The sequence below is a fragment of the Dermochelys coriacea genome, chromosome 11 (assembly GCF_009764565.3).
Source record: "Dermochelys coriacea isolate rDerCor1 chromosome 11, rDerCor1.pri.v4, whole genome shotgun sequence".
NCBI lineage: Eukaryota > Metazoa > Chordata > Testudines > Dermochelyidae > Dermochelys > Dermochelys coriacea.
This window is the reverse complement of record NC_050078.2, coordinates 61,265,080-61,553,437: the sequence shown is the minus strand read 5'-3', so window position 1 is coordinate 61,553,437 and position 288,358 is coordinate 61,265,080. Positions and strand designations below refer to the sequence as shown.

Below are 288,358 nucleotides of genomic sequence, written 5' to 3'. Positions count from 1 at the left end.
CAATTACACAAGTAGCCAAGAGATCTCCCAAGAGCGAAGTGGCAGGTTTTGTTTTGGTGGGTTTTGGTTGTTTTTTTTTGTTTGTTTTGGTGGGGGCAGGGAAGAGACATTTTTTAACCAAACAAAAAGTGATTACGCTACTGGGACAAGAACTCTAAAATGCTATTTTCTGTCCATGTAATTAAATGTACACAGGAATTCTATCTAGGGAGTAGGAGTTAAAGAACAATGTGGTTTACCAAAGCACAAACCTCTGATATAAAAAACAAATGCACATAACATACTAATATTGTTTTCTCTTTCCTTTTGTTTTACATTTTGTACGCATTCATTTATTTACTTTTGTTGGGGGTACGGACTGTTGAACAAGGTCACATGGAGACCACTAAAGTATTTCAACAATCCTTTGGTCCCAGCAGCTGGAAAACAGCTGAGAAAAACGTACCACCCAACAGCTGAGGAAAACAGTGACTAGGAAAGTGTCTTTTGAACATCCTGCTATGTATCAGAAAATGCAAACTTGTTATAAAATATTCATTTTCATACAAAAGATGGGTCTTGCAGTGCCATATGGTTACCCCTCCCTCTGCAGGTTACAGTGGTTGCTGGCATCAGCTGGCTCTCAAAATTGTTGTTTTTGTTGAAAAAAGTCTGAAGGACACAAAGCATCACAATAACTGATCTGTCCAATGGCAAAGAATTAATAACAGTCTTTGTTTTATCAGAGTTTGGGGAAAAAAATGCAGGCGAGAAATGGAACGCGAGTCTTCACAAGCAGAGTACAGCACTGCTTTATCTGCCGCTTCCTCCCAGATTTCTCAGTATGCTACCAATATAGTCATGGAGATCAGGAGAATATGACTATGACAATGTCATGAGCTGTTAAAATGAACAAACAGGTGTGACCAGTCATAACTAGTTTCAACAAGGTCTTCCTAGCCGTCTCTCCAGAACAACGCCTGCACAATGGAGACTCATCACTCAGCTTCTTCGATATGTCCTGATTGCTGGAGTATACAGGTCTGTGGTATTACCGTACTTGTTCCACGAGAGATCCGGTCTTGCTCAGTTGCAGACAGGGAGGCCATGGCAATGGGCTGTAGCAAATTAGGTGCCATGCCAGAGGAGACAGTCAGGCTATGAGTAGTGCCCTTGAGCGTAAGATCCGGTGTGGGAAGAAGTGGCTTGAGAATACTGACAAGACAGAAAGCAGAGCCACTTTTAGGAATGAAATTCACTTTGTTCTTGTCAGGACAGTAAAAGGCTGGAATTTCATGCAATGGCTTTGGCCTGCAAATAAAACGCAAAACAAAATGGTTTAAATTCAACACAGAAAAATCAGATTCACTCTCTGGCAGAATCTTGAAAAGATGACCTGTACATACTGTGACAAAAAAACAACAAGATTTCAAATAATTTGCAGCATGCCCATACAGCAAGAGTAAGAGCATTCATCACAACTGACAGCATTTGTGATTTGAAGAACTGAAGATCAAACACTTAAGTCCCACCTTGCAGACCTACTGTCTCCTGCTTCCCAAGATGCACTATGGTATAACTATGGAAGTCTGCTCTAAACTACATCAGGCTTTTTAAGTGTGGTTCTACTCTGAAAAGTAATTCTGTTCAGAAGACATTGTGGGTTTCCATACATGTTGTTTCTCAGACTCTGAATCACCTCTGCCTTATTTAGAAATAGTTTTATTTATTTATTTTAACTGCCAGCCCTGCAAACTTCTCCTAGGTACTGAAATGAAAATCAAGCTGTATTTTGATTTTTGCATGATTGTTACTATAGATTCTACCAAAAAAGGAAGCTCAATTCAACTCAACTGAGCCTCTGCAACCCCAGGTCATCTGCAAATGTTACACATTTGTAATGGAAAGTAAAATACGGCCCCCAAACTAGTTAATTCTTGCTGATGTAGGAACCAAAACAGAGCACAATTCACTCCTCCTTAGGCTGTGTTGGTCTAAAGCAGGAGTAAAACTTATATTTTTTACACTAAAGTTAGCAGATAGGACTCTGACATACACGGAGAAGTGGTATTGTGTAAGAAAGTGCCTATTTTACATGGTGACTTTCCAAAGCAAAACCACATTTGGAACAAAAGTTTGTAACCGATACAAGGAACCAGAGGTATAACTGCAAAAAAGCAATTTGGGAGCTTGATGAAGAGTACGCAGAGAAACAGCATCTTTTACTATAAACATATCCATTTCCACTCCCACCACTACCCTTCCTGATGTTTCCCCCATTCTCATCCTTGTTTCCCTTCCAGAATACTATTTCTTTATTCCAGTGTGGATACAGTGAGGAGGAAGGGAAGTGATGAGATGGAGGTGGTAGCTGCATAACAGCATCACCTGCAAGGAGAAGAGACCAAACACCGCAGTGGCTGGTGCTTCTTTTACCTGATGCCTCATTTGTCAACACTTGTGTTCACCAGGACTTGGCTGGCAAAGGATGTGGCATGGCTGTGGTGAAAGGAGAAAAGCAGCAGCTGGGAGAGGTCTATAGCGTGAAGGGGGAAAGAATTTTTGTTTTTGTTTCCTCCTATAATGTATCAGCAGAGTTGTGTATGCACGTGCAGAGAAAATCATTAAGAGGAAGGAAAATGTGAGTCTGCAGGCGGAGGGGAATTATGTCCCTTTTATCCCCGTCAGGTTGTGCCTATGCACATGATACAAACTAAGTCTAAATTAGATTTTACAAAATACACACATTATGGTATATTTTTCTTATAGGACAGCTTCTCCATGGCTTCTAGTACAGAGCCATAAAGATGATGTCCAAAGGGAGTACAGTCCCTGAGGGAGCCATGTGGTTTGTGGAAGATAATACCACAAGGGGCCAGCCTTCCTCACAGGCGCTCCACGATGTGCAAAGCTGATAGCGGAATTCCCCACTGATCCCTGGACTCTGGGTTTGGGAATTCAAGCCCTCTGCCTCGTCTACATTCTCCTCCTTCTGCAACTGAAGGTAGCACTAGAAGGAAATTAAGATAAACTTTAACGTTTTCTGGACCCCCAGTCATCCTTCTATGGTTCTGACTGCAGGAGGGTACAATATGGTCCTATGTTATGTGCAGAATACACCTCTTACTCTTGCTATTCAAAATATTCATTACATAACTAAATTTAATTGCAGGTCATCTTAAAAAGGGTAAAGGTCATCATTTGGAAGGTAGATTCTGGATTGATTATTTGTGACGTAGTGTCACGTCAGAGCTTCAATAGCATACAATTTCAGAATTAGGAGAGCTGAAAGCTTTCAATCCTCCTTTCTGAATAACTCTATATAATTTGGAGACCATAGTCAGCCTACACTGCACTACAATACATTTTTATATCATATATATTAAGTGTCCTCCTACATGGAGCAGAATCCTGGAAAAATAGTAAGTCCGTCCACTGCAATTTGAACAGCTTTCAATATAGGTATCTGCACAGAATAACCAAAGTAAAATAAACTGGTAAAATAAGTAATGAAGCAATCCTAAAATGGGCACACCTACCTAAAACAATACAAGTAGTACAGAAAAAGAGACAGACATTTGAGACGTTTTTTAAAAATGTCCGATATAAGGCTACCTAAACAAGCAAGAGAAGGAGAGCCAGGGCCTTCCTTTGCGGGGTGCAGGACCCTGGCCATAGGCACCAAGTTTCTATCTGCCAGTGGATGCTCCTCTGTGGCTTGCCCAGGCCCCACCCCCACTCCGCTTCTTCCCCGCCCAGTTTACCCCCTCCCCGAGCATGCTGCACCCATGCTCCTCTTCCCCAGCGCCTCCAGACGAAACAGCTGATCCATGGTAGGCACTGGGGGAAGGGAGAGGTTGGTATGGGGCAGTCCAAAGTGCAGGGCCTGGGGCTGTCGCCCTGATTTGCTGTACCCTAGGGATGGCTCTGAGGAGAGCCCAACCTAAAGGCATACTCCATAGCACAATAATAGCTGAGGTGACATTTCTTTTTGAGTTGGAGCCCCTTGAAAAGCTACAAAGTTTTTGAACTGATAACTGAATTCTTCTCAGAGATTAGGGACTGAGCTTATTATCTCTTTAGAACTCTAAAGATCTTCCCTCCCCTTCAAGTTGAAAATAAAAAGCAACATTATTTCAATATTACTCTTACAATCTATTATGTGTGGTCCTACATCTTAAATAGTTTTAACTAGTAGTCAGGACTTTTGGCAAAGTTGTAAGTTTATTACAGCATTTTCAATTAAACCTTATTTTTAGGGGATTCACACTTTCCTAAAAGAAGCCTCCATATGGAACTCCTGGGGGAATTCTGTGCCACTGCACAATGCAAATTGTTGCAGATATTAATGTTGTGAGTGCAGAATTTCCTTTCCCCCACAGAAATGGGCTGCAGTGCTGCTAGCCACCACTAGGGGCCGCTGGTTCCAGTGGAGCGCAGCTCGCACAAAGAAGACACTGCTGCAGGGTAGGGAGCTAGAGGGTTCCCGGCAGCTGCAGTTCCCAGCACGCCCTGCGGGAAGGAGATGGTAGTGAGCAGGAAACTCCACAGAAGCCTGGGACCGAGCATCAGGCTGTTTCTCCCTCTAGATACTTGGGCTCTCAGGGGTAGGGGGCAGGTGTCTGGGCTGGGGGGGGGTCCTGCAGCTTGGCTCTGGGGGCTAGGGGGTGGGTGTCTGGGCAAGGGGGGCCCATGGCTGCACTCAGGGGAGGGGAGAGTAGGTGCAGATATCTGGGCAAAGGATACCCTGCAGCTGGGCTCTGAGGGATAGGGGGTTCAGGTGTATTGGCTGGGCGGGCCCCCCCAGCTGGGCTCGGGGGTGGGAGGGGAGGGTGGCAGAGAAACAGGAACTGGGTTGTCATAGGAGTTTCTTTAACTCTCTACTCCTGGGGGAAATTTTGTGCATGTCTGTGTTGTTACAGATATACTTGCTGATGGTATTTTGAAATAAATTACCAAAATAATTGAAACCGACATGATTATGTAGTGTTATTTTGACAAATAAAATTTGCAGAATTTTAAAATATAGTGTGCAGAATTTTTATTTTTTTTGGCACAGAATTCCCCTAAAAGTAATATGGAAATTACATACCGTATATACTCGATCATAGGCCGGTCTGTTTATAAGCCGACCTTCCCAAGATGGCTAAGTAAAAATGGTAAAAACTGTATGACCCTTTCATAAGCCGACCCTATATTTCAGGGGTTGGCAAACTTCTGCTTCTGGCCCATCAGGGTAAGCTGCTGGCAGGTCAGGACGTTTTGTTTACCTGGCGCATTCGCACACACGGAGCCCCTCAGCTCCCAGTGGCCGCGGTTTGCCATTCCCAGCCGATGGGAACTGGGAGAAGTGGCGCCACTTCCTGCAGCTCGCATTGGCTGGGAACGGCAAACCACGGCCACAGGGAACTGAGGGTCTCCGTGCCTGCAGACGCTCCAGGTAAACAAAACAACAGTGTATTAGATATTCAATTCAATGATTTCATAGAGTTTAAAATCATCAGATTTTGGTGTAGACCCGTTTATAAGCCGACGCCCACTCTTTGATGTGTCTTTTTTTTATCAGAAATATTTGGCTTATGAATGAGTATATATGGTATACAGGTGCCTGTCATAAGAGCAATTATTTTTTCTTAACAGACTATTCTTTTCTTTGCAGAGAAATAGAAAACAATTGTTGCTGATTCTACAAATTACAAATACCAAAAAAATGGGGGCAGGAAGTCACATGAATTGGAATTTTTATGGGAGCTAAACCAGTTTGTAAAATGTACCTCAGGACCTTTAATGACTACATGTGGTCAGGGTTTTGTTTCATCTAAAAGACAGCAACTCCAATAGCCAAGTCCCCAGCAATAAACAGATGCACTAGTTCTGTGCCAACTCCGAGCCAAAATCTGACTCCCTTAGTAGGTACTTAGGGTTGTAGAGGTCACAAAGAGCCTCGCTCACACATGTGCTTATCTTCTGAAAAGACCAGTCACAATTCCACTCCCTGTGCTCAAAGCAGCAAAGCGACTGCTCCCTCTCTGTCCTCCAGGCAAGGTCAGACATCCTATACAGATGGGGAGCAGTCACTGCCTCACTGGCTCTGCACTGGCCCATAAAGGGAAATCAGACACTCCAGGGAGAGCAAGTAGCACAAGCCTAATGGACTGTGTTGCCTGTAAGTCCCTCCTTCTCCCAATGTATCCACCAATGAGCTCAGGGAGGGATCACATCTCCCAGAGACAATTCCTTTAGGTCTCTCCCTTGGGGCAATGGATAGCCACATTGTCTGTCCACTTCCGTCAGTACCTATCAGGAACAATTTGGTCCTTCAAGAGAAAAGTGCCACCCACTGACTCACCAAGGGACCAATTCAAAGCCTACTGAAGTCAATGGAAAAAGACACTTATCGACGTCAAAGGGCTCTGAATAAGGCTTTTACTCCTTTTTCTGTAACACGCATTTTTCTTGGACAGAAAAACGATGTATGATTAAACTTAGCACATGGAGTTTATGAGATCTAATGAGATCATAGCCAACGTGGTATATATAAAATCAAACCAACTCACACTCATCTGATTTAGGCACTGATTTACACCTGTTTAAAATATTCCCACCATTCTGTAACTAATTTGGGAATATTGCTGTACTCTACACTTATATTATCAGCTACTGTACACTTTTGTCTGTTATAAAAGTCCTGTAAGCCTTAAGGGTGTATTTTTTTGCACAAATTATGAACATTTACAGAAGAGTAAATGTATCTCCATAGATTATCCTATGCTAAACTTTCATTATTTTTTAATCAGAAATAAGAAAGTACATATAACCAGTTTTACTAACCCTCTAGTGCTATAAGTAGTCTTTTATACAATGTTATTATGGTGTAACATTTTCTGGTAGGAAGAATGATTGCTGGCATGAAAGTTGTTTTTTGTTTAAAAAAATATCTTTCTAGATTTTTCCAACTGTTTTACTTATTATTTCAATTATTTTAAAAACAGTAGTAAATATACTAAATAATGAGAGAGAGAGAGAGAGAGAGAGAGAGAGAGAGAGCGCGCGCGCGCTCACTCTCTATAACTGTACAGTGTGTATGGTAACACCCATTGTTTCACGTTCTCTGTATATATAAATCTCCCCACTGTATTTTCCACTGCATGCATCCAATGAAGTGAGCTGTAGCTCACGAAAGCTTATGCTCTAATAAATTTGTTAGCCTCTAAGGTGCCACAAGTACTCCTTTTCTTTTTGTCCCAATACAGATAATTTCAGTTTGGAAGAGGTGTGTCACAAGCCATTATGAACAATACTGAATATTGGCATCAAAGCACCTACTGCAATTTTTCCACTCAGTCAAAACGTATCCCTTTGATATTATCCATAGGAGATAGTTACTTACTATAACCATGGTTCTTCGAGATGGGACAAAGATGTGTATTCCACTTCGGCTCCGGTTTGACTGAGCGCACAGACACTTCCGAAATTTATCTAGCAGTACCCATAGAGGGGCAGTGCTCACAACCCATGGCCGTAGCTCCTGCTCTGGCTACATGAGGTGGCACCCACCACGACCTTCCCTCAGTTCCTTTGCACCGAAGACCCAGAAACAAGACTATGATACAGAGGGTATGTCATGAAATACTACTGTGGTTCTTTGAGATGTGATGGAGATATGTAACTGTTTCTTCTTTTTTGAACAGAGGCAGATATTTATTCCACTTAGGTGATTGACGAGCATTACCTCTCATCCCCAGGAGGCAGAGCTCGGTGGTGTTTAGGTAAACAAGGACTGCAGGACCACCCTACCAAAGTTTGCATCCACCCTGGAAGATACAGTTTAGTATAATGGTTTGTGAATGTACGTACTGACGACCAGAGTAGCCCTGCAAATGCCCAATACGGAAATATCACTGAGGAATGCTACAGACATTGCTTGTGCCCTCGTAGAATGAGCTCACACCAGCTGAAGGGGTGTAATCAAAGCTATCTCATATGCCGTTTTGAAGCAGGATGTTTCCATTTGGAGATCATCTGTGAAGAGAACACTTGATCCTTCATGTTGCATATGACATGAATAAATGAAGCAAAGCACAAAATGGTTTAAGTCCTGCCCAGATAAAAGGCTAGGCATCACCTGACATCTAAGGTATGGCGACTCTGCTCCTCCAGAGATGAATGTGACTTTGGGAAAAAAAAATACAGGTAAATATCCTGCCTGGTTCAAATGTAACTGAGAGACCACTTTAGACAAAAGTTTAGGATCTGGTCATGAAGTCAGTCACTTTGTGTTTGGAGAATTATGTATAACGAGGCTCTGCCATCAGAGCCTGCGACTCTCATGCACTCCTTATGGATATTATCACTCCCAGGAAAGCAGTTTTCTGACACAAGAGCAAAAAGGGGCAAGATGCTAGGGGCTTGAACAGAGGACTTGTCTGAAAATGGTCTATCAGCAGAAATGCTCTTAACGTCATGGAATCTGACAGGGCATCAGTGAACTTGATTTTTTTTGAATGGGAGACAAAGTTGATTTTCTGCTGTATAGTATGAGTTCGAGATGGTTGGGCAAGCACAGTGTAATGCTGACATGAGCAAGAACTTCCTCTCAAGATCTGCCCTCAGTAACCAGTTGTCCAGATATGGGAAGATGTGAATTCTCTTCTTGCTGAGATACACTGTAACAATGACCATCCATCTGATAAACACCTGGGGAAGTGAGGCTGAATGGAAGCACTGTGAACTGAAAGCGGTGTTCCACCACAACAAACCAAAGGAACTTTCTGTTGCTCGGCAAAATAGCCACATGAAAGTAGGCATCCTGAAGGTCCAGAGCAGCAAACCAGTCGTTCTGAGACAATGCGCGGAGATAGTCGATAGAGTGACCATTTGGAACATGTACCTGATACATTTGTTGAGGCCGAGCTCCCAAGCATTGTGAAAGCAGGTCAGCCTGTCCCCAAACTGGGGAGATGAGGAGGGGGGAAGCTACCACTGGAACAATGCTTTGGACTAAGGAGTCAAAATGGGGGCTCGGAAAGTGCAGTGGGAGGGCGTATGGATTGACCAAATCCTGAGCCCACTTTCTCCTGTGGAATCTGTCCCTATTTCTAGGGTAGTCCTTTTACCTCTGAAGATGGAAAGGCTGTCCAAATGTGCACAGTGAACAATACTACTGCTGCTGCTGAATGCAGTAGTGGCGCCTCTGCACTGCCGACATATACACCAAGGACCACAGGGTAGCCCTGGAGTCCTTGAAGGAAGTGTGGCGTTTTGCCATTTTGTCAGAGAACAGCATTTGACCATCAAAGGGCAAATCCTTAACGGCTTGCTGGACATTGGGGTAATATCTGAATTCTGCAGCCAGGAAGCCCTCCTCATGGTGACCACAAAGGACATTACCCTGGCCAAGGTGTCCATGATGTCTAGCGCAGACTTCAAAGGATGTCTTAGCCACCATGCAGTCCTCCGTGAAAAAAGCCCAAATTCTTCTCCTTGGGTAGCTGATCTGCAAACTTTGACATAGCTGTCCAGTTAACAAATTTGTGCTTGGACAGCAAGGCTTGCTGGTTAGCAATTTGCATCTATAAGAAAAAGGTGATGTAAATCTTACTACCCATGAGGTCCAATCATTTAGAAACCCTATCCTTGGGGATGGGATAAACCTTCCCTGCCGGGCTCTGCAATTACAACTGTCACTGCAGTTACAATTAGAGAATTTGATGCCAGACTGGAGCAAAATCCCTCAAATCCCTGCACAGGAATGAAATAGTTCTTTTCCATGCACTTAGTCACAGGCGATGTGCACCAGAGAGCCTTAGCTGGTTCAAGCAGCCCATCGCTGACAGGGAGGGAGACTCTCAGGGCAGACAGCTGTAGGATGTCCACCAATTGGTGAGTCTTCTCTTGCAAGAACTCAACCTGGATACTGAGGGAAGCAGCTACATGCCACAAAAGGTCTTGGTATGCCTTAAAATCCTCCAGTACTGAAGGGAAGGATGAGCCAGGCAGCACATCATCATCCGGAGGGGAAGACCAGGCCCTTAACTGAGGCAAAGCTGGATCCTATTCCAGGGCTAACGGGCCCAGAGGGGACAACTCTGGAGGCTCTGCAGGGAGGAGGACCACTGGTGCTTTTGCCTGCAGTGATTTGACAGTCACCACTGAAGAGCTGGACAGTGATCTTGCCCTCCAGGAGATGAAGAGTGGGTCCTCAAAGACCGAGGAGCATCCCCCATGGATTCCACAGAGACCACAGACATGGATAAGGCATTGCTGGCCAGTAGGCACCTGGGCCAGGCACCTCCATCCCAACCATGAGATGTGCGCCAATCCTGGTACTTTGCTGTAATGGTCCAGCAAAGCCCCCTGCTGCTGGTCAGGTGGTGGAGAGCAGGAGGATGACAACCCTGATTCAGATGCAGAGGAGCCTCAGGATTCCAGTGATAAGGATGGAGCAAGACCAGAGGGAGCAAGCAGTCAGACCAACCTCATCCATCGCCCAGAATGAGGCGGGAAGCGGTGTCAGTTCCGAATTGAAAAGCGGTACTGGAGCACCTGAGGGTACTGACATGAAGGGCGGTGAAAGCTAACATGGAAGCATTTGTGGTGCACCAACTGCAGTGGTACAGAGGAGGTTATCAGTACCTAGGTCCCCCTGTACTAATCCTGGACATTGGGGTTTGGTGCTGACAGACCCGAGGGTTCAGTGGCTCATTCGATTGATGGGGCTATAGTTCATGCAGCCCTGGCAAAGTCCTGGACCAAAGGAGAGGTCGGGACCAAAAGGCAGAGGGGGACTGTAGCTACCTGGTATGCCACTGATGTGGAAACAGTTGGTACCAACCTCTCCTTCATTGGAGGCTGCTGCTCCAGAATGTGAAACAGCAGCACTCTTGGAGCCCGAGGGTGATCTCCAGCCCAAGGAAGGCCTGGATACTGACGTACACCATATGGCCTGTTCTAGCAGGCGCTGCTTCAGACCAAAGTCCTGAGCCACTTGAGTCCGTTTCTTAAAGGACCTGCAAATCATGCAACAGCAACACTCTTTGATGTGGGCCTTGCTGAAACAGAGCAAGCACTATGTGAGGGGATTGTTCCCTCACACGAATGACAAATGTTTAAAACCCAGTGAGGACATCACCAAGGGAAACAAACTACTGTAACTAACACTAAGAATACTTCTAAGTATATATAACAAGAGAAAAAACCTAAATCAGTTGAAAGGTTGTTAGGTTGAGACCAGACAGAGCTCTGACTCCAGCCATGGGTAATAAGAAGTAACCAAGGGAGGGCTGGGGCAGCCCGGCTCCTGTAGCCAGGGGAGGGGCTATGGCCACAAGGCATGAGCCCTGCCCCTCTATGGGTTCTGCTAGGCAAATTTCTCCAGCTCTGGACTGCTGGGCACACCCACATACTTAAGTGGAATACACAGCTGCACTTACTTGAAGAATATGAATTTCCCAGCATGCATTCCATGGCTAGCAAAAGGGCATGAAGATACATTACGACTGCTAGCACTCCAAGGTTGGCATCCAAACAAGTCCTAAAACTCTCAGTGAAAATAAAAAGTAGCAACTGCACAGAATCTCTGCACGTTTCCTTCTGAGACCTAAGAAGTTTGTAAATTACAGGCAAGTACCTAATGAAAAGACATTTTATAATTAGGTGTCAATCGATCAGGGCTAAGGAATCTACACTAAGAGCAAAAAAGAAAAGTGATCTAAATTCATTTCTGGTGCAACTCCACTGAAGTTAATGAAGTAATGTTAGGAAGGAATTTCATACCCTATATATAAAGTGACTGTCAAAGGGCACCCCAACCCTGTAGCGCCTCCAGTGACCAGCATAGGTCTGCAGCAGCCCTTCCTCCTTTTCCCCCTTCTGAATCTATAGGCTCCTGAAATAAACACGACACAGGCTTTTTTTGTCCAATAATATGCCATTAAATTAGACCTTGGGAGAATGGGTAAAACACAAAATCTTAGTCCTTTGGGTTCTCTTCTCCCCTGAGACTGCTCTCCCTGGCCCTCAGCCTTTTTTGCCCTCTGGCTTTCAGGCTCAAATCTTCCCCTGGTCAAGGGTCTTGAAGGAGACAACTCCTGCTCACTGCAACTCTTCTAAACTCTCTGCCACAGCTTACTTTGGTTGTCCTTTACTGAGTTTCTCTCCCTCTCTCTGCAGCTTCCTGCTGCTCTTATAGGGGAATCACGTGATCCTTTCTCATGTGTTCCTATTTTATAATTAGGGTTGGCTGGCCCCAGGCCTCTAGCTCTTAAAGGGGCAAGCCAGCCTGTGACAGTGATATATTTAGAGTATATAAATTAGGGTTGTCAATTAATTGCAGTTAACTCACACGATTAACTCAAAAACTAACTTGATTAAAAAAATTAATTCAGGATTAATAAGACCCCTTTATGCTTCGACCACCATTCCAGGGGACATGCTTTCATGCCGATGACTTATTAAAAAAAATAATGCATTAATTAAGTTTTTGACTGAACTCCTTAGGGGAGAATTGTATGTCTCCTGGTCCGTGGTTTAACCCACATTCTACCATATATTTCATGTTATGGCAGTCTCTGATGACGACCCAGCATACGATGTTCGATTTAAGAACACTTTAATTGCAGATTTGACAAAACGCAAAGATGGTACCAATATGAGATTTCTAAAGATAGCTACAGCACTTCGACCCAAGATTTAAGAATCTAAAGTGCCTTCCAAAATCTGAGAGGGATGAGGTGTGGAATATGCCATCAGAAGTCTTAAAAGAGCAACACTCTGATTTGAAAACTACAAAACCCGAACCAACAAAAAAGAAAGTCAACCTTCTGTTGATGGCATCTGACTCAGATGATGAAAATGAATATGCATCAGTCCGCACTCTCCTGGATCATTATCGAGTAGAACCCATCATCAGCATGGAAGCATGTCCTCTGGACTGGTGGTCAAAGCATGAAGGGGCATACAAATAGTTAGTATATCTGGCACATAAATACCTTGCAACTTTGGCTACAACAGTGCCATGCGAATGCCAGTTCTCACTTTCAGGTGACATCGTAAATAAGAAGCAGGCAGCAGTATCTCCCGTAAATGTAAACAAACTTGTTTGTCTGAGTGATTGACTGAACAAGAAGTAGGACTGAGTGGACTTGTAGGCTCTAACGTTTTAAATTATTTTTATTTTTGAGTGTAGTTATGTAAAAAATAAATTCTACATTTGTAAGTTGCACTTTCACAATTAAGAGACTGCACTACAGTACTTGTATGAGGTGATTTGAAAAATACTATTTCTTTAGTTTATCTTTTGATTTAGGTGGTGCCAGCAGCGCCAAGGAGTGCTGGGTGAGGTTTTCTCACCAGTAGAAGGGCAAGGAAATACCAATCTCAAGACCACAGAAGGAAGCAGTGCTGAGACTGGAGCAGTACTGTACATCTTGGTATCTGTGTATGAGGATCTAAGCACAGAGGCTTGTCTCAATACCACTGATAGGTCCACTGGAGGATCAGGCTTTAGGTACTGAGAAGCCATATGAATCTGGAGCCACAAGTGTCTCTCCCTTCTAGTGCAGTGTGTAAAGCATTGCAAACTTCACACCAGAATACTGAGTGGGTCTCCATCAGACACAAAAGGCACTGAATATGGAAATCAGTCTCTGGTATGAATAACTGGCAAGAGGGGGCACCTCTTGAAGCCCTTAGAGGGCTAAGGGCCTCACATGGTCCCAATGAGAGCCGAAGACTCCCTTGATAAGTGCAGGCAATGTATGCAGAACCATTCCCTGCTCCTCTATACTAACCTACTATAGAAGAGAATAAGCCGCTAGAGTAAAGGAAGAACTAGCCTGCGGACACAAAGGCAAGTTCCATTTGCTGCGAAGGAAGTGAAGTGGATGGGGCAGGATAATCTCTCATGCACCACCCCCAATGTACACAGCTTTTCAAGGCTTCCAGAGCTTGATGCCAGGATCACCATGTTCTACAAATAGGACTACAAAGAGGCCCTTGTAGAAGTAGTAATGTTAATATTAGTAGTAGTAGTAGAAGAATTAATAGTTAAGAGACTGTTTGAGGAGCAGCTTCTGTGCCAGACGCTAAACTAAATTAACTGATGTCAGATCAGCCTGAATGATTAATTTTATATTTCTTATTAACTGAAGAACTACTTACAAACTTTCCTCAAAGACTTTCACCTTCTCGCAGCCCTCAGGGGGTTCACGCTTGAACATGTAGCTGTTGTTGGGTTTTGGCGAGGTAGCATATTTGGGCAAGGGAGAGTTGTTCCCATTCTCTATGGGAAAAGAATATCAAATTACTTAAATAGACCAAAATATTTAAATGAACCCACTTATTTTAAAAGAAAGACAAACTGACTTCATTACCAACATTACAAAGTTAAATAAAGTTTCCCATTCCCCGTTACCCATGTTCTATGGAACATTTTTTTCCTCCACCTGGAGGCGGACTCCTTCATATATCACAACTCTCAACCCCCTCCTTCCCACAACTCTTTTATATTCTTTTGAGACCCCTGCACATGATCCATAGCATCCCAGGTTTACAATCCTGCAGCTGAATCTTAAATCACCACCTCTCCAGCCGAGATGACTGGAGATGTCTCATTTCAGGTCTATCAGCAACACACCTTAAATCAGGACAGGTTGCTGCTGAATTGGGTTAAAACTTTTTAATCCCATTTTTCTTTTTTAAAACTATTTATACCATTTTTTCCATCTTTTTCCTTATAAGGAACAAAACAAATTCTAGATTGTCAACACACAGAATAAGTACTATAGATCCAAAACAAGACCAAAATATTTACACAACTTTTGGATTGCCATATGTTAACTGCAATATTCCCAACACACAGATTTTTGTGGCACATATCAAAAACAGCACCAAAAAAATGAAAGAAAAAAGATTAAGGAAATTAAAGGCAAAAGGGAAAATGGTGGGGGAAGAGGAGAGAGGACAGGGAGGGAGCATGTGGATTCATGCCTTTCATCCAGTCGTCCTTTAGTCAAGCTGTTCTAGGAAATTGTCTCCAACAGACTCAGATTTTCAGGGCTGTGCTGTCTTTAATCACATTTCTTATCCACAGATCTCAAAATGTTTTTCAAGGCTGGATAATTGTTAGCAACCCCGTTTTTTTACAGATCAGGAAAATGGCGACTTGCCCAACATCACATAATGAGTCACTGGCGGAGCCAGCAAGAGAACTCAGGTCTTCTGATTGCTCCAATAAAGCATCTACTGTACGACATTGCGTCTCCTACTTCCTGTTGCTGAGTAAGCAAGATAATATATAATTGGCCGTGTTTTGTAAGAGTGGCTATTTTAACAGGCCTATACTTTCTGAAAGTGACTTGATTTGGGGTGCCTCAATTTTTGGGTGCCCAACATTGGCCACTTTAAAGGAGTCTGATTTTCAGAAAGTGCTAAGCACCCACCGTGTAGGGGGAAAAAAAAAAAAGAAAGCAAGATCCCTTATAGGTGTTTCAAGTTTGCGGAACGTAAAATTGACATACCCTAAAATCACTAGTCACTTTTGAAAGTTTAGGTTAATAATATCTGTAAAGATGGCTTACCATAAATCAAATTTTAGTTAGTGTAATAATTATATAGCACCTAGTTATCAGAATCTCTTGCCAGGTAGTTTACAAATAAAATGGAAGAAAAAAAAAAAAAAGAAGAATTTCCTCCCTTTTTAAAGGTTTATCTTTTATTATAAGCAGAACTCAGTTCTACTAAATAAAATCTGTCATTCATAAGCCCAGTGATAGCAAACCTTTCGCTAGTGATAAGATACTTTAATAAGTACAATATTAAAAATCCAGTAACCTTTGGAAAAAAAATAATGAAAATATTCTCGGTAGTAAGCTTTATCAGTTTTAATTACTAACATCATCTTATAAAAACAAGACGACTTTGCTTATTAAGAATTCAAGTATGCTGTTTTACTCATCTAGTAAAATCAATGGGAGATTACACATGTTGGGATGATATAGCAGGTCTGTCTGATTAGGCCATCACAATTAGTTATCCTAGAGAAACAGACTCTTCGAGTGATAACTAAGCAGCAGCAAGAGATGAACTCTTATTAAACAAAAATCCTTTTACTGTTACCATCTAAATGTTCCTAGTAATCAAAAAGAAATTAAATACATCAAATAGGATGCACAGGATGCTAGGGGGTGCATGTAACAGGCAAGTGTGTTTTTCTACTATTAGGCATTCGCTACTTTCTAATTGGAGGTTTAAACATACAGAATATTCAATAAAAGGAGTACTTGTGGCACCTTAAAGACTAACAAATTTATTTGAGCATAAGCTTTTGTGAGCTACAGCTCACTTCATCAGATGAAGTGCTCAAATAAATTTGTTAGTCTCTAAGGTGCCACAAGTACTCCTTTTCTTTTTGCGAATACAGACTAACATGGCTGCTACTCTGAAACCAGAATATTCAATAATGCGCAATTCTCTCATTAAAGGTCATGTTTTATACGAAAGGATATGATAAAATGGCTATTAATAGCATGTTCTCCTAGAATTTATTTTAAGATACAACTAGAACAGAGACAAATTCCCATGTTAAGATGACATTTTCCTTGCAAGTAAAGGAACACTATGCTTTTATTCTCAGTCTATAAAACACAAACAAAAAGGAATGGGCTACAGATACCCCATCAGTGAGTTAATTAAGAAAGGTTTTTGTACGCATTCATTTTCAGTCTCAGATAAAGACATATCAAAATATAGGTTGCTAAATCTACTTATGAATTTATGAAAATATTTGTCATGATGTTGCCATAGGAGAAAAAAAGCAACCCTATATAATGGGTTATCTAATTTCAAAAAGTTGGTAAACTGACAGGTGCCATAGCAAGTTTCATTTATACTACTTCCATCTTGATGTTTATCAGTCACTGGTTTATTAAACTTTTAGAGGAGTTTGGGTAGTGTTTTTCATGGTTGTGCATAGGCAGTCTTTTCTTCACTGTTCTTCAAATCATCCCAGCTCTCTGGCAATTTTTTAGAAATTTGTGTGTAGTACATAAGAATGGCTATACTGGGTCAGACCAATGGTCCATCTAGCCAGTATCCTGTCTCAGACAGAGGCCAGTACCGGAACTTCAGGCACTGATGAATTTATCTTCCATAAACTTACCTAGTTCTTTTCTGAACCCAGTTATATTTTGGCCATCACAACATCCCATGATGAGTTTCACAGGTTAACTATGTATTATGTGCAATAGCTTTGGGTTCTGATAACAGGAAACCTATAACTAAATAGCCAAACAATGGGTCTGATCCAACGTACATTGAAGTCAACAGGAGTCTTTTTATTGACGTCAGTATATGTCTGATCAGCCTTATGCTCCAAATAGCATGTAGGCATCACTTACATATGTCCAAAATATATTTGTAAGGAAGTTTACATGTCTCGTTTAAAAAAAAAAGGGAAGAACAAAAACAAAACAACATGCGTGCACTCCCCCCCCTGCCCAAAGCCTTCAGTAAGTTACCCTTATGGCTTGTTTGGTAGCAGCTATGGCAACATGCACCTCATGGTCTGCAGAGTTGGAGCTCACAGTCTCAAACAGAAAAAAGAAATATAGTATGCATTGTCCTTGCATTCTCTAAAAACTAGCTGAAGCAGCAGTTTCTGATCAGAATTTCCCCCTCTCAATTACCAAACACTGATAGGTGTACAAGTGCACACCTGCACACAAGATATCTTCACGCATGGAAGAACTGGGAAAATAAGGTTAGCTAGAAGAAAAAGGAAAGCTAATTTTCCATCACTGTAGTAGGGAGGTGAAAACTCCTTCTCCTAGTATACATCTTGGGGCAGAACAGTGAATGAGGGAAATCCAGCATTTGAATATGGGTGGCTACCTGCTATTAAAAAAAGAATGAAATAAATACTAAGACCAAGTGCTGAACAGTGCAACTCTTAAATTGTAAGAGCAGCGCAACAGTGGAGCCTGTTTATGTAGTACCTTTATCTCTGGAATCAGCAAGGAGGTCATCAGCAGAGCACGGGCTCTCCTCACTGCCCTCATTTGAGATGGTAAGAAATGAGGTGGGGGACACAGACTGGGAACGGCTGCTGTTGTTACTGCCTCTGTCTGCTCCACCGGGTGTTTGGGTATCCATGTTGCGAGTACTGCTACTGCGCTGTGCCAGCGGAGGGGGAGCACGGTGTCCATCTGGAATATCTTGTGGCTGTTTCCAAAATGTAAATAAATAAATCACACTTTTTCATGTGTGAGGCTGCCCATCTCATCAGGAAAGGGATTACTTTACAGATTAAGCAGTTTCTTATACCTGGTCCACTACATAACAGAAGCCTGTTCTGAGGAAGATGAATTATTGTACTACACAGACTCCAACAGATGATATGATAGGTCACACTTCAGGAGAGTAGGAAATTCCTTGAAGAACAATACACTTAAAGGAAGCCATGAGGACAGTGTTTTCCAAAAGCAAACAGTCAGATGAAAACACAGCTAGGCAACCACTGAAGAGTAACAATTTAATATAAAACACCAGTGGTTCCTTTTTGGTGTTGTGTGTGTGAAAATTACTTCTGAAAGTCACTTATAAAAAAGGATAACCATGAATTCTGATGCAAAATAGGTAAGAATTTTCCTGATTGCTTTTTTTTGGGGGGCGGGGGGAGGAAGAGAGTAAACGCTATAAACATGACTAAAGCAATTCTCACCAAAATAAGTTTTAGATAATTGTTCTTTTCTGTTGGTTTTTTATGGCATAAATGCATTAGTGTAAACATCCTTAAGGTGAAGAGAACAGCAAAAAGATTTAAAGGAAGTTATTTTCTATTCCTGTGGTGGTGGAAGACAGTTAATCATTAGGAAATGTTTTATTCTACTTCAGCAGAAGACAAGTTAATCATGTGCAAATTTACATTACCAAGTTTGTACAGTAAGTCATCAATGTGAAAAGAAAAATTCTCTTAAAAAAAGCTTTTTTTAAAACAATTTTTGAAGGCAATAGATACTTACAATCAGCTGTTCTTCCTTGCCTCCTGTCTCCTTAATTATTATCTCAATCTCCTGATTCAGCCCCTCTATGCTGTTCCGAAAACGTGATCCTGTCGATTTGGTTATGGGTATAACGGGAACAATTACACTTTTTGGGATTGGAGCCTGGAAAACCAAAGGGAAGGTGAGTAAATAAATCTTGTAGATTGACACTTAAGAAAAAAGCTAAAACATGTCAAGAATACAGTTTTCTACTGAAATAATTTTTATCAAAAGAAAGCACAAACTTAGTTGTGCTAAGATGGAGGCCTTTAGATGAAAACAGATGTTCTGAGATGATTTTACAAGTTTACATGCAACAGGAGAAAAACTATTAACTAGACAATTTCTAAACAGCCGCTTAATCTCAAAAATCTTTCCTTGACCCCTGCCTAGTCTGCCTCCAGCTCCCACGTCGCTCCGCAGGAAGGCTAACCTTGAATGCTTATTGTTATTAAGTCATAAAGGAAGAAAAACCTTTTGTAATAGTTAGAAAAATCCCCATAGCCCATATTAAGAAATTTTCCATTTGGAGAAATAAATTTTCCTCAGAGATACTTTCCTGCTCTCTATCTGGGATTTCCTGGATTTGTGAGTGCTCTACTTTGGAAACAATGTTATTTTAACAGTATTTTTTTAAAATGTAGTTTAAAATACTCAATTCCACTCCATTTCACTTACTGTATATTCATAGCCTTGCTGAAATTTTAAGGCAGTTTTGCTTAGCAAAGAAAATAATTTTTCTCTTTAAAAAAGTACCTCCAGAAGGTTACTTTAAATTTACACTGACCTAGTACAACCGGTGAAGAAAAAAATTACATAAATACAGGGCTATGTTTTGTTTCCTCATCACATATTAGATATGAAGTCATGGAATGCCCATCTAAAGTACTCTTTTTTCAGACCTCACACATTCACATTTTACTGCCAACAACTATTGCACCTTTTTTTTTTTTTTTTTTTTAAAAACAGGGAGACAGTGCTCCAGTCTCAAAAAGCTTATAATCTTACTTGGACAAATACAACACAACAGTACAAATACAAGAATGCATAGAAATTTTGGAGATCATTGTAGAAATGTTTCACAAAAGATGTGCATTTTAAAGGATGGATTTGGAAGAAAGTTTGTACACTACGCACAGTTGGCTGGCAAAAATATCTACAGCATTGCAAAAATGAGACACAAAAGGAAGGTATTATAACATCACTTGTAAATGATTGGGGAGAGTACTAGTAAACAAGTGCCAGAGAAATGAAAATGATCTCACCGCACATTAAGTGGTGGTATCCATTGTCTGGCTTGCTAGAAAAAGTGTGTGCCCCTTTAAGGGCTAGAGCACCACAGAGTTTCTTTTGACTGCAGCTACAGATCTTACCTTCCGCAATATATGCCACTGCAGGAAAAGCCCTCTTTTACCTGGACCAGGTGGAGCAGCACCCATGCTCTGATCCACGGGAGTGGTGATATACCGGGTTTGTTAGGATCTGCTATGGGCATTGCACTAGTCACTCCTTTCCTGGAGGGGGGGGGTGTTTGTAAAGGGATTTTACCCTTAGTGCCAGATTGGCCAAGGCGAAGATTAAGTTGAGGGGGCAGGCTTAGTTGGGCAAACATGAAACTGGAGTTAGGCTATGATGTCGCAACTCATTATGTAAATGTGGGTCAGGTGTCCAGTGCAGGTACTTCATATGGAAGGGATACAGTGATCACATTAAATGGATTGGTAAAGAATTTAAAGGAGGTATTCTTTAAAGGAGTAGAAATGGGGGAAAGAGGGGTTGGGGCTCTTATGACTACCTGCTGTATCAGTCTCACCCCCTCCTCCATAGCCTCCTCTTAATCCTCCTTTGATGGGGGGGGGGCGGGGGAGAAGGGAAAAGGAGGGAGATGGTGAAGTATCAGCAACACGTTAGCCGGGGACAAACATGGGTAAAGGAGAGGACTAATGGAAACCTCGGAGTATATATTGAAATGATTATGGAATTACCTGCACTGTACACTTTTATCCGCTGGGTACTCCCAGAAATTTAAGAATAAAATTGTAGCCTAATTAAACCACATCCATTGTTTCCTATCCTTCTTCCGATATAGCCAAACAATACTTTTAGAGTCTCTTAAAGTAATCCTCATTAGGGTGGGATTGCCAACATGTGACCTTAATGTGGGGTCTGAGTATAACATAACTGAGGAAGAGATGACAAATGCCGTCCAGAGAACAAAGGCAGCAGGACCTGATGAAGTGACGGCAGAGCTTGCGAAAGTTTGGGAGTGAGAAAGACATAAGATGGACCGGCAGAGTGGTCAAAGCAGTGATCCCCAAACTTTCTATGTCACACCCCCCTGCCCTAGCTGTAATGTAATCTGTCCACACCCAATTTCCCCCCCCCCCGGGAGCTGGGGTCAAGAATGGGGCCAAATCCAGGGCTGCACCTGAGAGTGGAAGCCGGGGCCTCTGAATGGGGTGGGATTGGGGCCAGGACAGCGTGGAGCTGGGTGGTTCTCCCTCCCTGTCCCCGTGGGGGCTGGCCCGGTGCCTGCTGCAGCCCCCGCCCCGAAAACATTCCTCCACATCCCCCTTGGTGGGCACACACTACAGTTTGGGGACCACTGGGTTAAAGCCGTATAGCAAGACAAGAGAATTCATGAAGACTGGTCCCACCAGTGTCTCTTGGTCCCAATAGATAGGAAAGGAAGAATCCAGGAACGTGGAAACTATCAAGGGATAAAGCTATTGTCACGTGGCTGAAGTTACTGGAACACATCTTAGATGCTAGAATTAGAAGAATAATGGAATCTCACCTCAAACAAGAGCAGATCAGCTTTAGGAAACGACGAGGAACCACAGATGCAATGTTTTTAATTCAGCATGGAATAGAATAGTAGCTAAGGGACCAAGAGGATAGCTTCTGGGCTTTTATAGATCTAGAAAGATATACAAGAAGGCTCACAGAGGATTCTCAGACCAGTGCTGAAGAAATATGGAGAGTCGGAGGACTTAACTATGGTGAATGACCTAGAGAGATCACCAAAACAATTATCTGAACATGTTTTGGAATGACACGCCCTTTTGAAAGTCAATTTGCGCTGGGTTTGGCCCTCAGTCTGCTGCTGTTTATCATATTGATGAACTATGTTAGTAGGAAATGGTGAGAAGCTGCTATATGCAGATGACATAGCAATAATGGCATCCTCAAAATATGACCTAGAGGAAATAGTAAACCTGTAGTTCGATCAGCTGAATAGGCATGGAACCGAAAATGAGCAAGACTAAGACTGAGGTCATTTAGATCAGAAGAGATGCTACAAGAAACTGGACACAGTGATTAATGGAAGGAGACTAAATCAGACTGACCAGTTCCAGTACCTTGGCAGTTGGGTTACAGAAGATGATGAGTTTGAACATGAGATACTGGGGAGACTGGGGAGTGCTGGATGAGCATCAAATATGATCTCAGGGGTTGCGTAGGACAAGTGTATGCCACTGAAACTAAAAGCCCAACTGTATGCAACAATCACAGGTTTCAGAGTAGCAGCCGTGTTAGTCTGTATTCGCAAAAAGAAAAAGGAGTACTTGTGGCACCTTAGAGACTAACAAATTTATTAGAGCATAAGCTTTCGTGAGCTACAGCTCACTTCATCGGATGCATTTGGTGGAAAAAACAGAGGGGAGATTGATATACACACACAGAGAACATGAAACAATGGGTTTATCATACACACTGTAAGGAGAGTGATCACTTAAGATAAGCCATCACCAGCAGCGGGGGGGGGGGGGGGCGGGGGGGAAGAGGAGGAGGAAAACCTTTCATGGTGACAAGCAAGGTTAACTGCTGGAATTAGCCTACCTTGCTTGTCACCATGAAAGGTTTTCCTTCCCCCCCCCCCCCCCCGCTGCTGGTGATGGCTTATCTTAAGTGATCACTCTCCTTACAGTGTGTATGATAAACCCATTGTTTCATGTTCTCTGTGTGTGTGTATATATAAATCTCTCCTCTGTTTTTTCCACCAAATGCATCCGATGAAGTGAGCTGTAGCTCACGAAAGCTTATGCTCTAATAAATTTGTTAGTCTCTAAGGTGCCACAAGTACTCCTTTTCTATTAGTGATACAGAGATGGTAATTCAACAACTTCAGGTGTTTGAGATGAGGCATCTTTGCATCGTAAGAAGAGTTACAACAAATAGATTACAAAATGAAAGTATTAGGATGAAAGTCTAAGTTCATGATGTGGTGAATAAAATCCAGGAAGCATGACTTTGCTGGTTCAGATACATACAGAGAATGAAGGAAGGGGACCTGGCAAAGACAGCATGGGAGAAGAGAGTGGTAGGAATGAAACCCTGAAGAAAGCTGAGGAGGCGATGGAGGGATTGCATCTAAGCAATGGGAAGGAGGTGAATCTTAGTGTCACCTCAGACAGACGAAGATGGCAGATGCTTGCACAGTGACATGACACCTATCAATGGGATAAGGGAAAGAAGATTTGGAGCAGGGCGAAGGCACTTAACATGAGAGGTGGAAGGCTGATTTAAGCATTAGTGTTTTTTTTGAATTAAATGGTAAAGTTGAATAGCAGATGAAGGAAACAGAGGAGAGAGGAAACACCAGAACAAATGGTTATTTACTCCACAGTAACTGTGACTCTTTGTGAAGTTGTAGTGAGTGTGGATTACATTGTAAGTACATATAGCCCCATGCACGCAAGCTTGTAATCTGTTCTAAGTAGCAGTATCCATCAGCCTGCACCCTGACCTTCATTATGCTCCCATGTGAGGAACATAAAGGGAAGACTAGTCTCAGCACTCCCTCAGTTACAGTTTGAAACCTGTGTCTGCTGTGCACTCCAGAAAGTGGGGATGGAGGGCACGTCAGGGATCCACATGGACTTCCCTGGGGCTAATTAATCAACCATTCTCTCTTCTTCAAGTGTCAGTGTGGATCCCTTTGTAGGTGGCTGATAAGCAGTATCTCTTAGGATAGTGGGAATAAGCCACATCAATTGAATAGAGATTGGAGCATTACTCTCTCAAATTTGGTATCCTCTCTAGCAGCTAAATCCAATCCATGCTTGACAAACACAAGTGGATTGCTCCATGTACTTGCCTTGAAGATTTCAGATATTTGCACGTTTCAGAAACAGACAGGAGTATTGTCACTTGAGCTCTGGTGGAGCAAGCCTTAATTATCAGTTGGAGAAATACATCAGCCAGATGTCAGAGTAGCAGCCATGTTAGTCTTTATCCACAAAAAGAAAAGGAGGACTCGTGGCACCTTAGAGACTAACAAATTTATTTGAGTATAAGCTTTCGTGAGCTACAGCATCCGATGAAGTGAGCTGTAGCTCACGAAAGCTTATGATCAAATAAATTTGTTAGTCTCTAAGGTGCCACGAGTCCTCCTTTTCTTTTTATCAGCCAGATGGTAACACAATGCGTTATCCATTTTAATAGTCTTTATTATGAAAAAATGGCCCTTGGAGCAAGCAGCTATTGCCAGAAGTGGACCAAGGGACATTTTCAAAGATTTGGTCCTCTCAATGTAAGAAGAGCTCTGGATACATCCAGAACGTATAGCTTCTTCTCCCCTTGTGTAGAATGTAGTTTGGAAAGAAATCTGTTAAACTGATCCATCAGTTTAAGTGGAATTCAGATAGTGCACTGGGGATGAATTTTGCATGAGGTCTCAGTACCACTTTGTCCTTATGCAATAGGGTATATGGAGGGTTTTTTTTCCCTAATCAGCTTGAGTTCTTTTATTATGGAATGAGAAACATGTACTGTGTACTATCTTCCTTACTTCTCCTGGAAAAGGAGGCAACCTATTTAATGAAGCACCTGGTCTGCATCAGCTGGGGTGACGAGTTTAGATGGATTGCACATCATAAAAAAGACACTAGGAGATACCACAAGTTTGGAAATTTTTATCCATGTTATAACAAAACCACTAGCAGCTCCATAGTTTAGGTTGTCATTACTTTTTCAACTGTCTTGCTTCTCTACCTTCCACCTGTGCCCTTCTTGTTTGGAAAAATTTAGATTTTTCCATAAGAGGAAAAACAACTGAAAGCCAGTGCAGGGAATTACTTCATTTTTCCCCAAACATGTCCAAAATCTTTGACCCCAATATCCTATACCTCCAAGTAAGTGTATATTATGCTTCTCTACATTTATATTCTTTGTTGGTCAAAGATAATGTCAAGGAAGTGATCCTTGTAAAGGGGGGTGGGGGGAGGGTGGAATGGGACAGACTGATCCAAGGCAATAAATCAAGAAAGCAGTTCAGTAAGTAAAAGACAAACAAGTCAGTTGGATCATCAAATATCCCAAGCATGAATGTGGGGGGACTGGGAGAGAAGATACTGTAGTGAGGATAGGTCTGAGGCTGGGGAAAAATAAAGATGGGGGGCCAAATCTTTAACTGGTGTCAATGAGCTTAGCTTGATTTACAGATAGTTAGGGCAGTGGACTGTGGAGAGAAAACAGTGTTCACAGGAACAAAATACAAGGGAGGGAAGACATTTGAGCTAAAAATCATAAAATGGTCTGTAAATCTTACCAAAGTGAAAATGTATTGCAACATTAACAGCAGAACCGAAGGACAAAACAACAAATAATGGAAGAGAGATCATCATCAAGCACCTTCAGTGCTACCCACTTCATCAGGAGTAAAAATTAATGTTAGAAAAATAAATTTAAAAATAGCTAGAAATTCAAAGGTTTGCTGAAGTAGTGACCCAAATCAACACCGGACCTAAAAAGCCAATCCCATTCTATTCTTGCATCATTAAAATAAACGTAACAATTGCCTCATTACTCACCTACTTCCCATCCAACCTTATACTGGAAGTTCCCAAAAGACCTACTGGAGACAGCACAACTCTGCGCTGACTACACTGCCACCCAAAGGAATTCCCCATCTACACTGAGAGAACAGGCTTCTTTGGCAGAAGTACTTGATCAGGCAACTTAAAAAAAAATATGTTGCTCATGTCATGTGTGGTGTTTTCTCTTGCAGCACTGTGATGGCCTTCAGGAGACCACACTACTGCGTGATCATAGGTGGTTTTTTGTTTTTTTTTTTTTAAACAATGTCTTTCTGGTGTGAGTAGTCCTCTTTGCTGATGTAAACGGTGATAATCCAAGGCTATTTGGGCACTGAAGTTATGGTGAAAAAGATATAGCACTAATAAAAGCTGTTACCAGGTCAGATGTATTATATATAAACTTGCTAATTCTGGTGCTCTTGCTCTCTCCCTGGTTAGAATTGGGAGGGCTGCTTCATCAGTGACTTTTCACATTTTCCTGCTGGCTTATGTTTACTTTCCTTGCACACTTTTCCCACCACACATACACTTCACCCATGTTCTGCTGAAGCCTGAGTGCTGTTAAAAGTCTTTTCCAAGTTTGGTGGTTCTGGGAATGCTAAATTTTTGTGTTTACATGAACAATGAGCCACAAGCATTTCCTGAGCAGAAGTTTCCACAGACAGTGTGAGAGTTCTCTCTCTCTCTCTCATTACACACACACACGGTAACATTTCCTAATATATTAATTACACTATTACTCTTGCTTTCCTAAAGCATAGCCCTGCCTCAGAGAAACTGTTGTCCTTAAATAATCCAGAAACAAAATCCACCATCAAATCTGGTGATGTATATCATCCTACCTTGCCATTGTGTTAAACTGCTTCAGTGAAATATACTTGCCCTGCCAAGCATATATTGCTAAGTAGGCTTTTGGAATGGTCAGCTGTTATACACTGGAACAATACAAAGAAGAGAACACTACCACCAGTATAACCGTGAAGGTTTCTTAAACTATGGCATGCTAAGGGCAGTGGAGCTGAACTGATAGGAAATTGTACTATGATTATTATTTTACACTTCACAGTCCACTGGGACTGGAAACAAATGCCTTGCAGATTGTGCAACAGATTCCCTCATTCACATTTCCAATGACATCAGCATGTACTGGAGCATGTAGTTTTCTGAATACCTCAGAATAATACATGATAACTTTGGGTTGGAGGAGGAAATGGAATGTGTCTTGAAAAGTCAGTTCTTTCTAATCTGGCACCACTAACTCTAAAATGTCTCGGTCAACCCTATGATTATTGCATGGTGTCACTACAGGGCAGAGGTTAAGGTTGTTTGGATGCATTGCCAGACCTTAACATGTTTACATTTTCTTTAAGCATAACCTTAAATCTTCTAGATATATATAAATTTGGTTTTAGGATAATTACAATACCCCTTGTGACATTATTGACATGAACTGTGACTGTAAAAATCATTGTTGCAACCAAGGTCCTATAGCTGCACTAAATCTTGTACAAAGGAGGTCAAGTAAGGTGTCTATGAAAAGGTTGTAATTTGCTGGCTATGATTATGCTGTCTGTACACATGTATCATTTTTGTATTTGAAGTGTTTGATTCCACGTAGCATCAGTGAAGCATTTGGTCAGCTTCTTGACGTTGGACACTTACTCAGAATAGTCCTATCAAGAAACACTTAAACAATGGACCTTGGGAGACTCTGATCTACATCTGAAGAGCCTTCCTGGGAACATTCAAGGTAGCATGTGAGCAATAGCTGCCGCCTGCAAACTGAGTCATGCATGGACATGTGACTTGCCCATATGACTCCAAACTCCATCTTGCTGCTGTGATTTTCCACAGTAGGAACAAAGGCGTTTCCTTCCACATGGCAGAGGATATAAAAGGCCGTGGAAACTCCTCCATTTGGTCTTCAATCCTGCTTCTGACCTCTGGAGGAACTGTGCTTGAAACTGAAGCTCTAAACAAAGAACTGAACAATCCATCCAAGCTGAGATGTTTGTATTCCAGAGACTTGATGGGATTACTGCTGATTTAAACCAATCAAGCCTGAAACAAGCCTGAACTAAGAACTTTGCAATTGATGTACGTATTTGATTCCATTTAACCAATTTTAACTGTTATCTATATTTTTTTCTTTTTATGAATAAACCTTTAGATTCTAAAGGATTGGCAACAGCGTGATTTGTGGGTAAGATCTGACTGGTATATTGACCTGGGTCTGGGGCTTGGTTCTTTGGGTTTGGGAGAACCTTTTTTCTTTTACTGGGGTATTGGTTTTCATAACCATTCATCCCCATAAGGAGCGGTGCTAGTGGTGATACTGGGAAACTGGAGTGTCTAAAGGAATTGCTTCTATGACTTCTGATTAGCCAGTGGGGTAAAATCAAAGTCCTCTCTGTTTGACTGGTTTGGTGTGCCTTAGTAGTAAAGGACCCCCAGGCTTGGGCTGTAACTGCTCTGCTCTAAGCAATTTGTCCTGAATTGATACTCTCAGTAGCGTCCCACCAAAGGCCGCTTTGTTACACCCCTGTAATGCATTTTATCTTAAATGAATTACTATGTGATCTCAACCTTCCCTCTGTCTTAATATTGTTTGTGTCTGGGAATGTTGAGTGTCTTATAGATGTACCAGCACTTCATCATGGGTAGAATATACCAAAAAGGAGTCCTTGCCCCTAAAGATCTTACTGTTCCGAGGGAGTACAACCCATATGATAACCTAAATATTAAATTATAAAAAAAACTCAAAAATTAAGGATGTTTAGACAAAGCACTGCTCTTAAATGCAAGTCTCATTATATTTCCTAAAATGACAGCAAAAGCAAACTTTTTCTTGGTAAGGAAATGAAATCTGCTACTTGAAGACTGTAGCTTTGCCCATTATGCTGCAAAGCAATTAAGGAGTTCACAGAGTAGCTGAAGGAAGAGTATTACTATAACCAGATTCTTGGATCAGACTGATTCACCAAGAGTGATAAAATTGCAACAGCCTTCAACACAAGCAAATGCAAAAAAAGTCAGTTTCATTAAATGTAATTCTAAAAGTCAACTAATGAAAACTATTCTGAAATTCAAGCTAATATTAAAGTTTTAGAGTCACTTATGCCACGACCAGAAGAACTAAAATAGAAGAAAATACCCACTGAAATTAACCATCAAAGGAATGGGGGATAGTGTGGGATTTAAGAGCATGGGAACTGCTGTTGCTCTTTTCACACAAAGGAAGAGTTGAAACTAGCAGTAGTTCAGGGGGCTGGTCTACTCTTTCCTTTCTCACCTTGGAAAAAAAATATGTAGTGGTTCCACTCATCTCCTTCCCCTCCCTTCCCGCCACAAAAACATCTAGCTGCATCCAGAACTGCATGGTCCCTCCCTTAGAAACCTCTCTGTGGTTCTTTGAGGGAAAGGTGGGAGGGGTACAGAAACAGCAGCAACTGACACCTGCAAAGATAATGTCAGCTTACATTAAGTTACTGGGGGATGGGGGGGCACACTATTACCTTTATTACTCTGGGGGAGGTCTGCATTTATTGGGGCAACATTAATTGTATTTTCGGGTCATTTGTTGAGAGCAGTATTCACTATTTTAGGCAGGGGCAATAAGTTACATAACTCTACTATACCTATCAGGTTTCAGAGTAGCAGCCGTGTTAGTCTGTATTCGCAAAAAGAAAAGGAGTACTTGTGGCACCTTAGAGACTAACAAATTTATTGGAGCATAAGCTTTCGTGATCTACAGCTCACTTCATCAAACAAGAGGTACTACTTGTACTAGTACTTGTACTAGTATGAACAAGAGGCTACTAGGCAGCTCTCCAACACCACTTTCTATAAGCCATTGCCCTCTGATCCCACTGAGAGTTACCAAAAGAAACTACAGCATTTGCTCAAGAAACTCCCTGAAAAAGCACAAGAACAAATCCGCACAGACACACCCCTGGAGCCCCGACCTGGGGTATTCTATCTGCTACCCAAGATCCATAAACCTGGAAATCCTGGATGCCCCATCATCTCAGGGATTGGCACCCTGACAGCAGGATTGTCTGGCTATGTAGACTCCCTCCTCAGGCCCTTCGTTACCAGCACTCCCAGCTAACTTAGAGACACCACTGACTTCCTGAGGAAACTACAGTCCATTGGTGATCTTCCTAAAAACACCATCCTAGCCACTATGGATGTAGAAGCCCTCTACACCAACATTCCACACGAAGATGGACTACAAGCCGTCAGGAACAGTATCCCCGATACTGTCACAGCTAACCTGGTGGCTGAACTTTGTGACTTTGTCCTGACCCATAACTATTTCACATTTGGTGACAATGTATATCTTCAAATCAGCGGCACTGCGATGGGTACCCACATGGCCCCACAGTATGCCAACATTTTTAAGGCTGACTTAGAACAACGCTTCCTCAGCTCTCGTCCCCTAATGCCCCTACTCTACTTGCGCTACATTGATGACATCTTCATCATCTCGACCCATGGAAAAGAAGCTCTTGAGGAATTCCACCAGGATTTCAACAATTTCCATCCCATCATCAACCACAGCCTGGACCAGTCCACACAAGAGATCCACTTCCTGGACACTACGGTGCTAATAAGCGATGGTCACATAAACACCACCCTATATCGGAAACCTACTGACCGCTATTCCTACCTACATGCCTCTAGCTTTCATCCAGATCATACCACTCGATCCATTGTCTACAGCCAAGTGCTACGATATAACCGCATTTGCTCCAACCCCTCAGACAGAGACAAACACCTACAAGATCTCTATCATGCATTCTTACAACTACAATACCCACCTGCTGAAGTGAAGAAACAGATTGACAGAGCCAGAAGAGTACCCAGAAGTCACCTACTACAGGACAGGCCTAACAAAGAAAATAACAGAACGCCACTAGCCATCACCTTCAGCTCACAACTAAAATCTCTCCAAGGCATCATCAAGAATCTACAACCTATCCTGAAGGACGACCCATCACTCTCACAGATCTTGGGAGACAGGCCAGTCCTTGCTTACAGACAGCCCCCCAATCTGAAGCAAATACTCACCAGCAACCACACACCTCACAACAGAACCACTAACCCAGGAACCTATCCTTGCAACAAAGCCCGTTACCAACTCTGTCCACATATCTATTCAGGGGATACCATCATAGGGCCTAATCACATCAGCCACACTATCAGAGGCTCGTTCACCTGCGCATCTACCAATGTGATATATGCCATCATGTACCAGCAATGCCCCTCTGCCATGTACATTGGACAAACTGGACAGTCTACGTAAAAGAATGAATGGACACAAATCAGACGTCAAGAATTATAACATTCAAAAACCAGTTGGAGAACACTTCAATCTCTCTGGTCACTCGATCACAGACCTAAGAGTGGCTATACTTCAACAAAAAAGCTTCAAAAACAGACTCCAACGAGAGACTGCTGAATTGGAATTAATTTGCAAACTGGATACAATTAACTTAGGCTTGAATAGAGACTGGGAACGGATGAGTCATTACACAAAGTAAAACTATTTCCCCATGGTATTTCTCCCCTCCACCCCACTCCCCACTGTTCCTCTGATATTCTTGTTAACTGCTGGAATTAGCCTACCTTGCTTGTCACCATGAAAGGTTTTCCTCCTTCCCCCCCCCCCCCGCTGCTGGTGATGGCTTATCTTAAGTGATCACTCTCCTTACAGTGTGTATGATAAACCCATTGTTTCATGTTCTCTGTGTGTGTGTGTATATAAATCTCTCCTCTGTTTTTTCCATCAAATGCATCCGATGAAGTGAGCTGTAGCTTATGCTCTAATAAATTTGTTAGTCTCTAAGGTGCCACAAGTACTCCTTTTCTTTTTACTATACCTATGTTAATCTACTATATTCATCACAGCCATATGAACAATTACAAAGTCAAGTCACCACTGTTCTGTTCTTTCAACATGATGTGAACTGAAAGTCAACTCATATGGTGTATGTCTAGTTTCTTTTATAACTGCTAGACAAAAATTTTTAAACAAAGTTTTATTTAAACGGCACTTCCCTTCTTTCATGAATGAATATATGGATTATATCATATACCTGTGAAAACAAAGCTAAAAAGTGAATTTACAGAAATCAATATTAACAATATCTTCCATATAGATATTCTTCAAGTTACTCAAGGTTTTGATTAAAAGGGTAAGGAGGAAACTGGGAGAGAAATTTCAGCCAACAGGATTCCAAAATAAAGTTGGATGAATTGTCTTCCTTTTATTTTTATGGTTGCTTATAAGGTTAAGCTTCTAGAAAAAATGTTTTCACTTTTCATTATGGTGTATAATATCTTCTATATTTAATTCTACTTCAAAATAAAAACGAACACCACTATTCTGCCAGATTCACATTTCCTGTAATGACGAGTTTCATGATTTTTCTTAAAATGTTTGGATTCTCAGAGTGTAAACAAGGTAAACAACAGCAAAAGAAATTCAGATGCTGAATACAAGCAGCAAGAGTACACTTTTTGTATTTCTAAAACAGAGTATCCATGAATACTAGTCAGAAGCTGTTAGAGAAATTCAACAGCAGAGAGGTGTTTCTGATTTAGTCCTAATAATTCCCAAAGGAAACCAAGAACTTGCAGATCAAACAGTCACCCACTAAAAGCCTGTAACATTTACAGAAAGGAATTTCTAAGCCAACAACCAAATGCCTATTTTTTAAAATTGTGCATGCACTAATTAGTGGGATACAAAGTACAAAAAAAAGTTCCTTAAATTATATTCAAACTCAAAGTTTCCAAAGAGAAAAATAAAAACTCGTATGAAAAAACTTAGTCTAAAAACAACTATATATTGTGAGCACTTTTTACACTCTCTCTCCTTCACCCACCAAATGAAATTAAGGCCACTTTACTCATTCTAAGGAGGTGACATTCCTATGATCTTTACCCCAGTTGCACTATTCATTATATGTTAAAATCTCCACAGCAGAGTAATGAAAATGATTTTAGCTAAACTCCAAAGCCTGAGTAAAGGCTAGCCTTTGATGTTCCAAATAAATCTGCTGAACTTCAAAACAATTACAAAAAAACCCTCCACAAAATAAACTACAAATGGTCTGAAAATTGTTTTTATTGTTCACAGTGTTATAACTGGCCACACAGTTTACCTGGAACTATTTGATGGAAGGATAATTCTTAGATGCATCTTAGTATTGGCCCAAAGCTCTAGGAACTTAGAACGCTAATCTTGCAGAAGTGATATGACAAAGTCACAAACAAAATATGCATTTCCAACGTTCAAAAGTTTCAGAAGGTTGCTAGATAGGAATTTCTCAATCTGAATAACTCTCTCTTCAGGATAAAGAGAAAGTTTCTACAGGAATTCAGTTTGGGTAACGGATTTCACAAATACCAGGTTTCTTTACCTATCCCCCTTCTGTCTTTTTTAAAATTCTCTCAAGCAAAAGCAAGCCTGAGCTGCTATTATTGTTCATAGCACTTAATCCAGGACCAAGATAAACGGAAGCAATGTGAAACGTACGACATAACCTTGGTCAGTTTCTCCCTTCTGTTTCTGCTGGGAAAGCAACTACAAGCAAGAGCAGCTGCAATCATGAAGCAAAAAGGTGGAAACATTTTTTCCAATAGTTTTGTTTTAGAGTTCCTGGCATATATATTCAGATACACTGGTACAGGTCCTCCATTCCAGCACATGGAGATAGTACAACTAGAAAAAACGGTTACTTACCTTCTCGTAACTGTTCTTAGAGATGTGTTGTTCATGTCCATTCCAATCAGATGTGCACACGCTGCGTGCACGGTCATAGGAAAGTTTTTCCTTAGCAGCTCCCATTGGGTTGGGTTGCCCCTTGGAGTGGCACCTTCATGGAGCTCAATATATGACCCTGGCGACCCTACTCTCCTTCAGTTCCTTCTTGCTGGCTACTCTGACAGAGGGGAAGGAGGCTGGAAATTGGAATGGACGTGAACACAACATCTTGAAGAACAACATATAAAGAAGGTGTTGAAAGCAACTATGGTCTTTAGTGATCAGATTGGGATAGAGTGGTAGCACAATTGAGGTGTCCACTGACAGCTCCAGCAGCCTGGTGTACCAACGTCGATGGGGCCATGGGGAAGAGCAGATTCCATTAAAAGTTATTGAAGGTGGAAATTACGCTCCTTTTGGTCCTTGGCCGAAAAGCCCTGCAGATTTTGCACTTCCCCATTTGGTGAACTTCCCCCCATTTAAGAGTCATGAGGGTCACTGAGGGGCATAGGCTTATTGCAAGTACTGCAGGGCTTAAAGCCTTGGGCTCATGACATGCCCCAGAGCCCAAGGAGGGTGAGGCTAGGGATTGGGGAAAGACCCCGTTCCCAACCTACTATCTATTTACTAAACTAACTATGAATTCAAATGACTTAACAGAAGAACACTAAGGGAGCACTTGCTGAGCAAGTGAGCACAGTTCCAACGGTCATCATGGATGGTAAGAAGGAACTGAAGGGGGGGTTAGGTCGGCAGGGTCATATATTGAGCGCCATGAAGATGCCACTCCAGGGGGCTCAACAGACGACCTGATTGGAGCTGGTAGGGAAAACTTTCCGATGACTGTGCACACTGTGCGCGTACACCTGATTGGAATCAATGTGAACAAGCACTTGAAGAAGAACTGTTATTTTCTGTGCAAATGCAAATCATTGGCTCACAATCCTCCGCTGATTCTTTCAGATTAAAAATATTAATCAGTCAGCACCCTTAGCAGAACAATGGGTAGGAATCTAGACTAGCATACTAAATCTCTTAGATTAAAAATAAATCAAGATCAGATAATTTAACACCCCAAATGCATAGGATCCTCCAAGCACTACAGAAAAATTATTGGGCATTTAACAGTCACCTTTCACACCCTCCTACAAAGAGAGCTTTATAAAATTTAATGTGTAGAGAAACTATTATGACACTCAATTGATTTCTTTACAAATATCTAAAAACAGAGTGCTCTGCTCAGAAACCTTAACATATTTGGACACTGATTTACTACTACTGGAGTAGATTTTGAACAGGCATTTTTTTTTTTAAAAAAAAAAACAAGGTTGCCAGACATTGCTAACTATAAACAAAATGTTTTCACCTGTTAAAGTAGAGTAAGTGTGCAGAAGAGATTGCTCAGAACACCAGCTCCATTAGCATAACCAAAGCTGGAGAGGTCTCTTCCAGACACCAGTTGCTGGGAACATTTCTTTGCAAGTGACAAATCTTAGTAGCTATAAGGCTTCTTGAATCTTGCAGTGATATGAAACTAGTTAAATTCACAGCTTCCACTGTCAACCCCCCTCCTCAAAACTAAGGCTCATTTCCACATGGGTCATTTATTGTGATTATTGTAAAGAGCTTTTGTCCTAGTTTAATCAGGACACCGAAACTCTGAAGTGTCCAGTGAGATTGGGAAACTATTTTGACAACCAGTTTTAGAGAGAGGGTACAAAATCAGTAGTCATCTAGATAATGCTCACCCTTCAATTCCTGAAATGGTTCAAATTCACTTCTACTGTCAAACTTGGAGAGAATTCAGAGCATAGGTGCTAGTTTAAATGGCAGGGCAAAGAAGTGGAGGGGGATGGAAGAAAGCTTAGTGCAATGAAAAGCAAGAAAAAAATCTCCAAGCTCTAGCCATTAAGGGTAAAAACATAGAAGCAAGTTAATAGTTTTGAACTAGGATTGTGCTTTTCTTAAAAAAAGGGCACAAAGTCTGAAAAGAATAAGATCAGCAAAAATCTGCAAGGGAAGTAGCCAGAGGTCTATCCTGGATGATTGGCTTGACTGGTCCTGTTTACAATTAGTTGGATTAGAAAGGAAATGTGACACCATACCTCAATCTTCATAGTAATATGATACGTATAATTATGATGTATTTTATGCAAGACAGTTCATATAAGATATCACTGAAAAAATTATGATTTACTGAATATGATTATCCTACTTATATGCATGTATCATTTTGGTATCTTAAGTTAGGAATATTGTCTATGTATCTATTACATATGTGTTTACACCCAGGGAACGCCCACTAGACAAAATACTGTCAGTCTAGATGGCTGGCTGGGAAGGGCCAATTCAAGTCAATGGACCATTAGGGAGAACAACAGGTCTTAGAAGAAGCTAATCTTCCACTGGGGAGCCTTCCTGAGGAGGCTACAACAGCCTCTGAGTCATGGCTGCTATGACACTACTGGGGCGTGTGACCAGATCACCTGGTACTGGACTCCAACATGGAATACCAGTGTTTTTCCACTGAAAGGTGTCAGAACCAAGCTTGGAGACAAAGGGTTCCCACCATATCAAAAGCTATTTAAGGCAGGGAAGTGACATCATCGTGGTTCTTCACTGACTCTGTGCCCAAAGGAGACTCTTGGAAACACCTGAGGAACGAAGACTGAACTGGGGGGAACTGCTGGACCCAGGCTAGAAGGATTTCTAGGGTATGAAAGGAACACCTGGAATTTTTAAGCTGCAAGCAAAGGCAGCTGGCCCCTTAAAAATCTCTGCAGCCCTCTTAAATCCTCATTTAGGGTGAGGATTTGCTACTTGTATCTAATCTCTTTAGTATATTAAGCTCAGATTGCGTTTTTGTTTATTTGCTAGATAACCTGTGTTGATCCGTTTGCTGCCCCTTATAATCACTTAAAATCTATCTTTTGCAGTTAAGAAATTTGCTTTTGCTTCATCACAAACCAGTGTGCGGGAGTTATAACTTGGGGCAAAAAGCTGTTGTATATTCTCTCTCCACATTGAGGGAGGGGGTGAATTTCATGAGCTTACACTGTACAGATCTCTGTGCAGCACAAGACCATATAATTTTGGGTTTACACTCCAGAGGGGGGAATGCTCTTGAACAGCTGGGCTGTTCCTTAGCTGTAGCCTCCCCATTCAGAGCTGATCACAGCTGCCTGTAAGTACTGCAGTGTGTCCCTACTTGTGTGTATGCTGGTGAAAGAGCAAGATTGGAGAGCTTGGCAACTTATCATAGCAGCACAGTGTGAGGGGAAGCCCAAGCTGGTGGGTCATGGGGGCTCAGTGGTACCCCGGTTCCAGATGGCATCCTGGGGGAAACCCGCCAGAGGAAACTCTCTATTAGGAACAATTAACATGACCATGAAGGAGAACTTTTTTGTCAAATTCCCATTGCTAGACACAAAATAGAACCGATTTGAAAATCTAAGATGTGCAGAGATCATGATCCGCAACTCCAACAACTTCTTGAGCTGGTCATATATGTCTGAAACTAACAGGAAAATTTCAATAAGTTTTTTGAGAAATCATGCTAGGAATTCATCAGTGTGATAAGAGACAAGAACTTGCATCTATTGGGAAGACATCTATGCTATTCCCTTCATCTTAAACACAAGGATGAATTTAGTGACACAGAAGTAGTAAAGAATGGATATTTTCATACCCTCTACAGTACTAGAGGAAAAATTATGTGCTTTGCAAATATATTCTTATTATCCTTCCTCTGCAGTTTGTGTCTAGAAATTCACTATTCTTCCCTGAGTCACTCATAAGCTACCATCTTTCCACCTAAAGATAACTGAATGGGACTCCTTTCAAAGGAAGTCAGTGTCAACTCCTAATCCTTTCATGTCTACCTGATGGACAACTGGGATCCCTCCACAGCACTCACCCAGGACTGCCCAGTGCTAAAAAGAGTCAAGAAGAAACTAAACTTCACTCTCAAGACGCTACCACTTACACCACCAGGCTGGTTCTATTCAGTTTTCTATATGAAAATTCATAACCTAGACACATCACTTTACCTGAAATATTATTTCATAGAATTAGATTAAATTTATCCATACTGATTGACTTCTAATTCAGTGAACTGAACTATATCATCCATCTGCATCAGTCCTTACAAATTACGCTGTAAATTAGTATATTCTTCACCAACCTCCCTTTACATTTTTTTTTTAAATTTAGAGAAAAAACAAACACACCCCACTTCAGCATGCTAAAGAAAATCAGTTTCATATCTCAAGACAAAAAGGTTCTATACATTTCACAGATATACATCATTCAGCAGTAATCAAGTATTTCAAAACATATGGTGGTATTTTTTCTTTAAAAATCACTACTTGGAACACACAGGAGTTAACATTATGTTAACTCCCACAATGCCCTTAGAAGTGGCATAGCCTTACCTGACACTGATTAATGGCTGCATGGTTACCATGGAATGGAGACTGTCTTTCTTTATCCCGATGATGCCTGCTGCTGTGTTTACTTCTCTGCAACTGCTGACGCAATTTTGCAATCTGACAGGGGAAAGAATAAGAGTCTCAGATTTCCCTTCGCATATTCAATTAAATTATTACATCAAGTTAACTATATGGACTATTAACAAAAAAGTAAAAGCTGAAACAGGGCTAAGTATGAGAATCTACTTGATATAACATTGAGTCAGCTTCTCTACAGATAAACACCACAATAGTAAAATATTAGCTTTCATTTTTCTATAAAGACATGCACATATTCCCAGTTCTCACATACCAGTATGACAGTACCTGAAGATAACGAGGCTACTTACCAATAAACGAAGGTTCTTCGAGATGCATGGCCCTTATCTGTATTCCAGTGAACGTTACGTGCATGCACCATGAGCCCAGAGCTGGAGCTTTTGAAAGTAGTACTGTTTGGCAGTCCGCACATGCACCCTGTGACGCATTATAGTCTCACCCAAGGCAATAAAGGGTATGGCGGACTGCCTTCAGTTACAAGTAAGTAACCTTGTTATCTTCTTCCAGTGATGGTCCTTTATTGTATTCCACTGAGGGCGATTAATAAGTTGTACCTATATGGGAGGATGGTGCGAAGAGACCGGTGAATGGAGGACTGCTGCTCTGAATGAAGCATCCATTGTGGAATCATGCACTAGTGCGTAGTGTGTGGAAAAGGTACCTACTGAACGCCACACGGCCGCACTTCATATGCTACTCCTGGGGGAATTCTGCGCCACTGCGTACATGCAGAATTCATGTCCCCCACAGATTTTTTTCATAGTAGCAGCCGTGTTAGTCTGTATCCCCAGAAAGAAAAAGGAGGACTTGTGGCACCTTAGAGACTAACAAATTTATCTGAGCACAAGCTTTCGTGAGCTACAGCTCACTTCACTGGATGCAACCATTGTGTTGGGTCAGCCCCTCTTGCAATGTTTGAAGCGTGGAGTGTGCTTCAAGATGCAGAAGAGGAGAGGAAGCCAAAATTGGAGAGCTCAGGAAAAAAAAAAAAAAAAAAAAAAAGGTTACTCACCTTCTCATAACTGTAGTTCTTTGAGATGTATTGTTCATGTCTACTCCAATCAGGTTTCTTTGGGGGTCTTCCTCCTTGCTCATTGTTTCCTCGGGGCCGTGGCCCCCCAGGTTTATAAGTTGTGAGGCCTGCGGTAAACACATGCCCAAAAGTGATCCGCACACTTCACGCTTGCGGTGTCTAGGAGAGAGAGTCACCATGTGCACGGCAGCCAGAAGATTTTTCCCCTAGTAGCATCCATCGGATTGGCCTTGGCGCCCCCTGGAGTTGTGCCTTCATGGTGCTCAATATAGAGCCCTCCTGAGCAGCCACCCCCTTGGTTCCTTCTTGCCAGCTACTCCGACAGAGGGGTAAGGTGCGTGGGTTTTGGAATGGACATGAACACCACATCTCGAAGAACAACAGTTATGAGAAGTTGAGTAACTTTTCTTCTTAGAGTGCTTGTTCATGTCAATTCCAATCAGGTAACTCTCAAGCCTAAGATTCAGAGGCGGGGACAGAGTTCAGATATCCACTGACTGCAGCACTGCTCTACCAAAGGCCGTATCATCTCTGGCCTGCTAGGTAATCACATAATGTGCGGTGAACGTATGTATGGAGGACCACATTGCTGCTCTGCATATTTCCTGGGTTGGAACTTGTGCCAGGAACACTGCTGAAGAAGCCTGAGTCCTGGTAGAGCGTGCTGTGAGCCAAGGGACAGTCACCTCTGCCAGGTTATAGTATTCAGGGATGCAGGACTTGATCCACAATGAAATTCGTTGGGAAGAGACTAGAAGACCCTTCATCCTGTCTGCCATGGCCACAAACAGTTGAATGGACTTCCCAAATGGTTTTGTTTTTTCAGCATAGGCGGCTAGCGCTCTGTGAACATCCAAAGAGTGAAGTCTCTGCTCCCTGTCGCTTGAGTGTGGCTTAGGGAGGAAGATGTCCTGGTTCATGTGAAATTGGGAGATAGCCTTTGGGAGAAAAGCTGGATGTGACCTGAGCTGAACCTTGTCCTTATAGAACATGGTATAAGGGGATCTGATGTTAGGGCCTTGAGCTCAGACACCCTCCTGGCTGAGGTTATCGCTACCAGAAACGCCCCTTGTATTGACATGTAGAGCAGGGAACAAGTCACCAGCAGTTCAAAAGGTGGCCCTATCAATTTGGAAGGGACCAGATTGAGGTCCCAGGTCAGCACCAGCTATCCGAAGTGCAGATTTAGCCTGTTCAGACCTTTCAGGAAACAACTGACCATAGGGTAGGCAAAGACTGACCTGCCCTCTGCACCTGGATGGAAAGCAGAGATGGCGGCCAAGTGAACCCTTATTAATGACATGGACAGTCCTTGCTGCCTGAGATGGAAAAGGAACTCCAGTATAAGTAGCATAGAGGCAAGCATCAGGGATGACTGATGCTGTGCCGACCAGATTGAAAATCTCTTCCACTTGGCAAGGTAGGTAGCCCTGGTGGAGGACTTGCCAAGGAGGACTTATCTAACTGGGTCCGAGCAGGAGAGCTTTATAGGGTTCAGCCATGGAGGTGCAACAACTTGAGGTTCGGAGCTGGAGAGGGCAGTGATCCTGAGTTATTAAGTCCAGGAAGAGTGGCAAGGTGACTGCAGCTTTCACAGACGTTTCCAGGAAAGATGTGTACCAGTGATGGCGGGGCCAGGTATATCAGCTACCAGTATCACTGAAGCCTCTTCTCCGTATCTTGAGAAGCAACTTGTGAATGAGAGGGATGGGCAGGAATGTGTAGAGAAGACAGCCTCCCCATGGGAGGAGGAACGCGTCCGCGCTGGAGCCCAGGCTGTGATTCGGGAAACAGCAAAACTACTGGCACTTCCTGTTGCACGGCGAACAGGTCCATCTGGGGAAGACCCCACCATTGGAAGATGGAGCTCACAATGTCCATGTATAGGGACCACTTGATGGTTGTGAAATGACCTGAGATGGTTCACCAATTCGTTCTGTACGCCTGGGAGGCACGAAGCTTGTATGCGTATTGAATAAGCTACGCAAAAGTCCCACAGCACAAGGGCTTCCTGGCACAGTGGAGAGGAGAGTGCCTGCCCCGCCCCTATTTGTTGATACAGATCATCATTGTGGTGTTCTCTGTCATAACTGATACACATCTCCCTGTCAAGTGGGTTCAGAAAGTCTGGCATGCCAAGTGCACCGCTCTCAGCTCTCTGACATTAATTAAGCGAGTTCCGCCTGAAACCAGAGGCCTTGTGTCCTGAGGTCCTCCAGATGCGCTGCTCAGCCCAAGGCTGACGCATCTGTCACCAGCAAGAGGGATGGCTGAGGACCGGTGAAGGGGACCTTTGCATGCACTACCTGCGGGTCGAGCCACCACTGGAGTGAGTCGAGGACTGGGTGAGGCAGAATCACAACCCTGTCCAAACTGTCCCGAACTGGACAATATACCAAGGCTACCCATGATTGGAGAGACCAGAGTCTGAGTGTTGCACCACATAGATGCAAGCAGCATGTGACCTAGAAGTTTCAGGCAATTCCTTGCTGTGATGGTGGGAAACTACCTGAGACCTCGAATTATGTCACCCAGGGCCCGAAACCTCGCTTCTGGCCTGAATCCTCCTGCCTGAATCGAGTCCAGTACCGCCCCCATGAACTCTATCCACTGAACAGGGGACAGAGTCAATTCAACATTCAGGAGAAGGCCCAGTTCGTTGAACGCCATTCTTATGAAGTTGACTTGAGCAGCCAGTCGTTGAGGTACGGAAACACCTGCACCTGCATAGGAACGCAGCCACAACTACCATGCATTTGTAAATACACGAGACGCTGCTGACCGGCCCAACGGGAAAACCGTGAACTGGTAGTGGTTGTTGCTCAACACAAACTTGAGGTACCTTCTGTGGGAATGTGAAAGTATGTGTGTGTCATTGAAGTCGATGGCAACATACCAGTCCCCTAGATCCAACGAAGGGATGATGGAGGCCAAAGAGACCATGCGGAATTTGAGTTTCCTCATGAACTTGTTGAGCTCTCACAGGTCTAGGATGGGCCTGAGCCTGCCTTTGGCTTTCGGTATTAGGAAATACCGGGAATAGAAGCCCTTGCCCTTCTGCTCCTGAGGAACCTCTTCCTTTGCCCCTAGTGATAGGAGCAAATGACCTCCTGTATAAGGATTTACTTGTGAGAAGCGTCCCTAAAGAGGGATGGAGAAGGGGGTGGAAGGGCAGAGTATTGGAGGGAGTGTCCCCTCTCTACTATGTGGAGCACCCAGTGGTTCGATGTGATACGGGCCCACGCTGGGTAGAAAGGAGATAGTCAGAACAAGAAGGTAAGGCGGATTGGATCCAGTACAATTGCTGGTGCGCCATCCTCGTTCGCACTTTCAAAAGGCCTGCTTCTGGCCAGATGAAGGTTTGGCTGGGCCAGAGCCCTGGCTTGAGGACAGGTGCGGCTTCTTCCTGCTGCTCCTGTTTCTCCTCTGTGAGCTTTCCTGCCGGTTCTGCAGTTGGTAGAAAGGCAGAGGAGGTTGCAGCCTAAAATGTGCCCACTGTGTGTCGGGGGTGTGAAGGCCCAGCGATTTGAGGGTGGCTCTCAAGTCTTTTAGGCTATGTAGCCTTTTATATATCTTTTCAGAAAATAGAGTCAAAGGGGAGATCCTGAATGGTCTGCTGGACCTCGTATGGAGCCAGGATCCCTTTCTCTTGGCAACCTTTCAGGTAGCATCACCTGAGTAGCTGTATCAACCCATCAGAGTGGCCTGCAGTGAAGCTCGGGAAATGAGCTTACCTTCCTCAACCAAGGCTGACAATTTGGCATGGGAGTCCTGCAGTAGCAGCTCTGCGACCAGGGCAATGGCAAAGCATGACCTGCTGACAATGGCCTCCTAATTGGAAATGCCGAGGTGCACACTGCCAGTGGAATAGACCTTTCTCCCAAAAGGTCGAGTCTTTTTGCCTCCCTGTTCTTCAGGGAGGGTCCCTGGTAGCCCTGGTGCACACACTGGTTGGTATTGTCTACAACCAGGGAATCTGGGGGAGGGTGTGTGTATAAAAGTGCTTGTAGCCCCTGGATGGCACAAAGTAGCATCTTTCATTGCACTTAGCCATCGGGGGCAATGAGGCTGGGGTCTGCCACAAGGTCTTTGTTTTAATCGGCAATGGTCTTTATTAGAGGCAGAGCGATACGTGCAGGTTCAGAGCAGGTGAGAATAACCACCATGGGAACCGCTTCCTCCACTACCCCCTCTGCCTCGGCCCTGGGCAAGCTGCCACAGCAACTGCTGCAGAACCCTGTTGTCCTCCAGGGCTGGGGCAACAGAGGTGCTGTGCCTCATGGTGCCGAGACGGCATACACCGGTGCCAGAGCAGTTGGAGCTTCCTGAAGGGCAGATGGCGATACAAAGGTGCCAAAGCTGATAGCGTCAACAAGTGCTGCAGCAGTACCTCAGATAGCGCTGCAGTTGGAGCTTCCTGAGGGGCAGAGGGCGGTACAAAGATAGCCGATGCTATCACCGAACGTGACCCCTGGCTTTGGTGGAAGGCCCAGGGCATCCAGAAGAAGGATCACGGAGTAGGGGGTTGCCACTGTGGCAGCCATGGGTAGGCGTGCCAACCTTGACCTCCTGCTCCTACTCCTGTCCAAGTGAACTGAGTCAGACTCGGACTCAGAGGTCTCCAAAAAAGATGACCATGGAGGAGCTGTGCTGTGAGGCACCGAGCATCAGGAGCTAGGGGACTGACTAGGTTCCTGCTCCTGAGCTGTTGGGGCTGTGGAGATGGCGAGCATTGCGGCAGCATGGTCAACTTCCCCATTGACAGGACCTTGGGGCAGGCTGGTGCCAATTGTTCATCCCTCCTGAGAGGGGAAAATGGCGTTGTGAGGCGCAACAAGTCCTGTGCCACCTCATATGCCTCCGGGGTCGACACGAGCTGCAGCTGCTAACTCCAAGGGCTCGGTGAGCAGGGCAGGTCCAGACTCAATTGCACCAAGGCAGGAGTCAATGCGAACCTTGCAGGTGAAGTGGCCAAAGTGCTGTGGGCTGACTGGGGTCCCATCATGGCCGGCTTCTTAGTTCTGGTCAGGGGAGAGTGGCCCTTTTCTGGCTTCTTCTTCTTCTTCTGAGGCACTGGCAATTGTGAACAGTGCCTAGCTGACAACTACATGCGCGAGAAGCCATGATGGTGCTGAGAGTCTCGTAAGGAATCCTTTCTTGGCACTAGATCCTGGGAAGATGGTGCCAGGGTGCTCTGCACCAAGGAGACTATGCTAGGCGCGGGGTGTCCCAATCCGGGGTCTGACTGGGGCCGAAGCACGGCCTCCATCAGCAGAACTTTGAGACGCTGGTCCCTGTCCTCAAAGTTCTAGGGCAAAACTTGCGACAGATCCTGCACCGGTCTTTCTGGTGACTCTCCTAGACACCACAAGCATGAAGCATGCATGTCACTTTTGGGCATGCATTTATCACAGGCCTCAACTTTTAAACCCAGGGAACCACAACATGCCATGGAGAAATCTGATTGGAATTGACATGAACAAGCACCCAAAGAAAAAGAGGCTATCAGCATGGCTGTTGCCTTCTGATCTTGTGGACCACCTGCTGTAGAAGAGAAAGCGGGGGGGAGGGGCATCAATCATCTGGTATGACCAATTGAGGACTTGGGTGCCCCCCTGTGATTGAGTTCCAGATCCTCCCTTTGAACAATATTGGGTGCATTTGTTATTGTTGTGGGATGAGGAAAGATCCCTCACTGGGGTTTCCCATTGGCCAAAGATGTCCACGATTAGAGAGTCACGCAACTCCCATTTGTGGTAGGTTGCAAAGTTTCTGCTGACAGCATTAGCAATTGTGTTCTGGCTGCCCGGTAGATAGGCTGCTGTCAAAAGACTATGGGAATGGTGAATCACACACCGAAGATGGATAGCTTCCGCACTCAAGGCTCTGGATCTTGTCTCCTCGTTTATTTATGTAGAAGCCTGTGGGGGTGGTATCTGATACAACAGGAACGTGTTGATTTTGGATAGTTGGCAGGAAAGCCTGGCAAGCTCTGCATACTGCCCAGAGTTCCAATATATTTATCTGCATGCTGGACTCTCATGCTGTCCAGGTATCTTGTGTCATGCATTTGCCCATGTGGGCACCCCAGCCCATGAGGGATGCATCAGTTATGATGGTCATGATGGGTGAGGATGGGAGAAAGCTCATCCTTGAGCAGATTCATAGTGAGTTCATCCACCATTGGAGTGAGGAAAGAACTTTTGGTGACAGGTGGAGCAGAGGGTGCATGGATTGATGCATGGGGGAGTAGACTTATGTAGCCAGAGTTGAAGGCAGTGCAGGTGTAGGCAAGCGAATGGCGTGATTTATGTTTAGACTGCCATATGTCCCAAGAAAGTCAGGTTTTGGCCAAAGTCAAACTGATTAATTCCCTCACTGTCTGGAAGCTTTCCCTTGGTAGATAAGCTCGGGCAGAGGTTGTGTCTATGTGAGCTTTTATGAACTCTAGGGATTGCGTAGGGTTTAAAGTTGATTTTTCAGCGTTGACACTAACCCCTAGGAAGGAGAGGAGTAGAAGCAGTTGCGATGTCAACTTCTGGGCCTCTTCTTTGGACTGTGCTGCTATCAGCCAGTTGTCTAGATAGAGAAAAACAAGGACCCTCTGATGTCTAACATGGGCTGCCACTACAGAGAATCCTGTTGTGAATACTCATGGGGCAGTGGTGAGTCTGTAGGATAGGACCCTGTACTGAGGATGCCGAAGCCCCACCTTGAACCTTCCATGAGTTGGATGTATACTGATATGGAAGTAGGCATCTTGCATATCGAGAGCCATCAACCACATCCTTTTTCTAAGGAGGAAATGGCTGTTGCAAGTGTGACCACGCAAAATCTTGGTTTGGAAATTGACCAATTGAGGCATCAGGGACCTAATATCGGTCTCCATCCTCCAGTCTTTTTGGGAACTAGGAATATCTTGAGTAGAACCCTCTTCCTTGAAAGGAGTCTGAGATTAGCTCCCAGTTCCCCTCTGCAATAGGGAGTTGACCTCTAGTTGGAGGTCGTCGAGTACGTGTTTCATGCTTGTGGACCGAGGAGAAGGACGAGACGCCATGAACTCTATGATATAGCTGCTCTGGATAATATCTAGGACCCACTTGCCCATTGTTATGGCTTTCCATGCTGGCAGAAGAGTCAGAGGTGGCTCCCTGAATGGGGTAGGGTAAATGGGCATTGGTGTATGGAGTGCTTAACAGCTCTCTAAGGACACTCAGAAATAATGTTTACATGATGTTCGGATGTGTTACGCTGATGGCTGGGCAGTTGACATAGGTTGACGTGGCCTGTGGACCTTAGGGAGCTTTTGAAGAGGCTCATAGGTATGTTGGTAGTATAGTTGCGGGGCCCTATAACTATATGATTGGGGTGGGCAGTAGAATTTCCTCTTGGGTGTGTAGGGTGTGTAGATGCCCAGAGACCTTAGGGAGTGTAGGGACTCATCCGTCTCCTCATTGAAGAGGTGCGATTCATTGAATGGGAAGTCTTTTATAGTGCTTTGCACTTCCCTGGGGAAGCCAGGAGTGTAACCAGGATTCTCTCCTTGTGACAATTCCGATTGCCAGGAAGCAAGAGACTTTATCTACCGAGTCCACTGCTGCCTGAAGCATGGATCTGGCGAGTAACTTGCCTTCCTCCAAGACTGCCTGTAATTGATTGCAAATAAGCTACCATCGCAGGATCACAAACTCTGCCAATCTCCCATAGTTCATAAAATCATATTTGGTCATCAGGACTAAGTAGTTTGAAATACAAAACTGGAGTTCCACTGAGAAGACCTTTCTGCCCATGAGGTCTAGCCTCTAAACCTCTCTATTGAATGGGGTTGAGCTTGTTTGGAATGTTCTGAGACCACCTGAATAATAAATGAGTTTGGTGGTGGATGAGAGAACAGGAACTCTGACCCTTTGGTGGGGACATAGTACCTCTTCTATGATGAAGATGAGGGATGCCTCTCAGGATCTGTCAGTACCATTGGAATCGGGCTAATCAGTGCAGCATCCAGCGCTATGTCAGAGTGCTTACGTGACAAGGGTTGTCGTGATGAAGTGGGGGAGTCCTCCCAGACCGAGCAGGACTGTTCAGAGGGTGAATATTGTGGCCATGAGCTCCAGTAGGGCCAACCCGGTTGACCCTGCTGTTGTGTAGCTTGAGACCACAGTTCCAGATACAAAATCTGCAGGCAAAGCAAGGTGGGGAAGTGCCCCAGTGTTGTTTGAGCCTTCCAGTAGTCATGCTTCAGGAACAGGAGCAGTGGACCATGTCAGAGATCCATATGGTCCAAATCAGAGGAGTCAGAAACCTCACCAAATGGCGGTGGCATTAGGACTGTTGGAACAGGAAGTGGCAGGAGCATAGCAGGCAAAGGGTTCCTTTGACTTGGTGATCGGATTGGTGATCACAGAGTGTGAATAACTTCCAATTCTCCCAGAGGTCAAAGGTATCCGTTCCTCTGGAGGAGTTGGTATCAGGAACTGCATCTGTCTGGAGACCGATGGTTCATGGGATGCCGGTGGAGTCGGTGGGTCTGTGATTGGTACCTGTGGAACTAGTGATCAATGCTGCTATTTCTCATTCTTGTGAAACTTGGAACGCATGGATACTTCACGGCTAGAAATTATGGATGGTGCCGAGTCCTCATTAGATTTGGAGGAAGACTTTCTGTCATGCTTATGTGCATGCTTCCTTGGTTCATGACTAGGCCCCAAGGCAGGGTTCCACAGTAGAGGGGGCACTCTTTGCCTGTTCAGGCCAATGTACCAGGGGGGGTTCCCCAGCCAGAATCCAATGTTGATCCCATGGCAGCCTCCATAAGGTGCTTCCTGATGAGGAGCGTCTGGTTCTCCCGAGTATGAGCAAGGGAGGCAGATACTGTACCTGGACGCAATGTGGAACTTCCGCCAAGCAGTACATGCTGGTGCATATTGCTGATGGAAAAATGAATGAGAGCAGAAATCACAGGTTTTGAACCCCGGCAACTTCAGCATAACCTAGTACCCAGGCCCAGATGTCGGGATGGGGTAATGTTTGGCAGGAAAGACCACCGAAGCAGTGTCCCAAGTCTTAAATCTGGTATGAAAGGAAGAATTAAGCAGAAAAGAAAAAAAGTAAATGCAGAACAACTAAGAAATCTAAACTACTAACAGTACTAAGGATAGGTTTTGAAGAGTTTTGAAACTGTCACAGGGACAATTGGAGAGTAGAAGCTCTGGCTCAGATCATGAGGCGGTGAGAAGGAACTGGAGATGCCGATAGCCCACCGTGCCCTTTATCACCTCAGGCAAGGCCATGATGTGGCACAGCGTGCATGTGCGGACCACCGAACAGTACTACTTTCAAAAGCTCCGGCTCAGGGCACATGGCACATAACCCTCAGTGGAATACAATATTGGATCATCACTCAAAGAAGAATTACGTTTGACGGGAATTATACTACCATTTGATTTCCTCTCTCAGCTAACAGATACTTCCTCGATTTCTTGTTGCTTTCCCTACCCCATTTCATTAAATATTGGTGTCTTGCGTGGGGATCCTATCAGTTAAAAGATAGAAGATGTCCAAGGGATTATTTTTGGTTTTATAACAGATTAGCCATTCTATATTTCTATTTTCTCCACCTCCAATCTTTATATGGCAATATTAAACACAAACGTTTGCACTTTCTTCAAATCTCATGGTAATAAAATATGCAGACAACAAGCCTGACCCAACTTTATTTCAAACAATAGCTTTCCTGACCTCCTTGAGCTGGTCTGTGCTGCCCCAGGATGCTGAACGCTTGTGAGATCCTTTCTTCTTTTCTAAATATTCTTCAGCCCAGGCACTCTCTGTCTGTAACAAGAAGATTAAAGTATTAATTTTAAAAGGGTATGCTTATTCTTGCCAAAAAACAAAAGAAAAAAGAAATTAGAAACAAGTAAGCTAAGAGAGGGCATGCAATTATGATATTCTGGATACAGACACTGCTGGAAAGCACAAGTCACTGAATGAAAGCCCTCTATGGCACCTCTGATATTCCTACAAGTAATCAGTATGAAGATGTCACCTCAGCCACTCCTATAATCTACACAGTAGGTCTCCTCCCTATTTCATATGAAATATCACCCCAACTATAACAGAATTATTAATTCTAATTTAGTGTCACTTAAAACATGGAAAGAATTTGGCCCATTAGGTTTAAGTGGGTACAAGTCCCAACCACTTTAGTGCTCAGACCAGGGATTAATTTGATTCTATGTGTTACCAGACATTTCTAGTCCTGCTCTAGTATGTGACAAAAGGCCTGGTCTACACTACAGAGTTAGGTCAACGTAAAGCAGCTTACACTGACCTAATTAGGTCAGTTTCCACAATATAGCCTTGCTGTCACTGGTAAGTGCCCTATTACAGCGACATAACTACCTCCATGAGAAACTTGTCAGTGTAGTTCGGGCAATGCAGTGTCCATATAGACACTGCAGGTTACTTATATCAAGTGTTGGCTCTCATTCTTATCCATTTCATGGCTCCATGCTGGAGCCAGGAAATTGAAAAGAGAGCCCGGCTCACAGCCCGGGCAGTCAGCCTGGGGAGGGTAGGGGGCTCCCTGCTCCGAGCCAGGCTCCTGTGGAGGCTTTGGACTCCTCACCCTGAGCTGGGCTGCTGCCTGGGCTCTGAGCATATAGCTCCCCCCGGAAGCCCAGGGGGCAACTGTGCTCCCATCAGGGAGCTGCGCACAGAGCTGAGAGCCCAGGCTCTCTCAGCTCCCTACACTGCCCCTCTTAAATCAGTGGATGCATACCACCAACAGAAAGAGGCCAGCATGGACATGAACCACTGTAGTAATTACTGTGGTGTCTGTAAGTCAACCTAACATTAGATCGACTTAAGTTTGTAGTGTAGACATGCCACAAGCAAACATTCTAATATATAAGCAATACTGCACAATTAATGATTGTAATATCACACAAACAACTATACTATAATCTATAGTTGAGCACTCAAAAGTTAGGAAATACTAGAATTAAGTTGCCTGAGCAACCTTAATTAGGCCTGCTGGCATGTATGCATTATGATACTGTCTTTAATTACATTATCACATATTTTTTCCACATGTCATCTGCCTCATTGAGTGCACAGAATGGACGGTTCTTACCAAATGACCAACTATTCAATAGCTTGTTTTATCTTCATTGTTCAATGTGTGTATATTTAGTATACAGTAAATAATATTTACTGTATGCTATTCAAATCCTGTTCTGAGTACAGAAAGAGGCTATTGTGACAGATGCAGCCATTTCCTGCAACATTCTTGAAAAACCTTACTGAATGAAGTTTTAGAAAGTTTGGAGTCCATTGTATCAAGATGCATTCCATGTACTGTGGAATTATATGTAATTTCTATAGGGGGAGACATGATCAATATAAATCCTGGGAAGAGTCATGAGCTTCAAAAGGCTACATGAAGCTATGTGCCAGACAAGAATTAATTTATGGGACAAAGTTAGGTGGGTTTCCCAGAAAAATTCTTGGGCCAGGGAGGGTGGGGGGGGAAGAAGGGGAAGGTATATGCAAACATACATCCTCTGTTTATGCACGAACTCAGCCTTTGAAAGTTTCGTCCTGAGGAGGGAACCTTTATCTGCCGATTGCCTGTTCCCAGAGTTCCAAAATCAAAGAACCAAACTTCATAAAGGAAACAAACAGATTCCGCAGTGTTCTTTTTCTGAGCAAAATCTGGTATGAACTTGTGACTACAGAAAAACACTACCCATGGTGAAGTTTGAAGGACTGAGCACCTACCTGCCACAGCCCTTCTTAGAGTTGGGCATGATCTCTTGTAAGCTTATAAGCATGTGTGTAGATCGCGGTGGCCAATCAGCAGCTCCAGAGCTGCATGTGGCTCTTCAGAAGATAATATGCAGCTCCTTATAGGATAGGTTTTGAAGAGTTTTGGAAAGTGCGTCACAAGGACGATTGGAAAGTAGCAGCTCTGGCTCAGACCATGAGGCGCTGAGAAGGAACTGGAGATGCCGATAGCCCACCGTGCCCTTTATCACCTCAGGCAAGGCCATGATGTGGCACAGTGTGCCAGGAGCCGACTCTGGGGAAAAAATGATGGGTGCTCAGCACCCACCGGCAGCCCTATCAGAGCCCTCTCTCTCTCCCTCCTCCCCCCAGTGTCTCCCCCTCCCTCCCTGTGCCTCCCACCTGCTGTGATCAGCTGTTTCGTGGCACTGAGGTGGCTTTGGGGGTTGTGGGGGGAATGAGGACATGGCTCACTGGGGGATGGGGGTCCGAATGGGATGGGAAGAGGCAGGATGGGGAAGGGGCAGGAAGAGGTGGGGTGGGGACCTGGTGAAAGAGGTGGAATGGGAGGCGGGGCCTGGGGCAGAGCCAGGGTTCCAGCAACCCCTGGCCAGCGCCTGTGTCCCCTTCAATAAAACACACAGCGCCTAGCTGGTGTGGACATTTTTAAATCAACATTTTTCTTACACCATCTAACAATGGAAGGCAAGTGCAAATGGAAAAGAAAATACACAGATGAAAGCTGAGGCTTCCAATAGGAGTGGGAGAATAAGTACCATTATGTTCAGTGAAAAAGTAAGGCCATGTGTGTATCTCAGTTCAAATCTTCGAAATGATGCTGCAAGTTTGCTTTTAGTCATGCACATATGGATCGAGACTTCCTAAAAGGTTCTGAACTGAAAACTTTGAAAAAAACAAAACCTATGTAGAAGCCCAGTTCTTCACCAGATTTGCCAATCGATTGCAAACTGCAACGTTAGCATCCTATTATGTGGTCTGGCACATAGCCAGTGCAAAAAAGCCCTACTCTGAAGGCGAGTTTATAAAAACACATCTCACCGATGTGATTTCAATCCTGTCACCAGAGAACGAAAATCTACAGAAGAAAAATGTCTGGCCTGTAGCTTTCATGCCACATAATAAAATGCAGAATCTCTGACCTGAATAGTGACATTGAATCGCAACTGTACTTGCAACTTCGACAGTGTGAGTATTTGAGCATTGCTTTGGATGAGTCGCGCAATGTACAGAATAAACCTCGATTATCGGTATTTGTCCAGACTGTGTCTAACGACTGTTGTAAAGCGAAGAACTCCTCGATATCATGCCACTAAAGGATAGAACACGTGGATGAGTTCTAAAGGAGGCATTGATGATGTTAGTTCGAAACACCACTTCCCTTTACAGAAGTTCACTGATATTGCAATGGATGGGGCTCCGTCCATGTGGGGATCTGTGAATGGATTAGTAGGGCTTTGTAAGTCTGACAAGAGCTTTCCCAAATTTTGGACATTTCACTGTATTATTCATTGGGAGCAATTGGTATCTAAAAATCTCAAATTTGATCATATCATGAAACCTGTCCTGCACATTGTAAATTTCATTTGCTCAAATGCACTCAATCACAGACAATTTCAAAAACTAATAGAAGATCTGGATGAAGATGACTTCCCTGACAATTTGCCATTTTACTGCGCAGTTCGATGACTCGAGAGGTAAAGTTATTTCCTGTTTTTTCAAGCTCTGGGAACCAGTAAAATTGTTTATGGAGGAGAAGCACAGAATATACCCTGATCTTACAGATCCTGGGTGGGTTTTGGCTTTGGCATTTCTTGCAGACATGCTGCTGCAGTTGGATAAACTAAAGGTGGACTTACAAGGAAAATTCTGGTTGCTGTCCGATCTAGTGCAAAGCGTATTTGCATTCATGAACAAACTGCAGCTGTTTCACAGACAAATGCTTGAGGGAGAGTTCACACACTTTTCCTCAATGTCAGAACTTCAAGCCAGATCAAAGGAAGATGCAGCAAAATCTCTGAAACGGAGCACAACTAGATATGCGAGCATGATTAAAGATCCTAAGGACAGTTTTGAGGAAAGATTCCAAGCTTTGCAGTAGAAAAGACCTCAAATCAGATTTCTGATTGACCCTTCAGAAGCCAATTGTCTGAATCCTCCATCAGTCACTGACGAAGCAATATTCCAGATGGAAATAGAACTTTTGGAAGATGACAGATTGAAATCTGTTCAGAAGACAGCGGGGACCCTTACTTTCTGGAATTCTGTACCAAAGGATAAATACCCCAACATCAGAAGTGCAGCCCTAAAATTAATCTCAATGTTTGCCTCAACTTATCTTTGTGAGTCTGTTTTCTCAACACTCAAACATGTGAAATCCAAGCACTGATCCCTTTTGACAGACAGCCATTTAAGAGAACTGCTGCATGTGAGTACAACTGAACAAAAACCAAACCTTAAGGGAATTGTTGAAAGCAAAGAATGCCAAAAGTCCCACTAAGTAAAAGGTTAAGTTATTATTATTATTGTTAACTACACATTATAAATGCATAATTAAATATACATCATCAAATTATATGTGCACACACACAATATTACTGTGACTCTTTGGCAATGTACATTGGTAAATTCTGGCTCCTTCTCAGGCTCAGGTTGGCCATCCTGGTGTAGATGCTTTTATTGTTTTAATAGGTTTTCTTTGTAATTGTTCTGTAAGACCCTCTGTTTCTCACTCAGATCTGAGGAATGCTCAGAAGTAAAACTGCATACATCAGCCACTAAAGTAAAGGTCCTCTTTGGATCCAAAGAGGAACCCAGGACTGGAGCAGGGTTTGAAACAGGAACCAAAGACCTGGATGGCACAGGATCTAGTGAAATATTCAAATCCACCCCTTTGGTTCTCGAAGCTGAAAATGGAACCAGACTTGGTTTTGGAGCTGTAGAGGCCCTGTCAGAATCAGAAGAATCTGACAAATCGGACATGCAGGATCTGGCACTGCTAACAGTGGCTGTCTTTTTCTTTGCCTTCCTCTTTGGAACCAACACAGCTTGAGTCAACAACACAGCTCTCAGTTATGTCATAGGCTGTCCGCCCTTCTCTATCAATAGCAGTACCTTTAAAGACCCGACTGCTTGATCAGCAGGATCAGGAGCTGTACCCAAAGAGGGTTCTGATTTTCTAGACCCTTTAAGGTGCTTTGGCTTGCTGGAGGAAGTTACAGGAGCCAAAACTGGCCTCTTAGGGCTTGTCTTCACTACAGAGCTAAATCAGCGCTGCTGCAATCGATACAGCGGCATCCATTTAGCGAATCTAGTGAAGACATGCTCAATCAATGGGTGAGGGCTCTCCCATTGATTTCTGTACTCCACTCCAACAAGAGGCAGAAGCAATGTTGGCAGGAGAGCCTCTCCTATCGACATAGCATAGTGTGGATCCCGTGGTATGTAGATCTAAGCTACATTGACTTGAATTACGCTACCAACGTAACTCAAATTGTATAGCTTATATTGACCAGAAGCTGTAGTTCTGCGTATGAAAAATCTGTTGCAAGCTCTGGGATGAAAATCTGGCCGACAGAACACCCAGAAGAAAAACGGTACACCCCCAAGCACTTCAGGCACCTAACATGGTCATCCAATGCTGGGAAGACAGCTAGGCATGAAGCACATCTCTTGAACCCCAGTTTCTTCTTTTTCTTCAATTCCATCATAACCTGGAACTGAACTACTAATTTAAGTTAATTGTCCATACTCAGCACTAAACTACAACTATCCTAAATGATTAGCAAAGAATGGAGAAAAACCTCATATGTGAACAGATCAGAGTGGTCCACTTCAGTCTAGCACAGACTATAACAGGGTTAAAAAAAGCAAAACAAAAAAGAACAAACCACAACTAGATAAATTCATGGAGAATAGGTCCATCAATGGTTATTAGCCAGGATGCGCAGGGATGGTGTCCCTAACCTCTATTTGCCAGAAGCTGGGAATGGGAGGCAGGGAATGGATCACTTGATGATTACCTGTTCTGCTCATTCCCTCTGGGACACCTAGCATTGGCCATTGTCAGAAGACAGGATACTGGGCTATATGGATCTTTGGTCTCACCCAGTATGACCATTCTTATGTAGCACAGTGTCTGACATGATAGAGGGCACTGCACACTCTTACACAGCCTTGTCCTCAGGATATTTGTTGACACTGAGGAGAAGGGTAAGAGGGGGAGTGCTCTCATGGATATTGCTTTGAGAAGCTTCTTTGAAATACCCGTTAGAGGGAGCAGAGCCACTCAAAGAGCACCTCCCCCTTTTTTGAACCAAGGGTGATCCAGATCCAGCTAACGATAGATGTAGCATTTCTGCAGAGACACAGACTGAGAGGGACAGACAGAGAATTTCAAGAAGCTAGATCCTAAGCTATAAAGGATCATAGAGGTCAAAACCAACACTCGGATGATATTGCTTACATGGTTCTGCTAAATGCACTAGCCAATAAGGCCTCCAGTTTTTACTAATAATGAAGTATTATAGAAAAGAATGCATCTATTCTGTGTCTTGATAAACCAATACTTTTACAGTGCATGGTTTTGAAGATTTATTGCACCAAGCGCACTCAAGGGAAAAGCATTCAAGGAAAGTACAATCAAGATAGCCTCATGCTTACAGCAAGTATAGCGGAGTCGCATCATATGCACATTTAAGTTACGCGAATTCACCTACACGAGCTCAGCAAAAAAAATTAAAAATAACTTGCGGCGGTGGAGTACTGTACAGGAGTCAACGGGAGAGCGCTTGGGGGTCGATTTATCGTGTCTAGACTAGACGCGATAAATTGACTCCCCACTGGATTGATCACTGCCTGCTGGCAGCAGGGGGAGTGTGATTCTAGTATTTAAAGATACGTATTTTTCATACAACATGGCCCCTAAACGCAAGCCAACTACTTCATCTGGTGCTCAACTGAAGAAAAAGCGATCTGTTCCAATGCTGGAGGAAAAACTGGCTGTGTTGGATTTAGAGAGATGGTATGTCGGTTTCCAACATGGCATGTAAATATGGCTGCAACAAATCTAGCATCCGTGCCATCAAGATTCGAGAGAGAGAAATTCATCAAGCCATGACATCAAATGGTCCAATAACTGCTAAGGTGATGAGCCAGGTGCATGATAAGACTTTAGTGAAGACTGAAAAGGCATTAAACTTATGGCTAGAAGACATGAACCGTAAACGTGTGCCTATCGATGGATAAATAGAATAAACAGAAAAACAAACTCTCTCCAGGAATTTGGGAAGGGAAGGAAAATTCCAAAGAAGTGAGCTTGGAAGTTGAATGTATACAGAAAAAAAAAAAAAAAAAGCCTCTTACACTTAAATACACACCTAACAAAACTGTCTTACCTGCGTGGCTTTGTCCCTCATACAGGGAGCAGCCAGTCCATGATTATCACGAGGCCATTGTCCAGCGAGGTAGGGAGCAGCAAGTGTATCCAGTGAGGAAGTACGGCGAATTATACTGGATGGGCTTGATGAAGGCGGTCGTGATTTGTCAACTAGAAAAATAAAAATAAGATTTCATGAGCGAAGTGTATGTATCAAGAACAAGTTAAATTCAATAAAGCAAATTTTCAATTAGCCATACTGGAAATAGAATTGCTATGTATTCGGTACAGAGAGCACACACAAAAAATGTGTGCGCGCTCTGTACTATACACTACTAGCTGCCTCTATAATTAAGGAGCTCTGACTGACCACTTGGAAATTAAGCTCAGAATTTGCTTTTTTTGTTGTTGTTCTTTTAACATTTGCCCCATGGTTACATTGCTCTCCTGAAATGTGTTTTCAAAGTTTCCCTATAAAAGCACAGACAAAGTAATTACCAATATTAGGGTGGTTTTTGTTGTTTTTTTGCTGTGACTTTTAAGTACTATCAAAAAATATGCACAATACTGGATTTATTTTTAAAGCCCAGGCTGTTGATCCATATGCCAACTACTGCATAGTTTATTTCCATAGTGATCAACAAAACTGAGCTTATACTACTAAGCAGAAAACAGCCATCCTGATGGACAGTTATGCATGAGGCTGCTTATGACTTTGGACTACGCGTATGGTAACCTAGCAAAAAAAGGAAGAAATGCACATGATCAGAGTTCAGAATGACACTTCATAGATGTAAAGATAAAGAGTTAATATTTTAGCTACTAGACATTTCAGTGTGCAAAATATTTAGATTTGTTTCCCTAATATTGGAAGAACAAGTAATTTAGACTCAAAATGCAATCTACCTATAATATGGTTTTAAAATAATGCATGGAATGTTTGTCCTCCATACAGAGAATAAATGGGGTAATCTCAGAAAACAGGTTACCAATAGCTTGTTCTTAGAGAGGCACCACTGTGCATTCAGACTTGTGGAATACAGTCAAGTTGTGAAACAGCATTGAAAAGCAGTACAGGAGGGAAGGATGCGTGTGTACATGAGCATTCTGATGAAGTCCTCATCCTACTCTATATAAAGGAGTGCACCCTCCCAAACGCCTCTGTTCCTTCTCTCGAAGGACAGGATCCTGACATTATACAGAAATCCTAAATTGGGGGTAGGGGTGGGGTTAGTGTGACTACACAGAAGCAGTTCCCAAAGAACAGCAGTTACTGATAAGTAACCTTTTTCTTCTTGGAGGTCCTCTGTGCATTCCTACTTGTCAGAGATTAGCAAGCCATACTCTGTCAAGTGGATGGTGGGAGAGTGGAAGTAGGGTGGTACGCTCCAATACGCAGTACCGGCAAGAGATTTTTAGCCGGTACAGGGTACTGGAAAGACTTGGGGAGGCTAGGCCCCTCTCAGGAGGGGGGTGGAGCTGCACTCTGCTCCTTAAAGGAGCAGAACATGGCTAGAGAGGGCATTCATTCTATATATGGGTTTAGCTGCACAATACATATGCTAACAAACTTAAACAAAGGCTTTAAGTTTGTTAGCATATGTATTATGCTGTTAAGTTGGTCAGGAGTCCTCAAGAGGGGAGGGGTGGGAGGGATGGAAGGTGTTAAATGTTTTTGATTCCTGCTCCAGCCTCTGGACTATGAACATATACTGATGGGAGCATTCTAACCAAGGGACTGAGGACTTTAAGGTAATCTGGAGTCTTCATACGTCCTTGATCCTTTGCAGATGGACTTATGAGTTGGATATGGTACAGAGACTGTTCTAGCCTCACTGATTGCTGACTTCTTCCTTGCATTGGACAAAGATCAGATGTCTGCTGACTTTCTCACATGAGTCAGCAGCCTTTGAGGCCTGCGTTATAAGCAACATATCCCTTACTTGAGTGGTTTTGTTCTTTCCTCTGCAAATGTCAAAGCATGTTCCCACAGAATTCAATAGCAAAACTTTTTTTTTTTTTTAATTCAAAGAATTTAAGCTGGGTTGAGGGAAACTAGTCCACAGGACATGAAGGCAAACGTAGCTTGCTCTCAGAGGTGGCAAAGTAACTTAGGCTGTTTGGGATGCATTCCCTTATACAGAAGAGAGTGATGCCATCACCTTTACACAAGAAATGCTTATGGCACCACCTCCCCTCAACCAACAGCCATAACTTTTCAAGGTATTTCTGCAGTTTATCAGGAGTGCCACCACAAGTGTAAATGCACAGAGGGCATTGAAAAAGAACAAGAAACTACTTAGGAGTTGTCCTTTATACAGGTTTTTTTGAACATTTTTCAAGAGCATATATAAAAAAGCTCTATCCATTTCAGATAAAAAGGATCTAGGAAGAGGAAAACCAAACAAGTTTTCAATAGCTCTCTAGAAAGCAGCATTTACACAGTACATATATGAAAGGATCAGTGTCAACTTTGCTGCTTTTTAGAAGAAAAAATATATGTAATTATTTATGCAGTCCTACAGACAACTGATTAGTAATTTAAATAAACTTTTGATTTTATGTTTCCATCTATGCAAATATCTTGTACTGTTTAGTGTAGAGTTCATCAATTTAAATACAGTGCAAGTATATTTTAGCATGGAGGGGATTACTAGCTTTTACTGGAATACAAAAAACCATTATAACAATGTTACAATTATATATGTCATCTAGAAGGATTTCAAAGCTCATTACAAGTCATGTATACTAAGGAATTTCTTTGCCTGAAATGCAGCCACCTCTGGAATGGAATGCACCAGTTGCCTGGCTGCAAATAGCAACATTTAGTTTAGAACAGGAACTGCTGAACTAAAGTTTAAAGAGGAATTTAGATAAACAGTAAGTACGCTAACTGAAAATTGGACTGGATTTCTGCAGAGCTGAAGTGGCAGGACTTTATGAGAAAGAAAAGTGTGACATATAAGAGTAAGGATAGACACACCGGCAAGCAGGACTCTTGGGTTCTAATCCCAGTTGGCCATGGACCTGCTGTGTTGCCTTGCCCAAGTCACTTTATATTACCCATCTATAAAATTCAATACAGCAGTTATCCATCTCACAAAGCTATTGAAAAGCTTAATGTTGCTAAAATATTTTGAGATTCTCAGATGAGAGGTGCTATATACCTGGAAGTTTTATTACTCGAGAGAAGTACCATATATAATCTCTGAAAGTTTTAAGTGGCCTGCATGTATGTGTTACATCTCAAAAACATGGCACTTCAAAACTGAAAATACCATAACTAAGGCTGTGAGTCTTTCATGGAGGTCACAGATTCTGTGCCCCAGGCCATCAGCAGCAGTTTGGGTGTGTGGGAGGGGGCTCAGGGCTAGGGGCAGGAGTCTGGAGGGTGCAGGTGGAGTGCTTATCTGGGGTGGTGGGCCCCCTCCAGCCTCTAAGTAGCGGGGGGGGTCCTCTGTATCACACACCGCCTGCAGGCCCCACCCCCGCAGCTCCCACTGGCTGCAGTTCCCAGCTGATTACTAAAAAATACCCATGACTAAAACGTAGCCTTAGCCAGAACACCTTTATTTGTGACTTGATACATATTAATACCTATAGTTCAAAAGTATGCTCAAAATGCACCAAATAGTATGTAGAAGTTACTCAGGGAAATTTACATTAGAAAAGCTTGTTGGAAACCTTGAAAGATATAATCTGAGTGCAGGACAATGTGTTGCTAATTTAATGTCTTTATTCTGTGAATGAAGTAGAGAATCAAAATTTAGCAGCATTGATTTGAGAGCAGATTTCAAGTATATGTACAAGCATTCCCTCCCCCTTTAAGGTTTATTTCCTTTTTTTAAAATTATAAACAAAAAGGACCAAGTCTGATGACAATTTATTTCTCTCTCCTAAGCCCAAATTACATAAATTGAAAGGGTCCATCAGCTACCACAATTTGGTATCACTCCAAGGTATGGTACAGGAGACATCTGGAAAGGGACATGTATGATAAAATTTGCTAGCCTAATTTGAGGAAAAAAAACATTGATTTACATTTCAAAAATAATTTTTGAAAAGTAACCTTTTCCCTGTCTATATTACATCCAGAATGGTCTGCCATCATATACAGTTTGTGTGAAATTTACCAAGGTATTTTCTTTTCAAACTGATTAATATTTATTTTAAGTAGAGCTGTCAATTAATTGCAGTTAACTCACATGATTAACTCAAAAAACTAATCACCATTAATTGCATTTATAACAATAGAATACCAATTGTAATTGAAATCAATATTGAAAATGTAGAAAAACATCCAAAAAATTTAATAAATTTCAACACAGAATACAAAGTGCACAATGCTCACTTTATATTTTTTATTACAAATATATGCAGTGTAAAAATGATAAATGAAATAATATTTTTCAATTCACCTCATGCAAGTACTGAAGTGCAATCTGTTTATCGTGAAAGTGCAACTTAAATGCAGATTTTTTTTGGTTACATAACTGCACTCAAAAACAAAACAATGTAAAACTTCAGAGCCAACAAGTCCACTCAGTCCTACTTCTTGTTCAGCCAGTCACTAAAAACAAACAAGTTTCAAAGTAGCAGCCGTGTTAGTCTGTATTCGCAAAAAGAAAAGGAGTACTTGTGGCACCTTAGAGACTCAAATTTATTTGAGCATAAGCTTTTGTGAGCTACAGCTAAAACAAACAAGTTTGTTTACATTGACAGGAGATACTGTTGCCTACTTCTTATTTACAGAAAGGCGTTCACATAGCACTTTTGTAGCCAGCGTTGCAAGGTATTTACATGCCAGATATACTAAACATTTGTATGCCCCTTCATGCTCTGGCCACTATTCCAGAGGACATGCTTCCACGTTGATGTTTGTTTAAAATAAAAAAAGCATCAATTAAATTTGTGACTGTACTCCTTGGGGGGAGAATTGGATGTCTCCTGCTCTGTTTTACCCACATTCTGCACATATTTCACGTTATAGCAGTATCGGATGATGACCCAGCACATAGTTGTTTTACGAACACTTTCACAGCAGATTTGACAAAACAGAAAGAAGGTACCGATGTGACATTTCTAAATATAGCTACAGAACTTGACCCAAAGTTTAAGAATCTGAAGTGCCGTCCAAAATCTGAAGAGGGACGACGTGTTGAGCATGCTTTTAGAAGAGCAAAACTCTGATTCGCAAACTACAGAACCACCAAAAAATAAAATCAACCTTCTGCTGGTGGCATCTGATTCAGATGATGAAAATGAACATGCATCAGTCTGCACAGCTTTGGATCGTTATCAAGCAGAACCCATCATCAGCATGGAAGCATGTCCTCTGGAATAGTGGTTGAAGCATGAAGGGACATATGAATCCTTAGCACCTCTGGCACGTAAAAATCTTGCGACGCCAGTTACAACAGTGCCATGCGAATGCCTGTTCTCACTTTCAGGTGACATTGTAAACAAAAAGCATACAGCATTATCTCCTGAAAATTGTAGCCAACCTTGTTTGTCTGAGTGATTGGCTGACCAAGAAGTAGGACTTGTAGGCTCTAAAGTTTTACATTGTTTTATTTTTGAATGCAGTTTTTTTTGTATATAATTTTACATTTGTAAGTTCAACTTTCATGATAAAGAGATTGCACTACAGTACTTCTATGAGGTGAACTGAAAAATAGTTTACAGTGCAAACATTTGTAATAAAAAGTAAAGTGAGCACTGTATGCTTTGTATTCTATGTTGTAATTGAAATGAATATATTTGAAAATGTAGTAAACATCCAAAATATTTAAAATGGTATTCTATTGTTGTTTAACAGCACAATTAATCAAGATTAATTTTTTTCAAATCGCTTGACAGCCCTAATTTTAAGTAAAATATTTGTGTAGAAACAGCTTCCAACAGCAATTGGGGGGGAGGGGGGAGTGAGGAGAGAGGGAGGGGAAAAAAATCCCAACCCCAAAGAGCCAAAAGATTTAAAATTAGACTAATGTATAACATGAAAGTAACACAGGACAGGAGAAATATGGGTTAAATCAAAAATAACTAAAGTTGTACAGTGAATGATTCATACAAATTCTGTATTTTTAAGTAGCAATTTGCGTAAGGTGACTGTGGAAATGAAAAAAAATAGGTAGTACATGAACTTAAGTTAACAGAAAACAAGGCAAAAATAGGGGATTTTGAGGAGGGATATGAAGGGAAGTGAGGATATCTGCAAGACAGAAAGAAAAAGAGGCTGTTCCAAGTTAGGTGCAGCATGTAGGAAAACACAAGGTTAAAGTAGAAAGGTCAGCCTACATCATTGAGTTGACTCTGTTTAACAAAGGCCATAACATTTTTTCCAGTAATTCCCACATAAAGCCTATCTGTAAGAGAATGCAAAGAAGCAAGGTGAATGGCTAGAAGACAGGAGACAAGGAGAGGAGCAACAAGAGGAGAGACAAGATGGAAGCAGAAACAGAGCTATGCAGAGGACTATAGTCCCCCTGACTGTACCAAGATAGAAGTGATTATATGAAAAAGGTAGCCATATAACCAGCAATATTCCTCATATGCATTTTTGTGCAACTGTCAAGTTATTGACGAATATTGGCCTAAGTTGCTGGGCAGAGGACAAACCCTAAAATCTATACTTCTAGGGTGCTGTATTCATTGCAATTGACACAGCACATGTAGGCCTATCTGAGCTAATTTTAATTGAGCTAGCTTGCTAAAATTAACAGCATAGCTAAAACAGCTTGGGCAACAGTATATGCTAGCCACCCAAATACATACCCGAAGTAGCAGACAGGATTGTTCTTGGATAGCTAGCCAGTACTACCACTTGTGCTGCTATGGCTACACTGCTTTTTTAGCAAGCTAGATCAAATCAAAGCTACTTCAGATATGCCTACACACCTTGCAACTGCCCCTCCCAACTGCTGTTTAGACATACCCTTAAAAGCAACATAGTAGCAAGTCAGTCTGTTAAAAATGGGGAGGGGAGGGATATTAGTGAGAAGAGTCTTATTTTCAAGCATCTAACAGTGTTATAGCTAACTGTGTCTCTAAGAAATAATACATATAGTAAGGAGAGTGGGAGTTGTCACTTCTGGTACTTCACATTTAGCCAGGACAATGGCTAATTAAAGTAAACATTAAAAAATGTGCAAACAAATATCAGTGTAAACTTAGACACCGATATTTAAATCTGAAATTCTCCTCATTAGGAAAGGTGAGTTATAAGCACAGCTATACTTGCAATACTTTTGAAAAGACTACTTTTGAATTTATCTTTTAAAATACAGAATTGGAACACACAATAGCATCATTATATTTGTTATTAATACAGACATTATATACTAAAACTATTTCTAGGAAGAGGTCTGATGACAAGAAAAAGAGTGGTTTATCAGTAATACCTCGATTTATTTATTTATTTATTTTTAACACTTAAAAGGGAAAAACTGACCATCATTATTTCTGAATTCCACAGCTGGCTGTTTCAGTTCCACAACCACAATTTAAAAATTCTCACAAAACTATGTAGTCAAATACCATTTTTTTTTGGTGTACTGTACTTTATGTACTACCAAAAATAAACCACCCCATCCTACAGTGATAGGCACACACCCTCTTACCTCAAATTCCTCTCCAAAATCCACTTGTAGAGCCTACAAACATTAATCCCTTTAAAGACAGGCCAGAGCCACCCAAAATTATAAAGTTAACTTTGAATTATCATCTGGTCTCTCGATGTGTTCTTCTCTGATCTCTAGTTTTCAAAATATAATCTCTTTAGTGCAAGGGACCAAGTTTTTCAGTCTTTTGTATAGGACTTCCCAAGTAAACAATAACAATCATAGAAATCTATGTCTGGAAGAGACCTCAAGAGGTCATCTACTCCCATCCCTCCAAGCCGAGACAGGATTAAGTAAACTTAGGGTATGTCTACACTACGAAATTAGGTTGAATTTACAGAAGTCGGTTTTGTAGAAAGCGTTTTTATACAGTTGATTGTGTGTCCCCCCACACAAAGGCTCTAAGTGCATGTAGTTGGCAAAGAGTATCCACAGTACTGAGGCAACCATCGACTTCCTGAGCATTGCACTGTGGGTAGCTATCCCATAGTTCCCGCAGTCTCTGCCACCCATTTGAATTCTGGGTAGAAATCCCAGTGCTTGATGGGGCTAAAACATTGTTGCAGGTGGTTCTGGGTACATATCGTCAGGCCCCCTTCCCTCCCTCCTTCCGTGAAAGCAACAGCAGACAATCGTTTTGCGCCTTTTTTCTTGAGTTATCTATTCAGATGCCATACCACGGCAAGCATGGAGCCCGTTCAGCTAACTGTCACCGTACGTCTCCTGGGTGCTGGCAGACGCAGTACCGCATTGCTACACAGCAGCAGTTTATTGCCTTTTGGCAGCAGACAGTGCAATATGACTGGTGGTAGTTGTCGATGTACTCCTGAGTGCTCTTTTAACCGACCTCGATGAGGTCGGGGCGCCTGGGCAAACATGGGAGTGACTCAGCCAGGTCATTTCCCTTGTTTCGTCTCATGGCGATTGAGTCCTACCGGCAGTGCACTTTTAATCAGCAGCCAGCAGAATACAATGACCAGTAGTCATACTGCACTGTATTCTGCCGAGCACCCAGAAGATGACGATGGCTAGCGGTCGTACTGCACAGTCTGCTGCCAGCAAGTTGTATAAAGATAGATGAAGTGGCTCAAAACAAGAAATAGACCAGATTTGTTTTGTATTCATTTTCTTCTCCCTCCCTCCCTCTGTGAAATCAACGGCCTGCTAAACCCAGTTTTGAGTTCTATCCTTGAGGGGGCCATTCAGTTTCTCACAAAGCCACCCCTTGTTGATTTTAATTCCCTGTAAGCCAACCCTGTAAGCCATGTCATCAGTTGCCCCTCTGTCCATCAGGGCAATGGCAGACAATTGTTCTGTGCCTTTTTTCTGTGCAGACACCATACCATGGCAAGCATGGAGCCTGCTCAGATCACTTTGGCAATTAGGAGCACATTAAACACCACACGCATTGTCCAGCAGTATATGCAGCACCAGAACCTGGAAAAGCGAAACGGAGCGAGTAGGTGACATCAGTGCGGTGACAAGAGTGACGAGGACATAGACAGACTTCTCTCAAAGCACGGGCCCTGCCAATGTGGGTATCATGATGCTAATGGGGCAGGTTCATGCGGTGGAACACTGATTCTGGGCTTGGGAAACAAGCAGACTGGTGGAACCACGTAGTGTTGCGGGTCTGGGACAATTCCCAGTGCCTGCGAAACTTTCGCATGCATAAGGGCACTTTCATGGAACTTTGTGACGCTTTCCTCTGCCCTGACGCACAAGAATACCAAGATGAGAGCAGCCCTCACAGTTGAGAAGTGAGTGGCAATAGCCCTGTGGAAGCTTGCAATGCCAGAAAGCTACCGGTCAGTCGGGAATCAATCTGGAATGGGCAAATCTACTGTGTGGCTGCTGTGATGCAAGTAGCCAACGCAATCAAAGATCAAGGGTAGTGACCCTGGGAAATGTGCAGGTCATAGTGGATGGCTTTGCTGCAATGGGATTCCCTAACTGTGGTGGGGCCATAGACAGAACCCATATCCCTATCTTGGCACTGGAGCCTCAAGTTGGCGAGTACATAGACCGCAAAGGATACTTTTCAGTAGTTCTGCAAGCACTGGTGGATCACAAGGGACGTTTCACCATCAACATGGAATGGCCGGGAAAGGTACATGATGCTCGCATGCTCAGGAACTCTGGACTGTTTCAAAAGCTGCAGGAAGGGACTTTCTTCCCAGACCAGAAAATAACCGTTGGGGATGTTGAAATGCTTATAGTTATCCTTGGGGACCCAGCCTACCCCTTAATGCCATGGCTCATGAAGCCATACATAGGGAGCCTGGAGAGTAGTCAGGAGCTGTTCAACTACAGGCTGAGCAAGTGCAGCATGGTGGTAGAATGTGCATTTGGACATTTAAAAGCGCGCTGGCGCAGTTTACTGACTCGGTTAGACCTCAGCAAAACAAATATTCCCACTGTTATTACTGCTTGCTGTGCGCTCCACAATATCTGAGAGAGTAAGGGGGAAAGACGTTTATGGCGGGATGGGAGGTTGAGGCAAATCGCCTGACTGCTGGTTACACACAGCCAGACACCAGGGTGGTTAGAAGAGCACAGGAAGGTGTGGTGTGCCCTCTTGGAAGGCTTTGAAAACTAGTTTCATGACTGGCCAAGCTATGGTGTGAAAGTTCTGTTTGTTTCTCCTTGATAAAACCCCCCACCCCTTGGTTCACTCTACTTCCCTGTAAGCTAACCACCCTCCCCTCTATCCCCACTTGCAGAGGCAATAAAGTCACTGTTGCTTCACATTCATGCATTCTTTATTAAATCATCACACAAATAAGGGGATAACGATCAAGGTAGCCCAGGAGGGGTGGTGGAGGAGAGAAGCACCAGGAGGGGTGGTGGAGGAGGGAAGGACATGGCCACACAGCACCTAAAGAGTTTAAAACTTATTGAATGCCAGCCTTCTGTTGCTTGGGCAATCCTCTGGGGTGCAGCGGCTGGGTGGCCGGAGGCCCCCACACTGCGTTCTTGGGCGTCTGGGTGAGGAGGCTATGGAACTTGGGGAGGAGGGTGGTTGGTTACACAGGGGCTATAGCTGCGGTCTATGCTCCTGCTGTCTTTCCTGCAGCTCAACCATATGCTGGAGCATATTAGTTTGATCCTCCAGCAGCCTCAGCATTGAGTCCTGCCTCCTCTCATCATGCTGCCGCCACCTTTCAGCTTCAGTCCTCTCTTCAACCCACCACCTCTCCGTCCGGTAATTTTGTGCTTTCCTGCACTCTGACGTTGTCTGCCTCCATGCATTCGTCTGTGCTCTGTCAGTGTGGGAGGACAGCATGAGCTCGGAGAACATTTCATCACGAGTGCGTTTTTTTCACCTTCTGATCTTCGCTAGCCTCTGGGAAGGAGAAGATCCTGTGATCCTTGAAACACATGCAGCTGGTAGAGAAAAAAAGGGACAGTGGTATTTAAAAAGACACATTTTATAGAACAATGGGTACATTCTTTCACGTAAACTTGCTGTTAACATTACATACATAGTACATGTGCTTTCGTTCCAAGGTCGCATTTTGCCTCCCCGCAGCACGTGGCTAGCACCTCTCCCCTCCCCCCGGCTAACAGCAGGGAACATTTCTGTTCAGCCAGAGACAAACGAACATGCAGGAACGGGCACCTCTGAATGTCCCCTTAAGAAAAGCACCCTATTTCAAACCAGGTGACCATGAATGATATCACTCTCCTGAAGATAACAGAGAGATAAAGACAGGTTTCAGAGTAGCAGCCGTGTTAGTCTGTATTCGCAAAAAGAAAAGGAGTACTTGTGGCACCTTAGAGACTAACAAATTTATTTGAGCATAAGCTTTCGTGAGCTACAGCTCACTTCATCGGATGCAAGAACGGATGTTGTTTGAATGCCAGCAAACATACACTACAATGCTTTGTTCTACAGTGATTCCCAAGTACGTGCTACTGGCCTGGAGTGGTAAAGTGTCCTACCATGGTGGATGGAATAAGGCTGCCCTCCCCAGAAACCTTTTGCAAAGGGTTTGGGAGTACATCCAGGAGAGCCGCAAATGCCAGAGCAAATTCATCATTAAATATGCTTGCTTTTAAACCATGTATAGTATTTTAAAAGGTACACTCACCAGAGGTCCCTTCTCCAGCTGGTGGGTCCGGGAGGCAGCCTTGGATGGGTTCAGGGGGTACTGGCTCCAGGTCCAGCGTGAGAAACAGTTCCTGGCTGTTGGGAAAACTGGTTTCTCCGCTTGCTTGCTGTGAGCTATCATCTTGCTCATCCCCAAAACCTGCTTCCGTGTTGCCTCCATATCCATTGGAGGAGTCAAACAACACGGCTGGGGTAATGATGGCTGAACCCCCTAAAATGGCATGTAGCTCATCATAGAAGCGGCATGTTTTGGGCTCTGACTAGAGCGGCCATTCGCCTCTCTGGTTTTCTGGTAGGCTTGCCTCAGCTCCTTAAGTTTCATGCGGCACTGCTTCGGGTCCCTGTTATGGCCTCTGTCCTTCATGCCCTGGGAGATTTTCACAAACGTTTTGGCATTTCGAAAACTGAAATGTAGTTCTGATAGCACAGATTCTTCTCCCCATACAGTGATCAGATCCCGTACCTCTCATTCGGTCCATGCTGGAAATCTTTTGCGATTCTGGGACTCCATCATGGTCACCTCTGCTGATGAGTTCTGCATGGTCACCTGCAGCTTGCCACACTGGCCAAACAGGAAATTGAAATTCAAAAGTTCGTGGGCCTTTTCCTGTCTACTTGGCCAGTGCATCTGAGTTGAGAGTGCTGTCCAGAGCGGTCATAATGGAGCACTCTGGGATAGCTCCCGGAGGCCAATACCGTCTAATTGCGTCCACAGTACCCCAAATTCGACCCAGCAAGGCCGATTTCAGAGCTAATCCTCTTGTCGGGGGTGGAGTAAGGAAATCGATTTTAAGAGCCCTTTAAGTCGAAAAAAGGGCTTCATCATGTGAACGGGTGCAGGGTTAAATCGATTTAACACTGCTAAATTCTACCTCAACTCCTAGCGTAGACCAGGGCAAAGATCATCCATGACTGATTTTTGTCTAACGTGTTCTTAAAACCCCCCAATGACAGGGATTCCACAACCTCACTCAGTATAATGTTTTCAAGTGTATTCGTACTCATGAGAGAATTATATTTTTATAATGTTCTGTTGTTTCACAGACACGTGTACTTAGTATTAAATGCAAAAACCTTGTGTTAATGCTTAATTAATGTTGCAAGAATAAGCACTTAATTCTCAAGAGATTCCAACAACTTTTGTTCTATGTGGCAACTTGAACTTGGCCACAAAACAAAAATATATTAAGTGTACCATATTAGAGAGTTACATTTAATACATGGAAAAAAAAAAAAACAGCAATTCTACAGATGCCAAACATGGCCAAGTTAAACACTGTCCTTATTGGAGAACAGCAATATAAAAGAATCTTCGGAATAACAAAACAGTTTTGCTTTTTATTCTTATGAATTTTAGAGTTTTAAAACTTGTAAAATATATATTTTCAAATGCTGAGAATTAGAAAATTGGTATGGCAGACTTTTCCTGATAGGGGAAGAAATTTACTATGAATTATTTATAAACTGATTACCGAATAAAAGCCTTCCAATACTTGAGAAAAAAAATCCATACAACTTCCAGCAAGATGCAGTCATGTGCCAAAACTGTCAGTTTGACTTAAGTAAATTGCTACAAAATAAATGCTATGCTATTCTGAAGCCTCCATTTTGTTGAGTAAACAAGAAAATGTATGATCAGTTGTTTAAAATCAGAAATATGCTATCAGCTATGACAGCTGGGATCCTCAAAGTTTTCTGTAGCACAGACCACATTTTAGTAGGAACATTGCAGTTGGGAGGAGAGGTGGTCCATGAGACAATCAGGTAACATTCTGTTATTACTACAGCAACAACTGCTTGCATGGAAAATACCAGGAGTGTGTTTGCACTAAAAAAAAACCCCCACCAGCTAAAAATGCTATCATTTAGCAATCGAAAATGAAAACTAGCTTCATGTGATTAGCCCTCTAACCATGGTCCACAGATCAGTTCAGGAAACTCCAACTCCACTAGTTGTCTATTCTTAACGACATTCAATAAAACCTAGAGCAGGTCTGTCCTGAATGTGTCCCAAAGACAAATTGCAAAAAGACACCCCACATGTAAGGGGATGTAAGGGTTTGAAGAGGGGGGTTTTCTGTATCAAACAAATTCCTAAATATTACTATGCATCACACCACAGTGTTTTGCTGGTTCTGTATTCTGTAGAAGAGAAGCTGAATCATCAAAAAGGTTCTTTCCAGTATTCTCTGCAATCACAGTAGCTTTGCCCATACTACAGGGAATTGGCATGTTAATACGTGGTCAGACTAGCAGCCTTGTCAGACTCCTCAGGATCACACACAAAATTGCTGCCAACAATTTAGACAAGATTTGTATCCAGCAAGGCTTAACCACAGCACCAGTCTCCATGGTATCACTGTGCTCCATGTTAGGGCCAGGGTGGACCAATAAATAAAAAAAATTAAATTGCTAGCATATTTGGCCCTAACACTCCTCACATTACCATCCCACACAGCATCATCACTGCTGAGAGGGCCAGTCTGAATCACTTTCTGCATTCCAGCCTACATTAACAGGGGTTCTCAAACTTTTTCTGAGCCCACCCTACCCCCACACTATAAAAACTCCATGGCCCACTTTTGCCCCAATAACTGGTTTTCTGAATATAAAAGCCAGAAACGGCATTACAGGGTAGCAAGTAGGGAAATTACCTGGGGCCCCATGTCACAGGGGCCCCAGTGAAGGTACATTGCTCAGGGCTTGGCTTCAGCTTTCTGCCCTGGACCCCAGCAAGTCTAATGCTGGCCCTGCTTGGTGGACCCCTGAAACCTGCTTTCCCCCCCGAGAGTGGGCCCCAGACCCATGGTTGAGAACCACCGCATTAGGTGATTCTCCAAGAAAACATGCAATAGTTGTACATTCAACCTGGCTCTCAGTACTATCAAAGTGGTCAGTTACATTTAACATTATAGCACAAGGTAAAAAAGCACCATCTTCGGTCAACAGTGGACCAGAATACACCATTCATTTACAACTCTTTATTAGAGAGGTTACACTTGCCCCTGAAGTGATATAAGAAAGCCATTTCTCTGATAAAAATATGACCTATCTAATTCATATCTAAATAAAGATCTAAATATTTTTCAAAGTTTTTCTTCCGCTTCAATAAAGTTCCTCTGTAAGAGGAGAAAGCCAAAGGGAGCTAAAAATCAACAATCCAAGTTTGGTCAGTTACCTTACCAGTAAAATCAATAACTGCTCCAAAAGAGCAAGGGAAACCATCACTGGTACCACTCCCCCCGCAACACTATAATAGACTAATGATAATTGAAAGCATTATTTTGTTATTTAAATCTAAGCTAAGCAGTTGTCTAAATTTTATTAGAATTGCACATCAGATCCTAAAAAATGTTAGTGTGAATATTTCTCTAGACTTCCTATTGCCCCCAAATATACCATAATGTTGAATTTTATTAAATTGCTAGTTAGATGGGGTGGAATGGAGTTGACATGGAAATAAATTTTTAATAATCACTCAGACACCTACTCTTAAGAATAGACTGACCCTATCACCAAATTATTAAATCCTGCCTTAATACAATCAGCCAAGTCTACCACATAACCCCTCTGCTTGTTTCAAAATGCAAATTTCAATTTCAGTCAACTATTCATGGTGTTCTCATAGTATTTTCCTCTACAGTTTCTCATGCTATATTACTTGCTCATCTGCTAGTTTCCCTTGATGTGACCTACATGACAAGAGATCCACTTCCATCAAGACAACAATTACAGCAGCTGTGCTGATGAAAACCAATAGAGCTATTTCAACAAACGGAAGAGTATTAGGCCTGTTTTAATTATCTTAATTATTAACCCTTCCACCTCCCACAACAAAATCTATTTTCCAACAAAGTGTTCCTGCAACTAATTTTCAATTAGGAAAAGCAAAAATCAATCAACAAAGTGCACAGGATATTGTGTAGGCCATGCGGAAATGCAAGTAATCTCTTTCGTTACCTGTACATACATACTTTGAGGCAGGCAAGGAGCCTAACATAACTAACTTAACAGAACAAAGCTAGAGTAACAAACTACTTCAGATCCCTGAAGTCATTTTTAAGTGAAAGTACTTAACAAGTTCTATAATTTAGACCCATCACTGCAAATGGGAGTATTTCATGAATTCTTTCATAAGAGAACGAACAATGACTCCCATAAGAAGTATAATTCAAGCTGTCTCCTGGAGGGGATGGGCAGGGGAGAAGAGACAGAAAAAAAAACAAGAGGGAAGGTTTCCTTCCTATAGGGACATCACACAGTCAAGTTAAAGCAAACCTGAAACTTCAAATTCACAAGAGTGAATGGGGAAATAGAGGGAACATTTAAAGAAAAATATAGTTATTATTGTAAACATGAAAACAGTTTGAAGATTGATCTTAGTATACTTCAAACCAAAGTAGTTTCAATGAAAAAAATAAAGGTACAAAAGGGAAATCTTTGATTCTGGTTCTCTTGAATGTAATGGTCCCCATGAGAAAAAATAATACATATATGGTCCTTTATTTTGGATGTCAATATCTTTCACCAATTCTGTAGCACAGAACAAACATTTAGGTGAGGACCATTTGGTTCTTCTGTTTCTAATAATCCAAAATTCTGACCTCTGGTAGGAGCACGCCCAAAATACGCACTTTACAAATGCAAGTTTTACAAATCCCAAAGAAACCAGATTTTTTGTTTTACCATTTTGGTTTATTTCTTTATATTGTTAGCTCTGACAGTGGTCACATCCGAAGGAGAGGGCTGAGATGATGCCTGTCTAGACTTGGCTACCTTTGAACAGCCTGTATAGTGAAAGGGCCACTCTAAGGTAAACAAAAACAACACAACAAAACCTCTCAGTTAGAAGTGACAAGTCCCTGACCACCAAGGAAACAGACATACTTATCTTTGTTAGTGATGCCAGAATAAACTTTGACTGGTGTACACTGAGGAACCTTCTAGCCTTATAAAATGGTGGCTTGAGGAAGGAAGGGATGACAAATATTGGGGACCAAAAGGCGTCTAAAAGCCTGCCAGTTCTTCCCCTTATTCAATAGCAATCTGCAAGGGGAATGAGGTGGAGGGGATGGTGAGGGCCTGGCAACCTGCAGAAGAAGATGGGAACAATAATCTGGACATTAGGGCATGGTGACCCACAGCAGCAAGAAGGAATTACAACCCAATTCTATAGAAGTCTTAGGTGTGGCAGGAAAAACCTATCCCACTATTATACTTTCCCACAGAGGAAAGATATAGTCATAGGTTGCCTTGGGCATCTGTGGTTATCATAAGAATAGTTTATAATACTCAGTATGCTCTTGATTGAAAGTCTACCCTCTGTTTCCCCCCAGTATATTTTAACTATCTAGGTATCTGATTTGGAGTGCAGGTCTTCCTCCCCTAAGGGAGAATTCCCTTGGGGGAGGCGGCAGGGTAGTACACCCAGGACAAATTGACAAATGTCTATGGCCTGGGTCTTTTCTGCACTGATTTGCCATAAAGCATCTGTAATGACCATGCTGTCCAGTGAGGAAGCACAGAAGAGAATGCCCAAGCATACTTGGCAGGGGTATCACATCACTTTGGCAGGAACAGTCACTATGGTGTTCATGAACTGCTGGTTTAGCGAGTACACTGTTTGAAGCCACATCTGTAGGCACTGAAGATGGTGCCAGGCATATGGTGTGACGTAAATGCAAAAGCCATATCACCAAGGAGAGAGAGAAATCCTGATAGGTACTTAAGGACTGCTTATGATCTGGTCTATGTCTGAAACCTGTCCGTTTGCAAGTATGCCCTTTCTGTGACTGAATTTAAACTAGTCTGCATAGGAGTGAGGATGAACTTTTTGGTGTTTACGCTGACCCCCAAAGAGAAGTTGCAGCATTGTCAAAGTTGATGCATAAGCCTCTTGGTGTTACTTGGCAACAAGGAGCCAATCGTCAAGTTAGGGGAAGACTGAACCACAGCATCTGATATAGGCTGCTACTACAGAGAACACCTTGGTAAAGGCCCTACGGGCAGTATCAATGCCAATAGGGAATACTTTGTATTGAAAGGGGTCAGAGTCCAGTATGAATCCGAGAAAGAATCTGTGAGCAGGATGAACGTCCACATGGAAGTAGGCATCCTTCATGTCGAGAGCTGTAAACCACATCTTTCTCCAAGGATAGAATTACAGATGCCAATGTGACCATGTGAAACTTGACTTTGCAAACAAAACAGTTGAGATGGCAAAGACCAAAAATTGGTCTCCAACTGGCCTTCTTTTCTGGTATCAAATTAAGTTGAGTAAAATCCTCTCCCTTTGTACTGAAAAGGAACCCGCCCTATCGCTCCCCACTGTAAGAGGGATTCTGCTTCTTGTTTGAGAATCTTCTTGTGAGAGTGGTGCCCAAAAAGGGCTGAGAAAGAAAGTTTTGAAGGGTGTAGGAAAGCATGCTATTGTATAGCCAGAATGGATGATGTTCAACACCCATTTGTCCATTGTTATTGCACTTCAGTTGTTGAAAAAGAGTGGTGCAGAATGCCCAAAGATACATGGGGATGGGGGGGGGGGACAGCTAACTCTAGAAACTATCAGATAAAACTCTAAATGCTATTTACAGATGTCTACATACATGTTAACAGAAAAAGGAATAAAGGGGAAGCTTTGGACACTGGAGGTTCCAACACAAACCATGTGGCTGCAAGAGGGAACGGGAGAATCGGTCAGTCTGCCCTGCCTTTTGTCTCCTTGGTTGAAGGTACAAGGGGAGCTAGGGTGCAAATGTGGACCAACAGGCACTGCTTTCAAAACTCTCTGGCTCCAGGGGCAAATAGCGCATGCATACGCACAGTGGAACACTCATAGGTACCAGCACTCATAGAAGAGCTGTTACTTGTTCTATTCAATCTGTCAGTGCCCTAAGAACTGATTCGGTGGCTATACAATTTGGCATTTTTCAAGATGGCAAGGAATCCAGTATTACACTGAAGCCAGGTACCCAACTTTTTTTCCAGTCTCTCTATCATGTTGGGTTTGCTTGCAGTTGCCTCTTGTCCTGCAGCTTTCCCCACAAGGGAGAGTTAATTTAATTACAATGAAAAATCCTGGCTATTCCAAGCATGAGCACTTGGAGAGCACAAGACAGAGTCCGGCTTACAGCAAAAAAGAAGTGGAGACAAAAGCATAGACTAACAAGCTGGAAAGCATGGAGATCAGGGAGAACCGGTTGAAGTCAGATACAGGTTCTCAGTCTCTGGATACACAGGCAGGAGTAATTTAGATACAGACAGACATCTTCCTTTCCAAATGCAAATAGATGGACATCATACCAAAAAGACTGAAGGTAAAAAATCCATTACAATCTACATACCACACAGACTATGCTGACAGATTGTACCACACACTCTCGAAGAAACTGCGGAACCACCTAAGCAACATCCTCTACAGCGAAACAGGGAAAGATTAAGAATGAGCCTCAAAACTGGATATTCATAAAAAAACAACCTTCCACACAAACTTCCTCGTGGTTGGACTTTAAAAAACTAGACAAGCCATTTACAACACACACTTTGCTTCTCTACAAAGAAAAAGGACACTAAACTATCTAAACTGCTACATGCCACAAGGAGTCACAACAGTGGTTCCTGTAACCCACCCAGCAATATTGTTAATCTATCCAACTATACTCTTATCCCAGCAGAAAAATCTGTCCTATCTCAGGGCCACTCCTTCTGCCCCTCCACCCCCCCGAACATGATACAGTTCTGTGGTGACCTAGAATCCTATTTTCTATGTCTCCGACTCAAGGAATATTTCCAACATACCTCTGAACAACATACTAACCCACAGAGACCTTCCTACCAACACTACAAAAAGAAGGATTCTGGGTGGACTCCTCCTGAAGGTCGAAACAGACTGGACTTCTACAGAGAGTGCTTCCGCCGACGTGCACGGGCTGAAATTGTGGAAAAGCAGCATCATTTGCCCCATAACCTCAGCCGTGCAGAACACAATGCCATCCACAGTTTCAGAAACAACTCTGACATCATAATCAAAAAGGCTGACAAAGGAGGTGCTGTCGTCATCATGAATAGGTCGGAATATGAACAAGAGGCTGCTAGGCAGCTCTCCAACACCACTTTCTACAAGCCATTACCCTCTGATCCCACTGAGGGTTACCAAAAGAAACTACACCATCTGCTCAAGAAACTCCCTGAAAAAGCACAAGAACAAATCCGCACAGACACACCCCTAGAACCACGACCTGGGGTATTCTATCTGCTACCAAGATCCATAAACCTGGAAATCCTGGACGCCACATCATCTCAGGCATTGGCACCCTGTCAGCAGGATTGTCTGGCTATGTAGACGCCCTCTTCAGGCCCTACGTTACCAGCACTCCCAGCTATCTTTGAGACACCACTGGCTTACTGAGGAAACTACAAACCAATCCATCGGTGATCTTCCTGAAAACACCATCCTAGCCACTATGGATGTGGAAACCATCTACATACATGAACATTCCACACAAAGATGGACTACAGGCCGTCAGAAACATTATCCCCGATAATGTCACAGCAAACCTGGTGGCTGAACTTTGTGACTTTGTCCTCACCTGTAACTATTTCACATTTGGGGACAATGTATGTATACCTTCAAATCAGAGGCACTGCTATGGGTACCCGCATGGCCCCACAGTATGCCAACATTTTTATGGCTGACTTAGAACAACACTTCCTCAGCTCTCGTCCCCTAATGCCCCTACTCTACTTGCGCTACACTGATGACATCATCATCATCTGGACCCATGGAAAAGAAGCCCTGAGGAATTCCACCATGATTTCAACAATTTCCATCCCACCATCAACCTGGACCAGTCCACACAAGAGATCCACTTCCTGGACACTATGGTGCTAATAAGCTATGGTCACATAAACACCACACTATACTGGAAAACTACTGACCGCTATACTTACTACATGCCTCCAGCTTTCATCCAGACCACATCACACGATCCGTTATCTACAGCCAAGCTCTACAATATAACCGCATTTGCTCTAATCCCTCAGACAGAGACAAACACCTATAAGATCTCTATCAAGCATTCTTACAACTACAATACCCACCTGCTGAAGTGAAGAAACAGATTGACAGAGCCAGAAGAGTACCAAGAACTACCACAGAACAGGCCCAACAAAGAAAATAACGGAACGCCACTAGCCATCACCTTCAGCCCCCAACTAAAACCTCTCCAGCATATCATCAAGGATTTACAACCTATCCTGAAGGACGACCCATCCCTCACACAGATCTTGGGAGACAGGCCAGTGCTTGCTTACAGACAGCCCCCCAACCTGAAGCAAACCACACACCACACAACAGAACCACTAACCCAGGAACCTATCCTTGCAACAAATCCCGTTGCCACCTGTGTCCACATATCTATTCAGGGGACACCATCATAGGGCCTAATCACATCAGCCACACTATCAGAGGCTCGTTCACCTGCGCATCTACCAATGTGATATATGCCATCATGTGCCAGCAATGCCCCTCTGCCATGTACATTGGTCAAACTGGACAGTCTCTACGTAAAAGAATAAATGGACACAAATCAGACGTCAAGAATTATAACATTCAAAAACCAGGTGGAGAACACTTCAGTCTCTTTGGTCACTTGATTACAGACCTAAGAGTGGCAATTCTTCAACAAAATAACTTCAAAACCAGACTCCAACGAGAGACTGCTGAATTGGAATTAATTAGCAAACTGGATACAATTAACTTAGGCTTGAATAAAGACTGGGAATGGATGTGTCATTACACAAAGTAAGACTATTTCCCCATGTTTATCCCCTCCCCCTCACACTGTTCCTCAGCCGTTCTTGTCAAGTGCTGGAAATGGCCCACCTTGATCATCACTACAAAAGGTTTCCCCCCCCCACTCTCCTGCTGGTAATAGCTCACCTTACCTGATCACTCTTGTTACAGTGTGTATGGTAACACCCATTGTTTCATGTTCTCTGTGTATATAAATCTCCCCACTGTATTTTCCACTGCATGCATCCGATGAAGTGAGCTGTAGCTCACGAAAGCTTATGCTTTAATAAATTTGTTAGTCTCTAAGGTGCCACAAGTATTCCTTTTCTTTTTGCGGATACAGACTAACGGCTGCTACTCTGACAATAATTAACCATAAGAAATACTTCCCAAAGGGTGAAGCAGATTCTCCAATACTAGTAACTTTTAAATCAAGATGAGATCTTTTTCTAAAATATGTGCTCTATTTCAAATAGGAATTCGGGGAAATTCTATGGTCCGCGTTATACAGGAGGTCAGACTCGATGATCACAAAGGTCCCTTCCAGCCTTAAAAATCCATGAAAATAATTTGCAGTGGAAAACAAGTTTTACATCTACCAATGTGTATTTTCAACCATAAACCACAGCTGTGAGTATCTGTGTGGGAGAGATGGGATGGAAATGAGGATATTTCCTGGCTACAGAAGAAATTAGCATTGCTATGAAATTTGGGGTTGCTGCCACAGAGTTCAATCCTACAGTGCCACTGTGTACAGAGCCTCAAACATACTCACACATGGGATCAAGTTTGCAGAAAGCACTGAGGAGCATTCTTGAAATATTTAATAGTTTAACTATACTAGAACCTCAGAGTTACAAAAACCAAAGTTACAAACTGACCAGTCACCATACACCACTTTTGAAGCGGAAGTGTGAAATCAGGCAGCAGCAGGCGGGGGGGGGGAGGGAGAAGAAGGGGGAAAAAAAAGCAAATACAGTACAGTATTGTGTTAAACTACTAAAAAAAGGGGGGGGGTTTAAAAGGTAAGGAAACTGTTACTATGCTTGTTTCATTTAAATTAAGATTATTAAAAGCAGCATTTTTCTTCTGCATGGTAAAGCTGTATTAAGTCAATGTTCAGTTATAAACTTTTTAAAGAACCGAAATGTTTTGTTCAGAGTTAGAACAATCTTCATTCCTGAGGTGCTCGTAATTCGGAGGTTCTATTGTATTTGAAGGGGAGGATTATTTATTACAAATAAAATGCTTGTAATTTGACAAAAAAAAAGTTACCATTTCTGCCTTCAAAAATCTTCAGGGAAACTCAAACCACACATGTTAAAGATCCTGATTTTATAAAGAATTTAACTTCTCTAAACAGCAATACATTGCCTTGTACTTAGCATCCTGGCAACTTTCTTGATGCTCTTTTCTTTTATCTTGATTACTAATTTGTGATTTTCATTATTTTTCAAGCACATTCAGTTTATCTTTCTACTCTAAATTGGTCAACTTTTTATTATAAAGACTACTGGCAAATTATTTGTGTATACAATTCAGTCATTATTTATAAGGGTAACATTTCTCTTCCATAAAAATGGAATTCAGTACATTTACTTTACACTGGGGTATTTTCTTCGATTCCCACCGCCAACCCACAATAATGGGGTCACCTAAACTAGGACATCTGCCAGCCAATGCATCACAGACAAATATCACATTTTCCAGCTGCTGACACAGCTGCAAGAATTGGAAAAAACACTTTTTAAAAAGGCATATTTATAATGGAACATTTAGTTGTCTTTATTAGTTCTTGGAATCTAAGCTACTTGCATAGGGTGACCAGATGTCCTATTTTTAAAAGGACAGTCCCGTATTTAAGCCCTCCTGCAAGCATCCTGACTTTTTCTTAAACAAAAAAAAAAAAAGGCTAATTGTCCCATATTTTCTGTCTCCTCCCCATCAGTACTGGCAGCTCCTGCTGCTGGCCGGATCCCTGCTCACCAGACAACTGCCCACCAGTGGTGACTGGGGGGGTCCAATGGCAGATAATGGAGGTGATTGTGTAAGGCTAGAGGTGGGTCAAAGATGCAACACGCAGGGCCAGCCGCACCCCCTGCTGGTCTGTCAGTGCAGCCCTTGCTGTGTGTTGGCTCTCGGCCAGCAGAGCCCCGCTCCGCCCCATTCCCCCATTCCGTTTCCGGCTGGAACTGGCTGCGCACTGTCAGCTGTGGTGGCTGGTGCACGTGGGCAGGTGGCAGCCAATTAAGTGTCGCCTCTGCTGCCCACCCATCTGCCCTTTACATGCTCCCCCTCTTACCGTCCTCGCCATGCTTCCCCCTGCCCCCCAAGCCCTACTGCTCCTCCATATCCCTCCCCCTCCGGTGGGGTGCATCTTGCTCCTAGTGCTGTGTGGAGAACCAGCCCCTAGTCGGAGCGCTCAGCTCACCAACAGCCTGGCCAGCAGACTCCTTCCCAAAGCCCCACGCAGCACTGGCACAGGGAAGCCTCTTCGCCCCTCAGCTAAGCTGAGTTGGCAGGGGGAGGGAGTGGAAGCAATTTCCAGCCTGTTTGCACCCCAACCCTGCAGGCTGCACAGCAGTGCTCAGGCAGGGGCTTAGCTCTTCAGCCCCCCCCACCTCGAGTCCTGCCCCCAGGGAGTGTGGGGCTGCTCCATCCTGTCCCATAGGCACCCTCCCATGCTGACCCCCTATCAGGCTGGGTTCACTGAAGCCCCTAAAATCAAGTTCCCTGGGCCCTGTTGCACAATGCATCCTTAGGTCTTAACCACAGGAGGAAGCCGGGGTTGGGGGGGGGGGGGGACAGACACAACAACACGGGGCACACAAACACAAGAGCTCTGCAAAGACACTAGCCAGGTCATCCCTTCCCCTTCCTGCTGGAAGCAGCAGCTGTCCCTTCCCTCCCGCACATGCCAAAAGGCTGCTGCTGGCCACATTCTGGTGTGAACCCTGACAGAAATCTGGAGAGGGGAGGCATGTGACCCTGCATGGCGCCCCACCCACACCCCATGTGTTGCCTCGAAACACGCGGTTCCAGGTACCAGGAGAGACAGAGTGCCAGGAGGGTTGGTCGGTCATCCCCCTCTTTTGAGAGAGAGGTGTGTAGGAGTGTCTGTGTGTCACCTCTCTCCATGTGAGCCCTAAAGCCTTAAAGATAAGAAAGTAAATTAAAATAATCCAACTACTTAGTATTTCTTTTTAACAGGGGTTTAGTCAACTTGATGTTAATTTGAACGTTTGTACTGCATAGTTCTGATTGATTGCTGTTGAACTCACTTAAATATGAGTAATTTTACCAGATGTCCTGTATTCAGCATAGGAAAATATAGTCACCCTATACTTGCATGTTGCAACAAAAAGTGCTACTGAAACTTTAGTTTCAGACTTAAGATAAGATTAAGTGCTTATTTCCTGAACCTTATTAAAAAAAGATGCCAACTTTTTTTTTTTTTTAAATTTTCATGTTTTAGGACATTACATCTTAATAAAAACTTATTTTGTGCAACACACACGAGACTAAGTACACACTGGCATCAAGTCTTCAGCAGTAGATAAGTAATTAGCAAGCCAATATTTAAGCAACATAGCCAGTATAAGTATACAAAAACAATTATACTGGAAAAGAAGATTTAAGTTCCCAATCAATAATAACTGACACAATAAACCTCTTCATTCTACTCAAATGTAACTGAAGCAGTTTAACTATAGTAAAAGCTGTGTTATCTGGCACTTAATCAACTGGAACACTCTATTAACCGGCATTTCTGATATCTCCCAATACAGATCTTCAATCTAGTAACCAGGACTACTATGCTGGCCAGGAGGCTATGCAATTGCACTTTCTGCACTCTACTTCTACACAAAAGAGGCAGAAGACAATTAAGCAAGCTGATATCAGGGATTTATTCAAAAAAGCAGCTTCCAGGGTGTGTCATAGGGTCATTACAGATTCAGCCCAATCTCCTACAACTTCTACATCTACAATGATAATTGATGTTGATAATGATACACAGAGGTACTGCAAGATCCTGAGATGCCTTCTGAATCATCAAAGAAAGATTAAATTATGTTCAGTATAGTTTAGTGTTATGTATTTTTAGTGATCTGGGTGTAAGCCATGCGCTGCCCAGTGATATGTAGTGTCTGTCATAAAATAACCTACTGTATAGAAAACTTTACCCGTATACATCTAAGTGCTTCAAGAAACCAACTACTCTGCAATGCAGTATTACCACTGGATTGGTGAGTACCTGTATACTATTTTATACTTTATTCATTTTATTGTCTTTTAATTCTTTAAAAATTGGTATTCCATTGGTGAGTATAATTCAGTTAACTGGAATTTTTGATTAACTGGCACTCCCATTCCCCCCAACATGCGGAATAACAAAGCTTTTACTATCCAAGAAAAAAGGAAGTTACAGGCCTCAAAAAAATCAAGGTAGGGTTAGCTCTCCTACTTGTAATTTTAATCACCTTTGGGTGGATACCTACTGCTCCCTCCATCTAACTACTGATAAATAGCAGCAAACAATAGAAATATTTGCTCCAAGCGGGGGAAAAAAAACTTCCAGAGAAGTGTATGTATTCATCTTCAAAAGCAGTGTAATAATTATTTAAATAATTATTTAAACTATAGGAATATTCCCTCTATCTACTTGGTAAAGTGACCAAATTGGTCTGTCAAACCTGGGTGTGTCACTTGTAGGAGCAACTTCTAATCTTCCCATTGGATGAAGCTGTGAAGGTGGTGTATGGTGCAAAGGGACCAAAGGTCTACTTGTGCTACCATAATCCCTATTTACTTACAACTGGCTCCTCAGCAGTCTGAAGAAGCTTATTTCCACAACTTTTTCCTTAGAGAAGTGAAACAAGAGTGAGGTTGGGTCAAGAATGATCCTAAAGAGAAGTTTGTGACATGAAATCAGAGAACTTTTCTGGCAATTCATGATGAAACCATGAAGATATAGTACCAGCACTGCACTGCACGCAAGGACCGCTATAACCTTGTAAAAAGTAAGACTTCACGATCATCTAGATAGTAATGTACCTGGTCACAGGAGGCTCCACCCAGCCACACATGCTGGATGTGCTCTCAACACACAGGGCCCTGAGATGGAACCCAGAGGAGTGGGAGGGCCCAGGTTCCTATTCCACCAACTCCCGGGACTTGAAACAGTATGTACTACTACCAGCCTGCTGGACCTGAACCAGTAGGTGGTATTGCTGACCACAGTTCTGACCTATAGGGAACATGGTCTAAGGAGATGATTCCCTATCACAATACCCAAGAAGCAGATACCAACCCAAAAGGCATTGCTTGCGAACCACAGGAAGCATTAGTGGTGTGAACATATTGGAACATGCAGTAGGCTTCTTTTAGGTTGGTAGAATACACATGCATGCACATTCCTGAACAAGCAGAGTTATTTCCAGGATTAATGAGCTACATTCTCAAGGTATCTTGCAAATAGGGCTTGAAGAAGCAAAGCTAATCAAAGGTGTTAAAAAAAAGGGTTCTGGAAGGGGCCAGAAGGGGAGAATAGAGAGAGACTTTTCTGAGTCAAATAGGCTGTTCAAATAATTTAAAACTGGGGTGAGCAGTCAATGAACACTTGGAGAAACTGAGGGGTTTTAAACTAGGAGACCCTGTTTGGAGAAATCCGAAGATGTGGATGGAAGGCAAAAAGAAGCAACACGCCCAGAAGTGGGTCCTCCCTGGGACATTTTTGACAAAAGGATACTCTAATCTCTAGTGACAGTTTGGAAGCCAACGTTCCCCAATAGCACACATTTTCTCCCCACTTCTAGTAGTAACAGCCAAATCAGTTAGAAGATATAATTTGAGGGGCACTGTATCAACAGGGAGAGATGAGTTACTAGAATATTGAATAGTGAGAACTTGTTCCTAGATCATTAATTTGGCCCCAAATTAGAATGTCACTTCTTGACATTGCAGCCCGTTGATCTTACCGCTGGGTCCGGCTACACTACTGCAATTGCTTAGAAATGCTGTGAAAACAGCTTCTGTATTAAGAACATCCACAGCCTTCCTCTGCTGTTCCAGAAAAGAACTCTCTCCCCGTACCAGACTGCTGCTAAGCATAGAGGAATGGAAGATGAAGGGGAAAACACACAACAACAGAAGGCACTAATAAGAGCTCTGAGAGGAACCTCTCTGCCTTCCAAAAGCAGCCTATGTCAATGGTTAGGACAGTGGAAAATCATCTCCTGCTTATTCTACTAAACTTGGCCATTTTTCATTAAACCTTCTTCACCCAACTTTCAGTTGGCTCCTCTTTCTGTTTGTCTATTTCATCCACTCTGTGTGCTTTCTGGAACAGAGATTGTCTTGCCTGTTATTTGTTTTTACAGTGATTACCACAACAAAAAACATGTTCCTTTGTGCGGGTTCCTAGATCGCACTATAACACAAGTTACTCTGAATAATAATACATGGTTCTGACAGGCCAAAGAGAGCTAGCAACTCTAGCAAACATAAAAATCTAAGAAAGGGGACACTGAGGAGGAGACAAGAGAGTGGGAATAAAGTGAACAAATTAATCAGTATCTAGACTGAGGGAGCTGGAGAAAGACATTTCTTGTCCTCAGTGAAAGCAGCAGGGAAAAAAAATATATGCAAAAAGTACGCCCTGTTGTAGTTAATTCACCGTTAAGGTAACAAAATCTTTGTTGGTGCACTAGTACTTTGTTCATACTATTTAAGAATAAGAGTCCTGGAGCCAAGATCTACTGAACTCTCACCGAAACAAACATGAGAATCAAGAAACCAATCACATGTGACTAAAATATATTATATTATATATTTCATATAGCTACTAATTAGGCTATTAGTGGACATAATTACAGAGAGCCACTCCCATGAGAAGATAAATTATCTATCTGGTGCCTAATACATTTCTGATCTCTGAAGCATTTAATCAAAGGCTGGAGACCAGTATGTGAAGGTTTTTTCCAAGGAGTGATGCCAACACTTAGCCTCCAGTCAAACTGGAGCACAGAAAAAGGCTCAACACCAAGGAGAGAGTAAAAGCTGATGGACCTCAACTTCTTCTGAGTTTACAAGTCAGATGCATAGGAAGAACTAGACAGCAATCACTAAGAAAAAAAAATCAATCAGCAAATCAAGTTAAATGTCAATCCTTATCTAAGTCCTAACTCAGTTCAAAGCCCCTAAGCTATAAATCAAGATAGCCAGTCATATTTCTAAGCTTCGAGTATCAGTCCTAGTCAAACACTGAGTCAAGCAGGTTGTAGCAAACTTACCCATTCAAAATTTCTCATCAGCTACTTGCTAGAAAGATCAGACCTTTTAGTAGAAAATTGCACAAAGGTTATGAAGCAGCATCTAAATTTAGAAGCAGATATATTTTGGCTAACCCCAAGGCACATTTTAACCTCCAAAACTTGTGGTTACAATCATAGCTGCAATAGTTTAAGCCATCATTAACCGGTTCCAAAAGCTAGAAAGCTAAGATTACTATTGAGCAGTTGGTTAACTAAACATCCCCATGAAGTAGTTTGCAGGTCTCTAGCTCGAATTTTATTAGCCAAACCAGTTATACTGGTTAAATACTCCATGTTTTCCCCCTACACAAGGGGGAAAATAGTCTAGTCAACTCATTGTAACTACCAACAATATATAAAGTAATGGACCACTCAGTATAAATAGTAATAACCATAATAAAAAACAAGCTTGGTTTCATAATTCCCGGTCAACACAAAAGCTGCTGTTTAAAATATTAAGACACTTGCTACTGGTTAAAAGCATGTTACGGTACAAAGCGTTTCCACATCCTGATAGAGAAAAGGTAGTTCCTTTATATATTTAAGATATGTTTGCATAAATATATACAATTAGTGACCAAGTTATTGGTACGTTTCCAGACCTTGATTCTTACGTAAACAAAATAAATTAGCCAGATAGACAGTAAAGTACATTTATCAGTTTTCTAGACTAGGGAACTGAAGACTGTGCAGACAGGACTGTGCTTCTGTCTAGTGGTCTGATAAAAAAGGACTGTACACTGCCACCTGAAACACAGGTTCAGATGCATATATATCTCCCCCCTGGCCAGATAAGACAAACATTGAACAAAATGAGGCTTTCAGTCTGGGGGAGGTGAAAGAATTGAAAGTTACAACTATTGAGACACGGATTCTATAGTGTGGATCAGCACAGGCAACTTCATGAGACAGTAAGAACTTCAGTAGCCATAACTTATCGCATGCTTCACAGTCTTGTAGGGAAACAATTATAAATGCTTCCTCTCACTTTTTCAGGCTGAGTTTTTTTACATTCAATTCAATAACACTTCTCTGCATCTGTAACGTGATAACTTTTGAACACCACATCCAATCAATTCCAAGATCACAGGGAATATTCTAGGCATCAATGGCCAGAACTCTACTGATTTATTTGGGGGCAGAGGGGTGGTGGCAATGGTCAGAAAATGGGAAGAGTGAAAACAGGGACACATGAAGCCCCTGCTGGCTTGTTAGCATAGCCACAGCCTCAAGCACCTTTGCAATTGTCTATAGATCATTCAAAACAACTACATTCACTATACCCATTAATGTCTCCCATAATCTCCCCCTGCCAGGAGTTGTGTGTCCCTCCGTTCCCCCTGCTCCCATACCAGGATCCCCCATTCTCTTGCCAATACCAGCACCTCTGTTTGCACGGTCATTCCCACTCCCCCCCATGCCCTTGATGACAGGGGTTCTGTATCCCTCCTTCTGAGGTCTCTCCAACTTCCCCCAACAAGGAGATGGGAAGTTATGGGGGGTGAGGGGGAGAATATGGGAGGGCAGCATAAAGGAGCTTGTGCGGGGAATGCAGGGATGCCAAGAGCCCTTGGTATATACAATAAGCTCAGCCTACACAAACTAAACTATGAGTAACACTCCTGCATACAAACTATTTAAGCCAAAACAAAACTGAATATGCAAGCATCTAGTACCATCTTCAGCTTCTACATATCCTTTAAGTTTTAGTTTCCTAGGAAATGTATGTTAATTATCTACACAATTTACTAATAGTAGCATGCGCTGTTCCCAAAATGCTTCATTATATTGAAAGTTTGCTATCACTCCCCTGCACACACATCATTCTGCAGGACTGACACTGGTGGCAGTTAGTGAGAGAGGCACTGCACGGTCATTTAAAACATTTTGAGTAGCCTAAAATTAATACTTCAATTACCTCCTCCTGATCACAGACTCATGGGCAGCAGCACTATGATGGAAATCAAGGAGTTTTCATTGTTCCCTTTGTATGGTCCTAGTGCAATCTTAGAATCCAGACAACAGTTTGCAAGTACCACACAGCTCATGGGTCTGAATTGGGACTAGTAGTCTACAGCAGTGTTCAAAACTGTTTTTTACTCAAGGATCCCTAAACTTAAATAGACAAATCTGCAAACTGCCAATCAGAGGCAATGCATGGGGCAGTGGGGGCACACAGAGTCATGTTCCGCTGCGCCCTCTCCCACCCCCAGATTTCTACCTTCCTTTTGGCCCTGCTCCCTGAAGTGCTGATGTAGTAGCATGGCAGAGCAGTGGTGTCTCTCCTTGGCTAGCTGCTGCCTGCTTATGGAGTCAATGTCGGTCAGGCAACCCCTTCTGATGGCAGGGGGAGGTGTCTCTTCTGCAGTGATGCTGCAATTTTTGGTTGCGTCCCCCCCAACCCAGAAAGGCTGGGTGGCCCATTGACGTGCATCAGGGGGTAGAGATAATGGGGCTCAAGCTTGGTCCTTGGTGGACTCCCTGAAACCTGCTCAGGGACCCCAGGGGACCCTGGATTCCTGTTTGAGAACCAGTGTTCTACAGAAGGGCTGAGTATTTTATCTCATTTTCTTCTCCCTCTACGCTTTTTGCTTTCTGTAAATACTAAGAACAGCATAAAAAAATACTGCAATACTGCCACTCTGTAACTGAAAGATGATAGAACTAGCAAGTGAAGAGAGTAATAGTGGCATCAGCCATTCACTACATAAACATTACAGCAAGCCAATAAGTGATATTAAACTGGTCCTGAAGTCAGACAAGTCTGAGCGCATCCCCATCCTTTCCTCACCCTCCCAAACCTCCTCTGCCCTCCAGAAATACTTGTTCTTACACTGCACTTTATGAACGTAAATTGCTGTTCAAGAAGTTAATCACGTCCCCCTCTGCCACCAAAGCAAAAATCATTACTTCCAAATTAGACAGACAGACATCACTTTGTCTGATTCTCAAGTGACTTGCTCAAAGACACTTAAGTCAGGGGAGGAACCAGGCACAGAACACAGAATATCCTGAGTTTCAAGCCCGCACTAAACCATACTTTCCTCTCCAGCAAGTGATATATTGAGGAGCTGGAACATCCAATACTGCAAGGATATGTCTACAGGGCAATTAAAAATCTGTAGCTGGCTCATGCCAGCTGACTCCTTTGAGGGGTCCCAGGCTCCAGCCCAAGCTCAAACAACTACACCATAATAAACAGCACCTTAGCCCAAGCCCTGCAAGCCTGAGTTAGTTGGTATGGGCCAGCTGCAGGTTTTTAATTGCAGTGTAAACATACCCTGACAGAAAAAGTTTCCACTTCACCACTCAGTGCAGCCACATTGGGCCAAGCACTGCCATCACCCCCAGAGGCTGCATCTCCTTCCCACCTTAACCATGCAAAAAGAGCCGCCACCACAACCCACATTTCCATTGCCCCATGCTGACCGCTCCCTACCACTTTGGGGCCCCAGCCACCATCATCGCCATGAACCATGTTTCCAGTGCCCAAGCCAACCACCCCTTTCCACCTGACAGGGTCCCCAGCCCCCATTCCCCCCTCCCCTTGCTACCACTGTGTCCACCCGCAGACATAGGGCCTTGCTGCCACCCCATCATCCCACAGACGAAGGGGGTCAGCAAGGCTGCCGAGAGAGGAAAGGCTGCGCCCAGGGCCTCCTCGCTAGGGTCTCTATTGCCCCCCGGCCCTCACTCACCTTTGCAGACGGGGGAGCTGGGGCTCTTCCTCTCCGGGGAGCTCCTGCCCTGCTCTGGGGAGCGCCGCCGCTGGCGATGCCGGACCCTACCAGCCGAGGCACTGGCACTGCCCTCCGGCAAGGGCGGGACGGGGGAGGCGCAGGGGGAGAGAACAGAGCTTGGCGGAGGAGGGGGTGGCGGCGGAGGAGGGGGCGGCAGTTGGTGAGGGCGCGGGGGGCTCCCACGCGCTCCCGCCCCGCCGGCGCGCGTGGGGCTGCCACGCGAGGAGGCAGAGGCGGCGGGGCCGCTGCTGCCGCTGCCGCCGCCCCCTCCCCCGGGCGTCTGCGTGGCCACCGCGGGGCTGGCGCGCGCGCTGCTGCCGCCGCCGCCGCCGTTCGGGGGCGCTGCGCGCGTGGGGCTGGCGCTTCGCGAGGCAGGCGCCGCGCGCGAGAGACCCCCGCCTGCGGCGCTCGCGGCGCCGCCGCCGCTCCTCGTGGGGCTGCCATGTTGCTGCTGCTGCTGCTTGAGCTGGAAGGGCACCGTGGCCCGCATGGGCTGCAGGCGGCTGCCCGCTCCCCCGCCTGCCGCCACGGCTGCCCCTCCTCCCCCCAAGGAGGTAGCAGGCGTGGGGGAGCCATTGCGCCTCACGCGCTGGTGGGACATTGCGTGTCCAGCTCCGGGAAGCGGGGCTTCGGGAGAGACCGCGGACGGCTCCTCAAGGGGGGTGTAAACACCTCGCACCCCCCCCCTCCCCGAGCGCAAGGCCCCTCGCGCTGCCAACAGCCGACCCGCCTGCTCCGTGTGCCTCATCAACAATAGTGCCCCGGACGCCCGCACCGCCCTCCGCCGCCTGCCATTGGACACGCCTCAGCCCCGCTCGCGCCGCTACAGCGTCCTGATTGGCTACGGGGCGCGCTCCTGAGTGGCCGGGTGCGGGCCCTTAAAGCGGCACTACGGTATGTGCATGTGCGCGTGCCCTAACCCCTTGCCCACGCCACCAGCCCCGGCCCGCCTCGCTGTAGTCTACCCCACTGGGGCGCTTGTCTCCCTCGACGGGCCCCACTCTTCTGTTCCTCCACACACGCCCCTCACCTCGGCCTCAGTCCAGCAGGTGCTAGCAGCAGCAGGTGGCCAGGTAAGTTATGGTTATAAATCTCTATATGGCAAGTGTGTTTCTGCACACTCCCAAGCAGCGCTCACAGCCCCTGCACTGGCTCCACACATTTACCAAAAGGCATTTGTCAGCTACCACAACAAGTAAGTGGGTAGTTTCTAGAGCAGTGGTGGGCAAACTTTTTGGCTTGAGGGCCACATCGGGGTTGTGAAACTGTATGGAGGGCCCAGTAGCGAAGGCTGTGACTGCCCAAGCAGCCGGGCCCCCCCCCATCTGCTGCTGACTGCCCCCTCAGAACTTCTGACCTATCCAACCCACCTCCCTGCTCCTTGTCCCCTGACTGCCTCCTCCCAGGACCCCACCACCACCAATAACTGCCCCCCTGCGGCTCCACCCCCATTCGACTCCTCTGCTCCCTGTCCCTTGACTGCCCCATCCCCTATCCACACCCCTGACAGGCCTCCCACGCTTATCCAATCCCCCCCCCCGTTCCCCATCCAACCACCCACTGCTCCCTGTCTGCCCCCAGGATTCCCACTCCTATCAAACTGCTCCCAGTCCCCCAACTGCCCTCCCTGAACCTCTGTTCCATCCAACTGCTCCCTGCCCCTTATCCAATCCCCACATTCCATGTCCTCTTCCCATGCCGCTCAGAGAGGCAGGACTAGCAGCTGTGCCGCTGCGTTGCCTGGCAGGAACCAGCCACGCTGCCCAGAGTGCTGGTGGCACGGTGAGCTGAGGCTGCGGGGGAGAGGGGCTAGCCTCCCTGGCCAGGAGCTCAAGGGCCAGGCCGGATGGTCCCATGGGTCATAGTTTGCCCACCTCTGTTCTAGACCAAGCTATTTTAGAGCTACGAGTTACAGAAGTGGCCTGTAAAAGTGAGTTAGGGATTTAAATCCAAGCAGTGGTGTGGCATACCACTCTTTGAACAGATCTTTGATTTAGATCACATATGTGCACATGTAATTTTTTGCATCAGTTACACAACTCACTCATTCTATCTAACAAAAACTGTCTAAAATTCAAGCTAAGGTAGATAGCTAGCCCCCATCACCATAATGACTCTGGGTTCTTTAGTGTATTTCTGCTTGGAGCCACCCTCCCCACCTCAGGCCAGGGCCTACTATCATTCCTATTTTACAGATGGGAAATTAGGGCACACAGAGACCAAGTGAGGTGTGTCCAAAGTCAGAAAAGAAGTCAGAGGATAAACAGGGAATTGAACCTAGGTCTTCAAGAATTGTTATCAAGCTGTCTTAAGTGTCTTTCATTAGGCGTCAGACTGCCCATTTAATTGTTGTTAGTCCTAAATGCAGTAAATCAGTAATGAGAGCACAGTTACTCAACACCAAAATTTAGATCATCACTCTGGCTACTTGTCTTTACTGATGAGGATACCAGCTACCTGGGAGACTTTGGGGATACAGCTAATACTTTTTGCTGTAAACTTTTCAGCATTAGTTATCTGATAGATTCCTATTTCATATCCCTGCAATAAAACCTGTAAAAGTAACTTGTTAACTGCCTTATAGTTCATATGTTCAGATTATTTGGGAAAAGCGCCTCAACTTTAAACCAGGACAAAACTGATACATGAACCTCTCTTACCATAGCTCCCTACCTACCACAACTGGCAAAATAGCCTTCCTTCTTCGTTACTGAAAATAACTTTCTGCACTTGAAACTCACTTCAGTAATGGCTTGCAAACACGATATTGCTATTGAATATTATCAGTGTGATTACCTATTTATAATCACATTATCAAGTAAACATTAAATCGTACCCCATAAATTATTAGTAATATATTGTTACTGTGTTTAGCCTTGCTCTATTAGTATACATTATCTTGTTTGTATTAAGTGTTTTTTTAAATATTTTAATTAAAAGATTATGGAAAAATATTCTGATAGAAACAATCCTTATACATTTTTGTGCTAATGCCAAATATTCAGGTAAATGGTTGTGGGCATGAACTCAGGAAGGCCTTAAGACTAAAGTAATTTAGGTGAAACTATTTTACACACTAAATGTGTGAGAGACTAGTAACCGGCACAATTAATATGTCATTTTAACTGAAGAGCACTATCTCCTCATGGTTTGCTCCATGTATGATATTATTTGTCACTGGCTGCCAGGATTGCTCAGTGAATGTCCTTGAGCAATAACAGACCATCTTCACTATTTACCACCTTTCTCCAGAGCGAGAAATTAAATGCAAAAAAGTTAATGCAATAAATTATCTATGCATAGGTCAGGAAATTCAGTAATAAAAATCTGTACAGCAAGGTGAACTTAGCCACATTACATTTGTGACAGTACATTTTACTTGAGTTCTCTGCCTATCTCAGATACGCCTTTAGTTGTTTGGGCAAATCACTTGGTCCAAAATTTGTAGGTACCCAACTTGAGTGCCTAAAGTTGGGTACCTACAAAGGTGGCGCCTGGGAGGGTCAAGAAGGGTCACATACTCCTCCCCAGTCCCCTCCCGCACATTGAACCCCTAATTTCTGCCCCACCCTGGAACCCCAACCCCCTGCCTCAGCCCGGAGCCCCCTCTCGTACTCCAAACCACACAGCTCCATCCCCCAGCCCAGAGCCTCCTCCTGCACCTGAAAAAACGGTTACTCACCTTCTCATAACTGTTGTTCTTTGAGATGTGTTCATGTCCATTCCAATTAGGTGCGCGCATGCTGCGTGCATGACAGTTGGAAAATTTTTTCCCTAGTAGTATCCGAAGGGTTGCCTGGGCACCCCCTGGAGTCGTGCCCTCATGGCGCTCAATATAGTACCCTGCCGACCTGACCCCCCTTCAGTTCCTTCTTGTCAGCTACTTTGACAGTGGGGCAGGAGGGTGGGTATTGGAATGGACATAAACACTACAACTCAAAGAACTGTTTTTTCTTCTTCTATTGCTTGTTCATGTCAATTCCAATCAGGTGACTCCCAAACCTAAGTTACGGAGGTGTGGTCAGAGTTATCCACTGATAGGAGCACTGCTTTACCAAAGGCCGCATTGTTTCTGGCCTGGGTGATTGCATAGTGCATGGTGAAAGTGTGTATGGAGGACCACATTGTCTTTCTGCATATTTCCTGGGTGAGAACCTGCGCCCTGATGGAGTGAGCTGAGGGGCAAGCACCTCTGCCAGTTTGCAACACTTCTGGATTCAGGTTGTGATCCATGACAAAATTCATTAAGAGACTGGAAGACCTTTCATTCTGTCTGCTACAGCCATGAAAAGTTGTACAAACTTTTGGAACAACTTTTGTTTTCTTAATGTAAAAGGCCGGATGTCTGCAGACATCCAATGAGCAAAGTCTCTGCTCCCGGCTGCTTGAGTGTGGCTTAGGATAGAACACTGGGACGAAGATGTCCTGGTTCATGTGGAAATGGGAGACAACCTTCGGGAGAAAAGCTGGGTGTGGTGTGAGCTGAACCTTGTCCTTATAGAACACAGTGTAAGGAAGCTCTGATGTTAGGGCCTTGAGCTCAGACACCCTCCTGGCTGAGGTTATCGCTACCAGAAATGAGGCCTTGTATGAGAGGTAAAGCAGGGAGAATGTCGCTAGTGGTTCAAAGGGCAGTCCCATGAGCCTGGAAAGGACCAGGTTGAGGTCCCAGGACAGGACTGGCTGTTGAACTTGCAGATATAGCCTGTCGAGACCTTTGAGGAAACTGCTGACCATAGGGTTGGTGAAGAGGACGGGTCCTCTGTGCCTGAATGGAAGGCAGAGATGGTGGACAAGTGAAGCCTTATTGATAACATGGACAGCCCCTGCTGCTCGAGATGGAGAAGGTAGTTCAATATGAGGAATAGAGGTGAGCATCAGGGACGAACGGTGCTGTGCTGACCAGATTGAGAATCTCTTCCAGTTGGCAAGGTAGGTGGCGTTGGTGGAGGGTTTCCTACTGCCAAAGAGGACTTGTCTAACCTTGTTCAAACAGGAAAGCTACACCAGATTTAGCCATGGAGCTTCCACGCCGTGAGGTGCAATATCTTGAGGCTTGGGTGCTGGAGACAACCATGATCCTGAATTATTAAGCCAGGGAAGAACAGCAATGTGACTGGGGCTTCCACGGACATTTCCAGGAGAGATATGTATCAGTGTTGCTGGGGCTAGGCTGGGAGTATCAATATTACCACCACTTGATCCCTCCATATCATCAGGAGCACCTTGTGATTGGGAGGGGTGGGTGGGAACATGTATAGGAGACAGCCTCCCAGGGCCATCCCTACCAATTATGGTGCCAGAGCACTTGCTTTCCTCTCCCCCCCCACACTCCAGGTTCTGGGCTGCACTCAAGGCCTGCAGGGCTGGGGAGGCAGGAGCTGTGGTGGGCCCACAGACCCAGAGTGGCCCAGGGGATTAGCGGCTGGCCGGGAGCAGAACAACCCAGCTTGCTTCGCTCCTCCCACCCCAGCTGTGTGGCTCAGGGAACGGGGCTTGGGGGAAGGGGTCCCCCCCCTCATTCACCGGCAGCAGTGGGAAGCGGAGCAAACCGGCCCCAGCCTGCTCTATCCTCCAGCTCCCAGCCGCATTGCTATGGTTCCCACCACCAGTGAGTGTGCGGGGTTGGTCCTTTCCCCAACCCCTCCCCCCGCAATGTGGCTGGGAGCTGGTGGAGTAGAGTAGAGTAGGCTGGGGCTGAGTTGCTCTGCTTCCTGCCATTGCCAGGAGTGTGGGGTCGCTGGGGGAAGAGATGGAATGGGGGTGGAGCAAGGGGGGGAAGGCTGAGAGGTGGGGCAGAGAGAGTTGTCCGGGGTCCTACACCCCCGCCCCCCAGGAACGGTCCTGCCCCTTGCAGTGGGTGCAGCCTGTGGCGGGGCTGGCCAAGGGATAGGGCTGGTCGCTGGATCTGGTGCTGCCACATGCCCCAAATTTCATGGTGCCCTATGCAGCTGCGTATTCTGCATATGCCTAGGGACAGCCATACGGCATAGGCGCCAACTCTGTGGGTGCTCAAGGGCTGGAGCACCCACGGGGAAAAATTAATAGGTGTTTTGCACCCACTGGCAGCCAAGCTCCCTTCATGCCCCGCCCCACCTCCTCGTCCTCCTCTCCCCCCCCCCCCCCCCAGCACACCGTGTCCCTGCTCCTCCACCTATCTCCCAGCATTTCCCACCTGGCCATGGAGGAGGCGGAGATTTGGGGAAGGAATTGGAATAGGGGCAGGGCGGGGCAGGGGTGGGAAGAGGTGGAGTGGGGGGCAGGGAGGGGTGTTGAGCACCCAGGGGAAAACAGGGAAGTCGACGCCTATGCCCTGAGTTGTCCCCAGGGAAGGAGGAACGCGTCGACTATGTTAGCTATGGAGCTAAATCTATGGAGCCAGACTGTGATTCAGGAAGGAGCAGAACTGCTGACACTTCCTGTTGTGTCATGTAGCAAAGAGGTCTAGCTGGGGAAAGCCCCGCTGATGGAAAATGGAGTTTGCAACGTCCGGGCATAGGGACCACTCGTGAAGCAACCTGCTGAGATATTCTAACTTGTTCTGTACCCCAGGGAGGTACGATGCTTGCAGGTGTATTGACTGCTCTATACAAAAGTCCAGCAGCATGAGGATTTCCTGACAAAGGGGAGAGGAGTGTGTACCCACCCCACGCCCTGGGGGGAGAGGGTAGGGCCCCGGACAACTCTCTCCGCCCCACCTCTCAACCTTCCCCCCCCTTGCTCCTCCCCCAGCCCACCCCATTCCACCTCTTCCCCCAGCGACCCCCCCACTCCTGGCAGTCGCGGAAAGCAGAGCAACTCAGCCCCAGCCTGCTCTACTCTGCCAGCTCCTAGCCACGTTGCGGAGGGAGGGGTTGGGGAAAGGACCAACCCCACACACTCACTGGTGGTGGGAACCATAGCAATGCGGCTGGGAGCTGGAGGATAGAGCAGGCTGGGGCCGGTTTGCTCCGCTTCCCACTGCTGCCGGTGAGTGAGGGGGGGACCCCTTCCCCCAAGTCCCTGGGTCACTCTGGGTCTTTGTTGATATAAAACATCACCATGGTGTTGTCTGTCATGAAGGACATGACTTAAGTGGGCTCAGAAAGTCTGACGTGCCAGGCATACCACTCTCAGCTCTCTGACACGGATGTGGAGAGCAAGCGCCACCTGAGACCAGAGGCCTTGTGTCCTGAGGTCTCCCAAGTGCGCCCGCCAACCCATGTCTGCTGCATACATAGCCCCCAGATGACTCTCTTGTTGGTTGACTAAGGGGACCCCTGTGCACACCTTTCTGTGGTGGCTCAATCCACAGCTAGAGTTGAGGACCGGGCGAGGCAAAGTCACGACTCTGTCCAAACTGTCCCCAACCAGCCGATACACTGAGGATAGCCATGATTGGAGCAGCCGGAGTCTGAGCTTGGCGTGTTGCACCATGTAGGTGCAAGCAGCCATGTGTCCCAGGAGTTTGAGGCAATTCCTTGCTGTGGTGGTGAGGAACTGCCTGAGACTCTGAATGCATCGTCCAGGGCCAGGAACCTCGACTCTGGTAGGTACGCCCAGGAGTGGGTTGAGTCCTGCACTGGCCCAGTGAACTCTGCCCTCTGAATAGGGGACAGAGTTGACTTCCTCGCATTTAGGAGAAGGCCCAGTTCATCGAACGATGCAATGAGGAATCCAACTTGTGCATCCACTTGAGCCTTGGAGCGGTCCTTGATCAGCCAGTTGTCAAGGTATGGGAACACCTGTACCCGGTGCCTGCGCAGAAATACAGCCATGACTGCCATGCATTTGGTAAATACTTAAAGTGCTGCTGACAGGCTGAACAGAAGGACTGAACTGGAAGTGGTTGTTGTGCACCACAAACCTGAGGTATTTTCTTTGGGATGGTGTGATTGCTATATGAAAGTACACATCCTTCAAGTCGAGGGCAGCATACCAGCCCCCTGGATCCAAGGAAGGGATGATGGAGGCCAAGGAAACCATGTGGAAATTGAGTTGCTTTATGAACTTGTTGAGCTCTCATAGGTCTAGGATAGACCTGAGCCCGCCTGTCGCTTTCAATATTGGGAAATACCAGGAATAGAAGACCTTACACTTCTGCTCCTGAGGAACCTTTTCCACTTTCCCCAGCGATAGGAGCAATTGCACCTCCTGTATAAGGAGTTGCTCGTGAGAAGGGTCCCTGGGAGGAATGGGGAAGGTGGGTGGAAGGGCAGAGAATTGGAGGGAGTATCCCCTCTCTACCATGTGGAGCACTCAGCGGCCCAATGTAATATGGGCCCACACCTGGTAGAATGAGGAAAGACAGGATGAAAAGGTAAGGCGGGATGGATCCAGTCTTTGCACTGGTGCATCACCCCCGGGTGCACCTTTAAAAGGCCGGTTTGGGGCCTGAGGAGGGTTTAGATTGGCCAGAACCCTCACCAGAGGAGGGATGAGGTCTCTTCCTTGAGTTCCTATTTCTCCTGTGCGACCCTTCCCGCCTATCCTGAGGTTGATAATTCCTCGGAGGGAGCTGGGATCTAAAGTGCCTATGTTGGGTGGCAGGGGTGTGGAGGCCCAGGGACTTCAAGGTGGCTCAAGAGTCCTGGAGGCTGTGCAGATGAGTCAGTCTTCTTGGAAAACAAAGACTGAATGTGATAAATGAAGGGGGGGATAGCCCCCGTTTATGAACCCAACCAGCCAGTTAGCTGTAAAATCCCTCTTGGTGTCTGTTCTCTGCTTGCTTTACCTGTAAAGCATTAACAAGCCCACAGATAAAGAAAGAGTGGTCACCTGACCAAAAGAGCCAATGGGAAGGCTAGAACTTTTAAATTTGGGAAAGAAAGTTTCCCTTTGTCATCCTCCGGAGAAGGAGACATGGAGCAGCAATGCTGTGTAAGGCTTGAACCAGGTATGAAAATTCATCTTTCATACCTAGAAGAAATTATTTGGATAGGGAATATTTAGACACTGTGACAAAGTTCCTCCTCTGCGTTGGTGGGTCCTGTGCTTATGGGTGGATTTGCTTGCCTCAGAGGTTCAAGGCAGCCCTCAGTTTGGCCGCTTTTGAGGCTCAAATCTGCTGTTCACTCAGTTAGCCTCATCACTGGCCAGCATGGGGAAAAGGAAGAACAACAATCCCCGCAGTCTCTTCTGATCCACCTAGTGGATCAGGGAACAGGCCAGAGACCTTCCCCTCTGGTGGAACCCATAGTCCAGGTCAACTCCTCCGGTATCAATAGGGAGTTGGAGGGATGGGGGGAACCTGGGCCTGCCCTCTACTCCGGGTTCCAGCCCAGTGCCCTGTGGATTGCAGCTGTCTACAGTGGCTCCTGTAACAGCTGCATGACACCTACAACTCCCTGGGCTACTTCCCCATGGCCTCCTCCCAACACCTTGTTTATTCTCACCACAGGACGTTCCTCCTGATGTCTGATAATGCTTGTACTTCTCAGTCTTCCAGTAGTATGCCTTCTCACTCTCGGCTTCTTGCACCTCTTGCTCCCGGCTCCTTGCACGCACCCCACAAACTGAAGTGAGCTCATTTTTAAAACCCAGGTGCCCTGATTAGCCTGCCTGTCTTAATTGATTTTAGCAGCTTCTTGATTGGCTGCAGGTGTTTTAATCCGCCTGTCTGCCTGGAACCTTCCCTGTTACCTTACCTAGGGAAAAGGGACCTACTTAACCTCGGGCTAATATCTGTCTATCACTCTCCTGTGGCCATCTGGCCTAACCCTGTCACATATCCCTCCCCCACCCCTCTGCTCAACACCATGGGGTTGGGCAACTTGGGATGTCAGGCAGTGTACCCGTGACAAGCCATCTGCATTGCCATGGTAGCTTCCAGCCCGGTGTTGTATGGTGAATTGTTTTCTGTCCCGACAACCTTTCCATCTGGTGACCCTTACGTTCTTCTCTTTATTTTGTTGCATCCAGGGGGGGTGCATGGTCGGTCACAAGGGTAAACCGTTTTCTCGGCAGGTAATAATGTCATGTTTCCATGGCCCATTTCACAGCAAGGCACTTTCTCTAAACCACAGCATACTTCTGCTCTCTCTGGAGGAGTTTCCTGCTGAGGCAGAGGATTGGTTGTTCTTAGGTCCGACCATCTGCGATAGGACAGCTCCCAATCCTACTTCAGATGCATCTGTTTGTAAAATGAACTCTTTGTTTAAGTCTGGCGCTATAAGCACAGGGTTACTGCAGAGGGCTGTTCGTAGATCCGTGAATGCATTCTCCGCAGCATCAATCCACTTCACCATGTCCGGACCCCAGGCTTTTATCAGGTCTGTTGGGGAACTTGCTCTGGTAGCGAAATGGGGAATAAATCGCCGGTAGTACCCCACCACACCCAGGAATGCCCAGACTTGCTTTTTCCGATTCGGCCAGGGCCAATTTTGGATAGCCTCTAGTTTGTTTAGTTGGGGTTGACTGTGCCCCTTCCTACAATGTAGCCAAGGTATTTAGCCTCAGCTAGCCCTATAGCACACCTGGCTGGGTTGGCTGTGAGGCCAGCCTGTCTTAGCATGTCCAATACTGCTTCCACCTTTTCCAAGTGGGTCTCCCAGTCGGGGGTGTGAATAATCACATCATCCAGGTACGCAGCTACATAACTGGTATGGGGCTGCAGGAGCTTGTCCATAAGATGCTGGAAGGTGGCAGGTGCCCCATGCAGTCCAAAAGGAAGAACAGTATATTGAAACAGACCCTCTGGTGTAGAGAATGCCATCTTCTCTTTTGCCTCTTTGGCAAGGGGAATCTGCCAGTATCCCTTTGCTAAATTAAGGGTGGTCAAAAAATCGGGTATTGCCGAGGCAGTCAGCTAACTCATCCAAATTTGATGCATACCCCATATTGATATCTCATTCAGCCGGCGAAAGTCATTACAAAACCTAGTGGTGCGTTGCGTTTGGGCACCAACACAATCTGGCTCAACCATTGATTGTGGGACTCTTCGATGACTCCCAGTTCCAACATCCTTTTTACCTCTGCCTTGATCTCCTCCCTTTTTGCCGGGGGGACCCGATAGGGCCTTAAAGTTACCTTTGCCCCAGGGTCTGTGACAATGTGGTGGTATGCTTTGGTCGTCTGGCCTGGTTTGGTTGAAAACACATCCTGGTACCGGTTGATCATCTCAGTTACCTCCTTATTCTGGTTTGGTGTCAGATCAGGGGATATCCTGATCTGCTCATGTAGGTTATTTCCCTGGATTGGGGCCTCTTGGGCCACTACACATGCCTCTCGCTGGTGCCAAGGTTTCAAGAGGTTAATGTGATAAATCTGTTCTTGTTTTTGGAGTCCTGGCTGCCACATCTTGTTTCCAGAAAGTTCCTGATTGTTCTGGAACCTTCCCTGTTACCTTATCCAGAGAAAAGGAACCTACTTAACCTGGGGCTAAAATATCTGCCTTCTATCACTCTCCTGTAGCCATCTGGCCTCACCCTCTCACAACACATTCAGGTTTATTTTTTATTTTGGCTTGTGGATCTCTTCTGTGCTAAGCCCAGATGCTTTTGTTTGCTTGTAACCTTTGAGTGGAACCCCCAAAAAAGCTATTTTGGGTGCTTGATTTTTTGAATTGCTCTTTTAAAAATCTAGAAAAAGCCTAAGTTTCAGATGTGATTTTTTTTCCTTTTTGTTTTAATAAAATTTACCTTTTTTTAAGAACAGGATTGGATTTTTGGTGTCCTAAGAGGTTTGTGCATGTTTGATAAGCTGGTAGCCACAGCTAATTTCCTTTTATTTTCTTTCTCAGCTCTTCTTTGGGGGGGTAGGGGAGGGTGAAAGGGCTTGAGGATATCCCGCAGGGAGGAATTCCCAAGTGTTCCTTCCTGGGTTCAAGGGTTTGGGGTTTTGGTTTTGTTTTTTTTTTTTTTTTTGCATTTGGGTGGTGGCAGCGTTTGCAAAGCCAAGGTCAGAGAAAAGCTGTAACCGTTGGAGTTAATACAAGTCTGGAGTGGCATGTATTAATTTTTAGAATCCTTTCAGGCCCCTACCTTCTGCACTCAGAGTGACAGAATGGGGATTCAGCCTTGACATGGTGGCAGAGCAGTGGGATCATTTTGAACCAGAAGCACAGACCTCAGGATTTTTAAAAGGACACTTGTCCTTTTGGCAGCTTGAAAGCCAGGGAGGGTTCCCCCCCCCCCCCGTTTTTTTTCTTTGCTGCCTGAGGGGGAACAGGCACACCAAAGAAGCCAGGGAGTCCAACAAACAGGTTTTTTTTTCTTTTCTAGCTTTGTGGCAATGAAATAATTAGGCTAAAAATGGGGCAGCCTGTGCATGAGGTTGAGGTCTGGCACCAAAACCTTAGAAAAACCAGTCTTCCCAAAGCGGCATGCCGTGGAGAAGGCAGACCCAGATCAAGCCCAGACATCCAGCTCCATGATGGAAATGAAGAGAGTGGATAGGAGAAAGGGTCAGCCCTCCCCCGACCAAGATCCAGGTGCCAAGCTGGAGGGATGCCCTTAACCCAGAGTTCTGACTTCGGAAGACCGGGATTTCTTCCTACAGATGTGTTTGGAAGCGGAGGACAAAAGAGAGGCGAAGCGCTTTGAGTTGGAAAGGAGGAGGAGAGAGGCAAAGTGCTTGGAGGCAGAAATGCAGGCGAAGCGCTTGGAGGTGGAGTTAGAGCTGAAGCACTTAGAGCTGGAAAGGGCTAAGCTGGATCAAGCAGATAACCCTAATAGTCCTTCTCCAGGTACTGCTCCCCATTCCAAGAAATTCCCCACATACAAGGTAGGTGATGATACAGAGGCCTTCTTAGAAAATTTCAAAAGGGCCTGCCTTGGATACAACACCCCTATAGACCAGTATATGGTGGAGCGGAGGCCACAACTCAGTGGACCCTTTGCAGAGGTGGCTGCTGAAATGCCTAAAGAACACATGAACGAGTACAACCTTTTTAAACAAAAGGCCAGAATTAAAATGGGGCTAACAGCCAAGCAGTCCCGTCAGTGGTTCAGAACCCTAAGGTGGAAACCAGACGTGGCATTTTCCCGACACACCTACCACATTGTGAAAAATTGGGATGCTTGGATATCAGGAGCAAGCGTTAAATCTCTGGAAGATCCGTCCCTCCTAATGCAAATGGAGCAGTTCTTAGAGGGTGTTCCTGAGGTAACAGAAAGGTACATCCTAGATGGGAAACCCGAAACTGTAACCAAGACGGTGGAGATCGGAACCAAACGGGTGGAAGTGGCAGAGAAGAAGAAAGCTAGTAGCAGGTGGTGCGGATACCAGAAGGGGCAACCCAAGAAAACACCCCACCACTGGGGTCAGCCCAAAGCCCCACCTCGCAAGGAGGAGTCCTCCATACAGCCAGGGAGACCCCAGATGCTCTCTCATCCCACCACCCCACTCTCTAAACATCCACCTTGCCCTAGCCCACAGTCAGCTGCATGATGCTTTAAATGTAATGAGCTGGGGCATGTGAAGACCAACTGCCTCAAGATCACCAGCCAACTACAACTCATCACCCTGGAGTCCCATCAAGAGCCTTCAGGTCCAGATGTCTTAGAAATACCCCCCAGAACGAAGGGAAACCGAGTGTGGACGGGAGGAAGATTACTGTGTGGAGAGACGCTGAAGCACAAGTGTCAGCTATCCACCAATCCCTGGTAGACCCCAAATTCATCACGCCAGAGGCCCAAGTGACGGTGCAAACCTTAAAGACCAACTCTTAATTTGCCTACAGCCAGGTTGCCTGTTCAGTACAAGGGCTGGTCAGGAATATGGACTATTGCAGTCTATGATGATTATCCCATTCCCATGCTGCTGGAAGAAGACTTAGCCAACCATGTGAGGCTAACAAAAAGGGTGGGGATGGTCACCTGCAGCCAGGCTAAACAGGCCTCCACACCTAACTCTGTTCCTGAGCCTCCTACAGGAACCCAGCCAAAGGTGGTGGAACTAGACTCCATTCCAGAGTCTGACAGCAGTTGTAGATCCAGTTCCTGGGACCCAGCCAGAACCAGCCTAAGGATCAGAACTGGCAGAGCAGTCAGCACCAAAGCCTGTGCTTGCAATCCCATCTGAGTTGGGGGAGCCAGCACCAAAGGGCGCCATAGAGCCTGCACCAGCAGCTAAACTGATGCAAGAGGCTCAACTGGAGCCTGAAATACCACCTAGTGCACCAGCGTAGAGCAGTTCAGTCAACGGAAACAACCCCATCCATCTGCATCGCTTCCAGTGGGACCAAGCCCAAATCCACAATCCAGCGAGGAACTAATGTCTCCAGCATCAAGGGAGCAGTTCCAGGCAGAGCAGGAAGTGGATGAGAGACTCTGCATAGAGCGACCCACCGCCTCTCAGCTCTTCTAACAGGTCCAGGTTTGTTATAGAAGGAGGACTCCTTATACAAGGAGACCCTTTTGGTGGGCACAAAGACGACTGGCATCCTCAGACACAGTTGATCGTTCCAACTATGTATAGGAAAAAGCTCTTGAGCTTAGCCCACGATCACCCTAGTGGCCATGCTGGGGTGAACAGGACCAAGGACCATTTGGGGAAGTCATTCCACTGGGAGGGGATGAGCAAGGACACTTCTACTTATGTTCAGTCTTGTGAGGTGTGCGAGAGGGTGGGAAAGCCCCAAGACCAGGTCAAAGACCCTCTCTCTAACCACTCCCCATCTTTAAGGTTCCATTTCAGCATGTAGCTGTGGATATTCTGGGTCCTTTCCCTAAGAAGACACCCAGAGGAAAGCTGTACAGACTGACTTTCATGGATTTTTGCCACCCGATGGCCGGAAGCAGTAGCTCTAAGCAACCCCAGGGCTAAGAGCACCAGCCAGGCATTGACAGACATTTTTGCCAGGAAAGGTTGGCCCTCCAACATCCTTGAAGATTCGGGAATTAATTTCCTGACAAGGAACCATGAAACATCTTTGGGAAGCTCATGGGGTAAACCAGTTGGTTGCCACCTCTTACCACCATCAAACAAATGGCCTAGTGGAAAAGTTTAATGGGACTTTGGGGGCCATGATACATAAATTCGTAAATGAGCACTCCAATGATTGGGACCTAGTGTTGCAGCAGTTGCTTTGCCTACTGGGCTGTACCACATCCCAGTTTGGGATTGTCACCTTTTGAACTCATTTGTGGCCATGAAGTTTACAGTTGGTAAAGCAGCAATGGGAGAGGGTTACATTTTCTCCAGGAATTAACATTTTGGACTTTGTAACTAACTTGCAAAACACCCTCAAACTCCCTTGCCCTAGAAAGCCTACAGGATGCTCAACAAGAGCAAAATGCATACTGAGCCCCTTTGGGGGCTTCAGCTTCTTCCCTGGACCTATATAATCTCCCTTCTCAGGGGACTCAACCACTTCACCTGTGGGCTGGTAGAGCAGGGAAGTTCAGGAGGAGACCTGGGCCCGCCCACTACAGTGGGTCCCAATCCAGGGACCCTACAAATAGCGGCCACCTGCTGCAACCCTTTAACTAACTTGTTGCTGCTACTGTTCCCTAGTCTACTTCTCCATAGCCCCAGGATGTTCAGCTTTACATTTACCTTGGGCTGAAGTCTTGCTTGAGTCCCAGCAGCCAAGAACATCAGTCTTACTCCTCTGGCTCCAGCCAGCAACTGAACTTCTCAGCTCCAGCAGCTCCTTTTATATGAGCCTACTGGGCTCTGATTGGCGGCTTACCACTCAGCCTCTCTAAGCACCTTGGAGGCTCACCTGGGGTGGGGTATGGTAGGAGTGTGAGGGTAAACGGTGAGTTAGCAAAATTTGCAAGTGGTACAAAACTACTCAAGATAATTAAGTCCCAGGCAGACTGTGAAGAGCTACAAAAGGATCTCTCAAAACAGGGTTACTGGGCAACAAAATGGCAGATGAAATTCAGTGTCGATAAATGCAAAGTAATGCACATTGGAAAACAATCCCAACTATGCATATAAAATGATGAGGTCTGAATTAGTTGTTAGCACTCAAGAAAGAGATCTTGGGGTCCATTGTGTCATTTGGATAGTTCTCTGAAAACTTCCACTCACTGTGCAATGGCAGTCAAAAAAGCAAATAGAATGTTGGGAATCTTAAGAAAGGGATAGATAAGACAAAATATCATATTGCCTTTATAAAAACCCATAGTACACCTACATCTTGAATATTGTGTGTAGATGAGGTCACCCCATCTCAAAAAAGATATATTGGACTTGGAAAAGGTTCAGAAAAGGGCAACAAAAATGATTAGGGGTATGGAGTGGCTGCCATATGAGGAGAGATTAAAGACTGGGACTTTTCAGCTTGGAAAAGAGAGAGAGGTCTATACAATCATAACTGGTGTGAAGAAAATAAAGAAGTGTTATTTACGCCTCATAACATAAGAACTAGGGGTCACCAAATGAAATTAATAGACAGCAGGTTTAAAGCTAACAAAAGGAAGTTGTTGTTTTTTTTCACACAACGCACAGTCAACCTGTGGAACTTCTTGTCAGAGGATGTTGTGAAAGCCAAGACTATAACAGGGTTCAAAAAGAACTAGATACATTCATAGAGGATAGTTTCATCCAGTGTTTGCCCCAGGAATTGAAATGAGTGGGGGGACGTGTTCAAATTTACAAGGTGGGGGTCAGGGCCAATGAGGGGTGAGACTGAGGGTGAAGATGGGCTGTATGGCACCATAGTAAAAACTGAAAAGTGTTTTATGACCATTTTTAGATTTTAAAATCATCACACAAATTAAAGTTGGCTACTCAAGCCTTTTATGAAGCACTACATCTACATCCTTTGTTTCTTGTTATAATTTTGCACAACTCTGTTAATGAACTTCTTGAATGCAATGTATTCATCTTTGCTGGCTTCTCGTGTGTCCAGTACTTCCATTCCTTCAATTGATATGCTCATTAATTCATTTACATGATCAGGCAGAAGGCAACTTCTTTCAAAATACACAATTCTATTCAATGATGAAAAAGAATGCTCAACTGTAGATGTTGTGACTGGAGTAGCAAGAGATTAATTACTATTTCTTTCAGCCCAGGAAATATAGCATAAAGAGCGGGTCGAGCCACTAGTGATGATTTAAAAAAAAAAATAGTTGAAGTCAAATCTTCATTCATTGTATGATATTCCACTCTGTGTTCAGATTCTCTATTATGTCCTGAGCACATAGCAGCCCCATTGCAGATAGTGCCTCACTCCACTCAACTGTCGGTGTTTTATAAGACAGGGATCTGTAAAAGCTACGTAGAGGTTGAGTAGAATCTAGAAGTTGCTGTTGTAGATTTTTAAGAATCAAGTCTGTGTACTTTTTCAGTTGTCTTAACACTTCTTGTCCCCTTCACTTAAGGATTCAATATAAATGCCTTCACTCGTCAACTTCTGGACTGAAGTCTTTGCTTCTTCCAGTACTTTTTCAATGGATAGCTCTCTGATTCATCCAAATGCAGCTTCTATTGCTGGACAAAGATCTACTACTGTTGTAGCAGATGCCTGGATGGCATTGTTTAATGACCCAAGTGGTTTCAACAGTAGACTTAGAAGAGAGAGAATGGCAATAGTCTTCACTGAACATAGTAGCAAAAGTAATCCACCAGCCTCACTACTTGGATCCATCCCATCTTGGTAGATACTTTCCAAAGCCAGTAATAATGGCTGGAGTAATTTTAAGACAACAGCAAAGGATCGCTCTTGAGAAAGCCAGAGGGTTTTCCCAGGTTGGGCTAATTTCAGCTTCAGTCCCAGTGTATCTTCTATATTTTCCAAGATATTCAGTCTTTTTGGACACTTGCTGGAAAAAAAGAATGTAATGAAGATATTAAATTTATAGCTTTTTTAATGTCTTTTGAAGAGTCTGCAGCTCGTACTAGCGCTAGTTGGAGTAGATGGCCTCTGCAGTGTGTATAGGAGAGACTAGGATTTCACTTTTCTCTGAGCAAAGCTTGTGCTCCACCATGTCTTCCAGAGAAGTTTGCAGCTCCATCAAATGCACAAGCAGCCATCTGTTTGGGGTCCCATTGACAAGCATTTAACTCTAAGATGTGGGTTGTCACAGATGCAGCTAATCTGTCTTCTTTAACTTGAACATCTAGAAATGCATTTACTGGCCTACCACTGACATCAAGATAACATACACAATGACTTAATACTTGATGACCGTTTGCATTGGTTCATTCATCAGCCATGTATGAAAATTTTTTGAATGTGGTGAGAGAGTTCTTCACTTTTTCAATGGTTGAGTTTTTCGCCGTTGCACCACATGCTTCTAGCCAGACAGTTGAGTTTCTTGCAGAAAGATTGTGAGAATTTGTTGGTCTTGTTCAGAACCAGTGTTCAGCTTCAGGATGAACATGTGACAATACACTTAACATTGGCCTCCAGTTTGTAATGTGTAGTATCTCTTGCCTAAATAGAAAGTATGATGCCACAACCGTGTTTGTTCACATGAACTGTGTTGTGTCTCCAACATTCTTAACAGCCTCATTAACACTCACAGGTGTTGTCCTTGGGTCAGTGGAGACTCAGAGTTCAGAGGTGCTTTCAGATTTCAGAGTTCATCTCCCAGGTGGGGGGCAAGAAGACACCTTGCTCGTTCCTCCAGCTGCTCACTATTCACTCTGGCCACTGTTTGTTGTCACCGTTCACTCCATCGCTCTGTTGCCAATGGCCCTGCGCAGTCACCTTCTGCTGCCACCTGCCACTGTGACCTCTGCTAGTTGGTCTCTTGAGGGTTCCACCCAGCTCTCAGTGATTTCAGCTGAGCTCTCAGGGGGGGAACCTCACTGCTAGAGCAGACTGGGCCATCTCTTCCACAGGAACACTATCCCACAGCAGGTCTAAGCTCTTAGACCTGATTATCAGTGATTTCGGCTGTAGTGGTCACTTACCACAACAAAAGACTATCTATGGAGCGTAATCAGCTCTGTCTTTAAACAGGGGAGAGGGGCAGGTCAAATAGTACTTGTGACTCAGGCAGACCATCAAGCAAAACACCTGTCCCCACCCTCTCTCTTGATGCTCTCAATCAGCAGAGGCTAAGTACAGTTCTACTGCCCTGTATTCTTACAATAAGAACAACATTTCTTTACCCCCCACATTCAAATGATTTGTAACCCAACCCCAGCCAAAATCTATCACTTGGGCAACACAGCTTTATTTGCTGGATACCTAGGTAGATTAAGTGTGAATGTAAATACAAACTGGTCCTGAAGCCTTTCCCTCCAGCCCCCAGCTCATCACTAGCTGTCAGGGAGAGCTCATTTAGACTTTGTTTACAGATCATAATCTGAAATTATTACGTGGGCCAACATAACTAAAATGAATGCTCTGACATTGTCATAAAAAATAACAGCTATATAAGGAAGCTAGTATATGTTCATACTTTTCAAATCTATTTTACTTTTTCAGATACATGTATTTTATGATACAAGTTATATGCTTCTAAAGTGTGCATTAATGTTTCAATTTGAACTCAAATTTCCAAACAATCACTAAATTGGCAACACTGCATGTAACTAGTTCACAAAACTGGGGGGGGAAGGGTTTGGGGAAATTCAGGGGATGTAAACACCCCCCATGGGAGGGGTGTAGGGAAATCCCTGGGTCTATCAATGGCTATTAGCCAGGATAGGCAGGGATGATGTCCCTAGCCTCTGTTTGCCAGAAGCTTGGAATAGGCGACAGGGGATGGATCATTTGATGATTAGCATTGGCTGCTGTTGGAAGACAGAATACTGGATTTGATGGACCTTTGGTCTGACACAGCATGTCCTTGCTTATGAGGCTTCCAGTAGGGGGCCTTTGGGCCTAGTACATCTGTCACACCTCTGTACCATTCCGCTTGCCTTTACCTAGGAAATTCTACTTTGCCATTGCCAGTGTTATTTCCCCCATTCTTTTACAGCCTAAGTTCTATTTCCAGAAATATTTGTTTCATTTGGTACCAAGTTGCTGAAACTTTTTTTTAAATAGCCAAGCACTCTAGGAACCAGAGAAGGCAAAAAAACCAACAACAATTTCACACAAGATCCCTTACTGCATCTGAAAGATCAGATGGCAAAAGGCACATTATTCCTTGCCATATACCCTACAAACAAGCATTGATCAAAGCCACAATTCTGGATAGAAATTTCAGTAAGGGCTGTAGCACTCCCCGTATTCTAGACCCACCCCAAGAAAAAAATGGCACTGTTCCATGTGGTTGCTATGAGAAACAAAAACAAAGCCTTTAAAAACACTGTTCGCTAATTAAGTTTTGATGGCTTTACTTGCATTATGCCTAGTCAAAGTTCAGCATGTAAAGTCATGTACACAGTCCTAATCAAACAGCATGTATTTCATATGTTCACTTGTTAGCTGTAATGAATGTGTTACAACAGGATTTTACTCCCACAACTCATGAAAGTGATATAAACAACTAAGTCAGAGATCTCAAACATTTGAGAAGATATTATATGTAGGTTTAAAGGTTTTTTTTTTTTTAGAGGCTTTTAAAAATTAAACAAAGTCCTAAGCTACAAAGTTTAGATCCAAATTTTACTTTCCCCAGAATTCTAGTTTCTTGAATCTAGGTATTGATTCACGTTCTGGGAGTAAAGCTATTGTTGGTAGATTTAATTTTAGATCTACCACTATTACAAGGATCCTGTTAAATACATGTATTGCAAACAGGGCTGAAGTAGAGCTAAATACCCAACACTCATTAGGGTTAGGGTTCTGGACCCATGAAAAAGAAGCCCTTGAGGAATTCCACCATGATATCAACAATTTCCATCCCACCATCAACCTCAGCCTGTCCACACCAGAGATCCACTTCCTGGACACTACGGTGCTAATAAGCGATGGTCACATAAACACCACACTATACCGGAAACCTACTAACTGCTATTCCTACCTACATGCCTCCAGCTTTCATCCATACCACACCACACAATCCTTTGTCTATAGCCAAGCTCTATGAAAAAACCACATTTGCTCCAACCCCTCAGCCAGAGCCAAACACCTACAAGATCTCTATCAAGCATTCTTACAACTACACTACCCACCTGCTGAAGTGAAGAAACAGATTGACAGAGCCAGAAGAGTACCCAGAAGTCACCTACTACATGACAGGCCCAACAAAGAAAATAACAGAACGCCACTAGCCATCACCTTCAGCCCCCAACTAAAACCTCTCCAACGTATCATCAAGATCTACAACCTATCCTGAAGGACAACCCATCACTCTCACAGATCTTGGGAGACAGGCCAGTTCTTGCTTATAGATAGCCCCCCAACCTGAAGCAAACCACACAACAGAATCACTAACCCAGGAACCTATCCTTGCAACAAAGCCCATTGCCAACTGTGTCCACATATCTATTCAGGGGACACCATCATAGGGCCTAATCACATCAGCCACACTATCAGAGGCTTGTTCACCTGCACATCTACCAATGTGATATATGCCATCATGTGCCAGCAATGCCCCTCTGCCATGTACATTGGTCAAACTGGACAGTCTCTACGTAAAAGAATAAATGGACACAAATCAGACGTCAAGAATATAGCATTCAAAAACCAGTCGGAGAACACTTCAATCTCTTTGGTCACTCAATTACAGACCTAAAAGTTGCAATTCTTCAACAAAAAAACTTCGAAAACAGACTCCAACAAGAAACTGCTGAATTGGAATTAATTTGCAAACTGGATACAATTAATTTAGGCTTGAATAAAGACTGAGAGTGGATGGGTCATTACACAAAGTAAAACTATTTCCCCACACCCCTCACTGTTCCTCAGACGTTCTTGTCAACTGCTGGCAATAGCCCACCTTGATTATCACTACAAAAGGTCCCCCCCCCCCCCCAGCTCTCCTGCTGGTAATAGCTCACCTTACCTGATCACTCTCGTTACAGTGTGTATGGTAACACCCATTGTTTCATGTTCTCTATGTATATAAATCTCCCCACTGTCAAATAAATGTGTTAGTCTCTAAGGTGCTACAAGTACCCCTTTTCTTTTTGCAAATACAGACTAACACGGCTGCTTCTCTGAAACACTCATTCAGTTAGGTTTGTTTAAAAGCATGTCAGGTAGTAAATTCTTAATGACCCTAGAGACAGAAAGGTAAAACGTAGAAGAAGAATTTTCAAATCAGGTGGAATGTACACAAAAGGTGAAGATGAACAAGGTAGGGAGGTGGGCAAAACAGCAACCATGACAGAAAGCAGAGAAAGAAATCTAAGTAAACAAATGCCAAACGTGAAGTCCTGACTCAGTTAAAACCAATAATGTCACAGACAGTTTTGTCAGACTAAGGACCAAGGGTTTGTGAGTAGAACTGTCCACTACTCAACCTAATGTACTCAGAAATTAGCTTTGCGCTGAAAAGAAAAAGCCTGTTAAAACAGGCAACAGTCAAAATAATTTCAAAACACATTACAGCTTTGTCCCAAACCTCAATCAAGGGGTTAGGAGGCTACCAAAGATGCTGCCTCTTTCCCCATGCAACAGAACAGCCATTATGGTAAGCAATAGAGTTTGAGCTCTTCCAGGTTTAAAGGGATGCTTTAGAAGTCACACTTGTCTTAATCTTTTTAACCTGCTATTGTTACAAATAACATCTATGATTGCTGTAATTAAAAGATTAGAGAATTCTAATTCTAATCCAAAAATCAAACTCCGCTCCACAACCACTTGACAGAACTTTGCATATAAATCCCCTGTATAGTCAATTCCCCTAGGGGGACTCAGGAGCAGGCATAATATTCAATTACTTTAGATTTTTTTTTTTTGGCTGATTAGATTTCATCTTGGTCTCTTTTAACAAGAGGGACTGCTAATAAAGCTTTCGACTATGTCGTTTCCTTGATTCTGAAACTTGCACCTAGGTCTGCAAGATCCTAAATTTGTTAACCTTCCAGAAGAGCTGTAAAACTTATTTCTTCTTGGCATTTGGGAGGTGGATAGACTGAAGGATGTGAGATATTTTGATATTATGTGGTTTAACTTATGTAAAATCCACCTGAGCAATAGATGTGTGCTTGAATATAACTCAAAGGAGATACCATAAATAAAATCCTGTTACAAATTTGAAAAAGAAGCACCACCACATTTACATTATTAAAGTCTTTTTAAAAATATTTTAATATAAAACAGTATCTCAAGGCTTTGATCCACTTACCTCCATTTAGATAATGCATGTTTGTCTGGCAAACCCTGTTTTCCAGTGTAACCGTCTTACAAAAGCAGACTGTACTTCCACCTGCAAGCCCACCATATGGAATATATTATTGCCCCTTTTGACCTAAGTAGGTAGTCAAAGTTTGGAGCTCTGGAGATGTTCCATTTGGAAGCAGTAATTAGTGATAGTCGTGTATTTCTTTGATGCAGTTTTGTTTATCTACAAAGAATGCAGAAAATTCTGTCTCTCTGAATGCAGAGAGAATCAAATAGCAGGAAATAGCTTTTTTTCTTCACAGTACCAAGCATACTTTTTTCAGCCTGCACCCACACCCCAAAAACCTCTTCCCCAGGTTTCTTCATGGGTCAGATCCTGTGCTTTAAGCTGCTCCTTCCAGCTGCATGTCTCTCCCAGTTTTTTTTTCTGCCGGCAGCCTTAACCTTGCAGTTGTGTTAATTGAAGAGTAAGTTCATACCTATCAATTTCATTGAGGTTTTTAACTCAACCCCATAACAAGGTTTCACTCCGCTTATAACAAAGTAATTATTCAGGAAGACGCACCAGGCTAATTTCTTTAAGAGTCAACACACTACATGTATTTACATGATTATAGCATACATAATGAAGTCATGATCTGATTTAAGACACGGCATTAAAAACAGCCTCATTGTGGGCAAGATTCAGCTATTGAGGAGAATGAGGGACTTGGGCTACTCAAAACTCATCCCTCTGCCTGATAAGGAGCAGCCTAGAAAGCATCTGAAGGGAATGTGGTCCATTTTCCCTTAACTAGAATGAAGCAACTGAAACCTGTTATGGACTTTTGTTTGGGGAGAGGTTCAACAGCAGTAAAAAGATATTATCCACAGGATTCCTGAGGCATACTGATTTTTGGTTTTGGAGTCAGACACTAGCCCCTCTTCCATCTAAACAAAGCACAAGAAAATAAAATGTACAAGTTTCCCTGTTGCCGACAATGTACTGAATGTTAATTTGTATTTGGAGATAAAAGTGCATCTTCTAACTTTAAACATGGGGCATGGCCATGAGTAAGCGAATTATTTTTCTTTAAGTGTATTTGGGAAAGTTTAAGATTTTTAAAGCCTAGTCACATGGCTTATTATAGCAGCACAATTGAAGCGGGACCCATATTTATATGGAGATGTAAAGTGTGTTTCTCTAGTTCCAATGTCAAGACTGAAGACTCCATTTGAATATGAAGAGAGAATGCTTTATTAGTGGCACTTACAGTGGCTGCTATTAAAAGTTATCCACACCATGAGTATATTTAGAATAGGAAATAACTATGGCAGCTCAGATATCATTTATCCAATTACCATACTGTGGTGATAAATGATCTATAAATGATTAATAGCAGATGGCTATACAGATACTTGTATTTTAGAGAATGTTGTAAAAACATGGTCCTTGCCCTCAAGAGTTCACAGTCTTGTTTTGTTGGTTTTTATATAACATTAAAGGGAGTATGAAATACAAATCAATATGGCCTCTACACATTATAAAGGAAGAGATTTTGAAATAGTTTTGGTTGTATAGGTACTAATCCTCTAGTTGGACAAACCAATTAGCTCTATTTGAGTAGACTCTAGCAGAAGGAGGGTAGAGTTCTTGTCTCTGGGAAAATATCTGCTTAGAAATACCTGGTGGAGATCAAACTGAAATTTCCTACCACAAAGTTATAGTTGTGTCTTTATGTAGTTTGGTAAAGTCTCAGCCTGACATAGGGATTGCCTCAATATGTATAGTTTCCTTTTCACCTCTTGCTGAGTAGAAGCCCCCTAATTTTGAACTGCACTGCCATGTTGTCTACATTTGTTGTCAGAACTTCCCTGTAGATTCATCTTGGAGGGGGACAGTTTGATCTTTTGAGAGTTTCCAATGCAATCTATGGGGATTTAGAAACTTCTCTTCCACTACTGATAACAGCATTTATACCATACACTGTTCAGATGTGGCATCTCATGTGCTCTTTCCTACTATGTAATTTTCCTTTAACATGACATACCACTGCTGCAGCAGAGATGGACAACTACAGGACTCTTTTCATGGACAGAAAAGAAAATTCTACTGCTGGAAAGCTATTCATGTTAGTTTGTTCATGTTGCTAGAAGCTAAAAAACTAGAAGACACAGGCATCTAGGCCCAGGTACTTAAATACCTTTGAGGATCTATCTTGCAATAAATCAATGGGAGTTAGGCATCTAAATACCTTTCAGTACCTGCATCCTAGCGTTTCATAGCAATTGTAAGGGGGCTGTAGCTCACGAAAGCTTATGCTCAAATAAATTTGTTAGTCTCTAAGGTACCACAAGTACTCCTTTTCTTTTTTTGCGAATACAGACTAACAGGGCGGCTACTCTGAAACCTGTAAAGGGGGAGAAAGGCTACAGAACTCTATACTTGGAATATGGAAGCAGAGACATCTAGTGGTCAAAGGTGGATAACAGTATAGTTGAATTTTGCATTGAAATCCTGTATTGCAAGAACGTAGGAAGATGGAAATGACCATATTGGATCAGACCTAAGGATCAGTTTTCTGTCCCTGGCAGTGGCCAGTGCCAGATGCTTCAGAGGAAGATGTAAGAACCCCACAGTGCCAGATAGGACAATTTCTCTTTCGCTAAGTCTCATCCTGCTCTCTAATAGGTAGAGATTGGCTTAAATCCTGAAGCATGAGGTTTGATAGCTTTTCCAAAATGTTTGCTATAATTAACTATGATAAATGTGGATAGTCTTGTTATCCATATAAATGACCAATCCCTTTTTGAATCATGCTCAGTTCTTGACTCTATGATATCTGGTGGGAATGAGTTCCACAATTGAATTACCCATTGTATGAAAAAGTATATTCTTTTACCAATTCAGATTTTGCCACCCTTTAATGTCATTGAATGTCCCCTTGCTCTCGTCAGGTGTGTATCACAATGTTCACTCAGCTCATTTCTGTTCCCTAAGGTGTGGGACCAGACTTCAAGGAAGCTCCATAAGCTGAAGCTTCTACGGGAGCTGGTAGAAGTCAGTAGATTGGAGCAATTTGGGGCTGCTAGGAGGTAAAGTCTCTTGAAAGAGGGCTCTGTGGTGATCACACCTAGAACTTAGTGCCCAGTTGTGGCTATCTCAGTAACAGGGAGATATTGACAAAGTAGACAGAGTCTAGAGAATGAAAAACATTAGGGAGAGGGAGAGATGGACAAGTGAGAAGAAAGCTAAATAAGTGTAGCTAAGCAAAAACATGACACTTCAAACATCTGAAGGGTGTAAGCACCAAGAGTAGTTCCGGGGGATAGAGCTAGGAATAATGGGGTGCAAGAGGAGCATTTCCCTAAGTGCTGGGTTTTCCTGTTGGGGAAGGGACTATAACTACATTATGTATCTGTTAATGTGAACAAAGAGCCCAGATTCTTCCGTCCACTGACACAGTGAGTAAACTCAGGGGTCTTAACATCAAAGATCTACAGATTCTGTCCCCTTTGCTGCGTACTTCTCTCCTGGAGGCAGGGCTAGGAACAAAACAGACTGGCCAGGGGATATGGCCACCCACTCTCCCAGAAGGTTGAGATATCAGACCCCCAGGGAGCAGTAGGTTGAGCACATGTACTGCTCATTGGCTCTTCCAAGCAGCGGCAGTACAGCTGGCTTTTAGCTCCGCTGCCACTGTCTTTTCCCCACCCATCCAATGGGAGGGTCACAGAGATGTTGCTGAGGACGAGGGAAGGCTGGTTGGCAAATTCTTACATGGAGAAAGTGGAGATGCTTCCACATGAGCCAAACCAGCCAGGAGCGGTGGAAGCGCCCTAAAAATGTGGGAGCCACAGGTGCCGAAACTGTGGCCCCACCTCTCTGTGCTGCGTCCAAGGCCTCACCCCTTCTCCCCAAGCTCCTACCCTCACGCTGCCCATTCCCCCAAGACCCCACCCTTGCACCACCGAGGCCCACTCCCGCCCTCTGGCCTCCCCTGTTCCAGCATCCCTGAAACCAGCCGCAATTAATAGACAGTACTAAGCAGTAAATAACCAGAGGGACTTGCACTCTCTTGCAGCATATCTCCCAGCTCTGCAGCACTGGAGCAGCTAGCTTCTCCAGAGTGTGGCTAGAAGTCTAAGCTGCAGGGAAGGTATCACGAACTCCAGGATTGTCTGGCTATTTTCATGGTCATTCTCCACAGTTTGCAGTTTGTTGCAATGCTCTAAGCCCTTAATTGCTAACTCTGTGTCTTACAGATCTCAGAGCATCTCCCTGTGGCTGTGGCACTTCTGCTTCTCTGCTGACCTGGGGAAAGGCTGGTTTAGAAAGGTATATTTCCTAAAAGACTTACGAGAGTGGCCCTTAAAAAGTAACACTCAGTTGTGGGACTAATTCCACTTCCTGTCCCCTCTTTCAGGTGTTCGTGGCGGAATAGAGGCCTCCGAGGAAAATGGTGACTCTGAAAACGATGGAGAGGTCAGAGCTATGGGATGGGGACCTCACAGAAAGGCGAGTGGGAAGCAAGTCAGGGGCTGGGATGTGAAAGTACAGCCATTTGCCTTAAACAGAAATGAGGGGCTACAAGGAAATCCCATTTCTAAGCCTTACAGAAGCATTGGATAGGGCCCAGCATAGACTTCATTATGGACTGGAGCATCCAGCTTTCTCAAAAGTGGCTAATGAAAGAGGCTGCATGTTCTACATTGTCCTGTTGGATGAGTGAAGCAGAAGGATCCATCCTGGTTACAAGAGTAACTGAAGCTTCAAGTGGCTCTTGCTGCCCTTAGAAATGCTGGAGGGAATTTACCCTCCTCCTGACTATACCGTTGGCTCTGATCTTGTTTTGTGTTTGCAACCTGATGTCACAGAAGTCGGTACTAGAGGCTATCAGTCAGGAGAAGATACCCATATTTGATCCAGCTTTTCAGGTGCTTCCAAGCCACAGGCCATCTGTGCTTTGCCTTAGAGTACCTTCTGCCAGATGCAGTCCTCTCTGGACTTAAATCTTTGTCTAGGAGTTTGAAAGCTTTGACAGATCTATAAGCTTCCCTCTGCATGAAATCTAGGGTCTGATCCTGCTTCCATTGGAACCTCACTGACAATCTGCCAAGAGCGAGTCCCTCATTGACACTATTGGGAGCAGGACAGCATCTAGAGAGACATTTTCAAAGTCTTCCCCCCTTCCCCCAAGACAAAGTTTCTCTCCAATGGGTCCAGCACAGGAGGGAGGATCTGGGGAGGGCATAGCAGAGAATGAGGCTGCTGCCCAGAAACTCTCTTTTCCATATCATGGAGCAAGGCCAACTCCCTGCCACAGATCCTGCCCCAACTGTCACAGAACACTGACCTCATGGAGACGGGTGGGACCCTGGAAGTATCAGATTCTTTTCTTGCTGTGACAGCAGGAAAAGCCTGTCCTGCCCACAGAGAGTCCTGGTGGGAAGAGGGAGGAGTTGGGAACAATCAGGATGCAAGTTTAAAGAGAAAATCCTAACTGAGGGCAGGACTGTAAGTTGTTCTATCAGTTCCAGCAGCATCTCTGTAATGTGGGGCTCAGCTCATCCATGGCCCCACTGCAGAGCTCTCACTTGGTCCTTTTCCATTTCACCTTGATTTCAGAGTCCTCAAATTACTTAGGCTGCTGCTGGATATGGATGGGTTTGTGAAGATGACCATTTTGGCCTCTGCAAAGAAAGTACCTGATTGTTCACTTGGGTTGCTCTGCTGCTATCTCAGGGCGTGGACACTTGCCAGGTGCATTTTCCATATAATTTAATTCCATTACTCTGTTGGATATTTCTAACCATTGTTTCATCAATGTCACAGATCTGAAATATTCCAACAGGATTTTCAGCCAGAACAGATGCGAAAATAACAGTAACTGATTGATAAAGAAGACATTTACAGTCACACTGTAGGGCATAAATACCAGGGATCCCCTAGAAAGCAGCATTGTCTAGGACAGAGGTGGGCAAACTACGGCCTGTGGACCCCTCCTACCCAGTCCTTGAGCTCCTGGCTGGGAAGGCTAGCCCCCGGTCCCTCCCCTGCTGTCCCCCGTAGCCAGGCGGGCAGCTCAGCTGGCTCCGGCTAGGTGGCGAGCTCCTGCCACTCTGAGCTGCATGGTAAGGGGGTAAATAATGCATGGTAAATAATGAACATCCTATTTATGGGTGATGGGAAAAGATTCTAGTTTTAATCTGAAATCATTTGAACCCATTGTGTTCATTTTTGTTTGGTTAGTACTTAATACATGCAACACTGCACACTTCCTCTGGGCAGGATCAAGGCCAAAATGTCTACAACGGCCACATGATTTAGCCAGTATGATTTTACCTACCTCCCTCCCTCTCCACAGTAGTGGCCTTGCTCTTGTACCTAGGAACAGCTTACGCTAATCAGAGTTAATGGTACTGTCACAAACTCACAAAAGTCCACACTTTTTGTCACGAATATGATCTTTAATAAATGGAATAATGCACCGTTTTACAGCAAGCCTTTTAAGCCTAAAGAATAGTCTTTAAATGTTCTTATCCCTGTGTTTGTATCAATACAATCTCTTTATTTAGGTTCATATGTAACAAAGCATTTTCTTACAAGTATTCATAGAAAACTGTAGTGGCTTATCGATGTCAGCTTTCATAGAAAAAAGAAAAGGAGTACTTGTGGCACCTTAGATGCATCCGATGAAGTGAGCTGTAGCTCACGAAAGCTTATGCTCTAATAAATTTGTTAGTCTCTAAGGTGCCACAAGTACTCCTTTTCTTTTTGCAAATACAGACTAACACGGCTGCTACTCTGAAAGCTTTCATAGTGGCATCCACAGATGATTAAAAAAGGAAAAGTAATTAGCTTTTTAGAGTTCATACTCACACTGTTTCATAAAACACAACTTATACAGCATAGCAAGGTACTGGGCAGCTTATACAAAAGGAAAATAACTGAAAGTAACTATTTATAAATTCATACATGATATTTCATCTGTAATTTGAGAGAAGAAAACCCAACAACAATACCCATTAGCAAAAGGATTCTGATGATACTCCAAAATTATTATTTCCCCCAGAAAAGCTCATTCAGAAATTAATGCTTTCTAGGGTTATAGTTTTCCTTTCTTTCATAAAGAGAACAACAGTTTCACATCTCCACATTTCAGCTTCTGCAAAACACCAAACCCTACAAATCAGGGTTTGGCCATTGTCCTTGTATATTGTGGAAAAAAAAGTAACCAACAACAGTTGTGAGGTAAGATTCCAGCATATATAAATGTGAATACAGCATATTTTCCTTTAAGGACAAGAAGCAGACAAGAAAAAATTCATACAAAAATCTTTTAAAATATATTTCAAGTGTGTGTGTGTGTGTGTGTGTGTGTGTGTGTGTGCGCGCGCAAGAGAGAGAGAGAGAGCAATAAAAGCCACAAACCAGGAAAATCAAAGTGACAAATGAAGTCAGTATTAATTTGGCCTTACCTGCTTTCCTCGCAACCTTAATGTTAATTGATGCCATTAACTATTTCCTTTCCTTTCAGTAGTGACCAGACATGCATGTGGGAGCCTAAGACATACTACGATTAGGCTGCAGACTACATCATCACTAGGTTCTGAACACACAAGATTGAATCTAGTGCTCCAGAAAGAAATCTTGCAAATTACTACTCTGCCTGAAAAATGAGTAAGTGAACTGTGTAAAGCTAACTTTTGGAAGCCCCCCGAACTACTAAACTATTAAAGAAGGGAGCTAGTTTCTGTCTTTAACAAAATGGCAGAAGTGTGGGAATGCCCACGACTTTTCATTGTAAATTGTAAAATAGCTAATTAGCCACCCTTACAACTCCGCCCCTTGTCCCCAAACTCATGGATTAATTTCCCAAGAGAATGGAAGAGATTTGAAGGAGCTTTTCCAAACCTAGGCCAATTACTGAATTTGTTGAAACATGGATTATGTATTGAAATTAACTAGAATGGCACCTTTGGAATCACAGGTCAACAGTTCATTGGGTTCTATTTTATTTTGCAATTATGTAAATTAAACCACTTGAGCTACAGAGTAAAATTATTTAAAATGGCATTGGCATGTACAATAAAGTAAAACATGTTTAAATATGAATCCTGGACAATGGCTGTGACTACATCAGAGCCCAGATCGCTAAAAAGGAACCTTATAGTTAATGAGAAACAGGCCCTTTATCTTGAAATGTCCTGCCAGTGCTACCACTGGTGCAGCTCCGCTGTCATGGCTGGACTAGTGTAGACCTGCTGCTGCTGCAGCTTTAGTTAGGATGTTATCTAACCCTGCTCAAAATGCCAGTTCCCAGAAGTGGCCCGTGTACATTAGCATTCCCACTATTGGAGCTACACCAGTGGTAACAATGATGAGAAGTTATAAAAGGGGGAAAAATCTACTGTAAAGGCAGCCAGGGGGCCTGATCTTGCTTCCAGTGAAATCAGTGGCAAGACTCGCACTGACTTTAGTGGAAATTGAATCAAGTCCTAATTGATTTGATACAAATTATTTCTTAGATAAAGTTATACCAAATAGAATTCCCATTTTGATTCCCAGGAGAGCCAAAAGCTTGATCCTGCCAAAAGTCATTGGAAGTTTTATCACTGCCTTCAGCGAGAGCAGAAGGAAGCCCAAAATGTTACATCTGTTTAATTATTATTTTACACCAAAACTAAACTACATTTTAAAAATTAAAAACACAAAACCAAAACGAAACAGATATATTCCTGACGTGAAGCTTTGTATAACTTTTAACCCAAGAAGAGAATTTTTTTCAGTAGATTTAGGTCCCTGTGAAAAATTGAATTTATATTGGAAGTGCACACATAACCTTAGCTATAACATCACAAAGGTCTTGTAAAAGAAAATGCCAAATATTACTCTAAATATCTTAGATTTATTTCAGACTTAATTTTAATGTTTAAAAAAAACCCCAACAACCTTTAATTATTCAGTTTCAAATGCATTTCATATCGACTGTATTCCCCATTTTTTACCTTTCTTCAAAGTACATACAGTCCAGGCGCAGTCAATGACCAGGTTCTGTTCTGAGGGATATTAAGTGTTTGGGAGCAATTGTATTAGTTTCATAGTTGTAGTCCAATTTCTATTGCAATATGGAGAAGATGCAACTTAAACATGGCCTGTGAAAAACTACCTATTTGATCAGGACATTATATGTGCCTATTTCGTACATACATAATGCATACAAAATGTAATGAGCAACTGAGAAATGCAAATCTACCTAAGTGATGTGCTGCGCACCTGAGTGCAAATTCCACAATCTGACTTTAGAGAAAGTGCTGAAGGTTCTACAGCCCAGTTTTCATAGGCTAATGAGATATCTATCTGCGGGTGAATGTTGTGTTAGATTGTTACAATTGAGTTCTGACATCTGGATAAGGACACAGCCTACAAATTTACTCTGTACTATAGACTGTTTTAATCTTGTTTTTTCCTTTATCATTTTCTCTGTGGTAGCACTAAGGAACTATTATTTGGTGCAAGTACATAGACGCCAATTCCATGGGTGTTCCGGGCCTCAAGCACCCACAGAAAAAATATGGGATGCTCAGCATCCACCAGCCACACTGGTTCCGGCCCTGGGGCTGGCTGCTGACCAGCTCTCAGGCTGGCCGCCGATCAGTGAGTGGCTGGCTGGAGGCGCTAGGGGAGGGAGGGGCAGAGAGGAGGGAGTGGTGGTTGGGGCAGCCTCAGGAGAGGGAATGGAGAGGAGTGAGCAGCGGGGGGAGTTAGGAGAGGGGTGAAGGTGGGGCCTCGGGGGAGGGTGTGGAGCAGGGGGTGGAGCACCCCCTGGGAAAAACAAAACAGTCAGTGCCTGTGTGCATATATAATTCACAGCATAATGTAAAACACTTTTCCTGTATTGACTTATGTGTATGAATTTTACTCATGACAGATGTTCAGGTTGCAACTTCTGTGTTTATAGCTGGCCCATGGTTTACGAACTCTTTTTATATGTACCAAAAAAGAAGGGAAGCAAATTTCATTATGGATAAAGGGTCAAATCCTAAGAGGTGCTAAGCACCCGTAACTACAAACTTTATAGATCACAGTCATGGTCTGGAAGCTGTGAATGTAAATCTATATTCAAAAATCAAATAACGTAAAAGATAACATAAAAATACACTGTTCTGACACTTTTGGCAGTAAAACACATAGCATATATACTATTTCCAGAAAGACTATGCTGTATAGATAATGTTTAAGGGACAAAATAGTTGTGATGTTTTCATTTTTTATCATATTAGAAAATGACTATCTGAATATATTTCCATGAGTGTTACACTAGTGGAATATGTATATTTTAAATTTTTCTCTCTCAAAAGTACTTTAGCAATATCATTAGAACACATGGAGGGGTCCAGCAAACTGAATGGGCCTGAAACTATGCAGCATATATATTATATACATAAGATGTATCTGCTGAGTAAGACTATATTACTTATCAAATTTTGTTTGATAATCTCTTCCATAGATGTCTATGTTCATGTCTTTATATATATATATATATATATATATATATATATATATATATATATATATATATATATATATATATATAAACTTTTCCTGTAGCATTCAGGATTAAAGAGCTTTTCTGGAGTAAGTTGTTGGGAGAGAGGATATGTACTTTCTAAACAACTCCATATCAAACATTTTTCAGTTTATCCCTGAAACCTGCCAACATCCCTCTCACTTTTGTTTCTGCCCCAAAAGACTTTGAAAAAATAACAAAACTGTGTTGCCCCTAAAACCAGGTAATTTTCTAGATGTGAATGAATGACAGAAAAAACTGTGAAATGAACTCTTATATTAACGAAACATAATACAAACAAAATTTGTATTTTTTACAATGAAGTATTCCCAGGTTTGGAAGATGATATAATCACAATGTATCCTGGTTTTCTTTTAAATTAAGTATTTCTTTACTTTTAGTTTTGCAATTTAAATACACCTGGGAATTGCAAGAGAGGGATTATCTTTTAATTATTTAGCCTATGTGCACACATGCATTTGTAGAGCATTATCTGGAACATTTCCCCGGATTTCCTCATAATCTACTCATAAATCTCTATTTTCATTAAAAAGAAAATAAATCTATCACCATATAGGCATGTCTACACATATGGCTAGAATTCCTATTCTCAAAACTAACTGTGTAATGTTGAACTTCATAGGAGTAGGAAATGTGTGAACAGACAACATATTTGCCTGGACAAATCCTTTAGATTTAATATGTGTGATTTTCTAAAACCAATAAGATTTCTGAGTGGCCTATACATAGATAGGTCACCTATGTTTGTTGTAACATTTTATTTGAATTCCATATTAGAAGTGAACATATAAAATATTCTACCATTGCTTATTTGACATTGGCACAATCCATTGCTATTTACATTATCAGTCTATTGTCATTTTGATATATTTATAGTGTCTGCAATACGCATTTAGAAAAATGGTAATTTATCAACTTTCATCATTATCCATTGATGTATTTTTTTTTAACAAAGAAATAAATTGGACTTTCCAAAACTGATTTACTGTACATTAGTTAAAAAATAGGTTTGATTTGTAGAATTCTCTCTCTTGTATTTGACTTGACCTTAAGTATGAGTCTCCAAGGTACTTTTCAATGTAATTTAATTACAGGAATTGAGTTCTGTAGAAAAGGTAAGATTACCTACTGTGAGCAAAACAAGGGTTTTGCTAATTATACATTAGAATTAAGCCATATTTAGTCTCACCTCATCTAACTCTGCAAAGTTCGAACATTTTAATATATACCTATCATTTGTTTGGGTTGACATTTAGAAGTAATAAAGTTGTTCCTTTTGATCTAGAATTCACATTAGGATAAAGTGTACATATTTCTACTATGTTACAAATGATATTTTTCCATGATAGATTATACAACAGATACTTTCTGACAATTGTGATTTACCCCAAAGGTTTTCAACAAAATGTTAGAGAAAGACAGGAGAAATGTGAAAGTTATATTTGCTTTAAGGAAGCTTAGGGAAAATTGCAGAATGCCAGAAAGACTTTTCCATCTGGTACAGTGATTTTATTAAACCTTTTGGCTGCATCAAGCATAAAAAAAGTTTGAATTTTACAAAGGATTGACCTAAAACAAAAGCTACAAGACCAGTGTAATCAGCCTTGGGAAAAAGCAGCCTTGGCAGAAAGCAGTAGTATTTAGAGTAAATAATTTTCCTTTTCCTAGCATGTTTCAACTTAGGCCATGTTGCTGCTGCAGCACATCTGGTGACGACGCTCTATGCCAACAGGAGAGAGTTCTCTCATTGGTATAATAAAACCACCTCTGCGAGCGGCAGAAGCTATGTCAGCATTAAAAGCTCTCCCACCAACATACCAATGTGCTTATGTTGGTGTAACTTATGTCGTACAGGGAGGATGGAATATTTACACCTCTGAGCGACATAAATTTTGCTGGCATAGGCTATAGTGTAGACATAACCTAAGATAAGAGTGTGAGTGTGTGATACAGAGGCTCCTTGGCAAAGGGCCCCTGTTCTTTGCAAACATCTTTCACCTCAGACCTGACAAACTCACTGCACCAAACATGTCTTACAGGATATTTATCCATAAAGAGTAACATAAAAGGTATCTACAGAAAGCTCATAACTTGTCAAGACTCAATCATTGTGAGATGTATGTATGGATATTTAAGAAATAATGTATTTATATGGAAAGTATGCTTTATGGACTTGGAGTAAAAATTAATCACCGGACCAAGTGTTTTGATGATGTCTCATTCAAACAAGAGGGAGTTGTCACTCTTCCCCAGTCAGCTGGCAAGACAATGCAAGGGTCTATTATCTAACATGGCCACATCCCAGAACAATCAATGGAAAACCTTCAAAGACAATTGCCAATGATTGAAACCACTTGGAGGTGAAAAAGGAATATTATAGCAGGCAGAATATCACCAGGGCTAGGAATAAAGACAAAAGAGCGAAAGGCACTCTGGATCCATTCTCTGAGGAAACCACTTAAGAAGCAAGGGGCTTTCATGAACATTTAGATCCTGATTCTTGTGACACCAGCCAGCTCAGCAATTGACTGAACCCTGGGGGGGGAGGGGGAAAGACTACCTTATTATATACGAAAGGTAACCACTGATAAGTGTAGACCCAGGTTTGTGTTGTCATAAGTTGTTTCTATCACTTTCTCTCGCTTCTAGTTAAATCTTTATTCTTTCTTAAATAAACCTAGTTTTGTTTTCATATAAAAGTGCTCACAATTGCTGCGTAGTTTACAGGTGCAGCGATTTAAGGTAAATGCACGGGTCTGGAATTTCTGTGAGTAGCTCATGTTAGGGGCTGGGAAATTGCAGGGAAATAATTCAAAAGGACCTAGGGACTGAGGTGCACCTCTTATTAACCTGCAAGGTGAAGTTAGGGATGGTATAGCTCAGAGAAGAGTGCTCGAGTGGCTGAAAGGCTCATGGTGTCAAGGAGCTGACACCCAGCTACCATAAGAAAGACTCCCTTTTGCTGGAGGTAAGAGGTAACCACAGTGACTCACAGTCCTGGGTGCCCTGAGAACTGTCACAGAGTGTTTTACAGATGTTTTTTAAAGTCACACTCTGAAATGATGATAAAGGTTATACTTAAGGCAAAGCAAAAAGTCACTAAACGAGGTGTGAGCAATCTTCATTATGCACATGATAGATACATTGACTGCTGCAAAAAACAAAGTATTATACTCCAGAAATTCACACATAGATCCAAAAAGTGTGAAGAATTTCAAGTTAAGGTAAATTCCAAAAGAAACAAAAAGCACAAGCAATGTTATGACTATAGTGTCAAGAATTCAGATCAGTGTGTAATGCAAGCCAACTGAACATGTGGCAAGTTTTCAATATCTGGGATGTGAGATTGCAGCAGATGGCAAGCAGGAGAAAGAACTGAAAATAAAATGGAGAACATCTTTTAGCAACATAAAGATAAGCAACTGTATATTTATACATTAGGTTAACAAAGTTGCACCTAAGAGAAAAGCAGGAGCCTTTATTTGGGTGCAAGGACTGGGCAGTGCTTAAAGAGCTGGAGGCCAAATTCTGCCCTGATTTACACTCCTGCAACTACACTGGGCCAGAGTCTGATTTCAGTTACACCAGTATAATAGCATAGTAACTCCTCTGAAGTCAATGAAGCAAGCAACTCCTGATTTATACTGGTGTATCTGACAGCAGAATCTGGCCTACAGCATTTAAGAAGCATGATAAGATGCCAGAGAGAGACAGGAATGCAAACAAGAAAGCTTGGGAAACAGAGTCAGATGTGGAAGGCCATATATTACATATGGCAGGTAATCATCAGAGGCTCAAGAAGAGAGTTAGAAAAAGTTACCTTATGGGGAAAGATTGTACAAAAGCAGTATCAAGGTAATGAATGCTCTTGAAAGGACAGAAAATCAGATTCAGTCAGCTGAAAAAAGGCATGTTTGGTGGCAAATCTTGGCTGCCAGCATCCTGCCATAGTGATTTGGCATGCTGACTGAATAATTTTTCCACAGTTTTTTAGGTGTTGGGACATGAGCCATTTTCAAATACAGCTACAAAGCTTTGCTCAGTGCCACACCACGCTAGATACTTCAATTTCTTAGCTAATTACTCCTTATTAAATTTATTGCAGCAGGGTAAATAATCACTCTTGAGACAAAGACCTCATGTGGGTGCAATGTCCAGAAAGGAAGTAATTCTGTTTAAATAGATAAATTCTATTACCCTGGGAAGAAGTTGTAGTCACTCACCTCAAGCGATTAATGGTCACAAATACATGAAGTCAGTGTATGTACTGTTACATACATTCTGAGTGTTTTCACCATAAAAGATTGAAATCTCTCCCTCATGGCCATAACTTTTAAAAGTATATGTTTAAAATTCTAATAGCAAGATGAATTAAGAGGTCTATACAAAACTCTAAGAAAACTAGTTTTCACTTAACTCAGCTGCCGCCAATTAGGATAAACATACTTGCATATGTAATTTGATGGACATGGCTCCAGACCTCAATATTTACCTCTGTGGAGGTATTTAAAAGACGCTTAGTTGCTCATCACATGAGTGTTTTGTGTCAATCATAAGTCAGGCTTTTTTCTCTTGTAAGTAACAAAATGCAACCTACTTATACTCAAGATCTTAGTAGGACAGTTCATTAGGATTTCTGATAAATACACAATAATAGCAATCAATAAAAAATGTTCATAAATACAAACAAACTGCAGCAAAAATCAAAATGGCAGACTTACTTTGTTTCCTCACACTTTGTTCAACACTGTCTTGCTTAGAGCTTCCCCTTCCAGTGTCATGTCTCCTATGAAGGAAACTAGTTAAGATACGGAAGGTTGAAAGGCAGCTGAAATCATATTTTGTTTGTTCCTTTTAAAAGTCCTTTCAAGGTGGGGAAAATTCATGCATTTTCCATTATAATCTTAGAGCTCAATGATAGATATAGGCAGCTGCTTCAAGCTGGCTATGGTGTGCAAAGTTCACTGTCATGAATGACCAACTGCCAAACCGTCAGGAAAAAAATTAACAAATACTCACAAAGAGGGGGAGAATGTGTGGCAGTTTTATAAACACACTTTCCAATAAAGCGTACTGTGAACTATAGACTATTGCACATTTCAACATAACACAAGAAAAGTATGGCATTCAAAAGATAATACACTCTGTAACATAGAAACATACTAATTAACTTGTGCACAGAAATCAAAACATGGATACAAGACACCACTGCAGTCAAACCTGTCTTATAGTCTGCTTATGTTTTTAGTGATCTTTAGGAACTGGTCCAAACTGATTATCAGCAATAAATTTTTTTGTTATTTTTTTTAAAAAAATATTTTGAGACCACATTTTTGATACACATATATATAATTCTGTGGTCAAAAACAGACAGACTTAACTTTAGCGATACTAAATAAAAGTGCAAAAACGTTCAAAAAATGAAACAAAAAATATGGAAGCATAAGCTAAAAAATTTCTGCATAGCTGAAATCCATTTAAAGCGAGTTCTTGGCAGGGGGTGCTGACAGGAGGAGAAAGCAGTTTTTTAAAATGTCTTCTGCATGTTCATTTCAAATAATGCAAAAATGTCATTTTGTCGGCTTTTAAAATATTTCACAGGCAGTTCACTCCTGCATCCTTAGAGACCATTGTTGTAGCAGTACCTCCATCTGCAAGGTAAACAGCAGTGTGGGATTTAGAGTGGACTGCCCTGTCACTGCCATTGTTGTTGACCTCGCAGTCCAGTGGTTCAGTGGAGATGACCCATGTTGAAGGGCGCCACCGCTTAAGTGAATATGGAGTTTTCACACGTTTCTTGATCTTTTCTCCTGAGCCTGGTTTGCCATCTTGTGATGAGTCACCTACTGAAAATAAAAGTAGAAAATAAAATGTTACAAGAAGAGCATGCTTGAGAGTTCAAGCTGGTTACATGTACATGTAGGCTGACAAAACAAATCCTGTCAAAACTAGCAATAGTGACAAGAGAGGTGACTAGTATTTTTGTACAGTGGGTGCCATTAAAACAAAGGACCAAATTCTGCTTTCCATTACTACAGCGTAAATCTGTAGTAAGTTCAGTGGAGTCACTTCAGTTACCCTATGCATATACTGGTGTAAGAGAGTAGAATCTAGCCCTCAGCATTTACATTCATGTGACTTTTGTAATCATGTGATGTTTCTATACTTGGAATGGGAGACATGACACTACTGCGATATTACAGGGCAGTAAATAATGCTGTTTTTAAATAGTATTGTTACATCATTTACCTTTTAAATTCCATTTTACCTTGCAAATAGTTTCTTACATACATGACCACAGACAAAACCTAGCTTTTCATTTTGAGGCCAAATGTTCTATTCTCTGATTTTCCTCAGCCAGGACTTGAGTCTAGGATGGTGAAACCTTTAAGACAACTGCTTGTCACCTTTTCTGTGTTTAAATACCAGAAACTGAGATTTGACTGTAAAAAAAAACAAAAAAACAAAAAACAACCCTATGTCTTCTTTATTTAACCTGTAAAATGATGAGGTAAGAGAAAAGTACTGCAATAAAAAAAAAAACTTAATTCATTTTACTGAACTGGAACAAAATGAAGCTAGAAAAACATTCCACCAGTGAATATTCAACTGTACTTCATGAGTGCTCTGTTGCTGGTTTGCACTCTTCCTTTCCAAAAAGTATCAGTGTGTTTTACATTGCTAACTTAAACATGTGTGTCTACTCAGTTTCTGCTGGGAAAGCCCCCCCATCCAAATAACTTTGCTAATATTATATTCTTTGTCTGCCTAAGCACATTCAAAGGCTTCCAATCACAGTTACCTTGGCTCCTTCCAAGAACACAGGGTATTTTGGAAAAAAAAATTTCCAAAGAAAGATAAACAGGCCTTTTCAATAGTCCCTTTGAAACTGAACAGAACGGAATAACTAATGGAGGCTATAACTAATGGAGAGCTTAGCTGTAACCTTTCATTACTTTTACCTTGCAGGGAAAAGACAAAAAGTCAATAGTGGCTTCTTGTGTCCTTTTGCTGTTGAAGCCCAAAGGGTGATTACAGTTATTCTGAAGTCTATTAAATTTGTTTATAACTAAAAATATGTTGCTTTATACTACTGTTGATTAACTACACACACACACACACACACACACACACACACACACACACACACAGTGTAGATGAAATATTTACTATTACGCTGGGATTCAGACAAAAGTTTGGAGCAGTCTGTAGTTTTTCTATCTAGTCTGAATCCCCTAATGGGACATACTGATCTTCCAGGTCTCAGCCCTAGTATCTAATGCTAATCATACGCGAGAGCTGCATACCAATAGTGGATATCAAGACATCAGCTCACAGGATTGCAATATTTCAAGAAAAGTAACTTATATAACTGTAATTGTTGTTACTTACCACAATAAAATCAGACATACTTATTCTGAGAAGCTAATAATAATATAGGACAACCAGTCATTTAAAAATAATGGAATATGGAACTAGTTATTGTAATTGTTTATTTTAACAACCCTGAAACACTGGACAGGAGGAGAAAATGGGAGGCTTAGGGTCTCCAGCATACCCAGGAGAGGAACAGAGACAGCAATAGCAGAGAAGCTCTGCAAAGAGGAAGAGGTGTAGAAGTAATTGGATTTGGAGAGTGAGAGCAGAATTGATTAGAAAGTGAACCAATTTATTCCAGAGGTGGGAGAGGGAGAAAGAACTGATATATTTTCAGGACAGGGGCCACAAAATTAATTTAATAGGAGGAGTGAAATTACACCAATAGAAATTAAATATACATGCAATTGGGGGGGGGGGGTTTGGCTATTTGGGCTGTGAGACAATACAGGTATTTTTCATCCAGGCAGATATGCTTAATTCTCAGGTAAGAAAGTGTTTGGGAAATTTTTCAAGTCCTGTCAACACTTACACTGCAAGCTACTGCTGTCCAAAGTATTTGTGGCCGATAGATCTAGTGAATTAGGCCTCTGTGCTCTTCTAGTCTGGGTCTGCCCAGGATATGTTGTCATTCTCTGGGTGCCAAGTGTAGTAATGTCTTGCACTGGACATGGATTACTGTTGTTGTTATTGGTGTTTGTTCGGCCATTATCTAGCGGTCGCTCTCTCCTGTCTACCAGACGATCCAGAACACCTTCATCTTGGCCAACTTGCTGCTCCCGTCTCAGTAAGGGTTCATGCTCATCGGGGCTTGAGTTGATATTCAACCGACTGTCCTCTCCACTGAACTGATTCTGCAGAATTTCCTGGGCCCTGTGTGCCACTGAACTGGTTGTCTGGCCAGATGGCACTACACCATTGGCATACTGGGTTGCTACACCATGCGAGTTTATGCTTTGGCTTCTCCCGGCCACTCCATTCATGGTAACTGTTACCACATGAGGTTCTGCAGCATTGATAGTGTTCATCTTGGCAACTCCAGTTTCCACTTGCTTCAAGTTTGATTTGTGCTTGCCACCAAATTTCAGTCGTGGCTCCTTTGTTGAATTTTTGGGGTTTAAAGGTAGACTAGTAGGCCTCTTCGGAAGGTTCTGCTGCTTGGGTAGAGGGTAGACCTGAGTAGATGGGACATCTGGAATCAAACATGCTTGACCATTCCCAGCTTGTGTGAAGTCCTGCTGTCCTGTCACCTCTGCTGCAAGTTTGATCAGTGGGTAAAGCAAGCTGGAGCTGGTGCTGCTGAGTGGATCTGGTCCACTGAACTGTTTAAGGGAATGCTCCATCAGATTCTCATCAGAGCTCTCCTTTAGGTTCTTATCTACTTCTTTTGGATCCAGCTTGTTGGTTTCTAAGTCCTCCTCTGTTAGCTGCAGACAAACAGGAGTTGGTCCAACAGACTGCATGATATTTGTAGCATGTAGGTTCGTTTCATCTGAGTAAGGCATCTCAGATATGGTAGTCATGCCAGTGCTAGGAGTAAGGCCAGTTGTGTTGGTGGTAGTTGTGTTGGTGGACAAACTGGTGACACTAGTCTCAGGGCTAGGGATGCGAGCCTGTGCTTGCTGTCGTTCATAGTTAATGGAGTTTCTGTTCTTCTCCCCTGAAGTCAATGGTGTAGTGGACACTGAATGCTCAGAAGAAATGTTCTTCACTATACTGTCAGTGTGGTGGATTGAGTCTTCAATATAGGAGGAAGAAGAGTAATCTGGATATGGCCTGATTTTTGGCACACGCCTGTGATGTGACAGGTTGCTTTAAAAAAAAAAAAAGTCTGATATTAAGATTTTACATATATAAACAAACTGCCTTTCACCACTGAAGGTCTCTAATTTTCCCTTCATGTATAATCCAAAGACCAACTATTTAAGGAGTTCTGATAACACACTATAGCTTCCATGAAAAATTCTGGCTGCCATGAAATTGAACTAGTAGGGCAGCAGGTTTTATCATGGATGTTATTTATGTAACAAAGCTTCTTAATTGTTTTTAAAGCCAAAAGTAAGGAATTTTGTCATCCCATTTGATGATTGGCCACTTCACTGCTGAGGCTCCACTCTAAGTGCAGTGAAGGGATCTTGGGGTGAGGGAGGCGAAGAGAACCCTGCAGAGAGGATGGAGGAAATGATAAAAATCCATGATACATAATTTTAAACACAAGTTTAACATGACAAAACTCACTGCCCTGGGTATCAAGAGTATCCCCAAACAGGATTTCTAGCATACACAAAGCATTAATATCAACTCAGCTGACTCTCTTTCCCTTTGGATCATTTACAGTCAGAAAAGGGAAATACATAGTCTCTCTCTCTGCAGGTCAGAATAATTATAAAGTCAATGCTGACCTTGTGGTTTCTTAATTGAAAAATACAGGACTGGGAATCTGAATGATTTCCTGAACTCATGTCTCTCAGCTGGCAGTGAACACACAAAGCTTTTAGCAGAAACATTTTAAACAGAAATTTCATGAATCATTTAGCAAGAGTTCGTGAAGACACTTCATAATCACTTCTTTATCTTGACTGTGAAAGTACAAGTCTATTTTTCAGGTAGCTATATAACTCAGTCAGAAAATATGAACTTCTCTCTCCAAAATACAGTTGTTTACATCATAGGTGTATTGAATTTGTGAGAATTTGGGGACCCAAAGCTACAAAGAATCAGTTAATTGTGGATTCATATACTAAGTTAGTGAACAACCTACCCAAAACTATGCAAAGTCCATATAGACACAAGCTCACACATGTTCATATAAATATGCGAGTTCCCAAGAATACTCAGCTACTGTTAACGTTCTAATCTCATTCCCAGGGTGATCTGTGTACTGAGGACAGCTGACTAACACCCAGATTACTTCACTTCTTACCGCTCATTCTGCATGGCAGTAGACATAGGATTGACTGTTGGGCTGACTGATTTGTTCCTCTCCCAAATCATCATGAGTTCAGCCATCCGCTCTTCAGCACACTGGGCTGTCAGTCGAGCTTCAGCATCTTGGTCCCAACAGTCTTCGATTGTCTCTTTCAGGGACCTCACAGCCTGCAAGAGAAACTTTTTGTCAAATTATTCTCCTTTTTATGTTGTGTTTTTAATATACTTTCTTATGATTTAGAGCAATCTAAATAAAGTGAAATACTGACTTTTAGCCATAAGCTGGTTTACATTTTAATGAGAGAATGAAGGTAAAAATGAACAAATCTGTTCATTTAAAGTTAGTTTACACAAAAGAGTGAGAATTTACATGATGCTATAATCCTAATACCCTTTATAATATATTACATTAAAAAATATATATGGTCAAGCATTCAAAAGTGAAGAAATGCCAGAATTATGGTTGTCTATGCAACCTTCCTTCTGGCTCTGGCGCATACGCATTATGATAGTCTTTAATTATATGATCACATAGGGTTATTTTTCAGTTGGGGCCCTGCCTCATTTAGTGGACAGAATGCATAGTACTCAGGAATACCATCATTTTTATCTTCCACATTCAATTGGTGGTCCCTGCTTTATTTTACTGGAAACACAATTAATGCAAAATGACTTATTTCCTCCTGGTCTCTTCCAGACTGCTCATCACTGTAGGATCTGAGTACCTCACAAACATTAATGAATTTCTCTTCACTGAGAGATAAGAGAGTGTTATTATCCCCATTTTACAGATGGCGAAATGCAGACAGAGACTTTCCTGAGGCAATTCCAAGAGTCAGTGGCAGAGGCACATGAGACACTGTGAACATTCCTCCAAACCATGATGCCGTGCTCCAAACATAGAGATGTTGAGCATGCACAGCTGCAGTTATGAGTGCTCCACACTTCTACTTCCCCAGAGTCTTAAGTGCAGCACAGAGAACACACTTAATAGTTACCTCCTAACATGTTGACTTGCGGCTTAAATTTTCAAAACAGCCTGTGAATCCATTTTCAAAACTGACCTCAATATTTCAGAGTCTCTTTTGAAAATGGGATTTACGTGTTTTTGAAAATTTTAATCTAAATTTCATGTTCAGTGTCATGCACAAAAACAGTGGCAGAGATAGACCTGAGCTCTCCTGTGACTGTCACCTGCTTTAGCCACAAGACCGTTCTCTCTCTTCCTGTATTTCCCTCCCTGAACTATTACACATCTTCCAACTTCTAGAGCAAATGAAGCAGGGAATCTACAAACTGTTTCATTCACTACAGAACCCTGATTATTCTCCAGAGCACCATCCATCCTGTGCACCAGATGAGACGGGGCCCTATGGAAAAAATAGAATGTGATCATGTAATTAGAGATTGTATCATAATTCAAGTTCCGCAAAAAAATTTCTGCAAATAGTAAATTTTCCCAAAAATGCATTATGTGCAACTGTAAACGTCACACATAATGCATCACTGGTGGGGTTTGAACCCTGAAACTTTTGCACATAACACAAGGCAGTTATTTCCATGGGGTGGGGTGGTAAAGATGGACCCTGCATATGTCCCCAGCGGTCCAAGGAGTGGTCAAGAGGAGTCCAGCCCTCTCTTCCCACTCCTCCCAGGAGGGAGGAAGAGCTCTTTCCCCAACTGGTGCTCCTAGAGTGGGGAAATGGGCCAGTGGGACCATGTCCTGGGTCTGGAGGAGGTTTGGGAAATGATTAGAAAAAGCCTAGACCAGCTCTCTCCCCCACCCCTCCAAGATGTCTGTTCCTAGTGCTCCTACTGAAGTGTGTGTACTGCTACTGATGGTTATTTTGTAAGCAGCATAGGCCGAGCCTTAGATTAGAATGTACATTTTCAGTTATTATTTTGGAATGTTGTCAAAATCTTGGTGACAACACAAGAAAAATGGTAGTCACCGAAATATAGAGTCTACTAGTCCATCCTATATAATCCTAATAGTGCTATAGTTCAACGTAATTAGCATTTAAAATGCAAATTTGTAAAATAACACAACCCAACCTGAGCATCAATAGGTATCTCTGTATTGCAATAACACACCCCTGGCTGGTCCTATGTCACCTGATTTGGGCTTGTGGGGCTCAGGCTGTGGAGCTATAAAACTGCAGTGCAGACATTCGGGCTTGGGCTGGAGGCCAAGCTCTGGGACCCTCCCCCACCCTGGGATCCCAGAGCCCTGCCTCTAGCCTGGACCCAAACAGCTACACTGTAGTTCTATAGCCCCATAGCCCAAGGTCCACAAGCCTAAGTCAGCTGACATGGGCCAGACACAGGTATTTTACTGCAGGGCAGACATACTCAAAGAGTCCAATCAACATTGTGAACTGGACTAGCTATAACTGTGCCAATCTTGGTCCTTCCAGAGCTGTATTTAACAATGTAACAACAGTGCTGTAGTGAGAACAGTTGCAGCATGGTTTTCTTGAACAACATGGATGAAACTGTGCAACAGTTTCTAGGTAGTTTCACTTTTTCAAAAACATCACAATGTCTTACAATAACATTACTACAGTAGACTGTGCCCATATCTGAAATGGTTTAAGACATGTTGACACATGCGAGAGCAGATATGGCCTTAGGTTCCCTATCACCTGCAGAGTGCAGATCGTTACATGTTGGCTATCAAAGTGTCTGATGGTTCAAGAAGACAATTTCATCCATTGAAACAATACAACTAGAAAAATCACTTTTATTAAAAGCCAAATATTTAGCCCATTTATTTTTTTTTACCCACAATTTCTCTCACCACTTTGACTATTTTTATATTTGTTATGAAATAAACATGTAAATCATCATACTTGGCATTTTCTACCTTTAATAAACAGCCTAAAGATCACCCACAATTTACAGAGATTATTTTAACTCAGTTACTAAGTAGAGAGTAATGTGCAACAGAGACTCTCAGTGCTGTATGGGCTCAGTGCAACAGACAAAAGTTGGGAGATTTTTCTCATCTCCTAACCAGAAGACTGCCTTTTTTATATTTTTTGAGAATATAAAATTTTCATATGAATATCAAATTAATAAGAAGCATGATATTTCTTCAATTTGGTAATATTTATCAAATGATCAGTGAAAGCTGTAGGCTCTGCAAATGCTGAAGAATATACATCTTGGCAAAAGAAGATATAATTTAAGAAACTACTCAGCTTTACAATTCTTACGTTGCTTAGCTTCAATAGCAAATACTATGTAATTTTTACTAGCTAAAATTTTGGGGAATTCTTAGTTTTTAAAATTTCCAGATATGGAATGTCTTGATATTTCTGTCTTGTTTATGTTGAAATTTGGGCACTTGGCATATATAAATATAATGCGCTTTTGCACCTATAATACCTAAAAATCCAGTGGTAATTATAATATTTCTCTTTTAAAACCCCTAGTTTTAATCTGAAGTGTTTTATAACAATGAATTCTTTTAAACTGAATTCAGCATTTTTAAAAGTCCAGCCTGGAGCAGCTCTAGAACTTTAAATATTAAATGTCAAGTAGAAGAAAAAATGTATTCAACATCTGGCTTTGAAAAGTGAGAGCATGACTTAGCTGGCTCAAGCAAATGCTTCTTTTTAACTTTCTATCTCACCAGGCTGTTCTCTTTCCAAGCTTCTGGGAATTTTGGTCGTTGCTTTTCCCTAGATACCAGTACTTGCATATCTTCAAAAGTGGGATGGTTTCCAACTTCTGTCTGGAATGCCATCTGGTACTCTGGCACCGACTCCCCTGTTGGGAAAGAAAAACAAAGAAACAAAAACCCCATAATGAAATCACAGCTATAAAAAAAAAGAACAGCGAATCAAAAACTTTTACAGGGGAGGAGGTGGCATGGAGGTTGCTCCTGATGACGTTTTTTCCCCTTTCCCTTAAAACAGAATTTTTAAATTAACAAACTGTAGTTGAATTAGTTAAATAAGAACAAGTCATTGTTTAGAACTACCTTGGGAGGCACTCTAAACTTTGCCCAATTGATGGGTGCATTGGCAACTGACCAGGAACCTGTGGGACACATCTAATTTTTATGAAACAAAACAAATTGTATTTAATATTGGAGGGAGGCACAATAAGACTATAGGTACCTGCATGCAATGTACAGCTGTTCGGCTATAAATGGAATACTACATGCCAGCACCTGTTAAATCCACAGACTGCATCTCAGAAATAAATACAAGAGTGGCTGTGGGCTGCATTCCCGTGGGTTCCACTTTACCTGCCCATTTCCCCTTCTACCATATTACAGGCACTGAGTGAGTTTTCAGGGGACACTGGTATTGAAAAAGTTTAGCATAAAGTTTAGCTAAAGGAGTAGCTGTGAAGATCCACATTGAATTATCGCAACTTTCCATGCATACTCGAAAGGGGTGTTTGAGAGAAACCTGGGATGCTACATCAATTAAATGGGCTGCACGTACTGATGGTTAACAGGGCAAATGAACTATACAAGGACATGTGTTTCATCCATGGCCACTGTATTACAACTGAGTACACTGTACTAATTTCAATGAAATCCTTAACACTAGATGGCACTGAGATAATGGTGATAGACAGTTAAGAAAAATCTATTCTGTGACACAAATGTAATGGATTGTATTTTTAAAATGTGAGAACACAAATTCGGTTTCTGATCTGTATTTTTTATTAATTTCATTATTTCAGTCAATCCTTTAGTTACCTGGGAAGAGGTCTGTGCATCTCATGAAGATCTCCCAGTAGATAAGGCCTAGTGCATACATATCTACTTGTTTCAGAGCAGATTCACAGTCCCTCAAGTTCACTGCTCCTTCTAGCACTTCAGGAGCCATATAGCGGATTGTACCAACCTGTAGGAACAAACAGTTGCACTCTTAACTCACAAGGTAAAGCCTACATTTGACTCAGTTTATTACAGATCCTATTTATTATTCTTACCCTACCTATCATTTAGAAGAAAAAAGCAGTTACTTCCATTATGTATATCCTTGGACTCTAGCCTCTTATCACCAGCCTAGTCATAATAAAACTTTTCCTGCGCTATGTTGCTTCTGTTGTACTTATCAAATACATGCAAAATAAATGATTATGTCCCTTGTATTGTGTCCTCATATTCATATTCATATTCATCAGGACACAGTGGAAAGCCTTTGATAGAGGAATGATAATTTCACAAATAACTTCACTTTATAGCAGAGTATTTTACGATAACAGGAGATAACCTATTATCTGCAGGGAAAATACTTCATCTTCTTCACTTAGGAACGTTGGCAGGGCCTCCCCTTATTTCCTGCCGGGAAAGTTGACAACTGTATGCCTACTCGCATGTCTATCTCCACACATATTTACTCTCACTGGGGAATAGATAGCAAGGTCAGACCAGCCCTTCTTCGTTACCCACTGGATAGGGTTAGGTGCCAGGGACTGTTCCTTATGCTTGCCCTTTAAAAAGTGGTAACTTATTCACTCTCTGCTTCTTTCTTCAGTTAGGCATTGAGTTCTGTATTTCTAGAAAATTAACATCTAAGCAATAAGCATTATTTATTTATAGTATATTACTACAATTATTATTATTATTATTATAACTGAATTCCAAGGGAATTAGATTAACACAGTTGAACACACATTGAGAAGTGAGACTTCACTGTAAGGGAATTCAAAGTCCACTGAAATGGACTGAAGCATTCTGGGACTTTCACTCTTCTTCACTTAAAGCAGTGCTTCACCATAATTGAGTTTCCTATATTCAGATTTCACTGTATTCATGCTTCTACAAGTTACAGAAAGAAGCAGATTCTTAAGCATCCTTGGATGGGCCATCACCCCTCACTCTCCACAATCGGACCATATAATGATGGTCAGGGGATGATGGAAGGGTCTAAATGGCTTGTAGAAAGCTGGAAGGGGACATGGAGACTTTACTTCTATGCCACTGCTTCAAATCCAGTTCAGGGTTCATTACCATCTGAAGGGTGTTTGGGGCCTATATGAAATGGACTAGCAATCTCAGTACAAGACCTAAAGACTATGTATCCACACCACAACAAACCCCATTGCAATTGCACCTATGTTTAAAGATCTCAGCAGAGAGGCAAAGGATTGAATTGCTATGGAGAGCCAATTACTCTCTAGCAGACCTAGCAGTGGTCTCCCCAAGTTTGGACCAAGGGGCTTTTGTTGGAAAATGTGCACTGCCACTGACCTGTCAGACCTATTCTACTGAAAGAGGACTTCCAACTCCATGGCTGTTTATATGTCCTCTTTCAAAAACACTACATTTGTTTTAAAATGTTTTATTAAAACGGCCAAAGAATCTCATCACCCCAATGTTATAACCCACTCTTTTCAATATCTCCCCTTCATGGAAATTGTGCAGCCACTGGATTTACCCTATGACTTGAGGAGCAAGTATTTAAAGATTGCTTCTAAATTCATTTTTCTCTTGCTAGATACCATTTACAAATGCCCATCATTGTTTTTTCTTAATTCATGCTCACCTCACTAATGGCTGCATTGTCCTCCTCGCCCGGACGTACCAGTCGATTTCCAGTTAATCTCATGGATAATCCAAAATCGCTAATTACACATGTTCCATCATTCTTCACTAATACATTACGGCTGTTCAAGTCGCGATGGGAAATTGCCGGTTTATAATGGTCTATTTGGATAGATGGAAGTGTTCATTATTACTTGAGTAGCTCTACTGCTTGGCAAAAGAGGAACCAAATTGTGTTTGCTCATTTTTTATTTAACATTTTTTTTTAAGGCTCCTAACAATTTTCCCTGCTTATAGTGTGCACTGCAACATGCTCTATTAACTATTGAAACACTGACAGGTGTTCATGATATTTTGCAATTTATATGCTATGTATTATTATATAATTGCGATACACAGAACTAATAATAGTCAACAAGCTTCTTTTGATTCCAACAGATCAGCATTTTTGGGCAGTGCAGCTATAGCGTATTTAAGCATGGATCCGCCCTCGCTGATCTAATGGCCAGTCCAAATGAGATCACCATATTCATAGAGTCCTCATTTAAAAGAAAGCACCAGCAATTCACTATAATTATCTGGGTGTCTGTGCAGAAATTGGACAGATGGGGGCACTTATATCAGTATATGTCTCACACTTATTTCAATGATTGAACACATTAATCCTGCAATGGATCTCAGTTGCCCCACAGGAGAACCTCAGATTCCTCTTAAATTTATTACTCCAGTTGGACAACTGAACACACATTAGGTAAGTCTACACTGCAATTAGACACCATGGTTGGCCTGGGCCATCAGTCTTGGACTCGTGGATCTTGAGCTAAGGAGCTATTTAATTGCAGTGTAGACGTTTCAGCTCAGGCTATAGACCAAGCTCTGAGACCCTTCCACCTTGCAGGGTTCTAGAGCCTGGGCTCCAGACAAAACCTGAACATCTACCTAGCAATTAAACAGCCCCTTAGCCCTAGGCCCATAAGCCCAAGTCAGGTGGCATGGGCCAGCTAGGGGTTTTTAATTGCAGTCTTGATGTTTTTAGCAAATTTTTATGGATTTCACTATAAATTGTATAATATGGCTTTCTGGAAAGGTTTATTACAGAGGCTTGACAATTCTCTTATCATAAAATATTGTGAATATAATCTTAACAAGAATTCTCAAGTTACTATTGCAAGACAGTGGAACAATTTATATCCATTATTTGAATCGAGACTTGTTTACTACAACAGCCAAGACTATAGAGGTGGTTTTGTTATGATCTGATGTTCATAGAACCATAGGAGTTTCTTAAACATTGTGAGCTCCTTGCTGGCTTTTACAAATCAGTCTATTACTCTGTCTCTATGGTGGTGGAAGGCTTACACAATTATAGTTGCTTATGGAGAGACCTGGATGTACATTTCAAAATGATTAAATTAAGATGGTGGCTGCATACATGAATACCAAGTATGGTAACACCAGCCTGGTATTTATATAGCTATTTTTCTTTATTTTTCACTGTCTTTAGCAAATATCAATACTTATTTTTATGTAACCTTGCTTTTAATCTAAAATTCAGCACCCTCTCAAATTCTACTAGTTAGTGATGAACTAATCTTTCCACAGCTTTTTATCTTTTCCATTTGAAACAAAAAGCCTGTACTTCACTGCCTGACAATACTCTGTAATCGTTTACATCACACATCTCAGAATATGTCTGGTATATAATCACGATACTTTAGCTCCGAAAATGTTAAATGAAGCATGCAAGCACAGAAGAAAAAGGCTTATATCAGTATGTTGTCCCATCTAGTGCTGTACTAAAACATTAAAGTACATAGGTCATGTCATTTATACATCAAAAAGATATGGTCTTTGTCCTGACATAAAAAATGATATAGTCTGAAAAATAAAACTACAATAAATCAGAAGCTTTAAGTGTTTTCCTTCCATATACATCATACCCATTCTTTTTTAAACTACATACACTACTTCAGTGACCTATACCTGAACTGCACAACACATCAGAACACTTCATCCATTTTCTTTCATTTAGATACTGTATGTTAAATTCTTTAGGCCTTTAGTAATGCTATGATACAGCAGCACTGTGCAACTCTGCTTCTTGCTTGCCTGTTTATAGGATTCTGTTGTCTCTCATTCCACATTTTCATAAAAGTGTCTACAGATCTACATCACGGTCCTGGAGTACTCAGGAGATCAGAATGTACTACAGGAAGCTCTGTGTAGTCTGTATTTTGAATCATCTTTTGCTCACATTAATTAACGTCTCAAACCATACATTTTCTCTTCGCTACTAACTTTAAAAACAAAACAATAACTCCCCGCCCCCAACTACTATCTGTTACCATCCCCATTATAGTGGTATAAACATGTCCCTTCCTGACCATACCTCCTCGAGGTAACTCTGTGTGAAGGTATGCAAGGCCCCTGGTTACCGAATGTGCCAAACGACAGGAGCTCGCCCAGTCACTGGTGTGAAGACTCAAATACTTGCACAAAGAACCCTAGAGAAAGAGTAAAAACAATACATTGAAATTTTATCACATTGAATAACCAAGTCAAAACCTTTTCAAGGGTCCACATCACACGCAGTGCTCCCTAAGATCCTGATCCTGAAATTGCTCATCAGTCTACCTGCATGCTATCAGTTGCTGGATCAGGGCCCAAGTTTACCTTTATCAGTGTTTGCTGCTGCTATTGGTTTTTTGGTTTAGTCAGAAAATGAAAGTAGATAAACCAAGAGACTGCATTTATTTTTTGCAGCTGTTATAATATTCTGAAATTCCTGATGAACAATGCCTGAACAAAGATAATTGAAGAAACTATTATGTTGAGTACAAAATGGTGGACTTTGAACAATATCAGGATTTTAGCCATAATAAGAGGTTTATTAACTTATCTCCCTGGTATTTTCCCAGTTCCAGCAGATTTAGGCTTGGTCTACACTACCAATTTATGTTAGTATAGTGCAAAATCCACACCCCTGAGCAACACATTCATACCAACCAAACTTGCAGTGTAAACAGCACTACGTAGCCAGGAGGGCTTGTCCCGTTGACATAGTTACTTGGGAGGTGGACTATATACGTCGACGTAGACAGCGTCTTCACTAAGTGCTATAAGTGTAGACAAGCCCTCAGTCAGTCAACAAACATTGCAGGGATAGAAACAGGAACATCATGATCCCTTTTCCCACTGAGAGAAGTTAAGGAAATAGAGCTCCTAACAAAGCTGTGGAGGAACACATCTGAAAGAGAAACTGAATGCTCTCATTTTGGGAACTGAAAAGATTCTAGATAGCTCTTATTTTCAAAAAGGTGTCCAGAGGAAAAACTCCAGTCTCTTCTATCTGGAAGATGCAAGATTTCCAGTAAAATAAGGGCCAGATCCTGCCAATCTTTACTCCCACAAGCACTCCTTTATGCAAGTAGTCTTACTGACATTACAGTCCATTAAACCTCCCCACCTCCCAGAGCCCAGTCACGGGGCATCCTTCAGCCCAGACACTCCCATCCTCTGACCCCTCCCTGAACCCAGCCCTGGGGTGCTCCCCCAGACCAGACACCTGCACCCCCTCCCCCCAGAGCCCAGCCACTGGGCACCTCCCCCCAGGCCAGACACCCACATCTCCTATCCCCAGAGCCCAGCTGTGGGGCATGCCCCAGAACAGACAGCCACATCCCCAAACCCCAGAGCTCAGCTGTGGGGTGCCCCCAAGCCCAGACACTCGCTGCCCCTCCTCTTACAGCCCAGTGATCCTGAGGGAGAAACAGCCTCATGCTGAGTCCCGGGCTTGTACGGAGTTTCTTGCACACTGCCACCTTGGTTCAGGACATGCTGGGAAATGCAGCTGCCGGGAACCCTCCAGCTTCCCCGTCTCCCAGCAGTGTCTTATATTTACAAGCTAGGGAGCTGGTCTCTGCTGGATCTAATGTCCCCGGTTCTTGGGGGGGAAAGGAAATTCTGTGCAGAACATTAATTCTGCACAAATTCTGCATTGCACAGTGGTTCAGAATTCCCCTAGGGTAGTATATGCATTACTATACAGTGCTTATTTACATGATTGCATACTATGTTTGCCCATAAGACCAGCCTCATTTCATACTCAGATATATAAATAGCACAATGGCAAAAGCGTATTTTTTCCACTGTCTTCAAATTTGAAAATTAGCTGAACTAGTTTTACTTGATCTTTTGAGAACAATTTTCTCTCTCTCTCAGGTTAAGACCAAATGTGGAAAATTTCAACCAGAAAATTAAGTTTGGGTAAGTGATTTATAACAAAAAGGCTAAATACCTCACTGCCTGACAATCCTCTGTAACCTTTTACATCACACATCTCAGAATATCTCTGATATATAATCACAACACTTTTTTTGCTTGTGTAAACCACTGCACCTGAGGTCTGCATGAGACTGAGCTTTTCCTGTGGGAGTTCTTGGTTTGTAGAGGTCTTTCTGCTTACACATCCATCTATCACTGCTACTGCTTTTTCAGAGGCATTTTCAGTTTTAATCACTGTCACCTAAGACATTCTTCATAGCATTCAATGGTAATCATTGGCACCTAGGGCACTGTCTCCTTTATAAGTTACGCCACATTGTTTGGCTTTTAAATATATATATATATATATATAAGCTTAAAATATCTTGAATGGGAAACATTTAAATATAAAGAAATAATTATTACTATTGATTAAAATAATTGCCCTTGGATATTCCATTCCTGTTTGAACACTGATGCTCCCTACCCATTTTCTCCCCAAAGACTCATCCGATAGCCCTCATCCTTCTGAACAGTAGTGAATATGGTATTAGTAGCTCAGTTACACAAGGACAAATCTCATTTTTAAAAGTTATCCGACTGCCTGAATATATTAACTATTTTATATATTAAAACCAACAAGAATCAAATAAATAATTCTGAAATAAAATTAAAGCTTGTGTTTGTTATATATATTTCACATACACTTCAATTATTTTATTATAATAATTTCCTCATTATTATTTATAATGTATACACACACACACACCAATGATGAAATTCAGCCACTTCTGGTATGACGTCTGCAAATCAACTAGAACAAAGCTTACTACACAACATTTTGGCAAAGGGTATGGAGGAAATTGTTCCCATTAGTTTCATTTCCTGCCTATCTTTTTTAAACAAATACCATGAGGTCTTTAATGTCCACATGGAGCAACCAGACTCATCCCTAGTTTTTAAGATCTCATGTGAAAGATTACTCTCCACCTCCCACCCCCATAACACGCACACCATAAATTGCATAGAACTCAATTTATTTGCCATGGGAGAATTAAGGTGAGGTGATTCAGTCTTTCTTGCCTGGCCTCAGGCCCCTTTGAAGTACACTGGTCCTTTATGTCTTTTCTCTTCTAGTTCAACTCCAGCTATTCTCAAATCCTTATGTCATATTCCTATCTCCTCTAACTCAGAGAATATAGCAGAAGTGATACTTGCTTAGGGCCTCTGTGCCCCCCCAGCAGTCTCATATCAGTCCTCAGGGGCTTCTAATCCTACTCCTTGAATAGCTGTCTGTCAGTCTACTGCTGGTACAAAGTGGTTCTCAGCCTCTCTGACAGCAACCCCCTTCTGCCTGGGCTGCAGTTTCTTATGTCAACTGTTGCTGATCAACCAATAAGCCACAGCTGAGGGGATAGCTACTCACCCCTTAATCCTTTAGGCCAGGTCTACACTACCACTTATTTCAGTATAACTTACATTGCTCCAGGGTGTGAATAAGACCCCTCCTGAGCAACAGAAGTTATACTGACCTAAGCACCAGTGAGGACAGTACTACACCCTCTCTATTTTATTATTCTTAGGTATACAAAACAAACCAATTTGTTTTCTATGAAGTACTTACATTGGGATAATATTCCATCACCAACAAATATTCCATACGTCCATCTGCAGTGAATCGCTCATCTCCAACAATGAAGCGAGCAATATTGTCATGCTCCATCAGTGGGACTCTGTAAATGTTCCTCTCGTTGATAAAGTTCTGGCGGTTAGCAAAGGAAAATACTTTTACAGCCACTGGACGCTCATCTAGGGAACCTTTATACACAGCTCCATATCGCCCCCGGCCAATCAGCTGTAAAAAGTTTAAAGTAGTAATTACATTGATTCAAATGGTAATGATCAAGTGAGGTTTTCACGCTGTAAGGTAGAATGGATATGTATAGCTATGGGCCACATTTTAAACTGCACTATCATATAATCAACATGTATTACCAAATAGAGTGTCAGAATTCAAGAAGTACATTTTCATAAAATTGAGGTTCAGATTTGCATGGAATAAATGCATACACATGCTAAAATTTGATAATGGCATGGCCTTCTTCCACAAGGAATTACTCATTATGTACAGGCAAAGCTTTTGACACCGTCTCCCACAGTATTCTTGCCAGCAAGTTAAAGAAGTATGGGCTGGATGAATGGACTATAAGATGGATAGAAAGTTGGCTAGATTGTCGGGCTCAACGGGTAGTGATAAATGGCTCCATGTCTAGTTGGCAGCCGGTTTCAAGTGGAGTGCCCCAAGGGTCGGTCCTCGGGCCGGTTTTGTTCAGTATCTTCATAAATGATCTGGAGGATGGTGTGGATTGCACCCGCAGCAAGTTTGCAGATGACACTAAACTGGGAGGAGAGGTAGATACGCTGGAGGGGAGGGATAGGATACAGAGGGACCTAGACAAATTAGAGGACTGGGCCAAAAGAAATCTGATGAGGTTCAACAAGGACAAGTGCAGAGTCCTGCACTTAGGATGGAAGAATCCCATGCACTGCTACAGACTAGGGACCGAATGGCTCAGCAGCAGTTCTGCAGAAAAGGACCTAGGGGTTACAGTGGACGAGAAGCTGGATACGAGTCAACAGTGTGCCCTTGTTGCCAAGAAGGCCAATGGCATTTTGGGATGTATAAGTAGGGGCATTGCCAGCCGATCGAGGGACGTGATCGTTCCCCTCTATTCGACATTGGTGAGGCCTCATCTGGAGTACTGTGTCCAGTTTTGGGCCCCACACTACAAGAAGGATGTGGAAAAATTGGAAAGAGTCCAGCGAAGGGCAACAAAAATGATTAGGGGACTGGAACACATGACTTATGAGGAGAGGCTGAGGGAACTGGGATTGTTTAGTCTGCGGAAGAGAAGAATGAGGGGGGATTTGATAGCTGCTTTCAACTACCTGAAAGGGGGTTCCAAAAAGGATGGATCTAGACTGTTCTCAGAGGTAGCAGATGACAGAACGAGGAGTAATGGTCTCAAGTTGCAGTGGGGGAGGTTTAGGTTGGATATTAGGAAAAAAATTTTCACTAGGAGGGTGGTGAAACACTGGAATGCATTACCTAGGGAGGTGGTGAAATCTCCTTCCTTAGAAGTTTTTAACGTCAGGCTTGACAAAGCCCTGGCTGGCATGATTTAGTTGGGGATTGGTCCTGCTTTGAGCAGGGGGTTGGACTAGATGACCTCCTGAGGTCCCTTCCAACCCTGATATTCTATGATTCTATGAAAGAAATATACATGTGCACACATTTTTGGAATACAGACCTCTGACTCCAGTTTAAAAAGTTTGTTTTTAAAACTGTTATTGCCCCATAACGGAAGAAGCAGGGTTCCAAGTAAACGATGAAGTTTTGAACACTGTATTGAATTTGATTCTCAGAGAAGACCGATCCTACAGCTGCATTTATGTGATCCTAAAGGTGTCCCAAACCCAGAAGGCAAGGGATTCCCTGATATCTAGCACTGAGTTTCAGCTGGCTTGACCAGCCCAGTACCCCAACTCACTGCTGTCATAATCTGTATCTAAAAGGTGTCATGTAAGGTATCGGATGCGAAGAGGTGACACACTGGTGATTAATATAATTGTGAAATGTACACATTAACACTATATATAAAATTACACATACTCTCTTATATTATGTTTTGCAGTCTGTAAACCAACCATGCAAGTAAAAGATTTTTTTCTAGCCAAAGGAATGTGGGTCTGCCTGCTTGAGTGTGTATCCCATGTTATTCAAGCCAGGTAAGGCCAAAAGACAATGGGTATTGGAGATTGCAGGGAGATCATTTGCATTGTAAAAAAAAAATCATAAATGAGGAAGAAGCCAGCATAGCATCTACACCAGACAGTTTGACTTTTACATCCAGCAGGGGAAAGGAACTTTATTAGGGGACACTTCAGAAAAATGCATTTCAAAGGTTGATTGGACTATAAAGGGGGGGAGAGAACCCCTAAATCATCCTTCACCTGAGGAGTCAAAGAAATCAAGTGCTTTGAGCTGTGGCTAAAGAATTGGTTTCCCATGCTGGAAGAATAACTGTGGTGAGAAAAACTTCTTTGAACAAAAGACTAGTTTGAAGCCAAGTTTTAGTCTTAGAAGCATCTTTTTACTTTTGTTTGTAACCATTTCTATCCTTATTCCTTATACATGGTATCACTAAACATATGTCCTTTTGTTAATAAACTGGTTTTACTTTTACCATAAACCAACTCAGTGCTTTGATGGAAGGGAAGGTTCCGTTAACCCCCTAGTCAAGTTAATAAGATGCTCTGTTCTGTGTCTTTAAAGGGGGCAGCGAATGTAAGATTTTGTAGGTCCTACAGACAGAGGGCCTGTGCACTGGAGAAAAAGATACCTCTGGGAACTCAGGAACTAGAGTTCACTGATTCTAACCTGTTAAGCAAGGTTTGGATTGGCAAAGTCCTGAAGAGAGTTTGCTGGCACTGTAGACAAGCTGGTGTGTCAGGGAGCTAACACATAGCTTAGCAGCAGCAAAGCTCTCACTTGTTGAGGCTGAGAGGAGTAACACGGTGGCTCATGGTTCCAAGAACCCCAGCACAGTGTCACAATTTACAACTGTGGTTCTACTTTGAGTAGTTACATTGTAAAAATGGCATTGTAGAACCCCATGTTTATTGTGTCTCACTTATCTTCACAGACAGCTTGCTAAAAGTTTGGAAATTAAAAATAAAATGATCCTTTTCCAAATGCCAACTGCTAAGTCAGCCTGAGTCAAGCCAGGTTCCTTCCTTTTCCCACATTGCCATCAGTGATGATAATGTTGCAGCACAAATTATGCACTCAGTTACATCTAGGCATCCCATTATCTTCAAATGATGCCATCAGTTACACTTGTGCAATCTCATAAGCCTTCAGCCAGAGTTGCACAGGTCTAACTGAGGGCATAATTAGCACTGCAATATATTTATTAAGATGTGTGAGAAGAAAAGAAGCAAGACTGGCTCTCAGAGCCTAAGGAGAGTTTGCATCTAGCAGTTAAAAAAAACGTATTTTTATTTCTAAATGGAACAATCTTGATATGAAATTAACAAGACACAATAATTATAGGGCACTACTAAAAATAAATATTCACTTTTTAGGGTAGAATAGTTTTAAAATGTTATTTAAAAATTTATTTTAAACCCAAGCAATTGAAAACATTTCTATGTTTGAAATTGTTTTTTAAATCTCAAATAGAGCTTTTAAAGCAGCCACTGGGACTTAGACCTTCAAAAGGAATAAATAAAAAATGGTGGCTGCAAAACAATCTGCTGGCATTTCATAGTTTTTGTATAGAAGGCCCTGAAGGAGCTGCAGATCCTACACGGCAATGCATCATGAAAATGTCACTACTGCACAAGCACACTGACACACCGTAGTGAATACATTGTGCTGTATAACAATAATGCAATATTGTCCAAAAGTCTATATGATATTCCAAGCAACCATAGGCAAAACTAGACTTTATTCCATTTCTCTATGCTCCAAATATATAAATTAACTCATTTATTCAGCATATTTTTTCAAAAAACAGCACAGATCAAACCCATTTTTTTCTGTACTGCTAACTAGTTTTCTTTAAAAAGAAAAGGAGTACTTGTGGCACCTTAGAGACTTACAAATTTATTTGAGCACAAACTTTTGTGAGCTTCATCTTCATCATCCGATGAAGTGAGCTGTAGCTCACAAAAGCTTGTACTCAAATAAATTTGTTAGTCTCTAAGGTGCCACAAGTACTCCTTTTTTTTTGCGAATACAGACTAACATGGCTGCTACTCTGAAACTAGTTTTCTTTACCATCTAAAACAGTAATTTGCGAAGTAAATGTTTTTTAGCTCATGCATGACCTCACTGTTCACAGTTAACTGTAGTATGTATCCTCTTTTAGCGAGTTTATGAGCACTAAGTAATCTTACTTGTTGTATGTATTGCAAACCCAAAGAACAAAAGCTATGAGTTAAGGATGCTGTCTCAACCTCTCCTAGCTTTTAGTGGTTTGCATATCACCCTTAAAGACATACATACTTTCAGCTTGTTTAGGTTCTATATTTACCCTAATTTAAAACTGTTTTAATCTATTGGGGAAAATCTAGAAAATCTAACTTCCACCTTTGCAACCTCCACTTTTCCATAACTCCCTCCCAGTTCTGACCCAAAATATAATCCAGTCCCAGCATAATTCCCAGTACCTTAAACCAGTTCGGCTCCACAATAGCCCCCTAGCAAAGTCAGGGGACAAGAGATCACCCAAGCCTCAGCAGGAGTGTGTCACTCTTCTCTCAATTTATGAGAGCTGATCAAAAGAGTGCTGACATTCAGTCAAAACCTGAACATCACAATCATGAGTAATAAACAGTCACATCATCAACTTACTTGGAGACTCTTCGGGGCACAAGCTCAAACAGGAGAGAAAGGCCAGAAAGGTGCTTTTGCAACACACATAACAGAGGCTTCATAGAAAGACCATACAATAATCCAGACAGGGAACAACCCTGTCTGATTCCCCTACATCAGTTGTGGGCAACCTGCGGCCAGCACGTGGCCCATCAGGGTAATCTGCTGGCAGGCCGCTTGACAGTGTTTACATGGACTGTCCGCAGGCACAGACTCCCGCAGCTCCTAGTGGCCACAGTTCGCCGTTCCCTGCCAACGGAGCTGAGGGAAGTGACGGCCAGCACGTCCTTGTGGCCCACGCTGCTTCCCGCAACTCCCATTGGCCGGAAATGGCAAACCGCAGCCACCGGGAGCTGTGGGCAGCCGTGCCTGTGGATGGTCAGTGTAAACAAACTGTCTCGTGGCCTGCCAACAGATTACCCCGATGGGCTGTGTGTGACCTGCAGGCCGCAGGTTGTCCACCACTGCCCTACAGACTGGAAAGGGGGCACTCAAAACACCATTCACTTTAAGAAGATGACTATATATACATATATATCTCATTATACAGCAGCTGAATGCAGAGGACAAACCTGGGCTCAAAACCAAAAGCACAAAGGATGCGAAACAATTATCTATGATCTACATTATCAAAAGCTTTTTCTGGGTCAAGGGAAATCAACCCCATATGCGAATCAAAGATTTTTGAGGCTGAAATTACCTCCCGCATTAGGAAAAGGTTATCAAAAATGGACCAGTAGGAACACAATAGGTCTGATCAGGGTGCATGACTGAACCAGTGTTCAGTCTATTTGCCAAGGCATTTGAAAATAGGTTCTAGTCAGGGCAAAGCAGGAATACAGGTCTCCAATTTTTCACCTCCCCAAGGTCCCCATTCCTAGGCAACAGGAAGAACCGCTCAATGAAAACTGAGTGGCCGTTGTCTCTGATGCCCCCCTGAAAAACCTGAAGCAAGTCAGGCCCAAGAAGGGCCAAAAGGCCTTATAAAACTCAATAGGCAAATCATCAATACCTTGTGCCTTCCTTAGAGCATAGTCATTTAGGGCAGAAGTCAATTCTGAAAGTGTCAGACCCTTTTCAAGTTCATCCACATCCAATGCTGAGATCCTAAGAAGATCCTCAAGGAGCCGCCAAGTCTCAGATGGACACACAGGCTCTGTGGCATACAGGTCTGAGAAAAAACCTCACAGCAAAGTTCCTAATCCCATCCTTCATCTTCTGATGCTATGAAGTGTCTTGTTGATAGTGTTGGTTTATTATTTTTTGGGGAAAGGATAAACTTCTCCCTGGGACAATGAGTGCGTTCTACTGAATATCCTTCCCTCATTATCTCGAGCACTCATTTTCTGAGATGGTTCACTCCCAGATGAAGACACTTTTCATGACAGTTGAAGCCTTGCAGGTAAAACAACTTGTGGGAAGGGGGGATGATTTGCACCCTTCTCAACCACCTCAGCACTGACTTTTTCTACATGATGGCTTGGAGCAGGAATTTTTTCCTTCCTGGTTGCCACCAACCTTGCCTTGCCAGGAGATTCAGGAGGCTTCCTGTTTGCTCTGCAAACTCTACGAACAGTAGTCCCATGACTAAGGGAGAAGACATGGGGACTTGAAAACATGTCACTGACTCTGGTCTGGTCTTAGTGAAGGAAGCTTCCATAAACTCAGCTCAACTCTCTTGGCACAGTCCTTGCCCAAACTCCAACTTGGAGCAGGTTTCACTGTGGCCCTGCTCAGCTATCTTAGAGATGACCTTGCCTACACGCCATCAGAAGCCAGACTTCCCTGCAGCCAACTGCAGTGTCTCGGCACGGATATGGAAGCTGAGTTCCTGTGGCCTGCTGTCATTCTCTGCCATTTCTGAGACACAGGGAAGAGAAGCAGCAATGCTGTCCTTCAAACCCTCCTCAATGCTAAATTTTTTCAGTTTAACAGTTTTGAGGCGGAAAAACCTCTAAGTCAATGAAGAAACAGAGACACTTTGTTAATCTTTTATACATCCTCTGAAAGTTCTGATACAAAGGGAGACCTGGAGTCAGCTGTTTGTGCCACCCAGAGGCAGAGAATTCTGGAGAGTTATTCCTGATTCCTAAGCTGAGGTCCAGAGAAAAGATCTGGACTGCATCCAGTTGCCATAGACATGGGGAACACCTCACTGTGCAGACTATTTGACATGAAGGAGACTGAGGAAACATGCAGCACTCCACTATTATTGAAATGTACTACTGCAATCCACAGTAGATTCTATACTTACAGTAATGTTACAACAATGTTTCTATTCAACAACTATTGCTGTAAGGTAGTGTACTTCTAAATATTTTTTAACATGGTTATCATTGTCAAATAGAAAAAGCATTTTTGATGCGACATTGAAATACAATATATGCAAGTACCCCTTACTGCTCTTCAGTAGTTAATGCTCTTCTAAAAGAAGAGCACATTCTGACTAATATCAATGATACTGGTGAGTAAAGAGAGAAGGTAAAATAATGTCTTTGGCTTCTTGTAGTTCTGAGGTAATCTCTATTTGTTTAGTGATTTTGTTTATGGTTTTTACTGCAGTTCACAACAGATACAACCAGGACAATACAAAATTGGGAAAATATAGCACATTTATTACATATATCTGTTTCTTAAATATTACAACAATATCTGGCAGATAATTTGATCACAGGTGGAGCAAACAATGAAGAGTAAATTAAAGAGGCAGAAATTCTGAGTGGCATACTTACCTCTAACAATTTTAGATTATCCAGGTCTAATGAAGGCTCTGATGCTGCTGCCTCCATCATGTTCATACTGTGTAGACCTTGCTTACGGTCCCCTGCAGATACAGGTACCAAAAGTTCTGATAGTTAAGATTTTATGCAAGAATACATATGAGAATGGTTACAGAACTATTCCGGGACTTGACAGCAACAGTGGCTGTTACGTTGAAGGACAGGCCAAGCCAGGAGCAACACTGCAAACCCTTCTCCCCTGAGCCACTAAAACTAAGATTGGAAGAGTAGGTGGTTGGGAAGGTGATGGCTACTTGCTACACAATTATTCTTTTGTGCGTGACACAGAATCCCACTGGTGTTGGCCTTAGAGAAGACTGATGGCTTCACTCCAGCTATTTGTTAAGCAGAGGATTCATGGAAGAAAAATGGAACTCAGATTGAAAACATGTGGGAGTCCTTATAAATTTGTATGGGCCATTAAGAAATGTATTTAAAGGGATGGGAATAGAGGGAGGTAAGGGAATTATAATTGCGAAGAACAGTCAAAAGAATAATATGAAAAAAGAAAAGCTCATCAAATTCTACCTGCAAGCATCCTATATCCAAAGAATATAGCAGCAATCAAAACAGCTAATACAGAGACTGAGGCCAAGGCAATAACAATAGTCTCATCTCGGTGAAAAGAATTAGATGAATCTGAAAGAAAGGAGAAAGAGGATGTCATTTTTTTTAATGTACATTAGAAAGATTCAGGACCATACAAAGACAAAGTAACAGAAATGAGAAGCAAATCATGCTGTATGGATTACACTATATGTCCCTAATTTATTTTTACCTTTAAAATTTAAGGAGGAGAGAACAGCTGACTAGCTAAACATGGCTGAGAACATTATCTCTGCAGAATCTCCAGGGCCTTCCTTGCCTGTATGGAGAGTGAGACACCAAAACTGGAAACTGAATCATTGTCTTCCATTGGCAACATACAGAACAACCACACAAGGTTGATTGGCCCAGCCCTCCAAATACAAATAAAAATTTGTATTTTTAACAATGTTATGAATGACAGAAGCTGTAACAAGTGCATTATGCTACTTGAAAATGCTATAATAGTATAATGTTCAGGACTTCTTCTAAAAGGGTAATGTTGATTTAATGAACATGGCATATAAATTCACCAGAAGGCTCCTCTATCCTCATACGATTTCTAGTTCTAACTCACTTGTTTTCCTCTCATCCCTCATTTCTCTAGGTTTTGAAACCCATAAACTGTACAGGGATTATATCCGAAATCAAGACATTTTAATATAGTTAAAATCCTTAGTTTTCTTTAATGAATAATAATCCTTCAGAAATACATTGCAGCATGAAATCTAGGAAATCAATCAGTAGCTGAAATTAAAACAAGTTAGATTCAAAGATTGATGGTATCTCCCAAAGCCCTGAATTGATTCTCAGTCTCTCTAAATGCACCCACTCAGATGTCAAGCCTCATGATTTTATCTATTCTGAGGTGGAATTTTGCTGTTCTCCCACTCATAGCCTTGGGCTACCATACCCTATGTATCAATAGTGCTGCTGGGTCAGATTTGAGTCAGTGGCATTGCAACCTGGCACATGGGGTTACAGTGCTACTCAGATTTGGCCTGCCACTCACTAAAACTTGGCCCAGCTGTCCCTTTGTGTTGCTGTGACCTCGCACATGAGATCACAACACACAGACCCAGGAGACAGGCCCATCCCCATGGAACAGGAGCCACCAGTGCTGGGTGTGAGGATGGCTCACTCTCCTACAACCTCACATCCAGGGACTCCCTTCCACACCAGGCCCATGACCCATCACTGGCACAAAGAAAGGAAATAATGGAAGTTTATGATAAACTCTGAATGGGGCAGCCCTAGGCACTGGAAAATCCAGCAAACAAGATGTCACAGGGCCTTAATGGCAGTTGTCCTTGGAAATGATATTTAGAGTGTATACATCACTGTTTGCAAGGCCCTATATAACCTTCAGTCAGGGCCGTTCTTAGGCATACGCAGCATACGCGGCTGTGTAGGGCACCTGAAAATTTGGGGCACCATTCCCCTGGCTGGCCATGGCTGGAATCCTCTCTTCTCCAGCCCCTCCGCTGCGCTGGGCCCACGGGCTTCTCCCTGACCTCAACCCCACCCCCTCCCTCCCTCCCTCACTCTTCAGCCAGTCAGCTGAGGGCACCAGCCTCCGGCTCTGCCGCCCCAGCCCTGGGGAACCCAGAGGGGCCTGGCCCACTGCTGCCCGGAGTGCAGTCCCTCCCTGGACCCTGCCTGCCTGCACCAGGACAGGAGGAGTGAAACTTCAACGCGAGTCTGCGGGAGGGTGGGGGGGAGAGCCGGGTCAAGCCGGGAGGGATGGGGACTTAAAGTGCACTTCCCTAACTGACACAGACACACACACACACACACAGACTTTCACACTGACATACGTATGAGGAAGTGAATAATTCTGTATTTAGAGCAGGATGTGAATAATATGCAGTAAATAATGCCTGGGGTAGGATGTTGAATGACAAAGATAAAATGGAACACCAAATAGCTGCTCATTTAGTGAGCACCATCCATGCTGTACATTGAACGAGGCAAGGGTCCTATAGAAAAAATAGGGTGTGATCATGTAATTAAAGACTATAAATGCATACACAGAAGGGGCCCAGTTAAGTGTAAATAGGCAACCTTAAAAGTGGTATTTCCTTACTTTTGAGTGCTTGACTTTAGAATCTTAACATTCATTTATTGTAGCTCTTTGTGTGCAATATTTATAAACAAGTAGACAATGTAGAATAGCTATGCAGATTTCTGTGTATTATATATCATATTATATTTCAGAAGTAATATGTGATCAAATAATGAAGGACTGTACTGTAATGCATATTTTTATATACATTAAACAACTTTCCACTAGTCCTCTGTGTTGCCTATTAAAGCTCAAGTGCTCTTGTGCATGTATGGTTGCTTTGTACTTTATACAGTATATGATTAACTAATTATTGTTTTCTGGCATACACAGAACATGAGACCCTGCTAGAAGATACTACATACATGTATGTATGTTGTAGATAAACACTTTATGATACTGCATTACTTGAGAAATAGTTTGTGATTATTTAAATAAAGACTGTATTGTAATGAATAAACACAAGGGGGCAGGAGTTCATGTAAAGTTGTATGTACAGCCTTAACCAGGGGCCTCTGTAGTCCATGATCTTTTGTCTGCAATATTTAGTGAAATTAACCCTTGCCATATAATTGTACTCCAAATGTAAGCTCTCATTTAAAACACTAATGAAGTTCCCAACCTTTAAATATGCAAGAAAAACAGTAAAATGTGAACTAATACAAATAATAAATAATAAAAAGAAATGTACAAACAGGACAGTGTTGTCTTCCTAATTCTTCAGACAGCCTAACAATTGTTCAAGAAGAGGTGTTCTGCTCAATGAGCTATTAACACCAAACATGAAACACTAAATTTACTTCAGCCATGATCCTGTACAGCAGGGGTCGGCAACCTTTGGCACGCATCAGGGTAATCCGCTGGAGAGGCTGAAAGACATTTTGTTTACGTTGACCGTCTGCAGGCATGGCCCCCCGCACACTCCCCACACACCTCAGCCACAGTTTGCCATTCCTGGAGAATGGGAGCTGCGGGAAGCAGCGGTCAGCACTGCAGCCGGCTGCTTCCTGCATCTCCCAGTGGCTGGGAACAGCGAACCGTGGCCAGTGGGAGCTGCGGGGAGGCCATGCCTGCAGGTAGTCAATGTAAACAAAATGTCTCACAGCCCGCCAGCGGATTACCCTAATGGGCCGCTTGCCGAAGGTTGCTGACCCCTGCTATACAGAGTCACTTTTAACTCTGTGCAGTGAGTAACCCTGCTGATCTAACCAGGATTACTTAAAACATATAAAATTAAACATACATGTAAGTTTTTCATAATCAAGACATAGTAAGTAACACAAAGGATACGGTAGTAATAATATTCATTTTAACATTTAAACAAACAAAAATTCCATCTTAAAATATGCACAAAGCTTCCATAGAATTTCTAGTTTCTCATGTACCAGAGTGTTGCAGAAACGAAAAGCGGCTTTGCTGCAGAATACAGGTCCACCTTGTGTCAGAGTACATGGGGCCTTGTTATTATTGTATTACTATAGCACCAAGGAGCCCTAGTCATGGACCAGGAGAACTGACACAGAACAAAATGACAGTCTTGAACCTTAACTTTGTTGTAGTCACGTCTGAATTCTTAACAGTGCAGCCTGAGGTCTGATTCTTCAAAATATTGCGTGCAGGCAGACCTTTACAACCTGTGTGCACTCCTATCAAAGTACTGTATACAGGACTCCACGTGGTCCTAAGGTACTGCCCAGGCAGATTGCTTTGAAGGATCAGGGTCTAAAAGCTCTTAATAAAGTTTCTCTGTTACGACAGGTTTAAAATATTCATTTCAAAACTGTTATTGCAGGGTTTTTGGTTTGGTGATTTTAAGTGAGGAATTTGAATGACACTGGAGATGAGATCACACAAATATAGAGAAGATCCTGAAGTTCAAAGCATGAACTTAATACAAGACAGAACTACAGAATATGTGCACAATGTGGCCTTCAGCTGCAGAGAACTGAACACAATGCTGCAAAGATGTAGCTTTTACAAGCAGGCAAAAAGGACATTGCAAGTATAATTAATTCTAGCTGCTTCTAAAATTATTTCCTTTCACAGTGGCCCTGCGGGGCTTTTATGATACAGTGCTTGGCTTCCAGCTCTCTGAACAGATACATAATATTATCAACTGTTTCTAAGAGCTCAAGTATTTCAGCTGTCATTCTAAATTTTAATCTCACAGCGATTGGTTTATCACAAAATGGTCTGTATGATCTAATTCCCAGTATCAGTCTCCTCACTAAAAATGGCAGTTAAAACATTTATTATTTATACTCTAAAATATTTGAAACTATTTTGATCCATTTGGCCCCTCAAGAAATCACACTAAAGTATAAACACAAAAAAAGAATAAATTCAGCAAGCATAGAATCATAGAAATGTAGGGCTTGAAGGGACCTCAAGAAATCAACTAGTCCATTCCCCTGCACCCAGGCAGGACCAAGTATAACTAGACCATTCTGGACAGGTGTTTGTCTAATTGTTCTTTAAATCCTCTAGTCATAGGGTTCCCATAATCTCCCTTAGTAACCTATTCCAGTGCTTAACTATCCTTACAGTTAGAAAGTTTTTTTCCCCCTAATATTTAATCTAAATCTTCCTTGCTACAAATTAAGCCCATTACTTCTAGTTCTATCTTCAGTAGACATGGAGATCAATTGATCATTGTCCTCTTTATAAACTTCCCTTAACTAACTGAAGACTTATCAGGTACACTTTGTGTCGTCTTTTCTCAAGTCTAAACATGCCCAGTTTTTTTTAACCTTACCTAATAGGTCAGGTTTTCTAAACCTTTTATCATTTTTGTTGCTCTCCTCTGGACTCTCCTCAATTTGTCCACATCTTTCTTGAAGTGTGGAGCCCAAAACTGGATACAGTACTCCAGCTGAGTCCTCACCAGTGCTGAGTAGAGTGGAACAATTACCTCCTGTATCTTGCATATGACACTCCTGTTAATGCACCCCAGAATAATATTAGCCTTATGTGTAGCATAAAAGTGATGAATAAGGCTAAGATTTTGTCAAGGATATTTTTAGTAAAAGTCAGGGACAGGTCACAGGCAATAAAGAAAAATTCATGGAGGCCCGTAACCTGTCCCTGATTTTTACTAAAAATATCCCTGACAAAATGGGGAGCCCAGCTGTGGGGCCCCACACCACCTGCAGAGGTTGGATGGCTGCGGGGGCTGCTCCAAGCTCTGGGTGCCCCAGCGCCTGTGGGGACTTGGTGCTCCAGGGTTCCCGGGCTCGGCGCTCCGGGGTGCCCCCACTCCCTGCAGCGGCCAGGAGCTGCAGGGGGCCCCACTGCAGCCAGGAGCTGTGGCCCTGCCACCTGCCGGGGCCGGTAGCTGCAGGGAGCCCCAGCGCCTGCATTGGCCAGGAGCTGTGGGGGAAGGAGGGGCGCTGCCCACAGCAGCTCAGAGCTCCAGCTGCGGGGGGCCCCCATCATCTGCCGAGGCCAGGAGCTGCAGCCCCGCTGCCCAGGGCGGCTGGAAGCTCCACGGGGCCACCAGCATCTGCGGCCAGGCTCACCAACGGGGGGCCAAAGGATGCAATTGCCCAGGGGCCTGGGCGATTTAAAAGGGCCCAGGGGCCCCCAGCCACTGTCACTGGCAGCGCAGCAGGGGTTAAGGCAGGCTTCCTGCCCACACTCACTCTACACCGCTCCCAGAAGCAGCTGGCACATCCCTGAGGCCCCTGGGGAGGGGGTCTCCGTGTGCTGCCCCTGCTCCTAGCATCGACTCCGCAGCTCCCATTGGCAGGAAAAACACCACAGCAGCCCAACACTGTAGCATTTAATTTCAGAAAGGGGAACTACAAAAAAATGAGGAAGTTAGTTAAATAGAAATTAAAGGGTACAGTGCCAAAAGTGAAATCTCTGCAAGCTGCATGAAAACTTTTTAAAGATACCATGAAAAAGCCACCGTGGCTAACCAACAAAGTAAAAGAAGCAGTGAGAGGCAAAATGGCATCCTTTAAAAAGCGGAAGTTAAATCCTAGTGAAGAAAATAGAAAGGCGCATAAACACTGGCAAATGAAGTGTAAAAATACAATTAGGAAGGCCAAAAAAGAATTTGAGGAACTGTTAGCCAAAGACTCAAAAAGTAATACCAATTTTTTTTTTTTAAAGTACATCAGAAGCAGAAAGCCTGCTAAACAACCAGTGGGGCCACTGGATGATCGAGGTGCTAAAGGAGCACTCAAGGACGATAAGCCCATTGCGGAGAAACTAAATGAATTCTTTGCATCGGTCTTCAAGGCTGAGGATGTGAGGGAGATTCCCAAACCTGAGCCATTCTTTTTAGGTGACCGATCTGAGGAACTGTCCCAGATTGAAGTATCATTAGAAGAGGTTTTGGAACAAATTGATAAATTAAATACAATAAGTCACCAGGACCAGATGGTATTCACCCAAGAGTTCTTAAGGAACTCAAATGTAAAATTGCAGAACTAATAACTGTAGTCTGTAACCATTTAAATCAACTTTTGTACCAGATGACTGGAGGATAGCTAATGTGACACCAATTTTTAAAAAGGGCTCCAGAGGTGTTCCCGGCAATTACAGCCTATAAGCCTGACTTCAGTACTAGGCAAACTGGTTGAAACTATAATAAAAGAACAATATTGTCAGACATATAGATGAACATAATTTGTTAAAGAAGAATCAACATGGTTTTAGTAAAGGGAAATCATGCTTCACCAAGCTACTAGAATTCTTTCAGGGGGCCAACAAGCATGTGGACTAAGGGGATCCACTGTATATTGCATACTTAGATTTTCAGAAAGCCTTTTTGACAAGGTCCCTCACCAAAAGCTCTTATGCAAGTAATCTGCCATGGGATAAGAGGGAAGGTCCTCTCATGGATTGGTAACTGGTTAAAAGATAGGAAACAAAGGATAGGTATAAACGGTCAGTTTTCAGAATGGAGAAAGGTAAGCAATATAAGAATACAGATAATAGTTGAAGACTACCTGATTTATATTGGTTTTTTTTTTTTTTTAATTCCAAGGTCCAGATGGTACCCCTGATATCTGTTCATGGAGGGGGTCTCTGTGTGTGGAGACGTCCCCATTACCAGGTGGAATGGAGGTCAATCTCCTCTCATAGCTCAGTGGGAGGACTCTTCTGGACCTCATAGAGAGAGGAGTGGATGGAGTGAGCAGACTGGGAGAAGGAGAGGGTAGGCAAGAGACACCACAATGTCACTATGTATGTTTCATATCATCAATATTGCCAACACTAAGTGTTCAAAAATCATGACTCGGGCCTTAAAAAGTCATTAGATTTTTAAATAATACATTTGGGATATTTTTATTTGCCTTCTGATTTCTGAGCATTTAGAGTACACTTGGGTCACATTTTCATGCTTTTCTCCACAACCATTTGGGGTAGGGTTTTTAAAACAAACAAACAAGCAAAAACTGAGATTTCCATGTTTCAGAGTAGCAGCCGTGTTAGTCTGTATTCGCAAAAAGAAAAGGAGTACTTGTGGCAGCTTAGAGACTAACGAATTTATTTGAGCATAAGCTTTTGTGAGCTACAGCTTACTTCATCGGAAGTGAGCTACAGCTCACTTCATCGGAAGTGAGCTGTAGCTCACGAAAGCTTATGTTCAAAATAAATTCGTTAGTCTCTAAGGTGCCACAAGTACTCCTTTTCTTTTTGAGATTTCCATGTAATCACTTGACTCTAGGAACTCGGGCTTTAAGAAAAAAACACCAAATATCACGAGACTTGCAATGAAATCATGAGAGATGGCAACACTCATACCCCTCTAGCTCCACAAAGAATGCACAGAGATAATACAGCTGGGACTGTAATATCTTTTTAACTAGGGTGACCAGACAGCAAATGTGAAAAATTGGGTCAGGGGGTGGGGTGGGAGGTAATAGGAGCCTATATAAGAAAAAGACCCCAAAATCAGGACTGTCCCTATAAAATCAGGATATCTGGTCACCCTATTTTTAGTAGAATCTCCAGAGAGGTCCTTGAAGAAGCAGGGCAAGATTTTGGTAGTGTGGCTCCAGTGGGCCTCCATGCATCTCTCTCCTCTCCATGCAATCCACCAGAATCTATAGTTGAGGTTTGGGCCCTTGGCATTTTTGCACGCATGTAGAAAAAAATCTCTTCCCCGCACCGCCCTGTCATGAGATAATGTAGGAAACATCTACACAAGGAAGTCCTCACTAAGACCTCCTCCTCTAGTACCTCTGGTTTAGTATGGGAGGGATTGATGTAGACTCAAGTCTTATGTGTAAAAATTGTCATTTTCTTGTTCTTTTAAAGAAAAAGGCAGCAAAGTCCTTAAAAGCCCAATCCAACTTCTCTCTCTGTTTTCATTACTCTGAGTCCAGAGACATCTGTGGGTTAGTTTCTAATAGTACAGTGTGAAAAGACTACCATATATTAAAATACTGTTTCTAATTATAGTCTTGATAGATCTGAAGTTCCTTGCTAATGTGAAATTAAACCTGAATGTAGGCTACACAACAAATTGCATTTAAAAAAAAGTAAAGAGAGAAATTCTTGGCTACTGAGGAAGTAAAGTGAGAGAAGGTCTCACCTCCAAAAGCAGATTGAATGAAGTACGCTGTATCTTGGTTTCAAGATTAGCATTTAGCTGCTGGAAGATAAGCCATATACAATATCTTATTTGCAATCAGAACAGCAGTACCTCAAGAACATTTTATCTGAAATCTTAAAAATATACAGAAAAATGTTCTTTAATAAATAAGAGAAAAAACTTCACTGAAAGATAAAATGTCCCCTTACATTTATGTTGAACCCATTAGTTTTCATTTTTGACATTAAATCAAAGAGCAGTTAACTGCTTTCAGTTGAGGGACGTCACTTACTCAGCATCTGTAAAAATGTTGGGCCACAAAAGAGCGCATGTACCAGAACAATGAAAGTGAGACTACTTTACAAAGGCAGGTTAAAACTATTTTAATTGCAACAGACTCAATAATTAAATATTTCACAAGAGCAACAGTCTTGCACATATCTCAGGTATCAGAAAATATTAGAAACTGCAGAAAAACTGCTAGGAAAAAATATTGACATAGTCTCATAGACTTTAAGGCCAGAGGGACCATCATGATCATCTAGTGTGACCTCCTACACATTGCAGGCCACAGAACCTCACCCACCCACTCCTGTAATAGACCCATAACCTCTGGCTGAGTTACTGAAGTCCTCAAATCATGATTTAAAGACTTCAAGTAACAGAGAATCCATCATTTACTCTAGCTTAAACCACAAGTGACCCAGTGCCCCATGCTGCAGAGGAAGGTGAAAAAAAAAACAGGGTCTCTGCCAATCTGACCTGGAGGAAAATTCCTTCCTGACCTCAAATATGGCGATCATTTGACCCTGAGCATGACAGCAAGACCCAACAACCAGACACCTCAGTAAGAATTCATTGCAGCAACTCAGAGCCCTCCCTATTTAGTGTCACATCTCCAGCTGTAGGAGATATTTGCTACTAGCAGTTGCAGATGGGCCATGTGCTATTGTAGGCAATCTCATCCCTTCCATAAACCTATCAAGTTCAGTCTTGAAACCAGTTAGTTTTTTTGCCCTCATTGTTCCCTTTGGGAGGCTTCACTCCTCCAGATATTCACTCCTCTGATGGTTAGAAACTTTCATCTAATTTCAAGCCTAAACTTCCATTTCAAGCCTAAATTTCAAGCCTGTTTATATCTATTTGCTCCTGTAACAACATTGGCCCTTAATTTAAAATAACTCCTCTCCTGCCTGGTGTTTATTTTCTCTGACGTATTTATAAAGAGCAATCTTATCTCCCCTCAGCATTCCTTTGGTTAGCCTAAACAAGCCAAGCTCTTGAGTCTCTCTCATAAGGTAGGTTTTTCATACCGCTTGATCATCCTAGTCGGCCTTCTCTGCACCTGTTCCAGTTTGAATTCATCTTTCTTAAAGATGGGAGATCAGAACTGTATATAGTATTCCCGATAAGGTCTCACCAGTGACTTGTATAGTGGTAATAACAGTTTCCTATCTCTACTGGAAATATCTTGCCTGAGGCATCCTAGGATTGTATTAGCCTTTTTCATGGCCACATCACATTGGTGGATCATAAATCATCCTGTGATCAACCAGTTACACCCAGGTTTTTTTTAACTCCTCTGTTGTTTCCAATTGGTATTTACCCAGCTTATAGCAAAAATACTTGTTAGTCCTTAAATCCATGACCTTTCACTTTTCACTATTAAATTTCATCCAATTCTATTACTCCAGTTTTCAAAGTCATAGAAATTTTCTTGCATTACATTCTGGTCCTCCTCCATATTGGCAACACCTCCCAACTTTGTGTCATCAGCAAATGTATATTTTTACAGGTGTGACCAGTCTAAAATCAGGCCTTTACATGGAAAACACTCTGTAACTTTAACGTTATTACTTTTCTTTTTCAAAAATCTTTTTTTTCTGTTACAAAACTTAATGCTGTCTATGAAACGGTCATGTTCCCCTCCCTTCAGTAAACCCATATTCCCTCCCCTCTCCAATAATTTTCACAGTAAGAAGTTTCGGCCAAACCTAAACACTGAGTTATATCTGCTTATGTGCAATAGCTGGGCTTGTACAAGCAGGCATTTCCTGCATGCAGATCAGAAGGAGAGCCACTGTCTGCCTCATTGGAGACTAGGATGTTTCTGTTTACAAATCCTGGAGCCAGGCTGGGGCACTGACTGGAGGCGTCAGCGTGCTGTCTGCTTCCTTGCTACACTCAGCCTTTGTCTGGGTCTGCGTCAAAGAAAGAACAACAGTGCTGTGCTAGCAGCAAAGGGCGGGTTTAAATACACCGTACCAGCCCAGGATTCCTTAATCCTTTTACAGTCCTGTTCAAAAAGATAAAAGTAAGGATTAATTTACTTTTAACAAAGCCATATGCCTTCTGGTTCAAGATTCAGTCGAGTTTTAAGTCTTATCAATATGTGATGAGAACTGAACTGATTTAGTGAACATACTGTACTGTGTGATAAATTATTTCAATATCTTTATCTTAAAATATTTGACAACACAGCACGAACAAATAAAACTAGAAAACTTAGACAACTAATCCGTTCAGGAGAATCATGTCAGTATATAGAGATACAGTGTGAATGAGGTTTATGACAACCATCTCGTTTTCTGTTTCACATCTTAATACTGGAGACAACTGCATACTGTATCCCCTTCCTTTGTTATAGCAAATATTCTAGTACTAAAATGTAGCTCTTCAGTGCATCAATACATTACATTCCTGTACTTTCATTTGGCATAATATTTGTATAACACACAAAACAACATTCCTGTACTTTCTAATTTGGATGGAATGTGTTATGGTTATGGAGCTGTGGGGTAAATACTTTATGTGACATTTCAAAAATTATTAAGTTTTGTCTGAAGAGTGCCTATTCAGATAACCAGTGCTATTTTCCTATAGGTACTCAGTGGTTAATGTACTGATTTTAGTCAATGTGCCTGCATTACACACAGTAAAATACTTTGAAGATTGTTGATCCCATCTTCAATGATAATATAACCTGATCAGAAACCATCAGAGTCCAGAGGAACTGACAGTATGACTGGAAGAAAGTCTATGTTAGATACTGGGGACATGTTTGAGAGGGGAAAGAACAGGACATAAAGAGATACAAAGTTGAAGTGCCTACACAGAAAGGTGTGAAAGCCTCATTATGTATGCCTCCAACTAACTGTGCAAGCCTCAACTGTTCCATATGAACAAAACTTCCTATATTTAAATAAATCAAAACCAAAAAATCTCTCTGTTGGTCAGTATATGAGCGAGAAAAGATGTGTTTGTGTTTATTTAAACCATGGATGTACAGTATGTTATTCCATGCCTAGAGAGATTTTAAAATGTCCAAATAATTCATATATACTGACAGTGGCCTGTAAAACTAGAGTCGTCAGGGGACAGGCAAAAAAAAAAACTAAATGTGAGCCCTGTTTTTCCCATTAGCCCTCCCACTCCTCTGCTGTTTTCCCCATCTGCCTTCTCTCCAATAACCATTTTTTTTTTATCTTTTACCAGATTGCTTAATTAGGTTTTTTCCAGTTATGTTACCAGAATAATTATTCTTGTTCATTCTTCTGAATAGCAGTTTATCTTACCAGAATATTCCACAGGTCAGGTAACTGTTGGGCAGGCCAGCACTGTAGACAGTTGAGTGGATAACTGAGGCACATACAGCAGGCAGTTCAGGCCAGCAAAGACTCTCTGAATGTGTCTATACCATTCTGTTGTACTTTACTCTTGCCACTGAGGAAAATGGTGTACAATACCTCCCCTCTTTCATTCGCTATCCCAGCTAGCACCCAAGCACTTTCACTTTTCTCATTCCCAGCTCTACCAGCACTCTTTTTCTACCACTCTCTCTCTCTCAGTTATCCTCTTTCCTTCTCCTCCTTCCAGCCTCAGCTAGCACCCAATGTCATTGCAGGTCCTCTCTCCCACACTACCGGGGATCTTCTGTATCCCTTCCCACAGTACAGCAGAGGTGGAGCCTGCCATGGCAAGATCTTTTTGTTTGGACACTGCTGGCTCAGGGCTTGTCTACACTGGCACTTTACAGCGCTGCACCTTTCTCGCTCAGGAGTGTGAAAAAACACTTCCCGGAGCACTGCAAGTTTCAGCTATTCCCCTTGTGGAGGTGGTTTTTTTAGAGAGGTGGGCTGCGACTACACAAGCCACGTTAAAACGCTGCTGCGGCAGCACTTTAATGTTGCCAGTGAAGACATGCCCCAAGAGGATAGCCTTCTCTTCTTCTATCTGGCAAGCTTTGGGAAGGGCCGTTCTTCCTCTTTTCCTATTCTTGCCCAAGGGAGGGTTCAGTTTCCTTCTGGACATAAAACACTAGCTCCTGCAGGGGTCTCTCTCCCTAGTTCAGAGGTATGTGGGGCACAGTAAGGAAGTAGCAGACAATAGGGAAAAATCTTTGTGATCCTTGATTCATTCTGACCACTGGGTAGAATAAAAAAAATATATAAAAATGAAAAAAAGTTTTTAAAAATGGAGGAAAAAAACCTAAGAGAGGTGGGAAGGAGGAAACAGGAGTTAAATAGAAAAGGGGAAGATTAAGAGAAAATGAAGAGAAGGCAGAGACATGGCAACCGCATAAGGGCATGGCTTGAGGAAATAGAGGGCTTTTTTTTGTTTTTGTTTTGGACTGTCTTTAATAGGCTCTGTAAAGCCAAAGAACTAAATACAGGGCTGGAGGAGAAGATTGCCTATTCCAGCAATCCATCACATGGAGGAAGGGAGGAGGGTTCATTCAAGGTAAAGTGGCCCATTAAACACCTCTGGCAGTCACAGGACAAAAAGAGGGGGTTAGCGGGTTACTGATTGTTGCAATAAAGCTGTGACGCTGGGAGTACTTTTCCCAGACCTGAAGAGCAGCTCTATGTGGCTCAAAAGCTTGTCTTTCTCACCAACAGCAGTTAGTCCAATAAAAGATATTACCTCACCCACCTTGTCTCTCTAATATTCTGGGACTGACATGGCTACAACTACAGAGTTTACACCTGATAGTTCCCCAGGATCAAACAGCTCAACTGAAATTCAGTTCGTTTCTCAGAAATGAAAACTGCAAGTGGTTTCTGCCCTGCTGACTTTCACCAAATAAATAACCAGCTCTTGTATACAAATTTTTTTTAAAAAAAGGGAAAAGAGCATTTTCTAGTGGTTAGACTATAAAACCAGAAGGTAAGAATGCTATGTTCTATTCCCAGCTCTGCTACTGACTCACTGCCTGACCTAGGGAGGTCACTTCACCTCTCTGTGCTTCACTTTAGCCATCTGTATAATGGGGAAAATAATACCTTACCTAACCTCAGAGGCCTGTTGTGACACTTGTTGGTAAAATATCTTGAAGACTAAAAGTACTACAGTAATAAAGAGTCATACATATTTTGTACATATGCAGAATATTCCTAAGGATCTAAAATAGTCTGACTGCAGATGGAATGAGTAGGGCTGGGATCAGAACTCCCAGTCCTTTGCTCAGACCACTAGATGACCCCATTACTACAGCGTATGTTTGGAAAAATACAATGCTACTTCTACTCTGTGATAAGTCCCATCTGCCCTATATTAACAAAACTTGAAGTGCACCCCAAACAGTCAATAATACAGAAGCTCACAAAGAGACTGAACAGAGACAAGGTGGGTGAGGTAGTATCTTTTATTGGACCAACTTCTGTAGGTAAGAGATACAAGCTATTCAGCTTATGCAGAGCTCTTCAGGAAGTTTACAGACAAAAGTTCAAAATTCTAAAGGAACTCAAAAAGTAGAGTGAATTCAGTTCAAACCTGATTTCTGAATACTTTTATGGTTTCAGTCAAACCTTTTGTACACTTGAAATACTTAGCTATTGTAAATATATGTGCCTTTAACATTTCTATTCTGGATATACTATTTGCAATCTATTAAAATACAAATACTACTGAATCAATCCCAAAATGTTCTATTTGCCTGTCTTGCGCCTTGATATATCCCTTCTTTGACCATTTCAAAAACACATAGTAAAATTAGATACATTTATTACCGCAAGCAATAACTTCACAAGACAACGATTCTTTACATAAACACTTGCTGGAAAAACCTATAGCTTGTAAAAAGAAAAGGAGTACCCGTGGCACCTTAGAGACTAACAAATTTATTAGAGCATAAGCTTTCGTGAGTTACAGCTCACTTCATCGGATGCATCCGATGAAGTGAGCTGTAGCTCACGAAAGCTTATGCTCTAATAATTTGTTAGTCTCTAAGGTGCCACGGGTACTCCTTTTCTTTTTGCGAATACAGACTAACACGGCTGCTACTCTGAAACCTATAGCTTGTAGTAATCTAATTAGAAATGGGTAAGCCAACCATTTTTTAAAAAAATATACAATGAAGATTTATTTCTGACAAACATACTGCATGCTGATTTACTCAAATCCTGAATGTACCATGAAATTCAGTCAAACATATAGCAAAAAGTAGACCTGTTAAATGGACAGAAATCCTTGTACCAAACAACAAAGTATTATTATGATACTCCTGAAGGACAACCAGTTAACTATTCCAGGGACCTTAAAAGTAATTTTCTCTATTTAATTTAATAAATATTTAAATCAATGGGATAGATGTTTCCATTCTTTTTCAATGGCTACGTTATAGACAAAAACATTTGTCTACTGACAGTGTAATGGTACCTAAATAAATGTACAGAGACTTTCACAGTCATCATAACAACACAAGGAGCCAGTACATCAATCCAACTGCTATGATTTCAAACAAACAAAGGTTTATCATTGTTAATTGAATTGAGCATGTTCAGTATCAACTTTTTGTATAATTTTGACTAATCCTTGTAAAATGTGCAAGATTGAGGTACTTCAGCTCTAGTGCAAGTGGAGGCTGTAAATGGCTGCAAGCAAAATCAAGTGATGATCTGAATTCTTGATGCTGACTGTAATAAGTATCAAACCCCATCCACTCTGCCCATACACTTTTCTCTCTTGCAAGCATCCGTTAAGTAAGAAGCAGGGTTTGGGCAAAAAAATGGGTTTATCTAGAGAGACAGGAATAATGTGTATCCTCATCATGCTAATTAAGTATTTAGCCATGCACTCCCCTACAGTAGATCATACTTCTTTTTCTCATGAAAATAATATCATGGCCACCCACCTGTGTTCTCCTTCATGCAGGACTCAGCTACCCTCTATCCTCATCCTACTCATTATTGTCTAAACTAGTATTTATACATATAACGCTGCATCAATTCAATGGAGGAGCCAGTGCAACATAGGGTGGGGGAAGCTATACACATTAACAACTTTGTATCATGTTTCACGCTGATCTAATCTGTCTGAAACACTATAAACGAGATAAAGAATTTACAACCTTGGAATTTTTTCCATTTGGAAATGTTAATCTTCATTATAATCTTCACAACATGCACTACAGCACTACAAGTCCTTTTCACCTCTTTTCTCTGCATGGCTTTATATCTTTTCTCTTAATTTGGAAATCAATCTAATTTAATTGACATGCTCATAAAATATAACAAAATTATGAAAAGAAAAATGTCAGTGGAATGCCTCAGAATGATATTCAAAAAATCTCAAATTTCTTTTACATATATTTGCTTGTTGTATATTCTCACACTGACATTACACACCTGCAATGATATGATAACTACTGACAGTTTGCCGCTGAAAATGAGAAATCTGGTCTCTTATTTACTTTCAAAGACTTAGCAAGCTCTGCCCAGGTCTGTCAAGGACCTGTCTCACTAGAGGTTAACCTTTTGGCTAAATTCAAGAGAAACACTCTTAATTTACCTCTCAGACAAAAGATTAGAGACAACTGGTCATTCATTTCCTGATTCTGTTTAACTGATTTATATTACTGAATGTGTCAGCCAGTAACCATACAATACAGTCATCAGTTTGAAAAACAAACTCTCGTTTCAGCACTGTGTCAAAAATCATCAAAGGGAAAATACTAACTCTGAGAATCCATAAAAAAAGGAGGATTATCAATTTATCTGATCTCCATTTTGGGATTGTTATATTTGTGCCCTCTTCTTCCTCCCTCCCTCCCTCCACACATTTAAGGACAAATAAAAAATGTGGTAAAGATGATCTATAAATAGGTCATGGAAGTGACATGACTGTTCTAGATTTGCATCTAATATGTATCTAAAAGTACAGAATAACAGTGTTCATTGAGTAGAACACCTGACTACATTCCTGTAAGATGGTTAAAACACACACCTTTTACCAAAAATTAAAGTTAAAAATAGCAAGGCCTTGACATTAACAACTAATGACAATATGGAATTAAATACATTTTAAAAATACAGCTACCAATATAAAAAGAGGTTAGGTCTATCACAGTCACACCTAATGAAATTTGTCTAACTTTTTATTTCTACATTTATATTCAGCAATTGTTTTTTAAACAAGAGCAAAATATTTCTTTTTATGTACAATTACAGCAAAATAAAAGCACCCAGCAGAAATGGTAAGACAAACATTTTTAAAGAAATGATACAGTAATGCCATGTCGGCAGTATAGAACTGCACAACTGACCAGTGCATTCACACTATGTATCAAGTTTCAGGTGCAAAAAGTGCACTGAAATGACATAAAACACTCTTGTAAGAGTTGCAGAGCTTGTGGATTAGTGCATCTCTGCCAAAATTCTTGGCACAGCTCTCTGGAAAAGATGCATAGTGCCTTTGGTCTACAGCAGAGGTGGGCAAACTACAGCCAACGGGCCACATCTGGCCCGCAGGACCGTCCTGCCTGGCCCTTGAGCTCCCGGCCGGGGAGGCTAGCTGCCAGCCCCTCCCCTGCTGTCCCCTCTCCCCCGCAGCCTCAGCTCACCATGCCGCCAGCTCTCTGGGCGGCAGGGCTGCAAGCTACTGGCAGGCAGTGCGGCGGGCTCTGGCCAGGCTGTTCATGCTGTTCTGAGCGGCAGGGAGCGAGGTGGGGGTTTGGATAAGGGGCAGGGAGTCCCAGGGGGCAGCCAGGGGAGCAGTGGGCAGTTGGATGGGGCAGAGGCGGTCAGGGGACAGGGAAAGGGGCAGTTGGATAGGGAATAGGGTCCCGGGAGGGGGAAGCAGTCAGGGGACAAGGAGCAGGGGGGTTGGATGGGTCCGGAGTTCTGAGGGGGGCAGTCAGGGGGTGAAAGTGGGAGGGGTGGATAGGGGAGAGAGCCAGGCTATATGGGGAGGCACAGCCTTCCCTACCCAGCCCTCCATACAGTTTTGGAACCCCAATGGGGCCCTCAGGCCAAAAAGTTTGCCCACCCCGGTCTACAGTATATATTTACATCTACTCATATTTTTGGTTTGCTCCAATGCATGCTATCTCTGAATCGTCTTGGGTCTGGTTACGTCTTGTGAAGACAGGGGTGTGCCTTGCTATATCCACGCAAATGTAAATACTTCAGGGTATCTCTAAATTACAGCTGCTGACAAGACTGACCATGGGTGTGCTAGCAGTGCTCAGAAAGGCAAAGAAGTTTACTTCTTTCTATTTTTCATTTCATTGTGGTTGGGCTTTTTGTGCTTTGTATCGCAGCTGTATTAGGCTTTCTCTCTCTTGTTTTCCACTAGGTTCCAGAGGCAGGAGTATCAGGACTTGTGTCCAAAAGGGAAGACATTCCTCCATGTCTCTCTCACTGTGGCTTCCTCTGACAGCTAGTGCAATGAGGTTCCTGGGAACGGGTCATTCTTTTATGGGGGGAGGTAAAAGGAAAGTGGATGCACTTTGGATATAAGGAATGAGTGGGAGAAGTAGCACAGCTGCATAACTTTTAACTGTGTTCTTTCTTTCAGATCTCGGGTCTGTAGGAGATGCTAAAGCAGCACAGAGACTACTATACAAACTGTCCTCACCTCAGAAAAATACCTACATTGGGAAGAGCAGGAGAAAGGGTGCGTCTGAATTTGTGTTTGTTCATCTTAGTCTGCTCATTAACCTGTGACTTTTTCTCTCTGTTTTCCAGGTGAAACTCCATGGGATAAAAAGTATATATATTTTTTAAAAGTAAACCTGTTTTACAAAATATAAATAAAATTGTACTTGGCAAACCTATTTCTTCATCCCTTTGTTACACATGTGGTGAGTAAAGAGAAAGTCAAGACCAAGAAAGAGCGTCCTAAATTGCTCCAAATGAAGAATAGGGTTGGACAGAGCAAAGATCAGCTGAATATTGACTCAGCCGTGTACATACAATTGGTGAATAGGTTGACAGGTGGCAAAGCCAGAGCTCTGAGCCACCACCTGGGTAAGCAGGAACATTGTCTGGCTACATCGTTAGAAATAGCTTTACTAATGCAGTTCCAACACTTACCTTTCCTGTCCAAGTGTTACAATGCTGCAGTGACCTGATGATGCAGGATGGTGCTTGAGCCTTGCTCGGACGAAGTATAACTTTGTGGTTGTGTGTATATCTGTGCACTATTGTAAGAAGTTTTACATATGGATATCAGGTGTTTTACTAGCACAGTAATGGTATGGAAATGGGTGTTCTGTCTTTTGCTATGATGGGAGCAGGACTGGAACCAATCTTTTGAGATGCTGAGTGTCCTCAATTTCTGTGCAAATTCATGGGAGGTAAACATCCTCTGAACCAGACAGGAGGCACTCAGCAGAACTGGGTTGCTAACTGAAAAAAAGATTGGTAGTCTGGAAATAAGTAATCAGTCTGATTGGGCTTTTCAAAGGAGCTTAAAGGAATTAAGTGCTTATGTCCTATTCAGATTCATTGGGATCTGAGCACTGAACTCCATTAGGCGCCTCTGAAATCCCAGCCTCTATCTTTATCTTAAAAAACACATGAAAAAGGTAAGGAATAGATGTGGATTGGACAAGGAGCATGAGTCATGCTGGCCATGGTTACAATAGTGATTTTTTTTAATGAGGTATATAATGCTTAGTAACACATTTGAAAGGGTCTCTTCTTTCTCCTATAGCAATGGTTCTTAAACTGTGGGTCAGGACACCAGAGTCGGTCACAACCCCATTTTAATGGGATTGCCAGGGCTGGCGTTAGACTTGCTGGGGCTGGGGCTCGGGACTGCCCCCCCCCCCAGACCTGAAGCCCTCAAGCTTCGGCACCCTCCAGGATGGCAAGCTTTGGACTTTGGCCCCCCTGCCCGGGGCGGTGGGGCTCAGGCTTCGGTCCTCCTTCCCGGAGTCATGTAGTAATTTTAATTGTCAGAAAGGGGTCATGGTGCAATGAAGTTTGAGAAACCCCATCCTATACCTTTCCTCTTTCAGTTTCTGCACATGCCCTTGGGGGTTGAATTCATAATTCACCCTGTTTAGACATGCATCTCATGCTGCTAAAGTTATCTAAAGAATTAGGCTCTTAAAAGCTGTGGCCCTGTATTTGTATGGATATGCACTATATGAACCATCCATAAGACACATTCATTTATTCTTTTATAGATTAGATTTTAAGACAAAGCACATATCTGTTCCTTAAAAATTTTTAAATCAAGAACGAACACTGCAATGTCCTTTAATGAACTGGTGAAATCAAACAAAATTTCTTAAAAATAAACACAAGAGCCCGCTAAACAAACATGCACCAGAAAAAATGTCTCTAGAAAGATCTGTGTCCATTATGATAATAGCAAGCATCCCCAGTTAGGAAAACACTCTGCAGGTTTCTAACAGCCTGAATAATCAGACTTCCCATTCCTAAGCCAGTACTAGTGGAAACTGCAACAAGGACAAGTTTCTCTCACACACTTTACTAAGGGCTTGTCTACACTGACAATTTACAACACTGCAACTTTCTCGCTCAGGGGTGTGAAAAAACACCACCCTCAGCACAGCAAGTTTCAGCGCTGTAAAGCACCGGTGTCGACAGTACTCCAGCGCTGGTAGCTATGCCCCTCACGTAGGTGGGGTTTTTTTTAGAGCGCTGCACCGTGACTACACAAGGCACATTAAAGTGCTTTCGGGGCAGTGCTTTAGTGTTGCCAGTGTAGACTAGCCCTAAAATGATTGGATTTTAGTTTCTATAGCAACAGAGCCCTGTTCTTTTTATTTATGACTTTATAAATACACTATAATAACCAAAATAAATATAAAAAATAGCGCATACCAACAAAAGCAAATTTCATTGAATAAGTAAAACAATATTCCTAAGACTTCCAAAAGAAGAGAACAGAAGAAAAGCAAGATGACACGGAAGAATAATACTTGATTGAAGTACAGGAGAAGAAGAAAAAGAGAACAAGGAAAGAAACAATACAAATAAATTGAAGAATATGCAAGCTCTATATAAAAACTAATCTAGAGCATCTCATAGCAACACAGATACTTCATACATATTCAAACGTATGTCAGACTGTTACTGTCGGAAAAAAATATCATATTTCTCTGATTCCATCAAGTTCTTCTTGTTTCCTGAACATCAATCTCTCTAGAGTAGCCAGGTTGGATAACTAGATTTGTTGGAAGAAGAAAAATGAGTACTTGTGGCACCTTAGAGACTAACAAATTTATTTGAACATAAGCTTTCGTGAGCTACAGCTCACTTCATCGGATGTATTCAGTGGAAAATACAGTGGGGAGATTTATATACATAGAGAACATGAAACAATGGGTGTTACCATACACACTGTAAGGAGAGTGATCACTTAGGTGAGCTATTACTAGCAGGAGAGCGGGGGGGGGAGGGAGGGAACCTTTTGTAATGATAATCAAGGTGGGCCATTTCCAGCAGTTGACAAGAACGTCAGAGGAACAGTGGGGTATGTGGTGCGGAGGGGGAGAAATAAACATGGAGAAATAGTTTTACTTTGTGTAATGACCCATCCACTCCCAGTCTCTATTCAAGCGTAAGTTAATTGTATCCAGTTTACAAATAAATTCCAATTCAGCAGTCTCTCCTTGGAGTCTCTTTTTGAAGTTTTTTTTGTTGAAGAAGGTCCTATGATGGTGTCTCTTGAATAGATATGTGGACAGAGTTGACATCAGGGTTTATAGCAGGGTTTGGTCCCTGGGTTGGTGTTTTTGTTGTGTGGTGTGTAATTGCTGGTGAGTATTTGCTTCAGGTTGGGGGGCTGTCTATAAGCGATCCACTGGATGAAGAATACCACATGTTGTGAGAGGCATGTGTAGGACCCAAGAATCTTGAAAGGTGTGTTGTGGGGGGTATTGATCATTGTAGAAATGGACATACGTCTGTACAGTATTAAAAGAATGTGTAGCACTTTAGAGACACACAAGACAACTTGGTCCCTGTCCCAATCTAACACAATGATGTCAAAGAGACCATTTATATGCTTAAAGTTAAGCACATGTGTGCTTGCAGGATTAGGGTCTAAGTAAGAAATCAGAATTGAAACAGTAGAAACAATTTTTTTTTATACTTTAAAAACAAATCTGACTTCACCTCTGTCATCAGACGCACAAATCAAGATTATATCAAGGCAAGTTATATCAAAGTAACTGTCAAATCCTACCTTCTATTACCCACAGCTCTCTTTCAGTTTCCAATATATTTTCTGAAGAATACTGGTAAGATCCATTTTCTTTGAACTCAGTGTTATATCATATTACTGATTTCTGCTGATACAGCCCTGATTAAACAGACACATTGTGCTGCTCTCATTTATCAAATGAAATGAAAACAGCAGATTGATAAAGCAATAAATAGGGAATTTATTCACAAAGTGAAATGCCTTTACAAAAAATGTCTTTGAAATGTTCCCACTTTTACAAACAAAACTGAGATAAATATATTGTGTGTCTGTTATCAGCATTTTGATCTATAATGCATATATATATTTGTAACAACATTCCTCAACATAGACTTTAGTTTTTCTGTCTACAGGAGGTTCTGTCTTCACAGCTTACAAAATTTCAAATGTTAAGATTACAGTTACACACAAAGCTTCTATTTTAGATTCAATAAAGATATGTTTGATGTTGAGACACTCGTGTTTTTATATGGTTAAAACATTAAATGCTGCTAAAGTCAATCTTTAAGAGATATTCAGCTTTTGGTAGATCCACTTCTAACTACAATCATTAATTGAAGTTACCTGACTCATGTGACCAGGTATCCTGGTTCTGAGAGACTGTCTGAAGTATTTTTGCTGGTTCTGAAAAAGCTGGATTTTATCCTATCTCAGTATAAACATGTAGGTGGATACTGAACTGCCTTAACCTGCTCCACTCTGGCTCCCTGCCAGCATTCTCATCTCTTCCATTTGTACCCCTTTCTTAAACCCACATGCTGAAACCTTTTTACTCACATTCAATGTCCACCCTCGATGGTCTTAATTAGCATGTCCTGATTTTGTGCTTCCTAAACATGGTCACACTCTGATCAATGCACTCAGTCTGCATCCCATGTTAAAAAACAGAAAACCTTTTAATTTACTTCCTACAATCAAATAACCAATGGCAACAAGCTGGGGCAATGGATTCTTCTTAAAAGTGGCCACACCCCAACCCTTCCTCTTCCCCTGAGGTCCTCCCCGGCCAAGCCAGAAGCCGGAGCTGGGCCCCTGCACCTGCCCAGGGCGGAGGACCCGAGAACAGTCCCAGGCCCATGTCCCCACCCCCTGAACCCTCAGCCCAAGGCAGGTGGAGGGTCTGTAGCTCTCCACAGCTGCCCCCCCAGCTCTTACCCCGATACACCTCCAGCTTCTGGCCTGGCCTGGGGATGGGACCCGGGGGGCTGAAGAGCCACAGCCAGGCCCTGGTAAGAGCCGAGGACCCTCCACCTGCCCTAGGTGGGTTGCCCAGGGGGTAAGGACATGGGCCAGGGGCTGCTCTCATGCCCAGTCATCCCCCCCCGGGCAGGTGGAGGATCCGCGGCTCCCCGCAGCTGCCCAGGCTCCCTGGGCTGCTCTTACCTGGGCCAGACTCCAGCTTCTGACCTGGCCAGAGAGTAGGACCTTGGCGGAAAGAGGAGAGTTAGGGGGCCAGGCTCATGGCAAAAAGTGGATTGACCAGGCCCATCCACTTTCTAAAGTGGGAGGGCCATTGCCCCTTGGTCCCCCATTCTAGTTCCCCTGGCAACAAGTCTACTTTCTTAGATTTTTAAACCATTTTTCAATTTTCAGACAAAAATTAGAAAAAAATTGAAGTGTCAGTTAAAAGATTAAGAAGCAGGTATAAAAATGTTACAAAGTTATTGTCAGTAATTGAGAAAGAATCAAAACCAATTTTTTAAAACAATTTTACAATCTAAAGGAATTGTGCCACAATCTCCCTCATAGATAACTCCTTCTTATGCTCTGTTCCCATGTGCTGCCCTCTGCATGCTTTCCCTTAGCAAAGGCATATACCAAACTCATGTGCACTCACCTGTATCCACCCCCTAAGATACTCATCTTCACTGTGCATGATACTCGGACAGGAAAGGCATGGTCCATTCGTATGAAACACCTAGCTTTCTGTAGGCAAATTCCCTTTTCATAGGACATTTAGCATCCCCAGTAAGTACTACTTCAAGATTACCCCTTCCTACAACCTGCCATTTCCTTGCACGACACTGAGGAAAGGACAATGATCCATTATGTCCCATCTTTTCACTGAGCAGAAAAAATAGGTGTGGTGTCTGTGACACTGCACCCCATATTCTTCACAGTGATATTACGATGATATGATTATGGCACACATGAAGCATTTTGTACAAGATGGGTCATGTAAGGTGTCACTGGAAAAGTTATGAGTTGTTGAATATGATTATCCTATTTGTATGCAAGTATCATTTTTGTATCTAAAGTTAGGATTATTGACTATGTATCTGTATTTCAGTCGTGCTTACTTTGGGTGACATCCACAACTAGCCTTTCTGGTACAATAATGAAGAAGCCAGACAGTGCTCATGGCCCATCAGCAAAGTCAATGGATCCTGGAAGAACTTAAGCTTCCTGTGAATGTTCCAGACAGCATGCAAGTAATGGCTGCTGTGACTCAGCAAGGTATGCAAGGGCATATAACCAAGCCACACGAACTCTGACTCCATCTTGGGATATCTCTGTTTTTCCACAAACTGAGTTTGAGACAAAAGGGCTCCTGCCATAGTCTAAAGCTGTACAAGGCAGGGAGTGGCATCATCTGTTGTTCTTCACTCCCCAGACAGGAGAACTCCTGGAAACACCTGAGGAGAAAAGATTGAACTGGGGGAAGTGCTGGACCCAGGCTATGTATGAAAGACCTGGGGATTCCAAGATATAAAGCAAGAGCAGCTTGTCCCTTTAGAATCTGCAAGCTTTCTTGTACTATCTCTCAGGGTGAGAAACAGCTAATTCACATCCAATCTATCCAGTATATTAAGCTTAGTTTGCTTTTTTTTTTTATTTACTAGGTAATCTGCTTCGATCTGTTTGCTATCACTTATAATCACTTAAAATCTATCTTTTGTAGTTAATAAACTTGTTTTTTCTTTATCTAAACCAGTGAGTTTGAGTGAAATGCATGGGAAATTGTAGCTAAAGTGGCAAATGCTGTTGCATATTCCTCTCCACATGGGGGTGTGTGTGTGTGTGTATGTGTGAAATCTATGAGCTTACACTGTACTAATCCCTGTGCAGTGCAAAACGGCATAATTCTGGATTTATACTTCAGGGGGAGGGGTCCTAAGCTGGGGAGCTGGTGGCTATTTTGGCTGTAGCCTCTCTATTGTTTGTTCATGCAGTGGCTGGTCAGAGGGTCTGCATGTAACTGTAGCTGGGTATGTCCCTACCTGTGTGAATGCTGGAGGAAGTGTAGCACCAGGAACAGGTCTGCAGCTTGTCACAGCAGCACAATATGAGAAGGAGCCGAGGCTAGTGGGTCAGAGGGCTCAGCGGCACCCAGGGGGTGGGGGGGAACTCGTCATAGTGTCCAACAGCCTAATCGCTTTCTCTCTATCTTGCTCAAGTGCACAAAGACAAGTGGCTTAATCCTTCCTCCAACAACCTCCCAAGAAGAAATGTGGGATGTTGTGGCTTCTACTTGTCAGATCCTCCCCACAACAGTGAAGAGGAGCATCAGGATGGGTAGTGTTCTCTAGTCTGGTCCTTTCCCACCACGACAAGCAGGAGCAGTGCAGAAAGGTGGCCCTTTCTCATCCTGACACTCTTAACCCGGAAAAGATTAAATAAATCTGTGACTTTGGCCCACTCCACATACACATGCTGAAGCACAGATCTTACTCGGCCCCACAGATCTTACTTCTCACACACTGCAAGAGATCAAGGGTGGAATGCCACTTGGACCCTGCTTTTACTTCTCTCCTCTACGAGAGACTGACCATTTTTCAGCAGTCTGTAAGATTTACTTTGAATCATTCCCATTTATCACGTGAGGATTGGAAAGGAAAAAAATTCAAATATGGAAGCACATTTATTGACAGATCACTGTCTTTGAGTTGATAGAACACCACCAAAATAGAAAGAAGTGCTCCATCTGTATAAAACTAGTATCACCCGAGAACGTAATTGCTCAGGCTCTGCATTTGCTGAAAAACTGAAATAAAAAGGAGTGTCAATTTTGAGGAGCCAGTATCAAATGCTACTCTCAAGAAAAACAGTTCAAGGTAAGAACCGACAGTGAGCAGGATTAGGGCAACAGTGAAATGATCTAATTCTAAACTTTCAATAGAAGCAACAATAACTTTTATTGGACCAACTTCAGTGGGTGAGAGAGAAAAGCTTTTGAGCCACACACAGCTCTTATTCAAGTCTTGAAAGCGTATCTCTTTCACCAACAGAAGTTGGTCAAATAATAGATATTATCCTCACCCACCTTGTTTCTCTAGTATCCTGGGACCAACACAGCTACAACTACACTGCATACAATAGGAGCAGCATCAGGATGCCACCTTCACTAATCTGACCCAACTACTCACTTTATAAAAATAAAAAAGTGTAGCTTTCTCAAGAAAGTTTTCACAAACTTTTATGCACTCTTACACAAATAATGTTTTACTTTAGTGGTAAGGACACTAGGCAAAGGAAGATCATGATGCATCTCTGGAATGTTAAACCATTAAATCAGCAATCCAAAACAGAGAAACACCTACTTGTTTTGCTGTGGGAGTTAAGTCAGTACTTTTACATAAATACCACCTTATGCTATTGTTTTAAATAACCTTCCAAATCCTCTAATAACTGAAGTCGCCATTTATTTTGAAAAGAACAAAAATCAACACATTTTTCCCTACACTAGAAATATATATCATATACCCAACAGAATGTGTTACAGAAACACAATCTTAATATTGAATTCATTGCTTTAGTAATTTTAACATTTTAATGATAATATATGTATGATAAAGGATACAATCTTATTCTATCTATACAGGTACTTATATGCACTCTAACATCATAGTATATAAGTGACTCAGATATTAAAGATTTGTTCTCACAATACTCAGTGGGACAGGGAAATATTATGCTCATTTTACAAATACAGAATTAAGACCCAGAGAGATTAAGTGACTTGCCCAAGATCACACAGGATATCTTTGGCAGAGTCCAGGAATCAATCCCAGATCTCTAGAAACCTTTAACTACACGGTCAAACTTTGTCCCCCATCAGTCATTATTTTTATTACTTTTTTGGTAAAGAAAATCCATCTGATCAAGTTTGACTTATTGGAGTGTAAAATAAAATGTTTTCCAAAAAAGTATAGATTTTTTAAAACGACATTATACACTTCTATAATTGAAAACAATATACAGTAGATATAAATAATCAGGCTTCACATAAATGTCATTCCTCACTCTTCTTGCACCCTTAGCATCTGAAGGTCACAAACATCCCCAATTTTGGATTCTTTATACTGGCAGGATACAGCAATATATAGTGCACTACATCCCACAGAGTATACAAAATTTGAATTGAAAATGCTGGTTACCAAGGAAAAAAGGTTTGATCTTTCCCATACTATCTTAAAAGTATTAAGGGTGGGTATTAAGGCTAGTCAAATGTGTGATTATTTAAATGAATGACTGAACTGTTAAATAAACAGTCCAGGACCTTATTTTTCTTTTTGGTTATTTAAAAAAAAGCAAAGTTAGTTAGCTGAGATTTTACATGCATGATGGTCAGAAAATTCAATGCAATGGCTCCTGTATCAATTCGAATTTGATCCACAGCACAGTGATTTCAGAAACCATTCTATTATATTTCTCATTTTTCATTCTTTATAAAAGTTTTTTCAAAAAATGATGGGGCTGAAATTTTTTGTACTCATTATCAGAACAAATGTATATTCTAACTTTGATGAAAAATAACATTTTAACTGTATCTTAATTAAACTTTTGTTTTAACATAAAGGCATAAAAATAATTAAAGTTAAACAAAATATTACACTTACCCAAGGGCTATTTGTTACAGTTTATGTGGGAATAATAACTTTGAATATCCAACTTCTGTGTATGTAAAATTTTAAAACTACTTTTTTAGACTTTTAATAGTTTTTGATTAAAAACCTTAAATATAAAATCCCCCTTTTGTTGAAAATTTTGACCTACTATTGTTATTTGTAACACCAAAAATTACTGTAACTGAAAAAGATCAAAGAAAAATAAAGAGTTTCTTGATTTTTTCAGGTTTTTACTTTGTGTATTTGACTACCCTATAGTCAGTTTGTGCATGTCTTTCACACTCAGCTAGAGGAGGAATAAAAAAAAATTTTAAAGCAACACAAACATAACTGTTAAACCATAAAATTGGCTGACTCACTGGCAGTACCTGTAAGCATTATTAACTCACTTTTCTAAACTGACTAGCTTTTAAATTATTTATGTCTGTAATGTTTTCAGATTCTCTTAATTAATAATCAACTTACTTTTCAAATTTATATTTGGTATTCCAGGAATTAGAGGCCACTTTTGAAAACTTGGATATATCATGTACTTAATGACTACCTACATAGACACTTATTAATACTCAACTCATTTTTTGTATAGTACGTTGGAATATCATGAGTATGAAAAATGTCATATGAAACAAAGTTCTGTTGTGCATGAAAGGAAAAGTTACACCAAAAGAATACCTCTCGATGCCCTGAACGGAATGTTATAAATGTATGTAATACCCCAATCTCTCAAGAAAATTAAGCGTGTTTTTTTACTTCAATGGAATTATTTACACGCTTAAAGTTAACCACAAGTTTAAATGCTTTACTGGATCAAGGTGTAAAAAGAGCTAGTTGGGAATTTTTCAGCTAAACATCCTTCCATCAGCAAATGCAACTGTCTAAACCAAATCTGCTCACAAGAAAAATTCAGTTTTGACAAATTTCTTGTTTTGAAACTTCTTTGGAAAAAAATTTAAAATTCTCAAAATGACCCTTTTCAAAACAATAAGTTCCTTTTATATTTGGAAATGACTAATTTTAAAATGTAAGCTAATTATAGTAAAAACAATTTAAAAGATTGAAACAGAAATCTTTTGAAATTATCAAAACAAAATGTTTTCATTGACCAGAGCCAACTTTTTTTTTCCCCGATTGTTCATGAAAATTTTTTCGATGTTTGACTGTCTCCCCAAATTCGGGATGGGAAAACTTTTTGAAATTCAAAAACATTTCTCAAGACAGGAAAATTGTTCCCTGCCCAGCTCTGGCATGAGTGAGTTATTGCATCTTTGGTCTTGTGCCATGGAGACTGTCACAATTGTACCAGTTGCCAGAAATCAAATCACACTGATGTAGGGAGAAAAAAAGAGCCACAAAAAAGAGAATGACTATGTATGAAGCCTTCATGCATCATGCATCAGCTATTTTGAATGAAAACAGGTTGGTCTAAGAAAAAAATTTACTATCTTGCAGTGTGAAGTTTCCAAAATGAATCTCCATCTTTCACACTACTTAAACTTTGCAACCACATCTATTACATGTTTACATTTTGTTGTGTTTTACATTAGAACTAAAATAATTTGGATAAGAATTACTTTCAGAAGTGAATATTTTGAAATTTTGGCACTACTTTCTAAGCTATGCTCTGGTAAATGGTTCTATTTTATTATGTATTGAGAAGTGAAAAAAATATATTTCTGATTTTAGCAACATCCAAGGAAAATGTGGTTGGATCACCTTACCTATATTACATAAATCAAACGCTGATGATTGCCTGTGTGTCTGATAAACATGTGAGAAAAACTGTAAATTTTCTCATGTTTATCAGACATAAATCAAATGCTGAAGATTGTCTGTAAGTAATTTATAAATTTTCTCTTTGTAAAACCTTAAATATTGATATCTAGTATGTCAAATCCATGTAGAATTCCTAACAGAATTTCAATGCCATACAGGGAGAGGTTCTAGGCCAGAGGTGGGCAAACAACGACCCGCAGGCCACATTCAGCCTGCGGGACCGTCCTGCCTGGCCCTTGAGCTCCCGATCAGGGAGGCTAGCTCCCGATCAGGGAGGCTAGCCCCCGGCCCCTCCCTTGCTGTTCCTCCTCCCCCGCAGCCTCAGCTCACTGCACTGCCAGCGCTCTGGGCAGCATAGCTGGCTCTGGCCAGGCTGCACAGCTGCGAACTCCTGCCGCTCTGAGCGGCATGGTAAGGGGGCCGGGGGGCTGGATAAGTGGCAGAGGGTTCTGGGGGCAGTCAGGGAACAGGGAGCAGTTGGATGGGGCAGAGGTTCTGGGCGGGAACGGGGAGGTGGATAGGTATGGGAGGCCCGGGGGGCCTGTCAGGGTGCGGGGGTGTGGATAGGGGGCGGGGCAGTCAGGGGACAGGGAGCAAGGGGGAGTTGGATAGGAGGTGTGGTCCCAGGAGGGGGCAGTTAGGGGTGGGGGTCCCAGGAGGGGGTTGTCAGGGGACACGGAGCAGGGGGGGTTGGATGGGTCGGGGGTTCTGAGGGGGGCGGGAAGTGGGAGGGGGCAGATAGGGGGCAGGGGCCAGGCTGTTTGGGGAGGCACAGCCTTTCTACCTGGCCCCTCATACAGTTTCGCAACCCCGATGTGGCCCTCAGGCCAAAAAGTTTGCCCATCCCTGTTCTACGCCAAGAATCAGATGTGAACAAAGAAAAAGTCTTATTAAAAAAAAGTAGCCATTTTCCAGAAGTACACCATTAATTTTATGTAGATATGAATAATCCAGAACTCCATATTCACAAAATGCCTTATTTACAAGGGTATTATGTAGTCAGGGAAGAAGGCTGTACTGAAGTATAGACTAAGCCATTAAAACTGCAGGAATTTTCTACCTCTTTTTGTTGACGAGTGATTCAACAAAATTAGCTCCAGATTTCCTGTCAGGTCAGATTCCTGGGAATGACACTAGCCATCTCAAGGCCCCTCTATTTCAATTTGCTGACAGGACAAAAAGATCCTGGCATAGCAATCATGACATGGATTATTACTAATTGTTCTCTTACAGCCCCCTTTCTTTTCTGTTCTCTGACACTATGAAGTTGCGTGGTGTGAAAAATGTATTGTAGGCAAGAGCTGCTGATAGTCACAAATTACACAGTTAAAAAACAAAATAGAGATTACAATAGTTTGTGAAGATTCTAGCGAGGAAACATCTTGCACAGAAATCTTTTCACTTATTTTAATTCTCACTCTTTTCTGTCAAAGTGAAGGCAACGACATTTCATCAGTTCAGATTTCTGGAGATTACTGGCAGTACTGTTATCTAAGTCTTAATCAAAGCAGCATCTCTTTTGGTTTTAGCTGCATCTTCCTACTATCACTTATGCTACAAGGTATGGTCTCTTCACACTATAAAGTTACTATGTTGAGCAGTCGGTTTACAACACTGTAGTACCCCAATATGCTTATCAAGGTGGTCCAGTATTGCTATGTAGATTGAACTGAATGTGTTTTAATCACATTCCTGAAATTTACTACAGCCCTACAAAATCCAAGACTGTACCATGATCAAGGAACACATTTTGGCCCCATATACTCTGACCAAACCATACTGTGCTTTAAGTGTTTGGGCTCTACTGTGTACAACTTTACAATACATTGTATACAGAATCTAAAATGCCCTTTTCACAGTGGGATCAGAAGGGTGCTCGTCATAACCATATTTATATATAAATTGTTGCTAACGGGGTTCTAGCATGGCTTCCCTGATCAGAATGAACAGTGTATTTTTGACAAATAACCCCATGACAGACAACCCAAGGGGATAGTCTAAGGTACCATCTGGCTTGCATGCACCTTAGGAAAAAGAACCCCTATCCACAAGAGGCAGAAAAACCGTGCTAGAATTCTTTAAGCAATAGCCATATTTGAATGTTCTTATAGAGCTTGCATAGTTCCAATCGCAGTGTGTACAGGACCTAAATGATCTGAAAGTACAAAGCAAGATAATGTATGACCTCTATGAAAGAATAAAAACAGCAGTGAAGTGCCAATGTACTTTAATTTAACAACAACAAAAGCACAGTATAGCTTTAGGTTTCTACCAATATTCCATAGTAGGATGAAAGAGAGGTCTTTCTCAAATTAATTATACTTAAACCATGAAATCACGTAGGTCTAGGAGTTTTGACTTACTGAAAGGTGTTGTATCAGTTGGGTCAGGAGGAGGAAAGTTTTCAGTGAAGTTGACATTACACAAGTCAGTGCTGCAGCAGCAGAAGCGATACGTTCCATTCTGAATCAAGGAAGGGGTGGTTGTTACTATACACTCCTCATAGTGACACTCCTGTGGGTCTCCTATGTGAGACCAGCATCCTGCAAAAGGAAGGAAGTGAAATGGTACCAAATGGTACCAAAATTGATTTTGCACCAGTGTTTACATTGTATATACTAAATATAATTAACTATTTTTTCTCCTCAACCTCTCACTCTCCTCTTGTAAAAGCCTACTTTAGTCTCCACCATCTTAAAACAAAGAACCTTGGCCTCCCCTCACTCTTAAAACTAATCACCTAGCCTCTCTTCCTCCCTTCATTTCCAAATGCCTCCTATGTGCCATCTACAACTGCAATCTGGACTTCCTCTTCTGCAGTTCCATCCCAGACACTCCCCAAATCTAGCATACACCATCTATGCTTCATTGAAACTACTGTCCCCAAAATTTCCAGTAATCTCTTTCTGGCCAGATTTCAGGGCCAGTACTCCACCTTCCTTTCTTAGATCTATGCCTTTGACACTTTCTCCTTGAAATCTTGTCCTCACTCAACTTTTGTAACTCCATCCTCCCTCTTCTAGCTCTTCTCCTAACCCTCTCTAATCATATTTTCAGTGTTCCGTTTGGTGGATCCTTCTTATCCAACAAACTAACTTTCAGTCGGGTTACTACATGGCTCCATCCTTGGGCTTCTTCTTTCTTTCCTTCCACAGATGAGTAGGTTAATCTTACCTGTTTGCAAGACTTCAGCTACCACCTTCAGACTAATGACTCACAAATTCACCACTTCTCCCAGAACTGTTCTCCCATTCATCAAAACCCACATCTTTACCTATTTTTCTGACATCTCCTAACAGCTGTCCAGCTGTCACCCTAAACTCAACATGGCCAAAACAGAGCACTTGATCTTTCCCCTGAAGATCCTCCCTTTTTCCTACATTTCTGACACCACGGGCAACAGTACCATCCTCTTAGTCACTTGGGCCCACAAACTGGATGTCATCTTTGTCTTAGCCCTCTCTCTAAAGTCATAAAATCAGGACATGTCTAAATCCTGCAGGTTATTCTTATGTAATATGTATAAAATTCTGTCTTTTCTTATCTTATGTCTTGACAAATGCAAATTCTTCCTCTCTGGTATTCATTAAAGCAAACTTGTCTCATTGAATCCATTCAAAATGCTGCTGTTAAGATTATCGTCCTGGCTTGCTGCTCTGACCACATTACCTCACTCCGAGTTCCACCAACACTACAAGAAAAAATTTCTTGTCTTTAGTTTGAAAGCCCTTCAAAATGCAGCTTTGTCTTCCTTAACAGCTCTAATAATTTATTGCAATGTTCCCCATCACTTTCCCTTCACCACTGTTCCCAACCTTCTTCCACTTAATTCCTTTTTCTATGCTCTTATTTTTATGTTTACTAACTCCCCTATTCCTGCCATTATCCTTCATCCAACCTCTACCCTTAATTAAAACCCGCCAAAATATATTAAAAAAACCCCAGATTAAAATAAGAATAGCAACTGACTGGGACACTGCACATTGTGTCTTTAAATACGAAGTGCTCAACTCATCCCTCTGTTGTGCTACCTTCGATTGGATTAATCCAGTGCACAGAGCCCCCTTGCAGTGGAAAGTCTCCCTGGAGAAGGCCATTCAATAGTACGAGCCACCCACAATCACCACCCCTTCCAGGACATCTGCAGTAACTCAGTGCTGCCCAGGAGCCACAATTTAAAACTGGCCACAATTTAAAACTGTTCTCCCTGGTAGAAACTCTAGAGAATAAAAGAGCAAATATCCTTGGGGTAAAGACCGCAAAGCATAGTTGCCTTATCATGCAAATAATTGTAATCTGCAACTATGTTGCCAGCAGTAGTGACTCAAGCCCCAATCAATTCCTCTAAATATATTAAAAAATTTTATATTAAAAATATAAAAAAAACATTTTCTGTATCCAGAATGGATTAAAGTACTATTCAGAAACCTCTAACAACTGATTAAAGAGAAACAGAGATAATCTAAGTGAAAGATTAAATTAATGTTTTAGCCTTTCAACTCTAGAGATTGGAAACACATCTTGAGTTAGGTTACAAGAAAAAAATATGTGGTGCTTTTACCTGGTTCCCAGTGATATTTACACAGTTCACTAAACTACCACAGTATGGTTATCTGATGTGATTACCAGTCTCTGCTGAAAAATGACTTAGAAATGGCCTAAAAATTCTACACCTGGATTAAATGGCATTTGATCAGAGTAAATCTGACTTTTACTGTAGCTATGAATCTCTTAATATCCTTGATCACTAAATACCAATTCCCTAGTGAGCAAGATTAGTTGATTAGTGGAAGTATTTTTGAGAAAATTGTAATTTTGTGACATATTTATTATATTCATGTATAGAGTCCTTCATAATCAAACATATACAGTCAATGAAAAATGAACATCTCTGATTAATGAGAAGTTTACTCTCTATCAGGCATATTGCCAACTTAGTAAATGTACTACTATTCACGCAGGAAAGCAACTTTAATCTTGACATGCAGGGTAATAAGGTCTTTATGCCTAATTTGCCTTGAACTATGCACTGAAAATGTACCTATTAGTCTTTCAAAGCACTTTTCTTTTTTCAAAAGGAACTTTCTGTTCACACCTAATAAACTGCTATGCAGTAAGTTTCAGAAGAAGAAAAATAAGGTTTGTCTAATTGTTTAGCCAAAAAAAAAAAAAAAAAAAAAAAAGCCTTGCAACTTAAAGCCTTCATACCAACAGGTTACTTCTACACAAAAGGATTAGCAAAGTTTAACTGTTACTTACCTTGTTTTACAAGATGTATGTCTCCTTCTCGTGTTTTTTCCCAAAGTCCATAGCAGGTGCTGCCTTTCATACACAAAATTGTGCCATTCTCCTGAGAAATTCGACTCTCACTGATTCCATGGTCTTGTTGATATGGGTCCTTAAATGCACACAACCGCTCCTCACTCTGGGTAGCTTGAGAAGAAAAGAAAATAAGAAAATCAATTTCTAGATTGTAACCAATTTTTCATTAAAATGTTTGTATATATGCATACATCGTAATCAGCCCACTGGGTCTAGCATAGAAAGGGTGATTTATGTCTTTCAAAAGTCATCATTCAAGAGCATTTTGTTCTTGGCATATGAACGTCTATCCTTTAACCTGTAATCTCGCAGTCACAAACAAAGCTAAGGTCTACTCCAAGGTTAATATGATGACAACAAAAGAAAAACATTACTAAGTGCATTAAAAAATTTTAGATTTCTGAAACTTTACAGGTACAGAATACAAATGATTTCAATGCACAGTTTTTAGTCTCTAAGGTGCCACAAGTACTCCTTTTCTTTAATGCGCAGTGTGCATCAGTTGTGAGGCTTCTCCAGCCTACCTGTTATAATTGCTCGGTAGTGATTTAGTACACATTCTTTTGCCAGAGCTAAGTGTATTATCATTTAATTACTTCCAGGTCCTTTTGGCATCAGGAGCTAAATCAAGCTGAACTCTGATGGGCTCCCACTGGACTAGCATATACAATATTGCACTGGACTGATTCACCAATGGGGGTGGGTATAAGAGGCTTGGGGAGGCTAAGCCTCCCCAAATGGGCAAGAAATGCTGGATGCAACGCGCCTCCTTTTGGAGGCGTACTGGCCCACCATCTTTGGAGCAAAGCCGCTGGTAGCTAGTGAAAAGTGGGGGGCCACCAGCGCCCAGACTGTTGCCCTGCCCTCACTCTCCCCGAGGCCCCACCCTTGCTTCACCATTTCCCCCAGAGGCCCCTCTCCACCCTGCGCTCACTCCTCTCCGCCTTGGGGGAACAGGGGCAGGAAGAGGTAGAGTGGGGGTAGGGCCTCAGGGCAAGAGGCCAAGCAGGAGCAGGGCCTTGAGGCAGAGCGCAGGAGTGGCTTTGGGGGGGAGGAGGCCAAGCAAGGGTGGAACAGGAGCTGGGGTAATGACAGGGCACCAGTGTTCCCCCCCACACACACACACACACTTCTAGGGAGCTTCCAGGGCTCATGCCCAGCCATCCCAAATGAAAGAATCACATGCTGCCTATGGAATTGCCCATTCAATTTTCTTTTTGTCTCCGCTCTTCCACAAATCTATTCCATTGGGACCGCTTTCTTCTCCCCAGCATCACACCTATTGCTGCCTCTGCACACCACCTTTAGCAAAGAGTGCCAAGAAAGAGCATTAGCAGCAGAGTCGAAATGATACGGTCCTGTCCAACGTGTCTGGGAAAACAAACGCTGACAGGAACAGCATACCTTGATCCTATGCCAAATTCTCTCTTAATCTTAAATAATTATCATTAGCCTTCTCTGAGTATATATATTCCTTTTAGAGTTAATATTAAAAGATCAACAAACTTCAAAATATTTGAATAGCTAGGAATTCAAAGGTTTTTATGCACAGGATTTTTGTACTTTTTTCTATTTATATAATCATCATCACTTTCATAAAGGCATAGTACATGATACTAAGCCTATATCATACTTTCATTAGTAACAGAACAACAAATAGCTTTAAGGAGGACCTCAGTTGAAAGTCAACAAGTGCAAAGTACCTAAATTAGTTCCAATTTTCACAATGAGCATACTTTTTACAACACCAACATACTTTTCTTTGAAAGTGATTTTGTGAAAAGGACGCACTAAAGTTGATGCATAAGAACGTGGACACATGAATTCAAGCACACTATGAGGATAATGGTCTACACTATGCTCCGTAGCAAAGATAATGTCCTATTAAGAATTTGCACTACGCATCTATATGTAAGAGGCTCTTTCAATTCCAGGAAATGATTACTACTAACAGGATGCACTGTTTAGACAATAGACAAGTGACCTTTTGGGATAATTAACTCTGAACTTTAAAAAAAAATAATTAAACTGTAAATTGTAAATTATTAAATGCATTTATTTTGCTGGCCCACAAAGATATATGTCTTTATAAGAATGTGATGAATACTGCAATAACATTCCTATATTATAACCAACCAAAAAGTGTTTATAATTCTTTGGTAGCAATAAGATTAAATAAAATTTCCCGAACTGGAAGTAAACTACTCTTAATTATAAAACCATAAACATGCACTAAGGGGTCAAAAACTAAAGATATTCCTGATCGTGAGAACCCCACATAAAGGTAGACTGCTAAGCAAACTAGTCTATAAATAATAATCCCAGCAACACTCTGTGGTATCTATAAATATTACATTACACACAAAAATAACATTAAAGTTGCAATATCAACAATAAGGTTGCAAAATCAAGCACTTAAAGGTTCAGAAATGTCTGTTTTAAGGTTATCTATGCAACATTAAATTGGCCCCCTTCTGCATATGGATTATTATACAATCTTTAATTACAAAACAACATACTACTATTTAAACAGAACCCCGGCCCTCATTCAGTGTTCCAGATGGACGATGCTCACTTAATGAGAGCTACTCAATATTTTGTTTTCTGCTCACTGTTTACTTTGTGATCCCAGATCTTATTTATTGCACTTTATTCAAATCCTACTATGAAGAATTATTTTCCTCACTGGCTTTCTTATGGCACTCATCACTATAGTATCTGAGTGCTTCACAAACATTAATTTATTTATTTTCACAGCACCCTGTGAGGTGAGCTAAGTTCCACTAAAGCTGCGCAGTCGTGCAGCAGGCTATCAAGGATTGCAGAGGCAAGGAGAGGTGCCTCTCCCCCGGCCCTGGGCTGCTGCTGTGAGACAGGGCTCAAGGGAGTCCTCTCTCCCTCCGCAGGCCTGGGGCAGCCTGCACCTCAAACTCTTCATCCCCAGAGTCCGCACCCCCAGCCAGAGCCGTCACCTCTCCACACCCCAACCCTCTACCCTAGCCCCGAGCCCCCTCCTGGCACCCCAAACCCCTCATCCCCGGCCCCACCCCAGAGCCTGCACCCCCAGCCAGAGCCCTTACCCCTCCACACCCCAACCCTCTACCCTAGCTTTAAGCCCCCTCCCACACCCAAACTCCTCATCCCTAGCCCCACCTAAGAGCCCACACCCCCGACCAGAGCTTTCACTCCCCCACACTTCAACCCTCTGCCCCTGCCCTGAGCCCCTTCCCACACTCCAAATCCCTCGGCCCCAACCCCGCTACTTATCATCTCCATATTGGTGCACATTACAAAATTCATTCCACACATGGATGTATAAAATTAGATGGAACATTGGAGGTGAGGTATTATCCCCATTTTACAGCTGAGGAACTGAAGCAGGGAGAGATTAGGGTCAGAAGTATACACTAATTTTAGGTATTCAATCTGAGACACCTTGGATTACATTTTCAGAGGACTTAGCGTTATATAGCACTTTCTATGTTCAAAGCACAATTCCCACCGATGTCAGCTGCAGCTGGAACTGCTTTGCACTTCTGCAAATCAGACCCATGTGTCTCAAGTCAAGTGTGATGCTATATATATATATATATATATATATATATATATATATATATATATGAGAAAGATGACCATTTGTATCATTGTTGATACCACTGTTATACAATTGCAACAAATCCTGTACAAAGTATGTCATGGAAAGTGTCAATGGAAATGTTATGATTTGCTAAATATGATTAGTTTGTTTACAGGCATGTATCATCTTTCCATCTGAAGTTATGAATATCAGCTATGTACTTGCATCTTAAACATGTGTTGTATCCCTGGGTGATACCCACCAGATAGAATTTACATTAGGGCTAGATAGCTATGTGTTGATGGCCTACCAAGGGCACTCCACTCTTACAATGGGCCATTGAAGAAACTCATCCCATCCAGATAGTTCTTCCTGAGGGTGCCTCACACACCAAGGAGCCAATATCCACCTCCTGTGATTCAGCAAAACGTGTAGGAGCATGTGATATGCTCATGTGACTCTGGGCTCCATCTTGGGTCAGTAAATTTTCATGCATATGGCAGAGGATATAAAAAGACACCTAAGACATCTCCATGTTGCCTCTTACCTGCTCTAATTCTCTGGACTGTGGATTTACAACTAAAAGGAGCATCTCGAACTATGGACTGAGAACCTTCCAATTGTTTGGAAGGTACCAGAGACACTTTACAAGCCAGCAACTTATCCCATCACTGCTACAAACCTGATATAAAGACTTTGCAATCATTAGTATGTATATGATCTATTAACCATTTATCACACATCTTGAATACTGTGTGCGGATGTAGTCACCCCATCTTAGTGGAATTGGAAAAGGTTCAGAAAAGGGCAACAAAATTGATACAGCTTCCATATGAGGAGAGATTAATAAGACTGGGACTTTTCAGCTTGGAAAAGAGACGGCTAAGGGGAGATATGATAGAGATCTATAAAATCATGACTGGGGTAGAGAAAGTAGATAAGGAAGTGTTGTTTACTACTTCTCATAACACAAGAACTAGGGGTCACCAAATGAAATTAATAGGCAGCTGATTTAAAACAAATAAAAGGAAGTATTTTTTCAAACAACGCACAGTCACCCTGTGGAACTCCTTGTCAGAGGATGTTGTGAAGGCCAAGACCATAGCAAGGTTCAAAAAAGAACTAGATAAATTCATGGAGGACAGATCCAGCAATGGCTATTAGCCAGGATGGTCAGGAATGGTGTCCCTAGCCTCTGTTTGCCAGAAGTTGGGAATGAGCCAGAGTGGATGGACCACTTGATGATCATAGCAAATCATAGAATATCAGGGTTGGAAGGGACCTCAGGAGATCATCTAGTCCAACCCCCTGCTCAAAGCAGGCACAATCCCCAATTTTTGCCCCAGATCCCTAAATGGCCCCCTCAAGGATTGAACTCACAACCCTGGGTTTCGCAGGCCAATGCTCAAACCACTGAGCTATCCCTCCCCCCTAAATTATCTGTTCTGTTCATTCCCTCTGGAGCACCTGGCATTAGCCACTGGCAGAAGACAGTATACTGGGCTAGATGGACCTTTGGTCTGACCCAGTAGGGCTATTCTTATGTTCTTATAACTCTTTTCTTTTTTTTAATTAATAAATTTTTTATCTAGTTTACTAAGGATTGACTGGCAGCATGCTATTTGGGTAAGATCTGAGATTCATATTGACCCAGGAATGTGTGTCTCATCCTTTACAATTAGAAAGAACCTCACATATGGTGAAATGGGTTTTCAGTAACCTCTCACTATATTAGATTGTGTTGCTTGGATGAGAGCCAAGGGCTGGAATATCTAAAGGGGTCTGTGTTTGGCTTCTGATTAACCAGTGTGGTACTGCAGACGCTCTTTCATTACTGGTTTGATGAATCTAACTATAGAGCAAATCACTAGATTTGGGGATTGTATGTCCTATTTCTTACAATCTGCCCTGAGGGTGGCATTCTCAGTGTGGCCCATCCCAGGCAGATCAAGCAGCAGAAAATGAGAAACGCACACTTAATGACCACCTACACGACCCTGATTCACCCCAGGTCAACCCTGTGCACTGAATGGGAAAGGGGTCCTGTGGGAAAAAGTAGGATATGAAAATATAATGAAAGATTGCATCATAATGCATATACACAAGGGGGTCAAATTAATGTTGCACAGGCAGCTTTAAATTTTGGCATTTCCTAACTTGAGGGCTTGACTTGGAAACTTCAATAATGTTCTTTTGACCATCAGGTTATTTTTGTGTATAATGTTCTAGGTTTTAACAAAATACAAATTGAAAATAAAGAAAATCCATCTCATTGTATTGTACTGACAACAACATGGCTCATCAGCAGGGTGAGAACCTTTAGATCCACCACACAGACTTAAGCTGAGTAACTGAGTAGGAGGCTGTCATCCTCTATGTAGAACCGGCAGTAGAGGGGGATACGATACTTTGCCAGTAGGCTTCACAGATATCTGCTGATAAGAGCAGAATGGGGAGACTCAGGAATTTTTCTTGGGGCCACTACAGGCTCTGTAGGAAGTGTGTCTAGTGGGCACAGTCTCTTCTGCCCATTTCCCCCGCAAGCTTGACCTACTTCTGCCTTATCTTCCAAACTGTTCCTGTCCCAGTCCCATCTCTTCCCCAACCTAACTTCTCATCCCAGTCCCATTCTTCACACCCAGCCAGTCCTACTCTCTGCTTCTCATTCCAGTTCGTCTCCTTGCCCAGCAAGGCTTAATCTCACTCCTCTAAACTCCCCATCCCAATCTTTATCTCACTCCTTCAGACTCACCATTCCAGTCTCCTTGCCCAGACAGTCCCAGTTCCTCTCCGCACCATCCTAACCTCCACCTGCTCCACCCTCATACATGTTCACCATCCCCACTCCCTTTCCATGCTCACCAGCCAATCTCCCTCTATGGCGCCTTGTCCCAAACCTCCCCCATGCTCCAGCTCCTTGTCAGATCTGTCTCCCCCTTCTCCACCTGATCTCTTTCCCTCTACCCCACTAGTTCTCAGTCTGTCTCTTTAGCCAGCCAGTTCTAGTCTCCCCACAGCTTCTCATCCCACCTCAACCCCATCCCCCACCTCCCAGTTCCAGCCTCTTTGCCCAGCCAATCCCAGTCTCCTCCCTCCAGCTGCCAATCTCCTGGCTCATCTAGTCCCAGTCTCATCCTTTGTCTTCCAGTTTCCATGCCCAACCAGTCCTAGTCTCTGTCCCTAGCTCCCAGTCCCAGAAGTCTTGCTCAACCAGCCCTTGGCTCCTCATCCAACCTCAGTCTCCCTCTCACATACTGGCTCCCAGTCTCTGTTTCCTGCTTTGAGCTCCCATGTTCATCCAGGTTTCAGAGTAGCAGCCTTATTAGTCTGTATCCACAAAAAGAAAAGGAGGACTTGTGGCACCTTAGAGAGTAACACATTTATTTGAGCATAAGCTTTCGTGAGCTACAGCTCATTTTATCGAGCTGTAGCTCACGAAAGCTTAAGCTCAAATAAATGTGTTAGTCTCTAAGATGCCACAAGTCCTCCTTTCCTTTTTTCAAGTTCTTCCACCTTCCCAGCCAGTTCCAGTCTCCCCTTTCCGGCCCCTTGTTTCAATATACTCTCCCTCCTCCAGTAGGTCTGGCTCTTGTTCCATGTGCATTTGAATTAGACTGCTTCCTCCTCTATGCAGCTTTGGCAAGTGTGTGGGTGTGGGGGTGGTCATTAAGAGCACAGGAAACACAGGCTCTCTGCCCTCAGTAGAGGGGCCTGGACTGCTCACAGAAGCCCAGATCTACAACTGCAGGGAAAGTCCTGCTCGGGTCTGGGCTGGAGTGTACATAATATGAACCGAAACTTCTGAGAATTTAGCGGCTAATGTTTTATTAGTCTCTAGTGAATGTGTGAACTGCAATTTTTCAAAAGTTTAGAAGTTAGCCAAATTGGAGTAGATTTTCATGAGGAAAGCAAATGTTACATCCCTTACACAAAAGCCACCTCCCCTTACCAAATTTGAAGTCTCTTCTCTGAAGAATGGGGCTGGTAGAACTTCTCAAATATTTTTTTAATATGGGGAAAACAACATATTTTCACTAGCCTTATTCTTTGAAACAGCTGAACTGCTTGACTGATATGTTGTTGGTTTTTAAATCCAGCCCAAGGCAGACAGTAGTCATGGAAAATTTTAGCCCAAATGGTTAAAGTTTGGCAAAGCTATAAGCAACTGAAAATAGGGTCTTATAATGGGAAATGCTGAACAACCTGAATAACTGGCAGTCGTACCAGCCTCACCTATAATACAGTGTTCAGCTACACTAAAGTCCCTAATTAGAGTTCTACAAGGGACATACAACACTTAAAGTGGAGTTTACTATAATGTGAATATGCCAAGCAGTAGTATGAGCCCGAAAATTCATTTGGCTATCGAGTATTTCATATATATCCTTTTCTTTTCAAATGAGGATAGTCAGTCACATTGCTGAGGACAAAAAGGTCCTATATTATCGACTAGCATATGCTGCCCTGAGAAGTACTTGCCAGTCACATGTAGTAGTTTTATTCACAGGAACAGATGCTTCACGCCTGGAATACTCAGCTGTCCTGCATTCTCTGCTCCGTGACATGGGACTGGCCAAGGAAACAAATGTATGAAAAGATGGTACAATACTATCATTCCCAAACTGGCGCTAATTGCCTTGTTGAAAAGTAAAATCTGAGAATTATCACAGACACACTGAAATGTATGACTTTCAACAGGGAAGGGGAAGAAATCATGCATCCTTGAGAAATTTTTTCTTCTTGGGAAAATCCGCAGACTTTAAAATTAGTTGCATGTGGTAGCTAGGATCACATGTGAAAAAAGTTTTTTCTACCTTCCCAAAGTTGCTGCTACATGGGACCTTCCTAATAATTAGCCTTTACTGTGCAAAATTTTAAAAAATGGGACTAACAATGAAGTCACCCAGACTTTGTTTCCTTATAAAATAATTCATTATGGCTAGTTTAAGGAAGTGGCTAGTTTACATGAAGTAAATCCAGAAAAACTGCTAGAGTGGTTTAAATGATTGAAATGCTATTATTTTTGCTTTCTACTCAGAAGTTTAAATAATATTTTTATTTGCATTGTGGTAGTATCTAGTCTCAGCTAGGTTGCGGCCTTCATTGTGCTTGGCACTGTACAAACACAGTAAACGACAGTCCCTGCACTAAAGAGCTTTCTGTATAAAAAACAAATATATTCTCCTACACCAGGGGTCTCCAAACTTTATGAGACGAGGGCCATATTAGACTTTTGAAGGGACTTTGCAGGCTGAAGTGACTGCAAAAGAAATTAAATATATGCAAATAAATATATGCAAATCGTTAAAAAACAAACACTACTCTACTGTGTCAGTATTGCATTAAATTCTAAATCAGGCTCCCCTTTTTGGGTCTGCTTTGCCCCGTGCTTGCTCCCTTCTCACTGTGCCTGGTAGGCATGCCTGCTCTGCTGAAAAAAATGACAAAGGATTGAAAGTTTGGCTGTACTTTGGTAAGAGAAGCTCCAGGTTCCCATTGTTGGTTGGGACTGTTTGGTTCTATTAGTGCTGTAGTTAAAATTTAACCATTATGAAATTGTTAATTTCCATCTTCTTTATTCCATTTGTTGGAGATGTAATTAAGCATCTGGCTTGTATTTTTACTCTAAGGCAGGGGTCCGTGCCTGCTCGGCTGCAGCAACTCTCCCGTAAGTTGGCTCCCCTTCTGGGGGCACGCTGGCTCCCAGGGGCACTCACCCCTCAGCACAGCTCAGCTCAGCTACCCCCCACACCCACGCGAGCTGCTGCCGGAAGCCCCTCCCCCTGCCTGCTCAGCATCCTACTCAGTTGCAGCCTGCCTGTTTGATTCTCCCTGTACCTGCTTAGCTGCAGCAACGACTCTCCCCTAAGCTGGCTCCCCTTTTGGGGGGACTCTGGCTCCCAGAGGCCCTCACCCCTCTGCACACGTGAGCTGCTTCTGGCAGCCCCACCCCCTGCCTGCTCCGTGTGCCTACTCAGCTGTTCACTTCTCCCCTTCCCTTCCTATCAGGAACAACTGTTCAGCATATAGGAAGGCTAACGCAGAAACTGGGAGAAAAGGAGCTGTAGGCAGGCAGTCTATCTCTAAGCCAGGCCTATGCATCTAAACCTGAAGCAGCTGAAAGGCCAGGTAAGATCCAGGCCTCTTTTTGTATTATTTTTAATACATGTCTATGAACACTGTAATCCTGGTGTTAATATGAAATAATACTGTTTGAAGAAGCTGTGTGGTCACTCTGTATTAACTACTATCATAGCTCCTGTTCAAAAGTCAACAAGAGGGTCCAAACCCCAGTTGGACCTGCTGAAGTAGTCATGGTTGGTACCCAGGGGGCTGTAACTCAGGTCCTGATCTAAGAAGGGGAGAATTGCAGAATCTACCCCAAGAGAGGTGAAGCACTCAGGCCTGACATCTGTGGGGGTGCAGCTGATGAGACCTAAGGAAGGGTTGATGAGATGGCAGCAGCCTGCCCCCTCCTGGGCCCAGCTGCCAGGGACATGGGCCAAGCCAGCCAGAACCGCCACTCCTCTGTGGCACGTTTCTGGCTTGCTTGGCCCCTGTAGGGAGCAGGCCATTGTCACCTCCCTAGCGGGACTCTTGCAGGTAGCTGCCACACTGTACTGAACAGCAACCCAGAGCAGGCACCTTCAGCCACGTGAGAAGCAGCTCGGTCCTGCTCTTCACCTGGCCCCAACTGCCAGGGAGAGGGACCGAATGTGCTTTGGCAAGAGGGGAGAGCAGTGGGAGAAGAACAGAGTGCAGGTAACTCTGGTGCGGTGGGAAGAGCACAGTGGTCCCCAGGCTGGGCATGGGGGGGAAAGAGGAGGTGTCACTGGTGAGGGTGCTGGGAGCAGGTTCCCTGGCCTATGCTCAGCTGGGAGCAGGTCAGGCCCAGAGGCATGTGCTCCCCATTCCTGTGGCCCCAGCCCCTCAGGAGCCAGCACGATTGGCTGCCCTTGCCCAGGGAGGTGAGGCTGGAAGTTCTTCCCAGAGGAAACACATGGGGCGGTCACATGTCCACCCCTTTATATTGTGCCCCCCCACTAGCAGAAGGCATAAGTAGTGTACATCTGTAAGGAATTCTCCATCATAAACTCTGTGTGAGAGAAGGTATCAGAAAGGTTGGAATGAAGTCTCAATGCTCTCAGAGTTCCCTGATGTGTCATAGAAAGTTGTGACAGTCGTGGCCCGATTCCAAATCCAGAGCATGTATCTGAGGCCTGACCCAATGACGGTTCTAAGGATGACAACAATGGCTTGGTGAAGCAGAAATCCAAAAGAGTCGAGACATTTCCCTGAGAAACAAGTAGGAGTTCTAGGGGGAGTTTCATGCATTTCCAGGGGGTTTGAGTAGACAAGGAAAGTAATTTAGCCTTTTTTTTTTTCTTCCCAGAGAAGAAGGAACTGACCCAATTGCCTTCCATTTCTTTTCTCGATCTTTAAGCACTGAGGATAAAACATATCCAGTGCGGCCTGAGAGACTCCCAGATCCATCAGTTGATTCAAATTAGTATGTTCCCGGCGCTCGACATAGGCCACCATGGATCCAGCAGCGACCACTAGCTCCAAGGAAGTATCAGGACCCTTATCAGTCTTGAAGAGGTTTTAAGCATGAAATCAACAGCTTTGGATCTGACGCAGGGTGAAGATCTGTACTACAGCTCAGCCTTCAATGTCACCCTTTGCTGTGACAGTGACTTCCAAAACCAGAGCCTTATGGATATGCTTTTGCACTTCTTTGAGAGGAACCAGAAGTACCGGATACCTAGAACTAGGATCTCAAGGACTGATTCTTTCAACAGAGGCTGACACCTGTGAGGCCAAGTATTTATGCTTAATTATAAATTATCAATGTGGATTCATTGTGACTGGTACCTTAGGTTTGGCTGCAACCAAAGAGGCCAAAACCTGCACTCGGGCTTTTCTAAACTTTTTAACCCCTTTGGAGGTCGAAGCTGAGGATGGTCTCCCACCACTTAGGGATTCCAGCACTTTGGAACCAGAACGTTTAGACACTTAATACTTCCTGAAATAAATTTTAATTTACTGGCATTTTCAAATGTTCACCAACAGACATAAGCAGTTAATAAATTTACACTACTGAACATTTCATGACTAATCTTGTCATATTTTGCTATTTGAATATTTATCATTATTCCAGTTCCAATGCAGTCTGTTCTTCTCCCGCTGTGCTCCCCTCTCTCCAGTTTATTCCAGTTTCAATGTTTCTGGATGGCAAAGATAAAAACTTTAATTGTGTCTGTTGTCTGCTAACTAAAGCTAATTTGATAGGGATTTCAGACTCATCCGTGTCAGGACATGCTCTGACAAATTAACATTCTACAATTGCTTTTTTACATGGTAACTCTTCTGCAATTATTTGGTACTATACCAATCATGTGTATGTGATTTTTAAAAAAAGTTAAAATAGAAATATCAGAAGTTATTTTACAAGAATCCAACTTAAAATACTTAAAACATGAGTCATGTTTTCCTTAATACCACAGGAAGTCAATTGCATTAGTATTTGATCAACATGTCCTCTCCTCCTGCCTATTTAATACCGTGTGGAATCTGCATTCACTCCTGAGGGAGGGGGAAAGGAAGACAAAGGATTCCAGTTTTGACACTGCTACACTTTAAAGATTCTATTCTTATTTCTGTTAGTCAGGCTGAGATTCTATTCTTATTTCTGTTAGTCAACATTTGTGGCTGCAGGAGAGCAATCTCAGGGAAAAGGATTTTTGATATTCCAACTATGTGTGAAAGTCAGAAACGAAAATCAAAAGAAAACAAAAATTTGCAAATAACCCGAAAGGGCAGAATTGCTACATGGTGGTAGTTGACAAGAACAGAGATGATCAAAATGTTATATCTATTTACTGATACAACTAGTTATATTTATAATGGGACAAGTAGAAGGAGGTGGGGGAAGACCATACAGAATAGCAGAGGAAGAAGATATGGCCGTTTGTCTGCATAGGAGCTCTCCAAAAATAGTCTCACTGCCTCTACATAATTCCCACTACCTATCTCTCTTGGAATCCCCACTAGATTTGAACAATTTGAAAGCAGATTAAATTTTTGGTCCAAAATGACTTGCCTCTTGAATTAATAAGATTTTAAATTAGAAAGGCTAGAATGGTAAAAGTTGTCCCCCCTTTTCAGGGTATATGCTATTTTTTGGTGCTTTTGTGCCATTAAGGCATGAACCTGTGTTGGGAACAGTATGAAGACACTTTCACCTCACTGGAAGCACCACATAGCAGTATACATCTTTATACCACTAGTCATTAAAGGAGCACATGTGACTAAAGTAACACGTACTAGTACACAACTAAGTTTACTCATTAAATTGTTGATATTATTTTGACATTTGATGATCAAAACAAAAGTTATTTCAAGAATCATCACTTCGCAGAATCCTGTGTTGATACATTGTATTTTATTGTTGAACAGAAAAGAATGCACTTTACTAACCACTTGTTTCCTTACACACATGCTTGTAGGTTTCATTGTATTAGCATCAAATGTAAATTTATCAGGATTCTTATTACAGGCTAATCTTCACTGAAAAAGTATTGCATCCAGCAAAGAAACAATATTTTAGACAAACACTATCTGAAATATTGATTTATGGTGAAAAACCTTAAATTACTGGTGATCTTAAATGTTGTTGCACTTTAAATTGACCTAAAACCTTGCCTGGCAGGATGGTATTAATAGCACAATGTGATATGAATCATGGGAAAGAGTCCAAAATTTAGAAATTGTTCATTCCTCGCCTTTAGCCCATCTTCCAGGAGGATAGCACTCAGCAGCGTTAGGAGCATTGCAGGAGGATTCCAAAGGAAGCTAACCCTGCTTTACCAGAAAAACAGTCAACTGTGTAAGGCCTGATCTACACTAACAAGGTAAGTCAATTTAAGTTACACTAGTTTAGTTACGCAAGTTACGTAACTTAAGTCGAAGTAGCTTAGATTGACTTACAGCGATGTCTACTCCGCCCTATGTCAATGGGAGATGCTCTCCCCTAGATATAACTTGCACCTGTCGGGGAGGTGGAGTACTGAAGTTGAAGGGAGAGCGTTCTGCCATTGACTTATCGTGTCTTCATTAGACCTGCTAAATCGATACCCTCTGCATCAATCGCAGAAGCGCCAATTTAGCAAGTGGTGATGACAAGCCGTAACAAACCTACTGTGGAAGAGAACTGGAGTTAAAAAGATTAAATAAAACAGGAGACTCCAAAGGGTCAGAGTAGTGGAGAAGAAAGTGTTTAGAAAATTATAAACCTTTCCTGTCTTTTAACACAAGGGGAGAAACAAATGTGAAAGTCATTTGAGTTCTGATTTATATTTTACTTCTTTATATTTTCATATGTCTTGCATATTGCAATATACCAAAAATGTGAGTTCATATTTAATGTGAAGGTAATTGGGAATATTTCATTCACATTAGTTCATGCCCAAAATACTATATTATTATATTATATATTATATACATTAATATTAATGGAAGTGATTTGGATTTATTCTGCTTTCACTTTGCAAAGTAACAGCTTCAAATACTTGACAATTACACAAAGCCATCTTGTGAATCCAAACCAGTGCCCAAACTGCAATGATTGGCAGTACCAATCTCTATTTCAAAATGATGAAGCGACTGAGAATGCAGACAGCTTTAAATCCTTTAAACTTCATTACAAGATGCTGCCAAACTAAAATAGCATTGAATACTAGAAGATACATGCCTCTGTTGTTTTCTGAATCTGATACATTTTAGACCTTCACATTCTCACACCCATCTTTAAGAAAGTGATTAGTTAGAAGTCTGCATTCTACCCCTCTCTAAGGCAGCACAGCGTGCAGACTGCATTACCATCATTGATAGAAATGCTAGCTTTTTTGAAAAATAAGATTTCTGTGCACTGGTATCTCAGTTGCTTTTTGAAGTATCAATGGGCCACTACCTTCAGGTGAACAGCTAAATGGTGCGATATGGATTTGTCAAGAAGTAAAAAATTATATCTTTAGCTAAGTCTTCACTGTGGAATTAACTAAAGTTATCTACATACACTTGAGTTAACGTCTCTCAAAAGTTAGCCTAGCTCAAGTGAGCGTGGACACATTGTGAAATAACACTCGAGGCACACAGAATGATTGGATTTCTACACAAAGTTATTGTGTTAGCAGCTAACAAACTGTACTACCTCAAACTGTAGCCCACATCTCCTGATGAGCCAGCCAACTCAAATTTTCCTACAGAATGTGAAATGTATTGGTTATCAAATTTTAAATATTACTTTTGTCTGTACTTTCTGTGATTCCCAAATTCAAATTGCTAACTTTGATCATTTTACTACCCCAATTTTTTGGTATCATTTTTTTTTCCTCAACACTATTGCTTCCATTTTACTTTCTTTTTCCTACACAACCTAAATGTTTGTTGTCATTTTGACACAGAAGTCTGTTACTTCCTTTTTCAGAAACTTCCTGTGTTCTATTTCAGTGTTCATCTTATGAACGCATTTGTGTGTAGTCTGTTCAGTCCACTGTAAACCCACGGTATTTGAATAAAGTTGTTGACAATTGTTTTAAAATTTGTAACACTAAATACTCCAATTATACTTAATTTAGCAGATTTTTAAAAGGAAATTCATAATTTAGGACTCTATATTACAAACTTAAGGCAAATGTAGGTCTTAATTCGATAAATAATACACCTGGCTTCCAACCAAAGCTGTAGAAGCCTTGAATATTTCATTTTCCTAGCTATCTGTGGCCTTATTCACCATCCGATGAAGTGAGCTGTAGCTCACGAAAGCTTATGCTCTAATAAATTTGTTAGTCTCTAAGGTGCCTCAAGTACTCCTTTTCTTTTTGCGAATACAGACTAACACGGCTGCTACTCTGAAAACTACTTATATAGTTTAACTTGCTATGATTTAACTTGTCCTACTATTTTCAATGCAACATTGCTATTTAACTTACCTTTCATCCGCTGGTTTATAGGGGTTGGTTGTTTGGCTGGTTGTTGCTATCCTTTTTGTATGCTTATCAACTCTGGGTACAGAATGTTTTTCTAATGTTGTGTTCAGGATCTCTCCTTTTTCCTAATACCAGGGCTGATTGATGATCAAGCCTCTTTGCATTATGCTCCTGCATTGCAAAATCAATGAACAGCAGCAGGAGTTGTGTCAGGGATGTTTTTAGGGGCAGGCAAGAAGGGTGATTACTGTCCACTTCCATCTCACTTCTTTTCCATGCAGCTGTTTTTAAATTTTGTTTCTCAGCTGCAGGGTGGAAGAGGGGTGGTAGCAGCGGCCTGAAAACCTTTTCCGCTCCAACAGGCGGAACACCTTGGCCAGCCCTGAGTTACAAGCACATAGCATAAGAACAGACTCAGATATGCACTTAAACTAAGTAAAATTAAATGCTTTTTTTCCTTTAGTCTACAGCCAATGTTTTTGCAGTTGTTTTATACTGCACTGAATCTAGCCTGGGTATCTTTAGCTGGATTGGGAGGGAGAGGGGTGAGAGTCTACCATCACCTAAGGCTTATCTAGATGACTAGTTAGTGTACAGTCAGCTGGGGTATAAATCCACAGCACACTAGTGTACCACATACAAACTGTCCATATGTACCCTACTTCTGCACATTAAAAAGTTTCCTAGTGAACTTTAATCTACTCCACTTTGAAACATAACTGGATTAAAGCGCACTAGAGAACTTCTAGTGTGAGGTAGCAGGGTCCATATGGACAGCTAGTGTGTGGCACGCCAATTTGCTGCAGATTTAAACCACAGATTGTCACACACTGTTTGTCTGAACAAACCCTTACTTTCTCCCTCAAATTCAATCAGTTCCTGTCCTCTATGTGCATATTGCTATGCACAAGGCCAGCATAAGGATCCAGTGTTCTGAAATTCTTTTTGCCCACCTCCCTCCCAAACTTAACTGATCATTTTTATATTAAAAACAGAGTGGAAGAAGGAAAGTTCTTGGGTCCTAATGTAGAAATGGAAGTCAGCTACTAGCACTAGGGTCCATGCATAGTTACCAACGTTTAAACAAGTTTTTCAACAATTCTGCAAATAAGCAACTAGACAGAATTTAAAACCACAGCTACAGGAGAGATGTGTCCATTCTGGTGAATGTTAGCATCTACAGAATCTGATTCTCCTCTCACACTGGTGAGAATCAGAAGTAACTTCATAGCAGAGTTAAAGGAGAATCAGATACACATGGAACTTTATATACTAATCACTACATTACCTTGTGAGGTTGGAAAAAGAAAAGGAGGACTTGTGGCACCTTAGAGACTAAAATTTATTTGAGCATAAGCTTTCGTGAGCTACAGTTCACTTCATCGGATGCATCCGATGAAGTGAGCTGTAGCTCACGAAAGCTTATGCTCGAATAAATTTGTTAGTCTCTAAGGTGCCACAAGTCCTCCTTTTCTTTTTGCGAATACAGACTGACACCGCTGCTACTCTGAAACTTGTGAGATTGGGGTTACTTCCTTTTTCTAGACAGAGAAACAAACAAAGGTTAAATGGCTTCCCTAAGGCTACATTCATACAAGGATCAGAATGCATGCGTTTCCCTTGACCTCAATCCTGTGGCTTGTCTAGTATACTAGGCTGCCTCTCATTCCTCTGCACTTTCCATCACTCCACGGCCAGAGGCCTTTTCAGGTACTGAAATGCAGGAGCTGACTAGAAGAGAGCTTAAAGCATGGTGCCACCAGTGACAACTCACGTGGCATCACCCGCAGCTGTGAACTGGTTTGGGGTGACCTCTTAAAAATCAAGGGAACTACTTGTATTTGTTTTAGAAATCCAGAAGGCCAGCCCTGAGCAGCTGTAACAACATAGGTGCTGACTTTCCCACTCCACCCCTTCCACCACAGCCCCCAACCTGCACCTGCCCCCGCTCCACCCCCCCACTCTACCCCTCCCCTGAGCTCGCTGCATACTTGCTTCTTCTCCCCTGCCCTAGAGCCTCCTGCACTCTGCGAAACAGCTAATTGCGGCAGGTGGGAGGCGCTAGGAGGGTGGGGCCCGCCGGCAGGCAGGAGGCGCTGGGGGAGGTTCTGAAAGGAGAGCTGTTGGTGGGTGCTCAGCACCCACCATTTTTTCCTCTATGGGTGCTCCAGTCCTGGAGCACCTATGCCTCAGGATCTTTGAGAAAAATAACCTTGAGAATATAAAACTAATTATCAGTTTACATTTTCAAAAATATATTCACAGCAAAAAGAGTATAGCAATTTTTTTTTAAATAAAAGTTCAGATTAGTCTTGCTATTCAAAAGGGGGTTGTAGAGAAACCATGCTGTAACGCCAGATATTTCATGGTCCAAATTGCACATATTTTAGTATATGTGTTGCATTCATATAGCACTGATAGCAAGGATAATATTTTCCATAAGTGTCTAAGTGACTTAGGAGTCTAGGTCCCATTTTCAAAAATGACACATGCACTTAGATGCCTAAGTCTCATTACAAGTCAACGAGATATAGGCTAAGTGCCTAAATCACCTTTGAAATTGGCAAAAAGAAAAGGGGGACTTGTGGCACCTTAGAGACAAACAAATTTATCTGAGCATAAGCTTTCATGAGCTACAGCTCACTTCATCCGATGAAACTCACTAGTTTTAAAATTAAATTCTTTTATGGAAGGACCCTTCCCTGGTACTTTGTACAGAAATATCTGGACAAAGTCACATGAGGAGCCAAGGGAGCTGGTATGGTTTCCGATGAAATGAGCTGTAGCTCACGAAAGCTTATGCTCAGATAAATTTGTTTGTCTCTAAGGTGCCACAAGTCCTCCTTTTCTTTTTGCGGATACAGACTAACACGGCTGCTACTCTGAAACCTTCGAAATTGGGTCTTTCAAATTTTTTACCCCCAATCTCATTTTCTTATGAGAAAGCTAACTAAACAAGTCAAGAAATTTTAACTTGCATTTTATTAACAGAGATAAATCTGAAAAAAATTTCTGGTACATAATTCTTCTCAAGGCATTTTAAATAAGCTTGAGCCAGAGGGCCATTTCAAGGCACCCCCTTGTGGCATAATGCAGCCCTGCAGATATAATGCCCTTAGCTCCCTCTTCTGGCTCTTGTAAAATCTCACTCCCAGACCAGAATACTTAAAGATACCCCTAGATGGGGTCCCATTTATTGAGGGGGGCAGTCAGGGAGCAGATTGGGGCGGGGGCCAGGCTGTTTTGGGAGGCACAGCCTTCCCTACCTGGCCCTCCATACAGTTTTGCAACCCCGATGTGGCCCTCGGGCCAAAAAGTTTGCCCACCCCTGTCTAAGCCCTGTGCAGAGGCCTCTACTGGCCTGTATCAAAATTATTCCCTGGAGCTAAGGAGAACTCAATTACTAGAAAACAACTGTAAATGAAAATAAAATTGTAATAGTAAAGCCACAAAATACAATATTGTAGAAGTTTCCAACCACACATTGTGTTTAACTACACTCATTTAAGGTATGTATCTAATATTTACAAATTAATGGATAAAAAAGCATAATTGAACACTATTAACTCCAGACTAATACCTTTGTCTTCTGTAATAATCTTAGATCTTAGTTCAACTTCAGGTTTTTACAGCTGGTAAAACTGTTGAAGTATTGTTTGAGAGTATCTGTGGGCGTTCATAAGAGATAAGGTGATTTATGCAGGGACATGGCTTTAAACTGTATTTCCTGTATTTTTAATGTTTTGAGTTTTACAGCATTGTGCCTTAGCAACCCTAACTGTTCACATAGCATTTTTTATATTTGAAGAATATATACTTGCAATCCACACACGTGCATCATGCCTTCCCCAAAAACCTGAAAACTTGAGTTGATCATAACTAGATAGACACTGTGGGAAAGAACAGGCCAAGCAGAGGGATTGAAGGAAAAAAGGAATACACTGAGTACAGTTACAGGGCAAGTCAGACGGCTGTCTCATCGATTTTTTTGACGGTTGAGTGCTCTAAGTCCACATGACAGAGTGTCTGAGGAGCTCCTAGAACCACAGACAACTTCAGGATACAGCTACCTCTGGAGAGCCGTATAGTATTTTACCTTTGCATGGCTTTCTTCATACCCATCCAACCCAGCTTGAGGTGAGGGCAAAGCCCTGAATAACTTAAGAACTCCACCAGCTTGCAGGAACAGCAGGAGAGAGGTTGAAGAGATGCACTAAGAATGCAGTAACTTTAAACACAGCTTTAAATCCTTAATACTCCCACTTCACCAGCACTTTTGCAAATCTTGAAATCCTATAGAGTTCCCCTGATACTATGGCTGCCAACTGCAGAGTTTATTGTAAAGCTCATTTTCTGCAGAGCTCTGAAGGTGGGAAGCCCATCTCCTGCAGACCTCCTATGATCCTCAGGAGAGGTTTCCATCCTGCAGACATTACTGTGGGTGACAATTGGTAATATGGTTTTGGGTACACTGGGACACTAGCTGAGCCAGCTATCTGAACTTAGAAAAGCTTTTCAATACTTCAATTAACTTCATAAGAAACAATGGCACTTCCAATAACCTACTGCAGCGTTTCTCAAACTGGGGTCTGCGACAGTACTCCAGGACGTCTGCTGGCCCTGTTGATCAACTTCTTCTCCCTCCCAGTGCCTCCTGCACACTAGGGAACAGCTGTTCAGCAGCATGCAGGAAGTACTGAGAGGCTGAGAGGGAGGGGAAGAAGCAGGGACCAGGCTGCCGGCCTGCTGATCAACTCCTCCTCCTCCCTCTCAGTGCCTCCTGCAGAAGGGAGGGGCAGAAGCTGAGGGAGGGAGGGAGGGAGAGGAGTTGATCAGCGGGGCTGACGAACCCCCTGGAGTACCCTTGGTTCCCTGGTGTGCAGGAAGCACTGTGAGGGAGAAGGAGTGGGGACAGGGCACACTCTGGGAGAGGGGGTGGAAAGAGGCGAGGATGAGGAGAGGCAGGAGTGGAGCGGGGGCAGGAAGAGGTGGGGCAGGGAGGGAGTGGGGGTGGGGCCTGGGGCCGAGTGGGGAGCCTGGGATCCGTGAAAAATTTTAAATCAAAATGGGGTTACTCGTGTTGCTAACATTTGAGAACCTCTGACTTACTGCATTTTGACATACTATGCTGACATCCCTACTTCAATGCTTAGCATTTTGAATATGTTTTTCAATGTCTCTGATTCTAAAGTGCTGAAAACTGGAGCCAGATTTTCAAAACAGCTCAGCTACCATATATAGTATCTAAATCAGGGGCAAATCTTCAAAACTGCTCAATGCCGAACAGTTCTTTTTATTAGCATTATTTGTATTACAGTAGCACCTAGCAGCCCCAGTCATGAATCAGGCTAGGCACCAACAAAACAAAAAGATAGTCCCTGCCCCAGAGAGCTTACATTCTCAGATAGACAGGGGAGTACAAGGAAACAATGAAATCACATTGGTCAACATGATAAGCAATGATATCAGCACACGAGCGGCCTAACATTTGTCAAATTTATTGTAGGCATCACACCAAAGAAGAGTTATTTTAAGGAGGGACTGGAAAAAGAGGATAATGGAGGTAGTTTGCGGATAGTTAGGGGAAGCTCCTTCCAATCACGAGCAGCAGCATGGGAGAAAGCACGGAGGTGCTTGTTTGAAAATTTAACAGGGGGCCACGGAGGCGGACATGATTGGCTGATCAAAGGGAGAAGTCAAGAGATCTTCTGACATTTCTGGCCCATACCTGCCAAGATCTTTTAAATAAACCTTTGTGAAACCTCTTGGAAAATACCAAGTGAGCATGTAGCAAAAAAAGCATTAAATTAATTTTAAAACTGCTTTAAAAGTCTCCCATACTTTAAGCAGCTTCTTCAAATAATATCAAATTTGTTAAAACACAACCACCTCTACATATGTATGTATGTAATAAAAACCACCAGTGTTTTTCAAGAATTAACAAAACAGTCAGAAGTTCATTTTTGTAGGAACCTAGCCTAGATGTTTAACTGTGAAGTTTCTTAGGCTGGCAGGAATAAATAAGTCTCTTATTGGCTGATCTCCCATAGTCTTGGAAACTTGCTTTATGGGGAACGACTGTCATATTTCTAAGCAATTCTTCAATTCCTCCATCATTACTCTTGCTTTATGTTTAGTCACTAAAAAAAAGCTTTTTTTTTTCCTCTTTACATCAAGATGATGGCAATTCCAAACCAACCCTGACATAAAGTCAAATTCTGTAAGGCAGAATGCTTCCAAAATTAACCTGTAGAAATGATTAACTGAGAAAAATATAGTTCCAAAAGAAACATCTCCTATATTCCATTTTTTTCATGATTCTAGGTAGAACATGGATACACGGTGCTATTGATTCTAAAACAAACACACTTACATTTTAAGTCAAAATATTAACTGTTTCAATCAAGGTGCACCAAAGTGGTCTCCACTGTTTGCCCTTTAAGAATGTGAATGTGTGTATACACAGACACTTATATTAACCTTACAAAACTAAAATGTACCAGCTCAAACACAAAATCATCCATTCCTTTCTATGTTGTTTGATAATAAAGCAAAAACCAAATAGAGTTTACATACCTGGGCAGATAGAACTTTTGAACATTAGAAGTTTTTCTAATGAAAATCTTTGAGAAAAACATGTTTTAACGTGAGTTCTAATATACACTCAATCCATATTATACAATTATGACTGGGAAACATGGTTAATGCACCTAAGATGAGAAGGGATTTAGGGTCCAATTTCCATGACCTCTCAATAGGATTTGGAGACTTAACTCTCATAGCTCCCTTTGAAAATCCTAGCCTAAATTTAGTCCCTGGCAGTCATTAAACAATACTTCTGCATGGCGTTAAACCAAGATGGTACTGTATCAACTCCCCCCCCCCCACACACACAAATTGCTTTGCAATTATGCCAAACAAGAAGTAAATTAGAATCCGAGTCCCACAAACTTTTCCCAGTGGCTGTTGTACATTCATTGGAGCTTGAAAAGACTGAATTCCTTATCTTTGCCCTGGACTGGAGTTCAAGGACTTTTTCTGGATATGATTGCCTGGCTTCTGTTTATCTGAGCTTCACAGTGAAGTATTTGCAAGGAACAACACAGGAAGCCTTGCAGCAATGGGGAAAAGTAAAGCAAAGTAGTGGTATCTCTCTCAGAACACAGATGTGACAAACTTCCTGTAGAAACTCAATTATGATTTCAGTATATATAAAGATATCAGTGGAAGGGTTAGTTATGGGAAATGTATGATTATAAAATATACATTTAATTTTCCAAAGGCAGTTTCACCATACTCTTATCACCAAGTCTTCTTCCTGAAAGTTTCTTCAAATACCTTTGAATTAGTCAAAGGCAATATATATACACATATACATACACATACACATATACACACTATAATATACATTATACATGTATTTTACAATATATTCCAAAGAACTCTCCTTCTCTGGAATCTTTTTAGGAAGCTGCTGGGAGAAGTCAGAGGTCTTGGTAACTGTGCTGAAAATTTTGTCAACTGACAAATATGTTCTACCATCATGACTGATGAGGAAATTTTGTGCCATCCTATTGGATAATGTCCTAGTTTCAACAGTACACACTTTTTTTTTTATCCTGATGGGTAGACTATAGCAATGTTATCTTGAAACCCTCAGGCCTGAGAGAGCTGCAACTGGAGCTGCAACTGGAGCACTGCCTGCCTCTCAGCAACATGGGATCTTGCAAGAACATCAAACCTGTCCTCTCATAACTCCCCAGAGAATACTGGGTCAACTTCAAGGTAGTAATCTTCAATGTATTTAATGATTTCATCCCATAGTCTGGGATCAAGACTTTGGTCCATCAACTCCACTCTGCTGGCACAACAAAATTATCCACTGCAAGGTGAAAGCTCATTATGCAGGGGGCAATGTGTTACCTGGGATTGGTCCAAGGCTGTGGAACCCATTGCTGCAGGAACTTAGAACTACTTCCACCCTTGGTACTTTGTGTTCGAAGTGAAAGCTTTCATTAATAAGAACACATAGCTCCGGAGCTGGGGGGGGGGGGGGAGAGAAGAAGAAGACAACAGCAACAACAACAAGAATCCCTCTCCCAGATGCAGAAATGGAGAAGCTGTTTCATTCATCGTAACGAAGAGGTACAAAAATCGAAATAGTGTAGAGAAGGTATGGAAGGAGATAGATGGTAGACTAAGAATATTTACTGTATTTTTGTTAAAAAGGTCAACAGTGAAAAGTAGTGTTGCCATTTAAGTTCATTAGGTTTCAGAATTAACAACTCATTAAGCTGAGTGGTACTGTTGTCATGTTTCCCCGAGTTATGGTTTCAGTCGGTCTACAGACTTGTGAAGACAACACTGCATTATTTACACTCTGTACAAATTTTCTTTGCATCCTTAACCACACTCCTACTACAAGGACTTATTTCATCATAGATTCCACACCTGCAGTATCAGTGTATGTGGGGCCAACATGTAATCTACCTCCTGGAAATAAAGAACATCTGGGAAACATGACCAATAATTCATTTTACACGGGGGAAAATTATGTTACTCAAGGAAATCGAGCTGTTGTAGTCTCAATCTAATAGTAAGAAAGAATTACATCTTTACGTTGGGCAGGGTATGGAAGAATAATCAAAAGGAAAAGAGTGATTCTGCCCACAGAGGTTCCCCCGGAATGGGTTGTGATCCACTAGTAGTTGAAGTCAGTTGTAACCCATTAAGCTCCAGTATACATAAAGGCAGTGTACAAACCAATATGATGAATTAACAACAGAACTGAATTTAATGTGTAGGACATCCATGTGTGTAGGACAACAGCATAGCGGTCATTCTCAACTACCTGATAGAAAGGATAATGAGAAAAAAAAACTTAAGACTTGCTGAAGAAAGAATCTCCCGGTAAGAGCTTTTTTCTCTCAACTCCTCTATCTTTACTGAATCCTTCAAAAGCACAAAATGAGGATATGGAGCTGGCTAGCAAACCAGTAATTACACTAGAGTCAACAAAAAAACCCTCTGAAACCGAATGTATTTTGCTACAAGAACACTGAAAACAAATCAGTTATCTAATTTCAGATGTCACTAGAACATGGATTCTTGTTCAGTGTTTTTCCAGGGAGATAGCTACAAGTTTTCAAGATTTAACCATTATGATTTACTTTAGCTCAATCAATATTCAGGTTTTTTTTGTTTTTGGTTTTTTGTTTTTTTTTTTTTTTTAAGAGAAGGCATAACATTTGAAGGTTTTATAGTGCTCTGGTATTTACATTAATATTTTATTGCTTTCAAAGTAGAAGATTAAAAGAAAAATTACTAATTTAAAACCACAGATTAGAGATTTGTCTTTTTTCAAATAAATGAATTCATTTTTCTTTTTTCCTAGTAATCTAGTTAAAAACAAATATCTAATTCTAATTTCTAAAATTCTAATTTATGCAAATACATATTAATATCGCAAAGATATATAATCCATGTGTGTATTTTTTTAATTGCTGCTATGTCAAACATTATTGTTATACTGGGTATGCCGCTATAAATGTACATTACACTGGATATTCCAGGTAAATCTTACATTCATAATAGTTCTTTATTGTTTTTGATAGATTTATATAATAAAAATCTTGTTTGTGGTAATTCTCTTAATGAGAGATCCTGTTCTGAGACTGAATTATTTGACATGGTGATAAACCAGACAAGAACAAGTTCTAGTGACTAACCTACAAATCCATCCAGTACCAAGAGAACTTAGGTTTGTTTTTTAAATAAAATAGTTTTAGCCCCAGGCGTGTGGGTTTTTTTGCTACAGTTGTTGTTACACAATAGTTTATTGGCACAGAGAAAACACACTACTGTCCTAAACTGAATGTGAATTTTAGAGTATCTTATTTATCTGTGTTAATTTATGCTACAAGATTCAGCACACTAATTTACAGGATCAGACAGGTTTCAGGACCTCTGAGACAAACTAATACTTCAATCAAAGGATCAGCAAGCCAGATGCTGGGATGACATTACAAATGATTAGCATCCACTGTAGATGGCTGGTTTAGTTGGAAAGCATTTTGAGGAGTTCTTACTGTTTTCAGAGATGAGGCTAAAAAAGAATAATCTGATAGTAATTCAGAATTTTATTGTACATCAACAAATGGAATAAAATAAAACATTTTCATATACATCTTCTAGTAATTTATTTTAAATTATAAACTAATAAAGTAAAAAAACATTCAAGGTGAACAAGTGATATGAACTGAAATGCAGTATATTGCTATATATATTATGGTGGGATGCTGGACCCTGCATAACTCAGGTTAAAGCTAGTTTCCCCATTATTAATCTGATTTTTCAAACCCTTCCCTCAACTTCACTAAAACCAAACAAATCTACCTCGAAGTTCACGTATCACATCCGATTCCAGGGTAGAATTCTGGAAAGATTGGGACACATTAAACAAGTAATTTGAAAGAGAAGGTTTGTTAAAAATTTTCTGTCTTTTCAAAAATTTTATAACATGTTTTGAGCTCATCTTATCTCTGAAAATAAAAATAACTTCAAACTTCACTTACTATGTACTGCTTAACAAATAATTGTGCCTTGAATGTTTAGGTTGAGTTAGAAAGCCTTTAGATATGTCAGAGTTATCACAAATACCAAAATACAGATGACTACACACAAAAGAGGAATACATGTGTATTATACGTACACATCATACACAAACATAAATGCATCACAAACTTTAAAATATGTCTTTATACACACACATCAGTTTGATACAGTCATCATATATCAACTACTAAAGAGTAAGTCCAAGTCAGAGTTAAGATTGTGTGTCGTGAAAAAAATATAGATTTGTTGGTATTTGATGCTAATAGTCTGATCTTTAATTTGAGGAACAATGTTTCAAAAAGAGGTAAATATTGATCTGTTTAACTGGTGTAAATTCCTACATATCCTTTTCTACATACTGGCCTTGTCTTCACTAGAAAGTGAGGTATGATGTTAGCATGCATTAAGCTAACAGGGAAGCCTAGACTTTAACTAGACCAGTTTACCACGGTATAGAAAGGCTAGACTTTTAAAACGTGTTAGCACATCTTAGCTTGCTCTTGCACACTAGTCTAGACAAGGCCTCTGGGGTAAACGCTGGGGCAACATTGCTGATTGCTGAACCAGGGTTATTCCCAAGTGTAGACAAGGCCTAACAGTTAAAGAGGGCATAGAAGAAATATAACATTAAAGGATTAGAGTTTGCTTAAGCTGTTTAAGAAAATATCTGTGTTGTAAAGTAAAGCCCTAACTAGCAAGTAGAAGGAAGGCCTTAAAAATAGAGTTGTAAGCCCAAAAAGAATAGAGTACGAAGAATGCCTGGTACAACAAGTAACTACTGTAATAAGATTTTTTTAAAAGTTTCTAAAAAGAAAGGCCCCTTACTGACTACAGATGGTTTTAAATAAGATAAAGGAAGAGCCATCATGGACCTTCCCACTCTATATATCAGTGTTATCTCGAAAATTAGGGCCGATGTGAATCCAGGTGAAATGGAAAAAATTGACAAGGGGAGGAAAACCCTTGGGGAGAAATTAAGTTTTAAATCTTTTCTGAATTAAAACCGAAAATAAGGGTGAACTGTCTCAAACTTGTTTTCAGTTGAAGCCTGTAGTTGGCAATGACATCACTTGTTTATTAAAGGGTATAAAAAAGCAAACTCTTAAAGGATTCATTGCTAATACCTGCCTGACCATGTTGGAGCCAACCAATACGAATCTCAGAATACTTATAAACTTTTGTTACTGTTTGAATGTAGTAAATTTCTTATTTAGGTTTTTTATGCATGTTTAAAGCAACTGTAGAAATACCATTCGGCCTTTGGATTTAATAAAAGAATTTATGGTTAAATTAGTGTCATCATAATAACCTGCATAAATAATAATAATTCCAACAGAGGAGGACTCTGCTCAGGACTTTAAGAACTGCATTAAGATTCCCAAGAGAGGTCTATCTTCCCGGGGCCCTAATGTAAAAAAACACCTTGCGGAAACTAGAGACTAAAGGGTCAGCTCTCACTAAACAGTCCATTTCCCCCCTCTCTAAGGCTTAGTCTACACTCAAAAGTCATGCCACTGTAATTGAAACTCTTTTTTTCAGTGGGAAGGCAAAAGTCCACACCCATCTTTGTCTCCCATCAATAGATGTCTATAGCAAAACCAGTATAATTGCCCCATTTTACTGGGGCAATTCTACCTTGGTTGAAGTTAAATTAATATATAGGATCATTGTGAATGCTTACATTCACTGATGTAGATACACCAATGCAGTCCTCCCATTGCAATGGCACCAGTCACTGAAGGTATCAAAAGCACACAGTATAAAAATTTAGTACTATTCAAAGTATGAGGTACCAAAAGCCCAAAATATAACATCTCACTATATTTCATTTATATACACATTCATAGGCCCAAGACACCTACCCCTCAACATGTACCTTACCAAACCAAAATTATGGCCTAATTTTCAAAATGATCTTGAGATCTTAATCCCACTCTAGCCAGCCTACTATTAACAGTGGAAACATCTCTCATTCACACTTCTAACAACTGACAGACAGACTCTTTACCTCAAGTTTCCTTTCTTCCGATACTGCCTCTCCCTTTTTTTCCCCCTCACAAATGTACAATATACACCATATACACATAATGCAAGGGAAGTATTTCTCAGAGATGCCAACGTGCATTATTAAATACCTTCACCAGCCCTTCAATCTGCCAAATGCTCCACAAGCATCTTGCAGTTAAACAAGCAGTAATTAAATGGCTTCTTGCTTTTGTCCAGATTGTCAATATATGGCTTCATAAGCCAGAGAAGCAAAAAGATAGTCAGGATCAACCACAACAATTAGGACATTAATGTCCATTGCATGTTTTGGAGGAAAAAAGAGTTAATTGTTGTAGCTTTTCAAATAGTGATGAATTTCTGAATATTCTAGCATCGTGTCCTTTTTCAGACTATCCAATGTTGAAATCATTCAGTTGCCCCAGTGAAGCAAAGCCTGAACAACCACTGAGAAATAACCCTTCCAGTCGATAGACTTTGTAACTAGCTGAGCCAGGCCAAAACAAAACAAAAACAAAAACAAAAAAACCCCAACCAAACGAGCAAAATCAGAATATGGACTCTGAACAGCACTGCCATGACTAAGAGCATCAAATGCTCGAATCCTTTTATTATATTATATCCTGCACACTGCCCAGCCTGATAATACTAGCACTTTTAAAAGAGGTGCTAAATATTTATGGTAGCATGTTAAAGTAGTTTATATTAGTTCTTCCATAGACATCTGACTAATTACACAGTATCATTATTTATGGTAAGTAACACTGACTAGAAACCCACTCAGAAAAGAACTGAGGAATTTCCTCCTTCAAAATTGATAAAGCCAAAAGAGAATTTTTTAAGGTGTCATTAATTTTCCATCTTTCAATTCTACCCAGTAGAATTTGACTTGGTTAGTATTTTGATGGAGAATTACCAAAAAAATCTAGACGTGGAAGGAAATGGTGGCAATGTTCCTTTCAGCTGGCACTGAACCAATATCTAAGCACGGTAACCAGCTGAATCTTATCTGTTAGCCAATGTGCTATTGGAATTGTCACCTTTAAGAGGTAGTGTAAAATGTAATCCTTGACCATCCAGTCATTAGAAGGCTCATGACACTTTTTACAAGGATAATCCTTCATTACTGACTGGTTCAATATCATTTGGAATGAAATATAGGGCCTTGGGAGACCTGTAAGTTAAGATGCATAGCATCATCTTGGCTGACGTTCCTTCTCAGAAGTGGAAGTTGAGATTGGAGTGTTTGGAGCTTAGTGAAGAGGGATCTGCTGGGAAAGGGCACAGAAGCACAGTTATGTCACTCAGTAGATATATAAACAACGTTCAGAAAAACTTTAAGCAAGGGAGGCTGATAATATCTTTACCTGCCCTTTCTCTAGTTTTCTTGGTCTATCTCACCTTCTGGGGAATTCAAGGTCTCTGTATTTCCTATGTAGGAGCTGTAATAGCTGGAGAACACTGCTCTCAGATGCAACATCTTGATAAATCAGAGTACTGGAAGTGGGGAGAAGCTTGCCGTAGTCCCATCTTCAAACCCTTGTCTGCAGAGAGGTCCCTCTCTCAGGCCTGTTTGCAGTAACGAGATTTTCCATTCCCAAGCTGAGAAAGGGCACATATAAAGTCTCCAAGTTTCTTCTACCCAAAAATGCGTGGACTTTTTCAACAATATCAAGCAGAAGGATTATACAACTGAAGGCTGCTAAGATACACTAAACACAGTTCATTTATGCCCTTTTTTAACCTCTTTCTTTTTGGAATTTACTATGTACTACTGGGGGAATTCTGTACCACTGTGCATGCACAGAATTCATGTCCCCTACAGACATCTACCCCTCTCCCCATCCCTGCAGAAAATAGATTCTGCCGGGGAGGCACTGAAATTATACCTTTTGCCCACCAGAGGCTGCTGTGGCACCAGAAGAAAGGGCAGCTGGCTCATGGAGAGGGAGGGGGAGAGGCTGCTTTCCTCACAGCACCTTGCCTGGGGGGGACAGGTGAGGAGACACAGGATTTGGGGGGGGGGGAGGGAGGGAGACAGAGCAGGGCACATGTGGCTGCTGGGAGCCATATAGACTGGGGTTCAGAAGGGCTAGTAGGAGACAGACTGGGGTGGTGGCATAGGAGCTAGTGGGGTGACAGCATTGAGCCAGGGACTGAATAGGAATGAGGGTGCAGGGCCACATGTGGACAGGAAAGGGGGGTGCAGGGCCACATGTGGACAGGAGGAGGAGAGGTGGATGAGTGGGGGGTGCAGGAACAGATGAGGACAGAGACAAATGTTCCTGAATGAACGGGAGAGGCTATGGGTCAGCCAGGATCTGCATGGGGGAGGCTCCCTAACAACTCCCCAACAATCCCTCCCATCCAGAAAAAAACAAAACTGTGCTATTAATTCTCCCACCCACACCCAACCACCCTCCATGTTCACTCCCAGCAATTACCTCCCTCTCCCTCAGCTCCTCCATTACCCCTGACTGCTCCCAAGCCTTTGCACTGCTTCTGAGAGGTGCGGGAAATACATTTCTGTGTTGTAGTTTAAATGAATTATTACTCAGAGCTCTGTATTAATATGCCTAGTAAGAAATCTATTTGTCAAAAAAAATTCCTAAATCTTTTGTTGTCTGTATTGTTACATACATACTTGTTGACAGGTATTCTGAAATAAATAACCAATATAATAGAAACTGGCATGATTATATTGCGTTATTTTGACAAATAAAATATGCAGAATTTTAAAATATTGTGCACAGAATTTTAAATTTTTTGGTGCAGAATTCCCCCAGCAGTAACTATGATATTTTCTAGTGTCTTGCCTATTTTTTTGAAGAGCTAAAAGTTGCGTGTTATTGAGGCAGAGCAGGAGGAGAAGAAATAGGATTTAGGTGCTTTTGAAAATTTTACCCAATAGCAGTATTGTTCATTGACAAGGAAGCCTTTTTATAAAGTTATTTGAATAAACTACCCTACAGTCAGTCCAATTAAAGCCCACAAAATGAGGGAAATTTAGGTATGTTGCCAATCTCTACATTCCTCTTTTGTATCTTAGTGTTGTATCTTACATTGCTTTCTGTTAGAACAAATACACGATAATATCTGGAGACCATAAAGTAAAACTGGGAGCAACAAAATTAATTACCAAAGATGAACAAATCAAGAGGAAAATAAAAGCCTAAATAGAAAACAAAAGAAATCCAAATCTGACTGTCTCATTAAATAGAGAGAGACCAAGAAATTTAAGAAATCCCAGCAAGCGAAATTTGCAACTGTTCACATTCAATGACATCAAGACAGTAAAACCACTCACAGAGGAAAAACATTTCAGGCATTAAAAAAATGAAGCATTTATTTATGCATGACTAAGCTCTCTCTAAACAGAAAAAGCTTAAAAAAAAAAAAAAAAGACTATCCTGACAAATTCACCAGCAGCCCAATTTCAAATAGACCACAGAGCCAAAGGTAAAGGCAAAAAAACCACAACACACACACAAAAATGTTAAACAGAAAGGTATACATTTGAGATATTCTATAGGAAAGCCAAGATTATAGGTATTTTAAGTATTACAGGAGAAGGCAAATAAAAAACACACAAAGATCCTACATCTTCTGAAATTCTTGTTTAAATAATTTTTAAAGAACTTAGTGAAAAGGCATCTGGGAATTGAACATGAAGAATGGCCACATGCAGCAATCTTTACTCACACTGAGGAATATTTAATCACAAAAGTAGTCTAATTAAAGTAAAAAGAACTATACTTGTAAATACTACTGAGAGAGTGTGATTGAAGAATCTGACCCATGGAATTCAAGTCAATAACAGGGTTTAGTAGCAAGTAGACAGACAGATAGAGAGAGAGAGACTGATTTACCCCAATGTACAAGTTATCCTATACCTCCTTTTCATTCATTTCCTCCTCAACAACATTTAGATGATTCAGCTTTTTCTCTCTGTCCCAACAGCTAAATCTCTAGTTCATGTCCTGATTATCTCTCTAGCCTTGATTACTGTAAGCTCTATCATTTCCCAGAACTCATGCCATGTTATGGACTGTCATCTGGCAATCTTGCATAGTGGTCAGAGGAGGAGTCAGGTCTAAGGGAAGAGTAGGAATCCAGGTTAGGGAACAAAGCTAAGTATAGGCACCAGAGTGAACTGCCAGTTACCAGAGCCAGGGGTCAAGCTGGAGTCAGAACCAGGAATTGAAGCTGAGGGTCAGAGCTGAGGTCAAATGTTAGAGCAAAGATCAAGCCAGAATCAAGGTCAGAAGTCGGAGGCCGGGGTTAGAGCCAGAACTGGTCACTGAAGATCAATTGCGAGGTGTAAGGGTAGGAGGCAACGCAAGGATCAAACACAGAGCAAGAGCATGGTGGAAACAGGAGCAAATGTGGAAGTAAGGCAACAGCCAGGAGCAGAGCTGGAACCAGGAACAGGGTTGGGTGCAGGAGACAGTCACAAGCAGTGACAATAGGAAGCCACCTTGTTGCTCGGACAAAGTTCCTGTTCCTCCTTCTGGCTTAAATACGAGCAATTGGTGTAGCTGGGCAATCCTTCAATCAGAGCTCCCAGGGGTTATGGCTGAGGCTATAGCCCTAGAAGCTTTTAGTAGCCCTAGAACTATTAGAGTTCTTTGAGGGGGGTCAACAAACATGTGGACAAAGGGGAACCAGTGGACATAGTGTACTTAGATTTCCAGAAAGCCTTTGACAAGGTCTCTCACCAAAGGCTCTTAGGTAAATCAAGTTGTCATGGGATAAGAGGGAAGATCGTTTCATGGATTGAGAACTGGTTAAAAGACAGGGAACAAAGGGTAGGAATAAATGGTAAATTTTCAGAATGGAGAGGGGTAACTAGTCGTGTTCCACAAGGGTCAATCCTAAAACCAATCCTATTCAATGTATTCATAAATGATTTGGAGAAAGGGGTAAACAGTGAGGTGGCAAAGTTTGCAGACAGTACTAAACTGCTCAAGAGAGTTAAGACCAAAGCAGACTGTGAAGAACTTCAAAAAGATCTCACAAAACTAAGTGACTGAGCAACAAAATGTCAAATAAAATTTAATGTGGATAAATATAAAGTAATGCACATTGGAAAAAATAAGCCCAACTATACATACAATATGATGTGGGCTAATTTAGCTATAACTAATCAGGAGAAACATCTTGGAGTCATCATGGATAGTTCTCTGAAGACGCCCATGCAGTGTGCAGCGGCAGTCAAAAAAGCAAACGGGATGTTAGGAATCATTAAAAAAGGGATAGAGAATAAGATGGAGACTATCTTATCGCCCTTATATAAATCCATGGTATGCCCACATCTTGAATACTGCGTACAGATGTGGTCCCCTCATCTCAAAAAAGATATACTGGCATTAGAAAAGGTTCAGAAAAGGGCAACTAAAATGATTAGGGGTTTGGAACGGGTCCCACATGAGGAGAGATTAAAGAGGCTAGGACTTTTCAGCTTGGAAAAGAGGCGACTAAGGGGGGATATAATAGAGGTATATAAAATAACGAGTGGTGTGGAGAAAGTGAATAAGGAAAAGTTATTTACTTGTTCCCATAATATAAGAACTAGGGGCCACCAAATGAAATTAATGGGTAGCAGGTTTAGAACAAATAAAAGAAAGTTCTTCTTCACTCAGTGCACAGTCAACCTGTGGAACGCCTTGCCTGAGGAGGTTGTGAAGGTTAGGACTATAACAGGGTTTAAAAAAAATTTATCCATGGATAAATTCATGGAAGTTAAGTCCATTAATGGTATTAGCAAGGATGGGTAAGGAATAGTGTCCCTAGCCTCTGTATGTCTTGTCTGGAGGGTGGAGATGGATGGCAAGAGAGAGATCACTAGATCATTACCTGTTAAATTCACTCCCTCTGGGGCACCTGGCATTGGCCAATGTCTGTAGACAGGATACTGGGCTGGATGGACCTTTGGTCTGACCCAGTATAGCCATTCTTATGTTTTTCCCAACCCACCTATTTTCAGTAGCCATTGGGTGGAGCCCAGGATGTGGCAGTTATTCAGGGACCCCGAGACTTAGGTTCAAGACCTGAGACATAAAATGCCACCGCCTTCCCATCCATCCAAAATATGCCAGCTAACATTTTCTTCCTGGACTGATCTGACCACATTACTACACACTTTGAATCACTCCACTTCACTGCACTACAACTCCATCTTCTTGCCTTTGCCTTTAAAGCTCCAAATAATTCATTCAGTCTCACAATTTTTCCATCCTAGTAAACATCCCGGAACTGCTCCTCCAATTATGCACATTTGATACCCTGTTTTTCAACTTCTTCCATGAGTACCACAACACCTTTTTTCCATTTTGTCCCCAACACATTGAACTCTCCCACTACTGTGCTCTGCAAAACCATTCCTCTCCTTATTTAAATCTCTCCTGAAAACTCATTTGTCCCATTACATTCACAATAAGCAAGTCAATTTTTCCCTACTATTCTTGAACATTTAAAACGTCACCCAGGACCTTGACTAACTGGGCCAAAACAGCTATTCTGGGAGTATTCTCCTGCATGTATTTGATTAAAAAATTGGCACTCAGTGAGGTGAAGGACCAGATGAACAGAGATTTGTTGTGTAACCCCATTAGAATTCAAGAGTTGAAAGAAAATTTCCAGAAATATATAGAAGTAAATGATTAAGAAAAGATAAATAAGAGTGTTGTCTGGGGTGCTGGAGAGGTGATAATGTGAGGGATCCTTACAAATAAAGCACCATACCTCACAAAAACAAGAGCTCTTGACAGAGTTTGGTTAAGAACTTTATAATTTGGAAGGCAGACAAATTTACAGCATCTAAAAGAGTATATAAGAAAATAACTGAGGTCAGAGGGAAGATTAACCTGTTACAAATAGATATGGCTGAGCGAACACTTAACTATATCTAACAAAATTATTATGAGAAGGGCAATAAAGAGGATAGGTTTTTAGTCAAAAAGTCCCCCATCCCACCCCCAAAAAAAGAGAGAGATCGAGAGAGATCAGTCATCCTGTTGATTAGAAATAAAAAGGGAAATTAAGTAACTGGCATCAAACAGATCTCAAACGTTTGCTAAAATTTTTCCATACTTTGTACACTTCAGAACATCCAAATCGTGAACTCAGATAGATATTTCAGAACTGTGAAACTTCCTCAGCTCTCAAAGGATGATGTGGCAGCTCTTGATAGGCAAATTGCTGCAGAGGACCTTGAAAAATGTAATTATGAATTTAAAATCCATTAGAGCTCCAGGTCTCAGGTTTTCTGGGGAGCATTACAGATCTCTACAGCAATTGCACCAAATGATCCCTGTTTTAACTGAATTGCTTAATGTTATTTTGCCAGGGAATGAGATTCCAAATTCATAGAAAGAAGCAAAAATTGTGGTTATTCCTAAAGAAGGAAAAGATTTGTATTGTGCATCATACAAACTGATTTCTAAAATTTATGACCGGGGTCTAGCAAACAAATGGGTGTCCTCTAACCCAAATGAGTTCACCCAGAACAATCCGGATTCATTGTTGGCAGGCATCTTTCTGATAGTCTGAAGAACTCTGAATTTGATGTATAATGTTAATTCTAGCAACTCTTCTTGTTAGTGGCTTTCTTTGGATGCTAAGAAAGACTTTGACTGGATGGTGTGGGAATACATCAGACAGATTTTGGTAAGGCTTTCTTTTGGAAATTAGTTTTATAGGGACATATCGACTCTAAATATTCATTCTTCAGCATCTGTGTTGGTTAATAGTCATCAACCCCCTCCTTTTTATTTGTCTAGGGCAGGGGTGTGCAAACTACAGCCTGCGGGCTGGATCCAGCCCCTCAGGCCTTCAGATCCTGCCATGGGATTGCCCCCTCTAGTGCCACAGGCCCTGCGCCACTCTCAGAAGTGGCCAGCACCATGTCCCTGGGGCCCCGAGTTGGGCAGAGGGCTTCGTGCATTGCCCCTGCCTCCAGGCACCACCCCCCACAGCTCCCATTGGCCAGAAACCGGGAACCGGGACCAATGGGAGCTTCGGGGGAGGTACCTGGAGATGTGGCACGGGCAGCACGCAGAGCCCTGTGCCCCAGCTTTCCCCCAGGGGCCGTGCAGGGACGCTTCCCAGAGCGGCGTGGCATAGGGCCAGGGCAGGCGGGAAGCCTGCCCTGGCTGCAGTGCCACCCCGGAGCCACTTTAGGTAAGTGGCGCCAGGCTGGAGCCCAAACCTCTCCTGCACCCCGCCCAACGCTCTCTGCCGGACCCCGCACCTCTCGTGCGCCCCAACCCCCTGCCCTGAGCCCCCTGCCGGACCCCACCCCCTGCTGCACCCCCCAGCCCTCCTGCACCTCAACTCCCTTCCCTGAGCCCCCTCACACACCTTGCACCCCTCCTGTGCCCCAATCCCTTGCCCTGAGCCCGTTCCTGCACACTGCACCCTCTCCCACACCCCACACTCCCTCCTGCACCCCAACCCCCTGCCCTGCATACAATTTCCCCACCCAGATGTGGCCCTCAGCCCAAAAAGTTTGCCTACCCCTGGTCTAGGGGTACAAGACAGGATTGCGCATTATCCCCCCTATTGTTTGCTTTACCAGTGAAGCCATTTGGTAAAGGACATCAAAATCCCTTCGTGATTAGAGCAAATAACTTTGTATGCTGAAGACGTCTTATTATAATTGTAGGAGCCAGGAGCCTTGTTAAAAATTACAGAACTGATTTTCAAATTTCAAAATAAATTATGATAAACCTCATTTTAAAAAGTTAATATTTCTGAAAGGGTTAAAACTAACTGTTAGCTACATAAATTTAAATGGACAAAGGAAATGAAAATATTTAGGAACAAATTTTGTGAAGAAAAAAAAAAACCCCAAAAAAATTAAGGCAAATTTCCCTCCCTAATTTGGCTCATTACTATGCATCACAATTAAAAGATGACATCAACAGTAAACAGACCACCAAAACACTTGGTAAAACCTGAAGACTAGAGTCCGAATATAGCTATCCATAGTAATGGCTACATTAAAAAGAATTTTAGGTCATCAAAATTAAAAATTCACCCATTCTTCATCCAGACCACTTTATCAGCTTTGGACAGATTTTCTAAATTCTTATGACCAAGACTCTTTCCCTCTTCGCTATTTTCATTAATAATCAGGTATTTATCTATCCCCAGGATATATCAAAGTGACTATGCATTGTGGTTATTCCATTTGGACAACTGTTCCTGGGTCTTGATTTGAAATCATTCCAACAGTTACATAAGAATGTAAACAATATAAAGATCCCATATTTTCAATATTTACATGTCAAACATTTTATTGTGAAATTTGAGTATGAGGTACCTACACCTTTGGTGATATTTCAGGAGTTAACCCAGGAGCACGTTGGAACAAAAGTCTTAATTCCTAAGATGTATACAATTTTGATTGAAAAAGATGTTGATAAGAAAACAACCCAGATGAAAAGACGGGAGAAGGATTCAAAGAAATGGATCTGGATGTCTATATAGGAAAGGAGATATAGAATTTCACTTTATGGAGCTAATGCAGAAATTTTTTATAAATTACTGTATAGATGGCATTTGACTCCAGTTAAGATCCATCATATTTTTGCTACTAGGTACATGCACTGTTGGAGGGGTTGCAGAGAAAAGGGAACATACTTAAACATCTGGCGGTTGTGTCCCAGAATTATTTGGTTTTTGGAGGAAATTATTGAAGAGATACCTCTTATGACAAAATGGCAGTTTTCTAGAGATCCCCTGACCTGCTTACTTAATATTTCTATAAAGGATCTGCATTTTAAACAAAGACAAGTTAATTAAATTTTGTTATTGATGGCAGTTAAGACTCTATATTGCTCATTACTGAAAAAATTCCTCCTATGTAATTGTATAGTGAAATATGGACTGTTCTCATAATGGACAAGCTTTTTCACACAAAGAACACACACAAGGGAAGCTCAAAAAGGAGGATAAGTACTCAGAGGAGCGTTCCCCATCCGGCAAATCAGAATCTTTAGTGAGGTTCTTTTAATATTAACCTGAGCCTGAACAAGATGTATTGTTAATGTTTTACTATAACTTTGCCTTAACAAACAGTTTGGTTCTTTTAAAAATCACCAACATGCGCGCACACTTTAAAGTGAGTAATCACATGGTTGTACTACGGTTATCCTTGTTGTTCCTCACCCTATCCCCTCTCCTTCCTTACTGTGTGTCCCCCCTCACTCATTGCAGTGTCTCTAAATTTTTATTGTAAACAATTTGTATGGGGACTTATTTCTTCTGTGAATAATCTAGCATACCATCAGGTGCTAGAAAATTAAGTACAATTTATTAAATGCATCAGAAAACTCCCAGTCACTACACTCTGGCTCCTATTAATATATCAAGGTTGCTTCAGTGTTTCGAATGTAAATCCCCATTTACGGGGGTTTAATTCATTAACGGATTTTGATTACTTAAAAACAGCTTTGTTTTTAAAAAATTACATTCATCACTTTAGAATATGTATTGAGGTATTCAAGTACTACTGTAGCACTTCCAGGCCACAGTTGGGATTTGGAGCTCCATTGTATGGGGTGCTGGACATCTCAAAAACAAAATGAGAGAGCCAAAGACAGACAATCCCTGCCCCAGAGTGTGTACAATCTAAATACACAAACAGATGAAGGTTAGAGTTTGGGGATAACACATACCAGTGAATGAGTATGGTAGATAACTGCATACTACGAAGATTTATCTCATACCTATCTACACATCAGACTGGTCTTTCTACTTAGCTATGCATGTACCACTTAGCCTACATTTTAGTGATTCTCAAACTGTGGTCCACAGAAAGCTGGCTGGTCACATGGTACCAGTTCTCTTCCTTGTTCCTAGTGGCTCAATTGTATTAACAGACAGCTAAAAATACATAAACTACTTTCCTTTTTTTCCATCTAAGCAATTGGGGTAGTTGCCACAAGGACTATATGTGATCATGAACAAAATGCCAGACAGTCATCATGACGGAGAGGAGTGCACACTCAAAAATGGAGTTTTTGAAAATCTGTATTAAAATGAGGCCCACGTGATGAAATAGTTTGAGAACATTTGCTATAGTTTTACTCAATATATGCATGTTACATCTATTCATGTTTATATGTACACTAAAGAGAGAACAGACTCCCTTACTGTACAGTAGCAATGTTTTAGTGACCTTCAAACTAAACATAACAGCCTTTTTGTACCAACATCATGAAATGGTTTAGTGATGAATGTTACCATAAAAATCCCTCTGAAAGGCAAAAAAGATGATACCATTGTGTTGTCTTGCTTTTAAGCTAGTCCTAAGAGACAAAAGGAATTTGCAATATGTGATAGCCTGTAAAGCCTATTCTTCAGGCCAAACTACACATTTCAGCATTGTTTAAGGATTCAGGCAACTGTAGTAAATATATACTTTAAAACATTTGAAGCAATGGACACATCCAGCAGCACTAAATAAATTTGTTTATTTATGCCCTTATAAATGCATTTATGTTAGACTAAAGAAATAAAATTGTACCACTGGTATAGTGTGTGCAGTGAGTGACAACAGGAAAATCTCCTTTCCAATATTCTTTCAAATGAAATGGAGGGGTGTCTGAAGTTTTTTGAGGGGTAGAAAGGTTTACTTTACTAGTTCTCTCCCAAAAATACCAGATCTAAACACCACACTAACAGGAGACTTGGCAAATGCAGAGGTCAGATATCAATACCACAAATCTGTTAGATCAGCAGCTGTGATCCACTTCATCACTTCTGTAATCCTCTAGTGTACACATTATGACATTAATAATCTAGTACAATTTATGTAAAAATGAACACCCAATTAAGTTTCAAATACGGATATTCAACTCAAAATTGTAAATCTCATACAATCTCAAGCTAAAAGTTGATACAGATTCTACAGCTCTCCATTCCTTTTCAACACAATTATCTTGAATTTACCATCAAAGTAATTAAAAATGGAACAGAAGATGAAGTGGAAGAAGTAGGACACTAAATGTCTTGCTGTGTTATAATCTACATTAGACTTAAGCTTCTCAGAGCAGGAACCAGTCTGTAAAGCATCTTAAACATCAGAATCCCACAGGATCTATACACCCCACAATCACCTTCTGCTGAGATACACCATAATCCTATCCTGCCTACACCAGAAATTCACAAGAATTCACAGTCCTGACTACAAAAGCCTTAGAAGAAATTTATTATTAATACTCGCATGGAGCAGGGGAGAGACCACACTGACTTTTTTTAAGTTGCCTCATATGGATAAAAGCAAGTAATTAAAAAAAAACCTCCCTAACCAGCCTTATACTAAAGATCTAAACTGATCTGAAACTGTTTATCTCTCAACACATTTCACTTTTTTGGTGTTGTATGAGCTGGCTCTATACACCATTTTAAAAAAAAATAAATAAAACAATAGTGGAAAGCTCTGCTGCAGCATTAGTACAGCAACTTACTTTTGAAGCTTCAGTAATGTAACACTCACAAGTTCTGGAACCAACAAAAAGCAACATATATCTAGGTTTTTAGGATAAGCCTTGGAAACAATTTACCACCTTTTTCCGTCATCCCTCAAAAGTAAGAGTCCAATCTTCCCATAGGATCAGCTACAAATGAAGATTTGGGGAAGAACCTTCAATCTTCTGTTACAGGGTAAGTGCACCCCAGCTGGTTGTGGAAGGCTCAGATGCTAATATTTACATGAGTTGTGCAAGAGTCAATTATCCAAATAACCTTGCAGCAGGAAGCAGGTTAGGGCCTGAAAAGTCACCCCGTTCCCCCTCCATTTCATATAAATAAACTCAGTTAAGTTTTCAGGTGCTTCAACTAATCTTCCCTCTAGTCATCCTGAAAATATTTAGGCATGGCAGACACTCATGGGTGGCTAGGAGTATTATTTCTTATGGGTGGGGAAAAGGGGGAAAATATTTTTGTGGGTGGAAGGTTTTTTGTTTGTGTGTGTTTGTTTTTTGTTTTAACAGGTTGTAGGGATAATTTAGCTGACATGAACAGGCACAAGTTAAGACAAGACAAGCCTGAACAAGTAACAAGTAACTGCTGAAAAAGCTCAAACAAATAATTTCTGAAACAACTAACTATTGTGAATATGTTTATAATAAACAAAGTAGGCAGAAACACGCTGACCTGATGAGTTTGCCTTATGCAAGCTGCAAAGCGGCTGGTCCTTACATGCAAGAAGCATAGATGTTAATAGGAAAGATGTATATAAACTGGGTAGTGTGTGACATGAATTGTGATTTCACCCTGAACCTAAATTACCTGCACCTGGGCCTGGTCAGCATGGAAAAAGAGCTGTTACATGCCTAATAAAGTAATCTGAGTTACGAGCTGGAGTTGAACTCAGTTTTTTTGGATCCCAGACAACTGTACAAAGTGTTCCTCCAGAACTGAACAAGGTGTTCTGGATAGTCCAATTAGAAAGCTCTTGGAAGGAATCCCAACACAGGCTCACCCCAAAATGACGGCTCTCTGCAAACCTAAAAGGAGTTCAGGGGTTCCCCATTGAGCCCATCCCTGCTGATTCTCCTTCAGAGTAAGAATTAAAAGCAGTGAGAAAAACACCTTTCCATCCTAGTAATCAGTTTACATTTTCAAGACCATCTTTGCAAAGAAAAGGGCTAGACATTATTTAAATGTGCTATGTCATCCTGCCACAATTGCTATCAGCAAAGTTCCCTGAGCCTGATGCCTCTTTGTTTGGTAATATCCTATTTCCTTTGAAATGGCCCCAAAGTCCAAAATAGCCTGGATTTGCTGACATGAAAGACCAACGGCAAAGCCCATCCTTTTGAGCAGGCATTGGTGAAGGACTGAAGCAACGAAGTGTGGGATTTCCAATTAGTGAGAAAGTTCAATGGGAGGTTTTATGTTGTATTTGTCACTACCGGTGAAGAAGAAATGCTGTTGCTTTGTTCCATTTTTACTTTGCATCTCTTAATTTCGTGTATTTTTAAAATACATTCAGGATGCCCACTGGTGTGGAGCTTGAATAATAACATCTAAAATAAGTTTTTAAATAATTAAAAGCTAGAATAACCATAACTATGAATGAAAAACAATTTTTCACATTTTTTGAAATTTTAAAATGAGTGTGCTTGTCTTGCTTACAATCTGTGTGTTCACTTTCCATGAACAACTGAGCAATTAAATTTCACTGAAAAATGTTTGCAAATAGCAAATTTCAAAAAGTCACAGATAGATATTTAAGGAAACCAAATTTTAAATCCGCATGTGCAAAATTGGATGAGTATATTTGCACTTCTGGTACACAAGCAAGAAATAGAAAAAAAAATGTAGTGTAACTGGACTAACCAGTTGCAAGAAAGAACGTTCAAATTTTGAATAATCAGAGTAAAAAATATTTTAGATATTTGAATAAATTCAAGGAAACTATAACCTATTGCGGAAATTATGACCAGAAATAGAATTCAATGGATAAAATTATTAATTTTAAATTTTTTGCTAGACTCTAGTCATACTATTTCTAGGAGCAAAAAAGAATAGAGGAGCCATGCGTATAGGAGTCACAGATCCAGAAGGCTGGCTGTATAGGCTTGTGTCATAACCATACAGCTAAGGGTTGCATAAAATCCCTCCTTTACTTGTAAAGGGTTAAGAAGCTCAAATAACCTGGTTGGCACCTGACCAAAAGGACCAATAATGGGAGAAGATGCTTTCAAATCTGTGGGGGAAGGTTTGTGTTTTTTGTTTCTTTGTGTTCTCTCCAGGACAGCGAGGAACCAGGGAAGGGAAAATATAGCTCCAAAAGCTGAACTAAGCATCTAAGATTACAAATTTTAAGTAACAGGAAGGAAATGTGTTAGATTATCTTTTGTTTTAGCTTGTTAATTTTCCCTAGGTTAAGGGGGAGGTTTATTCCTGGGGGGGGGGGGGGGGGGTTTGTAACTTTAAAGTTTTCTCTAGAGGAGAATCCTCTGTGTTTTGAATCTGATTACTCTTTAAAATTACCTTCCATCCTGATTTTACAGAGGTACTTCTTTTTACTTTTTCTTTATAATAAAGTTCTGATTTAAGAACCTGATTGGTTTTTAATGTCCTAGAAACCCAAGGGGCTGGTCTGTGCTCACCCTGTTTACTCTCAAGCCTCCCCAGGAAAGGGGGTGAATGGGCTTGAAGGGATATTTTGGGGAAACAGGAATTCCAAGTGGTCTTTTTCCTAAATCTTCGTTTAACTCACTTGGTGGTAGCAGCGATATCATTTCAAGGACAAGGAAGAATTTGTGCCTTGGGGAAGTTTTTAGAGATAAGCTTAGTGGGGTCTTTCATGCGGGTCCCCACATCTGTACCCTAGAGTTCAGAGTGGGGAGGGAACCCTGACAGCTTGCAATCTGATTTTGAGCATTCCAGTGGAAACCACACCAAATCAAAATGCTGACTCCAATTATTACAGCGAGAAAGGTGCATCATCTACAGTTTTAAAAAAAATCCAAATCAACAGTCCAAAGATCCAACTGGCTAAATTTTGTTTTAAGTACTTTACGTTTTTACAGAGGGATAATGAGATAGTTAAAATGGAAATTAAATATAGTTCCCTTTTTAACATAGTTTTTCCTTATTTGAGTCTTCCAAAGTCCTGTATTCATCCTTTGTCATATAATAGGAATACTCCTGTAGTCAGATGTATGTGTAATGGAAATGAAACTATTTTGCACATTAATTTGACTCACTGATCACAAAAAAAAATTATAAAACCAATGAGATGTGATGATGTATAGAGGGACTACCTCATCATTTGTTTTTAAAACCATATATTTCTATACTTCCTCCAAGTACCTAACTCCTGTCCTTTCCTTAATAAATGAGTGTGCTGCAGTGGTCAAAATCATTTTCCCCCGACCATTACCAACAACCAGGCGTTTTTTCTATGTGGCAGAGACAGATATATGAAAAATCAATAGCCAAAAAAACTAAGTACAACAAATGCAGTTTTTCCTGCGTGTGCACCAATGTTTCTGAATTTTTATTTTTTTTTTGCTCCAAATAATTTCAAAGTGTCGCACCCCCTGGTTTTGACCACCTGGTTACCTCCTTTAATGCCAATTCGCTTACAGGTTTGGGTTTTTCTGGATTCCACCACCCACTTAGCAGGGTGTATTTTCTTTTCTTTTTTCAATGAAGTTATTTGGCGGTGTCTTCACCCCACTTGCTCCTTCCTGGCAGGGTTCCCAGGGCAGCTTGGGCGGAAAATTTTAACTACAGGGTAATTTCCACTTACTTGCCAGATAGTTGGAGCCTTCCAAGAAATAACACAAACAAACACAATAATTATATTAAACAGGAGACAAATACAACTTAACAGGATAAAACACTATTTTGAGGGCGACCGGTGCCCACACTGAAAATACCCGTGACTTGATGTAGCAAATGTAAAATTAGTGTCCTGTTGGTACACATACTTTGCTGGGGCCCTTGACGACCTATAACCCCAAAATTCTTCTTTGCAGTGGTTTAGCAGTGTGGCTGACTGGGTTCAGTACAGCCCAAAAGGCTCACAAGTGGGAGAAGGTGGTAAATCCCTCCACAGATGTAATATGCAGCAGGTTATAAAATCCTCAAATCCTTACTCCCTGGCTTGAGGACACAGTTCATGGAGTAGGTGGTCCCCAAAACAAATTTCCCTGACTGACTAACTAAAAGATGGTGCACTCACAAACTCCATGAATGATCCCTCAGGTTCCAAGATGACTCTGGACTCCTGAGTCACTGCAGAGGGGCTGCTCTCTGCTGGCAGGGATCTTCCTTAGGCAGAAATCAGGCTGAGTCGGTCCCAGGATTTCCCTGGACTAGCAGACAGAGCAGAGATGACCATGTAGGGGGGAGGAATAGCTCAATGGTTTGAGCATTGGCTTGCTAAACCCAGGGTTGTGAGTTCAATCCTTGAGGGGGCCATTTAGGGATCTGGGGCAAAAATTAGGGATTGGTCCTGCTTTGAGCAGGGGGTTGGACTAGATGATCTCCTGAGGTCCCTTCCAACCCTGATATTCTATGATTCTATGTGGTGAATGGTCTCATCTAGGGAGCTAGAGTAGGGTGACCAGACGTCCCGATAAAATAGAGACGGTCCCAAATTTTAGCTCTTTGTCCTGCATCCCGACCAATGCACGTTGGGACGCCATTTGTCCCAATACTGTGGCCTTGGCCGCTCCGGCGGGCTTTTGGTTTTTTTTGCTTTGGCAACTCTGCTTCAGTCAAGCTTTTTTTTTTTGCTTCCCCCACATGTCCCGATATTTTGTCTATTTCACCTGGTCACCCTAAGCTGAAGGGTGAACTCAGCCTGGCTGAGGAAGTTTCCCAGCAAACTCTACAAATTGGGAATCATCAGTGGGGAAGAAAAAACCCAGCTAAGCGATCTGCTGTTAGGTCCCTAGAGGCCTTTTCTCAGGGGGAACCCTGCATGCAGGCCTAGGACTCACCAGCTCCCCACACAACCAGTCCTGCCCTTTTCCTGACTGGCTCCGGACTGACTCCAAAATGGCTTCTCCCCTTTTCTCAAGTCACTGGGAGGGCCTCTCACTCCATATTGGTTGCTGGGCAGGTTCTGAATCTGTCTTGGCTCCCCCTCCCTACTAGGGACAGCGTGCCTCCTCCTGAACTGCCAGCACACAGGGTCCCAGGAATCTATGTAATCTCATTGGGGGTTACAAAAGTTTGCATAACTAAAATTTATTTTAACAGCAAACATATCAGTACTCTGGTATATACTAACATTAGCAGCCTACAAAGTACGTCTTTTTTTTTTTTTTTTAAATGGAGGGCTCTCGGAAGAAATCTGGTAAATTACGGCACAACTTGAAATGCTGGTCAACTCTTGCCAGCCCATGTATTCCTTTTTGATTGTTCAGCGGACTCCTTTGCTTGCACTGATTTGTTTATCCTTGTTTAAATCAATATTTTTTTAAAAAAAGAAGTCTTACTTTGTGAGAGGTGGCAACAGTTTAGGTAGACTAAATAAGTTGATCAAGCAGCCTTTTTTAAGAATCCTAACAGCAACCAAACAAAAACCAACCAACAACAACAAGTGTCAATGAGAGGAAAAAAATAACATGAAAGTAACCAAGTTTTCTTTAAGACACTGCAGAATGGTTTTACACAAATTCAATGCTTCTTTTTAAAAGTGTTTTAATCATTCATCAATATTACAGCTTGCACTGCCAAAACAAAATTAGTTAAAAAAAAAAAAACCCCAAAACACCCAACCACCATGGGTTGCCCAACTGTCCCCAGAGAAAGATCCCAACATCCTAGAACACACAGGAACAGTGGGTCTCTTGTTCTGACCTGGCTCCTTTGCACAGAGCAGCAGCATGAATTTATTAACCAATCTGCTGCTGTACAAAGAGTAACAGCGTTTACCAGTGTCCAATTTCTCTGACTATAGTTCATTTCAATTTGAAGCATTTTCACAAGCTCAAATAAAATATGAGAATAACTCCCATATCTTAAACAGTGATGTCAAGTAAATACCTACAGTACATATTAATTGCTGTACAAAAATCTTATACTAAAAAATAAGTATGGAACATAAAACGGGCAAAGCTGTCCACAATAATTGCTTGTAAATTTCACAGAAAAGCTGACCTGTACTCACAGCAACAACAAACAGTTCAACTTGTTCTGAAAGCTCTGCTACAAACGAATTAGTTTGGGGGCATTTATGAGTACATTAAATTTTATGTTTCTGTGTACTTTGCAATCCAGTATCAGAGATAACTTGGCAAATTTTAATTTCCATTTTCACAGTGTACAACAAAAACTGTGCTGTATGGAAGTTTACCATATATATACACTACAATCAACAACAACAAAATCCACCATTCCTCCAGGAAAAATGATCTTCCTCTGGCCCAGCTATGCTGGCCAGATTGCTGTTTTCCTAGATATGCTATTAAATCTCCCAGTATTAGTTTAAAACTCAGGTATTTGCAAAAGAAACAAAATTTTAAAACCTTGTAAGAGATTTATACTGCTAATTTACATAACAAATCAGCTAACATGAACAAATAGTACCTTTCACAGTTGACAGTGCTGGATAGTATCACACTGTAGCTAATTTTCATGTCTTTTTTCAATCAGTATTGGAGACTTTGTGGGAAGGGGTGTGAGGACGACACAAAAGAGACTGATTGAGGCGAATCCAAGTAACACACTCTTCCAAGCCATTCAGTGAGATCAATTCACATTATAATCACATAACTGCAGAACACTAAACTATTCTGGGTTGCCTTCACGCTTAGTCAGTCTCAGTGTACAATTTTACATGCGAGTTGTTCAAAACATTTGATAAGACAGTATTTTCTACCCTCTGTCTGTACAAAGAGCTTTTTATGGCTAGCACTACTCAAACCTACAACACCAGCACCACAAAGATGTACTTTTTAATAGCTTGAATTTAGTTTAGTAGTAAGATCATAGGTTGCATTCTACTTTTTCCTTCTGCATTAGAAGAACTTCATTTCAGAAAGCTACAAACTTTCTTGTTTGATCTCAAAAGGACCGAGTTGCTTTAGGTCTCAAATATCTAAAAAGATCTTAAAATATGGGCCTCTTGCATTCAGTTAAACATGTATTTTCCACCAAATGCATCTGATGAAGTGAGCTGTAGCTCACGAAAGCTTATGCTCAAATAAATTTGTTAGTCTCTAAGGTGCCACAAGTACTCCTTTTCTTTTTGCGAATACAGACTAACATGGCTGCTACTCTGAAACCTGTCATTCTCCAGCTGTGTATTTGAAGTATATAATATTTTAATTATTGCATATTTTATATCTTTTAAAGAAACTCAGGCATATGCATTACAGAAAGTTATGCACAAAGTACATTAGCATTTCATTCACATCACTTACTGTTACAGTGAGCAATTTAAAGGACACAAGGATCAACTGACATATTTCCTTTTCAACAGAACGTACAATTTTAAAGATATGGAAAATTTGAGGCCTAAACAACTTCACAAAGGATCTTTTAAACTGCTTTATTTTGCTACACTGATCATGTTTAAAGAGTCCACCCAACAATTGTTTTCTTCATTCTCATCTGGGTCATAAAACTGCAAAAGAAAAGTCACTTTTATTAACAGTATTGAAGGACAGAAGTTTGAATGCCCTATTACAATTGTTGTGTCTCATTAACACAAAATAAAGAGAGAGAGAGAGAGAGAGAGAGAGAGAGGGGAGGGGGCCAGGGGATGCTCTATTCAGCTTTACAACAGCTTGTAGAAGTTAAGGGCTTAATTTAATTCCAAGAGTTCAGCTACACCCATTTAACACAATAAAACACAGCAATTCATAGGTGAAGCAGACTTTTCTTCCTTTCCCCTCCCCCTTTTCCAATTGCCTCTCTTGGTTCTCAGAGAAAATGCTGAGGCTCAACTGCATTGGATGTTTGGCTGTGATCCAAGATGCACTTAATGAGGTCCTGGCAACTCCCCAGCATTACAGATGCCTCTCCAGCACCACAAACAGCCTCCACCAAATAGACAGGAACTACAGGCAAATCTGTGCCTGACAGCAGGGCTTTACTTCCAAAGAGAAGTAAGAGACAAACGAGGACTTTGAAAATAATCTATCCCAGATATTGCTAAATTAATCTAATGTAATTTCAATCCTTTTTCCTCCATCATAATCAGAATCTTAATGAATTGCTATAATTAACACAGATTGACTGAAGTATTACACAGATTTAAAAGTTTACAGCAGTATTACAACTGTACAGTGGGTAAAAGGAACTGGATTTCATTTTGCAGATTTTAGACATATATATGTCTTTAAAACAAACATCTGCAGCAGCCAAGACAAAAAACTGTTACATTAACAACAATTCAACAGTTCTAATGTATTTTCTACCCTACGCTGGCTGGGCAAATAGCAAATACACGTTTTCACCATAATCAAAGTATTGATGCTTTGAACTAATGAAATAAAGCAGTAATCTAATGAGTTTGACAATGTTCAATATAACTTGCTAGACGTTGTAATATCAGCACATCTCAAAAACAAAAATTAAAACAGTTAACAAAATAATGCACATTCACATTACATCTACTTGTAAAACAGTGCTCTAGAATGATTACTCCTCTTTAAAGGCCCCAGCTACAGGGATGACCCAAACAATACAAACTATCATTACAGAAATTAGATGCCATTTAATTTGATTCTATTTAGAAAAGTACTTATATGTCTCTATATGCATTTATAAAACCTGTTAAATTAAATAATGCAGCTTAGTTGTTTCTGATCCAGTGCCAATTAGAGGACTCAACCCAAAGCCCAGCTAAAAAGCCTCAAAAATTCCCCCCAAAGATAATTTCAATCCACATATGCAGGGGACTCCCTGAATTGAATATATAGATTGCTATATTCCCTCACTTCTTCCAAATTCATCACCTTCATTCAAAGAGATGGAGAGAGGACCAGACTCTCCATACATACAGTTCCCCTTGTTTGCCTTGTTCCAGCTGAACAGTCTAGCAGTAACTATAGTAAACTATCAACAAGAAATCAAAAAACAATCCTATCATCTCAGCCTAACTGCCCAGGATATCTAGGTGACATAAAAATGTTTAAAGAAACCTTAAAAAATTTAAGAAAATTACCCTTCCTTAGCATAATGCTAGACCAGACCTTAAGACTAGAGCTACCTAGGAAAGGCAGCCTGCAACACCTGCAGTTCAAATGCTGCCTCAGAAAATGCACTACATATTGTTTGTAATATCAAATAAAAGTAGAAGGAAACTCTCTCAGGACCAAAATTTCCAGGGACCAAATAGATATTCCCTGAGACCAACAGGCCACTCATATGTGATGCAGATTGACTAAGGAGGAGCCCCTAGCAAGTAGGAACTTGAGGCATAATAAATGCTCTCAACACAAAGAGAGCTAACAATCCTCTTTGTTATGATTTCTTGTGAAAAGGAAAAGATGTCCATGATTGACGTGTGACATTAAGGCTTTTCTTCCTGTATAGTACATTCCAAAACATGCCCTCCAAATGCAGTATTATTCCGATATTTTGCCGAGTTTACATATTTAAGTCAGTAGTGCAGTGGTAGCAAAACTGAAGTAGCCAACATGCCAGTTTCCTTGGACAGGTGGTCATTAAGGGAAATGGAAAAGAAATAAGGAAAAAAAAAACACAACAAACGAGAAGCATAATTGGAAAGCCCACTTCCTGGAAAGGTGGTGATAAAACATGGTCTGGATTAGCACAGAAGAATGTTTCAGAAACCAGATTATATGGAAACAGGTTTGTCACTGTGATAATAACCACAAATTAAATTGGAATTTGTATATAATATTGCTGTCAACTGAAGCAGAAGACCATGTTTACAAGTTAATAATGACTACACAATAGCGTCTGCTCAATTAAATTTAATTAAAATCTCTCATCTTGCTATTGAAAGTTTTCCAATAATAGCACCAACTAATTTGGTTCGTTTCAAATATAAAGTATAAAAAAATTACATTTTAAGATTAAAAAATAAATTTATATTAGAATTTTTGTGTAGAAACACTTATTTCTGCCATAATTATTAACTGCAATAAGAAAAGTTTGCTATTCTTATTCACTTCCAGCAGCCAATAATTTAGCAGTCCATTACAGTGAAAAACCTATTGTTCTATTTATCAACTTCTCACCGAAGAGGTTGAACTTCAGTCTGAATTTCATTTAAGCCTGTCACTGTACGATTGCAGCTGAATTTAATTCTGTAATCATACTATTGAATATTTGCTAAATTGGTTGAATATTTTTGTGGGGCTGTAGGGCTTTTCTTTGGTTCCATTGAAGTAGCCTTTGAACCTGTCTGAAGGGCTGGAAGTGAAAAGGCACCAACAATGCACATATTAGGGTAATGAAGCAGAAAAACAGCAGGATCAGCAGTACCAGAGTGAAGGAACTGTGAGGAAATTGAACCTCCCCATCGGAGTCAAGATGGCACACAGCACCTACGTGACAGCACAGAGCAAAAAAGCACCACATGTTGAGACTTCCAGTTCTGGGGATTTATTGTCCACGTCTCTGTCCACATCTCTCTCCCCCACAGCACTGAATTGTACTCTTTATTTTAATCTTTCTTCAACCTTCCATAACATGAAAATAAACAGCTTAAAACATACATTCAATGCGTATCAGACATGGAAAACTCATGGTACAGAACACTGAGCATACTTAATTTGTCAGGAAAGCATACCAACAGTCTCTTATTTTGAATATACAGCAAAAGGCTAGAGCTTTTCCAGCAGGGGAGACTATTATTCCATTATGAAAAATTGTCATCTCAAGGACTGAAAAGTGTGTTTTTAAAGAAATATCTTAGAATGTAAAAATGAATAGTAAATAAATATCAAAACCCACATAACTTTGTGTCTTCAGCTATATTTTAGACACTTTCCACAACAGGACTGTCACAGTGCGGGACTCACCCCTGCGGCGCCTCCTCCTGGTCTCTCAGGGAATTAGCTCTTCCAGCCTCCGGAGCACCCTCTGCAGGCCAGTGTCTCACTGCCGCTGGCTCCCGTGTCCCTCCCAGACTCCGGTGCCCCTTTTACCCAGGGTGCTGCCCCCTGGTAGTGCCCCCAGAGATCTGGGTCTCCCCCTCCCAGGGGAACCCCCACACACTATCCCCACCTCACCTCAGCCTTTGGCTACTGCCAGTCACCATTGAGCCCCGCACACTGGGGCGGACTGCAGCATATAAGCCAATCATCACAGGCAAGGGGGGTTTGGACCTCTGCCTATCTTTGGGCTGCCCCCTGCAACCCCAGTACCCTGTCTTAGGCCTTCTGCCAGGCCTGCAGCCTGGGGCTTTTCCAGTCTGGAGCCTCCCAGCTCCTCTGGCCTTCCCCAGCCTGCTCCACCTCAGGTATTCTGGTACATTCCCCAGCAGCCAGGCCCATCTCCCTCCACAGTGAGAAGAGACTCTGTCCACTCTTGGCCCACTGCCCTCTTACAAAGGCCAGCTGAGCCCTCATTGGGGTATGGCCACAGCTCAGCCTGGGAACTGCTTGCTCCCAGCCACAGCCCTCTCCTGTGCTGTTTTAAGCCCCTTAAGGCCGGAGTGGGTAACCACCCCACTACAAGGACCCTGTTTCCACATACTAGCAGCCTTTAGGGCAGCATTTCTCAAACTGGCGGTCCCGACCCAAAAGGGGGTCACAACGCTATTGTAGAGGGGTTGCGAGATCACAAAAAATACTGCACAACTTTTAGATCCTTTGCTAGGGTTACCATATTTCAAGCTCCCAAACAGAGGACAAGGGGATATAGCACCCATCACTCTCTGAAGGCAGCACCCCTGCCAGCACCAGTCCAGAAGTAAGGGTGGCCAGGGGCGGTAGGTTTATATAATTTTTTGTGGTGCCCAGAACAGGTCCAAGTCCTGCTGCCCCACACCTGCCTTGTAAGCCAATATATATATTTTAAAATAATGTAAAAATGTGAGAGCTCTGGGGTGGGACTGGTAATGAGAGGTTTGGAGTGTGGGAGGGGCTCAGGCAGAGGGTTGGGGTGCATGGGTGAGGGCTGTGAGATCACTGAAACAGAGCAATCTGTTTTGCGTGGTAAACTGAGTGCAAGCAAACAGTATGCGTTTTAACATGGCTAAACTTTCGTTTTGTTTTTTCAGAGCAAATAGCTTTTTGCTCTCTCAGCAATGCCCACATCACTCTTGAAGAGATTAATCTTTCCTCTGGGGTTTGAAAAGGTGATTATAGCCTCCTTTCTTATTAGGTGTAAGCCCTACTCGTAGACTTCAATAATTCACTAGTGGCAATCGTATACACCAGGCCATGCTAAAGAGAAAGAATTGTAAATAAGTCTATTACAAAGCACACAAAACACAAAATTTTACACACAACACACAAAATCTTAAATCCTAAAAAGGTTATGACTTTTCTTTATGAAAATGCAACATGATATAATAATGAAAATAAAAGGAACATTACAGGTTCTGTTATCAGAGAAGATTTGCCCTTCAAGGCCCCAATTCAGCAAAGTACTTAAGCACAAGCTAAATATTTAAAGTTAAGGACATACGAAAGTGTATAGCTAGATTAAGGCTCAAGCAGTCATGGCTTTGACACTCTGTACTTCATTTAATATGAGAACACAGTAAAACTGAGTTATGTAGAGGTGAAATTAATGCCTTCTTGCCTGTGCCTATCTCTATTCCCCATATGAAGATCCCTGGAATTGTATAGCTATTTTTGATGCAACAAACTCTGCTTATTACCAAAAGAGTTGCATAGTATATTTTACTTATTTCTTCAGAAACTGAGATGTTGGCTAGGAAAATCAGGCCTGTGTAATTCTCAAACTCCCTCAAATTCTTTCAGAATCTGAAGCTCGCTCTCTCTCTCTCTCTCTCTCTCTCTCTCTCTCTCTCTCACTCACACACACACACACACACACACACACACACTTTTTACATAATACCAATCACCATGTAGGGGAACAGAGTGCAAAAATTTAGAACTATCACCATAAAACTGCACCCACAGAGAAGCAGCCACCTTACCAAATAACCCAAAATGGACAAGATTAACTCACCCTCACGAGAAAGGACACGCAGGTCCTTTGTTTTCAGTTTTTACTGATACTTTCTCAACAATTCCCAGGTTTTACAAATGCTATTTGTTTTTGACTGATTTTCACGTGAATTTTGGATCACTCCAGTACGGGAAAATAGTGATCATATTAAGAACAACCAATACATTACATGATGCGAGACTGCCTGTTAAAATAAGGCAATGTAGTAGAAGATACATATATGTGCACATATATGGGTTTATGTACAGTTTGTGAAATAACCCATAGCATTAAACTGCTTTTACTTTCAATCCTCTTACTTTTCTCTATTTGTTGCTTTTTTCTGTTCTCCCATCCCCCAATATTTACCCAGACAATTGTGAAGTTAATCTTTTGCATTGATTTTCATCCATTTTTATATTTTTGTAAAACACAGATAAATTCTTGGAAATTTTAAACAAAATAAAAAACTAAAAATGAAGGACCTTAAGAATACTATACCTTACAAGCAATTCAGGTTATAACTATGCCATATCCTTGCAAAATTCCACTTGCCCACTTAATTGTGGCAAGCAGTTTTTTGGAGCAGGAGAATAAAACATTAGTTTATTTCACTGTTTACCATGATAAAGAGCAGGAGAGTTGTTTTTGTACCAGGGCTAATAAAGCTTCTCAACAGTTTTGCAAGGCTGCTATAAGTGCATTTCTTCCCTTTAGGAATCTATGACTAAGCAATATCTGTACTGTACATACTTCTGCTTTCAGTAAATATTATGTACACTATTTATATTTACATTACATTATTTACATTTTCTGTATTGTCTTAAGCAAGTAACCAAGGGCCCAGCAAAAACAAAAATTAGACACTCTTGCTGTTAGAAATTAACATATTTTAACATTCTGTAGTACCCTAAATGAAAAACAAGAAAAAGACTGGATTTTCTTTCAAAAAACAACACTACAAAGCAACACAATGGACTTACTTCCAATACAAAATGGACTTACTTAAAATCCAATTTAAAAATACTCCCCTTACCTACTCCCTCCACTTTACTGATAGAAATGCAAAGTAACATCACTGTAGACCCTCTCAAAACAGAAGGTCAATGTCGGCTGGTGTCACAGAGAACAGAGAACTACAGACACAAAGCCACTATTCTCCATTTTCTTTCTATTAAGGGTCTCATCCAAAGCCCACTGAAGTCAATGGAAAGACTCCCACCGATTTCAGTGGGCCTGGGATCAGGCCAAAAATAAGCCTCTCCCTACCTCTAATAAATTAACAAAAATATCAATAAGAACAGATACAGGAGGGAAAAATGTTAGTCTCTCTCAAAAATCTTTAGAAGAAATATTTTGCTAATTCATATCCTAATATATAAACAGTCTTATTAGTCAGGAGTCTGCTAATAAATCCCTCTCATGCCCGTCTGTCACCATGTTTCAGTGGTTCATAATTGAGAAAACCAAATTCAGGACAAGCTGCTGAGAAATATGGCAAACACACCCCAAAACTGGTGCTTATTCTTCCATAAGATATACCAAACCAGCAACAAAAGTAAACTTCTGTCTCATCATACTAGCTAACAAGAAGCCAGAAATGCAACCTCCTTAGGTATTCCAGTCATGGATTCAAAACCCAAAACACAAGACTTAATGATGAGTAGTTATTTAAAACCAATTTCATCAAAGGGTTCTTCTGATCCCCAAGGGCCAGTCACATATCCAGGTCAGTATATAACTCAGATCTTAGCCAATAATCACACTGTTGCCAATTCTTTAATATCTAATATCTAAAGGTTTATTTATAGAAAGAGAGAAAGAAGTGAAATTTAAAATTGGTTAAAGGAATCAAATACATATAGTATTTCCTGAATGTGGATATACTATACACATCATTTACCAAACCGTGGTATTATTTACATTAAAAATGATGAGCCATAACATTATAAAAAACTTATCTTGTAACCGCCCATCTTTCTCCTATCTAAAAAGAATCACATCTTCAAAAGCAATCACCTAAACTGTGTGCCCATCAAGCTGGCATTTCTGTACACAAACTGGTAGGTACCCAATAACTTAGTAAACATGCAAATTTTGCAGACACAATCTAGCCAGCTGGCTTTGAAATACCACCCAAAAGAAAAAAGTAGTTAAATATTGTTAAAATTTGATTTCTCTGGAAAAAAATTGCCATAGGCAAACTGCTCTGGTTTTCCTTTTATTAGTTATTTTTTAAACTAAGCACATTCGCCACTTGCAGCATTGCATTGTACATATAGGGATTGTTTTGGCATCTAATCGTCCTGGTAATTCCCAAAATAAACTTAATCATAAACTAGCAGGGCTGAATTTATTATTAAGACTAACAATCAGTAACTTGCATTGTAGGAGCTCAAAGCACTCTACAAAAGTTGGTATTGTGCTTCTACGGCATTAGCACGTTTACTGCTAGCTAGGATGTAAAATTAATAGCTAATGAAGTTCTGGTTTTACTAGAAACAGTAGCAAATATTTTCTTTGTCTCCTTTTATTGAAAGCCAGCATTCTCACACGCACTTTGAAATTGCCCCCTCCCATCCCCACCCAACAGCCCTCCAAAAGAAAAAACTGGTTTTCTTTACATTGCCATAATAGTATTTGCTGAAAAAGCATTAGCTGCTAATGAGTAAATCTTCTACATAGCAAATGCTTTTAATTCACAGTCAATTGATCTTACTCTTAATCTCCAGTGTGGACTGCACTCAAAACTGGAAACAAAAATGACTCACATCCTGCTCATATTAGCAGTGCACATTTGGACCTCAGAGGCTAATATTCTAATCCATCGGTAAACTTTGACAGCTGATTTGTTTCTGCGAATGAGTCACTAACTTTTTGGTTTTATTATTTATTAATAATAAAAAAGTATTATTATTAAACTGTACCAAGAGGGGTCAATTTAGCCAATTTATAAGTGAGGTACATTGAGATGAACTAAAGTGACCTAGCCTCCACGTTACTGGCCAACACTCCAACAGCATCTGTGAACCTCTCATCTGCAGACATCCACAACAAAATCTACTACCAATTCCTAGTTTAAGGGGATACTGCAGTACTCACGAATTTTAGTCAACTATAAACTAGACAAGAAACATTGCAGTATTATCAAAAAGAAAAGGAGTACTTGTGGCACCTTAGAGACTAACAAATTTATTAGAGCATAAGCTTTGCATTGAAATGCATCCGATGAAGTGAGCTGTAGCTCACGAAAGCTTATGCTCTAATAAATTTGTTAGTCTCTAAGGTGCCACAAGTACTCCTTTTCTTTTTGAGAATACAGACTAACACGGCTGCTACTCTGAAACCTGTGATTGCAGTATTAGATTATGAAAACAGACCCAGCTGGTAGTTCAGAATACTGGGTCTGGTCTTCTGGCTGCCTACCACAAAATTTTTACTTTATTTAAATTCCATTCTAATTCTACCCTCAATTGTTCCATTGCTTTAGGGAAATTACATTTGACAATAAGGGAACCTCTGCCAATCTAGCCCTGCCTCTGTAAATAATTTACTTCATTAGTTACAGGATCATTTCTCCATGATGAACTACAGAATTTTCACTGTGTTAGCCTTTACTCTGAAATCTAAACATGAGAGCCAAAAGAATCAAGTATTATCAGAGGGCAATTTCATAACACAATGAGCCATAGTACGGGTGTTTGTGACAAGGGCAAGCTGGCAGAATTGGAGCAACTTTAAACCTGCTGGCTATATAATACACAGACAAAAATCCCCATGGCTGGAGACAGGACACTAGATGGGGAGGGATTTGAGTTACTACAGAGAATTCTTTCCCAGGTATCTGTCTGGTGAGTCTTGCTCACATGCTCAGGGTCTAACTGATTGCCATATTTGGGGTTGGGAAGTAATTTTCCCCTGGGTCACATCAGCAGAGGCTCTGGGGTTTTTCACTTTCCTCTGCAGCATGGGGAACAGGTCACTTGCAGGTTTAAAACTAGTGTAAATGGTGAATTCTCTGTAACATGAAGTGTTTAAACCATGATTTGAGGACTTCAGTAACACCAAGAATCAAATGTAATGCAACCAGAGATTAGGGGTCTATTTCAGAAGTGGGTAGGTGAGATTCTGTGGCTTGCAATGTGCAAGAGGTCAGACTAGATGATCATGACAGTCCCTTCTGACCTTAAAGTTTATGATAGTTGAACATACAACCCTCAATACAGCTTAAAACTTAACGTCTTCCCTGATTAAAAAAAAAAATGTGTAAAATACAAATAAGGAAGGAAACACAAACATCTTCCTGTTTACAAGCAGGATGCAGTATTCCATACACACATTTCACTGGAATTTAGCCTTCTGTGACTGTCAGCTTGATTGTGGAGTGATACAGGAATAGGAAGAAATCAGGGTAGACAGATGTCCATTAAAAAAAGTTTTATTTAAATCAGATGTTTTAAAATTAAATATATGTTTAATTTTTTAAAAATTAAACATATTTGAAATTGGCAACCTATGCCAGGCCTAAACTTACTATTATCTATTAAAATCATTTACATTAAATAAAAAAAATATATTCAGCAGTATGTTTGCTGACAAGTTTTAAAGGAAGTCAAACCACTGAACTTGTGGAAGTCACTAATTAAACACTTGGAACCAGAGCATATTGAAGTGCTAAACCAGCTTTTGACACTAGTAGCCTCCTCTGGAGGTGCAGTGATAGGATCCCTTTCATTTCAATTTATTCATCTAATTCAGTTCAATGACTAGATCACTGCAAGTTAAGAAACTAATTACGAGTTGAAGCAGGAAAGCTTGTTTGCCTCTTCAAATCTGTGAATAAAAACTAGGTGTTAGAAGATGAGATCCACCAGTTCTAAAAATCTTGAAGGACCTGATGACCAGAAACAAATCGGCTCAATTCACTAGCTACAGATCTTTCCTTTGTTTAATAAATTATTTTTAGATGCAAAATGTTTCAATACACTTTAGATAAATGTTCATATGTATCCAGCACATTTACAGTAGCTTTTTTAATAAAATAGGCTTTTTGTACATTTTTAATTGCATTTGAATTTCCATCTAAATACAGCTTGACATAAATCATAGGTAACAAATTAATCTAGTAAATAAGAAATGAATCATCCACCATTTTCTAATACAATAAAAAAGTAAAAATTACAAATCTGAATAAATATAAATTAAGCTATATAATTGCTTAAATAAATGTGCATAGATAGTATATCATCCTGGTTAGTAAAAGTAGTACCAGATCTAGCATAAAAACTATATATCTTGCAACTACATTGCAAATCAGCATGTTTTAATAGTTACCATCTAAAGAAAATCTCTTTGGGAAAATAAAGAAAAGTACAAATGCAAAGCAGCAGCAGGTCACATGGCTATGAGGTAGCAACGGTGGAGTGCAGAATAGACTTCTAGCTTGAATGGTCCCTTGCAAATATTCTTTCTTCACCACAAGTCAGTATGGGAGGATTTAGGCTTCTTAAATCTCTCAAAATTACATCTTCCAACCTCATCTGTGGTCAGCCTGATGCTCTACTTCCTTCAACCACAACTCTGTAGACCTTCTGTAAAAAGCATATATTCTTCTGCACATTGGACATGACACCACCTGCCCCTGCAGTCGTCTTGTTCTCCTTGGATGTAAGGCTGCAACTTGCCAGGATCTTCCAAGTATCTCCTCATTTGTGACAAAAATCAAACCAATGGATGTTAAGAACATGCCTTAACTTTTGACACTGACACAACTTTTGACAGTTTTGACAACTGTTTTGTTTCCTCTCCTCAGCTGTTTTTAATGGCCATGTTTCTGCTCCATGTAACAGAGTTATCGTCACCACCACCACACTGACACTCATAACTTAGTTGTCACATGAACATCCCACTGGCCAAACAGAAGCCTTTCAAGACACTGAAATGCCATTGACAAGACGAATCCAACATGTGACTTCTTTGGTTATAGAACCTCTTGTCATCAACCAACTACCTAGACAGATAAAACTATTCACCCGTTCAATGCCATTGCCATCTACGTGCAGAATCGGCCACCATTCATTCCTGTTTTATAGGAGTCATGTATAGCTGTGATTTTATCATTATGCATCTTAAATCCTATAGATTTTGCAATTTTCCCCAGCTCTTCCAGCATTAGCTGCAGTTGGCTAGTAATCTCTCCAAGTAAGGCAATATCACCCACATGCTCAAAATCCTCTAAAGATTAATCTTTAAGTTTTACACATCCTATCTGGGCCTCAATCAGGTTTGTCGTCATCAGCTAGTTTATTAGAATATTAAACAATGTAGATCAGAGAATGCATCCCTGACATACTCCTGATTCTACTGAAAATAAGTCCCCAATACAACCACTGAACCTGGACACACTAGGTCCTCAGATACCCCATATTGGTGTAGAAGTATCATAGTACTGATGGATGCACGGACCCAAAAGCAGATTGAAGTCCATACATGTGATGTTAATTTCCTTTTGTCATTTAGTTGTTTTTCAATAACATTCCACAAAACATATAATGTACGGATTGTCGATTGACCTCTACAGAAACCACACTGGTTGTCTCTCATTTTTGGGTTGAGACAGTATTTCAGTTGATTCAGCAGTACAATTGTAACAAACACCTTCCCTGGGCCTGATAGCAGCTTTATTCTTCTATAACTTCAGCAAGCTGATTACTCTCCTTCTTTGAAAAACCATGTACAACCCCTATCTTCTGGAATGTGACTGGTTTCCCAAACTTTTAAGTAGAGCCCTGCGGGAATTTAAAAAAAAAAAAAAAGTATCTGCATCCAATCCGCGATCCACAAAAATTGTCTGCAGATTTGCAGGGATCTACTTAGTGTGGCTGAGCCAGAGCGGGGGAGAGCCATGCTGGCAGCTGTGGCGAGCCGCCGTGGACCCTCCACCTGCAGAGGTAAGAATGTCATGTTATGGTATTGCCACCCTTACTTCTATCTGCTACCTTGGCATCTAACCATCCTGGTAATTCCCAAAATAAACTTAATCATAAACTAGCAGGGCTGAATTTATTATTAGGACTAACAATCAGTAACTTGCATTGTAGGAGCTCAAAGCACTCTACAAAAGTTGGTATTGCACATGGTGCTTTTACGGCATCAGCATGTTTACTGCTAGCCAGGATGTAAATTAATAGCTAATGAAGTTCTGGTTTTACTAGAAACAGTAGCAAATATTTTCTTTGTCTCCTTTTATTGAAAGCCAGCATTCTCACAAGCAGTTTGAAACTGACCCCCTCAACAGCCCTCCAAAAGAAAAAAAACTACTTTTCTTTACATTGCCATAACATACTCTTAGCCTGTGAATTTCAGAACCCACACACTGCAGCATTTCATGTTTGACAAACGCTAAAACTAAAATAAAATCTATTCAAATAGTCAGAACACATCAAATCCCCAATATACATTATATACATACAATCCCCACTGCATTAAAATATACTGGAAACAAACTATAGTACGAAACCGACAGTTTTTGTTTATAAGGCTAAAAAAAGAGAGAGGTTCTACCATTTTATATTTTAACAGGACTTTTTGATTAATCTTTTATTTAAGTAAGATACATTCTATTGGTACCCTGGAGCAATTATTTTAAAATCATGAAAACCCTGAATCTAGATAGAAGTGTTCTTCTATGTAGATACAATTCCCAGATTCTCGTACCAGATAAATCAACTGTAATTTCACAGAAATGGTTTTTCAGTATATAATTTCTATAGTTACTGATCAAAGCAACTACAATTGTATTGGGCAGATCTGAATTCTGTTTCCCATAAAACATTAGTTTCAGAAGAACTCAATGTTAAGGATTCTAACTTTATGACAAAGTGACCGGATATACTCTTAACTGAATACTAAAGAAGCCTTTCAAAGCATAAAAAAGCCAATATTAAAAACTTTAATATTGGGCTGACCTGGTAGCCAAGAGGTAACAAATCTGTGTTGCTATACAAAATAAATACTTGGTCTTTGTTTCTTGCTCCCAGAGATTGCAGAGATTTCCCGCAATAAAACACCATATAAGGGATAAAAATGCCCCAAATGAGCCAAAGCTGTAAAGACTATACAGCGGAGCTGACCAGCATGGATTCTGCTATGGAAAATTGTGTCTCACTAATCTCTCAGAATTCTTTGAATATGTCAAAGTAATGGATAAAAGACAACAGATTATTTAGACATCCAGAAGTCCTCTGACAAGATCCTGCACAAAAGGCTACTAAAAAAGCTAAGTAGCCATGGGATGAGAGGCAAAGAATTGTCATGAATCTACAACTGGATAGGAGACAGAAAGCAAGGAGTAGGATTAAATGGTCAACAGCAGCACACCTCAAGGTTCCATATCAGATCCCATACTGTTAAATACTTTTATTAATGATCTAGAAAGGGGGATGAATAGTGATGTAGCAAAATTTACAGAGGACACACAGTTATTTAGACTAATCAGGATCAGAGAGGACTGTGAGGAACTTCAAAGATGCCTAAACAAGCTAGGCATTGCAACACGATGGCAAATAATATTCAGTGTCAATAAATGCAAAATAATGCACACTAAAGAGAAAAATTTAAACTACTTGTGAACCTTACAGGGTTCTCAATCAGTTGTATCAACTCAAGAAAGGGACCTGGGTGCAAGTAGACAGCTCAATGAAAACCACAGCTTATTGTGCAGCTGTGGACAAAAAAAGCTAATAAGATACTATTATTAATAAGGAATGGGATGGTGAAATTATACAGAGAACATTATGCCTTTATATAAAATCAACAGTGTGGCCTCATCTGGAATACTGTATGCAGTACCAGTCACCTCATCTTAAAATTGCAGAAGCAGAGGGGATTCAGGAAAGAGTGATGAGAATAATCAAAGGCCTAGAAAAATTCCCCCATGAAGAGAGATTGAGAAGACTGGGATTGTTTACCTTAGAAAGGAGAAGAATAAGAAGGGAAAGGGTAAAATACATAAAATAATGAAAATTTATAATTAATGTTATAGAGAAAGTAGATCAGGAACTTTGTTCTCCCAGTCTCATGAAATAAGAATAAAGGGCAGTCAATAAAACTGAAGGGTGGGAAATTCAAAATCAATAAAAGGAAATACTTATTTACACAATTTGAGATTAAACTGTGGACTTGTTGTGGCCAAGAATATAACAAGATTCACAAAAGGACTGAATATTTCAATAAACATATCGAGAATTTCCAGAGTTATAAATAATGACAACAAACTTTGAAATATATATAAAAACGTGCCTCAGAGCTTACGCCAATCTAAGGCCATACCTACACTAGTGAGGTTAGAGGTGCCTGCTGTAAGATCACTCGTGTAGCCGCTTTATGCCGACGGGAGAAGCTGGTAGTGTAGACATGGCCTAAATATTAGAGGCCAGGATGAGACCTATGTACAGGGCAGATTACCCCACCACTGCCTAATGCAAGGTTCTTACATCTTCTTCTGAAGCATCTGTTACTGGCCACGATCAGAGAGATTATACTAGAACTAGATGGACTTTGATTCTGATCTAGAATGGCAATTCCCCTATGTAGGAAAGATCCTAAAGACAGGTCTTTTAGTCCCATATTATTTGCATCTTCCCTTTGGTAGAGGACTTTCCTTGATCATTTCAAGGAGCTCATGAACTGCTTCAGCAGAAAACAGCTATAGAAATGGCTGTGCTTATCAGCTCCCCTCCTTCCACCACAAGGCCTTCTGAATCCTGATTTTTTTTTAATATCAGAACAGGAAAATGGCAACTAAATCAGAGAGGAACTGACAGACCTCAAATATAAATTGATTTTATGTCCCAGAAAAAGTCCAATCATCATTATCAAAAAGTCTCCACTTGTCTTTTTTGAAAGATTAAATTATCCGGAATTTCATGGTGTAGCCAGATTCTGATTTACAAGGATTTCAATTTATTAGACAAAATTGCTTCCAACTATTTCTCTGACATACTAACATGTTATAAATATTCTATGACCTTTATCCACTCCCCCCCCATTGGCAAAACACAACAGATCTATCAAAAGACTGTTCAACCCCTCTCCCAAACCCTCACTCATCATCTGTCTGATGATTCAGCAAGTGTAACTGTGTGTAGCTCACAAAAGCTTATGCTCTAATAAATTTGTTAGTCTCTAAGGTGCCACAAGTACTCCTTTTCTTTTTGCGAATACAGATTAACACGGCTGCTACTCTGAAACCTATCCAATTTTTAATTTCCATCCAATTTCCCAGCCATTTTCCAGTTTTTTTACATGTATAACTGTACTAATTACACCCCTGCGACAGCACAGGCTTTCAGCTACTAGTAAATACATTCAGGATTGTGAGGCACTCAGATACTATGGTAACGGAGTCCCAGACAGATATGCCAGATAAGCAAAACCTCTCTGTTTCTTTGGGAAGTGGCTAAATGGTTGTAAACTTGTAGCAATTTTGTCAGGGGAAAACCCCCCATCTTCAACAATACTTTGTCTTTTAAATGGATAAGGAGTAGATGGTGTCCACTGTATTTGACTGAATAGATCTTTACATACTTCAAGTTTTGGTTCTTAAATGCATCACTTGCAGAATTATACCACCATTTTTTAAAAGATTTGAGAATTTCAGAAAAAGATAAGCATCAAAACCATTCAACACTACATATACATATAATACTTTTATGGGGGACTTGGAAGTAAAAGAACACATCAGCTCTGCACAGATTACTCTACCCTCAATAACATTAGATAAAAATCTGCATTTCAGAGAAAACAGCAGGATAAATAAAAATGTTGGTGCTGAAGTCTCAAGTGGTATTTACACACGAACCTTGTGCATCATTAAGCTGACATCAAAGTTTATCTATATAGATTTACGCAAAGAACCCAGAAAAAGGCTGTGCAGAGCACGATATTCCTCCAGAAATTATTGTTCAGTATCTTCAACGCTTATTGAGTTCTGTTTTGTTATTCTCATCTCTAAAATGATCTTCTTTATAGTACCCAATCAGAAGATTCATTCTTCACACTAGTCTGGAGTCTCGAGTTTCATTCACTCAGCAGCATATGCAAATTAGCAAAAGTTATCTTCAACTATGTCAGCACTCTTCTACCTCGCTAGTCTTGTTCTTGTTTACAAGCAGAAAAAGGATTATAATAGCCATTTCTGACATTTTTCTCTACTCCTGAGGGAATTCTGTGCCAAAAAATAAAAAATTCTGCAACTAAAAATTCTGTGCACAATATTTTGAAATTATGCAAAATTCTGCATTTTTGGTCAAAATAATACAATATAATCACACCAGTTTCAATTATATTTGATCATTTATTTCAAAAACTTGTCAGTAAGTATGTCTAACAATACGGACAACAAAAAAAGATTCAGGAAATGCTTTTAGACAAACAGACTCCTTCCTTACTAGGCATATTAATACAGAACTTTGATTAATAATTCATTTAAACTACAATACAGAACCATATTTCCCACACCCCTCAGAAGCAGTGCAAAGGCTTGGGGGAGTCAGTGGTAACAGAGAAGCTGAGGGAGAGGGAAGTAAATTGATGGGAAGGAGCCTGGGTGTGAACTTGGAGGGTTGTTGGGTATGGGTGGGAAAAGTATGAAATGGGGAGGGGGAGTTGGGGGATTGTTAGGGAGCTTCCCCCATGAAGATCTTGGCTGACCCCTAGCCTCTCCCATTCAGTCAGGTACATATGCCCCATCTCCATGTGTTCCTGCACCACCACCCCCACACTCAGACCCAATCCCTGCACCCCCACTCAGACACCCACTCCTGCCATCCCCATGTGGCCCTGCACCACCACCACCCCGGTCCCTATATGGCTCTCTACCCTGTCCCCCATCCTCATGTGTCTCTGTGCCTGGCCACTCCTCTGTCCCTGTACCCCCCCCCACGTCCCCATGTGTCTGTGTCCCCACCCAGCACTCCCGTCCTTGTGTCCCTGTACCCCTTCCCCATGTGTCTGTGCCCCCACACAGCCACTCCTCTGTCCCTATGTATCCCTGTACCCCCTCCCCCGTGTCTCTGTGCCCCCATACGGCCACTCCCTTGTTCCTGTGTCCCTGTACCTCCTCCCCCATCCCCATATGGCCCTGCACCTCCCTCGCCCCTATGGCCCTATGCCTCCACTCCCATTCAGCTCCTGCCCCAGTCTATACTCCCCCTCACTAGCCCTTACGAGCCCGTCTGTCTCCCCCCCCAGCATCCCACGCTGTCTGTCTCCCCATAGCCCATCTCCTGACCTGGCCTGCTGTGGCGGTTCTGATGGTCCTCAGTTCCCTAAAAAAAAATCTCTGTCTTCTGCACAGATAAGCTTTAGAATGCAATTTAGAATGCATTAGAATGTAAGTTAGCAAAAAAGTTCACGTTGTATAGTTATCCTCCCTGTTCATTAGAAAAATTTGTATACACTTAGTCTTAAAGGAAAGGACAACTGGCAAATTAGAGTGTTATAATCAAAGAAAGATATGGTGAATATTTGCCAGTATTTTGCCAAAAGTGTGTGTGTGCGTGCGTGTGTGTGCGTGCGGCAGGCCCACCATGTACTGTTGGCTAACTGCCAGTTCCTGATTAATCCACTGCCCTCCAAGATTTACTTTAGGTAACAAACATGCACCCAGAATCAGTCAAAGTAATACCAGTGCTGTGAGAGGGGGGGAAAAAAAAAAAAAAAAAAAAAAAGAATGGAAGGTGGAGAAAAAAAGGAAAAACAAAAAGGATAAAAATAGTGGTGATCCTACAACGACCGAGCCCCACATAATTTTTTCCCATTAAGTATTATTTGCACCAACTGTGTCTGGAAATGAGTTTCCAAAAAAGTGTGTACTTTGGTAGCCCACTGGACTATCACACAGTAAGACCATTTTTTCACCTCTGTTCCTGGTTCTTTAAAAAAAATTAATTGGGATGTAAAGAGAGAGTCACCTCCAAAAGTTAACTCCCCTTTTTTTATACCTTGGTCCCTAGATCCTCCTCCTAAAATCTGGGGTAAACACAGGGTTTACAATGAGTATCCCTAGAATAATATGGCATGCCAAAATCTTCAACCAATGTCTTACATCTGTGCATGCTTATGCTTCAGGCTGCCCATTCTTTCTTCTGCTCAGGCTAAACAAGCACTTAAGAGAAAACATTTGACAGGAAAAAAAAGGAAGTAAAGTATGTGAGAAAAAGGAAACGGAGAAAGGAACTACAAAAGCAAAAAAGAAACAATTTTAAGGGGATAATTCTTACCCAATTTTATAAGTATGTTTTAAAAGTATGGCCTTTGCAGTAAAGAGGAGCAAGAAAAAAAAAAAACAAAGGGCCAACCACCATTCAAGGAAAGAAAAGGGTAGGTTGTATGGAGAAGCTTCCTACGGATTGTTGCTTTTGGGGGCATCGGATGGACATATACCACGGTATACCCGTTCTTTAATGTGGTAAAGTAGAGCAATGGATAAAAAAAAATTATACACAATTTGGTTTTGGAAATTCACTTACACATGCTGCAGGAGGGATTAACTGAATCTCAGTACAAAAAACTGTTTGAGATTTTATTTTGAATAATTAAAATATCTTCATATACTTGAGTAGTTAATTGCCTGTGCTATCAAAAACAACTTGGGCAGTTGCTCAATGGTCTTTACTGTTTAATAGAAATTTACATTAAAAGAGTCATTCAAGAAGACTAAAGAGGGTAAATGGACTACATAATCAGAACCATCAATAGATCTGACTTGTGGGAAGTTTCCTGTGGATGCTTGGTGTACCATTGCAACAAGAGAAAAAACCAAGCATTGAGAGGTTAATAAAATTTCATATTTAATTTAACATAGCTTAGACAATAGTAGAACAGTATGCATTTTTAAATGTAATTAAAAATGTTTATTCTTAATCAGTACCTTTGTACTCTTTGGATTATTTATATGAACATTAGTCTGCATATTGGAAAAAGTTGATAGCTGTAAAAATATTAAGTATTGCATTTGTAACTTTTAAAAGAACCAGCCAGAATTTTTAGACGTTAACACCTCCACAATGGGTTGTCAGACAAAAATCACAACTCATTTCCCTTTAAGCTTAAAAAGTTTTATCAGATCAAAAGTAAGTAATTTCACAACAAACTTTGGATTTCTGAGATTTCATAAAGATTGTCATTTTGAGATCATAACAGAAAGAGACAGTTTAGTCTAGTGGATAGGGCACTGGACTGACCGTAAGAAAACCAGAGTTCTATTTCCAGTTCTGCAGCTGACCAGCTTTGTGAGCCAGGGCAAACCTTTGCCTCTCTCTCTCCTCCCACTCTATTTAGATTGCAAGCAGTTTGAGGAAGATTCTGTTTCTTATTACATGTTTGTAATGAAACCCTAGTCCTGTTCAGGGCCTTAATGCAATATTGTAATTACAAATGAAAAATAAAATAGAAATGACTTAATAAAGCAGGGGTTCTCTCACTTTTTTCAAGTGTGAACCACATCTTAATTCCAAATGTCTAGGGAATATCTCCCCTCCAGTTCACGACTGAGCAACAGTCCCGCGGCAACTTAAACAATTACTTACATGGAAAAGTAGTTATTTTTAACCATTCTGCTTAGTGGCTCCCGTCTGAGGGAGGCTCCCATTTCCTCCCTTCATCTTATGTAGCAGCAGCTAATCTGGTTCGTCCTTTTTCTTCAGCTGCTTTTACAAGCAAGCATCTAGGCTTCTCTCTATCGCAGTGTTAGGTTTAAGGCATAACTTGAATGTTGCCCTAACCCAACTCCCATCCACACAAAAAGCTCTACTTCATGTTTGGTAGTGCTTTTAACCAGTGGTTCTCAACTTTCCAGACTAGCGTACTCCTTTCAGGACTCTGATTTTTCTTGTGTACCCCACAAGTTTCACCTCACTGAAAAACTAGTTGCTTACAAAATCAGACAAAAAAATACAAAAGTATCACAAAACACTATTACTGAAAAACTTCTTACTTTCATTTTTCCATATAATTATAAAATAAATCCATTGGAATATAAATATTATACTTACATTTTAGTGTATTGTATATACAGCAGTATAAACAAGTCATTGTCCATATTAAATTTTAGTTTTTACAGACTTCATTAATGCTTTTTATGTAGCCTGTTGTAAAACTAGGCAAATATCTAGAGGAGTGGATGTACACCATGGAAGACCTCTGCGTACTCCGAGGAGTACACGTACCCCTGGTTGAGAACCACTGTTAAACTCAAGCTAACCGGCCCATGAAGGGGTGTGGGTTGAAGCTCAAATGCTACAGAGGAATGAGCTAGTAAATGCAGTGGGAACACATCCATTTTGTGCTGCTAATACAAGCACTCCGCGCTGCATGAGTGTTATTCTGGAGTGTGGCTGCTCTCACTTGACTTAGGCTAACTCAAGAGGAGTAACCTGAGCTAACATCACAGTGAATACAACCAGCGATATATATCTGTAGAAACAGAAGCCTGGGAAAAAGTCAGCACCATGTGACCTACCAGCTTGCTGCTGCCCACAAGCAAGTGTTCCATGGACCAGTAGTGGTCCATGAACCATAGATTTCAAAACACCTGTACTGGAGCATCAATTATTATATATGCAGCATTAATATCTTATGCTGACAGATATTTTATTTCTCCTTTAATTTTAACTCTAATTCCAGATGAATACTGGTTATTTGGAGACCAACAAGGGCCGACTGGCATAACATAAGTCAGCTCCATTCTGCTCTTAACAATCTGTGCTTCTCATCCAAGTAAGGACTGCAGAAACCTCTGAAACTAATGGAACTGGTGGACTCCTGACACTTCCCATAGAGTTGATGTCTTCCTTCCACTCGTGCACGAGTCTGGGGGCATCATCCTGGCAAACAGTAGTGTATTTTCACAGTTTGTCCATTGCTTTTTAACAGAGTGCTCATCTGTCTTTTGGGGACACACATCACGGTAAACACCCTCAAAAATAAGGACAGCCTGAATAAGTACACATGCAATTACTAGCCTACATCTGCAGTGCCCATCATATCAGCTAGAGAAATATTCAAAACTACCAATCTTCCTCTGCTGCACTGTCTTTAAATAGTCCATACTCCCGATGGCCACAGCCCATCTTGCATTAATTAACCCTTTTCCCAAGTTGGCAGAACAACCTGTTGCCCACCCCACAGGCCCAGGGATTGTACACAAATGAGCAAGAACATAAACCTTACCATCTACAAGATCACCAAGGAATGGGAAGAGGTTATGAAATGGATTTCCAAAAATCAAGGAAAAAGCAGTATTTTATCACTGTTGGCATGGAGACCTCAATTTTGACAATAACCTGTTGTCCTCTTTTTTTCCACCCCATACCAGCTGACACCTTGTGGTGACCAAGGACAGAAGTGCTAGTATTAAGTGAACACCTATCCAACCTATGCAAGTGGAAGACATGTTCAAAGAACTCCTGTAAACATCCCAAGCGAGGCATTAAAAAAAAAAAAAAACCCACAGGTGTGGAGGGAAGGGTGTCCGAAGCACAAAGAGGAGGAAGAAAAAGGACATGCCCTCACAAGCACAGCTGTTATAGATGCCATCCTGGTAGCTCTGTAAGGATGCTACCACAGCCTTCACATCCCCTACAGCCCTCTAACCGCTGAGATGTCCACTTTTGGGAGGACGCAATTCCCTCTGACAATGCCCAGAAACAGATTCTTCTCCAGGCATTCTATGCCATAGGACAATAAAGAAAGACAGACAGACAGTGGGAGATCCCCTTAACTCCCTCACATATAAAGGGAGATACCTTTCCACTGGCATCCCACATCCCAAGATGCAGATAACAGTTTTGAGTGCCCTACATGTACACATTTGTGGCCATGCCTCAGTAACTTGCACGCTCCTTTTTAAAACGTAGGGCGGGGGTTAGTTCTTTTTCCTCTTTTTCTATTTACACATTGTTATGTATTTTTTACTAAAACAATCCATTGGTACACTTGTTATTTATTAAAAATGCATTCTAAATATCTCTGTATCATGATTCTGCACCTAGGACAATTTATGTAAACAGCCACTTCGACTGCACCTTCATATGTCCTATAATAAAAATCCTTAGCTACACTATGTTAAAATCACCACAAAGTATACTGGAACCCCTATGTATGTCCTGAAGAAAGCTCTGTCCATTATTCATATGCATGAATTCAACTGCAGGAATCACGATTTAAGCAAATGTATATACACTGATCACAACTGGCCCCTAGCTTCAGAGTAGGAGCATAAGGCATCCCTAACTCCGTGCCTCTGGATAGTTATAGCATATCATAGAGGCATCTTCTCTGTCTGTTAAAAATGTTCAGCAAGTCTCCGAACCTCTTTCTCTCATCCATTTGCAAGGCTCTCCCCCTTGTTCTTTCAAAAGTTGTGCAAAACACAATAAGCAGCTATCATAAGCAGCAGTTATTTCTCATCAGCATCCAGCCTAAACATCAGATGCCTCCATCTACCTTTCAGTCTCCAAAATGCACATTCCAGTCATTCTGCAGCTACTCAGGGTAGTTCCTCTTGCCCATCCAATTGCCTAGCAAGAGGCATAAGCCAGTGAAGCAGAGGGTAAGCAAGGTGTCCCAGAAAGACTGGAAGAATGGCAATGTCATCAATGTCCATCAACACCACTGGAGAAAAAGTCCCATTTCTCACTGCGGAAAAAACAACAACAAAAAACGAATTTCTAAAGACCCTGATCTCATGGATCTTTCCAAAACATCCTATATATTAATACTGGTGAACCATCCATGGTGATCAAACAGATCTTGCAGCACCATAGAGAAATATACCTTTCTGTTGAAGAACTCCAAAGCACAGATGAGGGGCAAAAAAATAGGCATGCAATTCCTAAAAAAAGGATCCAATGCAACTCAGAAACCCCATCTGTGCAAACTTGTTAATAATCTCCTGTTCGTTGTCCAGCCTTATGATCAGAGGGCGAAGGGAAGAAGCGCCTTCCTGATTGAAGCACACACCTCCATCACAGTTGCCCCTGTACTCGATCTACTGACACCAAACTGGTTAGCTACAGACTAGTAGCAGTTAGATATGAAGAGTTTCCAGATACTAATGGCCACATGCTTCTCCATACCAATGGCAGCTCTCGTGTAGATGTTTCACTGCTGCCTGAGGCCTTTAAAAACCTCTTCTCTGGGGAGAGCAAAGTTACTGCCAGGCTAGTGGCAGCAGGGACACAAGCTTTTCCAGGCTGAGAGGCTGTGCTTCTTCCCATAGTAACGGAGTGTTTCCAAGGCCCACTTTACCGCAAAGCATTCCTTCTCTACCATAGCATACTTTTGTTCTCTGGGCAGGAGTCTCCTACTAAGGAATAGGATTGGGTGTGCTTCCTCTCCTACCATTTGAGAAAGCACAACTCCCAACCCAACCTCGGAGGCATCGGTTTGCAGTACAAACTCCTTCTCAAAGTCCGGGGCTACTAGCCCTGGGTTACTGCGGAGGGCTGTCCTCAGATCTGTAAAAGCTTCTTCAGCTGCACTGATCATCAGCTGCCATGTGGATGCAACAGTTTATCCATGAGCCACTGGAAGGTTGCGGGAGCCCCATGTAATCCAAAAGGGAGGACTGTGTACTGATACAATCTTTCTGGTGTAGGAAACGCAGTCTTCTCTTTGGCTGCCTTGGCCTGAAGGATAGCCAATAACCTTTGGTCAGGTCAAGGGCTTTTCCCAATCAGTCAATTAGCTCGTCTATCTGAGGTATAGGGTAAGCATCAAAGTGGACACCTCCTTTAATTTTCAGAAGTCATTGCAGAATGCTGTCATATAGTTTAGGTACAAGGACAATTGGACTGGACCATTTACTATGGGACTCCTCTGACTCCTAGCACCAGCATTCTCCTAACTTCAGTCCTGACCTCCTCCCGTTTTGCCTCTGCAATCTGGTAGGGCTTAACATTCACCTTTACTCCAGGATCTGAGATAAGAGGATGATGAATTTCTGTGGTCCTGCCTGGCTTCTCTGAGAACACATCATGGTTCTGGCCCTTAAGTGTGGTCGGGGGCCATATAATTGGCAGTCTGGGCAGGAGGCGCATCATCATCAGATCTCCATATAAACTCCTGGCCAAAAAAACTTCCATAGGATTTGATCAAGGGTCTTATCTATCCCTAGGTGTCCTCCAAACAAATGACTACGAGCTAGGTCCAACACTGCCCTCTGGTGCCTTCTAGGTACTAAGAGCTGCTCCACTTCTTGCTCTTGCATTTGAACTACAGGGAGTTCTCAGACTTACGACGCCCGACTTACCTCAGATGTTACTCATGACGCTTTTCAATTGACTACCCGTTACACCCCTACAATGCTTGTTTTGCCCTTACAACGAAAGCTGGCAGGGAGAACAGTACACATCACATGCTGAGCCTCAGCCAATCACTGATTTCACTGTTCAAGCTTTCTCATTGGCTCCCGGCCCCAGGCTCAGCCAATCAAAAACAAGCAGCAAGGCTACCCTGCAACAAGCTACTCTGGCCCTGGACTCTATATAGGTCCCTTTTTATCATGAAGCGTAGCCCTAGGCCTTTGGTTTTCCCTTCCTCCGGGATCCCATTCACCTCAATTACCTCTTTTCTAATACTATCATATAGTGGATCATTAGCCTGATCCTACCCACAATTCTCAAGTGCAGGTCCAATATGCCCAAATTCTCCCCTTTGCTCTCTCCAGAGGAGGGGTTTTTAAAGGCCTCATGCAGCCCTTAATTGTATTCAGGTGTCCCTAATTGACCTGAGGTAATCCCTTCTCAGCTTGAAGGAAAAAGGGCCTTTAACATTCTAGGGCTAATATAATCGACCTTCCAGGACCCTCTTGCAGCCACACTGTCACAATATAGTTAAACTTTCCCTCTAAGTACAGCACTTAACACCTGCCAGCTGCAAAGTCAAGAACTCCAAAGTTGGAAAATGCCAAAATTTTTGTTGCCTGTGCAGCATTAAATTTGCCTTCTTGTGCTCTCAAAAAATTATATCATTTTTAACTACATAGTCACATACTGTTTTTTCCACTGGACCCTGACACATTTGATGCACAGAATGCTCGTCTAATTGGTTCTAGAAGTTGGAACATGTATTAAGTACACAGCAGGGGAGTAAAGGAAGAAAAAGGACAGCTTTGTGGTTAAGGCTGGTGACTATCACACAGGAAAGCTCAGTCTTAATCCCTGACTCTGCCAAATCTTCTGATGTGATGTTGACCAAGTACTTAAACTAAAATTTGGCAGGTGACCTCTAATGTTCCTCATTCCTAGGGTCCAATTTGAGACACTTGTGGACTGATAAGCAGAAGTACTGAGGACTCAGAATTGCAGCTGGAGTCAGTGGGAGTTATGGATGCTTAGCATCTCTGGCAGTAAGGTAGTATAACCTGAGCACAAGAGTGGAAGTCAACAATAGATCATAAATTCTAATTCTTTCTCTGCCACTCAGTCTCTGTATCAGTTTCCCTATCTGTAAAAAGGGGACAATAGTGCTCTCTTATCTCACAGTACAGATAAATTCATTAATGTCTCCAAGGTCCTCAGATACTATAGTGACAAGGGCCCTAGAGAAGACCAAAAGGAAATTACTAATTCCGTAGTTGTCAGGATTGAGTCCCACCAGGTCCTTAGGCAGCATCCTTATTCACTGCAGCATGGCAGCGAACTGAACCGTTGCCCCGACCAACAGCCTTAGTGCTAAAGTCCTACAGAACAACAGCATCCATGCTCCAGGCCTCTAATTAGATGGACAGGCAGCACTCTCATTGGATACCTGGACTATATAAAGACCCCAACAGGAAAAGGAAGCTGTGTGAGCAACAAACCATTTGGCTGTTGGTTGCTGTCTAGACCGCCTTGCTCTGTCACTTTGCCGGACCATAACTTGTTGCCCTGCTGCCATACCTGACCTTGCCTCTAACCCGCTATCCTGGCCCATTGGATTGGATCTTCCAGCTACTGACCCCAGTGAGAATACTGACTATTGCCCCAGACTGTCTGATACCGTTTGACCTCTTGGCTACTGACAATGCACATCCACTTGACTGCTGCTCTGGACTGCTCCCTAGCCCACCTTGACTACTGTGCATTACAGTAGTCATGGCAAGCTTTGGACAGTGGACAACATGTAGTAAGGCAATGACCACTAAACTGAATAATGAGAATAAAATATTTAACAGCAACTTAATTCCCCAAGCACCCTCAGCCTTGCAAACTAAAGGAGACAAGGGCCCTATGGAGAAAAAAAAAATAGTATGTTATATAATTAAAGACCAACATAATACAGATGAAAAAGGAAGGAAAATTAAACTTGCACAAAACCTAAATCCTGGCATTTCCTAACTTTACAGTGCTTGACTTAGCAATTTAACAAATGTTTTAATGTATGTGATTATTAAATATTATTATTGTATTGTGTTTTCTGTATGTGATTATATTTAAGTTAACATATACAGCAACATGTGATACCACACACACATACACAGGTGCTGGAACTCGGGGTGCTGCCTCAACTCTTGACTTGAAGTGGTTTCTATTATGTACAGGGTTTACAGTTTGGTTCAATGGCTCTCAGCATCCCCCCCTATAAAAACTGTTCCAGCACCCCTCCACACAAAGAATAAATAAGGCTTTCTATGGGATCGATAACTTTCAATTTCCTGACTTTTGTGCATTGAAAATATTAAATCATAGCACTGTATGCATTTTGTTTATTTGTTTTCAATTAATTTTTGCTCTTAAACTTTTGAACTAAGAAGGCAAATGAAGACTAGCATTGGGGAGGGGATGAGGATAGAGAACAACAGTTACTCCACCTGGCCCCTGCAAATGTCAGTATTTCCATTATAAATGTTGGTGCCACCACCTTTAATGATATCAAAACTCCTATAGTAACCAGATTAATTTTTTTTTTTGTAACTGAAATCTCCTATATGTCTTCATGTTTTGATATGGCAGTATGGTATTTTATATACTCCACTAACTCTTCTGTAAGCCTTGGAGAAATCTTACATTAAATTATGCTCTAACTGGGTTTAGGCACCACAGCCAGAAACAGAATAAGAATCCAGTCTATGATTACCATGGAAATAGTTTATGACAGGGTAAAAGTCCATTAGGAAAGGGTTTTTTAAATTTCATGTATGCAGTGAAGTTAGTCTTCCCACCTACCTCAATCCCACAAAAAAGTTATTTGCCAAGTGTCTGAACTAAGCTAAAACAATGAAAACACATTACCATCAGAGGGGATGAGTTGATTGAGAGTGGGGAAGAAATCTGTAGACATGATCAGAGTTTCTATTATCAGTTGATCCAAATATTTTGTTGGATAGGATATTAAATTTTAGCACAACTGAAGCCTTGGACATGAATAGTATCCAAGAGTCAAAGTCAATGTGTATTTCTTATCTTTCTCTCAGGAGACACTAATAAAAGCTAAAAGATTCAAACACCAATATGCAATAATGCTAATACTCTGAAAAAGGAGAGTTCATAGAACACCATAACTTTAAAAAAAAAAAAATTCACATCCTCAGTTATTTGGTTAACCATTAGGTTTTGGGCGAGGTTTTCCTGATATATACACATCATATTCAGTAATATCCAAAATCTACCCTCACAGCATTGGGAAGAACTGAGAATTCCAAAATATAATTTGGTATCAAATAAAATAGATGTAGATAATTGGCTGGTTTGAAAGTATTTTAGAATTAGTTTAATTTCACCTTTCCATAGTAAGAAAAATATCTGAAAGAGATTTTCATGTCAAAAAGTCTATCAGAGATAAAGAAATGTAATATTCAAGTTTCATATTAAACCTAAACTAGGATTAAGGGCAATAAAGTATTTAACCAAACAGCAGATCAAATGGATTTTTATTTTTTAATAAAAAAAGACATAAGGAATGTTGAAATGAGTTACCAAGACAACTAATTTTAACCCGAATTAAAATTACTGATTTTCATTTAACTGAATTTGTGCTTATTTCATCTTTAGAATACATCCGCTTCTGCCAGTGTAATTAGAGCCCTGAAAATCTACTTTATATCTGAGGATATGCAAGGACCATGTTTGCGGATCAGATGTGGATACAAACTTTGTATCCGAACTGGGCTCTAAGTATAATCCAGTACCTACTGTTTCCGCTAATAAAAGTCTGCCTGGAGGGGATTAAATGCAACTGTATCCTCCACTCCATCTGGGTGCCCAAAATTAAACAGCATAGCACCTGAGGGACGTTTTAATGAAGGGAAAGGTAAAAGCACACAAACTGCCAACCAAGATGAATCCTCTTTGTAATACAACCACCTCTGTGATTTGTACCCCCTTGCCCCAGTGAAAATGAGAATATATCAAACCCTAAATTTATGAATTGAGACCTACATTTGGTTCATCTCAAATTAATTACTGTATACATATCAGTAACTTAATGATAAAGTCATTACAGAGATGTTGTAATTATCCTTAAAAACAACATTTCAAACGTAGGAAATTTAGAGTTAATCTTAAATCAAATACATTAAGACACCTCGACACCCTAACTCTGCCCTGTAGCAACATCATTAAATATACAATATTGATTAGTGCATAGCAGTGTTTTTAGTTCTAGATTAAATTTAACTGATTTTTAAAAACACAGACATTTTTCCCCCTCATGGTATCACTACAAAATGCTTGATCATCTATAGTTGTATTAGCCTTACAGGAGTAACAGCAATAAAAAAATTGTTTCTAAATCCATAAGGTATAAAGACATACAGAGAATAGATATGCTGGAAAAAGCAGATGCTATTTTATATTGCAGTACTAGTCACAAAAGCATTTGAAAAAAAAAAAAAACCCAACTGTTATACCAAATAAATTTTGATTAATCTTCTAGAAAAAGTAACCTAGGCTATGAGTTTTCAGTTCAACCCTAAACAGATCAAAATATGGGCCCATAATAGTAATGCTGACAAAACGACCTAGCTAAAGTGGCATAAATTGGCATCCCTGTAATGGAGAAACAGTTGAATTATTTAAAAGTTTTCTTGCAGTTTCCTTCTGAGTCAGCACAACCAGTAATTCAGACCAACCAACTGATCTAGCAAAAGAATGATTTGGCTGTTTGCCATGCTCTGTCCTGGTTTAATATGATATTGATTAAAGCTTGAATTATGTGCACTGCTAAGGATCTTTTTTTAAAAAGTTTACTTATGCATTGATGTTTTTATAAGAAGATTGAGAGTGGCTGTATGAAGTGAAAAATGTTCATTAACTTTAGTGATGAAAACACATTTCATGATGAGTCTTTATGAATGAAATACACTTTGTATACAATATTAAGGTATATTTTTAAATTCATTTTTAACTTGTTTTATTGAAGTTGACATGTAGTAAGAAACACTACATAAGCAAACATATCAAAGGAACATAAATATACATAAAATACATATACATCCAGACCTGCAGAAAGAATAGGATCACCACGAAAGAGGGGCAGTTCACTTCTTCATACTACAAAAGTAATGACTGCTGCATATGTATTGTTTTTAAAACTTCCATCAGGAATTCAATCACTTAGACAAGTTACAACATAGTCTGTGGAGCATCTTAAACATTCTTAATTATGCTGCAACAAGTTTAGGGGAGAAGTGTATTTCCAACGAAAAAGTGATTGGCTTAAGTCATTTAATATAAAGGTTGATACACTAACTAGGATAAAAGAAAAGCAGTACTTGTGGCACCTTAGAGACTAACACATTTATTAGAGCATAAGCTTTCGTGAGCTACAGCTCACTTCATCGGATGCATCCGATGAAGTGAGCTGTAGCTCACGAAAGCTTATGCTCTAATAAATGTGTTAGTCTCTAAGGTGCCACAAGTACTGCTTTTCTTTTTGTGAATACAGACTAACACGGCTGCTACTCTGTAACTAGGATAAATAGCTACAAATAGTAATTTTGGATTATGCAGGTTCTTTGCATTGTAATCTGTTGTTTAATAGTATCTTCTTTTGGTTTTTCAATGTAGAAATACTTAAAATATCTATACATTTTGCAAGTTAAGAGCTAATATTTTACCTCTGCCATTCCTTATCAAAGTGATGTTTGAAAGATGACTTAGGTTTGCATGCTGCTAATGACTACGGATTTCAGCAGCGGATTTATTTTTCCTGAGTCTGTGCACAAGCTACAATGAAAATTAAAAATATATGTTATGCCTCACCACTTTCACATGAAATGAAATTATAATCATACGAAGGAAATCTCCACAACGTTTCCCTCGCTGAGCATCTTCTGATTTTCTGCCAGGGAGGAAGGGAGGCCCTCCTCACTGGCTCTGTGCTCCTTGCAGCTCCTCAACTCCATCCTGAGTTGCATGGCTCCAGTGGCGCTGCCCTACCAAGACTCCTTCTGCATGCAGATGCTTTAAGAACCTCTGTGACATTTTGGGGATCAACCCAGACCAGTCAGAGGTTGCATCAACGCCTGCCCTTTAATCCTTGGTGCTTTAAATGCTCTGTTGGTGCGGCTCAGAGCCCAGACACCAAAAGCCAGCAGACAACTGTGCAGTTCCTTGAGAGTCTGTGTGATGTTCAGCACTCTGATCCTGGCAGACTGCCTACAACACAACAGCCCCACACTGGTCTCCACCAATCTCAGTTACTACTTGCAGGGTGACAGCACCACACTGCCAGGCCCAAACTTTCCCCAAAACATCTGCCCTGAACTATCCAGCCCTTTCCTGGAATACTCAGAAAAATAAGGTTCATTGCTCCTTTAAAGAGACTAAACCACAGCTTATTACTTTTACTGGCATTAACAATCACTTCAATTCAAACATGTCACTGGGTTGGTTTAATTAAAAGTAAAACAAGTTTATTAACAAGGAGATAGGTTTTAAGTGAATTCAAGTACAAGGAAGACAAAAATGGTTACAAACAAAAACAAATAAAATACTCTTACTAGTGGCTAAGACTTAGCTCAAGGCAGATTTCTTACCAATCTTTCTACTTTCCAGACATGGGTGACTTCCTCTTAGTCAAGACCTTCCACAGAAGTGCAAGGTGCTGGTTTCCCTTGTCATCCTAAGTGAAAGATGCAAAAATGGCTCTCGTTTCCCCTTATGTATCTCAGAGTCCACTGACCCCGATTAAAGAGGCAGGATGACGTCATGCTGTTCTTCCCTTCCAGCGGGCTTCCCATTCCCCTACTGATTCACATGCAAATAGGACACCCAATTGTTTTGATTTCATTATGCTTACTTTACACATTGGAAACAAGTAGATAGCTCCCTTCCCTCTTGTCTGGGGGAAAACCTGTTTATCTCTGTGTTTGGTCACAGACTTAAAAGCATAATATCAGTAAGTATTCATTATTTCTCATACTGTGTTAACACACATTTCACAACATCAATAATCAGCGTGTCACCAACTTTCATAAATGACCTTACTCAATACACTTTGTATACAATATTAATGTATTATAACTGGTTGATTGAACTCATGCTTTGAGGTTTGAACCCCCGTCTTTATAGATCAATAAACCGTGGAAATGTAGTCTTAGATAGAGTTCTTTTTCTCCTGCTGGGAAGAAATGCCATGGAGTCTGATGAAGACTTCATGCTAGTTTCTCCCCTGCTAGTGATAGCTGCTTTGTTACCTCCTCCCCTTGTTAGCATGATAGCTTTTATGTAAATCACAGAATCACACAGGAGGTCATCTAGTCCAGTCGCCTGCACTCATGGCAGGACTAAGTATTATCTAGACCATTTTTGACAGGTGTTTGTCTAACCTGTTCTTAAAAATATCCAATGATGGAGATATCACAACCTCTCTATGCAATTCATTCCAGTGCTTAACCACCCGGACAGTTAGGAAGTTTTTCCTAATGTCCAACCTAAATCTCCCTTGCTGCAATTTAAACCCATTGCTTTTTGTCCTATCCTCAGAAGTTAAGAAGAACAATTCTTCTCCTCCTCTTCGTAACAACCTTTTATGTACTTAGGTTGTTATGAGGAGGAGGAGGGGGTTATGTCCCCCATGTCTTCTCTTCTCCAGACTAAAGAAACCCACTTTTTTCAATCTTCCCTCATAGGTCATGTTTTCTAGACCTTTCATCATTTTTGTTGCTTTTCCTCTGGACTTTCCTGAAATGTGGGGCCCAGAATGGACATAATACTCCAATTGAGGCCTAATCAGCACAGAGTAGAGCGGAAGAATTACTTCATGTGTCTTGCTTACAACACTCCTCCTAATACATCCCAGAATGACGTTCACTTTTTTTTTTTTTTTTTTTGCAACAGCGTTACACTGTTGACTCATATTTAGCTTGTGGTCCACTATGCCTCCAGATCCCTTTCCGCAGTACTCCTTCCTCGGCAGTCATTTCCCATTTTATATGTGTGCAACTGATTTTTCCTTCCTAAGTGGAGTACTTGGCATTTGTCCTTATTGAATTTCATCCTATTTACTTCAGACCATTTCTTCAGTTCATTTTGAATTTTAATCCTATCCTCCAAAGCACTTGCAACCCCTCCCAGCTTGGTATCATCCGCAAACTTTATAAGTGTACTCTCTAAGCCATTATCTAAGTAACTGATGAAGATATTGAACAGAACCAGACCCAGAACTGACCCCACTTGTTATGCCCTTCCAGCATGACTGTGAACCAGATAACTACTCTCTGGGAACTGTTTTCCAACCAGTTTTGCACCCACCTTATAGTAGCTCCATCTAGGTTGCCTTTCCCTAGTTTGTTATGAGAAAGTCATGCGAGACAGTATCAAAAGCTTTACTAAAGTCAAGATATACCACATCTGCCACTTCCCCCCATCCACAAGGCTTGTTACCCTGTCAAAGAAAGCTATCAGATTGGTTTGACAAGATTTCTTCTTGACAAATCCATGCTGACTGCTACTTATCACCTTATTATCTTCTAGATGTTTGCAAATTGATTGCTTAATTATTTGCTCCATTATCTTTTGGGGTACAGAATGTATTTCATTGTTTCTGCCCGACAAACAAGCTGGTGAGACAAATAAATACACATTCCTTTGTCTAGGGCAGACAAGGTATTGCTTGCCAAACAAATGCGAAGAACATAATTCCAGCACAGGGGTTCTCAAACTTCATTGCCCCACGACCCACTTCTAACAACAAAAATTACTACAGCACCCCAGGAGTGGGGACCAAGGCCTGAGCCCGCCCAAGCTCCGCCAACCCCAGGTGTGGGGTGGGGAAAGGCTGAAGCCCCAAGAGCTTTAGCCTCAGGCAGGGGGCCTGTAACCTCAGAGCTGAAGCTCTTGAGCTTCAGCCCATTAAAACGGGGTCGTGACCCACTTTGGGGTCCTGACCCACAGTTTGAGAACCGCCGTTCTAGCATATACGCATAACTTGCTGTACGTACCCTGTGCATACCCCACACAAGAATACTAATGATCAGTGAGTTACTAGTTTTCCAATATCATCTTTCATGACACTTTTCAGATATAGAATATGACAATTGTGTGTTAGGTGCAGGCCTGACAAGAGTTGATGACACAGAATAGCGAACCACAAATGGGTCTCCGTGTCACAACCTTCCTTAAAGGGCAATTCTTCCAGGCTGTATTATCTTTTTTTGGGTAAACTCAAAAAGGACTGCAGGGAAAAATACATAAATCCTCTCTCGCTCCTTCCGATTCAGCACAGGGCTGCCTGCTCTTCATTCCAAGCACAACCTGCCCAGGCCCAGCTCCCTCTACCTTCCAGACACAGAGTGCCACCCACACACAGTCCCTTCATGTGGGGTTCCTGGGGGCATACTCTGGTCTACCGTAGTTAGTTGGGATCCCAGATTTTCTCACATAACTTGTCTGTTAGAATATTAGCCTAACCCAATTGCAGGCTCCTTCCCAAAATAATAGATAATGTTGCTTCAACCCCTCCCCCTCCACACCACAATTTTCTCAATGCACTTTTAGCATACTGCTTGGGTGGTAACCAGCAAGATGATCAAGAATGTAACTGAAGGAAAAGTTTGGAGGGAGTCTCTGGTGATTGAGGGAAGGATAAAAGTGGAGTGTTTCATCTCTCACGGGTACACAGATAGTTTAACACTGAAAAGAAAAAAGCACTAAAGATGTCGTCATCTTCATTTCTCTAGATTTTAGGAGTAAGTAGGGGGTGTCACCTTAGCTTTTCCCCTCTCCCTTTCACTCCACATTTTGACCACAATAAAACCCTCTCACTCTTTTCTCTTCAGTATTTAAAAAAGTCCATTCTTTCCTTTCTATCTCAACATCCAATCACTCTTCCATACCCTAATCATGTCCTCCTCATGTGTTTTTTGTGACTAATTTAGCCTTTCTACCATCCATCCAAAAACATGCCTGTCAAAATCCTCTCTTTCTTGTCCATCATTTTGACTATATCAACTCCCTTTTGAAATCCTTAACTGGTTCCCTAAAGCAGTACATGCTAAGGCTATGTCTACACTACCATGGTAAGTGGACCTACACTATGCAACTCCAGCTACGTGAATAACGTAGCTGGAGTCAACATACCTTAGGTCGAGTTACCATGGGGTCTACACCGCAGTCGGTCAACATGAGAAAATCTCCCATCCATTTACCTTATTCTTCTCATCGACGGCAGAGTACAGGGGGTCGACTGGAGAGAGATCTGCAGTCGATTTGGCAGGTCTTTACTAGACTCGCTAAATTGACCATTGGTGGATCGATTTCAGAGCGTCAATCCCTGCCATAGTGTAGACCTGCCCTAAGTCCTAACTTCTTGTGCTTTCTGTCAAGACTCTACATCACACAGCCTGACAGCATTCCCCTTCGACCCTGCCACTCCATGAGCAGCACCAATTACAACATCCCTTTCATTGTCTACTCTTACAAATACCTCTGTGCTTTCTTCCATGAGATACCGTATGCTTGGTATCCACTCAAAGTCATTTGTCAAGCTACCTCCCTTTTTATTAAAAATATATATAAGCGTATATATTTATTTATTTTAATTTTTAATTGTGGAACCATGAAGATGTTCCTTACTGAATAGTTGCATAATCTTATTATTGTCACCATTCTCCTTCCTCATCCTTCTACTGTAAGTTTTTGAAATTCTCTTGCTGTCACATCATTCTTAGACCATGTACTCTTCTGTGCACATGCTACACAATTATTTGTGAGGCATACAGTTCATTTTAGTGGGCTGCAAAAATAATCAAGGGTTCATTTTGTTTGTTTTGCATGCAAAACATGCTGCATTATTTCACTGAATTTAAAGCTTGAAATGAAATTAAAGCTTCTAACAACATCATTAGCAATATGTGGACCAACAACTTCTGACAGGAAACAATGGAAGCAAAAAAAATATTTTAGCTTTTTAACTCTTGTAAATTTACTATGAAACATACAGGTAAATATTTTAAACAATTATGTAAGACCGATGTTTTAAAAAAGGGGGATAGCCAAATAACTGCTGTTAGGTGCAATAGTGTGATTGTATAATAACTACACTTCAGATAAGCCAGATGTACACCGAAAGCCAAATCTGGCATAGAGAAGTTAAATCATTTATATTTAATGAATACGTATTAGATTAACTATTTGAAAAAAGTGGTACTAACGATTCAATATATCAGCAAAAAGTGAGTGTCTAATTTGAAAATATTAAAATTATAATTTAGCAGTAACAGATTAGTATACTTGTCTGTTACCCACAGGTCATAGCTATATTCCACAAAAGTAGCTATGTTTATTATAAAATGTCCCTACAGTATCTAGAATTCATAACGGAGTCAGGAACTTTACTACATGTGCTATACAGAGAAATCGTACAAGGCCAACAAAATAGCAGGCAGGGTATTGAAAATAATTTCAGCATCCAAACCCCTACTTCATACTACTATAGAAATAAACTGCTTTCAGCTCTTACCCGCCCATTTAGTTTCCCAGATGCTTTTGTACTAGTTCACAAACCACAATATGAACAGAGTATTATGAGTAAGTTTTTAGCTTCTTAATTAAATCCTACTAAAATATCATAAACAAGCTAGTCCCACAATACCAGCCATGTACTATATGTATGTACTATAACTCAGTTTGTCTGCCAACAGAAACAGGAGACATGAAGTATACATATCTATTTCAATCATGGCAGCTGCTCTAGCTGCAGTTTCTTACCCGAGTGATTACAGCAGAAAATTTATGTCTATATTGCAATAAAAGACCCACAGCATGGCCACAGCTGGCCCAGGACAGCTGACTCAGGTTTGCGAGGCTCGGACTGCAGGCCTATAAATTTCAGTGTAGACGTTCTAACTTGGGCTGGAGTCCAGGTTCTGAGACCTGTTGAGGCAGGTGGATCTCAGAGCCCAGGCTCCAGTCCAAGGTGGAACGTCTTCACTGCTGTTTTTTAACCACGCAACCCACCCACTCCAAACCCTAGTCAATTGTCCCAGGCTTTTGAGACTCAGTGCCACAGGTTTTTTTTAATTCCAATATAGATGTAAGAGAAGAGCTTTAAGAACATTCAAACATAAGAAACTAACACTGTGATGGTATCTATACCAACTTCCTTAAATAGCTGTTTTTGTTCTTAATCTGATTGCCAATAACTTTTATACAGAAGAACTGCTCATTATCAGAGTATTTACTTTACACTGGTAGTTCCAATATTCTGAAGGTTCACCCATTTAACCTAGGAGATTACACACCTTAAGAAAGTATACCTGCTACAATTGTCAGTTTTATTTAATAATTAATATATTGCCACTATGTATCAATCCCATCTCAGAGGAATGAATAAAAATTAAATTAAAAGCTATATTAGAGAATGGCAAGCAGAAGATTAATCCTTGAATAAGTAACATCCTTGTCTTCAAATAAACAGAAAAGGAGAAAAGAGTCTTAGTGATTGTCATAAAGGGAAGGGTAAACACCTTTAAATCCCTCCTGGCCAAAGGCAAAACCCTTTCACCTGTAAAGGATTAAGAAGCTAAGATAACCTCGCTGGCACCTGACCAAAATGACCAATGAGGAGACAAGATACTTTCAAAGCTGGGGGAGTTCTGTCCGTCTGTGTGATGCTTTTGACGGGAACAGATCAGGAATACAGCTCAGAACTCCTGTAAAAAGTTAGTGGGGAGATTTATATACACAGAGAACATGAAACAATGGGTGTTATCATACACACTGTAAAGCGAATGATCACTTAAAATGAGCTATTACCAGCAGGAGGGGGCGGGGTGGGGAGGAAGAAAAACTTTTGTAGTGATAATCAAGGTTGGCCATTTCCAGCAGTTGACAAGATCGTCTGAGGAACAGTGCGGGGGGGGAGAAGGGTGGGATAGTTTTACTTTGTGTAAAGACTCATCCACTCCCAGTCTTCTCTATTCAAGCCTAAGTTAATTGTATCCAGTTTGCAAATTAATTCCAATTCAGCAGTCTTTCGTTGGAGTCTGGTTTTGAAGGTTTTTTTTGTTGAAAAATAGCCACTCTTGGGTCTGTAATCAAGAGACCAGAGAGATCGAAGTGTTCTCGACTGGTTTTTGAATGTTATAATTCTTGACGTCTGATTTGTGTCCATTTATTCTTTGACGTAGAGACTGTCCAGTTTAACCAATGTACATGGCAGAGGGGCATTGCTGGCACATGACGGCATATATCACATTGGTAGATGCGCAGGTGAAAGAGCCTCTGATAGTGTAGCTGATGTGATTAGGCCCTATGACGGTGTCCCCTGAATAGATATGTGGACACAGTTGGCAACGGGCTTTGTTGCTCTACGATACAACCGCATTTGCTCCAATCCCTCAGACAGAGACAAAAACCCCCTACAAGATCTCTATCAAGCATTCTTACAACTACAATACCCACCGGCTGAAGTAAAGAAACAGACTGACAGAGCCAGAAGAGTACCCAGAAGTCACCTACTAGAGGACAGGCCCAACAAAGAAAAGAACAGAACGCCACTAGCCATCATCTTCAGCCCCCAAATAAAACCTCTCCAAGGCAATATCAAGGATCTACAACCTATCCTGAAGGACGACCCATCCCTCTCACAGATCTTGGGAGACAGGCCAGTCCTTGCTTACAGACAGCCCCCCAAGCTGAAGCAAATACTCACCAGCAACCACACACCACACAACAGAACCACTAACCCAGGAACCTATCCTTGCAACAAAGTCCTTTGCCAACTGTGTCCACATATCTATTCAGGGGACACCATTGTAGGGCCTAATCACATCAGCCATACTATCAGAGGCTCGTGCACCTGCACATCTACCAATGTGATATATGCCATCATGTGCCAGCAATGCCCCTCTGCCATGTACATTGGTCAAACTGGACAGTCTCTACGTCAAAGAATAAATGGACGCAAATCAGACGTCAAGAATTGAAACATTCAAAAACCAGACAGAGAACACTTCAATCTCTCTGGTTACTCGATTACAGACCTAAGAGTCGCTATTCTTCAACAAAAAAGCTTCAAAAACAGACTCCAACGAGAGACTGCTGAATTGGAATTAATTTGCAAACTGGATACAATTAACTTAGGCTTGAATAGAGACTGGGAGTGGATGGGTCATTTCCCCATGTTATTCCCCCCCCCCCCACTGTTCCTCAGACATTCTTGTCAAGTGCTGGAAATGGCCCACCTTGATTATCACTACAAAAGGTTTTCTTCCCCCCCGCTGGTAATAGCTCATCTTAAGTGATCACTCTCCTTACAGTGTGTATGATAACACCCATTGTTTCACGTTCTCTGTATATATAAATCTCCCCACTGTATTTTCCACTGAATGCATCCGATGAAGTAGCTATAGCTCACGAAAGCTTATGCTCTAATAAATTTGTTAGTCTCCAAGGTGCCACAAGTATTCCTTTTCTTTTTGCAGATACAGACTAACACGGCTGCTACTCTGAAACCCATAAAAAGTTAGTAAGTAATCTAGCTAGAAATGTGTTAGATTTCCTTTTGTTTAATGGCTCGTAAAATAGGCTGTGCTGAATGGAATGTATATTCCTGTTTTTGTGTCTTTTTGTAACTTAAGGTTTTGCCTAGAGGGATTCTCTATGTTTTGAATCTGATTACCCTGTAAGGTATTTACCATCCTGATTTTACAGAGGTGATTCTTTTACTTTTTCTTTAATTAAAATTCTTCTTTTAAGAACCTGATTGCTTTTTCATTGTTCTTAAGATCCAAGGATTTGGGTCTGTGTTCACCTGTACAAATTCGTGAGGATTTTTACCAAGCCTTCCCCAGGAAAGGGGGTGTAGCACTTGGAGGGATATTGGGATATTTTTGGGGGGGAAGATGTCTCCAAGTGGGCTCTTTCCCTGTTCTTTGTTTAACATGCTTAGTGGTAGCAGCTTAGGGTTCAAAGACAAGGCAAAGTTTGTACCTTGAAGTTTTTAACCTAAGCTGGTAAGAATAAGCTTAGGGGGTCTTTCATGCAGGTCCCCACATCTGTACCCTAGAGTTCAGAGTGGGGAAGGAACCTTGACAGTGATATATTCAAAACAAGTTTTACATTTAAAGGAAAATTATATTTATAATGTTTGGTCTCGAGTACGGATTCGGCATTAACAGATAAGATCACTGAAAAAGCATAATAGATGGATCTGTGGTGATATATTTGGTAAGGGTTTCACAACTAGAGTCTAAATATACTCAGCTCAAAGAAGCACAAAAAAATAAAAAGCAAATATTGCTAAAAATCTTAAAAACTTATCAGACTCATAAATAAGAGGTTCTGAATCTGTGCCTGCAAAGCAAAAATAAATAAAACAAACAAACAAAACACACACCACCGCACATATTACCCCCCAGAAATGCGGAACAGGCTTTTTCAATCAGCAAAGCCTACTTGTACATGAATGGGGTACCTGCTACCAAAAAACACTGGCCTAGTTTTGGCGCACTTTCTTTAAAGAAGCTCTGCAGAAACTGTCCGATCTCTCTCTCAGCAGAATATCATAATATTGTGAATAAAATCAGTCCATAACTAACAAAAGCACCAGCAAAAGGTTAACAATAGTTGGCTAAACATTCAATACTAGGACCCCATGTTATGTAATACAGTCAATGATGTTGGGTCCTAAATGAACCGTAACCACTTAGGAAAGTAATCCGAGCATCCTTGTGTTCCTAGAGAGTTAAATGAAAATCTCTGCTGAATGTGCAGTGATAGGCAAAAAATAAGCAAAACATTAGAATACATAAAGAATAGGATTAAAAGATACTGAAAACGCTATAATGCTGTTATATAAATCTGTTATTTATTCCTGACCTGGAATATTGTGTTGAGCTCTGATAATCCCATGTGATAAGAGATGTAACAGAAATAAAAGGGGTGCATTAATGTGCCATGAAAGTTATACAGAAATCTCTTTATGTGGCTAAGAGACTACAAAACTGGGAATGGTTAAGGAGAAGAGAAGACTAAGATGGGACACGAGGAATATAAAATATTGAAGGGTATATACATAAGTCAGGTGCCCCTATTTATCATTTACAGTCTCATAATACAAGAATAAGGGAACATTCAATGAGATTGAAAGGCAATATATTTGAAACTGATAAATGCAAAAACACAAACACCCTGTGGAACTCGTTGCCATGATATAAAGGCCTAAAGCTCAGTAGGATTGTTAAAAAGATTTGATGTTTATATGAATGGATCATATCACATTCAGATTTGTGTGTTAGAGAGAAGGGAATAAATCTTATTTTAAGGGTTAACCCCCCAAAAGTTCATTAACAACCAGGTTACGGTTATTCAAGCACATATACCACTAACAAAACTGCAAAAGAACCAGGAAAATACTAGTTAAATCTTCATCCAACCCTTGCAACCTACAATTATGATTTCTTTGTCTCCACAAGTCCTCACCCACATCCCTAGTCCCAATACACATACAACCTTTCTCTACCTCCATGCAAGATGTTCAACCTGTTATTCAATATCATTAGAAACAGATGTTTTGTATTTGTTCATGAAACTGAATTGGGTCTGCGTTGATGGTAAGTGCATATTGTGTAGATTCGTAGCGGATGGTTATGTGTTGATGTGTATTGTGCTGGACAATTGTTAATAGAAGGAAACGTTTGATTTTTTTTAATGGAAATGGTTTTAATAGCATTTATCATTTTGGAAGACACTGTTTATAATTTTGCAGTAGTGTTACGTAGACAAGATACAGTTAGTATGTATTTTGTTTTTTTGTTTTTTTTTCCCCCCAATAGCTCATGTTTGCAGTCAGTCAAGCAAGGGGCAGGGATTTCAGACACAGGGAGGCTGAGCAAAGATGTGAAGGGATCACAAGGGAAAGGAAAGTGAGCGCAGTACCCAGCCTCTGCACTGAGACATTCATGTGGCAGCACCATGGGGAGCACTGCAGTACCGCCTCAACTCTTCGCAGTGCTGAGGGAGTTGAGTATCTGTATAGTAACCCCTCAGTGCAAAGGCACTAGGCTCCATCCCATCAGGACCCAAGTCCCCTGCACAGTTGCAGACCTCCACATTCTTCCCATACATAACCTCACTCCCCTCTCATCTCTACATTTCTACCCTCAAATACAGCTCTACTCCTCTTGCCTCCAAGTTCCCTCTTAATCTGCCTACCTCTCTTCCATCTTTATTCACATGCACCCAGACTCTGCTCACTTCTGTGGCACTCCATACCACTTGCTGCCCAGCCTGCCTCCAAACTCTGTGAGGAACTGACCTAGTGAATCATGTTGGCAGCACCAGAAACCAGAAGTAACTGACAGAATTTGACATTTCTGTCTCATCTTGGCATTGCTCAATTAGATTGTCCAGAATAAAAAGACTGACTCAGTGTTTAATATTACGATTTCAGAAGCCTCTCTGCCTAAAATGTTATCAGAATGTGTGAGAGAAATTTGGAGTTTGTCAAGACTGGTTGTTTAGCTAGAAGAACCCAAAGAAATATTTAGAAACTGAGCAACAGGGGAGCATTTTTAAAATATGTCCTCTGAATAGTAAAATTAACTGAAAGATCTATAAAAAATGCAAACATCTTGTGAAGAATTATTGTGCAAAATGTGAAGATTAAACTAAACCCAGGCATAAAATAAAGGGTTTTTAATCCTATTTTACTTCCAAAATCTCAACATAATTTTACAGAGTTGTCACTGATAACAAACCCTCATGTTTTAGGGGAAAAGCCAACCATAACTTTTCTTGTGCCTTCCTCTGAAACATCTTACAGTAGCACCGGCACTGACAAAATACTGGGTTAGATGGACTAGCCTGATCTAGTATAATAATTCTTATGCTACAAATTTCAGTAGAGATTGCTATATTCAGACAAATTTTTGGTTGTTTTTAAGAACAGATTATCGTGACTTTTTCCTTTTCTTGTTATTATAAAGGTAAATAAAACTGACATAAGTCTGAGAAAAAGAAAAATGAGCATCAGTTTCACTAAATCCATAGGACTAGATAAAATGCTTACTAAGACAGTCAAAGCTGCAAACAAGCTGTGCTCGTGTTCCTATAAGGCTGAGAACCATTATCCAGCGTAACTGTTGTTTCTCTTTTCTTCCAGGTTAAGCATTTTGTTCTCAATGGGATTTATGCAGCCATTCATACAAGCCCCTTTTGCACTGGCCAGGAAAACTGTATTAGCACCTTTCCAAGAAAATTCATGTTTAAGGCACACCCATCCACTTTAAATCTAGTAAATCTTAAAAAATTAATTACAAGGCCTCCTGGTATAGAACCCAAGCACTTCAGCGAGTACCTCTCTAATTTCTGTGATTTCACAATCATATTTTAAAATGTTCTCTCTCTCCTGTTGCTGCATGAAAGACAAATAAGAAGGGTATTGGTATCCTGATTCTGCAGAGGAAATAGTGAAGCTGACTGCACAAAGTGCTGAAAAAAAGCACAAAGAAAAAACTTGACAAAAAAACATTCTTCTCTAGTCTATTTCAGTTATATTAAACATTCGTGTTAATATGTAAAAAAATTCAAATAGTGTTTTTTTTAAGTTGATGTCCCTTTTAGGCAATATTTGCTAAACAAGTAACACAAGGCCAGACAGCCCCTCTTCTGCAAAAAAATGAAAGCAAACATTGCAGAGGCTCGGCTCCAATGAAAAAGGAAAACTCAGCTAAATTCCCCTGATCTCTTCGTACAGGGCAAAGTAGTGAGGTTTGCCCTACATCAGATCAAAATAAGCAGGAGACTCAGCTACCCAGTTTCCCCTGGATCTCTAGAGGGTAGGGACATTCACACAGAAGCACTGTCTGTGCACTGGCTCAAGGAAGCACTGCTCTGTTCTCTGGCTCCTTGACAACATGACTTTTGAAATCACAGCTGACACACACAGAAATCACCATTAAAGGAGGGGCTGGTACATTCAGAGTAAGACCTCAGAAAACTTAATCAATACCTACTTTAATGTGGGGGGAAGGGTTTACGTACTAACCTACCCTCAAGTATACCAATTGTATCCCTCAAGCAAGTAGAGTGATTCTGTCTGCCAGACTAACTCCTCTTGAACAAGTTCCCATCTCTAACCATCAAAAATTGGATTTCCTGACTACTACTAAAATGAGAACGGAAAGATCCAATGGCCACAGGCAATGGGCAGAGCCCTAACAAATTCACAGCCCATTTTGGTCAATTTCACAGTCATAGGGTTTTAAAAGTCATAAATTTCATGTTTCTAGCTATTTAAATCTGAAAATTCATGGTGTTGTAGTTGTAGGAGTCCAGACCCGAAAGGAGTTGTGGCGGGGAGGATGTCACAAGGTTATTATGAGGCAGAGAAAGTGTTGCACACTTACTTCTGCACTGCCTTAAGAGCTGGGCTGCTGGAGAGTGAAAGCTACTGATGGCCCAGCTCTGCAGGCAGCAGCACAGAAGTAAGGTGGCAATACCATACCATGCCACCCTTACTTCTGCGCTGTTTCTGACGGCGGTGCTGCCTTCAAAGCTGAGCAGCTGCTGGCCAGGAGCCCAGCTCTGAATGCAGAGCCACCAGCAGCAGCAGCACAGAAGTAAGGATGGCATGGTATGGTATTGACATTCTTACTTCTGCACTGCTGCTGACGAGGTGCTGCCTTCAGAGTTGGGCACCAGGCCAACAGCCACTGCTTTCCAGCCACTGAAGGCAGCACAGAAGTAAGGGTGGCAATACCGTGACTCCCCTAAAATAACCTTGCAACCCCTCTGCAACTCCCTTTTGGGTCAGGGCCCCCAATTTGAGAAACACTGGTCTCCCCCATGCAAACTGTATAGTTTAGGGTAAAAGCACACAAAAGACCAGATTTCACAGAGGGAGACCAGATTTCACGGTCTGTGACACATTTTTCACGGCTGTGAATTTGATGGGGCCCTAGCAACGGGCAAATCTATGGCAAAACAGCAGGGATCTGGAGTAGAGATGATTTCAGGCAACCACTTTGATATACAAGATCAATATTCCACACAGGAGGACACCATCTTAGATCATGAGTCAGAAATACTGCTCACTAGAGAAATTGAATTTAATGGCCAATCTGTCCCACCTCTCACAATTTCACATTTGGAATAAAATTTTGAAACACTGAGGAAGCTAACTTTCTAAGCAGAACAAGACAAGACTGCCCCAATTCATTCATTTTAAAATTTTAAAACATTTTTATTCCTTTTAAAAATACTTCAATCATTACTTTACAGTACTTTAGCTTTTTAATATTATTAATTCAGACAAAGAACTATGCAGATAAAGACCAACAAATTTCTTAAAGATGTCCTAAAAAGGCACAAACCCATTTTTTTCTAATATTTTCTGATTTTAGCAATGTAAAAAAAAAATTTTGAAGGGCAATTTCTTGAGGATTATACATCGCAGATACCACGGTAGTGAAACTGATTGATTTAGAGGGGAAGTGATTTTTATTCAGTCTATTAAATAAATGTTATCAAAAACAAAACAAAAGCCTTAACAAAAGCCACACGAGAATAGTTCTCAAGTATTCAACACCAATTCTTCTTCAGTTAAGGTCCCAGGATATAAAAGAGTTATCCAAAAAGTCCTCCAACAAAAAAAGGGGAAGATTCAATATGATTGATATTTCTAAAGAAAAGAAGCATGAGGAAGAATGTCAAGCCTTCTTTATACAAAATAAAACTAAATAAAAGTGGCATAAGCCCAATTTTTCCCTTCCCTTCGTAGGTCATCTTTAAAGGCCTGTTCAACACTTTGTTGAGACTTTTTCCCCTCACAGTAGCATTATTCTCTAGAGGGAGGGCCATACAAGTTTAATAGAAGAATACTGGACACTTAAGATCTGTAGAGATTTTATACAGGAAGGTGGTAGATTTCCTCACTGTGACTGGACAGGAAGAATTCTGAGTCTTCAGTTATACATATTTATTAGGTTCAGAGGTGTCATTTCAGAAAAAAAATCACAGGGGGAGGTGGAATTGTGTCAGCATACAGAATACTATATGTGATTATATTATACCCTGCAAAGTCCAGGGGGGAAGGGAGGGGGCAAAAAATGGAAGACATAATGGAGCATATAGACCTATGAAAAGTCGGGGGGAGGGGGGAAGAGGACTTACCCCATAGCAAATTAAACCCCTCAAATGTTAAATGGACAGGAAATGCCCTATCTACCATCTTCTTTTCTGCATACAGTATTCCAGATAAGCGTGAACCATAGACTTCTAATGCCATTGTTTTATGTTCCACCCCATTTCTTAGGCTCCTAACTTCTTTCCTTGTTTAGACTATAGCTGCAAAGGTCTTTACTGAGCTGTCCTCGAAGGATGCCTAGATATTTTTCCTGAGTTGATACTCAATTACTCATATGCCTTATAAAGTTTTAAATTAAATTTTTCCCTTTGCTGTGTCTTACTTCATGATTATCAACAATGCATTTCACCTACTATTGTCTTATCCATTCACTAGGTTAACCATAGCGTGGGACATTAATGAAGGATTTCAGAGCTGCACGGGGCCAAAAGTATACACTCAGATGTGAATGCACAGCTCCTACTTTCAGGGAAGTGGGGGAGTGGGTCATTCACATACATGTAAGGGTAGACCTTCACATAGTGTGGTTTCCTAAGTTTCTTTTTTCTTTTCTGAAATATACAGTTTAAATTTAGAGTCAAGCTTTAGAATGGTTATTTTAGCTAAATCTCAAAACATTAGCATATTCTTCGACATGGTTGTCACCAAGACTTTTTAAGCTGTACAGAACTTTTGTATTGTACATATTAACAGCAGAAGTATTATACAGCCATAATGTGAAAATGAGTTCTTATTCATGCATTTCACAAGATGACCAAAGAACGTGACATGATGATCAGTCTGTTCAAGACAAACCCAGGACTGAAGTAGCAGTGACAATGACAGGTCAGAATTGAGGTGAAATTGGCAAGCTCACTAAGTAGGCTTGTAGGCACCTGCCCCATCCCCTGCCTGGCTCAGATCAGTGCTATTAAACCTTCACTCTCATCAGCACAGAGAAAAATTAACTCAAATATTTAACAAAGTAATTAAATGAGAAACAAAACTATTTTTTTTAAGTTTCACATTTAAGGGACAAGGTTAGATAATTGGTATTAAAATGTATATGACTCTGAAATATCCCAAGCTTTTGACCTTGAAAGGTTTATTCTTCAAAGAAATTCTCTTACCAAACTATCTCAGAAAAAAACACGGTAGATATGGATCTAAAATGTCAAGGACAGGCAAAAGTCAGGCTGATGCAGGTAAGAGCTCCATATCAATTATTTTAGTTCAATATTTCCCCAAAGAAAGCCTTTTATAAAATGGAAGACTATCCATTCTTAGTATAGCAATGGAGAAACTGACCGAACACGTCCAATTCACAGTATTATTCTACTAGCAAAGACTATTTTGAACACTGACCAAAATGCATTAAAATAATTAACTGATTTAAAAAAAAAAAAAAAAAGGTTGTGCACCAACTACCAATCTTCTTATGCCATTTTCACTAGAAACTGCACATTTCTCTATTATCCTATATCTGAGGATCACAGTAGATTATAAAAAGAATGCTGGGAAGATTGAGCATTCTACACTGGCTTCTGTGTAGAAAAAAAATATACCAACGTACTATGAATCTTCCAAAAACCATTAAAAGCATATAGAACGGAGGAATAACTATTAGCACCTAATAAACCTGGATAACGCTTCAGAGAGCTCCTTCATGCTAATCTGCCACAATGACCAAAAACCAATGGATGCAAGGGCTATATACTGTTCCAATCTCATGGCAAATTGTTCTGTGCATCTAACACTGAGCTTCAAAAAATGTAAAATAGAGCATTTTTTCAGAAATATTAGACTTTCATTTACTGTAGGAAAATGAAACCTTTAACATTAGGTGTACTCGGATCTTGCAGTATTCCTCATCACCCTCTTATTTTACTATTCTATAAATAACAATTGTGAAAAAAAGTCATTTTTGTTTCAAGCTCCAAGAAATATGCATTATTAATAAGTCTATTTTCCTTAAAAGATATATCAAATGTTGTAGTTATAATGCCCCTAATAGCATCGATGTTAGTAAAATAAAAAATGGCTGTTCCCAAAGACCCCATTAGCAAGCAGACATAGCTCTTTCTTGTGATTAAATTGTATTTTAAAAATTCTGGCATTACCTCACAAAGATGTTAAACATTTCATAGAAAAAAAAAAACACCATGCCAAATTATCCTTTTTAGGAAAAAAAAAAAAAAAAAGGAGAGAGAGAGAGAAAACAAGCCATTAACCAGCATGAACAGACCAAGAGAAAATAAACCTCAGCTGCAGATTGGGTGCCTTTATACAAAAAGCACGTTTTATTCTCAAATATGGTCCTCACTTAAAAATATGGTCTCAGATATGGTCCTCACTTAAAACCATTATCACACTTCACTGAGACACACATACTACTGTGTAATGGGTCACCGATATACCGAAATACTGCTGGACCCCACCCCCTTTCCTGTGCCAAAATGGCAAGTATATTACCCCCGGTGGCTACTTACCAGCCGCAGTGCTGAGCAGCAGGGTGGCACTGGAGAGCAAGAGCACCCGCAAAAGGTGCTGCAGAGAGGCACTCATACCTGAGGAAGCCAAAAAAGGAGGCAGAAGGGGGAAAAAAAATCCCGAAAGGAGGAATTTCCTCCCTTTTCTAAACAATCTTAAAACTCTCTTGGATCACAATCCAGTCTGGAAGGGCAAACGGCAGATGACAGGAGCTGTCTGAGGTCTTACTCCATTACACGTATCTGTCTTCATGCCTCGGGACTTGGCTCCTCTTCTTTCTAACGACCATAGACAAGGGAGGTTTTGTCTCCAAACCACGATGCATTTCCCTTCCCCCAGGTGAGCAGCTACTCTTGCGGTCACACCGGAAACCCAGACTATTTCCCACGCAACTTCACGATATCAAAGAAGCATCCAGGTTTGGCAGGAAACATATCCAGGGGTGAGGGGGAGTCGACAGCAACGGTCCCCTCTGGCGCCTCCTTACGCGGCCCTGGCTACGCGGAACGAGCTCTGAAGAAGACGGGGGCCAGAGATGCACCCCATCCCGTGGACGGTCTCGGTCTGCCTTCGCCCTCTCCGTGCCTCGTAACAAGGAGAGGCGCCCTCAGTCACTTCCACCGACAGGCTGCGCCTTGGCCCATCTGGTCTCTTCAACCGCACAGGACGCGAGCGCAGCCCTCGGCCCTCCGAAGGGAGGGCGCCCGCCCGCCCGGGTGCCTCCAGCTAAGCAACGGCTCAGGCTCCAGTTCCTGCTCGCCGCCGGCCGGGAGAGCGACAGAGGCCCCTCTCCCTCCTCCTCGCCCCTTCCCCCGCCGTCGGCGGGCGGCGCTGCTCCGCCTAGAGAGACCCCGCGAGGGGCGTCCCGGGGCTTCAGCCGGCGGTCCCGGGCTGCGGGGTGGCCCCGGGGCCGGAGCGGAGCCCGGCGCCTTCCCACAGGCAGGCTCCCCCGCGCGGCAGCGCCTGCTCCCTGCCCTGGCCCGCCACAGACAGGCTCGGCCAGGAGGGGTGCGGGGGATTCACAGGCGTCGCCTCCCAGCCCCGGCTGGCTCCTGCTCGCGCCCCGTTGCCAGCCCAGACACAAAGGGGAGTCGCTGCTAACTGCCAGTCTGGGCTCCCGGCCCCCTCCTCTTCCACCACCCGCCCTCCTGGCCCCGCCCTGTTTGCCTCCTACCTAGCCTGCCCCGTCAACGGCCGCGCTAGCCGCCGCACGCCAGCCAGCCCTCTCGCTCCGCCACCCCCCCCTCTCCGGGGCCATAGAGTGGGCCTCCAGGTAGCTAGAGAGGAGCCGCGGGACCGCCCCCTCAGTCTCTGTACGGGGAGGGAGAAGGGTGTTCACGGAGGAGTTTGCCGCGCCCCTCCCGCCCCGCCATGTTTGTGGAGAATTGTGCGTTTGCCAGACTGCGGCCTTGAGAAAAAGCGCGTGGGCGGGTGGGCTGGAGGACGTGGGAAACCGCTGGCCGGTTTCCTCATCGCAGTAGCTGCAGCGCTGTTTGCGGAGCACGGTTTGAAAGCATCTTCTGCAGGCCAGGAGCTCGCTCGCTCGCTCGCTCTCTCTCGTGTGCAGCAGCCCCTGGCTGAGATTTCCCCCACAGGGATGTTCCAACGTCATGTTCTGTAGTGAGAAATTAAAAAGAACAAGACAGCCATATTCTTGCTCCTTCACATCCATGGCTACTGAGGCAAGGCATTTTCTATGCGGGCTCTTTGCCTCTGGAGTGCACCCTCTTGCATACACACTATCAGAGCCTGGCGTTTAACCCGGCCACATTGTGAAGCTCCTCTTTCCTCCCTGGGCATTGGGAGAGGGAGTGCAGTGAGGACGCTTCTCTGTTGTAAACATTGCCCTATTGTACCTTCATCCTCCCAACCGCATCCCAACCCACGTTTGTCCCCCTGGTACATCCATCAGCACCTGCTTTGTAAACTCTTGGGGGCAGAGTCTTCTTTGTTACTTGCCTGCACAAGTGCAATACGAGTATGGACCTGTCTCTGGACTGGAATTCCCAGGTGCTTCTGTCACACAAACAGTAATAGCAATAATGAGGGGGAGACTCTATGAAACAAAGGATATCTTTATTACAAATTGAACTGTCTTCCCTTCATCTAAGTGAACCCTCATAAGAAACATCTGTCATGCACACACACACAAACTCCTCCAGCAAAACCAGGAAAGACTAGATCTGATACTTCTAAAGTAAAAAACAAAATTGAAAAAAGTATTTAAAAAACAAAAATCAACCTCTTAGATCATCTTCTTACATCATAAAACAAAGAAAGAGCAAAACCCCAATGATTACAAAAGAATTCCTTTGTAGTTACCTGTAAGCACTACATCGACTTTAAACTTTTAGTTCTTGCCTTCAAAGTTCTTGAAAATTCTGCCCTGTCCTACATCCTGGATGCCATGTTCCCCATCAAACCCTTTGAATCACCACCAATGCCAATATTAATGCCTTATTCTGCTCTCCCTCAGACCAGTATCCATGCTTTTTTTCCATCCTGCCACCTCTCTGCATTACATTTTCTTCCCAAGCCAGTTCAACAAGCTTACTGTTTCCCATTCAAGTCACTTAAAAAAAACAACACTTCTTCCACGATCTCTAAAAGAATTGAGTTTAAAACTTTTTTAAAATAAGAAAGCCAAAGCAAATCCACTAAGCTCTTCATACCTCTGCATATAATGTTTTACCTTCTAATTACTCTTCAATGCAGACACTTTATTTTTGTCTAAGCATGTCAAGCATATTTTCCATTTGAAACAAATAATTATTATTTCCCAGCATTAATATAATATTGATATAGTAAGAAGCACAAGTAGGAACAGCAAATCAATACACAAAATTACTTGATTTTACATTATTTGTTAATTTTAAAATATTTTTAAATTATATATCAGAGGTGACAGGAAACTCATCTCAGGCACAGCATCCAGTTTTCAGTGAAATTCTGATGTTTTAAAATCAGTTTTTTCCTCTTAGATTTTACTGACTCAGAAGATTGAGTACTGAGTAATCTAAAAGGGAATCAGTGGCACAGGAACATTGACTA

General features: G+C 41.7%; 2 protein-coding genes across 5 annotated transcripts in view; both read right to left on the bottom strand.

Annotated features, from left to right (window-relative positions):
- The window catches only part of FAM117B (family with sequence similarity 117 member B), a 131,718-nt gene extending 41,999 nt beyond the window's left edge, over positions 1 to 89,719 (bottom strand). For both annotated transcript variants that reach the window (XM_038422117.2, XM_043505610.1), the window contains exons 1-8: positions 88,899 to 89,719; positions 56,378 to 56,529; positions 48,915 to 49,007; positions 38,048 to 38,161; positions 18,999 to 19,142; positions 17,973 to 18,198; positions 14,140 to 14,260; positions 1 to 1,290 (exon numbers count right to left, since the gene is read on the bottom strand). The exon at positions 1 to 1,290 is cut by the window's left edge and continues 6,532 nt beyond it. In XM_038422117.2, coding sequence (XP_038278045.1) covers positions 978 to 1,290; positions 14,140 to 14,260; positions 17,973 to 18,198; positions 18,999 to 19,142; positions 38,048 to 38,161; positions 48,915 to 49,007; positions 56,378 to 56,529; positions 88,899 to 89,688 — 1,953 coding nt within the window. In that variant the 5' untranslated portion in view covers positions 89,689 to 89,719 and the 3' untranslated portion in view covers positions 1 to 977. The remainder of the gene's footprint in view (positions 1,291 to 14,139; positions 14,261 to 17,972; positions 18,199 to 18,998; positions 19,143 to 38,047; positions 38,162 to 48,914; positions 49,008 to 56,377; positions 56,530 to 88,898) is intronic.
- A 32,878-nt stretch (positions 89,720 to 122,597) lies between these two features.
- On the bottom strand, positions 122,598 to 286,422 carry BMPR2 (bone morphogenetic protein receptor type 2). Of its 3 annotated transcripts, none has more exons than XM_043505604.1 (14): positions 285,307 to 286,422; positions 268,284 to 268,369; positions 188,429 to 188,602; positions 185,533 to 185,712; positions 153,415 to 153,525; positions 152,839 to 152,930; positions 145,289 to 145,519; positions 141,791 to 141,905; positions 139,403 to 139,563; positions 137,608 to 137,755; positions 136,525 to 136,661; positions 132,883 to 133,055; positions 130,492 to 131,771; positions 122,598 to 128,428 (listed from the first exon to the last, which is right to left on the bottom strand). In XM_043505604.1, the coding sequence occupies exons 3-14, from the start codon at positions 188,496 to 188,498 to the stop codon at positions 128,178 to 128,180; spliced, it is 2,949 nt and encodes a 982-aa protein (XP_043361539.1). In that variant the 5' UTR covers positions 188,499 to 188,602; positions 268,284 to 268,369; positions 285,307 to 286,422; the 3' UTR covers positions 122,598 to 128,177. The 3 variants fall into 3 exon arrangements, with proteins under 3 accessions (XP_043361539.1, XP_043361538.1, XP_038276931.1); XM_043505603.1 differs by lacking the exon at positions 268,284 to 268,369 and adding an exon at positions 259,769 to 259,960; XM_038421003.2 differs by lacking the exon at positions 268,284 to 268,369.
- Between the last annotated feature and the right edge of the window lie 1,936 nt (positions 286,423 to 288,358).

Bases quoted from the DNA above. Each gene is read 5' to 3' on its own strand.
- BMPR2 (XM_038421003.2), bottom strand. From the start codon at position 285,382: ATGAGTGCCTCTCTGCAGCACCTTTTGCGGGTGCTCTTGCTCTCCAGT. The intron at 185,713-188,428 runs GTAAGTAACAGT...TTCCTTTTGCAG, and splicing joins CATACATCTTGTAAAACAAG to GATGCTGGTCTCACATAGGA. The intron at 152,931-153,414 runs GTAGAATTTGAT...CTGTATCTGCAG, and splicing joins TGGATATAGGATGCTTGCAG to GGGACCGTAAGCAAGGTCTA.